A 288,358-nucleotide genomic window follows, 5' to 3' on the forward strand; every position below is an offset into this window, starting at 1 on the left:
AGATGATGTAGCAGACCAACATTTACTGAATGCCAAGAACAGCCCTGGCTGGCATGGCTCATTTGGTTGGGCCTCCTCCTGTACACCAAAAAGTCGCAGGTTCGATTCCCCATCAGGGCATATAGCCAGGGTATTGAGTTCGATACTCGGTAGAAGAAGGCAAATGATGGATGTTTCTCTCTCACATCTGTGTCTGTCTGTCTGTCTGTCTGTCTGCCTGCCTCCCTCCCTCCCCCTCTCTTTAAAAGCAATAAAAATACTTTCAGAGAGCCAAGAACAGAACCCTGAACAGGGATGTGGTGCTGAGATGAGGAGTAGAAACCCAGAAAGGAGCAGCAGGCAGAGAAGAGGGGCTGGATGTCCTCGGAGGCACCGTCGGATTAATGAGAGCGAGAGCACAGGAACCAGCGAGGAAGGCGAAGAATGTGCTGGAGCAAGGGTGTCCAACCTGCCACCTAGGACGGCTATGAATGCGGCCCAACACAAAATTGTAAATTTACTTAAAACCTGTTTTTTGCTCATTCGTTTTCGTTCGTGTTTATGTCTTTAACGTGTGGCCCACGACAACTCTTCTACCATGTGGCTGAGACTCCAAAAGGTTGGACCCCCCTGTAGGAGCAATGCTAAGCAAGAAACGCCACGCACCTACTAGGCGCTGAACTAACTGCCTTTTAATTATGATGCGCTTGACACACCCAAGCACACAACGCTCTGCGCGCTCATAACGTTCACCTACTTTGAGTGGGAAGCCGCGGGTGACCAGCCCAGAGGTGAGTCTGCGCGAGGCCTAGGCGGCCTGAGGGCATGAAGGGGCTTACCTGACCGGGCAGCTCTGGACTGCGGCCTGTCCGCGCGGCAGCCACCACCCAGTTTAAGTGCCCCGCAAGGCCCCGGGGGGAGCCCCTCCTCGCCACGAGGACCCAGCCTCCCTGGCCTGCGCGCCAGAGCGGGCGGAAACTGCGTGGCTCGACGTGCACCTCGCGCAACTCTCGTCACTGTGGGCAAGTCCCGCGAGAGGGGCAGGAGGCAGCTGGTTGCTGGGCAACGAGGCTAGGCTGCTCCCCCCGTCGGGTGCGGACTGGGGTCTGGGGTCTGTGGAGAGCAGAGTGAGGCTCCTGCCCTCTTTCTTCGCTTCGCAGACCTAGAGAATCCAACTTGATGACAATTTTCTGCAGGAAAGGGTAGTTTGCTCAATCCCAACACCCGCGTTCTCAAGGGTAGTGAGTTCCCCCACGGCTGTGGCTCTTTGAGGGCCCAAACCCCCTCAGCTCTGTCCCATGCAAGTGCTAGGTTTTTCTGGGGCACCCCCACCTCCCCAACAGAGCACTCCACACAGCTGGGCATTTCCCACGGTTGGTTGTTTGGCTTTGTTTCGTTCTCTGTAAGTTACAGGGATGGATCATTGGCAATCCAAATGCAACAGGCACTTCTTCTTTTTTAAACATGCTAAGGGGTTTCCTCTCTCACAATTATGCTGTCACAAGGTCCGACCCAAACTGAATAGCTAACACCTGTTCTATTAGTCTGACCATTTAAAGAAAAACCCTCCTTTGCCCCACTGGGGAGCACCAACCCAATTTCCACTTGGATCAATCACTTTCCCGGGTTCAGTCACCCCAGCCAGGGCTGCGACTTCCTTTTCTTCCTGTTTGTTCAGAGACACGAAGAGCCTAGGATGGCTCAGCTCTTCAGTGGACCTGTGATTGGGGGTTAGGACGTACACGTCAGTCTATCCCAGGGTGACCTGAGTTGAATGCGATAGTGTATTTGAATGCAATAAATGTACTCATGTTTAAACAAACAAACCAACCAACCAACCAACCAACCATTTTTGTGGGTTTCAAACTCTGAAATTCTGTATAATTCCTCTCTCTTACCATAAGCGGATCCTGTCACCTCTCCTCCTCTTTCATTTATTGGGAATAGTTTATTTTACATCAGGGGCCCCCAACCTCCAGGCCTGTTGGGAACCATGCTGCACAGAAGGAGGTGAGCTTGAATGTAATGGACTTGAATCATTTCGAAACCAGCCCCCTCCCCCTCGGTCTGTGGAAAAATTGTCTTCCACGAAACCAGTACCTGGCTGCTTTATGTAGACATTCCTTCAGGTCTATTTCGAATACACTTTTCATCCTCAGTAGAGCCTGTAAAGCCCTTTTGCTTGAACCAGAAGCTCTCTGGGCTTCACTTGGATATTATGACCAATCGTTTTATTTCTTGCCTCAGTGATTTTTAACTTTGCCCTTTTTGCAAGTTCCCATCCCTTGCTAAAACCAGCAGTGTGGTTTCTCCAGTCCCGCTGCAGAGATTCCAAATATTGCTGGTGAAAAGCAAAGAATTGGGCCGTCACTCTGCCACAAACACATGGTGCTCCTATGGCACTGGAGGCTATTTTGCCCATTCCTGTGACCTTGCTGTCACATGCACTCCAACGTGTCCTCCAGACTTCATGTAGTCTGCCTCAGGCTTTCCACTTGATCCCTCTCTACTTTTAGTAAATTTTTCTAAACATCTTTTAAATAAAAATGTGAAATATAAAAAGTATGAAAATAACAGGTATCAAATAATCCCCCACTCAGAAAAAACAAATATTGTCATTTTGTCATATCTTTCAATACTTTTTTCCCAAATATTTTTTAATGAAAAAAGTGTAGAGGAGAAAAAAAGTATTTTTCCTCTATCCTTCTCAGTTCTCAGCTGGGGATCCTGTAACAAAACAACAACCACAAAACAGATTAACAAGAGAAAAGCATACACATTTAATGTAAGTTTTGTGTGACATGGGAACCTTCATAAGGAAGGGACCCAAAGAAACAGTTAAACCTGAGTAAATAGTTACGCTAGGTTTGATGAAAAGTGGGGAGGTGTGGGGAAATGACAGTACAAAAAAGGGTGTGAGCTGAGTGTAGTAAACTGGGGGCAACAGCAAGGAAGGCCCATCTGTTCAGATTCCTCTTGGCATCCCTCTGACTAGGAGATAAAGATGCTCCTTTCCTGGACTTCTGGCCAAGATGGACGCACAGGTAGACACACTGTGCCTCCTCCCACAACTGAAAGAAGGACAACAATTTAAAAACAAAAAACAACCAGAACCAACAGAAAATTGAACTGTATGGAAGTCTGACAACCAAGGAGTTAAAAAAGAAACATCTATCCAGCCTGGTAGGAGGGTGGAGATGGGCAGCCAGGCAGAGAGGACTCACCTCAAGGTGGTGGCTGGAGGACCCCAGTGAGGCAGCGGATTGTGGAGCAGGGTGTGCAAGGCTGCAGCTGGCTGGCAAGGCAGCAGCGGGTGGACTGGGCAAGGTGGTGGATTACGGACTGGGTGGGCTCACATTCATGAGCAGATAAACAGGGAGAAACAACAGAAGCGGGACAGACTATGCAACCCAGGGCCCCAGCACGGGAAATAAAGTCTCAAACCACCGAATGGAAATACTTGGGGGGGAGGGTTGAGGCTGAGAGAGAAACTCCCAGCCTCACAGGAGAGTTCATTGGAGAGACCCACAGGGTCCTAGAACATACACAAGCCCACCCACATGGGAATCAGCGCCAGAAGGACCCAATTTGCTTATGTGAAGCAGGGGAAGTAACTGAAAGCCAGCAGAGAGCAGAACAAGCACTATTGTTCCCTCTTGGACCCCTCCCCCACATACAGTGTCACAACCCAGCAACTGGTTTGCCCTGCCCTGGTGAATATCTAAGGCTCCACCCCTCACTACGTAACAGGTGTGTCAAAACAAACAAACAAACAAAAAGGCCCAAATGAAAGAGCAGATCAAAGCTCCAGAAAAAATACAACTAAGCGATGAAGAGATAGTGAACCTATCAGGTGTGTTACAGAACAAGGGGGGGCCAAGGGCAATGTACTATTACCCTTGGTCTGCTAAAGACCAAGTGGTTCTCTCTTTCTGCACTGGCTGTAATCCTCTCTCTGCACTGCCACAAGTGAGTGATCCTCCCTGCACAATGGCTGTGGGAGTCCCCACTCTGGCAAAGCTGCGTGGTTCTTCCTCCAATGGCTGTGAGGATGGGGGGTTGCCACGCTGCCAAAGCCGAGTGGCGATTCTCTGCTAAAGCCACGGGGTGATTCTCACATGGCCATGGGAGTCCCCACTCTGGCAAAGCTGAGTGGTTCTCTCTGCACAATGGCTGCCACGTCTGGGTTTAAATCCCTACGCCAATCTTCCTCTGCAGCCCCATTTCCTACAATTGGCTACACTTGCCAGCACCCTCATATCTTTTCAGGTTTACTGGGCTGCCATCGTGAGTCTGGGCAGGCGTGGCCCCATGTCATGGAGCCAATCTTCTCCAAGCTCCCACACAGGCGCTGTAACTCGGGGGACCTGCCCCCACTTATGTCTTGGTGGGGAAGTTACTTCCATTCCCCTGGCTCAGAGCATGGCCACAGCTATTTAACATGTCTATACAACCAGTTAAAGGTTATAGATATGTTAAATGACCACACCAGAGGTTAGCTGCAAAGCTGTTGCTATGCAAAACAGCTCTCAGTGGCCCTGCTCCATGTGTTCCTTCCCCCAACCCACACCTGTTGGGGAGGGGGAGATATCCTAATATTTTCTGAACACCTTGAGCTCTGGACCCCATTCCAAATCCCTATTTGGGGTCCCCCATCTTGGCTGCACCCTGTTACAGGTGCACAGTTAAAAACACTGGTAATCAGGATGCTCACAGAATTGGTGGAATTTGGTCACAAATTAGATGAAAAAATGAAGGCTACTCTAAGTGAAATAAAGGAAAATGTACAGGGAACCAATAGGGATGGGAAGGAAACAGGGACTCAAATCAATGGTGTGGACCAGAAGGAAGAAAACATGCAACTAGAAAAGAATGAAGAAATGAGTTCTAAAAAATGAGGAGAGGCTTAGGAAGCTGTAGGACATCTTTAAATATCCCAACATCCGAATTATAGGGGTACCAGAAGGGGAAGAGGAAGAGCAACAAGTGGAAAAGTTATTTGAACAAATAATAAAGGAGAACTTCCCCATTCTGGCAAAGGAAATAGACTTCCAGGAAGTCCAGGAAGCTCAGAGAGTCCCAAAGAAGTTGGACCCAAAGAGGAATACACCAAGGCACATCATAATTACATTAGCCAAGATTAAAGATAAGGAGAGAATCTTAAAAATAGCAAGAAAAAAGAAGACAATTACCTACAAAGGAGTTCCCATCAGACTGTCAGCTGATTTCTCAAAAGAGATATTACAAGCAAGAACGGGCTGGAAAGAAGTATTCCAAGTCATGAAAGACAAGGACCTACATCCCAGATTACTCTATCCAGCAAAGCTTTAATTTAGAATGGAAGGGCAGATAAAGTGTTTCTCAGATAAGGTCAAGTTAAAGGAGTTCATCATCACCAAGCCCTTATTTTATGAAATGTTAAAGGGACTTATCTAAGAAAAAGAAGATAAGAAATACGAATAGTAAAATGACAACAAACTCACAATAATTAACAACCACACCTAAAACAAAAACAAAAGCAAACTAAGCAAACAACTGGAACAGGAAGAGAACCACAGAAATAGAGATCACATGGAGGGGTATCAACAGGGGAGTGAAGGGGGGAGTAAGGGGGAAAAGGTGTGGAGAATAAGTAGCATAGATGGTAGGTAGAAAAGACAGGGGGAGGGTAAGAATAGTATGGGAAATGTAGAAGCTGAAGAACTTTTAAGTATGACACATGGACATGAACTAAAGGGGGGAATGTGGGTGGGAGGGGGTGTGCAGGGTTGAGGGGAAAGAACGGGGGGAATGGGACAACTGTAATAGCATAATCAATAAAATATATTAAAAGAAAAAAGAAAAAAAGATGCTCCTTTCCTCTGGGGAGTGTACTTCTCACATGAGGGCTTTATGATCTGTTTAGCGGAATGTCTGAGAGTCCTTCCAGTGCATTTTTTTTCCTCAGATTCCTTCACCATAACATATTCAGTATGCCAGAGTACTGTACTTTAGGGTAGCATGTTCTGGACCCTGTATCGCCTGTCTGAAACCTCCCCAAGAAGTTTCATAATCCAGAGACTGAATTGGTAGATTGTCCCATAACCCACTGACCCAGTCTCTCAGGCCTGGAAATAGGCCTGTCCAGAAAAACAGCTGCATCTCATTTCAGGAGGCAGTTTTGCAGGGGAACTCCCACCAAAGTTAGGCTTCTATGTGGTGTGAGCAATCAGGCATTAGTAAGAAGCATTTCTACAGAAACAAAAGAAAAATGAAGGCTAATGGTTGGAACAAACTGTAAATTCAGTGTTTGAGTTCAGAGGGCAGTCGAGAAGATTTCTAGATGTTAGACAGATGGAGTGAGGACAGGCAGTGGCAATGTGACAGACTGTCCTGGTTTTCAGTGTGAATGTCTCTGCAGCAGGATGGGAGAAAAAGTGCAATTGTTAGTTTGGAGAGTTGTAGCCAGATATGGGAGGAAATTAGAGAAATTCAAGATCTGGTTCCGTTTATAAATAGATAATAAAACCTTAAAGATGATGAAGAGGACTACAATTTAATATCCACAAGGTTGTACTATAATTTTCCATTGAAACAGACCTTTCTAGTCATTGAAAGTTTTTAAGGAAGGGAGGGAGGGTAACAAGATCAGATGTGACTTTGGGAATGATTGCACTAGCTGAAAACTGAGAAAGGCTTGGCAGAGGGCAGAGTTGGCTTAGGTGTAAGATTTAGGAGGCCACTGAAGCTATTTAGATGGGAGGTGATAGCTGGTGTTGTATCACACTCTTGCTTAAAATCCCAAGCATAAAGCACCAAATCCTTCAAAAGGAACTCAAGGCTTTCTGCAATTTGGCCCTTAAATCACTCACGCATAAGTGACAGGGCTGCTGTCATTCTTCAATGTGCCAAGTTCTCATTGCTATTAACATTGCCTGCAGTACAGTGGTAACTTGGTACTCAGCGTTAATTCACTCTAGGATTTGTGACAAGTGCCAAAACCGACGAGTACCAAATGCTGAGGAATTTTCTCTTGTGGGGCGGTGTTGTGACTCATACAAGTTCTAGCAAATGCAATGGGTCCTGAGCAAGCACCAAGTGGGTTTGACGAGTTCTGAAGCCAACGGGCACCAAGGCATGACTATATTCTTCACCTCACTCTTCTCCCTGCCAACTTCTACTTACTCTTCAGGTTCTAGCCTCGGTGTCATTTCCTCATGGAAGCTTGTCCTGGCCTCCTTGAATGCACCAGTTCCCTTGCCATGTCCTCCTTTGCCTGCACCCTTTGGGTCTTGCCTTGCACTTGTTCAGTGTCAGTTGGGCCACCAGACTACCCACTCTAGAGGGGTACAGTGTCCCTGGCACTGTATCCCTGTGCCTTAAACACGGTAAATGTTGAGTAAGAACTGGTGGGAGGAATGAATGAATTTGCATCTCAAGGAATCTGCTTCAGCATACCTCTCATTTCTGTCATACTTCAATTCCTACCTCCTCTGACTTCTTTTTAGTCTTGAAGCATTCTCACCTCTTTCTCCTTCCTTGATGCCATTGCTTTATGAAGTTATTGCCTGATTTCTCTCCTTCCCTTGAATAGTGCTAGGTTTCTTGAAATAGTGTTTCATTCCCTTCTTATGTATACTTCACTTTCTAACGTATGTGTCTGTCTTCCTTCCAAGCGTGAAAGATCCTTAGGAAGGAACCATATCTTATTTTTCTCTTTCCCAGTCTCTTGTGTACAATATGAACTCAGCGATGTTTGCTGAGTTGGCATGACTCAAGAGGACATACCTGTTGTAATATTAGTCTTTTAAAAAGAAATTGAATACAATTTAGTTTTCAGAATTGATTGTGAATGTTGGTCGTGTAAGGACAAAATGTAACTAATTAGGAGACATGGAAAGTTCACTAGAGGTCTTGAAGGACAGTCCGAGATGCTTCCAAGGACTTTGGTATTTAACTCAGAAACTTAACCCTTTCTCTAGAAACAGTACTGCTGTGTCACCAGCGACATTTAGGCTCAGTTTTGTCTCAGAAAGGGACCATGGTGCACACGGACAGAGGAAGAAGGGTTACAGAGCCCGTGCGCCCTGTGAGGTGGCCTGATGCAGACTTAATGGACTGCAGGACGTGAAAGGCCAAGGGGGCTGGGAAAGATCTTGTGGGGTGACAATGAGTCAGCCTGCAAAAAGAAGTGTTTTCAGTTGGCCAGTCTGACTGGTGAACACAGGAGGTGAGGATGGGAGATGCCCTGTCCTCCTACCTAAGACCGGTCAATAGCTTGCTACTCTGTGGAACAAAATGAAAGCTTCTTAGCTTTACTGGATTTCCCATTGACTCTTGCTCCACTCTCATGTTCTCCGAGCTGCATTGGAACAGTCTTTTCAAAATGCAAATATGATTTTGGTAGCTCTTTGCCTAAAGCCCATCAACAGTTCCCCACGTTTGCATGAGCTGCTCCTGCCTTTGCCCAGACTCACTGTGTGGCGCTCTGCTTGGGCTCCAGATACACTGGCCTTTCAGTCCCTTTAGTGACGCATCAGAGTTGATCAACCTCTTCACACTCTTTATCTTAATTTTAGTCCAGCTACCACTATCAAGAAAGGTTTTCTCTGATCCTCCTTATATGCTCAGAGCACGCTATCATGTTCCTTTCTTCATTTACTCCAATCAGGTATACACTTGTTTTTGTGATTAATTATCCTAATTGTTTCCTTCAACAGCCTGTGAACTCTAGAAGTACAGGATCATGTCTGTTTTTGCTCTCCACTGCATTTCCAGTGCATGATAAAAGCAGACACTTGATAACAAATTGTGAATACATGAGTGCAACTTTGGAGGAATCTTCATCTTTGAAAAATCTCAGCACCTGCACAATGAATGGATGCATAAAATACATGTAAAACTAAGAATCCATTGTAAAAAGAGCATTCACTCACTCCACAATGTTTGAAGGCCTGTACTGTACACTGGGGCAATGAGTTTAAGACTGAGGACAACCGTGATAAGCAGGATTAACTCACTGGCTTTAAGTCACAACAGTGCATAGTGTGCTTCTTGTATGTGCCCTTGGCCTAGATTTCACCTAGGCTCTCTTCCCCTCACGCATTTTCAACCCTTTATTCCCTTTTACTGTGGCAGGGCCACCCCTGGCCCCTAAATGAATTTGGCCCCCTCCCCAACCCCTTTGTTATGGCATGTATCATGTTGGTGGCCTGATTTCAGGACTACTTATAATAGCCAGAGTGGTCAGCTAGCCGGGCTACCTTTCTAGAATTGCAGAGCAAGCCACAGGACCCCAGGAAGACCACTCAGACATGAGCACCAGAGCCTTTGGGGCAACTGGTCAAGGCCATATGTAGGTACAGGGGGCCATTGAGAACTGGAGTACCTCTGGAAGGGGAGAAAGGCACTGCTGGCCCAGGCCAGACCCACGCCCTGGACACTTCAAAGCATGGACGCCCCGTCTCTCAAGGCAGTCCCCTGCCTGGCTTTCTAGACTCTTAGAATCACACTTGATCTGCAAGACAGCTATAACCAAGAAGTGACCAGTCTGTCAGTGACCCTTCAAATGGAGTGGGCTCACCTTTGCATTCTGCTAAGGTGAGGAAAGCCCAGCCACAGGCAAGTGTTCCCCATCTTCTGTATTTAACCAGATAGTCTTCCCTACTGGGTGATTTCAACACTATTTCTCCCCGCTCCCCTCACCGGGGTTCTTTGACCTCCATATACACTATTGCTTTTAATTACTTGCTTCATTCTCTGCTGACCAACCCCAGGTCTTGCCCTCACCCACCTGACCCGCTCCTTCCCTATAGGCCCCCTTGGCTTAACATACTGGCAAGCATAAGGTTGCAGACAATCTTGCCAGGGACAACCAGCCCCAGTCTGTCAGATCCCTCTGAAAACCCCCCTGGTAGCTGTGACTGGCTGGCTCTGCATCTTCTCACGATTGGCAGCTTCTGTCCCTGAGCAAAATCTGTCCCAACCAGTTAAGGCAGCAGTTTACTTTGACATCTGGAAGGCAGAGGAGGGCATACCCATAACCTAAGGTCCCAGGTTTTATGCAGAGACCTGGCCTTCCAGACAAATTAGAGAGCTCTCCACTCTGGCACTTTGATCCTCCTCGGGGAGAGGAGGGGCGGGGGAGGAGAGGGTACAGAGGATGGTGCAACCTAGTTTCCCTACAACAGCAAAGGACATGCAACAGGAGTCCAATGCTTCGGAAAATGTTGTGTTGGGGACATATTCCCAGAGATGCAGAGTTTAAGTGGATTTAATGAGCCCTAGACCTTAAAACCACTTTGTTTGGTCAGTTATCACTGCTACTCTCCATTGCCAGGTTGAAATATTTATTTGAAAAATTGAAAACACAGATGCAATGTTTTTTACAAAGAAAGGTCTTAATACCATAATAAAAGTATCGTTGGAAGGGAACAAAAGCCAGTGGCTACCTGCCCCGGGAAGGTAGGCACTCCGTGAAAAATGAAATTCATTTATAAGAACTATTCTAATGGAAAATGGGGGGAAAGGTTAAAAACAGAAAAGAAAAACAAACCCAACCCCATCCCTGCAGACCTAAGTGTGAAAGAGTTAAAAGTTAGAGACAATTGTGTTATCACCAAGATTTACCTGAACCCCCTCGGTTTGGCCCTATGAATAATCAGCTTAATTTAGGGCCTTCAAACCTGAGGTAGTTGAGGGTCACCTGAAAGACCTGTCTGGAAATGATCTACTCTCAGAATTGAACCCAATGGCATCGAACCAATTGTTTCATGTTGCTTTGGCTCCTGGGGTGAAAGGCTGGGCCACCACTGCAGGTCGCCGATCCTTATTTGGTCTGGACCCGGGAGACCATGGACTTGAGCGGCAGACAGCTCGCCAGTCGGCGGTGTTGAGGGCTGGCAGGCCTGTGGTGGTGGTGGTGTTCCATACTGTGGCAGTGCGGTCTCTGGAGGACAGAGGACGGCGGAGGGAGAGGGCAAAGCCGATCTGGTTGAAGGCCAATGACAGCACTGAAGGCTTCTGTTGGCAGGAGGGATTTCCAGAGGTATGGAAAGGTGGCAGAAGGTAGCAAGAACTTGACAGTAATTCAAGACCAGGTTAAGTGGAGCCAGAGGACCCCTCTAGACCAGCGATTTTCAACCTTTTTCATCTCATGGCACACATAAGCTACTAAAATTCTGCAGCACACCAAAAAAAATATTTTTTTGCTCATCTGACAAAAAATAGGTATAGTTTTGATTTATCCCCACCCCCCCCAAAAAAGCAATTACCTACCCTTTTTTGCTCCAAAGTGACTAAAAATTGGATGCAGTGCCTAGACCTGTTTATAAGGATTTCTGGTACCAAGAATTAAAGACCCAACCTGAAGATGCGATGTGACCAATAAGATACAACTCTATTCGTGGCTCAAGTGAGGGCATTCACACCAGTCAGCTATTGCTGTGTTGGCTACTGTCATTTTTCAATATGACAATCTCAGGGAAAAGAGGTCCAAATAGTCAGTATTGCCTGTTTTAAAAATTCTTACAGCATGCCAGCTGAAAAATTGCTGCTCTAGACTAAGGAGCTGGCAATAAGTGAGCACTTCCTGGGTGTAAGCTCAGAACCAGCTGCTCCTTAGTGAGGCCACAGCATAGCAACCTGACTGAAAAACAGGCACCTGTGACCCCCATGGTGCTTGGTGTCTGACGCGACAGCTCAAACACTTCCAAGAAAGAATGCCCTGGACGTTTTGTAATTCCAGCCAAAGGAATGGGGACTCATATTTAGGTGGGAATCCTAGGGACCAATCTTAATTATAGTCTAATTTAAACTCCTTGTTCAGATATAAAATAACCCCACAAAAGCAGGTCTTTTCTATTTTTTTTCCTTATTATGTACACACACACCCTTATTCTAGAGGTATTAGAGCACCGTATTACAAAATTAAATAGATGCGGCTGCCTTTCAACCTCTGGCCAATCCTAAGCCACTCTTTTGCTGTTGTCCTCTCTCGTGACCCATTTACACTGACCCATGATACTCCAGTCACTGATGATGCTCAGTGACTAATTTAAAAGGCTGTGAGGTTCACTTTTAGCTTTAGGATATGATGATTTCTGTTTTCATCAAGGTGTACCACACATTCTTAGAAGAGCCAAGACAGGGCGATTTGACTTTGGCTAGAGAATGGGCTAGCTCCAAACCTGAGCAATGGCGGAAGTAATGACGTGACAGGTACTGCCTCACGTGAGACTGATGGAGCCTGTGCTCCTCTTTAAGTGCTTTCTTCATGGCTTCATTACTGGCTAAGCCCATGAAGATTTTAAAAATTACTGAGGCTTCTTTTCAAGAGGGAGTGATTTTTCAGAGTCCTTATCTGGCCCAGTATACTAGACTTTCCCCGAAGCACAACTGTTTGAGCGGCTGAGATTCTGAAAATGGGGACTAACCACCTATGGAAATATTGATCCACACCGAGAACATACTGATTGGCTTAATTGGCACAAGTGGGCCCGGGATGCCACACACCACTCCTTCTGAGCGTCGGATGGGAAAACGCTGAGCACAAAGAAGCGTTAAACATGAGTGCGCAGTTTCTACTGAACCCTCTTTAGCCTACGGTGGAGATCACACATCTGAGTCTCATCATCTGAGCTACAGGGAGACAGTTTTTTGAGTGCCCTACTTAGAGAATGCAGAGACGGAGTCTGGGGGGATATTGGGGGGGAGTTGATTCACAGTGATCAAACAGGAGTCTCACAACCTGTCACATAGCCACATTTACAATGTTCCTTTGGGACAGGTCCTGGGAAGTGCTTGTTGGCTGCTACCTATGAATTGCTACAGATAAGGAAGACATTGTTTGTCCAAGATCGAAAGGTCACTTGAATGCTGGGTCCATCTGGAGGTGGAGGAGTGCTGCCGGGCTGCCCGTCTCTGTGAGGGTATTGACACGCCCTCATCCCGTCCACAGGGCAGTGAGGGCCCGGGACATGTGGCTGGAAGGGAACGGAGCCATGGTCCTCCTTCATGTTTTCCCTGCCCAAGAAACTCTGAGGAACCTTGCTTGCTTCACGATCCAAACCGGCGACAGATTGGGATGGCATCTTGGCCTCGTTTCCAATTCTTGAAGACTGATGTACAGGGCAGCAATGCAAGCCTTGTTACAGTCACACCTGAAATCCTGATTGCTCTAAGCGTCTTTTTGTAGGCTGCTGCTGCTGCTTCATGGAGGTTAGTAATAAATATTAAAGGAACCTAGCCAAGCACGGGGTTCTTTCCTACTGGGAGCAAGTTTGTCTGATCTTCTGGGTCTGTCATTAGGTAGAACATGGAACTAGCTTCTTCAGATTCAAGAGGATACCAAAGGCAGGCAGACATTTAGAGAAAGGAATTGAAAACCCCTCACAAGCGCCTTCTGGGGGCCCTGCCTGGGTCTGAAGGGAGGTGACAAGGAAAATTCATTCTGGGGGAAGAGGTGTGGCTATTCTCACCAGCTCCATTCAAGCATGTGATAAGGTTTTCCAGCCTGGTCACGAGGAGTTCCAGAGAAAGGCGTCTCCTGAAGACCTGGGCTGTGTGCACCCCTCCTTTCCCTCTTTCTGTGGCCCTTTCATTTGTGAAGGTGGGCAGAGGCTGGCAGCTGGGCTCCAGCTTTGGGGAGGAAAGGCACTCCCTCCACTTCTGCCTTTGGAGGAAAGCTGTGGCTCAGCAGCTCCGCCCGACCCTGGGGAGTGGCCTCGGCTGACCCACGCTCAGCAGGAGACTCAGCCTGGAGGCTGATGGGAGCACCAAGGTAGAGCCTGAGCAGCACCGTTGCTGTTAACTGCTGTGGTCAGGGGCTCCTGGGAGCTCAGAGCTTCAGAGGTGTTCCCCTTGGGAGAGTTGGCTATGTGAGCGAAACTTGAAAAAAGAAAACCCAAAACCCAGCCAATCACCATAAGCAGCAGTGGGAATCCATGGAACTGCCAAAAAGAGGGGGAGCACTGCCTTGGCATTCTCAGCCAGGACACTCCTCCTGTCCTTCTGACTCTGCACAGACTCAGGGTAGTGTCCTGGTTTGGAATCCGCCAGCCCTCTGATGCTCACAAGTTTGTGCAAGTGATGAAACTGAAAAGACTGAGAAGAAAACAGAAAAGAAAACGCATAAGACCTTCCCTCCGCAGGCTCTCAACCACAGCCACCACAGCCCCTCGGACAAGGACGCTGATTGTTTAAGGCTAAAACAGCAGGCAGGACTGGGAGGGAGGTCCTCTCTGTGGGGGTGGCCCTGTTCCCGTCCTCTCTGGACACCAGGGAGGCGGGGGAAGAGCACAGATCACGGGTTCCGACACAAAGGGCGTCACTGTGGAGGGAGTCTTTGGAAGGCCATGCAGGTCCTGAGCACTGGACAATGGGAGTGGTGTGGCCGCCACTGCGACTGCAGGGGTTCAGTCTGTGGTGGGGAATAACGCACACATAAAGGGCCAACCGAGATTTACACTGTGACGTGTGGGGCATCAGTGCGGCTCTATTCTTTTTCGGCCACCGCTTCTTGCAGTGCAGGTGGAGATGCTTCTGTTCCTAAAAGACAGCAACAACCATTCAGGTTTCATAGTTCTTCCTGCATGCACACATTCAGTTAGCCCAAACCGCCACCGTGTGGGGCCCTAAAGAACATGATAATCATAACCACCCCGTCCCTAAGTAACATGTCCAGAAAGGACTGGGTTACACGAGAGCCAGCCAACAAGAATTGGTCATCTTGGTTGTGATCAAGTTGGTCACTGTGGACATGCGGCAAAGCAGCACTCAGAGTCCGAGCAACAGAGGGTCTCTGGGCTGGTGGGCCGAACATGACTCGCTCCATGCCATTCCTAGCTCCTGACCCTTCCTATCTTTTGGCTGTTGCTGCTCATCGCTGGCTCTGGACAGTCAGAGCCTTGTAATTCACTTGTCCCTGGCTGCTGGATCTTCACTGATGACGATTCATTCATTCCCTATTCACCTCTAGGCTGCCCAGACACTAAACTCCTGGGGCACAAACCAGGCTTACTGAACCTGGAAGGGAATGGTGGTGGGTGACCACTCCACTGGTCATCATTAAGGCCTTGAAAGGTGACAACAAAAGCTTTCAACTGACAATTTATCCCCATTTGGGGCTTATAGTTATTTATAACTGAAAACATGCCCTGTGATACAGAGAAATAGGAGGTCATTGACCAAAGGGCTCCTCGTCCTGCTACATTCAAGGGGAAAGCCCTCCCCACACAGCACCCCCCTTCACTGTGGGGTAGCGCAGGTCCTCAGAGAGGCTTACCTTCTTCCCAGCCCTCTGCAACGCCAGCCAGCTCATAGTGCTTTTTCCGAAGCTCTCCCAGTTTTTGACGCTCCTTCTGCAGTTCATTTTCCAGTTCCAGAACCCTCACCTGTGGGGAAAGTGGAATTTTCTTTTGAGCAGCAATCTGAGAACTATCTTATTTTGACTCATTTCCTTTTCTCCGTGTTCCCATTTTCTTCCATATTATTCCATAGCTCACCCAGTTCTCAGCCTCGTCTCTGCTCTAATTTCTCTGCCCTCTCATTCATTCCTCTGTTCCATCTATCCTCTCACCAGGACCCTCTGCTAGAAGTGAATGATGCCTTATAGTCCAAATGCCTGAAAGGGAGTTAGGGCTTATCTTAATTTCCTCTGATAAATCACCATCTAAAAACAACCCCGCCCTGGCTGGCATGGCTCAGTGGATTGAGCATTGGCCTGCAAACCAAAGGGTTGCTGGTTCAACTCTCAGTCTAGGGCACATGCCTGAGTTGCAGGCCAGGTCCCTGGTGGGGGGCTCATGAGAGGCAACCACACATTGATGTTTCTCTCCCTCTCTTTCTCCCACCCTTCCCCTCTCTAAAAATAGATAAATAAAATCTTTAAAATAAAAAAAAAATAAATAAAAACAACCCCAACGTTTGGCTTATCTAGTCATAACCCTCCAAGCCCATTTCCCTGGGAGTTCAGGCAGGAACCAAACATGATGGTTCTGGCGTCTCTGAGGGGTTGGTGCAACTTGGGGTTATTATTATACAGGCACAGTCTCACTAAAGGTGAGTTACTTTTGGCTGTCTGCACTTCTCATTAATTTGTTGTTACTCAAGAAATATTTGCTGAGCACCCATCATGCAGCCCAGGCCTTGTTGTAGGTGCTGAAGACAGTATTGCATATACAGACGAGGTCCCTGCTTACCTTGCAGGGGGAAGAGACAAACTAACAAACAAGAAAAGGTCAGATCATCAAGAAAATGACACAAGGTAATGGGATCAATACTAAGGATGGTCAGAAAATGAAACAACTTTGGAGCTGACACCTAAATGGCCATAAGAGATCAGCTATTCAGTTCACTGGGGAACAATATTCCAGTCGAGGAAGCGGACTTTCAGGCAGGAATGGGCTCGAGGGGTGGGAGAACAGGAAGAACTCTGTGCGGCTGACTGCCGTGTGGGAGCGGGAGAGGGCTGAGAGGCTGAAGCAGGTAAGGATCATTCTACCCAGGCCCGCACAAGCCGGGTTAGAGATTTGGATGTTACTCTAAGTACCAAGAGAAGCCATTGGAAGATTGAAAGTGGGGAAGTGACATGCTGTCACTTATGTTTTTAAACTATGTAGAGAATGAGCGAACTGTAGTGGGGCAAAAGTGGAAATAAGTAGGCCCAGTTAGATGTTCCTTTTTTTGCTTTTAAACTTTTTATTATGGGAAATGTGACACAAATACAGAAAGACGGAGACTGGTACGATGAACCCCATCATGCGCCTTCCACCTGGTTCCACCGTCCATCAACTCGTGGCCCCGCATGCCTGTCCCCTCTCTCCCTCCCACCACCATCCTACTGGCCCCGCCACAGGGTGATTGTGAAAGACGGACACACATACTATAAAGTTAAGGTGCTTTGGCAGTAGCTCAGGAGGGAGACAATGGCAGCTTAGACTAGGTTAGGGAGGCAGAAAATACTGGGGAGGTAAGTCAAGGTTACTGTTTGGAGATTTTGAGTTGATAAGACTTTCCATGCATTGGGTGTAGAGGGTGAGGGAAAGAGGAACCAAGGATGACTCCTAGGTTTGGGGCTCAGCACCCAGGTGGGTGGTGGTGATGCCATTTTCGGAGGTAGAACCAGGGAAGGGGACATATTTGGGGAAGAGGGAAACCAAGAGACCTGTTTTGGATATTAAGTTTGGGATGCTTACTCAGCATCAAATGGAGATATCATGTCAGTGGTTGGACAAGTACAGAGCTCAAGGAGATCTCAGCCGGGGAGAAGAATCTGGTGTTCATCAGCACACAGGTGGTATTTAAAGTCAGGAGGGATTAGTTGAGACCACTAAACAAGAGAGTGCAGGTAGAGCAGACTCAGACTTGAGCTGTTTTTTCAGTGTTTACACAGAAATTTCGCCACATGACTTTCCATTAAGATACCTCCTTTGGGACCCATCCACAGATTTTAATAGTTTTAATCTGGACTTTACCCCAGGACTGATGACTAGTAATTCTAAGAGAAGGATGTCAGGTTTGGGGACACAAGGCCAAGACTAGCGGGCAAGAGTTAAGATTCTCATTGTCACTAGTCGACCCTCTTCATGTCCACTGTCCCTTCCGGCACCATTTATTCTTGGGCCAAAAGGTACATCTGAGTTCATTTCCCCCCAAGTCTCTCTCTCACTGGCTTCCTACCCTGGGAATAATACTTGGGGTTGATATCCTAAGTCATAAAACTGTCTAGACTTAGAGATGGAGTTCGTACCTGGGAGTCCATCTCCTGGCGTTTGATCTGGGTCAGCGTCATGCTTGAGAAGTCCATGTTGTCTGCCAGGACAGAAGTGAGAAATTCTTGTCAGATAATACCCCAGGGTGAGTCCCGCCTGGGAGGTGGCCGATGCCAATGCTCTACTGAAATGCTTGGTTTGCCGTTTACTAGCATGTGTGTGCCCATTGCAAGGGATGGACAGGAAGAAAGACGCAGTGACAGGGTAACCGGGGTCAGAATTCCCACCCCTCCACCCTCCCCACCAGACAGCCAGGCCTACAGATGCGTTTCTTTGAATTCAGAGAAATGGATAAATGCAAAATCTGCCTAAAGGTGTGTCACTGCAGCAATACAAACAGCATGCTTGTGCGGTGTCCCTTCTTATGAGAAAATAAGTATTTATGCAAAAAGATGAAAAGTAAAGAGTTTGAAAACAGAACTGTGGGAAACTGGGATCATGGAGCATGTAAAGAACAGGTAACTTGGATTAAAGACAGTATTGCTTCTGAAAGGCTACCTGTTTCCTCAATCTGCGATTTGCCAGAAATGGTCGAGGCCACCACCGCAGCAGTGGCCTGGCTCACCCCGCGGGAGGCTTGCTGCAGCTGGGCCAGGTTGGGGCTGTCCTTGTCGGCTTTCACCTGCCAGAACCAAGCATGTTTAGGTTCACACGACACAGAGCGGTGGCCAGGACTGAGTCAGAGCTGGACTGATGGTGCTTGACAACCAGACGTGGATCCACTGCGGTTACCAGTCAACTGCTCAGAGACTGCTGCCTGTGGGGTCAACTCTGGCGCATCTTTAATCTAAAAGACGACGCCTGGCTTATTTGCTGGATGGCCTCAGACTCCAGCTTTATAAGGTATTTTGATGAGGCGCTCCCATTGTGAAAACCGATTTGGCATAAAAATAAGTAAGTACGATAAAAGAACACTCCCTGGGATACTATCAAACTCATGGAAGGATTTTGGTGACAAGCTTTGCATTAGGATTAGCTGGGCAATTGTTCAAAGCTGGAGACGCTTGAGGAGAGGCCGATGCCGGCTGGGGAAGCCCTGCACCCCGGCGCTCTAACTCCGTCCTCATCTGAGAGCTCCTGGAATGCTGCGATTGCTCATCAGAGGTCGGCACCGCTGGATGCTCAGAGGCCCCTGGTAACCAAGTGAGGAGAACCAAGAGGGGAGTACGTGGTGAGTTGGGTAGAAGGGCTTGTTGCTGACAGATGAAAGGCTTTCGGGGGAGGTGGTAGGGAACTCTTGAGAGTCAGAATTTTAATTTGGGACCCAACCCACTGGGCCCTGGATAAACTATCTGTTCCTGGAGCTGGTCCCTAGTCCAAGTATCTCTAACGTAGCCAGGCCTCGCAGTACCCCAGGGAGTCCGACACGGGTCCTACCTTGGATGCGGCCACAAGCTGGGCTGTGCTAGCAGCGATTTCATGGGAACACACCATCAGCTCCTCGAACTTCCCTCTGCCTTGTACCACCAGATCGGCCGCGTCACTGACAGTCGGGAAAGGACCAGAGGGACTTTGTCACTGTTGAAGTCAGAGCTTCAACCCCTTATGATCCCACCTCTAGACCAGCCCACCCCCCTGCCAGCCTTACCCCTGTGCTGTCCCAGGACACCCAGGATTCCTCTTAAACTTTATTATCAGTGCATTTTTAGGGGCGATATTTTTTCCCTTAGTATTCTCTGGGGTGGATCAATGGACTGGGGGTGGGGTGAGGAGCATGGGGACCGAAAGACACTCACACCATGACAGTGGCTCCCCAGCCCACAGCTTTGGAGGCTGAGATGAGTCCTTCTGTCCATCGAGAATTCTTGGCATAAAACTCTTTAGGGGATGCTGTGCCCTAGGCAAATGAAAGATAATAATAGGTACTTTTTATGGATTGCCTACTACGTGCCAGGTACACACACACACACACATATATGTATATGTATATAAATACACATGTGTGTGAGTGTGTGTATGTGTATATATATCCTCATTTGTATCTTCACAGTCACTCTGAGAGGCAAGCATTATTATTCCCATTTTACAGAAGAGAAAAGTAAGATTCTGAGAAGCAAGAATACTTTTCCCAAGGTCATTCAGGCAATAAATGGAAGTAAACCCTAGGCTCCTCTGACTCCCAAACTCATAGCATTTCTATCATATTTCTACATTGTGTGTGTGTGTTTATATTTTTTTTAAATAATTTTTTTTAGATTTTATTCATTTATTTTTAGAGAGAAGGGAAGGAAGGGAGAAAAAGAGGGAGAGAAACATTGATGTGTGAGAGAAATATCCATTGGTTGCCTCTCACATGCACCCAACCAGGGACCTGGCCTGCAACCCAGGCATGTGCCCTGACTGGGAATTGAACCAGTAGTCCTTTGGTTTGTAGGCCAGCACTCAATCCACTGAGCCACACTGGCCAGGGCTATATATTATAAAAATAATATATATATATTTTATATATGTATAAAATATGTACTTATAAGTAACAATCTCAGAAGAGTCTAGCTGCTCTTCATGATTTGCCAAAAGAAGAGAGTATACAGTGAATAATTTTAAAAAACTATTTCTACTTGGCTTTTAAAAATGTATTTATGTTTTAAAAGTGTCTGATAGTCTGAGAATCTGCAGATACTCCTTGCTCAGTCCCTCTTTCTGTTTTGGGGGACCAAAAACATCACCTCTTACACTGATAAAAAGCACCACCAAAGCAGATAGAACTTTGTTCTTTATATGATTGTTTTCAGGCCCATAAACCGTTCCTGGACCTTTGTCTCTTGAGGTGCAGCTGCGCCAGGGATGCGAGAAAACACCAGATGGCAATAATGCCAGCAAAGGAGAAAGTCAAAGCGCTGAAGTCAACATGAGACTGAGGCACAGTCCGTGAACACTGTGAGTTGGCTGCTGCTGCTGCTGCTGCAGAGACACAGCAGAGCCCACTGTGAAAGTTACCACCAGGTTCGCTTGTTTGATCTGCCTAGTTTTCAAAAGCTCTCAGGTCCTCCTGCAAGGGCCCAGGCCTGCAATGCACACTGGGTTTCCACAGCAGGTTCCAGTGGTGTCTGCCTGGGTCAACGAGCCAGTAGCCAGAAGCTGGGGCTGGCTGCTCTCTGGTGACTTGGCAGTGTCCCAGTTTCTTCCCAGGATGTCTGCTGACACCCAAGGGGTGGCAGCTGTGTCCTCAGATGGACACGCAGGGTGTGACAACAACACATACAGATTTCACTGAGTGTGGACAAGTATATCACGCAGACTTAGCCTCTTAGTGAGCTGGGAATCCGTAAATAGTGTCCGTTCTGTTCTCCCTGTCTGTGGGCCCTCACCCACGCTTACCCGGCCGCTTTCCACTATCTCTCTCTGGAGGTCCTTCGAGGCCACAATGAGGACCTGAATAGCTTGCATTAGACTGGTACAAGATCCAAGAATCCTACAAACAAACAAACAAAAGATGAAAAAAAAAGGTGAGGGATACAGAGCAGAGACCAACAATGAAGAAAGCTGTTTGTTCTCTTTTTCCTTCCGAAACACAGGCAAACTTGGAATGGGAAATAAGGCAGGGAATGCCTTCTCTCGGGTGAAGCCCCAAAGGAAAGGCAGATGAGTAAGGAGACTTGATTGTGGATCTTCTTCATAAGGAAGAGCTAAGTGAGGATTCTTGGGGGTTTCTTTTCCCTTATAATGCAACAGCGATACTATCACCATCACTAATACCGTTACCAACAATTACGTAGACTTAACCTTCCCCGTGGGTGCCAACATTCTACGCTAATTCGTATAATCCAACGCAGGCCAGGCGGATCCTGACCACCTACGTGCCACCATGCTGGTCAAACTGACCTTTCGTTCACCTCCAATTTGACTCCCGTGTCCCCTGCTCGAGATTTGCTGAGCATTTCCTGTTAAAAAGAAGCAAGGTTTCTTAACACGTCACAGGTACTGAGAACCACTGGTGTCCTACTACACTCCAATACCCAGATCTAGACGGGCCCATCCACATCCTCTGGAGAATTGGGGAAAACACCTAGACTTCCGATCCACTCAGTGGGAGGCAGCTCCAGCAGGCTGGTTCCCCTGTCTGCGTCCTGACATCCTGGCCCCCAGGCTGATGGGCACAGAACTCTGGGCTACAGCACCACATCAGGAGGGGCAGTGGCTACCAGGCCCAGGAGGCAGGTACTCACACCAAGGTGGGTGGCCTGAGTCCTTCATCACAAGAGCAATATGAGACCTTTCCAAAGGTGCCCACTCGGCTTTTCCCTGAGACAAGCATTATCACTGATTTACTGAGTGTCCAGCACTGACAGAGGTGGGCATTATCTCTCTTTTTTAATCCTCACCCGAGGACATGCTTATTGATTTTAGAGGGGGAAGAGAGGGGGGAGAGAGAGAAACATCGATTGGTTCCTTCTCATGTGTGCCCCAACTATGGACTGAGCCCGCAACCATTTGGTGTATGGGACAACATTCCAACCAGCTGAGCCACACTAGCCATGGCGAGATGTGCATTATCTCATTTAACTCTGAAAATATCCCTCTGAGGTAGGTGCTTTTACTATCGACATCATATCAAAATGAAATCTGAATCTTAGTGAGGCTAATGTAACTTATTGGAAGGAATATGGTTAGTAAGTGGTCAGCCAATCCGGAACATGAATGCAGGATGGCCTGACAGCAAATGCGCGATGCTTGAGGAAACTGCTCACCCTCTCTTGGTGAGGACTTTCTCACTTCCTATTCCTCAGATATCCTGGTGGGTCCAGGTTCTGGTTTATTTTCATAGGGGGCCTCTGAAGCCTTAATGAACGACTATCATACATCCCATAGGAAATGTTGCCAAAGGGTAGCTACCAGGGCATCACTTGAGATCTTTGGACACTTCCATACCTCTATTCTGGCTGTAGCAGTTTCAATGGCAGCTGAAGTAGCAGCCATCTCCTTGTCCACCAGGTCTCCTAGCTCCTCCTGCTTGATGTCCAGGCCCCTGGGCAGGAGCTCCTGTGAACAGATCGCGAGGGCTGAAATGACCCTTTCACCTCCTCTCTCCTCTCCTATGGCAGACCTGTCATCCTCACACGATGGCAGAAGGTAGGAGCATCCCCACCACCTACCCCACTTCTGCAAGCCACATAGAGGCATCCCTAATGGGCCTTGCCTGGAACTCTCTACCATGTGAACTTGGGAGCCGCGTGCCCCACCCCCTCTTACCTTCACTCAGAGCCCACCTCGTTCTGGGAGGCCAACCCTGCTTAACCCCACAAGGCCATTCAGTTGCCGCTGCTCTGACCCTAACCCCACAGTTGCACCGTGTTGACTGTGTTTGCTGCTTGGGATGTTTTAAAAACCTCTTGAAATGTAGACAATGTCTTCCCAGCGGACAGCCTGCCCCTGATGTTACTTCCCACAGCAATCGGGCAGGGCCATTCCTACTCCTGCTGCACAGGTGGGAAGCCTGGACTCAGAGAGATCAAATGCTTTGAGCGCAGTTATGCTGCTAAGAAACAGCGAAGCAGGGATTGGAACTCAGGTCTAATGGCCCATGACTGTCTTAAAACATTGTGTTACAAATACAAGTGTGTAAAATAGATAGAAATGATTTAGAGAGTAAGAAAATGACCCATGTTACCCAACTTAAAGCACAGCTTAAGAAACATTATTAGTACCTTTGAAATCTCCTTTGCATCCTGCCTGATTCCCTCCCCCTTCCTCCTGACTCCTCACACCGAGGTAAGCACAGAACTCAGGAGAATGCTCATAATGCCTTTTCTTAACTTCATAAGAATGCATCCTTAAACAATACAGTGTTAGGGGTTTTTTTGCATTTGTTTTGGTCTTTATTAAAAGGAACTGTACTATTTATATTTTCTATGACTTGCTTCTTCACTCAGCATTCTGTGAGAGTCATCCTACACCGTAGCCATTTGATTCCTAGACATACAAACTCTAGAGAAACTGTTGCACTCATGTACCAGGACGTGTGGAGAAGCATGGTCAGTGACACATTCACTAATCACTATTCACTATTCACTATTCACACTATTCACTGATCACATTCACTATGATAGCCCCAAACTGGAAATAGCCCAAATGTCCATCAACAAGAGCACAGATATAGAAATTAAGCAATATTCATGCAATGGAGCACAACAGAGCAGTGAAAATGAATGTATCTGCATGGATAACTCTCACATACAGAATGTTGGAAACAGGAAGTTGTAGAAGGAAAGTCTTTAACATGTTTAACTAACAGTATGTTACTGGGGGGTCAAACATTCTATCTGTAACCTTTACATTCCAACTTATAAAATCTGTGCCATATGCTATGCAATCCCTTCAGTTCTATCATCCAGTTCATTAATTCTTTCTTCAGTCTTGTTTTAACTCACTATTGACTCTCTATATCTTAAAGTTATTACTTTCAATGATTATATAGATATTTCATTTCTAGAAGTTCCATGGTTTTTTTTTTTTAAATCTATCTGGTTATCTTTGAAACTCTTATTCCCTGTCACACTTTTAATACCTTTTAAAAAGTCCTTTAACGTGTCAAACAGTTACTGTGAACTTACAGTCCTTGGGACTGTCTATGAAACTTCTTTGAGGTTTAGAATTCAAATGTATTCCTTCAGACAACTGGGGTCTGTCTCTGCCAGGTATCTGGGCCCCTAACAACCTTAGGCTTTAAGCTTAATATTCTGTTTGGAGATTTTTAGGCCAGACAGGTAAGCATGAAATTTGAACCTGAATCTGTGGAAAAGAATTCTCTAGGCAGCCATGTTTGCTGTCTCAACTCGTCAAGGTTAAGATGAGATCTTCCCTATAGGGCAGGATTTTTTTTCCCTATTCACTTCAGACTTCCTTTTTGGGGAGGAGGGCTCCCCATTCTAATCTTTAATCCTACTTAGACTTAGGTTTTGTTTCTCATTCCACTCTGTATGTGTGGCCCATTAAAATCCAAACCCTAGGTTACCAGAGATGGACAAACACTGGCTCTGGTATTCTTTTGGTTTCTGAATTTGAGAATCAGTTTTAATTTTTTAATTCTATTTTATTGCTATTACAGTTGTCTCCATTTTCCCCCCTCTGCCCCCCCCACCCAGGACCCCCCCACCACTGCTCATGTCTATGGGCTATGCATATAAGTTCTTTGGCTGCTCCATTCCCTGTACTGTACTTTACTTCCCCATGGCTATTCTGGAACTGTGTGTACTTCTTAATACCCTCACCTCTTCATCCATTCCCGAGTACCCCCTTCCTGTCTGGCAACCATTAACACGCTCTCTGTATCCACGATTCTGTCTCTGTTCTTCTTATTTACTTAATTTGATTTTTATATTCAATTGTTGATAGATATCACTCCTGAATTTTTACCTACCACATGTGGGTGTGGGACCAGTCCAGGCCATGTCTCTGCCCCTCCTACCCGTTTGGATGGATGTAATTTAATTCTGTGGTTGTCAGACTTCTATTCAACTTGATTTCTGACGGTTCTGAGTGATGGCTGTTCAATTATGTTTTAGTTGCAATTTTCACGTGGTTGTGGGAGGAGGCTAGCCCTGTCTGCCTACGCCACCATCTTCGAGTGTCCTCCATCTTTAGCCAGTTCAGGTTCAATTAAAAAAATTTTACAAATTTTATTTAGCACTTTTCATATCCTATTCTGGGAAGAGCCTCTAAATATCTGGTAACCCCTAGTGCCAGGAAGGAAACCTGCTTATGATCTTTCTATCACATGTTGCTTTGCTTTCACTGATTTAATCTGTATTCCTTCGTGGTGTCCTGCGTACTTTGCATGTACATAGTGATTTCCCAATTCTGCACTGTATTGGGGAAGATGCTCTATCTCCAACAAAAGGCAGACTGTGTTAATGCTGCCTAGGCTGCCACAGCAATTTAATAAGACCAAACCATCACCATGATTATGTTACCCTATGAAAGGGAGGTTAGCAATTCACCACTGTCCACAGTCCTCCTTTACGCAGGCCTTCCAGGTTCTCCACCTCATTGCCCACCTCATTCTCCCCAGCACGAACCTTCCTTCCCCTTCTGACCCATCTCTGTATCTGGTTTGCTCTCTCTGTCTGCACAATTAATTAAACATTTGTGGGGTGCTAACCACCGGCCAGATACTATGCCAGGGACTAGGGATACAGCATGAAGAAGGTAGGGGCTCTACCTCTGAGGACTCACTGGGGGAAAACAGGCAGGTAAGGAGGCACGCTGCAGTGTCAGCCACCAACTGCAAGGTGAAGGGAGGGTACGAGAGGAGCCCAGAAAGGCGACTAAGGGCCAAGCTCTGGAGGCCCTTGCATGCAATGTTACATAATATGATTTTTGTTATCAAACAAGAGAAATCATAATCAGATCTCTGTTTCTGGAAGAGAGCAGAGGAAAAAGAGGCCAGAGGCAGAGACACTGATCAGAAGCCTGTTTTAAGAGCCTGAATGAGGGATGATGAGGATCTCAACTCTGGTCCTGATCTCCTCTTTCCTTGAACTTGTCACCATGCACTTTAGGAATTAATTAAATGCTTTGTATTGTACTCTTAAAATAGATATCTATTTTACTTCTCATCCCACTGTATGGAAATGGTTGCTTTCTTTATTTTCCCTTCTAATAGAGCCATGTCTCATTTGTCCCTGTATAACTTCACCCGACACAATTCCCAGTATATGGGACATATTCACTACATCTTTATGGAATGAATAAATAAATACATACATCGCTGTATCCGTTTTAGGCATCTCTTGCCCAACCACATAAAAACCCTTGAAAACAGAAAAACTATTCTAATTCTTCTTTAATCTTGCCTAGCATAATGACAACCACACAGTAAATTCTTAATTAACGGCCAGTGAATTAAATGCAACTGGGATGTCATGCAGGGAAGTCAGATTTTTCAGCTCTCTTATTTTCTCAAATCAAGTTTAAAGTGCAGAAAGAACTGGCTTAAAACATCACTGACTTTCTGGCAAATCACAGGCACTCACACCCAAGATCAACAATGACTTTGTCCAGTGATGATACTGATAATACCTCGCCAATGGCCATGATCTTGCTGAGGCAGCTCTTCATAGCTGTGCTGTTGACACTCTCAAGGGTTCCTTCTCCCTCCAGGAAAGCCAGATAGATGAGGGTTTCCTTGCCATACTGCTTACAGGCCTCGGTCAGTGCTGGCGATGCAAAGCAATAGGGACTTTTAAATGCCCTCTGCTCCCCTGGCTTTTCGGAATGTTCCCCTTCTCCACCCTGGCACTCACCATCGGCAGCCTCTGGTGGGGCTCTAAGGCAGGTGGTGCCACCGTGAACAATGGTGTCACTGGTCAAGCGGGCAAGGAGGGTGACCGAGTGCAGAAGCCCACTGATATCTGCCAAGAATTTAGAGGAGAGTTTCTCAGTCCTGCTTGAGGGTATCACTTTCACATGTCTGCCCTCCTCCCCCTTCTAGTTGTGCATGCTCTTTGCTGGATGCACAGGAACCCAGGTTTTACATTCACACATTTCTGGCCCTGCCCGGCCATCGCTGGGGACAGACCCTATCCCTTCCCTTCTTACCTTCTGGGTGGGCCAGGTACTGGCTCCAGCATTTTTCCAGTTGCTCAATACAGTTGGAAACATACTTGACCGTGGAAAGAAGGTGATCTGTGATAGGAAAATCAGGACGAAGTCAAAGCCAGAGTTGTCGTAGCTTGCTTCATCCCTGTTAGTTAAGTCACCTGATGGAGGAGCCTACTTAGTGCATGGCTCCAGCCCTAAGGGAGCTGCCCTGAGGAGGGGGAAGGAAGGGAAGCTCCTTGGTTACACTGGTACACGATTCTCTTATTGTAGCTTCAAAAGTTGTGCTTCTGAGCCTACCTGGTCTCCAGACAAGAGCCAGGGCAACCCCACTGCCCCCCTAGATGCTGCATCTCACTTCTCACTACTGCCCACTGTATCGAATTCAGACTTGCCTGTTAAGTCTCTCAAGGCCCCTAGACTCTCATTAATCTGGAGCCCAGAGCCTTGGCTCCCCCATTAGGCTAATCTGTGCTGCACACAACAGCCACTCCCACTGCTGTGGCCCTGGGCACAGGGCCGTGGAGGCTGTGTCGCACAGGAGTTCCAGCATGGGCTCTCTGGTCACACGGCCTAGGTGTGGCCTCTGGCTCTGCCACTACTGGCTGGGATCTCATGCCATCTGTGCCTGCTTCCTCACCTGAGAGCAGGAATAACAGTAACACCTCCAGCAGCCTCATGAGGACTTGCTGCGCCAAGGCATGTGAAATGCTTAGAATAGTGCTTGGCACTGAGAAAGCAAAGTCAGCTATTTTTATTACTGTTCCCCATTTTTCTTCCTCTCCATTGGCTCATGTCTCTTCTCTTCCTTCAAAAGCTAGCTCATCACATCTCTTCCTAGAATCTGCCCACAGCGGCCCCATTTCCTGGCATTCCCTCAGTGTGCTCCTTCATTTGTCCTGTTGTGTTTCCTCACAGACGGGCTCCCTGTCGAGTCAGATAGAACAGTTCTTGCTGTAGACTTCGCCACATCGTGACCTTTCTATTCCATCACAAAAATCAACTGTCAGCCGTCTCCTCCCATCTGCCCGTCCTTCAGTGGAGCCTCTCGTTCCTTTGCCAACACGTCTTCTCTGCTTGCAGACGAGATCTGCTCATCACTGGGATTTCCCAAATCCCCTGGGCCTGGGTGCTCCTCCACTCACTGTGCACAGAGGCTCTCCCCTCTGACTTGGAGGGCTTCTCTGACCTGGGCCCTGCTCTACTCGCATGCTCTTAGGACTCTGGTGCCTGCCAAGTGGGCCCCCGGTCACACCTATGACTATGTGGGGATTTTTACTGCTCCTGCCCCTCCATGCTCATGATGCCTCCCTGTCTGACTTGAAGCTCATGAGCGACCATGCCTTGATTCAGAGCACATTTCTCTCCTTAGACATAGGACTGTCTGGTCCTCCTACTGGCCTTTAGAACTATTGTCAAGGCTCAGCTCCCAGTAGGCATTTGATTAGTGTAACCCATGGCTAAAGCAGTACTTATCACACCTGGAAGCTTTAGAAAACACTACTGCCCAGTTCCCGCCCCCCCCCAGCAATTATGACATGCAGCTGGGCTGAGAACCCCTGAGTTCAGTGTCACGTGAGATTTAATGTCAACAGGATCTGACACCGGTAAGCCGGGAAGAGTACCTGCAGATCCGGGGCAGCTGATGAGAGTGGGCTCCTCCAGCTGCCGCAGGGCCTCTTGTATCACCTGCTCTGCAGCCTTCCTTGACTCTGCTAGAAGCATTTTCCGTTGGTCCTTTGCGAGCTGGCACATGGATTCCTAGAAATGGTCCAGGGAGGTGAGAGTCTGCCACAGACCCTGTAACATGCTTCGAGCAGCATCCGCCTGTGACATAGCCGGGAGTCCTGGCATCTTAGCTCAAGTTCTTGCTTTGTCCGAGGTGTGAGCCACTGAGCACAGGAGGCTATGGGGATGGACCACTGCAACCCATCCTCCAATCTTGGGGAAAGAGTGCTAAGTGCATCCCTTTTTCCTACAAAAAAGGAGAGCTCTGCTTTCCCTCATCTGCTCTGTGGGTGACTCAGGGCATGCTGGCATTAGGGGCTATTCATACAGATGCCTTCAAAATCAACCAGGAGGCCCTAGATCCCTCTCATAGCCCCCTGGCTTCCATGAATCCACCGCTGATGCCATGGGTGAGAGGTCGAACTCAGCTGGCCCGAGGGTGTCTCACTTGCCTGTGCGCTGGACAGTTTGAGCTGGGTGTGTTCCAGCTGTTCCTGAAGAGCAGAGACTTCCTCTTCTCGATGAGCCATGGCATTCACCAAGCTGTCCCGTTCCTTCTCCAGTTCAGCAATCTGAGTCACCCATTTTTCTTCTGCCTGCAATGGTGACCACGTGGAAAGAGGGAGTTGCTGGGAGGAACTAAACTGTCCCCTTCCCAGAAGTCCAAACCCACCACTAGGCCACAAGGAACAGAAGGTCATATCTCTTTAACCTGCCACTTTGATTCCCCTGACTATGCACTTATCACAGATGGGACCAGGCTGACCATGTGCTGGACAGTGACAGAGGCTCAGTGACAGCAACACAAAAGCCAGAGCAGGGTGGGGGAATAAGGAAGGGAAGTAAAGAAGGCGGTGGTCACCTGGGCACAGGTGTCCAGGCTGCCTTGGGCAATCTGGAGCTCCTGCTTGCTGGTGGCAAGTTCTTGCTTCAAATTCTCTAGTACTTCCGTCTGCTCTTGAGTCTGAAAGGGGAGAAAAACAGGAGCACCCCCATCTGGGTGGTGGGTACAAGGGATAAACATGTGTAAAAAAGATCCCTGACCTATAAATGAGAGTTGTGTTGTCTTTTGTATGCAAGTTCTACCTCAGCAAAAAGGGCAGGGGCAGAAGGAGAGAACTCAGAGTGTACAAAAATTTTCTTCTGAGTAAGTGGAATGTCAAGGGGGAAATTTTAGGACACTTCCTGAATGCCGTGTTTAAGCCCACAATACTCATTAAAGTAGAAATGGATCTTTAATTCAGGTTTCCCAACACTGGTACACTACCAAATCTTGCCATCTAAAAATAGTCCCCTTCTTTGATTTCTAAGTGGTATTTTTCAAAGAGTAGGTTGTGACCCATTGGTAAAATTCACAGATAACATTTAAAAAAATGAAACAGCAAAATAAAAGATCCCAAAGCATTCACATAGTAAGGAAAAGTATTTCTTTGTGAGACTTTTATTCCCATTAGATAGCTGTGTTTTTCAGTCTGGGTCACAGAAAGGGTAAAAGCCCCAACTTGATGTGTAAGGCATCCAGTTCTATCCATCTGACACTGGCTCACTCCAAAGGGCCCTGCCCGTCAACCCCACCCTGAGTCACGGGCGTTCCTCTGGCTACTGCTCCTTGTAAACCCTCGTTCCTGTCTGATATCCACGTGCTTTCCTTAAGACTTGCCCCAGGAAAGCCTTTGCTGATGAAATGCAGTCACTTCTAACCCCTTCTGCCTCAGAAATCACAACCTGCTCTATGTGGCCTCTTGCAGCACCCTCACAGGGCTCCAGCCCACAGAGCCAGCTGCCCGTGGAGCGGAAGATAAGGCTTTGGATCAAAGCCTGCCTCCAACTTAGATGGGCCCCTCCCTCATTTCCCACGTTTGCCTCCCTCCCACTCACCTTCCGCTGGGCCTGCTCACTTATGCGCTGGTAGGAATCCTCTAGCTCTTTTTTCTCTCGTTCCAAATCTGCTTGGGCTTGTCTGGCCACAGACACCTGTTTAGTCACTTCTGCATTCTGTAAGAGAAGAGCATTGGCGGCTCATCTCAGGCTTAACGAACATCTTCCTTCTATAACAAATGACAGCATTCAGGCTGTGAGGGCCTTAGGGTTGGACACAGAATCACTGTTCTACCCAGGAGAAGCTAGAAGAAAGCTGTCATCTGCAGATACTCAGCTCTGAAGTAGTTAAACAATAAAGGTGAGGATAATAATGCACGTGGGGCTAGCATCTAAGGTGAAGCTCAAGATATGGGCAGTGAGGGAGCCTGAAAAGCTGAGGTTCCCAAGAAATGGTGGAGACCCACTGGAGACTGGTGGGGGCACTGGACCTGGAGAGGCCACGAGGCCTGAGTTGCTCTCTGCCCTGTGAGGTGGGGCCTGCGCATGGTGAGGGGCAGGTTGAGGGTCCTACCTTCCGCAGAAGGTCCGCGTGGTTCTGCACCAGCTCACTGTACTTCTCCTTGAGCTTGCTGTACCGCTGCTCATTGGCCTGGGCTTTCCCTGCAGCCAAGGACCAAAGTGAAGAGCCTACCTGATTGGGACCCTCCGCCCCTCTTCCAATAAACCAGAATCCCTAGAAGACTATCCTTTCTTTTCACAATGTATACACCCCCTTTCCCTTAAAAGCCCTCCTGAAACTCCTTGGGGAAGCCTCCTTTAAAGAGAATTCACCTGACTCAAATCACTGCACCAGTTCATGCGTCCTGAGCATTTTTATATATGCATTTATTTTATCTGTGCTTTTGGCTTTAAGTCAAGCTATTTCTTGGGCTCTCTCTCCTTCGGAGATCCAGCCTCCTGGGCCAGGCACCCCTGTCCCCTTCTGTAGCCCCCATCACCATGTTCTCAGCAGCGCCTCACACAGGGGCCCCCCCTGCTGGACTCCAGTCGCCCTCTGACTGGTGAGGAGAGCTGGCACTGCTGACAGCTCCTCTGGACAGACGCAAGGCTGGGTGGGGCTCTGCCACCCGCCTCCTTCATCCTGACTGATCTCCCGCCCCACACACTCACTCCTGCCCCCGCCAGCCTCTCACTTTCTATCTCTGTCAGGCTCCGCTGTGCCTTCTCCGTGTCTTCTCGCTTCCTCTTGAGCTCATCCAGCTCTGCCCGAAGAAACTCGCTCTCATCGGCAGCCTGCTGCCGCAGGTGCTGCTGCTCGGCCAGCTCGGCCTCCAGCTCACTGATGCGGCCCTTCAGCTGCAGGACAGCTCGCTGGCTCTGTGGGAAGGACTTAGGTAATACGGCTGATTGCCGTGCTGCTGTGGGTCAGGTGTGCTGGGCGGAGAAGCAGGTCCTGTCGTGTTTCTAGCACTGACCAAATAAACGCCTAGGTTTTCCTAACAAACCCACTCCCAAAGTCTCTTGGGAGCTGAGCCTTCAGGTCATTACAAGCCATCCAATCAGCAACAACAGCGGATGACGGTGGGGGAATTCTGGTCCCGTTAGAGTGGCTTGGGAGAGCGATGCAGGAGCTGGAATCAGGAAGGACAGAATGTTCGCCTGTCCCAGTGAGTAAAGCCTCTGACCAGCTCTGGGTGTGAAGGGCTAGGCGTGTACAGCATCAGGCGCTGCAAACAGCCATCAGAGTTAGGGATCAAACCTTCTTACCACCATGTGAGTATAGGTCTTTCTCCTCACAGCTTCATAGCTGGTAGGTGGTCACGGTTAGTTCTGAGGGACACTGGAGCTTGGCTTCAATGCCATTCTCAAAGCAAATACAGTAGAAATGCACTACAACTGAGACCACGGAAAGACCAGATCCTCTAGCTTTGGCATTTCTACTAACGAATCCCCTTTAAAATGTGGTCCAACAAGTATCTATGAGAAGCAATTTTTTTTAAAATCCTCACCCGAGGACATTTTTTCATTGCTTTCAGAAAAGGCGAACGGAAGACAGGAAGGGTGAGAGAGGAACACTGACGTGAGAGAGAAACATCAACTGGCTGACTCCCGTGTGTACCCGGACCAGGAATTGAACCCACAATCCAGACATGTGCCCTGACCGGGAACCGAACCCACAGTCTTTCAGTTATGGGACGACCCTCCAGCCAACTGAGCCACACCAGCCAGGGTTATATGAAGCAAATTTAATTAAAATCTGCTCTGTGATGGTAAAGCCCAGAAGCAGATCAGAGCCCATTCTCACCTCAGTCTTCAGGTTTTCCAGCTGTGCCTTCAGCCCACTGATCTCTTGGTACAATTGATCAATTAAGTGATCCCTGGGAACAGAAGGAGAACGAGTTTGCTTCCACTGTGGTCCTACCCCTCTCCTCCTAAATGCAAGCTGGGAGATCAGGGGAGGAAGTTAAAAGCCGGTGTTAATCTGGGGACAATTCTTTTCAAGTTCATCAATCTATGACAGTCAGTGTTACTAGATACTAATCTAATACCTACGGGTCCACTGTTATTTCAGGATCACTTGATTTTCTTTGGGGATCTAATGGGCTAATATTTGAGGGCCAAGACAGTTCTCTAAGAAGCCCAAGTTCTCTAAGAAGCCTAAGGATTCCTCTTCGGTGAGGTGTGGCGAGTCAAATCACGGCCTAACTTAGTTTCTCCCGCGTTTGTATTAGCCCAGCTTGCACTCACTTCTCATCCTTGTTCACACCGTTCTGACTGTTGAAATTGAAGGGATCACTGCTGAACGAGCTGCCAAAGATGTCATCAAACTTGTTGTCAAATACATTCTGTGGTGACCAAAAACGATTGAGAACAAAGTTAGAGGTCCAGAGAATTCTGACAGGGGGTCAAATGAGTGACGTGTAAGAATGGACTCTTTCTTAATCAGGTTCAAGTCCATTCACAGTGCTCCTAGGGACCACGGGGCAGGGTGCTCAGTCTAACTGGAGCCTGGATTAGAAGGCAGCTGACCCTGCTTAGAGCCAAGGTGGCTTGGCCAGAGCCCCTCCCGTCCCCTCCCCTGCTCCTGGGGGCAATGGGAAGAGCCAAGTTTCTCTCCCACTTGGTCCTCACCTGCTGGGAGGCATCCATGTCCATAAGGTCATCCTTCTCCAAGACTGGCTCGCTGTCAGGGGACGAGGCCTCGGCCGGGATTACCACCACGGGGCTGATGTGTTCTGACAGGGCAGAGGCCCGGAGGAAGTTGGGTGGGTTCTGAAGAGGGAAGACACATCCTGGAAGTCTCTCACTTGTCAGGCCTGCCAATCTCTAAGAGCATCCTGGACTCGGCAGCTCCCAGGGTATGGCTGGGTACACTTACCTCGGGCAGCTGAGGGATCTGAATGAGCCGCTTGAAGTACTGAAGGTTGCTGGAGCGGTAGAACAGATCTTTCAACCTAGGGATGGGGAAGAGCCTGAGAGGGCTGGGGTCTTCACCCGCCCCAGGGAGGAGGGCAGAGTGTACAACCCAGCTTTTCTCCTGTGCCTGCCCAGGCCAAAGGCACAGGCTGTCAAGGAGATGGCCCCCATGGTGCAAGGATTCAATTATGATGCTATAGAGAAAGAGTATTTATAGCCAGTCCTGGTGGTGAGGAAAGTGTAACTCAAACTGCGAAATCCTTTACAAGAGCAGATACTCTGAAGACTAATTTCCATATCACTATTGTTTGACGGACGAATCTTCCTAGGAATGTTTGGCTTAGAGTAACTTTAAAATAAATAATTTTTTTCAGGACAAACCAACTACGCACAAGAAAAGGGAAGGGAACTTAATTACTAAGGAAGATCTCTTTTAAATCACTTCACCTTGTGTTACAGCCATGTGTTATCTCCCCAGTTAGCTTCTAGAGAGTGGGAGCTGGGTCCTGCTGATGCAGGTTTACTACAACACCAGGCATCGAGGAATTATTCAATGAGTATTCATTGGAAAACCTCTATTTATACTGTGTCCTTAATCTTGGATGAATATGGGAATGAAGAAATCGAATTTCTTTCTCATCCTCAGGTCTCTATTTCGAATCTAAACATTGAAAGCCAAAAAAGCCGAGAGCACCAGACGTATTGGGTTGGCCAAAAAGTTTGTTTTTTTCCTATGATGGACCTAGCAGTGCTTAGCTGTCTTTAACTTCATTTGAAATAATTGTTAGATTGTACTGTGACGGCTGTCGTATCAGTGTGTATTATAAAAAAACTTATCAAAATTGGTGAATTTTTGTGCGGCCATTTTAAAATTGAAGATGGAAGAAGATATGCAACATTTTTGGAACATTATGCTTTATTATTTCAAGAAAGGTAAAAACACAACTGAAATACAAAAAAAGATTTGTGCAGTGTATGTAGAAAGTGCTATGACCCATCGAATGTAACAAAAGTGGTTCGCGAAGTTTCTTGGTCCTATTGACACTTTGGCCGAATAACTCTTTGCCGTGGGGCTGTCTGATGCACTGGAAGGTGCAGAGGCCAGGGGTGCTGGAATAGCAGCACCCCTGGCCTCTGCCCACTAGAAGCCAGTAGTGGGAGATAGTAGACATACTCAAAATATCCAAATCAATGAAGTTATTGGTGAAAATGAAAAAATGTATATTTTATTTTATAGAAAAAACATAACGGACTTTTTGGCCAACCCAGTGTTTCATGAGATGAAAGCAGGTCATGGACCCCAGCACCCTCTCTGCAGCACAGAATTTTCTCCAGCTTAGCCTAATGAACTAAATCCCTCAGGTCTCATGACAGCCGTTCGGACCCCAAGGTTAGGAATGTCCCTGTGATGTCATCGCTGCTTTCCCAGAATTAGAGGGCAGTGACGCCTCAGAGAATCATAGAGAATGCCACTTAGAAGAGAAAGTGAAGTGGATACTCACAGGAGATGTTTTCATAACCTAGAAAAAGTTAAAGGAAGTAAAACCACCTGACCACACATCTCCTTTCTGGGACGCAGCCAACAGTAATAGGCTGTGCTGCTTTCAACAGCTACTGGAATTTACATTCCAGGAAATCAGCCCCAGGGCCCGTCTCCTAGGGTTTAGTAAGTCATTTATTATAGAATAAACATACGAGGCTTTTCAAATGGAACAAGGAAATCAGGAGGTTAGTACAACCCTGAACTTGTCCTCTGACTGCTGCTCGGGAACCAGTAGCAGAGAAACCTAAGCTTGGGATTTGGGAGCTATGCTTTTCCTGTTGTCAAGGCTGAAGAAATCAACGGGAAAAACAAGAGGGTCAAAATAAACCCTGTCAAGCTGACTCCCTTCTCTGCTCCCTCGGTCCTTCCACCTCCCACTCCATTCCTTCCCCTCTTCTTGGGCATGCTTAATTGAAGGCGGAGCTATACTCTTCATCTAGCCACTGATTTTCTTTTCCAAGTGCACCGGAATAATTTGCCTCTCAGATAAGCTCTTCCTCTTGTAGCTTAGATAACTGGCTTATTAGCTCATTAATTCATATTAATGCTTATTTATTAAACACTATATGCTTAATGGCTATGTATCAAGTGCAAGAGATGTAACAGACAAGACAAACAGAAATAACGTGCTGAGAATGATGAAGGAGCCCTGACCAGCCTGGCTCACTTGGTTGAATGTCGTCCCACAAATTGAAAAGGCGGCTGACCTGATTCCAGGCAGGGCACATGCCTGGGTTGCGGGCCAGTCCTCAGTTGGGGCGCATGCGATCAATGTTTCTCACATTGATGTTTCTCTCCCTCTCTTTCTCCCTTCCTTCCCTCTCTCTAAAAATAAATAAAATCTTGGGGAAGAAAAAGAATGATGAAGGAAATAAACAGCGTGCTGTGAGGGAGAACGTGGGCATGGAATGGGGTGACGTTGGAGGATCAGGAGCTGGGGAAGAAGATCCCAACTCAAATCAGGTGACTGAAGACTGCCGCTGAGAGTGGTGACCAAAGCTGGCCCAGGGCTGGTCAGGCTGGGAAAACAGAATCCCCGAGAGGGGCGACAGCGTCCCCAGGAGAGGGAACAGAAAGATGCAGGCCCTGAGGAGGGAACTGGAGGAGGACTCCCTGCGGCTGACACACGTCGAGCCCTGGAAACCAGGTCAGAGACAGCGGGCAGGGGCCAGGTCACGCAGGGTCTTGTGGAGCAGAGCCCCGCTTCTATTCTCAGTGTAATCAGAAGCCACTGAAAGGTTCTGAGCAAGGGGTTCACATTTCTACAAGGACGTTCTAACTGCTGGGTGAGAATAGGGTTGCGGGAGGGTGGAGTGGAAGTCTAGGGCACCCCATCGATACTGGAGGTCCTGGCAGATAGCAGCGGTAGCTGCAGAGATGGGAGGAGATGTGACCAGAGCCAGGGTGTCTTTGTAGAGCATCAGCTGAAACTGTGAATGGATTGGATGTAGGGGATGAGGCAGATGGCAAATTCTAAATCTCTGGCCTAAATGGACAGTGACAGTATTTACTGAGATTAAAAAAAAACTGGGGAGACAAAGTTTCTTGGAGGAAAACCTAGAGTCAGTTTGAGATTTAAGTTTGGTGTAGACATGTCGCATACACAATTGGGTACATGATACTAGAATTTAGAGGCAAGGTTCTGCTAGAGATACGGACTTGGGAGTCGTCAACATGTGCACAGTCTAAGACTGCGAGAACATAGGGAGAAGAAAAAGTGATGAGGAGGAAGCCCTGGGCATGAAGCAGGTGATGAATGAAATGGCCGCCTTCTGTGTGCTGCTGCTGCTTCTTCTTTTTTTTTAGATTTTATTCATTTACTTTTATAGACAGGGAAGAGAGGGAGAAAGAGAGGGAAAGAAACATCGATTGGGTGCCTCTCAACATGCCCCAACTGGGGACCCGGCCCCTAACCCAGGTATGCATCTCAACCAGGAATCAAACCGGTGACCTTTTGGTCTGCAGGCTGGCCCTCAATCCACTGACCACCACCAGCCGGGGCCTTCTACGTGCTTCTAGGGGATTTACTGAAGAAATGACAGCTTCCCCAGACACTGGTAGGTTTGCCAGCCTCCTAGTTCTTTTTCTTTACTCGATTGCTTTAAAATGCAGATACCCTCATTCCTCAATTATTTAAAGCAAGTGCTCTTTGATTTTATGGTAGTTTTTGATTCACCTTCGTTTCTATCACTTACGCCACTTACTTTGTGAACTGCTCCATGAAACGGTCCCGGTGGCCTTGTAGGGTATCGGCTGGGAGACCTGGGAGAAATGGGAAAAGAGTGGGAGGGAAGAGGAGGGACAGAAGGCAGGTCAAGCCACAGCAGACCCCCCTATCCTGGGCGTGTGGCCACCCCTGCTGGCAGGCGTTCCTGGCCCAGTGCTGCCCCAGGACTGGTATCGAAGGAACCAGGGAGTCTGGGGCGCTTGTGCTCCAGATCGTTCCTTCAGTTTGCTCCTGGAGTGTGAGCCATGCTGGGCACAGTGGACTGGGAGTTGTGTCCCTGGCCACAGAAGCAGAGGTGACCACTGTGGTTTCCTGTAGTTTGAAACTACTCTGCAATAAAATTTTATCTTTAGGAAAGTGTATACTGCGTGGAGCGTCTCTCCCACTCCTTCCCCACCCACGCCGCCCTGCACAGAGGCCGTCTGGGAGGGTCTTGTGTATTGCTTTCCCTTTAACCCCAAATACTTAATTACCCATTTCTTCTCACATCTCACCACTTTATAAGAAAGTGAGGATGTTCTAATGGGTAATTGGGTTTCACAGCATCTTAGAAACAATTACAAGTTCATCTGTATTCAGAGCTCCTAAGTAACTGCCTGCCTTCTCTTAGAATTTAATCCAGCCTCTGCTCCCTCCAGACATGCCCATCTGCTCCAAGGCCCTTCTCATCCTCGGACATCGAAGTCCAACCTCCCTTCCACCAAACCCTCCTGGAGTCATCAGAGCAATGCTGACTCCCTTGTCCCGTATAAGTATCCAGACCCATTCCTTGTCAGTAACCACACATCTACAGGGTCCCTTGTTGGAGAATTCTAAACTACAACCTTGCTAGTGCTCTATTCATGTCTCCATTTTTCTTGGTGTTCCACCACCCACACCTTCTGCACGTGTACACTCTTCACAGTGGCCGCCTTGGGGTGTGGCCCTGGCAGCACCCAAATCAGATGCATCGGGGACATGGCTTAACGATGCAGACCCCAAGGGCAACAGACCTACCAATGCAGACCGTGCAGGGGCAGAACCCACACACATCTTTTTAAACAAGAAGCACATGAAAGTATAAGAATGTCTGCAGGGCCAGGAGTCTCCAAAATAGATTATACAAAAGCATCCTGGGGCCTGTGGCTAGGTCAGGGTCAGCACTCCACTTACTTGAGCAGCGTTTTATGTTTTATGTATCGCTACAGAATTCCATTTGTACAAAGAGACCATGTGGTTGGCCACTTTGGAAAGAATGCTTTTGCTGCTGTGGGTCTGGGCCGGATCTGTCGCTATTTGTGTGGTTCACAGAATACAGGACATATGTGGATGCAGGTGAGTTCAGGCCAGGGGTGGAGGGAGGGGGCCATCCTGGGACCCCACTGTGGCAAGCCACGTGCTTCACGGGGCACCATGAAGCTGGCACCCTGCTCTTCTCAAGATGGGTCTTTTGGAACAGAGGATGAAAGCTCAGGCCTCGAGGAGCTGCACTTCTCCAGGGACAGCCTCAGGCTGAGATCCTCCTTCTGGCCAGAAGCTCAGAGAAGATCTGGCTGGTGTACTCACAGGAGTGGAGTTTGAAGAGGAGCTTGACAGTGTAATCATAGAGGTGACTGCAGTCCAAGATGACCTGGATCAGTGGGGCGAGGCGACACTGCCCAGCTGTTGTCACTGACACGGAGCGGGACATGTCCAGGGAGTTGAACACTAGAAAACGGAAGGGGGAGAGAGGCAGTGGAGCTAGGAAGCTGTAGGTGACCTTCTCAGAGGGCCGAAGGCAGGGGTCTTGCATACACGGGGCACCTCTGTTGTGCGTACACTATTGCCTTTAATGCACTTAAACTTTATGCCGTGCCTACAGGAGAATTAAAGGTAGCCTTGTTATACAGGCAAGGAAACTGAAGGTAAGGGACTGGAAGGTGGCCACAAAATCAAGAACTGGTTTTGCTGAGAGGTGGTGGGTTAAAAGACAGTTCCTTGTGTGGCCAGCAGGGGCTGGCCCAGAAGCCTGGCCCCTGTAAGCCAAGCTGCTCCATGTGTCTCGAGCAGGCAACTCTGCTCTTCCCTGTGCACAGCCCTGAGGAAGCCGGGAAAGAAGAGACTCAGTCACAGCCTGGTGCAGCGCCTGGGTGAGGAGACTCCTCCTCGAGGCGCTTCGTGGCTTCTGCCCCCAGGCTCAGCAGAGACTGAACACATCGCTTTTTAGTTTCTGGTTTTTAAAAAAAGATTTTATTTATTTATTTTTAGAGAGGGAAGGGAGGGAGAAAGAGAGAGAGAAACATCAATGTGCAGTTGCTGGGGGCCGTGGCCTGCAACCCAGGCATGTGCCCTGACTGGGAATCGAACCTGCGATGCTTTGGTTCGCAGCCCACGCTCAATCCACTGAGCTATGCCAGCCAGGGCTCTCAGTTTCTGATTTAATGGAAATGGGGAGATGAGCTCTTGATCAAGGGAAGCCCTCAGCTGTACGGGGCACCAGAATTTCAGGATTGGGAGGGGCTGCTGAGATAGCTGATCCAGCTCTTCCTCTCATGCATAAACATGTGCTATGTTCCACAAGCTAGACAATGGAAACCCTGATGCTGACAGGTACCCAGTCTGGTGGTGGCAATAGTTAACACACGGGGAAAGTATCAAACATCGATAAGAACACAAGGAAGGGAATAAGCCAGCCTTGGATTCCTGGTGGCCTGCCACGGGGTTGTTGGGATAGCGAAAGGGGGGGTGTGCCAGAGCCCTGGGTGGGTGATTGGAGAGCCTGCTAGAACCAAGTTCAGGGGCTGGGACCAGGATGACCATCAGGATCGAAAGCTGATGGAGGTCCTTGGAGCAGGCCAACAGCAGGACTGCCCCCCACTCTCCCAAGCTCCAGGAAGCAGACTGCCCCCGAGACCCCTCAACATTAACCTATTGCACCTTCTTCTAAGCCAAACAACTGGACCCTCAGCGCACACCAGAGGCCAGGGCTGATTTCCTGCCTGCAGTGGCTGCCCACCACCTCCAGAACTCCACTGGGGCTAGCAACGAAAGACATCCCCGGCAGCCCTGCAGCGAGTGGGGCTGCCCCAGAGGCATGCCCGGAGCTGCTGGGCCCAGCCTCCCCTGACTGCACTAATCCCTGCTAACCACTCAGTCTGGCGGCTGAAAGAAAGTCCAAATGGTTCTAATTAAAAGGCAGCTTTTCTTGACACAAATTAAAAGCAGCTGTCACTGCAAGGCGGCCATCCCCAAGTCTACTGGCTTCCATAGGCTGCACTCTGGCAGGGCATCACAGACGCTCCATCTCCAGGCCTGCCGCTGCTTTCCAGGGACGCCGCTGGCATCCAGGAACAGCTCAAGCAGCGTGACCACGGGTGAGTTACTCGACCTCTCTGAGCCTCCAGATGCTTTTCTATAAAATACAGATGGTTCTAATAGCTCATCTCATAAGGGTCTCGTAATAATTAAATGAAAATGTTGTGTGAAGTGCGTAGCACTGTGCAGTGGCTCTCAACTTTGGCTTTGAGATTGATTAGAATCATCTGGGGAAATTTAAAAACTACTAATGTCTGCCCGCAACTCTCCCACACCCCTGATTCTATTTTAATTGGTCTGGGGTTGGACTGGGGCATCAGTAGATTTCAGAAGCCCCCTCCCCACCCCACCCTAGTGATTCTACTATGCTGTATTTTCTCGCTCAGTGGTTCTCAGACTTCAGCAAGTGTCAGAATGACCAGGTGGCACCGTCCAGCCGAATCCTGTGAGGATGGAAGTGTCCGTATGTGCTGTCCCATATGCTGGCCACATGTGGTTACTGAGTGCCCGAAACACGGTGAGTGTGACTGAGGCCCTGACTGTTTCGTGTTATTTAATGGTAATCAATTTAAATAGTCACACATGGCTAGTGGCTGCCACAGTGGACAGCACAGACATGGGGACCTTGTTAAAACGCTGAGTGGTGGGCCTCCGCCCCAAGCTCACTGTGCCTGGGGTGGGACCTGAGCGTTTGCTTTTCTAACAATTTCAGGTGATGCTGCCGCTACTGGTCCACGGATCATAGAGCCACTGCATAGATGTTAACTGTTACTGGTCCATTTCCCACGGCTGAAAACCAGCGGCACCCTGCTGAGGGTGCAGGTCAGAACCTTGCAAGGCCACAGACCAGGGCTGAGAAGCCGGAGAGGCTCCTTCCGACACCAGTCCTTGTGACTTTTGCATCACACAGTAGGTGAGTCAGGACAGGGAAGGGAGCAGGGGAGACATGTAGAAGAGGGCTCTTGTTCCAAATCAGGGCTCTTTCAGGGACAAGAAAGTCAGACTTGGTAGCTCTCCTCTAGAAAACTCTAAGTAGCTAATTCACCCAGATAATCCCCGAGCATTCAGCTGGACGCTGGCACCATCTCATGAGCTCTGTTCACCTGCTGTTTCTTCACTGCTGCTTTGCTGCTGAGCGCGGGCTACAGACGGGGCTCTGGGCTAGAACAAAGGTGAGTGGGGTGCGGTTCCTGATTCTGAGGAGCTCAGCATCTCGTGGTAGTAAAACAAGTGAACAGTGTAGATGGAAGCAGAGCCAGTTATCAAGGGAGGTGGGAGGGAGCTGGCCCCCTGCGGTGGGGCATTTGCCTGCACCACACACCCATCCTCCCGGCCTCCTCACATCCTGGCGGGTGGCATCGCACCTCTGTTCACTCTTTCTCCAGCAGCTGGAAGGGACAGCCCCAAAGGCTGAGCCATCTGGCGCATGTCCCCAGCCACCACCATGGCATGTGCCCTCTGAAAAGGCAGCCAGAGCTGCAGGAAGCGTTGGGGTCACTTGAGTGACAACTTCTAGACTGATTCTCCCAAGGATGACAATTCCTAGAACATCACTCATATCTGCATGCAAATTAAGCGCATTCCAAAGCTGAATGTCAATGAATTCCAACTTCTCCACATGGGCCCTTCCTGCCCGAAGCGAAGTAACTGAAAGTTCGCCACAACAGTGTGTATACTTCCATGCAAACATTTCTAATGCATTAAAAGCAAAACAAAACAAAACGCCTCTGCACCATTTCTTCTACCTTGCTGACAATGCCTCAGAGCAGGGACTGGATTTTGCGTTTCATTTTTACTTCTCTACTGATTTCTGCAGAGCATTCTGCTCAGATTGGCTGCTAGTGGGCACCACACACCCCTTCTCCCACGCCACAGTTTCCAACTGTTTCTAGTGCTCCTCTTACCACATCCTGCACTGAACTGATCAGTCAAAGTATCGAGGAACTTGCCACCCTGTCACAGGCCTGCGACAGCTGGAATTAACTGGCCGTTTGCCTTATAGATGAACATGATGAAAAAAATTGCAATTTATGGTGAGAGAATTTCTGTCTTTCAAGAGAACCAAAGCCCCAGGGGTGGGCCCTAGATCCTCAAACACTGAGTCTGCCAAGCTTGCGCACAATTACTTGTGTTTTGGAACGTGCTTTCAGAGTTGGACACTTGTCATAGAACATCCTGAATCTTAGAAAACTGGTTCTTCCGTTCCCCAGGGATGGAAGGGGGAGCCGTCTGGGGTAGGGGGGCGCACAGGAGACAAGGGAAGCAGCTGCTTCCTTCCAGAGGAAAGGAAGTGTTAGGGGCCGATGGCCTAGAAGCACCAGAACCCTCAGCAGGAGGGGCCCGGAAGTGCTCCCCTACTAGGGAATTAGGACTTCTCACGTGGATTTGGGTAACAATTCAACTCAACCAGCTTCTTCCCTGGCTCCTGACCAAATACCAGATAGCAGCCCTTCGAGCAGAAATTCAGCCCAGAGGCCAGGCTGGCTGAGTAGCGGACAGGGCTGGGCCAAAGGACCAGCCAGTGCTGGGGCCTTGGTTCCTGGGCTGTCACAGAGGTTGGACCTGTCTTTGGGCTTTTGGCCTTCAGAGGGGAGTCAGTGGGCTGGGGAGTGTGGTCTTTCTGCTCAGATATGAAATCACCAACTCTGAAAATGCCCAAGAGCTTCAGCCCCTCTCTGCATGAGAGGCAGAGAGCCCACAGTCTCCATTTTTCCGGTCCTGTGCTGTGCAGCTTGTAGGGAAAGGGGGACTAGCCCGGCTGGTCCCAGCAGGAAACATGGCTGGGAATTTCGCCATTTCCACAACAGCCTGGGCCAGATGGGAGGGAGGACTCACCAGTTTGGAAGAGGTTAAGTTCGCACTCCAGGTAGTCGAACATCTCCACTGTCAGCTGAAAACTGAACCGGAGAGGAGAGAGAACTTACACCCCACAGCCCAAGGCCAGCACTTCACCTGCCCCTTCCCCCACACTCTGTGCTGCTGCTTCCGCCCCAGTGCCTGCGCGCGTGCACGCACACACACCCCCCCCCCCCACACCCCAGCTACAATTCTTAGCTCCCAACTAAGAGGGTATGAAGGCCATTTGGAGATCAAGTAGGGCGAATTCAACAGCGACAGTGGCAGAGGGAGAGGGCGGGCACCACCACACCGGGGAGGGCGGGTGGAGGGGACAGTGGATAGAGCCTGGAGAGTGAGACAGCCTGGCGGGGTTCTGCAGAAGGCGCCAGCAGTAAGTGGCCCCAAGGCCAAGTCGCCCAGGGGCTTTAGTCCCCACTCCAGCCCCAGCCCCTACCATCAGGCCGTCTAATGGGAAGTGAGAGACTCTACAAAGGCTTCCTTCCCCACGGGGTCCAGAGCACGAGGACAGCCACTTACAAGTTGTTAACATCACTCTCTCCAGCCTCGTCCAGCTGCCGGTCACTCATCTGAAGGTTGCCCGGAAACCTGGGATTCTGGAAGGGAAGCGGAGAAAGGAAGTCAGAACAAGGCACCCCCAAAACTCTCTAGACAGCCCAACTCAGCAACATCCAGCAAGCTGCCCGCACTGAGCTTGGGCGGCAGCAGGCCTCACTCTGCTTGTGTGTAACGAATGCAGACAATTCCTGCCTACACGCTTCCTGGGTGTGGAGTTAGTGCATACAACCTCACACACAACACAGACCCCCGACTGTGGCAAAGAACATCCATCACCCATTACCAGAGGTGAAGCCCCCATCCCACCCCTGGGAGCCAGAAGAAGGTCCCCCCTAACAATCTGTGTCCAGGATGCTCTCCCGTGGTGCAGCGAGACCCAGCGGCTGGGAACGGTGGGCCCCGACCACCCACAAGACGCAGGCAGTGCAGCATTTGTTACCCCCAGTGCGTCTGGAATCCACGCCAGGCTTCCCACTGTCCTTTGACCATTCCCCAAAGCCCCCGTTGTGGGTTCAGGGAAGGCAAACCCACTCTTATGTAGCTTCAGCAAAACGTTAGTCAAATAAACTGGAAGGCAGGAAAATATGACATCATGCACCCCAAAGTCAGGGGACATTATGTTGTATCAGTCATTGTCTGCTATCTGGACCGTTATCTCCTCCTTGGTGTAGTTTGTCTGGAGCACATGGCCAAGGGAAGGGCGGAGGTGGGCAGGGGAGACAGCCGGCTGGTCCAGCAAGCGGAGTTCTGAATTCCAGTGTGAGCACGTTAGGCTCCGGAGACAGGAGCCCTGCACCCCGGCGCCTCACTCTGGCCCAACACCCTGCCCTGGGCCCTCGCAGCCCTCTCCTGCCCTCAGGCCCACCGCCAGCGCCCCCCCCCCCCGTCTCTGACACTGTGAGCTCCTTCAACAACGCTCCCTTCTGGCTGCACTTACTTTCTCACTCAGTCTGAAAATGATGGTGACCTGGTCCCTTACCCCCCGGTTCTCGCCTTTCTTACTGCCTGTCCTTCCACCTGTTACACCTGGTGACTCTGGATTTCTGTCACATTCTATGTCTAAGACTGGCCGCCAAATATCCCTGGAGAAGGACTCACAGCCAGGTCACTGTTGGGTCATGCTCTCTAGCCTCAGGGCCCCGTTAACAGCCCCCACTAGTGCCTGGACGGCCCCCCTTCCCATCAGTAACTGTCCAGCTTTCAAACCTGGTGCCCGACAAGGGCCCCCACACGTGTCTTCCTTCTTACATCGTCGGTAACTCCCTCAGCTTCCTGCTCCGACTGTGCTCGGCCGTCCTTCCATTCCTCCAGCTTCAACAGGGAAGGGCTGCCTCTTCCCTGACTCAGGATCAGCCCTTCCTGTGTCTATTTGATCTGCTCTAGGTTCCGGTTCATTCTCTCAGTCCTCCAACAAATCCTGACTGAGCACCTGTTCCAGGCTAGCTGCACCTGTTCCAGACAGAGGACATAAGGAAACACACACACCCCTGTCCTCTGCCGTCTTGTCTTCTGTCCTCTGCCTTCTTGGAGCCCACAGTCCAGAGCTCCCAGAGACCCACTCCACTCCCTATGCCCCCACCCCTCTACCTGTTGCCTGAGTCTTTCCCATGGTCCCTTATCTGCTTCTAGCTATCATCATCATCATTAGATTTTTGCCCCCTCTCTCCTCTTTCTTGCTTGTCTTCAGGAAGTTCCATCCATTGTCTATCCTGCAGGTAAGAGTCCTGACTGGCTCTCACCATCTTCCACCCTCCACACTCTGTTACCAGGATGGTCTCATGCACCCACTCAGGCCCCTGCTGCTCTCCATGCTGCCTGCTCCGTGAACTAACGTTGACCCACTGCTAGTTCCACACAAACACCGAAGTGTGCTGGGCCTCATGCCCTGTGTCTCCAGCTGATTCCTCTGCCTAGAATGCAGACTCCACCCCTCTTCATCGGCCCCCTCCCCACTACCTGCTGTGTGGCAGACAGTCTGGGGGAGGGGCGACTGTATTCCACAGGAGGCAGGAGGGCTGCAAACTGTGGGGCCAAAGGGTGGACTGTGGCAGATTCTTTTCCAAAGATTGCTGCCATAATGTATCCCATTCAAAATGTTCTTTACAATGTGACCTTGACACTCCTCCTTGAACGGTGATCTCTGTCTCCTCTCATTGAATCTAGGGACCTCTGTGACTGCCTCAGCCAATATAGGACGCTGGAAGGAATGCCTGTGAGTTCTGAGGCCAGACCTTACAAATGCCACGCACTCCCCCCTGGCTCCCTGGGGGGAACCATCAGACTGTGACGAAGCCCTCCCTGGGCCGGAGCCTCCATGAAGAGAGGGATGGCAGGCCGGCTGCCCTTGCTGCAGCTCCAGCCAGGTTCTGGCTGCAACTGCGTGAGACCTTTGGCCAGACCTGTCCCGCCAAGCCCTTCCAGAACTCCTGACCAACACAAAGGGTGGAGATACTAAAAGACTATTGTTGCAAACTGAGTTTGGGGTGACGTCTCGTGCAGCACAGATAAATGTAGCATCCTATGGCTGGGCTCAGCTGTCTCCTGGCCTCTGAGGCGCCTGCCTGGTGACTCTGCGCTAGACACCCCTGATGTGCTTCTGCACCACCCCTGGCACTCTCAGTTCTCACTGCAGTCTGTCACCGCTCCCTTTACCACTTCTCTCCCAACCAAACAAGGACTCCCAGAGGCGGGGCAAGGTCTATTCATCTTTCTCTCTTCAAAGCCTACTGGTTCTGGCCCTTAGCAGGCAATCAATGTGGCACGAGGGGAAGTAAGGGTAGCCACTGAGCAGTGTGGGCTAGTACAGTATTATACGAGCCTGAGTTCAAGCTGCCCCTTAAGTTCATGAATGATGATGGAGACAAAAGACACTAAATTCCCCTGGCGAGCCAGCGAGGCTCAGCTGGCTGAGCTTCGTCCCGCAGAGCAAAAGGTGGCCTGTTCGTCTGCTGGTCTGCACAGGGCTGGGTTGCAGGCCTGGTCCCCAGTCCAGGCACATGTGAGACACAACCGATCAAAGTTTCTCTCTCTCTCTCTCCCCTTCTCTTCCCTCTTTCTCTCTAAATAAATAAATAAAAACTCTAAAAAAATCTAAAAAAAAACACTAAATGATATTACTTTCCCTTAAATCTCCTTCCTTCTCCATTTTCTCCTGCCAGCTCCCTAATTCAGGTGGTTTTCTCCGTCCCCACCCCTGACATGCCACCCTTCCCCACCACCTATGAGCACCACACCCATCCTCCAAGGCCCACCTGCAGCCTCATGTCCTCCATCTTGCCCCTTCAAACACCGTGACCCTCCGTGACTTCAGAGTGTCTCCGGCATTTCTCCACAGGCACGGGTGGAGGCGCACGTGACTGCCGTGCATCACACGTGGCTGCTTCAAGCCTGTGGGCCTCCTCTCCCCAATGCATCTGTACGCCCAGAGAGCAGACCGTGTGCCTACTATTATATGCTATGTGGTACCACACACACAGGTTTACATACAGTAGGTGCCTCAGAAATACTGACTAAAGTCACGTATTGATGAAAAGGAGGTTCTGCATGGAAACTCACTATATAAATGGAAGGAAGTACTTTTATTAACAGTGAAGTCAGTGCTTCTAAAACATTTTCATAGGGCTACTGGACAGGGTTCCTCCTTCAATTTGCAAAACGGGGGACAGAGGGTACGGAAGACATGGGCCACGTCCCAGGGCCCGCCTGACCGTGGCTGCCCTACAAACCGTGTGCTCTCACACAGCTAGGAGTGGTGTAGACACCAGTCAGGCTGCCTTACCGCCAGAAAGGCCTGATGACTAAGGCCATCGAGGCACTGAGGAGACGGGGTGGGGGTGGGAGAGCGCGGAACCGCCAGCAGAGACTCACTTTGGTGTGGTACTCCATCTTCGTTCTCAGCAGTTTGAGGTAGATGCTGCACAGCTGCCCGTACCCCTCGCTCAGGTGGCCCTTCCAGGAAGAGGGAAGAAAGCAGGTGTCAACACTAAACACCTGCGTTGAAAGACCTAGAGCCAGGACTTCACTCTTAAAAATATACATTTTTCTGATTATGAAAATAATAAACGTCCATTGTTGACCTTTCAGAAAATATAGAAAAGTACATATGTGAACAAATCACCCTTAATGTAAACACCAGATATACTCATGGCTAACACTTTGGGGGACAAAATGTTATTTATTTCCTTTTCTTCAATTTAAATAGACTTTATTTTTAGAGCAGTTTTAGCTTCGTTGCAAATTAAACAGAAAGCGCAGAGATTCCCTCTGTACCCCTTGCACATACACAGCCTCCCCCAACCACCAACACCACGCTCCCGAGTGGGACAACTGTCACCACTGATGAACACACGAAGACACATCATTATTGTCCAAAATAAATTCGACATTAAAGTTCCCTCTTGGGACTGTACACCCTATGGGCTTTGATAAATGTATTAACGATATGTGTTCACATTCTAATCTCATACAGAGTGGTTTTACTGCCCTGAAAATTCTCTGTGCGCTACCTTTATGCTGAAATATAAAATGGAATCAACTTGCCTTCTTTTCTTAATATAATGCAATATTTTCTATTTGCTTACATTTTCTTTTTTATCATTATTTTTAGTGACTACCCAGTACATCATAAGCATGTACCATAATTTATCAAACCAACTCCCTGCTGTTCGTTCTTACAGTTTAATCTCGTGCACAAACATGACGACTTTCTTTGGATAAATTCAGAACAAGGGCTTCTTACTTAAGAATTTGAAGTCTCCTACTCTTAGTAATCACAGTCTGGCTATGTGCTATTTCCTTTATTCTGTCTCTCTAAGCACAGGGGAAGAAACGTCTCCTCCAGATGGGCTCCAGCGGACTAAGAGCATCTGTAACATTATACATGGGGGCGGGGGCAGGGCTGGGATTTGAAATGGGACCAACCTAGCAGGTAAAGAGTAAGTATGCCCTTGGAGTCTGCCCGTGCGGTCATGGCCTGGGTGCTGGGGAGGAAGGTAGGGTTAGCAGACTGATGACAGGAACTCCTAGTTATACACAGAAGAGAAGGGACATGGGGACACAAGCCTTCAACTGAACAGCCACAGCTCCCACAGGAGATTTGACTTTTGTCTTTTTTCAGTTGTGTCTGTAGCCTAAAGAAACCCTGTTGAAACATGCCACAGTTGGCACCAAAGGGAGTTGAGCAATCAGAGGTTAAAAATACCAAATGCCAGAGATGAGTGTTTCATAATGTATTAATTTGCTATGAAAATTCATAATCACATTAATTTTTATATGACACTTGTTTATTATAGAAAAATCGGAAAGTACTGAAAAGCAAAAAAAGAAGCAAAACTATTCTTACCATCAAGACTGTGGTAAGACTATTGTTACCAAAACTATTTTACTATCCTTCACATGAAAATGTACAGGATCAGGCCCTAGCTGGTGTAGCTCAGTGGATTGAGTGCGGACTGCGAACCAGGGGGACGCGGGTTCAATTCCCAGTCAGGGTACATGCCTGGGTTGCAGGCCAGGTCCCCAGTAGGGGATGCACAAGAGGCAACCACATATTGATATTTCTCACCCTCTCTCCTTCCCTTCCCCTCTCTCTAAAAATAAATAAATTAAAAAAGAAAATACACAGGATCAAAAAGTGAAAGATGAATGGATCACAGACTTCAGTGTAAAACACAAAACTATAAAACTCCAGAAAATAACACAGGAGAAAACCTAGGTGACCTCTGAGTATGGTGATGACTTCTTAGACGCAACACCAAACACATAGCTATTTAAAAAAAAACTGACAAGCTGGAGTTCAATAAAATTAAAAACTTTTGCTCTGCAAAGAACAGTATCAAGAGAATGAGTAGATAAGCCATAAACTGGGGTGAAATGTTTGCAAAAGGCACACCTGACAAAGGACCACCATCCAAAGTATATAAACACCTCAATAATAAGAAAACAAACAACCCAATTGAAAAATGGGGCACCCCCCAAAATAAGATGGCAAATAAGCATATAAAAAGATGCTCCACTTTGTATGTTGTCAGGGAAATGCAAATCAAAAAAATTAGACACTACTACATACCTACTGGAATGGCCCAAAGCCAGCAGAGTGGCAACACCAAACGCTGGTGAGGATGTGGAGCAATAGGGACTCTCATTCATTGCTGGCGGGAACGCTAAGTGGTGCAGCCACTTTGGAACACAGTTCGGCAGTTTCTAACAGAGTTGAGCATACTCTTACCATATGATTCAGCAGTGGTGCTCCTTGGTTTTTACCCAAAGAAGCTGAAAACTTATTTCTACTCAAAAACCTACACATGGTTGGTTATAGCAACTTTATTCATAAATGCCCCAAACTGGAAGCAACCAAGATATCCTTCAGGAGATGAACAGATAAATCAGTTGTGGTACATCCTGACAATGGAATATTACTGAGCGTTAAAAAGAAATGAGCTATCAAGACATGAAAAGACATGGAGGAACCTTAAATACATATTATCAAGTGGAAACAGCCAATCTGAAGGTTACATACTCTCTGATTCCCACTGAATGACATTCTCGGGAAGGCAGAGCTGCGGGAGAGTAAGAAGACGAGAGGGTGCCGGGGGCGCGGGCAGGAGGATGGGGTGGGAGGGACAGGTGGTAGACAGAAGATTTTTAGGTCAGTGAGAGTGTTCTGGATGACACTGCAACGGTGGACACATAACATTATACATTTGCCCAAGCCCACAGACTATACACAGCACAAGTGAACCGTAATATAAACTATAAACTTTGGGTGATTATGATGCATTAATGTAGGTTCATCGAGTGTAACAAATATATCCCTCTGGTGGGGGATTTTGATACAGGGGAGGCTGTGTGTGTGTGTTGGAGAGTGGTAAGGGGTGTAAGGGAAGTCTCTGTATTTTCCAGTCAATTTTGCTGTGAACCTAAAACTGCTGTAAAAAGAATAAGGTCTTAATTAAAAAAATAATAAAGTAAAAGAAGTTTCTAATTTCAGAAACTCTTAGGCAAATGGGAGAGAGAGATTACATAGGAAAAAAGACCTAAAGGAATTCTATTTTGGACGACAAGGCAGGCTCGCTGCCTGGGCTGACCTTCCCACTGAAGACTGACGATATTGGGGAAATATTCTTTAAAACTTTGAAGGCATTCATGAACTAACAAGAGAACAAGGAATCCTCAGGCCAGAGACTGAGCAAACACAGATTCTTGGAGAGTAAAGGGAATACTGGGATGATGGAGCTTGGGGAAAGGGGCTTTGCCGGACCCGAGCTTTGATCTTCTGGGCCTCCAGGGCCAGGTGGCGCACGGAGGCAGGACAGAGGCAAGGCTCCGGTCTGCCCAAGTGGGAGAGTCTAGCGGAGAAGCCAAAAGGCTGGCTCCTCCCTCGTTAGTTTGGGGGAACTAACGGTAAACTGGGAACAGCACATCTGTACCCCTGCACTGAAGGAGTCCTCCCCGAGGACTACACAGAAAATCTGCTGCCTCAGACCACTGTCATGATCAGAGGGAGGAAAAAATTGGACCCATGAGCTAGTTCTCAAGGGGCTCTGCCTGGAATTTGAAAAACCTTGAGCTGAGATTTTAAAGTGATCCCTATAGAAGCAAATGCCAGTTCTCTCTGGAGGAACCTGCCTTCATTAGACTTCCAACAATTCCCACAAATAAAATGCCAAGGAAAATGAGCAGCTCGCAGTGAGAAATAACTAAACACAGAAAAAAACTACATAGCATGAACAAAATTTAACAAAAACAACAGATGCCAGAAACAGATCACTTAAGGGCTTTAGATAACAGAAATGTAAAAAATAATATATGAAGCCACTATGTGTAGTATGTCTAAATAAATAAGAGACCATTCAAAAATACATGCAGGGCACAAGACATTATAAGGAATGCAGCCCTGGTTGGTATGGCTCAGTGGATTGAGCACTGGACTGCAAACTAAAAAGGTCACAGGTTCGATTCCCAGTCAGGGCACATGCCTGGGTTTGGGGTGGGGTCCCCAGTTGGGATGTGTGAAAAGCAACTGATTGATATATCTCTTGCACATCCACGTTTCTTTCCCTCTCTCTCTCCCTCCCTTCCCCTCTCTCTAAAAATAAATAAATAAAATCTTTAAAAGAGAGAAAAAGGAATGCCACTCAGATTAGAGCCAGCTGAGGAGGTAACAAGTAAAGCCAGATCTAATAACATTAACACAGAATGAAGCAGAGACAAAGAGGTAGAAAAAAAATGAAACAGCACTTTAAAGTGAGAGGGGGGATAATGTGAGAAAGTCTAACACACTTCTAACCAAAGCGTCAGAGGGAAAGACAGACTGGAGGCGCGGAGACCGTATTTGAAAAAACAGTGAGAACTTTTCATAGCTAATGAAGGATATTAACCCACAGGTCTAAAGAGTCCAAAGAATTCCACCTAGACACGCACTGAGACCTTTAAAGTGTCCAGATACAAAAACACAGATCAGCTTCAAAGGGGTACTGGTGAGTCTGACTACAGACTACATTGAAATGAAAGCTGAAAGTCAGTGGAAGCATAGCATGAATAGTATCTTCCACGTGATGACAGAAAATAACTGTCATAACCAAGATTCTAAATGCAGAGAAAATATGTTCCATGAATGAGGGTGAAATAAAGACATTCTCAAACAACTAAAAATAGCCGGTGGCCACCAATAAACTTCTTCACTAAAGGAAGTTCTAAAGGAAATTGTTCAGGCAGAGAGAAAGTTATCTCAGATGGAAGATATGAGATGTAAGAAGAAATGAAAAATACAGAATAAAACAATTAAGATAAAATATTGGGTTGGCCAAAAAGTTCATTTAGTTTTTTCTGTACAATGGCTCTAGTAGTGCTATCATTGTCTTGAATTTCATTCAAAACAATTTTGATAGGTTGTATTGTGACAGCTGTCGTATCAGCGTGCACTAAAAAAAGAAACTTATCAAAAATGGTGAATTTTTGTGCAGCCACTTTAATATTAAATATGCAACATTTTGGGCATATAATTCCAAGAAAAATAAAAATACAACTGAAACGTAAGAAAAGATGTAAGCTGTGTACAGAGATGGTGCTGTGATTGATTGAACGTGTCAAAAGTAGTTTCCAAAGTTTCTTGGTACTATTATTTTGGCCAAATAACTCTTTGCTGTGGGGCTGTCTGATGCTTTGGAAGGTGTTCAGTCGCACCCCTGGCCTCTACCCACTAGAAGCCGATAGTGGGAGATGGCCGACATGCTCAAAATATCCAAATCAACCAAATTATTGGTGAAAATAAAAACTGTGTTTTTTATTTTACGGAAAACCATATAGACTTTTTGGCCAACCTAATATCTTATAGGATTTAAAAAGAAAAAAGAACCAAGAGTACACTACACGGTAGTGACACGTAAGCTGAGAAGGAGCGGAGTTAGAATGTTCTTCGGTCACCATGCCATACAGGAGACTGACAAAGACACAAACTTTAGATCTTGATAAGCTAAACATGCATTTTGTCATTATTAGATAGCATACCAAAAAATAAAATACAAGAGCAGAGATTGTTTTACTCTCCCACTGGCAACTAGAGAAAAATTGAATGAGAAAAAATAATCCAACAGAAGACACGGTGAGAGAAACAGAAACGGGTGGGAAAAGGGCACAAGTAAGATGGAGACGTAAATCTGAACACATCATGCATTCGAGTAAATGTAGGTGGAGCACATGCACAGCAGAAAGACAAAGACCGCCGTCTTTACCAAATCAACGACAAAATCCAACTAATTGCTATTTACAAGTGATATTTTTGGGACATATGAATGTAGAAAAGTCAAAAATAAAAGGATGGAAAAAGACACACCAGGCAAATGCTAACAAAAAGGAGAGAGACCTAAGCTCTACGTAGTGTTCAGGGATACAACAGAGAGCTCTCCAGTACCCAGTGGGGAGGTCTGGGGACAACTCACAGCCTTGTTCCGATGAACCGACCTTGTGACTAGGCAAAGCCGCTTCCCTCTCCGGGCCTGTAGCCCCTCGTCTGTAATGGGCAGACAGGACCACACAGCTGCTAACATGTTGTGAGTGCACAGATGCGGGTGAGAGCTTGAAGGAAAGGGCTCAAGTTGCAGTCCCCCACTGCAAGAGGAGGTGAGGGCCAAGGGACACACTGAAATCAACTTGCAGATTCCTTCAAAATGCACATCACCTCCCACCCGTACACATACTCATTGGGTATCAGAATCTAGAGGCATCCTGATGCGTGCATAAGAACACTCTTTCCAATCGATTCTGATGTTGTCACCTTCCTCCTCCCTCGGCCCAGGGCACTGAGAATCCCGACACTGAAAAGAAAAAGCCCCAGCACTGAGAAGTGGGAATGCTAGTTCTCAGTGTGCGGTGACCCCAACAGGACCAGTTTAAAAAGGAGGTGGGAACTGCGGCAGTGTCACTGCCGAGGGAATCCCAGTGCCTGGAGGACGTTGTGACACAGGGTTCCATTGGCAGAAGCAGCTCCCAGGCCCTAGAACTTCTCTACAGCTTCCAGGGACCCCCGGTAAGACCGCAGGTATCATGGTACTATTTGGGGGCACCCTTGAACCCTCCCTAATGCTGAGAGAAATCCTAAACAAGTTGGAAGAGATGAATCTGTTCCCTTCCCTAGTCGGTGTTCTGTGGCCTCCGGGGAAGACAAAGGCAGCCCGAGCAGCCCCTGCACAAATCTCCAAACTCACCCACATCCTGCTCATGTCACTCAGTTCGTTTTTGTATCTCAGAGAGTCCTTTAGGACCTGGGGAGGAAAGAGAGGAGCCTATGAGAAGAGAGGACACAGGTGACGGCACAGGATGGGTCTCAGGTGGGCTGGAGAGGCTGCTCAGAGAGATGACCCCACCTTTAACCAGCAACCAAAAGGCCAGGGGAAAGGGGCAGCTGCCCGCTCAGTGCGGGAGTGGACAGCGGCCTCTGTGGCCCAGGCCATCACATGCTCCCCATGTGGGCCCCTGGCCCTCTGGCCACCCCCTGTAGCCCCAGGAACTCACGTTCGCATGTCCATCTCGCAGGAGTTTGTGGAACACGTGGCAGAACTTCCAGCAGAGCACGGCATTGCTGGACAGGGGCAGCCGGTTGACAACAGACCAAAAGGTCTGCGCCCCCTTCTCATGGTGGGTGCCCAGTATGCATGGTGAGGGAGGGTCAGGGAAAACAAAGGCACCGGCCCTGCCTCGGGCAACCAGCCAGTCAAGCCTGCAACAGGCTTCTGCGAAGGGTTGTGTAATTGTTTGGGGCAGTGGCCCTACCTAGGAGGGGACACTGCTTATAACTAAGACGCCACAGATCTGTACATTTATCGGGCAATTTTTTTGACAGATGGCAATGAACTGACTCATCCCAATCAAGTACATTTTGTTAGATCATTTCCCCAGAGATGGAAATATCTCTTGGGAGGGATGTCTCTTGGGAAGGGGTGCCGGTGCACCTTTCGAGGGCAGAGAATGTGGTCAGTAGCACCCGACTCCTGTCCACGGGGCACTCTGCTCTTTCGCTGAATGCAGCAGGCTTTGTGTACAATGCCTTTTCCCTAAACTCAAAATGACTCTGATACCCCGACTCTTCGGTAAACCTTCCTGGCCTCATCCAAGGGTGCTTTCGTCTCCTAACAATCTGAAATCCCTGTATGTGGAATCCTGGGGCCACTTCCTCCCCAAATTCGACTCCGAATGGCACCCACTGCCCAGGGACCGCCCGCCACAGTGTGTGTGTCATAACTGCCCACCTGGCCCCACGTGCCTCTGAGTCAGCGCTCCAGACCTCTGCGAACAGTGAACCTCTTTGGGGTGAGCAGAGGGCGCCCACATTTTTGTTGTCACTGTCTGTTTAAACAGCCTCACACACCCAGGAACCGGGCATCATCCAAAGCAGCTCTTTGCTTCCAAGGTTAGATTCTTTATCGAGGCTCACGTGCCATTTAGGGCAGAAAGACGTGCCTCAGGCCACAAACTGTGTGACTCACCCAGACACACGTTGTTTTTCTTCTGAGCTAGAAGATACCATAAAGTTGCTTCCCTAGCCTGAAATCTGCATTTTGAGAGCGGTGGGCTTGAACATAGACTTTTGGATCTGGGAGCTGAAATCAGCTTTTGGTCTTGCGTTTCTGAAATAGCTTATGTTTTCACCTAAAACACAGCCCCTTGGACTAGAAAAGAGCCAAGAGGAGAGATGGTGGCACCCTCCCCTCTCTTGCGATGACCTCTCTCACGCTGACTGGAGTTCCTCTCCCCGAGGGCAGTGTGCCGGAACAGAGGCCGGAGCAGGTGTGCCGCTAGTTCTGACTTCGAGAGAGGCAAGAAGACTTTTCCGTCCTTCTTTGACTGTATAAGCCTTTTAATGTCCCTATTATGTGCCAGGCACTGTAAAAGGCACTCAGGGGTATAAAGAAAAATAAGACTCAGTCCCCAGCCTCTAGAAGTGGTGGGGGCTAGGGGGACAACCTGTTCACCAGTTAGGTGCCTGGGATAAACGAATGTCTGACAGTATTTCTAAAGTCAAAGGCATTAGGGTGACTGACGCTCTTTAAAAGAATAGAGAAAGAATGAATTGTGATAATCATTAACTGGTCTTTACAACTCTACCGTAAGGAGTTGATCTTTTCAGCATTTATCTACCACTTAAAAATTGAGAATCAGCCCTGGCTGATGTAGCTCAGTGGATTGAGAACCAAAGGGTCACAGGTTCAATTCCAGTCAGGGCACATGCCTGGGTTGCGGGCCAGGTCCCTAGTAGGGGGCATGTGAGAGGCAACCACACATTGATGTTTCTCTCCCTCTCTTTCTCCCTCACCCTCTCTCTAAAAGATAAATAAATAAAATCATAAAAGAAAAGAGAGAGGCACAGAATGTTAAGAGCTGGAACATAAGACCTTTGAAATCTTCTTCAACCAACCCTCTCATCTGACAGACAAGGGAACTAAGTCCAGAGGGAGCCAGAGAGCTCCAGAGGCGGGATCCTGGACCCTTCCTCCAGTACCCCTTCTTCGCCCCAGGTGGCCCCCTGGTCCTCTCTGTGCCAGTGCCCCATCTGGAGGAGCACACTGGCCTATGACAACTGTCTCTCTCTTACTTCATATCTTGTGTCAGACTGATCACAAATCCTTAGCAGGTAATGGCAAGGATTAGGACTAGGTAATTCTGAGAAAAATCAAGTGGGTTTTCCTTGGTTTGGCTTTCTTGATGCAGTAAAGCAAAGGGACTATGTCTCCCTGGGAATAAAGGGGCCAGGTCGAGCTGGCCCACCGTCGGGCAGGCTTCTGGGGTACCAGGGAGCGACTCTGCAGCCCCCATCCCGCGGCAAAGCTCTGATTCCACACGAAGCATCTTCCCACTGAAGACAAGCTGTTTTCCCTCCTCTGAAGCGCAGTGCATGCTGTGAGCAACCCTTCCTGCGGGCCTGCCCGTTCTGGACATGTAACCTAGGGGGTTTCCTCCAGGGGCTGAGGTGGGTTGGCGTCAACACACACTGTTCAGGACCGACTGGCTGTGGTGCGGCTGCCAGGACGAGCCCAGGCAAGAAGGAGCTGCCCATCCCAGGCGGAAGCCCAGCCTCTACTCGCCCTGACGGGTGTCCTGCCCCACCCCGGGCACACACACAGATCAAGGCTCAACCCCACTGGCAGCCTCTCCTTTGACTTTGGGGGATTCCGCCCTCCAGCTCCTGGACTCTGTACCTCAGGGGCAGATCCCCAGGGATCCCCCAGCCACAGTGCTGCCTGCACTTCTCTCCAAAGCCACAGACCCATGACAGTGCTCATCTGGGGCACTGCCAACTCAGCGCTGAAAACCTCCGAGTGACTGGTTCCCTAAACCTCCTTGAGGCCCCTGTCTTCTCCCCTTCTGGGTTAGGGTGAACTCTGTGTTGGCGTAAGGCCAACCACGGAAGCTGAGACGTTTGTTTTGCTTCTGTGCTCAGAAAAGATTATCATGTCCCCAAAGGGGTGGCCAGGGTGGCCCTACAGGCAACGTGTGGGACTTGGAGTGACTTTACGGCACAGGTGGAAACCTCTCTGGCAGCCCCAGCTGGGTGGCTCCATGGGTTGCAGCATCAGCCTGTACACCAAAAAGAGACTGCAGGTTCGATTCCCAGTTGGGGAGTGTACAGGAGGCAACCGATTAATGTTTCTCTCCTTCTCTCTTCCTAAAATCAATAAACATATCCTCCAGTGAGGATTTTTTTAAAAAGAAAAGAAAGAAGAAAATCCCTCTGACGTCCTGAGGAAGCATCCCCAAAGAAAGGACTTGGCAGCCCGGAGAGCTGAAGTCCTAGGAGGGGAGTGGGATCTCTGTAAGCTCGAAGGACTGGGCTAGACGGCCACACTGGCGCCTTCCGCCCTGATGGGCCTTGGTCTCTGGGGCCAGCTGCTGCCAACGGACACTGCTCAACCCTGCGGGGGCCTGGCCTGCGTGGGGGTTCCCCTTCCTGCAGCTGAGCAAGGACACTTCACCCTGACCTCAGTCCCCACAATTTGACCCCCCTCAGGGTTGGTCTTCAAGCAACATCCAAAAGGATATTTCTGGCGTGTTTTTCCTTTACAGCCACTTCCTGCGTATTAATGGCCTTATTGATGCTGACAGTCTGAAAAACAAGAGGGAGGGGAAGGGAAAGGGAGGATGAGATGAATAAGCTTCAGAGAGTGGCAGAGACCCTCCCAGAGGCCCCACCCCTTTCTCCCCCTCCAGTAACTCCTCTCCCCCTCTCCGCAGACCCTTCTGCCCCACTGTCCCAGGGCTTGGCCCCCAGCGGTGGGGGCAGGGGGGGGCAGAGGTGGGCAGTGCTCCCAGGCCAGCTGGCCCAGACTGTCCTAAGGCAGTGGGCTGTGCTGCCTGGCATTGGCTGTGCCCAGCTGCTGCGCCCGCCTGCCACTCTTCACTTGGCACAACAACATGGCAATTAAAGCCCGCACAAAGGGATGCTTTTTCATCCCCCAGGGAAACATTATTTCTCTGGGAGGAGGAGGAAGCAGCGCTGAGATCAGGGAGTGACTGTGGCCCAAAGACCATCCAGCCACCCCTCACCACCAGAGCCTTCCCCCGAGTCTCCTTCCCTCGCTGGCCTGGGCCACTCTGGTCTTGTTTCCCCACTCTCCGGCACTTTGCAGCACCTAACCAAATCCCCTTTTATTCCCTTACTTACATCGAAGGACATTAAAAATATGTACTCCTTTCCTGTTATTTTAAAAAGCAGCTCTTTTTAATTTAGCAAAGCACATATACATATGAATAGAACTACAGAAGCACACACAGGATCATATCACACAGGCTGTTTTTATAAGTATAGCTTTCTCCTGTTTGTGTTCTCCTCTGCTTCCCTTCCACAGACATCCCTGTACCCCAACCCACGTCAATAACCTGTTGTGCACCCCCAACACACTCACCCCCACACACTGAAGGGGTTAATTTTGCCCCCTACAAATGGTTCTACAAAAACCAAACTGCCACATACAGACTTTTTTCACTGTGTTTTTCTCGCTTGAAAAGATCTCATGAAAAATTCACCAAGTGGAATGGCAAAACTCTAGTTCATTCTTTAAAAAGACAACATCATATTCCATGGTGTGGGTGGATGTGGTTTATACAAGCTTTCCCATGTTGGACAGCAATTTATTTTCAGTTTTTTTAATCACTGTAAACTATTTTAGTAAACATCCTTGTATATATATACTTATTAATTGATGTTTTTATTTCCAAGGGATAGAGTTCTAGGAGTGAGATTACTAGGTCAATTTTTTTTTAAAACTTTTCATTATGGAAAAGTCCAAACACAGATAAGTATGAAGACTAGCATAATAGGCCCTCATATCATAAGGCCCCAGAACCAACCATCACAAACCTTTAGCCAAACATGCTTCTTTATGGATGAGGGGCTGTGAAGATTTTGTGTCAATATTTTAGGGGCTGCAGGTTCAACTCTGCTGCTGTAGCGCAAAAGCAGCCTCAGTGATACTAAAGAAAATGTAACTGAATGAGTGCGGCTGTGTTCCAATAAAACTTCATCTAAAACCCAGGTGGTGGTCCGGATTTGGCTGTGCCTGTAGTGTGCTGACCCTTGCTTTAAACCATCAGCCATGGACACCCTTGACCCCCCTAGATTATCTTAAGTAAATTCCCAGGTGTTATGCCATTTTCACAGTATATATTCAGTATGACTCTCTAAGGAAAAAGGACTCTTTAAAAATATTACAAATCACACTGAAAATTGTAAGGACAATTCCTTAATGACACCAAATGCTTGTTGCTCACATTTCCCTATTGTATCAAAACAACAAAGCTTTCTTGCAGTCACTCTAATTAGGATGCAAACAAGGGTGCCATCTTGCTTTCTAAAAAGGCTCTAACAGTTCATCTTTCCACTGACAATGTACGAAAGCACCCCCACCAACAACAGCGGTTATCGTCTCTTACCGTTTCGTTGCTCTCATGGGCGTATGACAGTGATCACTACTTTCATTTGTATTTCCTGCTCTTATATGTTATGATTGTTGACTGCCTTACATAGTTAAGTATGTCCATCTTATCTTTTATACCTTCTCTGTTTATTTAAGGTTTCTTCTACCCCTTATATTTTCTTCTAAGTGTTTTATTGTTTGCTTTTTCATATTTGAGTCTTTACCTGGAAAAAATACATACATACATACATATGTACATGTACTTATGATGAGGTCTGTCCAGAAAAAGTCCAGCCATTATTAATATGAGAACAATTTGCACAACATTGATGTAACCTGGCAGCCAAGGAGAGTGGACTGGAGTGTGCATGCGTGAGCAGTGAAGACCTCACTGTACTAGCCAGTGGGGGCAGTAGATGCTGCTGAGTGAGCATAGCTACTCTGTGGCCAGTATATTCAAAATGACTGAGTGAGTGAGTAGAGCAATGAATCTGCATCATATTTTGTGTTAAGCTTGAACATTCCTCCACAGAAACTATTCAGATGATTCAGAAGGCTGCAGCTACGTGCAACTGATGATTGGCAGCTTCATCATGACAATGTGCCTGCTTATGCATCACATCTCAAGCAGAGGTTTTGGTGAAACATCAAATTACTCAGGTGACTCAGCCCCCCAACAGCCCAGAATTAGCATCCTCTGACTTCTGGCTTTTCCCAAAACTAAAATCACCTTTGAAAGGGAAGAGATTTCAGATTGTCGATGAGATTCAGGAAAATATGATAGGGCACCTGATGGTGATTGCAAGAACTGTGTGAGGTCCCAAGATGCCTACTTCAAAGGGGACTGAGGTGTCATTGTCCTATGTACAGTGTTTTTTGTATCTGGTATCTTCTTCAGTAAATGTCTCTATCTTTCATATTACATGACTGGATACCTTCTGGACAGACCTCATATGTGTGTGTGTATATATAGTATAAAATAAGTTATTTCTAGGCTTTACTGAGATATGTTTTTATATCTGGTTTATACAATGTTTGGATGTGTTAAGCCCACTTTTCCACGTTTTTTTCTCCCTACCATATTCAACTATTTAACAGCACAAGCTCTGTTGTGGGTTGAATTGTGTCTCCGCCCCCAAAAAGATATGTTCGAGTCCAAATCTCCCAGTGTCTATGAATGTGACCTCATTTGGAAACAGGGCTTCTGCAGGTGTAACTGGTTAAGATGAGGTCATACTGGGTCAGGGTGGGCCCTAAATCCAATATGATTGATTTATCATAAGAAGAATATGTGAATACAAAATAATGTTGAATGCAAACTTTTATTGTAAAGTGAAATAATAATTTTGAAAAAAGCCACGAGAAGATGGAGGCAGAGGCTTGAGTGATATGTTTACAAGCAGAGGAACACCAAGGAGGACCGCAACCACCAGGAGCTAGGAGAGGCACAGAAGGATGCTTTCCGGAGCTTTTGGAGGGGGCGTGGCCTTGTTTTCACTGAATTTGGACTTCTAGCCTCCTAACTGTGAGAACAAATTTTTGTTTTTTTAACTTTTTAAAAATATATGTTATTGATTATGCTATTACAGTTGTCCCATTTCCTCCCCTTCACTCCCCTCCACCCTGCACACCCCCTCTCACCCACATTCCCCCCCTTTAGTTCATGCCCATGTGTCATAAGTTCTTTGGCCTCTACATTTCCCATACTATTCTTGCCCTCCCCCTATTTTCTACCTACCATCTATGCTACTTATTCTCCACACCTTTTCCCCCTCTCTCTTCCTCCCACTCCCCTGTTGCTAACCCTCCATGTGATCTCCATTTCTGTGGTTCTGTTCCTGTTATAGTTGTTTGCTTAGTTTGTTTTTGTCTTTGTTTTAGGTGTGGTTGTTAATTATTGTGAGTTTGTTGTCATTTTACTATTCGTATTTCTTATCTTCTTTTTCTTAGATAAGTCCCTTCAACATTTCATATAATAAGGGCTTGGTGATGATGAACTCCTTTAACTTGACCTTATCTGAGAAGCACTTTATCTGTCCTTCCATTCTAAATGAAGCTTTGCTGGATAAACAACCCTGGATGCAGGTCCCTGCCCTTCATGACTTGGAATACTTCTTTCCAGCCCGTTCTTGCCTGTAAGGTCTCTTTTGAGAAATCAGCTGACAGTCTGATGGGAACTCCTTTGTAGGTAACTCTCTCCTTTTGTCTTGCTGCTTTTAAGATTCTCTCCTCATCTTTAATCTTGGCTAATGTAATTATGGTGTGCCTTAGTGTGTTCCTCCTTGGGTCCAACTTCTTTGGGACTCTGAGCTTCCTGGACTTCCTGGAAGTCTATTTCCTTTGCCAGTATGGGGAAGTTCTCCTTTATTATTTGTTCAAATAATGTTTCCACTTGTTGCTCTTCCTCTTCCCCTTCTGGTACCCCTATAATTCAGATGTTGGAACATTTAAAGATGTCCTGGAGGTTCCTAAGCCTCTCCTCATTTTTCTGAATTCTTATTTCTTCCTTCTTTTCTGATTGGATGTTTCTTTCTTCCTTCCGGTCCACTCCATTGATTTGAGTGCCAGTTTCCTTTCCATCACTATTGGTTCCCTGTACATTTTCCTTTATTTCACTTAGTGCAGCCTTCATTTTTCCATCTAATTTGGGACCCAATTCAACTAGTTCTGTGAGCATCCTGATTACTAGTGTTTTGAACTGTGCATGACATGCTGACTAATCTCTTCATCACTTAGTTGTATTTTTTCTGGAGCTTTGATCTATTCTTTCATTTGGGCCATTTTTTTTGTCTCGACACACCTGTTAGTAGTGAGGGGCGGAGTCTTAGGTGTTCACCAGGGCGGGGCAACCCATGGTGCTGTGTTGGGGAGGGGTCTGGAAGGCAACAATGGCGCTTGCTCCACTCTCTGCTGACTTTCAGTCACTTCCCGCAATTCCCCCAAGCAAACTGGGCCCTTCTGGTGCTGGTTCCCATGTGGGTGGGCTTGTGTACGTTCTAGGACCCTGTGGGTTTCTCCAGTGGACTCTCCTGTGAGGCTGGGAGTCTCTCCCGGTACCTCAATTCCCACAGGTGTTTTCAATTGGTGTTTCGAGGCTTTATTTCCCCGCGCTGGGACCCTGGGTTGGGCCGTCAGACTCACTCCCCAGTTTTGCCTGGTTTATCTGCATGTGAATATGTGACCACCGGTCCAACAGCCGCCTTGCGCGCTGTGCCCCTCCACAATCTGCCACCTTGCTGCATCTGCCCACTGTTGTTCCGTGTGCCCGGGGTTCCGCCAGCCACAGCTTTGCTGCGACCCCTCTCCGCCCGGCAGCCTGACTCCGCCCTTCCTACCAGTCTGGATGAAGGTGTCTACTTTAACTCCTTGGTTGTCGGACTTCCGTACAGTTCAATTTTGTCAGTCCTGGTTGTTTTTTGTTTTTAAATTGTTGTTGTCCTTATTTTGGTTGTGCGAGGAGGCAGAGTGCATCTACCTACACCTCCATCTTGGCCGGAACTCAAATTTTTGTTGTTTTAAACCACCCAATTTGTGGTGACTTGTTATGGCAGCCCCGGGAGACTAATACGGCATCCTTTTCCCATGAGACTGGGTCCTCCTGAGGACGAGGAGAGTGCGGATGCTTCCTTCCCTCTTCCCTCCAGTACACAACATGGGGCTCTGCTGAGAAGGAATCTTATATGAGAGATGCCACAGGAGAGAAGTAAATTGTTTATTCCCCAGACATCTCTCAGTGAAGTAGTCCATGTATGCTATGGAGGCTGAGAGCTTCCAGCTTCCTCTCAACAAATCCTTCCTTGGGCCCTGTCTCTCAGCGTCTGCTTCCAGGCCCATCCCAGGCCGTTCGCTTTCCTTCAGATTTCCTCGGGTACTTACGGCAGTTCAAATCATGTTTCTCCTGGCTGCAGACGCAGCTCTAGGCAAAGTCACCACCTCTGCTGAGCCCTTAAAGGTTGCCTGCATTCCATAAGAAAGTATAAGGGACATGAACATGTAAAATGACAAGAGACCCAAATCTACTCCGGTGCTGAACTAGATGATGTGGTCAAGTTCTAGTGGGGCTGGTAGAGACACTAGTACAGGCAGAGAGGAAGAAGAGAAAACCCATGTTGGTAGAATATTCTAGAAATGTGGTCAGAGCCTTGAGGGAGGACCTGTGATGGGTGGAATTTACATTTATTCCACAAATATTTGTTTATATTAATCAACCCAAGTGCTCAAGCTTGTGGTCATTTTGGCCTTGCTTGCAAAAAAAAAAAATCCTGAAAATTTCTTTAAGCAATAGGACACCCTGACTTTGTATCTATAGACTGTGTGTGTGTGTGTGTGTGTGGCTGTAAACTGGAAATGTTCTGTGCTCTAAATGTTTAAGGAGGGAGAATCCCCTTGAAATGGTGAAGCTGCTCAGGAAAGACTTCTCAGGGGAAGAAAAGAGCAACTTGTCTTGGGTGCCATTCCCTGCAATGTACCTACTTCTTTTATTTGTGTTGCGTGCAAACTAAGGGGCACTTAGGAGCACACAGAGAGGCTAAGCTGCTTGCCCAAGGTCATACCATTCACTTCCAACTTGGCCAACTGGATCTGCAAGCAAAGCCCTGAACCATGGAAGGGCTTGCAGGCGCTGGGGATAGGTCAGGCACAGGGAGGACAGGCTCCCAGCGGAGGAAGCACAACAAGGAAAGGTAGAACGGAAAGGCCTGGGGCAGGCAGGCAGGTTTGGCTGAAGGGTGGCATCTATACAAGGGAGGAAGGAGGATGAAGCCAGAAGGGGCAATGATGCTGGGTGTGGAAAGCCAGTGGGCCTGGTGGGCAGGAAAAGACAGAAGCTGCTGGAGGAAGACTGACCAGCAGCAGTGTGAGAGCTGGGGCAAAGGAGGACGGGGCCAGGAGGGAGTTGAGGGAGAAAGCTGTTAATAGCAGACATGTGAAAAAGTAAAGGCTTCAACCAAAATGACAGAAGTGAAAATGTTAAGAACCCTGTAGAAGGTAGGAGCTCCCATTCACAGTGGATGCAGCAGAAGGGCGCATCCAAGGTCCTGCAGAGGTTTTAAACCTACACAAGTGGGTTCTAGAATAGAAATGGGGCACGGAGACATCGTAAGCAAAGGACAATGAGGCTGGGAGGACCTGGGGTGAGAAATGGTCATTTTAAAAAGAATGAGGAACTGAACCAGCAGTAGCAGCGGTTGTAACCATCAAGGTAACGGCAGCTGATGAGTGCTTGCTACCAGGCTCTGTGCTAATTAAACATTTTGTATGAATTATCTCATTAAGGCCTTACAACTCTACATTCTATGAGGAGGCGAGCATTACTACTAATCAGCTCCATTTTACAAATACAGAAACCAAGGCTTAGAAAGGCGAACAAACTGCCCGAGGCCACTCCACCAGCCAGTGTGGAGCTGGGACTGAGACCGGCAGTGCGGGCCTATGACTCGGCACGGGTCACGTCCCCACACTAGACACAGCCCTCCACTCCACACAAACAGAACCAGAACCTGAACAGTTCCCCCGGGCTGGAAAATGGGTTAAACTTCACAAGACGCAATGCAGTAGGTACAAAGGAAATCTCCTACATTTAGGTCTAAACTCAGTGGCACAGGGTAAAGAAGCCTCAAAGCAGCGCTTGTGAAAACAGTTTAGGTCTTTTATTTGGCTGCTAACCTGATATAAGCCACATTTTGATATGGCTGATCAAAATGCAAGTCTGAGATCTTATGAATTAAAAGGAGTATAGTGTTCAGAAGGCAGGGGTGGGGAGAGTTCCAATGCACTGTGCAGATCAATTCCCAAGTAAAAACTCTATTTCGTTTTAGGCTCCTTAAAGGGAAACTGACAAAGGAGACCACTTGGAAAAGAAAGTGACCTAGGCTGGGATGCATGCAGGACCTGAAGAAAACTTAGAGGAGTATCAGTCTTCTGAAAGGCGGTCATGTGGGAAAGGATTAACTCCAGAGGATCAAACCTCAACCAATTAGTACAACTACAGGCGGGCCATTTCTGGATAAACTTAAAGGTGCCCACGAAAGACTTCCCCGTTGTTAGAAGCATATAGGCCACAGGGGTCAAACACAAGGCCCGCGGGCCAAATACGGCCCTCCACCTTGTCTTATCCTGCCCGGCACCTTCACCGAGCTCTCACTTAGCTGTTAAGGAGTAGTTACATTTATACAGTCCTAAAATTACATTCGGCCCTTTGAAGGCAACCTTGAGGCTGATGTGTCCCCTGGTGAAAATGAGTTTGACACCCCTGATTATAGGCAGAAGTGAGGCAACCTCTCCTCAGGGTTATTGTGGAAAAGACGGATTGGCTCAGGCTGGATCAGATGACTTCTAGGTTCTTTCCCATGTTTAGACTCTGTAAAGGCCCTCAGGCGATGGAGGGCTTTGGATATCGGCAAGAAATTGTGACCTCATGGATACTAGGGAGCCACAGAAGGCTCTTGGTGGGGGGGGGGGTGGTGTCTTAATACAAATACCCTTCATCCTCCCAAGTTTGAGGAGTTGCTGTTTCAGTGCCCTGATGAAAGAAGGAACAACTTCCGTGTAGACATCTAGAGTCACAGTCCCCAGTACGAGTTCAGGACACTAACAAAACCTAGCACTGGTTTATGCAACAAAGTTTCCTCCCAAACCAACAGCTACAAGTCATTGGCAAGTCCTGCCTGCCCTTGTCAGGTCTGCCCCAGACCCCTTTCTTGCATGTCTGGCAGGCTCACAGGAACACCCACTTACTGAAGCCAATGTGCCCGAAGTTCTCCAACCAACACCTCCCCGAGCAGAGCCCCCAGGAGGCAGCGTCCAGCCTGCGACGGCAGGCCCACTGCCCGGTTTCTGCGGCAAGGCTTTCTGGGCTCAGGGACAGGGCTGAGCCTCAGCATTCTGGGCTCATAGGGGCAAGCTGTGGGTCCTCCAGGGCCCTCGGAATGCCAGGCACAGGGACGTTTCCAGGCAGAAGTTCCGGGGTACGGCGAGTTTCCTCTCCTTATGCAATACTCAGTGCCTGGGATTCCGCCCTGTGGGACAGGCTCTTCCACGCCCTCCTTCATTCCAAATCCCTGCCCATCTTCCCAGCGCAGACCAGATGTTACCTTCCTTTGGACTTGCCAGGCTACTCTGGCCAGTAACCGTTGTTTCTTCTTTTTTCTTGAATTCCTATTTCTCTTCATGAGTTTGACACTTAGTATGTTACATTGTCTTACCTCAGAGCAAAGTCCTGAGGGCAAGGACACTGCCTTCTTCCCTTGAGGGCCCACAGTTGCTAAGGCAGGGCATAGAGTCTTAATAAATCATTCAAGACTGCTTGCTTCCCCCCACCCTCTGTAGAGTACCAGGTACATGATTCATGGTCTCTTGAGGAAATCTGCTTCCTCTCCCTTCCCTCCCAGACTCCCTCTGAAGAAAATAATTGGGTTCTGGACTGGGCAATGCCTGGGGGCCCTGCCAGAGCAGAGGGTGGGAAGTTCAGGGCTCAATCTCTCACCTCCGGTCTAGGTTAGAGAACGTCCTCTGAGAATAGGCTGTTTTTCCAGATTTCCCTTGAGTCACACGGGACCCAAGACCACGCAGTGTCCCCCTGAAAGAGCAGCATTGTACACCACTTCCTGACCCAGCCGGCCCTTGTGTCCCAAGCTGGTTCCGGAGAGCCAATTATCAGCAGGCACCACAGGAAGGGTGGCTTTCTCCTAGTCTCCCCACACCCCGCCCCATCTCCATCCTCTGCTCCCTCAGCCAGGCTGCAGCCAACGAATACCCTAGGGCCTTCCTTGCTTCTGCGGGGAGCAGTGCCTGGGCCTGGCCTGTGGGGTCCAGCGCCTGGGCCTGGCCTGTGGGGTCCAGCTGGACACTGTCGGCTCACGCACACAGCTCTTGGCAGAGGCCCAGCACGTGGGCTGCCAGGGCCGAGCTGGCTCGGAAAGGCCCCTTGGGCAAAGGCTCCACGGCAGGGGCAGGAGCAGATGATGTGCCTGAGTGGGGGCGCTGGGTCCTGGGGCAAGGGATGGAGGGGCCCGTGGTCCAGACCAAGTCAAGGAACTCTGAGACCAGGCAGGGCAGAGGGGAAAGATGAAAGATAGAAGGAAGATGAGAGAAATGAAAAGACCAGGGGGAAAGGAGGCTTTTCTCAGCAAAGGCCTCAGTGGCTACCACCAACAGCCTCGACAATGATTGCCCACCGAGGGGGCCGAGTGCTGGCAGCCAGCATCACTAACCCTTACGGCGTCCCTCACCTGCTCAGGTTCGGAAGCTTGACGTAAACGGATTAAGGGAGAGGGTCCCATCAACGCCTGCAGTTTGGTCTCGGCTCTCCTCGTGCCACCCCAGCCTGCATTCCTGCAAAGGCTTCCAGAGGCCATGAGGCAGGCTCAGCCAACACAGGGCTGGAAGAATCTTTTTTCCCAAGTGCCTAATCCTGAGACACAGGGGAGAAAAGGACCCTCTGGGGAGTCAACTCTGGGGAGGAACAAGGATGGCAATGAGGGAGGGTGGGGTGAGATTCGGGAAGAGGCTAATTCGAAAGGCTGCTGTGGCATGTCACGGTAAATATGGGGACAGTTTAATTTCATGACTGGGACCCCAAACCTGGGTCAGGATGACAGAGTTCAGAAGCAAGTTGAGATTCATGAGCTTCAGGGGAAGGGACAAGCAAGGCACAAGACTGGGTGCCTACAGCACATTGTGAGACGCCTCTGGCCTTGCCTGTGCGACTTAGATGCTGGTGCCCGACAGCTAGTCTGTAATTCTCTTCATCAGAAATAATAATAACTGAACAGTCACAGTTGGTGTCAACGGGTTAGCGGCAGCAGCAGCAGAGCCTCTGCCTCCCACTGGCCACTGAACTCAGGCATTTGCTTCTGGTCCTCCCTGTGGCTCTAGAGGGCAGGGATCAACCCCCTATTCTCTGAGTCGAGTTGCCCGAAGTAGCAGAGGCAGTGGCAGGTGGAGCCAGGGTTCAAACCCAGGTCCCTGTCCTCACACTGGCTGCCTTCGGTAACTCCCAGCAGGCTGGCACACTAGCCAACGCCATCCACTCGTCTGCCTTGCTTCCTAACCCGTGACGCTGGGCCCCAGATCTCCATCTACTTATGTTCGCTCCTTAGGGATCTCAGCCAGGCCTTTGGTTTGAACGCTTAACTTCTGCCAGCACGCCCACCTGCCCACTTAATCCTCCCCCATTCTCCCTAGAAGCCATCCTTGACTGCGGCCTTTGCCTCAATGCTCCCATCCAACCCATCAGTAATGCTGTCCTTCCCATCCCCAAGCCCCCGTGCTTCTCCTCATCTCTGCCTCCACTCAAGCCCAAACCACTGTGTCCCCAGTGGGCCACTGAAACAGCCTCCCAAATGGACTGGCCCTCCGCCAGCTGCTCTCCACCCAGCAGTCAGAGTGATCTTTGTAAGCCACTCATGAGGTCACACCACCTGCTCCAAGCCCCCACCACATTCTCCTTCCTATTCATTATGCCCGACCACACGGGCTGCCTTTTTTCACTCTTTCTGTCTCTGACGCTCCTTATACCCTGAAGAGTCTTCCCCCCGTTCTTTGCTAGATTTTCCTCCTTCTTCAAGCTGTTCAAACACCGCCTCCTAGGCAACCTCTCTACTCTAGAGCATCCCTCCGTCCCACGCCCTGCGCTATCTCCATCACAACTCACAACCACCCTGGTTGTTCCTGCGGAGGCCCTCATCACGCCCTGAGACTCCTGTGCTTGTTCATGTGCTCGTTTTTGGCCTCCCGCTAGGCAGTGAGCTCTGGGAGGGCAGGGCCGTGCTCTCGGCCGCGCACGCACACCGTGCCTGGCACGCGATGGGCAGGGACGAAGGAGGGCCTGCTCTGCTCAGCCCTCTCCACGCAGACGTCTTCGGTACCTGGTCTGCTCCACCCTCCTGTCTGTCTCGTCCTTCCTCAAGTCACATTTCTTTCCCTTTCCAGTTGAAAATCTTACTGAGGTTGAAGTATAAGCTACCCTAACTGATGCTATCCAGCTGTTTTCTTTTTTTAAAAAATTATTTTATTGTTGTTCAATTACAGTTGTCTGCATTTACCCCCCACCAGCCACACCTGCCTCCTTCCCTTGCTTCCACCCCCCCCACCTTGGTTTTGTCCATGTGTCCTTTATAGTAGTTCCTGAAAACCCTTCCGCCCATTATCCCCTCCCACTTGCCCTCTGGTTTCCCTCAGATTGTTCCTAATTTCAGTGTCTCTGGTTATATTTTGCTTGCTTTTTTTCTTTTGTTGATTAGGTTCCAGTTAAAGGTGAGATCATATGGTATTTGTCCCTCACTGCCTGGCTTATTAGCATAATCCAGCTATTGTTTCTTACATTTCTTTTCCACCTAATAGTTTTCCACCTAATAGGCTCCATATAATTAAATACTTTGACTTATTTGCATGTTTTTATAAAAGGTATTTGCTATGAACTGAATTGTGTGCCCCTCAAACTGATACGTTGAAACCCTATCCCCATTGTGATGGTATTTGGCAATGGGGCCTTTGGGAGGTGGTACTTAAGGTTAGGTTCAAATGAGGTCATGAGGATGGGGCCCTCACGAGGATGGGGCCCTCACGGTGAGATTAGTGCCCTTATAAAAAGAGACACCAGAAAGTGCTCACTTTCTCTTTTTCTTCACAAGGAGATGGCTGTCCAAAAGTCACAAACATATATAAATTAGCCAGCACCTTGACCTTGGAATTCTCAGCTTCCACAGCTGTGAAAAATAAATTCCTGTTGTTTAAGCCACCCAGCCTACAGTGTTTCATTATGGAAGCCTGAACAGACTAAGATAGTACTTTTTTTTCTTTTAGTATTCTGTGTGCTTTATCTGCTTCATAAGCTGGGGACTAGTGAAATTAGGATCACATCTCCTGCCACCCCCCACTCTAGAGCCCCAACCACCCTCTGGCTTCTGGATAGGTGGTTATTAACCGAACTGTCTGGGTCACACTGATTTCAAAGCATTCAGCAAAAAGGAAGGCACTATACTGCAGTTTGACAACCTGGAGGAGAAGATGGAATAAGAAAGTCGAGAAGATTAAAAAACACCAATCACTTCTGCAACCAGCACGGTGTTTAATCCTGTGTGGGGAGGAGGGTAGTCAGGACAGCGAAGCATCTGGAACCGCTGAAGAAATAAGAACGTTCAAAGTGGAAAACACTGGTGGGAACAAAGTGCCCGCCCACACAGAATGGGTGGACACACAAAACATGGCGCACTCACACAGCGCAGTGCCGTTTAGGCTGCAAGGAAGGAACTTCTGCCGCATGCCACAGCACGGATGAATCTTGAGGACATTATGCAAAGTGCAATAAGTTAGATACAAAAGGAGGGATGGGTGGGCAGGCTGGAGTGGGAACGGAGGGCAGAAAACTGTGCTTGAACAATGATTAAAATAAAATTTAAAAAGAAGTTAGATACAAAAGGATATATACTATTTGTTTCCACTAACACAAGACACCTAGAACAGTCAAACTTACAGAGACAGAGCGGGCATGGTGGGTACCAGCAGCAGGGAGGAGGGGGAGCAGAGAGCCGCTGTTTAATAGGTGCAGAGCCTCAGGTAGGGAAAATGAAACAGGCCTGGGGATGGGCGGGGGTGACTGACTACATGAACAATGCGAGTGTAAATGCTGCTTAGAAGTGGTAAAGTGGTAAATTTTATGGTGCATATATTTTACCACACCCACACACAAAAAGGAGTAAGGAACTGATACGTGTGACAGCATGGATAAAGCTAAAAAATATAACGCTAAGTGAAAGAAGCTAGATTCAAAAGGCCACATACTATGTGGTTCCATTCATATGGCATTCTGGAGAAGTCAGGACTATAAGGATAAAAGATACAGATCAGTGGTTGCCAGAGTGAGGGTGATGGAGGGGTGACTGCAAAGGGGCAGAGGGAATTTTGGGGGGTGATGGACCTACTTCAAATTTTGACTATAATTGTATATGACTTTCAAAACTCACAAAATTGCACACTAACAATGGGCAACAGATGTTCAGTCATCAGAGGAGTGTTTACACAAGACTGTTTTTAAGACCCCACCCCCACCCTATGATCCCATGGTTCTGGGAGGAAGGGAGAGAACTGGGAATAAGCCTGAGAAAAAGCAGTTGGCAAGGCTGGAGGGGGACCCAGCTGAGGTCGGGGTTACCTCTCTCAGCGAAGGTGTTTCAGTTTAGAGCACAGGTGGCAAACATAAGGCCCGTGGGCTGAATCCGGCCCTCCACCTTGTTTTATCCGGCCCGGCACCTTGTTTCTACCCGGCGGCAGCAGCTCGCTTAACTGTTAAGGAATAGTTACATTTACATTTATACAGTCCTAAAATTACATTCAGCCCTTTGAAGGCAACCTCGCAGCTGATGTGGCCCCCGGTGAAAATGAGTTTGATGCCCCTCTAAACTTTAGAGGGAGTCATCAACTGGGTCAGCTGTGTGGGGAGATAAGGACTGAGAATCATCCACTGCCTATGGCAAGGACATCGCTGGTGCCCTGGGAAGAGCTGCTCTAGGTGAATGCTGGAGGAGGCAGAAGGCTGTGTGGGGCGGGTGGGAGAGAACGAGAGGAAAGGAGTGGGAGACAGACTGGACAGAATAGGTGTCCCATTCCTTCCAGGGCCTGGGGCTCAGTGGTGGGGCTCTCGGGACCACAAACAGCTCCTCATCTCTCTCCTTCCCTCCAGGACCTCCCACCAGTGGGTGTCTGCAGTTAGAACTGCAGCTCTACAGCAGGTCCTCCCTCCCCGGACAGACTCAGAGAGACAAGGAGTGCAGACTGGCATGGGGTCTTTCCAGACTGGGAGCAGAGGGACTGCAAAGGCTCTGCCTTTTGTGGAGATAAATACCTATCTTTCCTTCTGTGAAAATGATCCAGGATGTTCTTTAATCCCTAGGGAAGCATTCTCCCTTACTATTAACAAGACCCCTGTCCCATCTGCCCCCTCATTACTAGTCCTAAGGCTCTTCTTATTCAGGGGGGACAAAGTGGGAGAGCTGAGCAAGCAGTCTGTGTCCTGAACCAGTCCTCCGCACACTCTCTGAGAGGCATTCCAGGTCACTCGTGCTGTCGTGCACACCTCATACTCTTGTTTTCTCGGCCACCACACTGGAAGACACCCCCTTCCCCACCAGCTCCATATCCCCACAACTCTCCAAAACTTTTACTACAGACGCCGAATCAGGCTGTTTGGCAAGGGGATGGCCGCTTATAGGAAGGTGGACCCCGTCTTGATCCCTCCTGACCTGGAGAAGAAGCCAGCCAGCTCAGTCCCTCTGCCCTCAGTTATTACAGCTGCTCAGCCAGGTCATCCCGTCACATCCTCAGGCAGAGATCATCCCCCTGCACATTTGTCCCACCTGAAAACCCATGCCCATGTCACCTATGGACTTGAGCAGCCCAGCTTCTCAGGTGGGTCTTGCAGCCACTTTTTTCCTCCATACAGCAGCTGTCCCACCCACACAAGAATGCCTACAACAGCCCTCAGGGTACCCAGGGAGGCCTTCAGAAGGCCCTCAGAAGATCAGACACTTAGACACCAGTTGTCATAGAAAAGAAGCCAGCCCCTCTCCCCTCTCCTCCACCTGCAGGGGGCCGTGGCTTCAGAAAGCACACACTCCCTTGCAGTTCTGCTTTTCTTTTCACAGAGGAAGGCTCGGTTTTGCCTTCCTAGGAACCGAAACTGCAATGCCAAGTACAGGCCTTGCACTGAGAACTCACTAGGGTCACTTTCTGGGCAAGTCACTCTGCCCAGCAAAGTCAGGCCTTAGGCAGGCCTTTTGCAAGGTCCTCGCCTGCCAGATGCACAGCTGGTCGACAAGAGGTGAAACCCTGTGCTGTGTCTTTGAATAAACTTGCTCAACTTCCTCTCCTCCCCTCTACCATGTCTGCTGCCACTCTCCATCACCCAGATTTTTAACTGTGAGGTTAGTTTCGTCTCTTCTCTGCCTGACTGACAGACAGGTGGTCCTCGGGCACAGGAAGCACCCGTTCTCAGGCCCGGTGCCTCTCCTGGAGCCCTACTCCTGAGAGTGTCTTTGTCGAATGAGTGAGGCAGGAGGCACACGCTATATCCAGACAAAGACAAGGTCTGCCCCTTCTCCCTCCCAAACATCCCTCAGATCTCTTCTTGTTCCATGGCTACAGCAAACACACTTATCTTACGTCCATATTGCTGTATGATGGGCCCTTTACTTCCAGTCCCCACCACAAATAACATTTATTAACCAGAAATAAAACAGCAAGAATAACCTTCCTCATGAGTCCTCCCAGCAGAGAAATCTAGAGTGGCTCCCGACTTTGTGAATTCCAAACCCTCCAACATTTTGGGTTGGCCAAAAGTTTTTTTTTTTTTTTTTTTTTTAATAAGATGGCTCCAGTGGCACTTAGTTGTTTTTAACTTCATTCAAAAAAATTGTGTTAGATTGTGTTGGGACAGCTGTTATATCCAAAAAAACACACCAAAATTGGTGAATTTTTGAGTAGCCATTTTAAAACTGAAGATGGGAGAAAATACACAATATTTTTGGCATATTATGCTTTATTATTTCAAGAAAGGTAAAATGCAATTGAAATGCAAAAAAACAGATTTGTGCAGTGTATGGAGAAGGTGCTGTGACTGACTGAATGTATTAAAAGCGGTTTGTGAAGTTTCGTGCTGGAGATCGTTTCACTGGACAATGCTCCGTGGTTGTCGGGTAGACCAGTTGGACATTGATGGCGATCAAATAGAGACACTGAGAATAATCAACAGTCTACCACATGGGAGATGGTCAACATACTCAAAGTATCCAAACCAGTAAAGTTATTGGTGAAAATGAAAAATGGGTCTTCTTTTTTATGGCAATACCCATACAGACTTTTTGGCCAACCCATTAGCTCCAGTGTCACTCCTCTCAACCCTTCAGCTGTATTTCTCTCTTCAGATGGTGGTCTTCACATTACTGTAATCCAATTTTCATGGAATGAAGTTTATAAATAAATAGAGCCCCATCCTACAGAGGGGTGGCTATGTGAAGATACCTTATTTGACTCTAGCAAATAATTTGGAATGTTAAACATTTCCAATATACAGGTTTGGCTCATTCAAATGTGTAAACACCAGGTTTGCTTAAGTAATAATGACAATAGCATTTCTCATTTTCATTTAGCCCTTTATAATATTCAAAGAGCTTTCATAAACACTGCCTTCCTGATGCTGAGAAATCCTTGGGAGGGAGGCAGAGCGAACTTTGTAGATGAACAAGTGGGCTCAGAGAGGCCCGAGACATGGCAGCCAGCGCCCACCACGTGGCAGCTGGTGCCCACCCTTCTCGGTCAGGCACATGTGCTCCACTCACCTAATTTTGATGGCCACAACTGACCTCTTAGCCAAAGCCCACCTGTTTCCTGAACCTCTTCCCTGACCTCAACCTCAACCCACTGGTTGTCTCAAAGGCAAAATTTCTCTCTACCTTATACAATGTCCAACCTGCCCTCCTAGTAGACACTACAATCTTGCAGTATAGTAAGAATGAAAAAGAGAAAGTTTTTCAGAAAACTTGAAGTGGGTATGTAAAGAAGATCCAACCTAAGGCCAAACAACCTCTAAACAAGTTAACCTTCTACTGTTGTCAAGAAAGCAGCATCTCATTGTAGTTGCTCACACACATTCCACCGAACCCTTAATCACAGTTGTGTTCTCTCGAGAGACCTATCCCAGTATGAAGAACAACAGAGACCGTGTGGTGGGACTATGAAGCCCAAGTTCATCACAGGCAGACACTCTGGACAGCACCCGAACAAAGCTCTAGCAGGCAGTGGCCACAGGACCTTACTCTCATCAGAGATATCAGCAGGGTGGGGGGTGTCACTGAGAGGGGAATCTGAGCCCTGAGTGCCAGCCCCCAGACAAACCAGCCAGTCCTGTGTCAGTCAGTGGTGGGATTCACATTGGCTACCTCAAAGCCTCATCAGTTCTGCAGACAGCAGGCTTGGCTGTGGGCGGGGTAAGTAGGACACGGCCGTCTCTTTGGTCAGTGGTTCTAAAACCTGGCTGTGCGTGAATACCTGAGCTCCTAACCCTGTACCCCAGCAGCTTCTACACACCTAACGGATTCCTTTGCTCCATGCCCAGGGTGCATTCACCTGGTCTGGAAAGGAGCCACTGCTCACTGCACGCTAACTCAGGTTGTGGTACAGATGAACATTCTATGTCAGAGTCCGAGAAAATAACTCAGCCACAGAAAAAGCAGGAATGGAGAGGAGAATGAATGAGGGCAAAGAGAAAGGGAACAGTAAGGACAATGAATGGGGAAATACTAAGGAAAAATGAAAAATAAAGAGATTCTTCTCAGCTCGGACAGGCATATCTTGACATAAATATAAATTTGGGGGTGGAGGGGTATGAGTTGACACTAAAGACAAATTAGGATATTATTATTCACTTTATGAAAGAATTTGGCATCAGATTCCTTTAAATAGCAATCTCTCCTAGTACATTTAAAATAGGATTCCATTTACAGAAGTGTGATTTATACAAAACTACATCTGTTACATAGGCTCAGAAAAATAGCTCCCTCCTGTGTAGGCTGGCTAACTATAGAGCTGGCCCGGGCCAGATGGCCACCTATTTTCTTCTTAAAGACACCCCGCCCCACTCTCCGTCACTTATTTCTATGTTTTATCTGATTACGGCGAACAGATTCTTAAGGGCCACTCCAATCTCTTTTGGTCTTCCCTAAACTCAGGGAACACTGCTCTGAGTTCTTTTCACATTCGCTCATTCATTCAACACACATTTGTTGAAGGCCTGTCACGTGCTGGGCACTACTCTAGGAATGCAGCTGTGAACAAAAAACAATGCCTCTGGCACCGCAGACCCTACCTTCGAGTGGGAGAGCGAGAGTAAACAAATACGTAGAATACATAGCACATGCGCCGGCAATCGGCGCTATGGGGGAAAAATGAGGCCAACTGTGGGGCCAGGGCTCACTCAGCTGGTGTCATAACCGAACACAGGGTCATCGGGGAAGGTGGCACTACTAGGTGACAGAGGGACACATTTGAAAGTGACGAGGAAGCTGGCAAACAAGTTCTAGGCATAACCCACCGGGCAGGTACGAGGAACACCTAGAAGTTAAACGTGACTGGGGCCAGGAGGTCTGGGAGGGGAGGGGCTGAGTCACAAGGCGCTTGGGGACCACTGTAAGTCTTTGTCATGAGCGAGACAGGAGCCACTGGGAGGCTCTGAGCAAAGGTGTGACTCAGTCTGACTCACTTTTTAGGAAGGATCCCTCTGGCTGCTATGCGGAGACTGCAGGGACTGCACGGAAGCAGGGAGGAAAATTAAGATGCTGCCACATTAATGCAGGCAGAGATTAGGCAGCTCAGATCAGGCCAGTCACGGTGGAGGCGCTGAGATGTGGTCAGATATATTTTGAAGGTAGAGCTCACAGCACTTGCTGATATTATGGACATGGGGTGTGAGGAAGGGGTCCAGGATGGCACCCTGGTAATCTGCCAGAGCAACAAGAGAGATTGAGTTGCCACTGACAAGACAGAGAGAACTGTGTCCACAGGAAGGTGGAAGGAATAGACCCGGGGGTGGGGCAACCAGGGGTTGTCCTCAGTCGTGTCCAATGCGAGATGCCTCTGAGGTACCCAAATGGAGCCATGAAAGGGCAGTGGGATGTGCGAGCCTGGAATTCAAAAGAGGTTCGAGCCGGCCATATCCACCTGGTAGTCATTGGGACATATAGATGGGATTTAAAAAGAGTAGGTTCACCTTGACCGGTGTGGCTCTGGCTGAGTTGGTTGGACACTGTCCGGCAAAGTGAAAAGCTGTCGGTTCGATTCCCAGTCAGGGCGCATGCCTGGGCTGTGGGTTTGGTCCCAGCTTGGGGTGCGTGTGAGAGGCAATTGATCAGTGTTTTTCTCACACATTGATGTGTCTCTTCCTTTTTTCTCCCTCCCCTCCCCTCCCCTCTCTCTAAAAATAAAGACATAAAATCTTAAAAAAAAGGTAAGCTCACCAAGGCATAACTGCAGGTGAGAAATCTGGGGCAGTTTGAGGATTCCCAGTGATCGAGAGAGAGAGAGAGACAATGAGCAGTGGAAACAGGAAAGAAACAGTCCGTGAGGTCGTAGGAAACCAGGAGAGCGTGGAGCCCTGGAAGCCAAGCGAAGCAATGAATTTCACCTGGGAGCGACTGACTGTGTTAAATGCTACCACCAGATCGAGCAGGACCGGCGAGAGCTGGAAACTGACCATCAGACTGAACACTGTGGTGACCTGTACCTGGGCTTTCTGGCACAGAAGTGGGGAGAACCTGGTGGGGGTGTCGCAAGGCGAAGGCAGCAAGAGCCGGTAAGGAGGCAGAGAGAGGAGGCGGCGGGGCCTAGGTTTCCTTGATCTAAATGGGGAAAGTGCTAACTCGCTTGCCTGCAGGTAAGGGGAGGGCAAGGAGAGTCGCTGGGTGGCAGAGGGATCCGCGCACAGCAGGAGGCGGCCACCGTTCCAGTCGCGGGTCAGGTCGCAGGGTACAGGCGCAGGCGTAGGCGGACAGACGTGCAAGCTTCCCAGGACTGCGCCTCATCTCATTTCACAGGTCAGGGGCAGAGTGAGGGTGGGGAGGAGGCGGCTCCACGTATCCTGCAGGAACGCAGTGGGCTGTGCGGACCGGGGAGGAGCTGCCGCCGCCAGGAACGGCACCGAAGGCCCATCCATTCCCCTGCCACCTGAAGGAAGAAATTCAGCCAGCCTTCTGCCCCCTCCTCTTCCAGACCACTGCTCCCCAATCCCTTTCACTTTTCTGCACACCGACCCTCTCTTTCTCGTTGCCTTTTTAGCTTTAAAACCGATTGGACATTGATGGAATCACTCAGATATACTTAGTCACTTGCTCCTTCTTCAATGAGGCCTTTCAGAGGAAGGAAAGATGGAATTGAAGGTGCTTCCTTTGGGAAGACAGGCCCAGGGACTTGGCAATAGACGTGCGTGTGTGTGTGGCGGGGCAGGATGGGGCGGGCCACACAGGAGGCTGGGGGAAGCAGGGGAAATATAAGGCAAAATATCCAGACTGTCTCAGTTCTCTCAACTTCCTTCCTTCTCCCCCTGCCACCCGCCTCCCTTTTGGATCTCAATTTCCTTATCTAAAACACAGACTGAATAGTCTCTACTCCACTGTGTTCCGTCTCTCATTCTCTAATTCAATTAACCTCTCCTGGCCTGTAATAGATCCCAGACTCATTTGTACACATTATTTCATTTAACCCTTACAGTAACACTGGGACTTGCTAACGCCATTGATGAGATGGGGAAACAGACTCGAAAGGGTAAGTGACTTGCCCAGCTAGTGGGGATGCCTGGCTAGCTAGATGCTCCAGCTGCTGAGTAGCAGAGCCAGAATTTCAACCAAGATCTCACCCCAGGGTCAGGCACATCAGTCCCGGCTATATCCTTCAAGGTCTGGGATCCTTCAGGTTCATTTCCACTGAGAGAACACTCAGGTCAACATAAAGCCTGGGGTTGCAGAAACTGCAGTCCTTATTAACACGCAACAGGCCTTATTAGCACAGGCCTCCCTGATCTCAGGTCAGGGCCAAAGAGAAGAGAGTGGGTGAGGAGTGCAGGGTCTGGTCACCCTCGGGAGGCCATGGAATGTCGCAGCTGGCAGGCAGGAGCCCTGATGGATATTTCCAGCTCCGGACACAGGAAGTAATAACAGGCTGAGAAGGGTTTTCTAAACAGTTTTCTGCAGTGGAGAGAGGGGTGGGTGCTAATTCCAGAGGTAGATTTCATCATCAGCTGTATGGCTGTGACGGGCTTCCTCAGAAAGCTGAGCAGCCAGGAACTCTTACTTCTGTTTCTCGAGGGTGATGGAGAGCCCTTCCTCTGCAGAAAAGCCACGAGGTTCAAGAGAAGTTCAGAGGTGTGGGTGGAGTCACCTGAAGAGCCCTGGGCAGGGTGAGCCCCCAGAGGCTGTCTGGGCCTGAGATTCTACAGTTCCCTGGGCTACCAGCTCCTGCTGGTCACAGCACGGCCAGATCTCTCCTTAACATGGCACAGCTCCAACCACGCCGAGGGTTCACCCGTGCCTTTGCTTCATTCCGGACCTATAACCTAAATTAACCGCCCTCCCCAAACCATCTCCCTTTGTTTAAGTCCTGTCACTAATTGGTCAGTCATGATTTTACTCATTCACCAAATTCTCCCTCCAAGCATATACAGAGTACCTCTATGTCAAGTGCTGCACTAAGTCAACTCTCAGGTGACTAAGATGTAAGTCCTGGCGTTAAGGGGTGTAGTCTGCACATTAGTCTGCATGGGGAGAAAGGCGGTGGCACTGTGTGCACAGCCAGTGAGGGAAGAGATGCAGGTGAGCGCAGAGTGTAGGGGGGCCTGGGCACAGGCTTCGAACCAAGGCTGAAGGGTTGTGTACGGCAGCCCTTCGCCGGAGGAAAGGTGTTTAATCCAACAGGACAGGCTGGAGAATGGACATGCAGGGCATTCAGGGGAGAGGCCAAGACCAAGGCACAGAAGTCAGGGCCAGCGCCCAGTGTAGGGACTGGCAAGCTGTTCGTGTTGCTGGAGTGTGACAAGGCAAAAAGGTGGCGGGGATCGGAGTTATAGGGCCGTCTATAACTTCGAGAGAACTGTCTAAGCAACCTTCCCCTGCACGCACCACTCAGCTCAAAACACATCAATAAAAAGATTTCTTAAAAGCCAAAATCTTAAAGTATAAAGCAGTAAATGGATCCTCTTACATGTGTGTACAAAGCTATCACCACAACAGTGGAAAATGGATACAGCTAAAATCTATTAACGGGGTGCGAATTACAATGAAATGATACATCTCGCTCTCTTGGATACAGGGTAGCAATCACTAACAGTTAGGGAACACTGGCCACGGGCCAGGCACCAGTCTAGCTGACACGCATCCTGACCCCTGCACCCTCACAACAACCCTAGAGGGCTCCGTGGCCACCCCACCACAGGGGAAATGCACGTGGGAGCCTCGGTGACCTGTGTGGGTGAGTGAGTAGTGCAGACAGCACTGGGACCCCAGGACATGTGCCCTTCACCACCCTGATGCACTCTTTCTGGACCCACGGCACAGTGTAAGCTAACAGAAACTGTATCAGGTATGGCCTGACTTTGTTTAAACATGTGTGCATTTGTCTATGTACATGTGTGCTTGTATTTGGCCCAATCAAATGAAAACATGGTCATTTTTGATGTATAAAAACAGCACTTTCCATACGATGCAACCCAGCACGTGAGCATGCACGCATGTACATATACACACAAAGAAAAAAGTCTACGAGGACCTGTACCAAACTGTTAGCGGTAGTTTTGGATGGTGGGAATATGCCCCAACTTTATTTCTTTACACTTTTTCATATTTTCTGAAAAATAGCACAAGTTCAACATTTTCCTGTTTCCTCAATGCAGCTGCCAGAGAGCACAGCTGTGTGACATTAGGATGCTGCCCAAGTACGGGAGTCCCAGCCCCTGGAGCTACAGCATCTCCCCTCAGGAGCTGAGAAGCCCACGGTGGTCGAAAGCTGCCACAGGGAGAGCTCAGCGTTCCAAGCGACAAGTCCTGCCAGCTGTGGGACTTCTCTGAGCTTCAGTTTCTCCACCTCGAACATGAGAAGAGGAGTCACGCTTCTCTGAGAACTGACTGATAGGAGCCCAAGGGCTCTGTTGTCCCACCCTCATTCTAGTCGATGTGACCTGGGTAGGGCTGAAAGGGCCTCCTTAACTGCTGATGACACCGCGTGCACCCCCAGGACCACGGCCAGAGAACTGCCCATTGGCACTCAGCCCCTTTAATGGAGATCCGCTGGACACAAAAGGCAGTGCCTTCCCTCCGACTTCTATGACATCCGAGAGGAACTGCAAATCTCGCAGCGCTCTCTCTGCTGTACGGGTGGGCTGCTGCATCCCACGTCGATGGGCTGCAGGAAGGCAACGCGGGGCAGCAGCTGCACAGGGCAGGCGCCCTGAGGTCCAGATGCAGGCAACTCTCAGCAACGAGCCAGGGCTGCGCTGGGATATGGTTTCAGCCAGACCGTAAGCCAGTAACAAACCAGGAATGGGAGTCTCAGGGTCCACTGGCAGCCAAGGAAAACGCCAGCTAGGAGTGACCAGCCCACTCCCCTTTGACTGTTTTTACCCACGCATCCTTAGGGCAAGCACGGCCACATCTGTGTGCTCCATTCCCAGATCACTCACCACCTCCCACACCCTACACAGCTCGCTCCTGTACATTTACTGTTACTGTCTCACCCCGGCACTACCACCCCTCCTTCCACACACACAGAGGGCAGCTCCACAAATCAAGGGTCTCTGTTCAGTTCACTGAAGTGCCCCAAGTGCTTAGAACAGCACCTGGTACATAAAGGGTACTCCATCAGTGTTTGCTGAATGAATGAGTGAGTGAATGAATGGGCTGCAATGTCACCCTCCCAACGCACGTCCTTTACCACTTGGCAGAACTAGTTAGTCCTGCCTGAGTGTCTGTAGATAGGACTTTCCTTAAATCTCTAACATGGCCCCTATCATACTACATGATGATGATTTATCTTCTGCACTTCCTTGAAGGCAGGAATTTCCAGATGATTCCATCTCTTTCACATTCTCGGTGCCCGGCATAGGCCTCAGGGTGTGCTGACTCAGGGGATGATCTTGATACAGGCACAGAACAGGATGACCTCCAGAACCCCGGTCAAGATGCTGACACTGATGTCTGAGCTAGAGGGACTCGGGGGGCAGCGATTTATTAAGACCCCCTTCCAAAGAACCCGGTCTGAGATAACTGCAGCTAGAGAATACTATTTTACATCCCAGAAAATGAGACTGAGCTGAGTGCACCCAAGAGAGGTCATGATAGAAAGTTAAAGAAATGTTCATTTCCAAACGCCCCCCCGCCACCCACAGTTTGCAGCTCCCACACTCGCTCTGGCACCAGGACGGCTCATCTCCAGCACTGGGGCCAGAGGAGGCGTAAGCCTGTTGGCCAGAACAGCACATCCACCCCTGACCGTCAGGGGGAGGGCCTCAGTGACTGGTTCTCCTGGACGCTTGCTGACTATTTTTAACTTGGGCCCCACGCCTGCAGCTACTCATCTTCCCTCTGGTTCCTCTGGCCCTGCTCCTGACAAGCCCACTCGACGTCCACACGCCTGCTCAGGCACACACTCTCTACCGGAACGTCTCATCTCTTCGTCCACTCACGGCGCACCTGCTGTGCGTCGTGTGCTTTCATTAGTAAGCTCCCCTTCTTTGAAACACAGCGTAAACACCTCTTCCAGGAAGCACTGAGATATAAAACGACTAGGATCCCTTGTCCTGGAAACTTTGCTAGTCCGTCGGAGACAGTGACCACACCTACTCACCTAGCATAAGCCACAGGTAGTTCCTGAACACACCTGTGGTCTCGTGACCGTGCGCTCTGCCTGGAATGCTCTTCCTCTCCTCGCCTGCTGGGGGAAGTCCTCTTCCCCTTCTCCAGCTTCTTCAGTGAGGCCCTTCCTCTAGGGCAGGGGTGTCAAACCCATTTTCCCAGGGGCCACATTAGCCTCGTGGTTGCCTTCAAAGGGCCAAAATAATTTTAGAACTGTGTAAAAACTACTCCTTAACCGCTGAGGAGTTGAAATTACATTCAGCCCTTTGAAGGCAACTGCAAGGCTGATGTGGCCCTGGTGAAGATGAGTCTGACACCCCTGACCTGGTGCAGGTCGTCAGTCCTCCCTCCTCTTGCACCAGCACACCCCTCGGATGCACGCTGCATCCCGCCTCACGGACAGCAGTAACTGATGACCCGTCTGACTGCCCCACCAGACTGAGCTCACCCAGAAGATGGGTCATTCTGAAAGCCCCTTTGCCTGAAATTTCAGGGTTGTATTTGTTGCCTAAATGAATGAGCAAAAATACTGATCATTGTACCTGTAGCTCAGTAAGCCCCTCCCATGTGCCATGAACTTTAAACAGGCCATCTCAACCCCTCCCTTGTCTGCAGACACCAATGCCTCCCAGATGAGGAAGCTGGAGGACAGTGAGGTCAACTAATTCGTCCGTAGTCCTAAAGAGGCAAGCAGTGGCATCTCTGACACAGAGACGTGGTTTACTCCACAGCCCCTGCCAGCACCCAGTGCTGTCTCTGACACAGTTCGGGCTCCCCAAACCTCCCTGTGCGGGGTTGCGGGCTCCAGGTGGTTCCCACTCATGTACAGTCCCTCACCCTCCAGTCCCATCTGGGAACCACCTCCAGATCAGACTCCTCAGGATGGCAGAGAACCTAAAATAGGCAGGATTTTTTTTTTTCTTAAAAGACCTATGGCTTAGCTTCTTTGGGGCCCCAGGCAGAATAACAAACGCCAGAATTCTCTGGCTCAGGGACAGCTGCCAGACCATGTGCCTGTCTGGCTTTGGACGGGGACCTCACAGGCAAGAAAGGAGACAAAGGTGGAGCGGGAACAGCCCCTGGACGTGCTCTTCAAGAAAACCACTCAGCTGTGTGTGTGGGGGCGGGGGCTTAGGGGGAAGACAGCAGGAAGGGGGGTCTTCTGTCTGTGGGCTGGGATGTCTTAAAACCTATGTCTGTCTCTGAACTTAGACCTGACTGGCAGGACGACTCAGAGCGGCCTCTGAGGACACCGAACCCTGCTTCGCAAGGCTGTTCTGAGGGAGAAAACAATCCAGGTGAGAGTGCTCTGTCAATCCCAAACGTCTCTGTGCCATCCAACTCAGTGTGCCTCAAGGAAACCTCTGTCCTCCTCCCCTGACTGAGCCCTTCCACAGACCACTCGGCCGCCGCAGCTCCGGGTCCTGCCATCTCAACACCACCCCTGGGGCCTGCGCAGAGAGCGGGGCTCCAGGGTGTCTGCACAGAGTGCAGCCTCATCTTGGTTAAAATCACCTGGATAAAATATGAGTGATCAGGGACAATAAGTGATGGCAGTTATAAGGTAAATCAAAAGCATTTTTCCTAAGCATTTTTAATGTTTTTAACATTGCATTTTAGCTTTAAAAATTTTTTAAAGATTTTTATTTATTTATTTTTAGAAAGGAGGGGAGGAAGGGAGAAAGAGGAGACAAACATCAGAGCGTGAGAAATACATTGATTGGTTGTCTCTCTTTGGTTTGCAAGTAGGCCGGCACTCAATCCACTGAGCCACACCAGCCAGGGCACTAAGCGTTTTTAAAGGAGGCAAATACAGATTTCCTTTGCCACTGGCACCTGTCTGAGGCCTATGTCCTCTATGACCCCTGACCTTATTCTAGGGGCCAGGTGGAGGAGACAGCTTATCTGCGGTGTCCTGCTGGCCTTGTGGTGGGAGATACACAAACGGGCCCTGAGCAGCTCCAGAAGCTGGAGAGGCTCTCTCTTCTGGGAGTTCCTTCTGCTGTGGGGTGGCCCTGCTGTGGGGAAGGCCCGGCCAGGCAAAATCTGCGCCTCTAGAAAACAAATCCCACCTCCCAGCCACATGGAACATATAAACGCCCTCTTCCGTCTGACAGCCCTCAGTGAGGCAGACTGCAATCGGCCCTCTAGTCTTCTCACCAGGCTGACACCCTCTCCCCACCCTCCTCGGGTCTCTCTAGGTCAGAGGTCTCACACCTCTTTTGACTCTGACCACAGTAAGAAGTCCATTTTATGAAGCCAGTCCTTCTCTGTGTCCTGTGTGTATGTGACCAAAACCAGTTTCATGAACTAATGCCTACCCCCTTGCAGGGAACACAGCTGGATGTTTTCTGATCTATTTCACCCGTTAAATGCTGCCTACAATATACTACATGGATTTTGTGACCCAGAGCTAAAAACAGTGCTCTGGTTTCACCCATGTCCAGCTTGAACGAATTATTTAGCTCAGACCCGATGCCTTCCTTCCACAGCTCTTAGCTGATGTGGGTTGTGAGTCGCGTCCTTGGATCCCTCTGCACTGGGATCTCCCCAGCTTGCATTTGCTTCTCCCACGCTCCACCTCAACCCAGCAAATACACGTGCACACCAGCAGTCACAGAAGGTTGAATTGAAGCTTTTTTTCCTGGACCGCCATCATTATCATTTACTCAGAACACCTGTAACACCTCTCCCCTAATCCTCCCACCTTCCTGCTGTGTAAGCTGGAGGATCCGAGGGGTCAGGTGTCTCAGTTTCGAAGAGAAGGCCGTCATTCATGAAACCCAGAGTTTTAAGAATGGCCATAGGTGATGGAGGTGCACCATCCACCCATAGACGGCTGCTCATCCCCTCTCCCTGGATCTTCTCCCCTAGGGCAGCGGTCCCCAGACTTTTCAGCACCAGGGACTGGCTTCTGTTGAAGACAATTTTTCCACAGTGGGAGGGGTCGGGGGTGGGGGGTATGGGAGGCAGACCTCAGGCAGTGATGGAAGTGCCAAGGAGGAGGAAGGTTGGTGAGCCCTAGGGGACCCAGAGACCAAAGGCCACCACCCAGCTCATCTTTTTAGATTAGCTTGTGGCCACTGAATAGTTTTCCTTATATTTTATCTTTATTTCTTTTTATTTTTTAAACTGAATTTATTGGGGTAAAATTGGCTAATAAAATTATACGTTTCAGATGTACGATTCTACAATACATCATCTGTATATTGTACTGTGTGTTTACCACCCCAAGTCAAGTCTCCTTTCTTCACCATTCATCCCCCTATATCCTCTTCTGCCTCAGTCGCCCTTCCCTTCCCTCTGGCAATCACCATACAGTTGCCTGTGTCCATAAGTCTTTCTTTGTTGTTTTTATTTTGCTTAATCCCTTCACCCTTCTAGCCCAGCCTGCAACCCTCTCCCCTCTGACAGCTGTCAGTCTGTTGTCTGTGTCCTTGTGTCTGTCTCCACTTGGTGAGTTTATTTTGCTCACTAGATTCCACACACGCGTGCAAGCACATGGTACCTGCCTTTCTCTTCTCACCCTTTACTTCCTGTGTCGTCACAGCACTTGTTTGGTGATCAGGAAGGCTGGATACAAGACCTGGTCCCACCATGTGTGTGGGACCTGGGGCTTCGCTTTGCGGAACCTGTTTTCTTGTCCACGAACTTTGGTTATTATTTCTTCCCTGCCTTCCTCACAGGACTGTAATAAACATGAACAAATATGGAAATGCCCTGTAAACTCTAGAGCACTATGCAAATATAAACTACTATGTAAATTATGCATTCTTTTGTAAGAATGGACAGCGTTGACTCTGCTCCCCAAATTACAGCTCTGCACCCTCTGTGTTTCATAAAGGCGCAGACTCCATCATCAACCCCCAAAAGGCACCTGCGCTTTACCCCCAAGTGCCAGGTTAAACCAGCTCTCCCTTGGGAGATACCTGGTGTCATAAAAAATTCATCAGTCATAGCCGCTGGTGAATCCACACTCCCTAGTCACTTGCACCTTCATTCAGAAAATAGACAGAGGAGACTTGGTCTCAGCAGCAGTCAATTAAATACAGCCTACACTCAGCCCTTCTGGCCAATCAGGAAAAGAAAGGGCGGAGGGGGGCGGGCAAGGGAGAGAATCAGAGACATCTTGGAGACCAACATTATCGTAACAGCCACCACGTGTGCAGGACTTACTATGCCAGGTCCTGCGCTTACAAGAATTATTTCCAGCCTTCATGAGAGGGCGCAAGGCAGGTGTGGGCACACCTCGGAGACGGTGCAGGTTTGGTTCCAGGTGGCCACTGCAAAGTGCATCACAATAAAGTGAATCGTACAAATTTTGTGGTTTCCTAGGGCATATAAAAGTGATGTTTAACTGTACTATAGTCTACTGAGTGTGTAATAGCATTATGTCTAAAAAAAATGCCCATACTTTAATTTAAAAATACTTTATTGCTAAAACATGTCGGCCGTTTTCTGAGCCTTTTGGAAAAAGAGTGTCAAGAGACTTGCTTGGTGCAGGATTGCTGCTACAAACCTTCAATTCGTTAAAAAGAAGAAAAAAAAAGCCCGCAATATTTGTAAAGTACAATGAAACGAGGTATGCCTGTATTAGTGTCCTCACTTTACAGATGAGGCTAAGAGGTAAGAAATTGGCTCAAAAGCTTGCAGGGAGCTGGGTGAACTGTAATTTGCTTTTCTCATTCAGTGATAAGCTAAAGAAACTCCCAAGGCTGATGCTGGGCTCTGCCAAGTATATGGTGGAAATGCTGGGTTTGAGGTTGACCGTGGAGCTAGGGGCCCCCAGAGCGAGGACTTCGAATTGGAGATGGGGCTTTAATGGTCAGAACAAATAGTAACTTGGGCCCACTGCAGGAATAAGAGGCAGGTACCAACTCCCTGGGGTGGGTTAGGTTCTTCTCACTACACAGTCCAGGATCTGTGCTCTTTACAAAGAGCTGAGGACAATAGTTTCTGGGCTGGGTATTTAGCTGCTCAATAATTAATGAGAATCTAATATCCCTTTTGTTTGGATCCCAAGCTAAAACAGAAAAGAGGCAATACATGAGCCCTTCCAGTGCCCAAAATCCTCCAGAGGTTACCCAGTGCCTACAGGCCAAGGCTGGAACAGCTTGGCTGGTATTCAAACTTTCTCTGGTCTGGCCTTAACCAATGATCTCGACATTTCCTAATCGCAAACCTCTGTCCCAGCCAGGCGTCCTCAGCCTTACCCAACAGGCTCTGCCCATTCCTCTTCCTGTGACTCTCCCGGCAGCCAACGCCCCTCACTGCCCTCAGCACAGCCCACACCACTCAGCCTCGGAGAGCCAGCCTAAGGCGTAGTCCTCCATCTGAACTCTGCAGCCCAGTCCCTTCTCAGACCCCACAGCCCTTGGAGCTGTGGCCTTCAGTCTGGGGCCTGCACGGATAGCAGTTTGGCAGCCATGGGATTAGAGCTTCAAGTCCATCCACCATAGCCTGGACGGCTGACTCTGGTCTTGTTAAGACATCTCTAGGAAAGATCCTGGCCGCCAGTCAGTCTTCCACCTCCCCACTCCCACAGCTGCAGACAGGACTGCTTTTTAGGGTTAGTTCTAATAATCGCCCAAAGAAAGTGAGCTTTCAGGGTTCACACCTGCGTTGCCCAACCAGGAACAGGTATGCATCCTCACAGGGACATGGGAGATGACAAAGTTTCTCGCCCAACCACGAGTGGTGCTCAGTCAGTCTGAGACTAGTGTCCAGCCATAGGAAGGAATGATTCTAACCTATCATCTGCTCCCCTTCCTTTTGTCCCCCACCCAAGACAGAATGCCAAAGGCCTGGCAGGGCTGGGAACCTACCTGCCTTTCCCACAGAGGTAGTTGCTTCTAAAGGGCACTCTTTGGGAAAATTAGCCAATTCTGCACAAGATGAAATCATATTCTAGTACCTTTCTATCCCTAAGGTACCCGCAGACCCAGACCCCTCCCCCAGACACGCAGGCAGACCCCAACCCAGCTCCTTTCCTCTGAAGCACAGCTCATCTGTTGGGTACCTCTCCATCCTGACACTCCAGCCCTCAGAGTTTGTAAGGCTTGGGGTGGGGTATGTGTTACCCTGGTCTGAAGCCAGGGTCAGGGTGGTAGTGATGCCAAGGGCATCCTAAAATCTTTATTCAGAGTGGCAGCCAATCAGGACCCCTAAGAAAACCTGCCCCAGAGGGACAAGTGCTCCCAGGGACCCTCTCCCTTCAGAGCCCCCTAATCACATCCTGCTACCCCCTGAGGACTGCTCCTCAATTAACAAGCAATGTATTCAGCTCCTACTCTGTTCCTGGGGGTGAAAGGCTGCCCTGAAGGGGGAATCAGCTCCCTCCAGGGAGTCAGATGCTTAAGAGGCTGTTCCTTAGATGCATGCAGCTGGAGTCTACAAGTGGTAAATCTAGAACCTCCCTCATCTATGACAAGGATTCCGTTCCTGCCCCCTCATCTTCCAGGGTGGTTAACGCCCTAGCTCCTCCACACTGCCCTCCAAGGCCACCCACCTGTGCCCTCCTGACCACTGGCTCAGTCCAAAAATCTTCCCATAAATCTCAAATAGGTGTGCAAGCAGGGGCTTCGGAGGGGATGGGACTAGCCCCTTTCCCGCTGCCATGCCCCCCTCCCCCACCAGGCCGGTTCCACAATTTGGGAGGTGAGCTCCACAGCCCTCTCTCCCAGGAGACTATCGAGCTCTCCTGGGCAGCCCTGGCGGCAGCGCGGCGGGAAACCGGGAGCCCCGTCCCCGTCCGCCAGCCGCCTCCAGAATCCTGGCCCGACTCCCTTCTCCAGCACGCCTGGACTTGGGGCCAACAGGCAGGATCAACAATCCAGAAACTTTCAATGGATCAAGCCGACTGGGAGGGGAAAAAAGAGAGGGAAGTCGCGGGGGGGGGGGGGGTGCGGGGGGGAGGCTCCAGGGCAGAGCCCCTGCTCTTCACTTACCATCTTGCTCACATCCATGACCGAGGCTGGAGGGCACCCCCCACCCCTTGGGATCCGCTTCCCCCAAATGCTGCTCCCAGCTAATCCAGCCCCGATGGTGCCATGCCGCAGGGAGGGCTGCTGGCAGGGCCCCCGCGGACCGGGGAAGGCTGAGGCGGCGGCAGGACCGCGGCTGGACGGGAGAAAGGAAGGGAAAGGAAGGGGGAGGGGAAGCGGGGAGGGGAGGGTGCGGAGCGCGAAGCCGCAGCGCGCACCAGGGGCGGGGGAGGCGCGGCCCTGCGAGCGGCCCCGCGCGGTGAGCCCCGGGGAGCCGGGAAATCCCGAAATCAGCGCGGGGTGCCCTGGTGGCGGGGAGCGGGGAGCCGTGAGCGGAGGGATGCGGGGGACGGGCAATGGACCGATTTTCTGGGCCGGAGCCCGGAGCCCGGAGCCCGGAGCCCGCGGCCCAGCGCGCGGCTAGGGGGTTGTTTGAATAACAAAGGTCGCTTCTCCCAGAGCCCCGGCGGCGGGGATCGCGGAGCCCGGAGCGGGGCCGCCGGGCCCGCCAGGAAGTGTGAGTGTCTGTGTGTGTATGTGCAGCTGTGTGCGCGCACGCGTGTGTGTGTGTGTGTGTGCGTGTTTGGTGGTGGGATCAGTGGGACTCAGGAAGTGAGCGGGGGAGGCGGCTGAAAGGAGGGAGAGCTGGGGGGCGCCGCAAGCCGACATTCCAGTGGGGGCAGGGGGTCCGCTCAGCCCCTCCTCATTTGGCTTCACTGGACAAAGGCGGAATTCAGAGCCAGTTGCTTCCCTCCTTCGGCTAATCCGGAGGGGACGTCCAGATGAGTCTGGGGTCTGCCAACAGATAGGCGAATTGAGGCATCGGAACAGGTATCGCCGAAAGGCCCTTAGGTTCCCCGCGAGTGAAACAGAACCAGACCTCCCTGGAGTAAGGGAAACTGGCTTCTAAACGATGTTGGCCCTGAGTGCAGAGCTCCCTTTCTCTCAAAGTAGAATCCCCAGATCTTCCATTCCATACTCAATGCCTCGTCTGCCCTTAGAGAAATGGGAGGCGGACAGTCCTCTCTGTAGGGGGCACAGCTGGTGGCAGAAAAGGACTCCTGGCCAATGCTCTTTGGGGCAGTTACCAGGAAAAGGCCGGAGGGCCCGAGCCTCTCTCTCTGGTTTCAAGACAGGCTGCTTCAAATCCTCAGAGGAGCTCAATGGCTTTGGGCACAGCCGACTCAGCAGCGACCTGAGACTGCTCACACCAGCCCTGTGTTGCTCAGCAGGTGAGGAAAGCGAGACCCAGAGAAGGGGAGTGATTTCCCCGGGGCCACACAGCTGGAAGGGAATGGGGGTAGGAGAATGCTCAGTAAGGACAGCGCAGCCCAAGCCAACAGAGGCTTCCCTTGCTGCCATGGAGCATCCAGCTTCCAAAATCCTTTCCAATGAGCAGGTGATGTGACCTACCCACAACCCTGGGCCTCTGGCCACACCAAAGGGCCAAGAAGGCAGCTCTGGTTAAGTCCCCTATGCTGACTAGGACAGCCCCTGCCCCTTTACTTCTGAGTTCTCAGCCTATGAAATAGAGAGTGTTTCTTTGCCTCCTAGAGGGAGAACATTATGATATAAAAGATGGAAAGCAGAAGTGTGGGGGTGTAAAGAGCTTTCACTGTGGAGGTTATTTTCATCTCTGGGCTCTGGACCCCAGTCAGGGGGTCCCTCAGCTTCAGGTAAGGGCTCTCCAGGCCCAAGTGTCTGTCTAACCTCGAGTCTCCATGGCAGACTGACTCTCCACCCCATTGCAGGGCTGCCCCTGCAAGCCCAGCCCTTCTCATCCTGTGCCCCAGCCAGAGAAGTCAGGAGGGCTGCTGTGGTCTGCTCTAGCATGCTGGGCTCCCACAGAGGTGACCCCCAAGTGCAGTCAGGGCCGGGAGAATAAGCAGGAGTCAAACCAGTGCACAAATGAGGTTTTGATTATCTGCTGCATTAAATGTACCACCATCTTAAAAAAAAAAAAGATGAATAGACTTTATATGTTTAAAAAGTTGCCCTGGCTGGTGTGGCTCAGTGGATTGAGTGCCTGCCTGTGAACCAAAGGGTCACCAGTTCCATTCCCAGTCAGGGCTCATGCCTGGGGTTTGGGCCAGGGCCCCAGTTGGGGGTGTGCAAGAGGCAACCACACATGGATGTTTCTTTCCCTCTCCTCCCTCCCTTCCTCTCTCTCTAAAAATAAATAAATAAGGTCTCTTAGGCCTAGGGTTCATCAATAGATCAAGGTCTCCCAATAGATCTTGGTGCCTTAGCTGCCAAAGCCCAATTTTCTCATTGCTAAAATGGAGATAGTGACACCCACTTCACTTGCAGGTGGCAAATGAAAGAACTTTCCCACATCTTACCTGCAGTCCACTGAATTAATGGTCCCCCAAAGATATCAGGCCCTCATCTCTGGAACCTGTAAACACTACCTCATATGGCAAAGACTGTGCAGGTGTGATTAAGGATTCTGAGATGGGAAGATGACCCTGGATTATCTGGGTAGACCCTAGATGCAAGCACAGGTCTCCCTATAGGAGGGACATTTAACACAGGAGAGGTCAGGAAGAGTACCATGGGGGCAGAGTGATGGAATCATGCACCACGACAAGGCAGGACATGCTGGCAGCCACCAGAAGCTCTGACAGGCAAGGCACAGATCCTCCCCTAGTGCCTCCAGAGGGAATGTGGTCCTGTCAACACCTTGATTTCGGCCCAGTGATACTGATTATAGACTTCTGGCCTCCAGAACTACCAGAGAACAAATTTCTGCTGTTTTAACCATGGGATTTATGGGAATTTGTTAACAGCAGCCACAGGAAGTGAATACACTACCCAAAGGTCAGTGAGGGCTGGTGTCATGGCTGCAGACTGGCCTCTGCCCTGGGGGCTTCTCTGTAGATGTCCTTGGAGCTGCTCATGTGATGCCAAAGGAGAGGGCTGCCAGGAGCAGGCCCGCCCTCCCGTTCCATTCAGGGTAGTGTCCTGGCAAGTACATGTAAGCATGTAAGCATGGTTGCACATGTGCACACATGCACAAACACAGGGAAGGGGCAAACAGATTTTCTCAAAAAAGCTTGGGCTTCTCTGCCTGGGCTAACCTGGAACCTGCTAGGCCACCAGCGAACAAACATCTCCAGGGCCGCCGTTCCTACCAGTCCTCCAGGGAGGTAGGTTCAGGCTCGTAGAAGAGGCGACTAGGAGGGGCCTGCCTGAGCATTCCCTGTTCTACAGTGGCTGTGCCACAAGGTTCTGTGGGCTCCGGACAGTGAGGAAGGACACTTCTGGCCATGCAGGAGGGGAGGCAGACAACTCGAAGCACACGTGGTCACCATGAGGCTATGGGCCAGCGGCTTGGGCCGGGGAGACTCTTGAATAAGTTGGGTCAGAAAGAGAAACCAGGTCCAGAAGTAAGACTGCTGTGGCTATTCTGTCCATTCCGCACCAGCTCCAGGCCGCCTCACCCAAAGGCCTACGGGACGTCTCCCCCCCCCCAGCCCCCCGGGGGGGGGGAGCGTCTCAGCCTCACAGGCACCTCGTTCTCGGAGTCTAAAGATAACTTTTCTTTCCCCTCTGTTTTCACAATTTGGTCTCTCTCCCATGGGACATGCGACATGTTTTCTGTCCCAACTAATGGTTTTACCTCCACTAGTTGCTCAAGCTAGAAACTTCGAAGTTGGCTTTAAGGTTTCCACAGACAATCCCTCACTCTTACCCCATCTAATCAGGCCCCTGGTCCGTGCATTTTTTTCTGGGAAATAGCTTCCATTCTGTGATGGAAGGCCTGCCCTCCCAGCAACAAACGTTCCCATGAGGGTGAAGGCCTTCAACAGCAGCCCCCTAGCCTCCCGCTCCGGTCTCTTCCCATCTAATCCATCTTCCACACATCTGAGTGTGAGGCCCCCCTGGCCCACCCCAAACAGGAACAAACAAACCTCTTTTGTGGTTCATTACCCCTCAAGCTCCTTACGAATCTGGCTGCACCTCCTTCCATTCCAGCCTGCCTTCTCCCACTCTCTCCTCTGCCCCATCAGGTGAGGTCCTGGCCCATCAAACTGCTCATGAGTACTCAGGGAGCACCTGGAATGCTTTTCCCAATTCCTCGGCTTGGCAGGTTCCTTGTCACCCTTCAGGACCCATCTCAGATGTCACCTTCCCTGTGAAGCTGTCCCTGACCCCTCCAGACACAAGCAGTCACTCAAGAGTCCCTCTTACAATGGAGAGCTCCTGGATACAGCCTCCACCACCCCAGTAAGGGATGGTCCTTGTCCTTGGTTCTCCCGGCTTACCTGTGAGCTCCCTCAGGCGGAGGCTGGGCCTCACTGGCCTTGCATCCTGGGTGCCCTGTTCCTTCCTTCCCTTATCTGTCCCAGAGCTCTCTCCAGCCCGAATTCCTCACCCACACCACTGCACCACCCTACACATCAACGTAAAAGTAGGGAATGGACTCAGGAGACCTGTAGGGAAGGTGTAGTGACGTGATCTGGTAGAGGGCGGCACCTACTGGAGAACTGTGATTCTGCAGGCTAGCCCTATAAATACCACGCGGATCCCAGCGGAGGGGCTCAGGGCAGGCCTTACAGCGGACTCGAGAAACTTGAGATTCCATTATTTTCCAGAAATAAATACTCCCAACAAAGCACCTTATATAATGTATGTTACTGTGCTACCATTAACAATAAGCATATGCAGAGGGCTGTAAAGTTTGTGAAATGGCTTTTTGTCCATTATCTCATTTGATCCTTAAAAAATTGGGGAAGGCAAGTAGAATGGGAATTCTCACAACACTTATTTTACAGTTGAGGCTTATAGAGGAAAGAGTGTACAACTGAAACCAAGAAAGGCACTGAGGTAGGGAGATGAGGTCCAGAGGCTTGTTAGCTTTGCCTATAGTGTTTTAACACTTTATAAGGAATGTGTGATGAAATACTATTACTTGCCTAATAACAATAAATATTAAAGAAGGAAGTGTAGGCTCTGAAGTCAGACCTCAAGCTGAATTCCAGCTGCATTACCTTCTTGATACGGGCGAGTATCTTAACCTCTTTGAATTTGTTCTGACTGACATATTACACCCAGAGGGCTGATGTGAGAAGGAAGGAAACCAGTGTCCACAAAGCACGTGGCACAGCGGGAGACTGGCCCCTGGCTCAACACACTATCCCTCCATTCACCTGGTGGCGAGTCCCTGCAAAGTTCTGGATAATTTTTTCTAAGCTCACATCATAAGAGAAAAGGGTGAAAAGCCAAGGATAGCAGCAGGCAGTCTGATCAAAATGACAGCGCGTAAATAGCGTTAGAGGGAGAAAAATAAGTAATCAAAGCCACCGACCACACACAGCTGAGCGGCGGAGGACGTCGGCTGGCAGTCACTCGCTGGGTGACCCCCAACCTTCCCGTGGGAAGCTCCTGCAAACGTGGGAAGCTCCTGCAAGCGGAGGCTTGGCCAGGGTCAGTGAGATCCCAGCATGGCCTGCGACCCCGGTGGCTCCGCCACAGAGTATTCCCACGGGGCTTCCTCCAGCAGAATTCGGCCTTTTCCATGAGCCGCTTTGACTTCAGTGGGAAAGGTCTTCTGCTGCCTTCCTATGCGGGCATGATTACACTTAAAAGTCGGAAACGAAAACCAAAATACCCTAAAGAAGCACAAGAGGTCCTATACCTCGAGTGTATCTCAGTACCTGAAGGGCACAACATCCCACGGCAAGTTGGGAGGTGGGTGCTTTTGGGGGGAGAGAGGACATTTGTGTCATGTTGTGAATAATAGTAACTGGTAACGTTCAGGGAGTCCTCCCATGTGCCAGGCACTTACAAGCACTATTTCTTTCAGTCTCCATAGCAACCCTGTACACTAAGTGTTACTCTTATCACCCACATTTTACAATAAGGAACCAAAGCCCACAAAGGTTAAGTGACTTTCCCAGGGCCCTACAGCTAATGCCCTCACCAGGGCTGGCAGGCAGTTTAAACTGCTCTTATTAGCATGAATTTTTGTTTATGGGCTTGATTTTCTTTATCCTAAAACCCTGTGAATTGATTGAGAGTACAATGAATTCAGCTGCCTTCTCTTCCTTCCTCTAAGTGATCTGCATAAAATCCCAGAGGCCGACACCAGGCACTCGGACCCCCACCCGTTCCGTTCCTCCCCCTGTGCCGTGCGCGCTGCTGTACGGGCCCACCTGCAAGAATGCGCCCCAGGAAGGGATTCCTTATGTAGTTTACACCTCTCCCCTGAACACCGTTTTCACCACGAATGCTCTAAATAGGCATATATTTGAGAGATATCTGGCATTGTCCCAGGTGCCCCAAAATCTGAAACAGAAGTGAAAATGAATACTGGCAGGCCTCATTTTATCGTGCCTTGCTTTATTGCATTTCATGTTATGTTTTTTTACAAACTGAAGACAAGACCCTCCACCAGCAAAAAGATCCTCACTTCGTTGTGGTGGTCTGGACCCAAGCCCACAACACCCCAGGGCATGCCTGTACTGGCTTTTAAATACCAGATAGAATGAAGGTGATGGCAGCTAAGGCAGGAAGCTGTCGGCGATGTAAAAGACACTAGGACACGACTGAGAAAACCCCGTGGCCACAGGGGACTGAAGGGAAGGCGAAGACGAGCAGAGAATGCAGGTGGGAGACCCCAGAGTTAAGCACGGGAAGTGCTGGGAAGGAGAGTGGACGGTGAGGTGGGGACGACACTCCCGCCTCCCCCAGGGAGGCTGCAGGTCACAGACAGGCTCAGCTTCCACATCAACGTCTCCTCTGCTAAACCTTTCAGATGGAGCCGCCGGGAAGTCTTTCTTTTGACTTCTTGGAGCATACTTCTAATTTTATACGAAATCCTAGTTATTTGCTTTCTATACATAAAATTCATTTTCAGAGAACTACTTTTTTCAAAGATTTTATTTATTTATTTTTAGAGAGAGGGGAAGGGAGGGAGAGAGAGGGAAAATCATCAGTGAGTGGTTGCCCCCCTTGCGCCCTCGACTTTGCCGCAACCTGGGCAACCGGCGACCCTCTGGTTCGCAGGCCAGCACTCAACCCACTTAGCCACACTGGCCAGGGCGTAACATTCATTTTATGGGAAACCCCATACCAGCACGTACAGGTGACAGGGTAACAATAAACTGTGAAGCTGAGCTCTCTTGGGGAAGCCCCGGGCTGGCAGAGGCAGTTGGTGGCATGGAGTGCCCCACCCAGATGTTTCTACCAAGCCCTGGGTCTCAGTTTCGGAGCTGCCACAACTGCCCTGGAAGCCTCATCCTTTGTGATCCTGAAAGGGCCAGGTTGTCAGCAGCTTAAGCCATCTGATTAGAGTCCTGCGTGCATGCCATAGCCGGGTGCCTGCAGGAATCCCTGCTCCCCTGCTGATGGGCCGCCAGCCCTTCTCACCCAGACAAGCCACATAGGTGCTGACATTCAGAAGACAGACCAAACAGGAGTATGGGTGGCACTCTCCATAAATCTCCATTATGAGCTCTGAGCCGGCACATCCCACAAGGGCTGTGGCCTGGCCTCTGGGCACCCACTCAGTAAAGACTTAGTTACTGAAGTGTGGTTGCAGTGACTGCATTGTTGAGCCCGCATTAGACCTAACACATATCTGTGCAGTGCTTCACCCATTACAGGGTTTACAGGAGCAAGGAACTCACCTTGTGAGTGCCAGGCACCAGACGGGATGCTGTGCCCACGTTGTCCTGCCTCGTCCTTCCAGCTCATGGCACCTGCTCTGTAGATGTGGATGCTGAGTTACAGAGGGGCTAGGGACTTCCCAAGGCCCCACACATAGTGACCACCACAGGTCACTCCCTGCAGATTCCCTGCTTTCTCTCTGTACCCAAGGCCCACCATCCTGGGACAAACTTGGGCACGGCAGGGGCTCCGATCACTTCCACGGATGACCTGCCAGCCTTCTAGGAGTGAGGCCACAGAAAGCTCTTCATCAGCTGGGACATCTGCTCAAGTGCACTCTCTGGGTACCAGCTGGGGGTGCGGGGCAGAGGTCAGAGCTATCCTTGGGGACCTTAAGGAGTGGCAACATAAATAAATAATGAGATGACGTCTGAAGTGCCACTTAGGTCCAGAAAGGTCAAATGGTCTGCAATCACGAGGCCTCCTCCAGGACTAAGGGTGTTCTGGGGACATACTCAGGAGCTCAGGAATGCAGCCCACTAGAGAAAGTGTCTAAAAAAATACCCTCCTGGTCAGCAAAAGGGCCAGGGTCTCCCAGGAGGAAGGGCAGAGGTCCGGGTTCCTCTCTCACTCTGGCACTGAGTACACGTGAACCTGTGTGCCTTAGCCCTTGTTTTATCACCTGTGACCCCCAAAATATGGAATTCTGTTTCTAGTTCTGCTTGCCAGTGGCTCCCATTGGGAGTTCAGCTACTGCAGCTGCTAAGCCACCTGGAAATGTTCTTATTCTTCCTTTCAGAAGAGCGGGTGCACATAAAAGGCAGACAACAGTTTTAAATCAAGACAACTGGAAGTGTGCCCGTAGTTCTCAGGCAGTTCAGGAGGATGAGGCGAGCCAGGCAGTGCATACCAGAGCCCTGCTGGCTCGTCTATGAGACAGGAACTGCCCCTGACCCCATTCAGGGAGATGCCATGGGCACCTGCACGTGCCACTCTCCTCCCGAGGGTTCCAGGAGAGCAGAGTGCAGACAGAGCTGTAAATGGAGGCTGGCAGCAAGGAAGATCAGCAGAAGCAAGGAGACCTCAGAGCAGTGATGGTGACAAGGGGCAGTGTGGCCAAGTGTGTCTGTTTGGAAGTGGAGGCATCTCACTGAGCAGATTCCTGTGGAGTTAGAACACTTAGTTTCTGCCATGTAGGCAACAGAAAGCCAGAGAGGCCACTGGCTGGGAAGAGCAAACACTAACTTAGGAGGTGAGGCAGGACTGAGTGCCTCTACCCTTTCAGAGCTCAGGCCGAGGCCGGCTGGAGCACCACTGAGGACTCAGAGGAGCAGAGCAGTGCAGAGCGAGCTCAGGGATGGCTCCTGTGGCCCCTGCAGCCTGTGGACTGCCATGCCCAGCTGTGTGTGAGGACAGCTGCTGGGAGTGGTGCCTGGGGGGCTCCGGAGAAGATCCAGGCTGGGAGCTGCAGGTGGTCGGGGTGAGCCAGGAAGATGGAAGCCTGAACTGGGGCCCGGGCTTTAAGAAGACAGCAAGGGAAAAGATGAGACCAGCGGCAGGGATGAAGGAGGGGCAAAGGAGATCTGACGCTGGAAGCGAGGAGAAGTGGCACTGTTAGGAGGAATCAGAACAAGAGTCCTGCTTTCCAGGGCGATGCAGAGAGAACCTGGTCTCCACTCCATTCAGTCTGCACTGCTGGTTGACCACGTGCCAAGGGAGCTCCAGTAGACACCCTGCAGCGTGACCAGACGGGGCCCAGACGTGTGATTCAGGAGTCACCTGTGAGTCAAGGGAGCCAGGAGAGCCACTGGGAAGCTGGCTGAGTCCCAAGGGTGGGCACTCAGCTCAGACCAGGCCTGGGGAAGGCAGTAGGGCCCCAGAAGATGGAACATTTTGCTGGCTGTGGGCTAAGGGGAACTTTTGTTTTTAACCCCTTCTGGACTTAAGTACAACTTTCAAAATGATCCTCTCTTTCCCTTCAGTATTTATTTATAAGGGACACTTTTTAATGAAGTCATAGAAAAGCAGTCTTTGAATGCTTTTAGCCCTGGGAATGTGACTTAAACCATCATCATCGTCGTCGTCATCCTCATCACAGCAGCCTTCAACACTATTTACTGAGCCCCTGTTGTGTAGGGTACGGCACCAGGCATGGCAACGCCCACCTCTGAATTTGAGAAATCAGAAGTCAAAAAGCACACACACCACCCTGGCCAGTGTGGCTCCGTTGGTTGGGTGTCGTTCACAAGGCGAAGGGTCACCAGTCTGATTCCTGGTCAGGGCACGTGCCTAGGTTGCAGGTTCGGACCCCAGTCAGGGTTTGTGCAGGATGCAGCCAACCGATGTTTTTCTTACACATTGATATTTCTCTTCCTCTCTTTCTCCCTCCCTTCCTATCTCTCTAAAAATGAATAAATAAAATCCTAAAAAAGAAAGAGAGGAAGAAAGACAGACAGACAGACCGAGGCAGAGTGGAGGAAAATGGAGGCTGACATTGCCAGTGGTGGCTCAGCTGCACGTTGCAATCACCTGGGAAGCCTGGGCCCTGCCTGGGAATCAGCATTGTACATCTCCCCCAGGGGATGCTGACTGTGCAGCCAAGACTGGGAATCAGTGAGATCACCATTAGGGCTCAGGAACTCTGGCCCCAGTCCTGGCTGAAACTGAGGTGTGCGAGAGACAGGAAGCGTGGCACTTACTTTGCCACGTCACACTGGGAATTTCCAAGCTTCCACCTGGAATTTTCCATCCCTTGGCCAAAGACTCAGCATAAGCAAGAACCTCTTTGCTCCTGGTAGATTTCTCTTCCCTCTTTACACTGCCATCCCCACCCCCATGTTGAACACAGGTATCTGTGGACCCTTCCCACACATTTGGGCTCACAGGGGAGGGAAAGACCCCAGTATGGCTGAGCTGCATGGAGACACCCAGTATACTCCCAGAATCCACCTCCATTCCGCAAGATCAAGTAGGCTGAGGAAGAAGGGTGGCCTGGTTGCCGCTTTTAGCTGGAAAGGCAACAAAGATCTAATGGCCTTCTAGAGCCTCTCCAGGCAGGCTGTGGGTAGCTGGTGGGGTGGGGGGGAAGAGGCACAGAGACAGATGGAAGCCACTCAGCCAAGGCCCTGAGTCAGCAGACGGCTGGAAACCTCGGCTCAGGGGCCCAGGCTGCCAGCGCTCTCTGCCCCTGCCCGCCCGGCTCCTCCCTGGAGGCAGGAATTTTGGACATCCTCAAATGGCCTAGCCCAGAGGCTGCCCGCCTCTCACTTGGAGAGGTTTTTCCACGGCTCCTCCCTAGGTAGGCAAGTCCAGGAATCTGTCTGTGCCCAGTTTCTAATAAGCGACAACCTGTCCCAGGGGCATGGACCGGGGCAGGAAGCATCGACTCAGAGATGTCTGTAGTGACCAAGGGCCAGCATTTCCGCCCTGGAAAGGGAGGCAGCCAGGCTAATTCCATGTTATTACAGCCTTACAGGAAGCCAGCCTGGCCCAGCTGTCGGCCAGCAGCAATTTATGGGCATTAGGGGCAGAGGGAGGGAGAAGAGAGAAGAGAAAGGAAAACACAGCCTTCCCCATTCCCTCCCCCCAAAATTGATCCTGAGTTATTTTTAGGTGCTTATTCATCCCACACATTTCTCTTTAAGAGCCACAACACAGGCCCTGTGTAAACACCATATAGCAGGAGGCCACTGCTCACACAGGGGGGATGGGGCAGGGGAGGGGTCACCTGTATGAGGAGGGAGAGTGAGAGGGTCTTCAAGGACCCTTCTCACAGTAAAAAATGTCCCACAGTTCTGAAGATGGAGTAGGGAGGCAAATGAAGAGAGGCTTTTAAATCAGAATCCCCAAGTTCAAGTCTTACCGCCAGCTTTCTCTCACCGGATGGCCTTGGGCAGCTCACTGGGAACATGAGATGAGACCTTGGGATGGAACCCTGGCCGCATGTGGCTTTGGGCAGATCATTCAACCCCCTGTGCCTTAATTTCCCCGTCTATAAACAAAGCTGGTTACTGTACATAAAACACCAGAAAATTGCCTGGTATACCTAGTGTTATGTAAGAGTGAGCTATCGTTTCTATTATAGTACCATGCACATGTTAATTATTACTGTCAATTATAAAAAGTGTATTGGAGTAGAACAGAGTCGGAAGCCACAGAAGGCCTGAGGTGAAAAAAGGTAAAGTTACAGTTTTTAGCCAAAGAACATACATGCATAACCCACAGATACAGACAACAGTATGGTGATGGCCAGAGACAGGGGGACACGGGGGCTGGATGGAGGATGGCGGGGCAAGGGGAGAAATGGGGACATTTGTAATAGTGCCAATGAAAATAGAAAAATGTTGTATTCACAACCCAGCGCCTACCAAGGATGAGAACAAAGAGGCTCTGCCTCCATTTAGGTATGAATGTCGAGGCACAGATTCTCCTCCTCTGAGTGGGTGACACCCACTCTTCGGGTGTTAGAGGGGTTCACAAAAATGGAGAGCCGCAGCACGGCTTGCAGGAGGGGCTCGTCCTGCTGCTGACTCTGCACTTCCTGGTGCGACGGCTTAATACTGTCCTCTCGACTGGGTCACAGGGCGCCCAGAGAGTAGGCTGGACACTATTTCTGGGTGTGTCTGTGGGGGCGTTTCTGGATGAGACTGGCATTTAAGTTGGTGGACTGAGCACAGAAGACTGTCCTCCCCAGCGAGGGTGGGCAGCGTCCAGTGCTGAGGGCCTGCTAGAACAGGTGGGAGCAGGCAGAATTCCGTTCTTTTCCTGCCAATTACTTGAGCTGGGACATAGGTCTTCTTGGCCTGGGACTTACACTGTTGGCTGCCCTGGTTCTCAGGCTTTTGGACTTGGACTGAATTATACCACTAACTTTCCTGAGGTCTCTAGCTTACAGACAGCAGTGGGAGCCACTTCCCTACAATCAATCAATCAATCAATCAATCAACCAGTGTGTGTGAGTGTGAGTCCTCTTTCTCTGGTTGCCCACTCAAGCGGATCCAGACCCGTCCAGAAGCTGACCACTCTCTGCCAGCTGTTACCTTTCTTTGCACGGACCACCCTCTGAGCACCGCCTCCCTAACCCCCAGCTGGCCCTCCTGGCTGCTCCTTCTGCCCTTGGTGCACCCTACATGCTAACCCAGCCCTTACTGACCTCTCCCTTCTAGTTCCATCCAGTAAACTTTACTGCGTGTCCTCTGTATGCGTAGCCCCAACCTAAGTGCTGTGAGAGCTGAAACAAATAATGCCAGCAGCTCAGACCACAGACAGTTTCAATGCAACACAGAGGTTACCTGGACAGGAAGACTGTGCAGGTGCCCAGGGAGCACCAAGGAGGGGCTGGAGATGGGGCGGGGAAGGGGCAGCAGGCCAAGGACATCTTCTTGTGGTAAGTGACAGACAAAGGTGTCTGAAGCAGGAGTGTGCACAGGCGCATGGCGGGGAGATTCAGCAGGGTCCCTGTGGGCGAGGTACCTGGAGAGAAGCCAGAATCCCCTAAACTCTCACTGCCTGCCACCCTCACATAGCTGGTCCCGGGTCAAAGTGGCCTAAATCCCAGTCTTTTGCACACCTGTCCGCCTCCCTAAGGGCTGCTCCGGCCCCTCTGAAACCCTCCCAGGCTGAGCACCCCAGCAGAGACTCTGGGGCCAGGGTCCACTTCCGTCATGGGATCCTGAGCTTAAGTGGCAAGATGCTAAGGAGAGTGGTCTCCTCACCTCCAGATTCCCTATCTGCCACCTCAGGGAACATTCAGAAACAAGCATGCCACCCCCTCCTTAAAATCCTAAGGGCTCCCCACCCACAGCTTTCAAGGGGGATCCCAAGGGCTTTCCTCTGGCTGTTGCTCCACCAGCCTTGCCCCATGTCACTCCTGCCACAGGGCCTTTACAGGAGCTAACCTCTCTCCCTACAACGCCACCTCTGTCCTTTCTGTTTCTCTCTGCTCGGCAGAAAAACACACACACGTGCTCATCACTTCTGCGAAGTCTTCCTGGGCACGTTGTCTCCCACAGCACTTCCTGCACGTCTCCAGCTCTGGTGCCATCACTGGGGCTGGCTGATGCTCTGAGGGCCGGGGCCTGGTCTCATTCCAAGCCCAGCCCAGGGCAAGCAGCTCTCCCAGACTTCAAGTGAGGCTCTTAAAGCATGTGCACAGGAAGAACCCTGCCATTCCTAAGTATACTGGTGTCACTAGAGGTGACAATCCTTTTAATAAATGGCAATAGTACAGAGGCAAAGTTCACTTCATGTTCTAGAGAAAAGGCTAGTAAGTAGCACATATAGGTCAAGGGCATTCACTACAATACATGATTGAGTAATAAAGGTTTGGGAGTAAAGCAAACTGTGACCTCATCAGGTGAAGGAATTCCTGCCCCTCCCTCAGGCTGGGGTCACCTCTGCCCGGGGAACCCCACTGGGAGTGAAACACTTGATAAAGCCGCCACCCACAACAGTCAGACCCCCCACAAGAGTCAGGCCTCACGCACAGACTAGCCATGCAGTCTGAGGCAAATTACTCTGTGAGCCACAGTTTCTCTGCCCATAAAATGGGAATAAAAAAACACTGCACTTACAAGAGGTTATTATAAGGATCAAGTGAGGAATAACCTGTGAAAGTACTTAGGAAACTATTAGTGCTCATAAAATGTTCCAAACTTCAAAGCAGTCAGAGCAAGCCCTCAATTAATAGTAGTTGAATGTATGAATGAAGGCAAGTTTATTATTATTATTGCTAAGTTTATTAATAAATAATAAAATCCGTCCTTGTGGGTATAACAGGTTTTATTACATAGAGTCTCTTGCCAATTCTTGCCCCACCAACCTGGCCGCTCCCCTCTTTGCTTGGCTTCTAGGATCTGGCTCAACAGGTGTCCCAGGAAGAACAAGGACCCCGGCTCCACCATGAACAGATGTGTGACCAGACTGCGGTTCTCACCCTCCCTGAGCCTGTTTTCGGGAGGCTGATTGAGAGCTGTGGAGAGGATTAAGTGAGGTGATTGACATCCAGTGCCTGAGATCTGTGCTCCATGGCCATGAGCTCCTGGGCCCCCTCGGGGGCTTCTGGGGAGCAGGGCTCAGGGACCAGACCAGATAAACGGACTTCTGTCTTCCAGTGGGGCCAGAGTGAGGCCAAGGGGTCACCTGGCACTGTTGCTAGTTGTATCGGGTGTTGTAGAGAGCCTGGCGACAGTCCTTCCACCCCACCCTGCCACCCAGCTCCCGCAAGAAGAGGCATGGAGTCCATGGCTGTCTCGGTTTTCCTGGGGGTGACAGTGGGAGGGGCATCTGGGAACTTTTCTCCCAGAAACCCCAGAAAGTTTCCCCTCATGGAGTTTCAAGCTGTCTGACTTGCAAAGTACCTGGCCTATCTTTGTTCTACATTTTAAAATCCAATTTTCTCCTTAAAGCTGGAGACACTGCCTTAAACACAAACTCTCCACCAGCATTTCTTGCTGTGCATTTAAAAAGTCTACAGCTGGTGCCAAAAGAATGGGAAGGGAGGGGTCTCCTGGGACTTGCTCTTGGCCCACTGTGACTGATGAGGCCGGGGCCTGGTTCTCTCTGTTCACAGCTGAATCCCATCTCCAAACAGCGCCTGGCACAGAGCAAGCCCTCAGTTCATAGTGGCTGAATGTAGGAACAAAGGTGAGCAAAAGCCCATTCCCCTGACGCGCCAGCCCCGTGTTGAGTGCTGGGCGCACACGGGGCCCTGCAATACCTAACGCTAGTGGGCATCTTCGGCTTTCGCACCCGGATCTCATGTCTCAACGTCCTGTGGCGCAGGAGTGCGACCACCTTTTACAGATGAGCTCAATGAGACGCTGAGGGCTCCTCTGCGAGACAGCCTTCTTGTCTCCTACGGCGCTCCTTCACCATTGTCATGGCTGCAGGCTCTTCCCACAGCCTGGTGTTCTTTCTGCCGTCCTGTTACACCATCAGGGACAACCGCCATCACCCAGCGGTCTGCAGTTCATCTGTCCACCTACCCACGCAACCAGGCCAACACTCACTCAGTCCCACCGTGTGCCAGGTTCCGTGCTTGGCTCCAGGGGCGGGCGAGGGGTAGGGGGTGGATGTGGGCAGGTGAATGCGAAAGTGGAGGAAGAACAGACCTCAGGGGCTACTCTTTCTACCAGCAATGAAGGGGGCCAAACATCTGCTCTGTGGCCAGCACAGAAGAGTCTGGAGGGTCTGCTGAATGATAAACAAAGAATCACCATATGATCCAGCAATTCCACTCCTAATTAAATCCCCATGAGAACCGGGACTCCAGCAGGTACTTACACACATGTCCACAGCAGCACTGCTCACAACAAACAGAAAACAACCCGAATGTCTATGAGCAGGTGAATGGATAAGCAAACGTAGGTACAACAGAATATTATTTGGCTATAAAAAGAGATGAAGTTCTGATACATGATTCAGTGTGCATGAACCTTGAAAACATTACGCTAAGTGAAATAAGCCAGATACAAATGGACAAATGTTGCATGACCCCACTTTTATGGGCTATCTAGAATATGCAAATTCACCGAGACAGAGAACAGAACACCCGGGGACAGGGTGAGATGGGAAAGGAAGCTGTTGCTTCACGAGCCCTGAGTTTCTGTTCGGCTGATGAGAATTTTGGAAACGGTGGTGATTATCGCACAGCATTGTGAATGTGACTGGTGTCACTGAATTGCACACTTAAAAATAGTTAAAATGGAAATATTTATGTTATATATTTTTAAAAAGCACAAACACGCACAAACTATGACAGAAGTGTGGGTCAGAAACAGAACAATGTGGACTGGAGTAGAAATACGGGCCAGGGAGACAGAACGACAAGTCTGAAAGCAAAGCAGACGGCTCGGGCAGTACCTATACCATGGGAAAAGTTCTCACGGGCAGTGAGGGCAGCCAAATGTAAAAAAGCAAGAGGCCAAATGGAGTAAATACAGAAAAATCAGTTTATAACTTTAGCACTGAGAAGAGCTTGTGCAAGACATAAAATAAAATGACGACACCGTAAGTGGTTTCCTGTGGCAGCACAGTCTTTGAACAGCCTCGTAGGATCTGATAACATCTCAAATACACACACCCTCTAATTTCTGGGCATCTATCCTAGAGAAGTGCCCCCGTGAGCCATGTTCCAGGGCATTCTCTGAAGCACTGTTCCTAAGGAATAAGCGAGAACCACTTAGATGTTCCTGCAAGAGCAGAAACTTGAAACAAGCTAGAGTACTTCAGTTCTAAGAAATGACATCCTGGACCACTCCATTAGATTTGCTAGCTGGCTTACCAGCCTCTTCCTCACTTTCAAAGGATTCTGCAGGCGGAATACACATCTGCCCCACTCCACAACCGCCCTGCGCAACGCCATCTGAAGAGCTGCCAGACTTGGGAGAAGGGCTTGGAATGTCCTACCCCAGCAGCTTTGCTCTGAGGTTAGGGAAGGTCAGGAACGTGGCAGCTAGGGAGGCATGTTGGTGTTTGTGGGTGTAGCAGGGGGCCAAGGGAGGGCAGGAGACAAGGGGAAAAAACTATAAAAAAAAACAGCAGAAAAGGAAGCCAAGGCTGGACTGTGTGGTAGTTAAAGGGGCCATACCCAGAGCAATAAAATTCCAACCACTGGCCAGTCACTTACAGGCAGAGACACATCAAGTGATATCAGTATGTCCTCAGAAGCTTCTTTGGGTGATTTAGGTCATTTTGTCTCCTCCTATCTCTGGTCAGTCCCGGGGCTGGGCTGTAGCTCATTCATGTGTTACCCAAAGTTGGGCAGTCTTGCAATGGCTTCCCTGCACACCTGAAGTCTGCAAGAAGATTTGGATTTGGTTACCCTGGGTGTCCCAGTATCCCCTACACTGCTGTCCACCCCACTCCACTTCTTCCCATCTCAGGAAGGGGAGGGGACCTATATCTTCAGAGCATCCATTGTCATATTTAATCCTCACAATTACTGTAATTAGGAAGGTAAGCAATGTGCCCACAGTCAGCCAACTAACAAGGGTCAAGGCCAGGTTCAGCATACAAATCCAGGCTGTTTACATCTAAATGTCATGCTCTTCCCATGAGCTGAGGCAGCCGAGGATGCTCCTACGGAGTGCCCACTCTGTGAAGGAAACTCTGCTGAGTGCTGCAAGGACACAGAATAAGCCCTGATCCAGACAGCCTGTGTCCTGGGGGAGCACATGAGCTGCAGCACGTGGTAGAAGGACGACAGCGGCATACTCGATTTGTAAGACGAGCAACACCGGAATGCCACAGAGGTCAGCAGTGGGGAGAGAATGCAACAGGTAGAGAAAGACCATGACAAAAATGTTTGGGGCCTGTTCAGAACATAGCAGAACCAACACGTGGTTTGTTGGTATGCTTCCAACCCTCTCCTCTAAGCCCCAAGGAATCCCTCAAACCATTACAAAACAGCAACTACAACAATAACAAATCAATACCACCAAACCAACACGGAGAACTCCCCCTCCCTGTCATCTTCCTGGCTCCCTCCCTCCACCCCCTTGTTGTTACAGGTAATGGCGGAAGTGTCAAGAAAAAAGGCCAAGACCAGAGCATCAGGAAACACCCCATCTAGGAAGGCAGAAGTAGCCACTGCAAGAAACCAAGAAAGCTCAGAGAGACAGCAAGGGAAGAGGAGGACTGGGGACCGCCCTAAAAGGAGGAGGAGTCAGCCAGATCCTGCAGGGACATCCCTGTGGATAGGAGCTGCAGGAGGAGGGGAGGAAAGGCACCAAAGTGCTGGTGAGGTTTCTAATGCCGCTGGGAAAGCAGCTGCCACAGAATAACTCAGGCCTGAGTCAGACGGGATGACAGAGGGACCGGAGAGTGTAGGCAAGAGGGAGGCAGGGAGGTGGACTTTGGGAAAGGCTGGTGGTGAAGGGCAGAGGATCGCAGGAAGTTCTTGAGGGATGGAAAGGTCCAAAGGAGGCAGTAGGGATGGGAGGATTTGCACATAGTCATAGGCAGAAGAGACAGGATGGGTAGAAACTGCAGCAGAAGAGCGGTGGCTGAGTGAGCGAAGTGTCTGAGGAGCAGATGGGCTCCAGGAAACAAGTGGGCAGGGGAGCCGCAGTCAGGAAAGAGGAGGGGGAGTGTACTCAGTGATGTCACGGTGGGTGCGTGGAATCAGAAGTGGAGGGCTGAGTCACTTCGGAGGGCTTCCAGCTTTGCAAGAAAGCAAAGTTATCTCCGGAGAAGAAGGAAGGAAGGGGGAAAGATGAACTGAGAGAAAGGCATTCTGGAAGCTAAGGTGGGTGAGGGGTGGGTCTTCAGGCAGTAAGAGATGGATGGTGAGGAGGGGGAGGCAATGAGTATAGACTCTTCTTTCAGGAGAATGAAGGGAAAGGACAGAGGGAGGCCCCTTTGGAAGAGGCAGGATAGGACAGAGGGAGGGGCACAGGGGTGTATTTATAGGATGAGAAGACAGATAGGAGGGGAAATTACCGAAGACACAAGAGTGGAGACAACAGAGCATCATCTCGGGGACACGGGCACGGAAGGCCAAGATTCCGGCGGCACCCTGCAGCCTGGCCAAACTGGCAACCTGGGCTGAGGCTTCCGCAGTGAAAACCCCCACCTTTTCTCACGTGAGCCGCCGCAAAGTCACACCTGCCCACCTGATGCTTACGTGCCTGTGATCTTTGTATGTCGCTACAGGAATTTACACCTACCCTAATTACATTTCATACATTGTCTTTCTGACCATCTCTACTGGTACAATGACCAAGAAAACATTAAACTCACTCTGTCATTTGCCAAGTTCCTTTTCAGTTCAGCTGTGCACGAGGTACGTGCCAGGCTGTGCGAAGAACAAGACAGTCCTTGCTGCCAACGTGCTGCCAGTGCAGTGGGGAGGCACACACGACAAATCACTGTACTGCAGTTTCAATGTCACAGCAAGTGCCATGAAGGAACTGGGACTTTCACTACTAACCCAGAATTAGCTGATGGGATCCAAAGCTGGGGGGGCTCAAGTGGTGATATGTGTTCCACATGCTAGAGTCAGACAGCTCCCAACCAGCTTCCTAAGAGGCAGCAAGACCACCACCAGGCTGCTCAACAAAGCGCTTAGGTTGTGCACAGTGCTAGGGTTGCCCAGAGAGGGGATCACTTCCCCAGCCCGGGCCTCAGGGGCGATGATGCCTGAGCTGAGTTTGGCAGATGAGCAATAGGAGCCCCAGAGAGGGAGGGTGGTAAATGTGTTCTTGGAAGAAGTGGAGTGGTTGTGTGACAGAAAGTCCAAGGCAAGGAATGTGGGCAGGGGAGTCTGGAGAGCCAGGCGATCAGGGGTGTGGGAAAAAGAGGCTCGCATTACAGGTCTACCCTGAAGGTCTGTGGTGTGAATGGGATGGAGCAGCATTTCCAGGTTATAGGTGCTCCCTCACCAACCAGGGGGCTCCTTGCACACCGCTCTCAGGTCCGAACTAGAGCAGAAGACACAACTGATGGAGGAGGGAGATGGTCAGTGAACGGGGTCTGGCAGGAGACACGAGCAGGTCTGAGTTTTGGAGGCACCACCAGCAGAGCTGTGCAGGCAAGAGCTCCGGGGATGGCCAAGTTGAAAGCAGGGGCCAGTGAGATCCCAGCATGAAATGCTGAGGCCTGACCGTGAGCCACGAAGAAAGGAAGGAGAGGAGAGAACAGAGTCTGGACATACCTAGGAGGTGAAACCCAGCAGGACGTGGCAATGCTAAGGGTGAGAACGCGGAACCGGTAGGCCAGGTTGACTCCTAGTTTTCTGCCTCAGGTTATTAATAGAGCAACCTCCCTGCCAAGGCAAGACGGGATGCGATCCAGGCCACATTGGCTACAGACAGACAGGAGGAGCTACGCCTTCCATTTTAACAGGTAGGCGGTGGAGCGGATGGGGTTGAGTTCAAATACGTTAGAGGTTCTGTGGCAGGAAACAGAGAGCATTTGTGCCTGGTGACTCCGGTTTTCTGCATGAAGCTGGAGACAAGTGGGCAAGGAGAGATGGAGCTGGAACTCTGAGGAGCAGGACGGTCTGAGAGTCACTGTCGAGAAAGGGGTCACCAAGCAATGCAGGAGGCCCAGGTGAATGGGGAGGGTGTTTTGTCTTTGACTTTTTTTATCCTTACCCAAGGACATTTTTAAAAAATTGTTTTTGAGAGAGAGGAGGTGGGCGTGGGGAGCAGAGGGAAACATCAATGTGAGGGAGAAGCCTCGACTGGCTGCCTTCTCACATGCACCTCGACCTGGGATCAAACCCGCAACATGGGTGTGTGCCCTGACTGGGAATCGAACCTGTGACCTTTTGTTCTACAGAACAACGCTCCAACGGAGGCACACTGGCCAGAGCTGTCTTTGGACTTTTTAATAGTATCTTTTCTCCTATTAAAGCTTTTAATTTTTACATAGCCAAATCTATCAACCTTTTATACATAGTTCCTAGGCTTCACAGCCTATGCTTTAAAAAGCTTTCCCCTATATGGCAGTTTAAAACAGAGAAACAGCAAAACAAGGCAGGGCCGTATGTGCTGATATAAACAATGTCCAAGATATACATCAAGTGAAACAGCACAGCATGCCCACACAAACTACATGCTTGCGGACACGGGCTGTGTCAAGAAGGTCATACAAGACTGCAAAGGGGCTGCCTCTGGGGAGCGCACTGGCTGGAGCGGATGTTATGGAGGGCACAGGGCAAGGGGTCAGAGGACACGAGCAAGATGGACTCAAGGCAAGGACCCCGCTGGCCAAGGGCGGAGTGAGCAGGCACGCTTCAGACATAGAGCAGTTCCTGATCTCAAGAACAGAGATCGCCTGGGATCAGAGGAGAGCACACAGTAGATTCCATATATACCAAAAACAATACCAAATTTTGTACTAAGGTTTGAATGAACCTATTTTACACTAAGGTACAAAAAGGTTAAGTAGCATTCACAGGGTCACAGGGCAGACAACTAACAGGGTGTCGCCTTCTATTTGGGGCCTGATTAACTCTCCCCAGCACTATGCCACTTCTCACACCATCATACTCACTGGAAAAAAGGGGACACAAAACTGTTTATAGTATGAGCACAATTTTGTAAAAATAAAAAGATAATTATATGTGTGGGTGTATGTGTGTATTATATGGCTTATTTTTAGGAAGTCACCAAAAAGAAATAACACTAAAATATTAACGGTAGTTATCTCAGTGGGATTTTTAAAATGTTTTCTGCAAAAGATTTTCTATGATTAGATTCATATTAACAGAAAAAAATGTTATTTAAAATAGTCACTGGAATGAGCAAGTATCAAAGGCATTTTACCAAAATAGACTTTCTGGAAAAAGACACCTTGGCAACATACTCTGAGAATTTAAATAAGCAAAAAAAAAAAGTATTCTGCTTGATTCATGGGGTAATAGTGGAAAGAACATGAAATTTGGAAGATCTGGATTCAGGCTACTTAGAAAAGTGTTAACTCCCTCAGCCCCCATGTCCTTATATAAAAATGAATGTGAAAATAATAAAACTTGCTTCACATGGTTACTATAGAGACCAAGTGTGACATTAAAGATAAAAAAATCTGTCAATTAAACCATATAAATTTCATATTATTATAATATATATTTTTTTATTTTTAGAGGGAGGGGAAGGGAGGGAGAAAGAGAAGGAGAGAAACGTCAGTGTGCAGTTGCCTCTCACACACCCCCTATTGGAGACCTGGCCCACAACCCAGGCATGTGCCCTGACTGGGAATCAAACTGGTGACCCTTTGGTTTGCAGGCCAGAATGCAATCCACTGAGCCATACCAGCCAGGGCTAAATTTAATATTATTGTTAATTCTTCCTTTTACTCTTTTATTAACACATTGGCATATACCCAATTCAAAATTAAATTATGACTATAAAATAAAATGCCAATTCTTGACTAATCAAGTCAATTTGATTTCATAAAATAAACATTCATTAGGGGTGGGGGGAAAGACAGAAAACCGTATTTGAACAACAATAAAAAAATTAAAAAATAAAAAATAAAATAAACACTCATTAAAATCAGGCTATGGCTTGTATTAATGAGCCACAATAATAGATTAAACATCTCAAGTTTCCTCATATTCCAACACAAAAATCATTGTTGTGTACAATTCAAGAAGACTGCTTCCCTGACCAGTAGTCCTTATGCCCCGTCCAAAGGCCCCTGATCTTCCTGGAAGCTGAGGCCAAGTTCTGTGCTTGCCCACAGCTGTGTGAAGCTTCCAGGCATCCTCTGCTCACAATGGTTCATAATCCTTTCTGTCCAAACCAAAGACAGATCCAATTTTCTAAAATGCCCACTCCTGTACCAATAGCCCTTCCTTCCTCTTGCCTCAGTGTGGGAGGTGTCCTTCTTCCCGTTGAGGCCAGCCTCTTCAACGAGTTCCTGTCCTGAGCCTTCCCACCTTTCAAAGCCGTCACCCCTTGGGCCTTAGTGCATCTTCAGCTCATTCCTAGACGAGACTGCAACAACCTCCCAGTCTCCACTCTTGCCCACCTATGCTCCATGCCTACATGTAGTCCGAATAGTGTTTATTTTAAAAAGTTGAGATGTAATTCAGACACCATGGAATTCACCATTTTATATTCCCATCAGCAAAGTGTAAGGGTTCCAATTTCTTTCATGGGAATGTTAGGCCCAAGAGGATGATGGTGTTAAGGCACCTATGTTCCCTTCTAAGAGTTTGATAGGTTTAGCTCTGACATTTAAGTCTTTGATCCTTTGGAGTTCATTTTTTTGTGTGTATAGTATGACGTAGGGGTGCCACTTCATCTTTTACGTATGGATTTCCAGTTGGCCCAGCACCATTTCTTGAAAGACTTTCTTTCCCTGTTGGGAACCGCCCTGCCTGGTTTCAGAAGCTGTAACCCGCCATGGCTAAGACTGAGTAAAGAGGCCTTGGGACCATAAGCCACTGAGGAGACAAAGCTTATCTTCCCAGTAGAGGCACCAGCCTCTGCCCTCTTTTACTTCACCCTGCTTGGCCCCGGGCAGATGACTGGTTAACCAATGACAGGTAAATTTCCTCAAGGGAGGGACAACACAAGACTGGCATGGTTGTGAAGGGGCCCTCAGGGAAGGACTTGAGGGGGCTACAGAAAAAAGGGGTGATGGGCCCTTACCCATCTGCTTTGACATAGCCTGAATCCTCATTCTGTCTGTGAGAAGTCTCTTAATCTCTTGGCTGCCTCACTTCCCCTGCCTGACTTAAGCCTGAAACAATGTGGGAGGGTGGTGCAGCCCTGGTCTGGAAAGGTTGGGTTCCTTGGGGCAATCAGGCCTAAGAAAAAATGCATGAAATCCTGTGAAACCTGCTTTGTTAAGAATGCCCTCAATTTTCTGATAAGGGCCCATGCATAAAATGAGTTTTTCCCCCCAAGTTTTGTGGCCCTTTAGCTAACTGACCCTGACAGAATAAGTCCTCATAGTTCTTTGTCCTCATAGTTCTTTGAATGTTATCTATTGTTTGATCATTACTGCCTGACAATGAGTGGTGAACTTTATCTGTATTCCTGTGCAAATTGAATCCAATGAAAGCCCACTGAGGAACAGGCTTCTGGCCCTTCTCCTTTGAGAGATCGGCCACTTTTCCTCCCCAAGCAGATCATGTGTTGGTAGACTTATTCTCATCCATGGCAGCCTGGGGGGCGCTCTGCAGGAGAAGCCCCACCACATCTCCCTATTAAATGGTCTAGGTGCCCTTGTCAAACATGAACTGACTGTAAATGGGATTCTTTCTGGACACTCAATACTATTCCAGATCTGTATTTCTATCCTTATGCCAGTATCACACTATCTTGATTACTGCAGATTTGTAGTAAGTTTTGAAATTGGGAAGTATCAGTCTACCATCTTTGTTCTTTTTTAAGATTGCTTTGGCTGTTTGGTCCTTGAAATCCATATGAATTTTAGTATAAACTTGTCTATTTCTGCAGAAAGGTAGTTGAAATTTTAATAAGGATTGCATTGAATCTGTAGATCAGTAGAGTAGTATCACCATGTTAACAAAATGAAAAGTTAAATTTTCTAGTCCATACACATGGGATGTCTTTCTGTTATTTAGGTCTTCTTTAATTTCTTTCAACAATGTTTATAGTTTTCAGTGTATAAGTCTTGTACATCTTTGGTTAAATCTATTCCTAAGTATTTTATTCTTTTTGTTGATGCTATTATAAATAGAAACTATATTCTTAATTTTATTTTTGGATTTTTCATAGCTAGTATATAAAAATACAAGTTATTTTTAAAATACTGATCTTTTGTATCCTGCAAGATCATTTGTTAGCTTAATGCTAATTAAACTTGCTTCACTCAATTATTAGTTTGATAGGGTTGTTTTTTTTTTAAATTTTTTTGGTTGTTTTTATTGGGCTCTAAAGAGTTTTCTTTTATGTATATGATCATTATCATCAACCAACAAAGATAGTTTCACCACTTCTTGGCCAATCTAGATACCTTTTATTTCTTTTTTCTTGACTAACTGCCCTCATTACAATCCCTAATATAATCTTGGATATAAGTGGTAAGAGCAGACATCCTTGTTTTGTTCCTGACCTTAGGGGGAAATTTTTCAGTCTTTCATTACTGTGATGTTAGCTGTGAATATTTTAAACATGCTCTTTATCAGAGTGAAAAAATTTCTTAATTTCTCCTTCATTTATGAGGGAGTTTTACTAACTGTAGACTTCTTGGTTAGCAGTTCTTTTTCTCCTTCAGTCACTTGAATGACACCCTACTGCCTCCTGGCTGCCATGTTGCTGCTGTTGTTTTTTTTTACTCAGAAATTAGTTGTTAGTTTCATTGAGGATCCCCTGCATATGATGAATCACTTTTCTCTCGCTGCTTTCTCTTCTTGTCTTTGTCTTTTGATAGTGTGGTTATGATGTGTCTAGATGGGGATCTCTTTGAATGTATCCTGCTTGAAATTTGTTGAGTTCCTTAGATATGTAAATGAATGTTTTTCTTCATCAAATACGGCATGTTTTTCGCCAATATTTCTTCACATATCTCAAGTACCCTATCTCCAAGCTTCCAGGTTCTTTCTTCTGTCTGCTCAAGTCTGCTGTTGAGCCCCTCCAGTATTTTTTGTTTGTTTGTTTGTTTTAATTATTAGAACTTTCAATTCCATAATTTTCTTTTTGGTTCATTTTTATAATTTTTATGATTATCTCTATCTGAGATTCCATTTTCACACTTTCATTCTTTAGATATGGTTTCCTTTATTTCTTTGAACATATTTAAAATACCTGATTTAAAGTATTTATCTAGTAATTCCAGCTTCTGGGTTCCTCAGGGACAGTTTCTATTAACTGCTTTATTTCCCCTGTAAATACAGGATCATATTTTCTAATCATTTCTTTTCATGTTTCATAATTTTTATTGAAAACTGTACATGTTGTCTACAGCCATACTACCCTGAACATGCCCGATCCCATCTGAAAATTGTACACGTCAAATAATATAATGTAGCTCTGGAAATCAGATTTTGCCTCCTCTATAGGGTGTGCTACTTATTTTAGTGGTTATTTGTTTAGTGAGTTTACTGAACTAATTCTGCAAACTCTGTATTCTATGTCATGATGACCACTGCAGTCTTGGCTCAGTTAACTTAATGGCTAGTCAATGGTTAGATAGAGATTTCCTTAACCTCATAGAACCAATAAATCTCCTACTCCTTGCTGAGTTGCTCAGTATGTGTGCTGGGGAATGCCTTTGACACTCAGCCAGGCAGTTTATAACTCTGCCTCAATTTTCATGTCCTGCTTGCACAGAGCTTCAGTTAGAAGTGAGCTTACTGCCTTCTCAAGTCTTTCTGAACATACACACAGCCAACAGCTCTGCATGGATTAAAGGAATATGTCAGAGCTTTTAAAAGCCCCTTATGGACATCTTATTCCTCAGCCTTTCCTTTTAAGCTTTATGTCCTATAGTTAACCCCAAGTGTTATCCATTGCCTCAGGCAGCTGTGATGTTAAAATATGCAACAAATGGCCCTGGCTGGCGTAGCTCAGTGGATTGAGCGCGGGCTGGGAACCAAAGTGTCCCAGGTTCGATTCCCAGCCAGGGTACATTCCTGGGTTGCAGGCCATAACCCCCAGCAACCGCACATTGATGTTTCTCTCTCTCTCTCTCTCTCTCTCTCTCTCTCTCTCTCTCTCCCTCCCTTCCCTCCCTAAAAATAAATAAATAAAATCTTTAAAAAAATATGCAACAAATGTCCCTGGGTAGAGGTTTTTAGCTCTGGGACAGTGTAAGTAAGGTCAAAGAAGGAACAAACCTTCCAAGTAAGGTCTTCACAGGAACCACTGGGTAGGTTAGATAATGACTATTCTCCATGATCCGGCTGATGTCTTCACTCTCCTTCATCTTCTAACCCTCTCTGCCTCATTAATTCTGCTCCAGCTAGTCTGGCATTCTTGCAGTTTCTTGAACAAGCTTATTCTTGCCTCAGGGACTTTGCACATACAGTTTTCTGCCTGAAAAACTCTTTCCCATGATCACTTCTCTACTATAACCTCCTTCTCACCCAACCCCCACCTCCAAAACTCACTGTTCTCTTTTTCTTGTTTTCCAGAGTAGTTATCCCTGCCTGGCATTATATCATATATGTACTTCCTATTGTCTGATTTTCCTGTTGGAACCTAAGATCTGTGACGATGGACTCTGACTTATATTGTATCCACAGCTCTTAAAACAGTGCCTGGATCTGCTAATAAATACTTGCTTAAAAATGAAGTAAGTCTCACCCTGGTTGGTGTGGCTCAGTGGATTGAGTGCCAGCCTGTCAACCGAAGGGTCACCAATTTGATTTCCAGTCAGGGCACATGCCTGGGTTCCATTAGGGGGCACACAAGAGGAAACCACACATTGATGTTTCTCTCCTCTCTTTCTCCCTTCCTTCCTCTCTTTCTATAAATAAATAATTAACATCTTTAAAAAAATGAAGTAGTCTTCTATGATGGATTTGTATTCTGCCAGCTTACCTAAACTGGACTACATTTCCCAGAATTCCCTTCCTTGTTTAATTCCAAATTAGCATGAGATACTTTATCCAAGAATTGACACACAACCATGAAGAAGAGGCCATGTTCCTTTATGCTCGTGAAGTTAGTGCAAGGCACCAGACACAGTTTCAGCTCATGCACACCATCACTTGTCTTTGGGGTCATCTGGTTAGCATGCAACAGCAGCCAGGCCCACAGCTCCTCCAGCTGTAGCTTTTCCAACTCCTGGGCCAGGTGCATATTTAGCTCTATGACAAAGAACACTAGTACTCTGCATGACATCCTCATTATTCAAGTTGGAGGAATGCATTCAGTGGAAAAACAATAGAGGTTCCAGTTCATCCTTAAGGGTTCCAGCTAACCTTCTAAAGTTCCAGCTTTTTCTTGCTTTCCCACTTTACATCACTCTTCCCTTCCCAGCTGCCTCCTTATGGACTTCAAGGTCCAGCACCAGACATAGAGACAACTTCACATAGACAGGGTAATGGGCTCCCACACTGTGCAAAGTCAGATGTTTATAATAGATCCTTTGTTACATGTATCTCCAAATGGTTCTGCTTCCCTGATTGAACCTCACTGATATATCCATTCTCTATTTATCCCTGTGTGCTTTTGAACCTAAGAAAAATCCCCCCTCAACCTCACACACTCCTCCAACCATGACTCCCTCTTCCCTTCCCCAAACTTCTTGAAAGACCTGCCTTTACAGATAGATGGTCTTCATTTCACAAACTCCATGCTAGGTCAACAATAATCTCCATTTGCAAAATCCAAAGAACACTTCTCTGTTGCTGGGGTGTATTTTTGTTTGTTTGTTTGTTTTCAGTTCCCATCTAACCACAGCTTGTGTCTTTAGTAGTGTTTTTCACAGCTTATACCCTGATCTACATGAAACTCTTCCCTTGTTCTCCATGGTACCAAGCTTTCCTGGTTCCCCTTTTTCATTTTCACTCCCTTTGCTGGCTTCTTCACAACCTCTATTAAATTTGGGGGTTCTCAGGGCAGATGAACACCCCCCTTGGCCCTCTGTACTCTCTCTTTCAGTAGTCTCCTCCTGCCCCATGCCTCCAATGCCTCCAGGATGCCAACATCACTTCCATCTCTCTGACCTCCAGACCTGTTCAGCAATATCCACAGTGACCTCAGCCTTGACATGTCCCAAATCCACCCCTGACCAGTCTGATAACACCATTGTGCTTTAGGCTGTGGCCAAAGCCTGAATCCTGAGAATAACCTTTGAGTATGTTCCCTCTCAACCTAGCCAATGGCTAAGTCCTGGCAACTCAGTCTTTTAAATGTCCCATCCACTTCTCTCCTGTCTCTGTGGCCACCGTCCTCACTCTCCTCTTGCCCCTTCACCCTATTCTTCACAATGTGGCCTCCCTTCAATCCATCCTACTACCTCATTCAAATATGTATGGGGTCACAACTACATGACCGAGGGCCTTTAAAAAGTACACATACAATCATGACATTCCTCTGCCTCAAGTCCTTTGAAAGTTTTCCATTGTCTTTAGGATAAAACACAACACTCAACAGGGACTCAAAGCCCTATGCACTGCCTGTGTCGTCAGCACCCCCTGGAGACCCAGAACCCTCCCTGTCTACCAGAGGCACTCCACACCATTCCTGGAATGAACAGCATCTTCTCCAGCTTCTAGTCTTTGCACTCTGCCTGGAGTGTTCTTCTTGACCTCCTCTTCCAGCTAATTTCTGCTCTTCCTTAAGATCTTGGCCTAAACCCCCCTTCCCGCTGTCCCCAGGCCAGGGTAGCTCTCCTATTATTCACTCCACAGCACCTGACTTTGGGGTCGCATCATGCCTATCATCACGTGTTGAGCGTCCATCCACCTACCAGACTCACGTGGGTGGCAGCTGGTCCTGTCTTGTCCACCTACCACATACCCCAAAAGGTTGCTGGTTGGACTCCCAGTCAGGCCACATGCCTGGGTTGCAGGCCAGGTCCCCCACTGGAGGCACGTGAGAGGCAACCAACTGATGTCTCTCTCCCTCTCTTTCTCCCTCCCTCCCTGTCTCTCTGAAAATAAATATATAAAATCTTTTTTAGAAACCTGTTAAGTAAACACATTTAAAAGGTTTAGAAATGATTTATCTAGGCCCAAACCCTCATTTTATAGACAACAACACCAAAACAAATAAACAAAAACAACAGTAGCCCAGAGGAAATTAATATTCCTATTCCCCAGGAGACCAGAGTTTTGGCAAATTTATGCAGGATTTTGACCTTGGAATGCTTCAGTAAGTATTAATAGAGAGACCCAGCTATGGAGACACATGCACACTCCAAAACACACCTGTTACGGAACTCATAAACAGGAGCAAACGCTTCTGACCATGTCCCCACCTCCTCCTTCATACTGTGTCATCAGATTGCTGCCCTAGAGGGTAATCCATTCCCGCTCTGCTGGTCAGCCAAGGGCATACACGATGGCACAGGGCATTCTATTCAAGGACTTTGGGAGTAAGGCTAGAGAATTTAAATGAGCTCCAAGAGGCAAACATCAATATTCATCATTCACTCGAGGTTTATGAAGAAGCTGGGAGGCCCTGAAGCCCTGGACTGGGGCAGTGCGGAGAATCCAAACATGAACTAAATGAGGCTGTTTGACCAAATGAGCTGTAAAGTACCCCTTGGGCCCAATGAGCTGTTTCTGTGCGGCTACTGGGCAGGGACTTATCTAAGTGAAAGGGTAAGCAAGATGACTTTGGTAGCTGTGAACACGCTGACGGAGGGGTGGCCTGTCAGGAAGCAAAGGCTTTCACTTAGCTTCCTTCCTGGGCCAGCACAGTGTGCGTGCATGTCTGTGTGTGCATGTACCTCAGAGAAGCTGGAGGGGAGGGAAGAAAACCAGACTGGAGGAAGAAATGACGCCACTGGGGGCCTCCACCTTTTCAGTACGGAAGAAAGAGACATCTTGAGGATCTAAGCCTCTAGAGGTGCAGGTTGCGGAGGTCCAGAGGTCACGGGCATCAAGCACCACCTCCCTGCCCCATCCTTACCATCTGGTGTTGTGGAAAAACAGCACCTGCTCCCTGTTTATTAAAGGGTCTGTTCTGGTCTCTGAAGTTCATCAAGGAGGAAATAAAAACAAGTGAACATTTGTATGGCACTTGACAGTTTATAAAACACTTCCATACATATTATTCAATAATGGGGGCAGTGTAGCTGGACCAAATTCTAGTTCTGCAGCCAATTGGGTAAGTGAACTTAAACAAACTATGGACTCTCCGAGCTTCAGTTTCCTCATCCCTAAGACAGGGTCAGAGATCAGCTCTAAGTGGCTCCTGGGCGGGTGATTAAATGCGGTTAGGTACGGCACATCTGACACCAGGATGCACTCTATGTAGTTGCTGATAAGTATTATTGTTTAGCCTTTGTAACAACTTTGCAAATAGATAATACACCCCTATTCCACTTGAGGAAACTGGGACACAGAGGTTAAGTGGTTCACTGGGAGTCTCACAGCCGTGTGCTGCAATGCTGCTCTCCCAGAGCTGACAATGACATTACTGCTACAAAGGTCCCAAAGAGATTTACAAGTACCAGAGTGAAGGGCAGAGTTAAAGGTGGGAGACTACAGGCCATATGTTTCCAGGGGCCACCAGGCTGGAGTCCGACGACAGGCCCAAAGCTGACTTCCCAATACTGGCTGTATTGGGGACCCCTCCATCCCTCCCACACAGGGGAGAGACAGCTAATCCTTAGTGTGAACAGTACAGAATGGCCACAGGTGCCCTTGCCCCTCCAGCCAGGGCTTGTCTCTGGGCAGCCTGGGACCCAAGACGCACACAGGTCGGGGCTCTGAATCGAGCTCAGAGGGCAGAGTCGAACTGGCTGGCTTTGAACTTTCAGGTTCTGCACTACCGGGGCTGCCAACTCCAGCTTCCCTTCGCTCTGCTCCTCCCAGGCTGCTGCTCTCCCTCCCTTTAAGCATGCTTTCTCCTAGAAGTTTCCACTGCCATCGGCTCTGAACCCTTGTGTCTGCTTGCAGCCTTCTCTACCTACCCAAGTTGCTTGCTCAGTTACCATAACTCACAGTCCATTTCATGGACCTCCTCTCAGGCTCAGCATTCTCCTGCACACACACACATGCATGCACACACACCATGCTCTGTTCTTCCACATCCTGTCTGCCTCAGTTCTCCTCCACTCCCCCAGGCTCATCATAAGCCCCTTTGCATCTGAACATTCCTCAAATGTGGGCGATCCCCAGAAATCTGCTCTTGGTCCTGTCTCCTGGCCACCTTCCAACTCTCATTCCTGCCATCACACCTCTTTGCTCCAAGCCTGTCTTTCTTTCTCTTTTCCTTTAATTTCAATCACACAGAAAATAAAGAAAATTACGATGACACCAGTGTACTCATTATCCAGCATTATCGAATCTTAACTTCAGCGGAGTTGAAACTCCTTACACACCTTCTTCAATTCCACTCTGCTTCCTCACTGCCAAAATGTTCCTACTCTCCTGAATGTGGTCTGTCTCTCTTTAAGATTTTATTTATTTATTTTTAAAGAGAAGGAAGGGAGGGAGAAAGAGAGGGAGAGAAACATCAGTGTATGGTTGCCTTGCCTCTCATGTGCCCCCCACTGGGGACCTGGCATACAACCCAGGCATGTGCCCTGACTGGGAATCAAACCGGCAACCCCTTGGTCACAGCCTGCACTCAATCCACTGAGCCACACCAGCCAGGGCTCTGAATGTGGTCTTTATAATTCTCTTGCATGTTTTTAGAACATTTATTCAAATGTGCACATCCAAACCAACATGTGGTGTCTTCACATTTTCAAACAGTACATAAATAGGAGCACCATTTCTGCTCCTTGCTCTTCTTCCTTACATCCTAACCAGGAGCTGAACTCCACTGGCTGTTTTCCTGTGTGTCCGAAATTTATAGTTTTTTCAGAGCTAGCCATGCTGACACAACGTAAACCACTGAATAATGTCCCCTTGCACCAATCGATCTGGCCACCTTCATGTAGGTAGACACTTCGGTTGTTTCCAACTTTTTCCAACTACAAACAGATTGGTCAGTGATTCAGTGAATAATCTAGTTTACACATCTTGTGCACATGGGTCTAGAAGTGAAATTGCTGGGTTCGAGGTATGCACATTTTAAACTGTTTCCACACTGATCAGGACTTGATTCTGTTTCATCCACTCTACTGTTGATTCCCTGTGATTTATTCTTCATTTCAGTTCGTGGATACTTAATATCTGATTGGGGTTTTTTTTGTTATGGTTTCCATGTCCTTTTTCATGCTGTTGAAGTTCTAAGTTCCTTGAGCATCCTATAACCATTGTTCTGAACTCTGTATCTGGCAGTCTGCTTGATCCATTTCATTTAATTCTCTCTTTGTACATTTCTCCTGTGCTTTTATTTGAGACCTGTTTCTTTGTCTTCTCATTTTGGCCGTCTCCCTGTGTTTGTTTCTGTGTATTAGTTAGAGCTGCTCCATCTCCCAGACTTGGTAAAGTATGTAATAGGTGTCCTGCAGGGCCCAGTTGTGCAGCCTCCCCTGTCACCTGGGCTAGGCACTCCAGCTGTGCCCCCTGTGTGCATTGTTCTGCTGTAGTTGATCCATGATTGCTGTTGAAACATCACTGGGAGGGACTGTCCCCCACCCCCAAAGCCAATCGGTTGCGAGGTAAGCCTGAGGCTATAGCAGAGAAGGTGCTGTTCAGGGTTTGACCCCAGGCAGCAGGACTTGCTTCAGTGGGGACTGCCGAGTCCGCCCTTTGAGTGCGTTACTCATGGAGGTAGCTGCATTGTAATCTGGCACGGTCTGAAGCTGTCCACTGGGTGTACTGGCTTTGAGGCCTCCTGAGAGGTGCAAGGTCAGCCACCACCCATGTCCTGCCTGGGGCCACCTGGCAGGAGCTACAGAGCAACCCGCAGAGGGCTGCTACTTGTGCTGGGCTTGGAGGTGCCCGGGAGAAGCCAAGCTGAGAACTGAGGCTGGCTGCCACTAGTGGTGGGCCTGGGGCCACTTAGCAAGAGGTATGGGGTAGGCAGAGGCCAAATGCTGCTTGTTTGAAAGATTTTATGAAAGTCAAAAGCATGAGCCAAGACAGGCCATTTGTTTGGAAAAGCCACTGGAAACAGCTTGGGTGAGTCCGTAAGTTGGGTGGGACAGGGTCTCAGGAAATCACCAGGACAGGGTGAACAGTGATAGCCAGGTTGATGAAGACTCAGATATGGCGCCCGCCTGCTGGCTCTGTGTAGGGTGGGGGAGTCTCAGCAAAGGAACAATGGCCTTTGATAGCACCTCTGTCTGGGAGAAAGCTGCCCCTCCAGGCCTGGCCCCAAAACCAGACAATTCAGTTCCTCCCCATAGGTCCCTGGTGCCTTCTGAGCTGCTATCCCAGTGCTGGAGCTCAAGGTGAGTGAATCTGAGTAAGTCTGTGTGGGGGCCCTTTAAGAACATTGGACTCCAGCTGCCCTCTGTCTCACCCAGCCACAATCTCTGCTGGTTCTTGCAGCCAGAAGTTATGGGGACTTATCTTTCTGGCACTGGAACCCTGGGGTGGGGGTTCTGATGTGGGGCTGGGACCTGGCTCCTCAGGGCGGACCTCCATAGTTGAGATATCCCTCCCAATTTTTATCAATCACATGTGGCTGTGGGATCAGACCATTCCACATCTCCACCCCCCTCCCCACCTACCAGTCTCGATGTGGCTTCTCCTTTTTTTTTTTTTTTAAATATTTTATTTATTTATTTTTAGGGAGGGAGTGGAAGAGAGAAAGAGAGAGAGAGAGAGAGATCAATGTGCGGTTGCTGGGGGTTATGGCCTGAAACCCAGGAATGTACCCTGGCTGGGAATCGAACCTGGGACACTTTGGTTCCCAGCCCGCGCTCAATCCACTGAGCTACGCCAGCCAGGGCTGTCTTCTCCTTTATATCCTTAGTTATAGGACTTCAGCTAGATTTCAGGCACTTCTGAGCAATGGCTGTTCTGCAGCTGTAATTTGATGTGGTTGTGGGAGGTTCCGAGTACCACATTTACTTACACCACCATTTGACCGGAGCCCTAGGTAGCACTTCTAAGTGTTCGAAGCAACAGGGTTTTCAGGCTGTCTGATCCACTTTGAGTCTGTAACCAGAAGTCTCCAGGGGCCCCAGATCTCTCCCCTAGGAGTCCAGCCGGCACCTCACTGGAAACAGAAGACGACTCTGCTGGTACTCGTCTGCTCCCCCCAACGATGCCTGTAATATCTCGGATGACAAACACACATTGTTTGCACCCAACCTTCCTTCCCAGCTTCGTTTCCTCTGTGCCTTACTCCCTTCCCAACCCGCATCCCTAAATTCTCGCTGTTCTCAGAACCAGGCTCTTCCACGCTTCTGGGCCTTTCCAACATGATTTTTTTTGTGTGTGCCCTCAGCTATAAAACTTCTTTGAGCCATCACTCATGAATTACCCCCTCTGTAAGTTATCCACCCCACTTAGAAAGAGTCCTTCACCCCCTTGCTAGTGCCCCCTAGTGCCACCTCAGCTAGTACTCTCACTCTGGTTGTTGATGAGTCTCTCTCCTCTGTGAAACTAGGGGCCAAGCTGGGGTCTTCCCTGCATTCTGGACTCCACACGGTGCTTGCCCACACTGCTGGTGCGCTGCTGTGTGTGCCACAATCCTGGGAGGTGGTGTGTGCAAACCCACCAGGATTGCCTTCCCTTGGGCACAGCAGGTGCTCACAGAACTTTCCATGGTTGGTGAGTGAGACCCCACCACCACCACATAGAGTGGCCAAGGCTGAGAAGACCCAGGGAATGAGCCCACCATGCTGCATCTGCAGGAGTGGTGGGGGAGGGGCTCTTGGCAGAGACCCTGGGGAGTGAGTGACTGGAAGGTGGCCAATGCAGCCCACATGACAGGGAACTGGACTGAGGGGAGATCTGCTTGGTCACTCTCTGAAAGAGGACCACTGGGACACAAAGCCCCACCTGTCAGGCTCTCCGTGCAAACCCTCTGTACGGTCCTCCCAGCCCTGCCGTCTGCCAGCAGCTGCCACCCTCCCTCACTTGGCAGCCCTCAGTCCTCTCCTGGGGACAGCTGCACCACACCAGTGGGTAGAAAGTGGTTCATCATGGGCCTCCCAGCTCTAGTTCCTAATAGCAACCTTCAGTTTGCTAGAGCTGCTCTGGAAGCCAGCAGCGGAGAGTGGCCCCATGGCACCTAGGTGTCCCCAATTTGAGTTACAAGCAAAGGACCAGTGTTTCCAGCTGACCAGTTGACCAGGGCCTTCCTTCAAGACCCCCTGCACCCTCTCTGAGGTCCCCTGACTCAACTCCACATGGTGGCCATGCCCAGGACCCAAACCAGACAGAAAGACAATAAACCAAACTGGCAGAGCAAATGCCTAAACAGAAACACAGATCACACTTTTATTTTTGCCGTATAATGGTAATTCCAACTCACTGCAGAAAATTATTTATACATATATGTATATATGCAGGTATGTATAAATGTGTGTATACATATACATATATGACTGTGTAATATAAATAAAATTTTTGGATGTGCCCTGGCCCTTCAGGGAAGTCAGTTTCCCTGGAGTCGTACAGTCCGTGACTTTGTCTGTGTTTCCATGAGGATCTCCTGCCACGAACCATGAAGACAAATAGAGAGTGAGGGCCGTCAAAAAAACAGCCCTCACAGAGATGTCAACTTAGTGAGTTGTGACAGGTGCTTGGACAGTGTCACCAGGAAACTCGAAGATAGCACCATCCTTTGCTGCACACGCTTGGAGGACGGTCTGGAGCCACAACGGATCTGATTTGCTCTTGAATGTGAACTCCCTCGGGGGAGGGGTTCCTTGACCTTTGTGTCCTTGATCCCTGGTACAAATGGGTGCTTAATGCTTGAGAATAAACTTCACACATTTTGCATTTCTCAGTGTGCTCAGCAGAGAGTCAGAGTCCTGGCCCTAAGGGAGGCAGAAACCTTTACTAAGTAAACTAATGGGGGGAGTGAGCACCCAGCAGAAGCCCTCGCCTCTACTTTCAGATGAACCTTCCCAGCAGGAGACCGAGTCCTGGGAGAACCGCCCTACCTGGGGCAGGTGGGACCCGGCGCAGCAGCTAGGGAGGCTGCATCTTTTTCATTATTTCATGTTTCACCACCCAGAGGCAACATTTTTATTTATTTCCTTCTTTTTCCTGTGCTTTCTTTTTATCTTTATTTACCAACAAATAAAATCTTAAAACAACCACCAGGTAGTTAGATCATATTCCAGATAAACTTTTTAAAGGGTATTTCTCCTAAAGTGTAATAATTTCATATTATTTAAAATGCTATAAATATAATTATACATAATTGCATAATATTCCATACTATGGATAGATTCATTCATTCAACAATGATTTACTTTTTTCCTACTATGTCCTAGGCACTTTTTAAGCACTGGATGTATCAGAAACTTCTCCACCTTATGTTGAACACTTAGGTTGTTTACAACTTCTCACTATTAAACTGACACTATGATAAACACCTATGTATGTAAGAGGGCTTTATATATTTCAAGTTATTTTCTTAGGAGAGATTCTTAGAAATTGAATTTCTGGGTCAAACAGTAACAATATTTTAAGATTCTTGACATGTTATACTGGACTGCCTTCCCAAAAGTCATACCAATTTGTTCTTTCTTTATCAGAAGAGTGCCTATTTGTACATCCTGACATTATTCAATTTTGTCAGTATAAAAAATGTATAAGTATCTTATTAGATTAATTTGTAGTTTTTACTTACTAGTTTTTCTTATGTTTATGACATTTTTCTCCTTTATGAGTCATCTTATTCATATCTACTTATTTATTGGAGTTTGTGCTTACTTAAGAGTTTTGTGTAAGTCCTCTAAATAGATTAAGATATCTACTCTATCTGCCCTGGCTGGTGCAGCTCGGTGGACTGAGTGCCAGCCTGTGAACCAAAGGGTCACTGGTTCGATTCCCAGTCACGGCACATGCCTGGGTTGCAGGCCAGGTCCCCAGTAGGGGGCATGTGAGAGACAACCACACATTGATGTTTCTCTCCCTCTCTTCCTCTCTCCCTTCCCCTCTCTCTAAAAATAAATAAGTAAAATCTTTATTTAAAAAAGGTATCTACTCCATCACTTTTTAAAACACATGAGGGAGAACCCCTCCAAAAACAATTATCTTCTGGAGTACAGGCTTCCCCTGCTGGGTGAGTGCTCTAGGAACCCATCTGTATCGGCATACCACCTGGCGTGTGAGAGGCTGCATTCTGCACCAGTCAACTTTTTTTGAAGATCGCCCACTTCATGATGGGTGATTTACGAGAGCACCTGCCCACACTACGCTGAGTATTCAGCAGTTTATGACCAAAAACAGTATGACCCCTGTGCCCTACCCTCCCTGTCCACCTGATCTCACTCCAGATGAAAAAAGCCCTCAAAGGGAAATGATGTTTTGCTAATGTGGAAGAGGTGAAACAAAAAACAGCAGAAGCACTAAAAGGCTTTAAAATTGATGAGTTCAAGAAATGTTTTTGAGCAGTGGAAAAACGTCTCAATAGGCGTATTGCATCAAGTGGAGTATACTTTGGAAATGACTGAAGTTAAAACATGTAAGAACAAATACACAATTTTTAATAAATAAATTCCAGGTTTCTTTGTGTCTCCCTTGTATTATTTTTTACATGATATCTATTTTTATCCTTTTATTAATTTTTATTTTTTAATAAAGATCATCAAAATCATACATAAATATAGTTTAAAAAGCAAGTGGTCACACTACCAAGGAAGTAAAAAGATAACTAATGAAATAGAGAAAATATTGGCAAATCATATATTTGATCAGAGTCTAATATCCAGAATACATAAAGAATTCTTACAACTCAGCAACACAAACAAAAACAATCCAATAAAAGAATAGGTAAAGGACACAAACATTTATATAAAGAAAATGTACGATGGCTAGTAAGCACATGAAAAGACTGTCAACACCATTAGTCGTTAGAGAAATGCAAATCAAAACCACAATGAGCAACATTTCATATCCATTAGCACTATAATATTTTAGAAAACAAACCAGGAAATAACAGGCGCTGGTAAGGAAGTGGAAGAACCGGAGCCTTCGTACATGCCCAGTGGGGACGTAAAACAGTGCAGCCACAGTGGACAGGTTTGGTCATTCCTCAGGAAGCTAAACGTAGAACTACCACATGACCCAGTAATTCCACTCCCAGGTGCATCACCCAAAAGAACTGAAAACAGGCATTCCAACTATAAACGTGAATTTAATGTCCATAGCATCACTATTCTCAGCAGCCAAAAAGCAGAAATAATCCAATGTCTTTCTGTTACTGAACGCAGGGGCGAAGGTGGTGTGTTCATGCAGTGGAATGTTATTCAGCCATAAAAAGGAGTGAACCGCTGACACACGCTACAGCATGGATGGACCTCGAAAAGACCGTGCTAAGTAGAAGAAGCTGACACACTGTGTGATTCCATTTGTAGAAAGCTTCTAGAATAAACCCACAGAAAAGCAGACTCCTGGTAGCCAGGAGCTGGGATCCAGGGGAAGGAGACAGAGGAATGGGGAGTGACTGCTTAATAGGTCTGTGGTTTCCTCTGGCGGGGGAATGAACATGTCTTGGAACCAGACAGAGGTACTGGTTGCACAACAGTGTGAATGTACCAAATGCCACTGAACTGTACACTTAAAAGTGGTCAATGGTTAATTTTGTGTTATGTAAATTTCACCTCAACAAAAAACATTAATTGGTGAGGACAGCTCCGAATACACGCAAGCAGCAGTCCTTTGCTCCCCTTCGTCCTCCGAGTCTGCTCCCCAGAGGAAGTCTTGCTCTCTGCCTCTTCTCCCTTCCAGTGGGTACTGATAAACTCGATGCTTCTGATTTATAGACCTATCCTGCTATTTCTTTATTTGCCAGTGCCAAATATTCCTAATGACTTCCTATTATGACAGATAAATAATGCCCTTAGTTATCCAACCAAGCTTTTCCTCCTCATCTTCTCAGTATGGTTATACAAATGTTTCAGTTAAGTAGTCAGTGTCTAAATTACAGCTATATAAATGTCACTCAGCACAGCGCCAAGGGGAAAACTATGATTATATTTTCCGTTCTTGTTCAGTTTTTTATTTTCCTTGGAGTTAATAATCCCTTTGTTATTTTACTTGCACAATTTTCTACATACACGTTCTGAACTTCTCCCAAATACTCTGCTGCGTGTAAGCCACTCTGCGGGGTGTCTTGTTTCCGGAAGGCACCCCCAGCTCGCCTGCACTGGGCCCACTTTCCCCAAATCTCAGGCTCTCCTCTTCCTCTTGTCTCGCTGAAGTGCATCCTCCAGTAAAAAGGATTCACAGAGATTTTTTTTTTTTGCATCCTACATTATCTGACAATATTTTTGTTATGCCTTCACACTTCATTAGTTACTCAGCTGGGTAAGAAAATAATATATTGGAAATCATTTTTGCCCAGACTGTGGAAGCCATGCACACCTAGCATCCACTGACAGCCCTTGAAAAGTGCAGCAGCACCCAATTCTCATTCCTTTGCCTGATGCCTGTTTTTCCTCTCGGGAAGCCTGTAGAACCCCCTCATTAACCCTGGTGTTCTAACATTTCTGTGCCTTGGGGTGTCTTTTGTCATTGGTGGTACCACGCACAGGCACTCCAAATATGTGCTCCCTGTGTAACTTCTTTGATCCCCCCACTTCTGATGCCTCTATTTCTCTCCGGAAGTCGACACATTTTGACATTGAACCTTCTGAACTGATTCTCTAGGTCTCTTATCTGTTCTCTGTACTTTTTCAACTTGTACTTTTTGCTACTTTGTGAGACATTTTCTTGACTTTATCTTTTATGACTTTATTTTCTAATGAAATTTTTAGTTCACTGCCCTCTTGAACTCTACCAGAATACCATTTGGAAGTTTCCAAAGTTTTCTTCTGAACTTGCATTGTCTTTGTTTCCTACAGATTGCTTTTTCCTGATGGTTTATTTGAGTTCTTCTGTTCATGCATAGGCTTGCCTTTCCTTATAAGTCAGCTGATCCTTAGTTAGCTGTTTATATTAATAACAAAGTTCAAAACAGTTCATTGGAGTTTCTATGTGGAAGTTCCAGTGGTGGAACTCATCAACTGGCAAATGTTGTTTTAGGGAGGGGGTGCTCCCTCTTACTGAGCCTCCCAGTCAGGCTGTGGAGGGCTCTGCTCTGAGCCTTTGGGTTTCTCCAGAGAAGCATCTTCTGATGGCCCACCTGGGCGGTACATGTACTGGGCTCATTTGGATGGAGTGAAAGTTACAGACTAGCCTCCTTGTCTTCAGGACTGCGGTACCCCGCCCTCTGCCACACAGAATGTCTGCGTTAGGAAGCTAATCCAGGAAACTAGGAAACCAGGACAGACACTTTAAGTTTTTGTGAACACATAAGTCAACGTTTTTCTCACTGTGATATTTTTGACTGCTTTAGAACTGAGAGGTTCTCTCCTACCCCAAATGCTCTCTTCTACCCTCTTCAAGTTTTTAAAAAATAGCTTAATTCTCTTTCCCCCAAATTTAACTTTGTAATCTTCCTGGCATTTATCTAGGCAGGCACCCTGAGGTGAGAATCTAAAACACCCTCTTCTCACAAACAGCTAACCAAATGACTGACCATCGATGAATTTCTCAAATGATGTTTCGAATTTTATTGATGTGTGAGGTCACCTCCATCATATAATTAATTAACATGTGCATAAAGGTCCATTTCTGGGTTATATATTCTACTGATCCGTTTGTTCTTAAGCCAATAATTAAGATACAGTTTTAATCATTAAACTGTGTTTTGATATTTAGTAGGGCATTCTCCTCACTGCAGTCTTTTTCAAAGTTTTAAAGTTATTCTCACTCATTTATTATTCCAGGTAAATTTTAGAAAAACTTAAGTTCCAAAGTAAATCCTATTGCAGTTTTGGCTACAAATGGTAAAAATACAAAGTACTCTAGGAAAAGCAGACAATCTCTGCAAATTCCAGTTTTCACTGAAAACAAAGTACACCTCTCCATTAATTCATCTGCTTTATCTCTCAGTAGAGTTTCAGAATTTTCCTCGGGACCCCTCAGTCTAAAATAACTCCTTACCCATTCCCCCTACTTTGCATTTGTAATGGTCATCCTTTTCATAAGGACAAGGAGAGGCTCACATGTAGGGCTCACCAGGGCCAGGCACCGTTGCAGACCCTTTGTAAGTGTCACCTCACCACATTCTCGGGACCCTCCATTTCTACTCACACGTGATAAAACCGGGGCACAAAAAAATTAGTTCAAAGTCACAACGGAAGAATCAGGTTTCCCATGCAGGCGATTTTACTCAGGAGCCCATGGTTTTATCTGCAATCAGTATTTTTACCATTCAGCTGTAAAAAGGAATGCAGAAGCCTTTTTTATGCTAATATTTTTTAAATTGCCAAGATATTGGTGAAATGAAAAAGCAAGATTCTGCACTATCATTTGTATAAAATAAAAAGTGGGGAAGAGGGTACTATTCCAATGTATTCATGTCAATTTATATGTAAAAATACAACATTTGGAGGGCACAACAATTAGTAAATGAGTGGTATTCTCACTTGTCCTGTAGTGGAAATTAGGTGGTAGTGGGCAGGAGTGGAAAGGAGCCTTTTCACATTTTTTTCAACCAAGTAATTTTATTATCTATTCAAAAATTAAGTAAAATATAAATTTTGTAATTAAAAATAAGGCACATAGCAGACACTCAGTAAATATGTTTTGAGTGAATGACTAGAGATTTCATAGATCCATATAAAGGTAAATTATGGTCTTGCTGATTTTGGTGAAAAGGATCTGGTTTTTTTTTGTTTTAAATTTTTATTTATTTATTTTTAGAAAGGGGGAGGGAAGAAGGAAGAAGGAGGGAAACATTGACTGGTTGCCTCTCGCACACACCCCCAACTGGGGACCTGGGCATGTGCCCTGACAGGGAATCGAACTGGCGACCTTTCAGACCTTTCAGTTTGCAGGCCAGCACTCAATCCACTGAGCCACACCAGCGAGGGCTGTTTTTTTATTAGACTCTCAAGCTGGTTGCTGATATACAGGGAAATGTATTATTGATTTTTATATATGTTGCTCCCAGCACTTTTATTCCTTACAATGAACTCGCTTCTGAATTCTAGACCCTTTTGCACTGATTTTTCTAGGTTTCTAGTGAACACGGCAGGGGTCTAAGCTGGTTCCATAAATGTGTTTAGACAGGTCAGGAATGAAAATGGCAAAAGGTGAGGTCTGTTGTGAAGGAAAGCATGCACTCTCCACATAAAGACATTAAGTTCCAATTTATGTTAAAACAAACAAACAAACAAACAAACACTACCATGTGAGCCAAACAAAAAAGCCCACAAAAGAGTCCAGCCTCCTACTTGCAGTATTACCTATTCACTCACACTTTCTCTCTTTTCCCTCAGCTACGCCCGCCCCTAGTCCTCCTAGTCCTCCGAAGCCTTCCTCCGGCCCACCTGCCCCCAAAGCCTCCCTGGATTCTCCAGCCCGCCCTGAGCTTCTCTCCTCCACAGCTGTCGGGTTTAGAACCACTGCAATCCACAGTGTGGCCCTGAGTCCTGACTTCTTGGGCTCTCCCCACCGACTTACCATCCTCTGTTCCCCCAGTGAGAGGGCTGCAGTTCAGCCCACCCATCTTCCCTGGGTTCTAAGAGCAATCTGAACTCAACAATCAAGTCTGATTTATCCCTGACTCCTGGGGCCTGGCTCTGGGAAACCTTCTCTGCTGGAGAATGGATACTCTCAGAGGAGGTCTCCTCTTTGGTAGGCAATCCCACTAAGTCACTTATCCGAAACCCTGACAGAATTCTGTACAGCAAGCCAAGGAGAACAGCAGGACACCCATCCTCCGGGACCAGGCAGACCCTCCATGAGGGCAGAAACTAGTTTCTAAGCTGTCACTTAGAGCAAGCCCTCAACCGTATTTGCTGGTGGACCGACATGGAGCTTACCATCCATACAGCCGCAAGAAATAGAGCCACGGCAGAGACAAAAGACAACATCTGAGGAAAACCAACAAAAAGGAAGCTAGGGTGAGGTGTGAGCAAGGTCTCATAGGGCTTCCCGATCCTGGCAGGGAGTGGCCTTGTAGTCCCCTCCCTGAGAGGTGAATGCGTTCATTCCTGAATGAGAATAATTGTTGCCGCCTCTCCCAAGGCTGTGAAAACATTCACATTTCATTCTGGCAAAAACTCTATCACTACAGTTGTCCTCATTTCAGAAATGAGTTAAGTAACTTGCCCAAGATCATACAGGCAACGTGCCTTTCAGCCAGAGCTGGGACGAGGGTCTGGGACTGCATCTCGGTGTTCTTTCCTGCAGCGGGGGTTTGGAGGACCTTGCCTGCGGAGGAGAAGCCTGGCACTAACTGCTGCCCCACTGCACTGTGGCGCCAGCTGAAGATGCAACAGTAAGTAACACGGATTCTTACTGAGCTCCTGGAGTCCCCACTGGTAGTGGGAGGGAGAGAGATGATGAAACTGAAAACAACTAAACAAGATGATCCTGCCCAGTGATACATGTAATGAAGAAAATATGATGAGCTGATGAGATGGAGCGTGGAGGTGTGGGGTGGTCAGAAGAAACCCCTTTAAGGAGGCAGAAGCACAGTGAGCAGAGGCTGGTGAGGGAGGGCATCAGGGGCAGTTTTTAGGGGGTCTTAATAAAGGTGGCTTTATTCTAAGCAATTTAGGAGCCATCGGAAGGTTTTAAGCAGAGCAATGGCATAATCTGATTTATGTTGTTTGTTTGCTTGTTTAAAGCTCTCTCTGGCTGCTTTGCAGAAGATGAATACTAGGGGGCTAAGGTCCTGGTAAAAAAGGCAGACTAAGTTGTCCTACATAAGACCTCTCCCACGTAATACATAGACATGCCAGAAAAAATTTTTTTAATATAATCATATAATCATATATTTTTAATATAAACATATAGATGAACTTGAAAGTATCTCCAGGTACTGAGAGCTACTGCAGCAAATGAGACTGAAAGACACATTCTATAGGATATATAAACCATGCACGTATGTGCTACGAGGGACCGAAGTTGAGGACACTGACCGTGCGGGCATCCGCGTCTGGAACTGAACTCCCGGCCAAAGCCTCAGCTCCAGGCCCTTGGTGAGGAGACGAGGGAGAAGCCCGAGTCTCTGGCCCGGGCTGTGTGGGTGTGCCAAGATCCCCCCACTGTTCACAGAGTGGGAACCCTCGTCCTGGAAAACCAGGTAAGACTTGGCCTACATACAACCAAGTCTTGAGCCCTGGAGGGTCTGGCAAAGACAAATATAAAGAGACATCCCCGGGGACGGCTTCACAGTTCAGGCACACGCAGGACTCCCTAGAATATAACCTACATCAGAGCGGGTCTCACAGGCAAAAGTGACGAAAGTTACCGGGAAAATCAAATGCTACACAAAGAGAACATTTGACCAAGAGAATGAATACTCCAAAAACTAGAAATAAGAGTCCCCTGAAAGGGACTTCAGAACAAGAAAGTTTAAAATAGTCAATGAGATGAAGTAAGAAATAGAAACCACATAGCAAAAATAAGATATTCTAGAAAAAGAGCAAGGGAATTTTTCAAAAGTTGAAATTCTAAAAATCAAAAGTAGACTTAGATCCAACAAAAGAGAATTAGTGAAGAGGAAAATAAAACAGAGGAAATCACCTACAATGAGAAGAAAGGGAAAAAATAAATAGACAGGAAATATGAAAGAGAAACTGAATTAAATGCAGAATAAAATGAGAAGTTCTGTCATATATTTTACAGGATTTGTAAAAGGGAAAACAGGGAAAAAATCAGAGTCAATAATCAAAGAGACAATGGCTGAGAATTTTCCAAATCACAGGATAAATGAAACCAAGTCCCGAGAACAATACACTGAAACACCTGGCGCACACACGGCGCCACATCAAGAGAGAACACTAAAAGCTGTTAAAGAGAAACTTATCCGCAAGGGATTATCCACCACGAGGGGACTAACAAGCAAAGCAGGCTAGTGATGGCCCGAAGACAACGTAATGACAGAGGCACACTGCCCGGGCGGGGGGGTGGGGGGGGGCGGTGAGACACAGAGACAATGCGACAGACAGGAAGGCAGCGGGACCCTGCTCCGGTTCTCTCTGCTTGTCCTGCCTCCACAGTGTGTCTCAGCAGCGCAGGCAGCAGGAAGGGGTGTCCAGGTGGCCTGCTCTGGGAAGGTTCTCACCATGGTACCCACAGGCCATACCCCTGACCCCACTGTGTCCACAGTCCTGCTCGCACCCAAGATGACAATAAGGAAAGTCAATTCTGCTGAATGGATGGGCTCTAAGGAAAACCCCCCAAAGATTAGCAAATAGTCATTTAACCTGGCCTTGGAAAAAATGGAATCTTAGGCCAAAAAGACCATAGGAAAGGATAAATCTCCAGGCCAAAAAATTCTCAAGAAAAAGGGAAAGGAAGCAAAAGAAAATGGGCAGAGGGAGATCATCAAGCAGAGACTAAAGACAAATTAATAACAGAATCGGAATCTAAAAATCAGGGTATTTCAAGCCCCATTGCAGAGGGTAACAAAGTAATCTCAGACCAGTCTGAGCGATGGCTCTGGCATACCTTTCTCCCACAATTCTTTGAAGCAGCTTCCTCAACTATTTTAAGAATGCAGATTTCCTGTAGTTCCAGAAACATATTTTTAAGAAGCATGAAATCTGCCTTCTTCCATGCTTTAATGCATGTTTAAATAAGTGCAAATGCCTTTTTAAGAGCTAAAATCATGTGCTGATTAATTTCAGTAAAAACAGAAATTAGTGGTATGTTTGATGTTTTGATTGTTGTAAACTCAACATTCCATAGACTATGAGGGGCATAATAAAAAATCCTCTAAAACACACATAGCCCAAATGACAGTCATTTAAAAATGGCCCATCTTTCACATTTGCGTTTGCCCCTACTATTATTATCTCTGTGTCTTCTGTATGGTCTTGGCCTCCTTATCAGAATCAACACTACCTGTGGCAGCATCCTGAAAGGGAAGGTCCAGAATTCCCCCAAACTTGTTCATGTGCCATGGATGTAATGTGGAAGCTAGCACATCCTGTGTTATCAGGGCATTCCTCACACAAGACTTTAAAGTTAACAATATTTGAAAATTCTGAGCTCTGGTGTCCTCTACTTGTGGATAAATTGTCTCCAAATAGTGTGCTGGAATAACCGTTGAGTAACTCTTGAGCAAAACGTTGCAGCTACATTGTATAGGATTTTTAATACCAGCATTAACTCATCATGTTTGTATGCTGAGGACCAAACAAGTACCAATAAAATCTTGGCTATAACAGGAAAAAAAAAAAAGAGGGTGAAATGTAGACACTTTTAGGCATGTTTAGACTAAGAGAATTCACTACACAGGGCTTCTTGCAGAAAGAGCTACTAAGTTCCTCTCCCAAAGAGATGTCAGTTCAGCCCCAGAGAAAGTTCAGAACTCCTAAAAGAGTCCTGCTTATATCCTAGAAGAAACATTTGAGAAACAAAAATACCATCCCCAAAGTTTTATACCCTCTTGACATTATCTTGACCACCTGATGTGCCCAAAGTGCGAGCCAGAGGAGAGGGTAGGTAGAAAGCCAATGTCCCCCCCTTGAAAGTCCCCCCACCCAGTCTACACCACTGTGGCCAGCATGAGTGGAATTTTGGGCTAGACTTCTCTCTGGGGCGAACTGTTTCCTGGCCTCTGCAGCACATTACACCAGTAAAACTCCGGGGGCCCCATCCCGCTCCTGTCCACCTGCATCGCCAGCTGCCTGCCAACCAGCACTTGGGAGAAGATGGTGTGCAGTGGCTCCCCACGCAGCCACTGCTGCTCTGGGGCTGCGGGGGTGGAGGGGTCGGGGGAGCAGCTCTGGCTGACACGTTCCTGAGCACAGCTCTTCTGGCCTTCTCAGGGAGGGCACGCTCGTCCGAGGTCACTCTCCAGGGCGGGAGGCATTTTTAAACAGAGACAGGAAGAGAAGTATCAAGAAGTGACTCCCTGGCAAAGGAAGCGTAAACCCAAGCCCCGAGCTGTGGTGATTGTGTCATGAAGACACTGACACCACTGCTCTGCTCCCTGCGAATCCACAGAAAATCTGATGAAACTTTGCTCTTCTTTCCAGAAAAAAAAAAGTACTTTCTTCCTCTTCTTCTCTGTTCAGACATAACATCACCAACACAGCTCTTTAAATATCTCTGCCGGGAGGCTATATTTAGTGACTATTTGGCCCTTAAAATGAGCCTGATTTCCTGTGGCAAAAAGTTCTCAACTACTAGGAGAGAGGCCTAGAGAACTCTGAAGCACTGACAAACAACTTGAAAGCTTGTGGTGTTCAAACACTGTAAGAAAAGAAGTTAACTGCTGTTTCTGGGTAGGTGACTAATGCCCAAAATAAGGGGAGAAAAATCATAATTAAAAAGTGTGTCTGGTCTGAGCACTTTCAATGTCATCCTGGAGAACAGATTGACAGGGGTCAACTATTTGAGCCAATAATCATATGTGGTGCATGGCCCTCCCTCAGAGAGGCACCATTTACTCGTTCATTCATTCACTCACTCATTCATTTACTCACCCACTCACTCTACTCCCTCATCACTCATTCATTCCTTCACTCAGCCACTCACTCACCACATCTGCACATTTCCCTACAGGCAAAGCCCTGTGGTCTTTAGGAGCTCTAGGTCACGGACAAACAAGAAACACAAACCGTGGGACTGGAAGGTCTTCCCTAGAAAGGGCCCTTGGAGGGACAGGGAGTGGGTGCTGCAGGGAAAACCTGGAAGGCAGAGGATGCTTCCGCTGGGGCCATTCAGGAAGGCCGGGGTGGGGGAGGGGGGCAGCAATAGTCAGCACTGGCTACTGCTCTGGACCCTCTCATTCAACCCACTCATTGAGCTCAGATGCCAGTACATTGTCCCATACTACAGATGAGTACCTTTCCCAAGGTCCACACACAATAACAAACACAAGTGGAGTAGGAGCTACGACTGCCTGGCTGCGGAAGTGCTGAACTCAGAGCCCTAAGCCCCTGCAACAGGCGAGGCTGCCAGAGTGTGTCTGCTGGGCTGCGCTGCGTCCGCCTCCAAGACCTGGCCACGCGGAGCAGTAGCTCTTTGGAACGGGCACCAGGCTCTCCCCTCTCTGATGCAGCCTGGACCCGTCAGGTTCTCCCTCTTCAGAGCTGCTGCCCTGCCCCTCTGTGTGTGGGGGTCCCCAGTGTCCCCAGGATGACCCAAGGGAGCACAGGAATGCACATGTACTTAGCCCCGACTAAGGTCTGCCAAGCAACATGCCATTCTTTTTTCTCAGCATTCTAGTTGGAGATAATTTTAGACTTTCAGAAGAATTTCAAAAACAGTACAGAGTTCCCGTACATCTTTGCCCAACTTCCATTTATATTAACTAACATTTTATACAATAGGAAAGTCATCAAAACCAAGAATTTAACCTTGTGCTATACTGTTAGCTATACCACAGAATCAGTCAGGATTTCTCCAGTTTTTCCACTGTTGCTCTCTTTCTGTTCCAGCATCCGGTTCAGGATCCCCACCGCGTGCTGGTTGTCCCATCTCCTCAGTCCACCTCCACGCGCAGTCTGTCCCCTCCCCACCCCCATCCCCCACCCCTCATCTGTGACAGCTCCTTGCCTTTCCTGGTCTTTCATGACCTTGACATTTTTGAGGAGCACTGGTCAATTATTTTGCTGAACATCCCTCCACTTGGGTTTGTGTATTTTATTGTCATTAAATTCAAAGTGTGCAATTTGGGCAAGAGAACCACAGAGGTAGCACGCCTGGCTCATTGTATCAGGGCTCGGGCCATTCATTTTCATACACAGCCTTCGTGAGTTTCTCTGGGTCCTCAGGGCAGCCCCACGAGGCAGTTCTGTTATCCCCCATTACACAGATGGGAAAACCGAGGCAAAGAATCAAGGCATTTGCCCAAGGTCACAGAGGTAGTAAATAGCAGAGATAGGATTTGAACTTGGTTACATCTTTGGATCTCTCTATTCCACCCCAAACTGTTACTTCAATTCTTTCTAGTTTAAAATACTTCATACGACTTTAACTAAACATAGGAAGTTGGACTTGTATAACTAATCTAACTATTCCTAGTCCTACAAGCGTGATTCTAAAATCAGTGAGTGAACAATAAGGATAACAGTTAATATTTACTGAGCATCTATTATTTCCCTGGCAGAGTGCTGCATCTTGTATACATAAGGTATCTCATTGAAATCCTTCCAAAAACACAATGAAGTAGATAGCACGGGGATGCAATCCCTTATTCTAAACTCCTGGGGCCAGTGTATTTGGGATTTAGAATTTGGGGGTCTAAGCAACACCCTCTAATCAAACATAGTAATACCTTTGCAGCATATTATACGACCATCCACTCTAAGATGGACATAGAACAAAAACCACAATAGCACCAGGCAAGTGCAGGTAGGGCACCAAATCTGAAAAGAACTTTAGGTTTTCAGAGCTTTGGGATTTCAGAATAGCAGATTAGGGATTGTGGGCCTGTACTATTACCTAAAACAATTTGCAAATGAGCAAACCGAGGCTTAGAGGACCTCACAGAGGGCCACCACCCAGGCCTGCCCCTCACTCTGAGGCCTCAGGCAGTGAGTCCACAGCTGGGACGTGACACCACGCATTTAACACTCTCTCCCCTCCACTGGTTTTTATTTCCCATTTCCCGTGACAAAACATGTTGTGAACATATTTAACTGGCACTCAAAATAAATGAAAATAAATAAATATTCAAAACTCCAGGGCCCTGAGCTGTCTCGGAAGCAAGGTGGGAAGATGACCGCACCATCACCACCATCACTCCGACAGTTACATACTGCCTTCTAGGCGCCGGAGGAAGTATTTCCTCTTTCCATAAAATATCATGAATGCCGTCAGATCAATCCGGTCCAATGAGCCCTAGTTCTGAGCCCTCTCACGAGGCCCGCAAAAGGGGTCTGCCAGAGGTCCAGATCATTCTTTATGACGTAAGGACACTCTTAATCATTCAGACCCTCCTTCATAATGCGTTAGAGCTAAATCTTGTAACTCCTCGTGGCCCTGTCAACATGTTCGGACTATTCCACGCTCAGGCTGGATGCGCCTTACTCCCCGCCGGGCACCGGGGAGCACCCTTTCACCTGCCCATCCCGGTCATTCCTTCCCAGTTGGGAGGTTTGGGAGGAAAGCTCCGGACAGCGACTGCCGTCGTCACCCGTCTACGTCATCTTCACCCACGTCATCTTCACCCACGTCATCTTCACCCGTCTACGTCATCTTGGCAGTTCCTGCCGTCTCACACAGCCCGCCCCCCACCCCCCGCCGGTGGGCTTTCTCACGTGACCCTAAGGCGATGAAATTAGCCGACGCCTGCGTTCTGCAGTGATTTTCTCACTGCGGGGAGAGTTGTGGGCAAATATTAAGTACACAGAAACCCCAGCAAACAAGAACAACGAGTTACTCCAGCACTAATGAAAATGTATGCAGGGAAGGAGACAATGGCAAAGCACGGCTAGGGGCTCAGCTGCCCCTCGCTTTTCCAGGGTCAGTCATGATCGCGTTGACCCTGAACACCGAGGTACAGTTCTGGGGACAGGAGAGGAAATGTGTTTACCACGGGGGTCGAAGGGGCACACATGTGAAGTAAGCGAGATATTTATCTTCCATAACTGGCAGGTTCATAATAAGGGCTATAATGAAAGCAGTTTAAAGAAATGAAACGGGTGTTTCTGGGAAGCAGGAAATGCTGGGGAAAGGAGAAACAGCTGGGCCAGGAGACTGGCTGGAATTGGTGACAAGCCCGTGTAACTATCTGAGCCCTGTAACAGGTAAACCTTTAATGAAAATAAAATCATACAACCAGCCATGGGCGGAGCCACGGCCCAAACCCCGGAATTCTGACGCGGGGCCGGTGTCCCTCCCTCCCACCCACACCCCTGCTTCAGCTTCTGTCTTTCCAGACCGGACGAGCCTCTCTGCATGCCCTCGTCATCTCAGCTGTCATCTCCGAGCCAGCCCTGTGCCACAGAACCAGAAATCCAGATTTCTCTGGGCCCACGGGGTAGCCTTGGCCCTGCGCAACAGCAGGCCAGCGTGTCCGGGTCTCGGTCCAGGAAAACGCATCCTGAGATCTCCCGGTGATTCTTCCTGTGGTTGTGCACTCCGCCCTCAGCAACAGTGCACCTGGAACCCCAGTGCATGCCCTCCTCTAGACGACCCTCAACTCGGGCCTCATCAGGCGCAAATAAACCAGGAGACCTATTCTGTGCCAAATAGCGCACTTGCCCCTAAACTTTGATGTTACTAACAACCCGTCAGAGAATAACAGTGATATTTCTGAGGACTTGCTACATAGAAGACGATGTATTGGGCACTTTTCATGTATTGTGTCACTTAATGCTTTCATCAACCCTGTGAGCTAGGTGTGTTTGTTTGTTTACTACATTGACTCAGAGTCATACGTGGTCGCCAGCATCTCTGGCGAGCAGTCAGCCTGGGACCCACAGCAGGTAAACTGGCTGGCTCTACAGCCCACGCTCATCACCTCTACAGTCTCGGGGCACAACCCGGGCCCAGACACGAGCCTGACTCAGCCTCAGATCTAGGCAATGATGTGCACTGTGGACCCTGGGCAAGTTATTTTTCTTTTCTAATCCTCCCTTTCTTCTGGGAAACTGGACTAAATCAGAGGTCACCCCTCAGACAATGCCAGGAACCAGGGAGCTGAGGGCCATGCATGAAGCAGGCTGGTGGTAGAAGACAGCAGGGAGTGGTGGAGAATGCGGAAACCCAAGTGTTCTCTAAGTCCAACAGATTTAGTAGGTTGGGCCACAGGTTTGCTGCAACGGCATCATTTTAGACATCCCATGTGCCTCTGATTTAGTGTCAAAGAATTTTTCTGAAAATGATACTTTTTACATGGTACAGCCGAGGCCTAACAGGCTAACACTGGGAGGCTACCACAGGATGAGAAGACTGTCGCAGAGGTGCTCAGCACGTGGTCTGTCCTGAGCACTGCACAGTCCTGAGCAGAAGGCAGCAGCCGGTGCTTGGGCAGAGGTAGCCAGCTGCACTGTGAGTTTTCTGAGTGAGTGACCCTGAGAGGCCAGTTCCTTAGGGGGACACAGGTCCATCTGGCCAACACAGAAGTCCCCCATAACAACTAATTGCAGCCAGAAGGGAAGGTCTCTTGGGGGCGGGAAAGCCGGGAATCAGGACAGCAGAGCTGGAACAACAAGGGCCACATGTTGTCAAGAGGCAGCCAGCCCCGACAGGACTGCTACCCCAGAACTGCACTGACCCAGAATCGCCAATCCTCCAGGCCTTTGGGGCAGTCTCGCCCAACCCCCTCATTTCATAGAGGCTGACTGAACACCTATAGCAGGTACAGGCCATGGCAGAAGGAAAAACCACTGCCAGAAACAAGGCTTCTGATTCTTAACCCAGTGCTCCAGGAGCTCCCGGCTGCTCTGCAGCGGAGCCCAGGAACACGGGACCATTCCAGACCACCAGGACCTCTGTAAAAATCGGGACACAGCAGGCCCATGCTGGGGGAAAGCCCATCATGGATTGTCACCTCTGCTTCCTGACTCAAGTCAGCTCTTTCCAGCAGAGACCATCCTGATCCTACAGTAACATGGGGATTCTCCACCTGCCTTTTTGAGTAGCACAGGATTCCACCAAGAATTTTTTTTTAAGGTTAAGTGATTATATCTGTGATCCTTAAACTTGGAACTGCACGAAAGAACTCCATGGCCCGGCAGGAAAGAATGTTTTGAATAGGCTGCTGAATTGTTTTTCCAGGATAAAACTTCTGTGAAAAAGTGCCAAGCGTGGAAGTCCAACATTCCGTCCATGACCACAATGAGCACAGATGAAGGAGCAAGTGTCCCTCCGGGTGAGGGAGGGTGGCCCATCCCTGCGGGGAGGCAGGGCCCCCCCCGCTAGGCCTCTTGCCCCAGGGCATAAGTTACCTGTTATCATCCCAGAGTAGGTGTAACTGTTGCTGTAACAAATTACCACAAATTTAACAGCTTAAAACAATGCCCACGTTTCATCTAACAGTTTGGTAGGTTGGAAGGGCAACTCCATCTCACTGGCTAAAATCAAGGTGTCAGCAGGGCTGCATTCCCTGCTGGAAGTGCAGGGAAAATTCCCTTCTGGGGTCATTCCAGTTTTTGGTATAGTCTAATTCCTTGTGGCCAGAAACCCGAGGTCCTGTACCCTTGCTGGCTGTCAGCCAGGGGCCACCCATGAGCTCCTAGCGGTCTACCTCTAGTCCTGGCACATGGGGGGGCCCTGCGTCTCAGAGCCAGCAAAGGCACATTGACTCCTTGTCACACCTGCATTCTCTCTGCCACATCTTTCTTCTGCTTGCAGGCAGAGAAGCGTTCTCTGCTTTAAAGGGCCGGTGTGACTCAGCTACTTGGGCATTATCCCGCAAAGTGAAAGGTCGCCGGTTCGATTCCTGGTCAGGGCACATGCTAGGGTTGCAGGCTGGTCCCTGGTTGGGGTGCGTGTGGGAGGCAGCTGATCAATGTTTCTCTCCCTCTCTTTCTCCCTCCCTTCCCCTCTTTCTAGAAATAAAATAAAATCTAAAATAATAATAAACAACGAAGAAGAGTTTGGCAGGCGAATAGAGTGGAAGAGGCATTCCAGGCAGAAAAGAATGGCGCTACCTGGAAAAACACAAAGGAGTGGAACGGGCCTATGCTGGGAGAATGCCGAGGGCTGGGTGAGGCTGGGCTGCAGAGGAGGAGAGCAGCAGGACGTCGAAGCTGGCTCTGTGTCATGCCAACAGGCTTGGGTTTCAGCTCGGAGTAATGCATAAAAAACAGAGGTTTTTAAAACATGAAATCATACAAGCAGTTACGCCTTTTAAAACAGAATTCAGATGGCCAAGGGGAGGGTAGATCGCAAGAGGGTAGAGACTGGAGGGAAGGAAGGCCGGCAGGGCTGTGTCGTAAACAGTTCAGGCTGGAGATGAAGGGCCGAAAGGAGGCACAGGCCGCGGTGGGTGAAGTGCAAGTGAGATGCAGAGCAATCAGGGAGACGTAACACCAGGCATCTGTGACAAGCTGCAGGGGTGCAGGCAGACTAGATGGGCATCAGGGATGACTGAGAGAATTTCAGCTGGAATGGCTAGGGATGGTTTATAAAGTGAAATTCTCAAAATCTGAGAACAAAGGACAGTCAAGTTTGTGGCAAGAGACGGAGTTCAGGTTTAAGTGTGTTGGGTTTTTCCTATCAGCAAGAATGGACCTAGACTGTACAGGGAGGAGTCCCAGCTTACATTAAGGATCTCAAAGGAAACAGAAGATCTCAAGTCACTTCCCAGCATGAGTCAGGGAGTTGACATTCAAGAGGAAGTCCGCAGAGAACCACCCACTTTACATCAGAGAGCTGGTCTCGTTAGCGTTCCTCTGGTGGCTCCCAATGTGCCCATGAGAACCCACGCTCACAGTTAGGTCATCAGGGTCCATGGTTCCCAGCTGGGACCAAAAATGGGTGATGCTCATTCAGTTCTTAATTCAAAATACTTTATCCTTCATTCCCCATACCCTTAACAAGAGTCACTCAAGGGCAGACACTGTGCCAGGAACCCGAGGTTATAAGATGAACGAGGCACTCAACATAGATTTTGTGGATGCCTACCAAGTGCCAAGCCCAGAGACACGGAGCCCTGGGCTGAGCCCTGTTACTCTAGGGGCAGCTACCCTGGACGTTGCTCAGAGAAGAAACCACACAGCTCATACCTGTGCTTTCTGAAGTATTACAGAAAATGGGAGGGGAGAATATGTCATTGGTCAAGATGCATCCAAGGAAGACCAAACAGAGAAGGCAACTGCTTCCAGCCAAAACGGGAGAGGGAGCGTATGGCAGGGGATTAAGACATAACACACAGAGCAACTGCACTGTGGGCTGGCTCCACACACCACACAGCCAAAGACCTGGAAGAACCATCGTTAGAAGGTTGGCGTTTTTGCCACGTTCCCAGGTGACATTCCCCAAGCTCCCAGATGCTCAGGGTGGCTTATCCTAGCTTCCTTATGCATGACTTGATCCAAATCTTTGTAACATGAACTAAAACTTCAGGTTGTGTTCCAAAAGTCCACCATCAGGTCTTTAGTTTTATTCAAATGTACTTCTTTTGAGCCCGGAGACACACTTTCTTCTCACAGTCTCTCCTTTGAGAACTTTTTACCACCTAATTGATTTTGTATTTCACAGACACCCTGAGGCTTAGCTGATGTAAAGCCCTCTGCTAGATGCGGGGAAGCTGGCTAAACGCTGAGTGAGGAACTCAGAGCCCATCTGCCACTAAGGCAGAAAGACAAATGAATGGAAGCGAGGGCAACACGGTAAGTGTGGGTTAATGACAGGTCTCCACTTCCTGGCTACATGTTACAGCAGTGCTCGGAAGGTGCTTGTGTATGCATGATTCATACATCAGAGGCTTTCCAGTTCTAGGGCAGCGTCAGAAATGTTTTCACAGGGAAGGCTGCATTCGAAAGAGACCTCAAATGCATACGTGGCAGGTCCTTAGCCTCCTCAAACACCGTCTTCTATTCACTAGGAAGAGGTTGTTATTGTTGTTGTTTTCAACCTTTTGTACTGTGAAATAACTACACAAAACAAAAATGTACAGCTAATAAATTTTCATAACCACCTGGACCAATAAACAGGCTGGTGGCCGCACCTCCAAGATCCCTTTGCACACACTCCAATCACTCACCTCCCCGCGCGCAGAGTCAGTCCTGCACCTGGAGTGGCATGACGACCGTTCCCTCTCTTCTTTACAGTTTTCCCATCTAAGGAGCACCCCTTAGCACTGGTTTAGCTTTGCCTATTTTAAAAAATATTTTTAATTTTTAGTTTTTCTTTTTTTTCTCGATGTTTTCTACATGGTTTGTCTCCTCTGCCACTGTCCACAGGACTCTGAGCAGGTGCAGGAACATGCAGGTGCGGACTCAAGGCCCCGCTTTCTCTCCAGGACTGTGGGAATGGACCGCTCATCAAGGGCCAGAGTCCTGAGCTGCCTTTTGCCACCCAGACAGAGCCCCAGGGAGAGTGACCTCCTGGGGGGCATCCACATGGGAGATCTGCCTGTTTTTTAAGCCTGATGTGAGTGGAAGCATACAGAAGGTGTCCTTTTGGGCTGCCTTTTTTGGTAAGATTCATGCATGTTTCTGAGTATAGCTATATTTTACTCATTTTCATTTTGGTAAAGTATCCCAATGAGAGACAATGTCACAATTTATCTCTCTATTGTCAATGGACTTTTAGATTGTTTCTAGTCTGGGGCTATTACAAAATATGATTATGAATGTTCTTCTTGATACATATGTATGCATTTCTATTCAGTATATAGCTAGAAGTGGAATTGCTGGGTTATTGAGCGTGTACATCTTCAATTTTAGGATAATCCCAGACTGTTTTCCAAAGCAGTTTTCCGAAACAGCCTGGAAAACTGATGGGGCCGTACGCCGGCTGCACCAGTGCACGGCCGCATCGCAGGGCACCGGTGTCTGCCTGCTTCGCGTCCTTGTCAACGCTTGGCACTGTCAGGCATTTTTCACTTTTATTTCAGCCATCTTGATCTCACAGTAATTTAATTTGCATTTCCCCGATTACTCGTGGAGTTGCACACCTTTTCCTATGTTTATTGGCCATTCGTTAATCCTCTTTTGTGAAGTTCCTCCGGCCTATTTTTCTATTACGTTGCCCTTTTTTTTTTCTTATAAGTTTTTTACATATTCTTGATACAGGCCCTTTGATGATTATTGCAAAAATACTCTTCTGGGAGGAATTTCAAATGTCCCAATAGTCAATTGGGAAAGACCTAGGGGGAAAAAAATCTCTGTACCTTTTCTAAGTTATTCAAATAATTGAACTTCAGCCCAAAGCCCCAGACCACGCTTCAGCTTTGAAGGGAGATACATGTGGAAAGGAAGAGTCTGAGATCCGAGTCACCAGGTTCAAGCCTCAGCTCAGCCACTTCCTGAGTGCTGTTAAGGCGAGTCACTTCAGCTCTCTGAGCCTCAGTGTCCACGCATGAAAATTGACCCCAACCACCTACTGCATGGTTGTGCTGTACCTAAAAAAAGGTTGTGTGTAAATGTGCTTTATAACTGCAGTGTTGGCTGTTGTTACATCAGAAGCCACCGGCCACACCAGCTTCCTGAGCTGCCCCACAGCACTGACAGCAGAAACAGCAGCAGCGACCTTTTAGATCCCAGTCCTCTTCCCACGTCTGAGCCAGAGGACACCTTCGTTGCCCATCCTTCTCCCTGAACCATACAGCCCACAGCTGGGAACAGGGCTCCTCCCTGCCTGCCCGGGCAGGAAAACAGGAAGCAGCTCCCACTCTGCCAAGAGGTGGGGCTGACAAGTTCCCTTTCGTAGGTGGGCATCTCTCCAGGCCATCAACCCTCCGCATGCAGGCAAAGCACTGGCCCCAGCCCGCTGCACCAGGCTGCGCCCCACACCCCACCCAGGTCTCCTCCACGAGGTCATGGGATAAGTGTGCCAATGGATGGGGAACATAAACGGGCCCTCATCAGTGCCTCACGGGCAAGGAACCCTTTCAGTGCCCAAGTGGCGCTAGGGATCTGCTCTCCTGAGCCATACAGGAGGACCACTCCCTACCCTTCCTGAGGTGCAGCAGCATCCTCTCCTGAGCCCCTCGTCACCAGTACCCTCACCAGGACCCGGGCCCATTCCATACACAAGGGGCATTCTCTTCAAGCCAGCAGAGAAAGCTCAGAAGAAATGCACACCGTTATTCCGCAGTGTGAAAGCCTGTTGACAGGAGGCTCTCAAATAAGCTAAAATATTGGAGAGCTGGAAGGACTTTCAGAAATCTTTTCCAGCCTCCTCATTTTGAAACAAGACATTCAGTAGCACAGCCAGATATTCTCCAGGGGAGGGCTCTCACGTTCCTCTGAACTCATCCCAACATCTCTTACGCCCTGCCGCAAACGCCAGCCCCTGCACACGGTCACTGCCATTAACCACGCCCAGGTGCCTGAGACACTGTGCTAGTCAGTCTCCCTTCCTGGTGATATCTTCTAGCTCAGAAAGGTCCCACCTAAAGAAGAAAGATGCCCTGGGAAGGCCAAGGCCATGTTTTTGGAATGCTTATAAAGTATTCCAAACTCTACAGAAATTCAAATAATTGATCTTCAGCCCAAATTTTGTTTTTAGACTCTGTAGGCGTTCTCCTAAGTGGGTTCTCCAGCCCAGCTCTCAGGAGCTGGGCAGGGACTTCCCTGGCACACGGGGTGCACAGGCAGGGCACATGGGGCAGAAACTTAGTAAGAATTAATCACTGGAGTAACCAAAGGAGAAAGAGGGAGAATCTCCAAAATGTGCAAAAGAAAAGTACTCTGCAAGAGGGGGCCTGCCTTCGTTAGTACCCAGGCTCCCTGTAGATCCTCCAACTGTTTCATACTCACATGTTTGGCAAACAGGCAGCATTGCAAGGCCCTGAGGACCAGACGCTGCCCCCAGGAGCTTAGAGTCTAGAAGGGAAGCCAAGATGTGGGCTTGCTCGGGTGAATGGAGAGACATACAGTAGCTAGGGGCCCTGCTCACTTGAACACACGATCTAGCGGAAACTAGACTTCAGGGGCTGTCTAGTGGAAGGAGGCAGTGTGAGTTAAGGCCTGAGAAGGATAGGGACTGGGGACCCTGCTGTGCCACATCGTGCAGGGTCTCTGGGGAGCCATCAAAGATTCTCGAAAAGAGGGAGTTACAAAAGCAGTGTTGGGCTTTAGAGACAAGCCATCTGGCACCAGGTTATTTAGGGGGCAGGGTGGATGGGATTACAACAACATAGACAATAAGTAATAAAGGCAGGAACAGTGAGAAGCAAAGAGACAAGAGAAGTGTCATGGGCAGAATGGGACTGTGAGGGCAAGAGGGAGGGAGGACTCAGAGCTGATGCCAAGGAGATGATGGGGACCAGACACAGGCGTTCAGAGACTGAAGAGGCTGAAGGGTGGAGTTTGGGCCACGTATGGTTTACCCAGGGGGAGATGTCCAATAGGAAGTGGTCAGTCGGGCTAGGAAGTCAGGGGGGAGATGTGGGGAAGTGGCATCATGGAGGTGAGCCCAGACACCAGCGGATGGTGCTGAGGGCAGAGGAAGTGGATAGGAGATAAAAGAGAAGTGGGGTGAGGGCAGTGCCTCGGGGACCCCAACAGTTAGTGGGAGGAAGGAGGGAGACAGCCAGAACGGGTCAGGCAATGACACACAGGGACGGGAATTGTGTACGGCCAGGCTCTGAGACTGGTTTCCCTGGGTCTGAGTCTCAGCTCTGTCACTTACTTCAGGACCCTGAGCTGGTTATTAACCCCTCTTAAGCCTCAATTTCCTCATCTATAAAATAGGGATTATAATTCATAAATTTGTTGCAAGAATTGAAAGCAGTGGCTCATGTAAGGCAGGGGTGTCAAGCTCATTTTCACTGGGGGCCATATCAGCTTCCTGGTTGCCTTCAAAGGGCTGAAATAATTTTAGGACTGTGTAATTGTAACTACTCCTTAATAGTTAAGGAGTTGAAAATACATTCGGTCCTTTGAAGGCAATCTCAAGGCTGACGTGGCCCCTGGTGAAAATGGGTTTACACTCCTGATGTGAGGCATTTACCAACTACACACGGTAAATGCGGTAATGTCGGCTATTATGATGAGTATGAGTGGGAGGAAACCATGGACCTGAAGGAAGTTGTTGGCGTCCTTTCTACATTTTCAATACCAACTAAGGGAGCAAGGAGGAGATCCGGGTAACTTTTACGTAAGAAGCCATTCCCACAAACCAGGGTTGAGAACCACTGATCCCTCTCAGCCAACCCTTAAACCTCTCAGCTGATGAATCCAAAGCTGAGCATCTGCTGAAGATCGTGAACAAGGTGGCAGAAACACCCTGACTTAACATGAGAAGAAGACTTGGCTGTCCGATGTTAAAGCCCTGGCTTCTCTTGACTCACTGTGTGACCTTGGCCAAGTCACTTGTTCTCTCAGTCCAAGCTATTAAATGGGTAGAAATCACCTAACATGTTTCTAGTACCCAGAAGCCCCTTAATAAATACTTGTTTCTGTCTCTTCTTCTGAAGAACCCAAATCTCCTGGTCCTTCCAAACACGTGATTCACTGGGATTCTGTACTCTGTGCTGGGCTCCACCTGAAGAGACTGTTCCTTTCCAAAGGCTCCTCTGTGTTTCCAGAGCCCCAGCCTCTCCCCTCTGATCCCAGCATTCACCTGCCACAGAGCAGAGCTGCTGAAATTTAGGTGTGCACAGGACCACTGGGACTCTGGCTGAAATGCAGGCTCAGATTCAGCAGGTCCTGCTCTGGTCAGGACTCCGGTGAGGCTGGGGCTGCAGGTCCTCTGTCCTTGACACAGAGGAACCCTGCGGGGCTGGTCCACCCCCCGCTGACTCATGAGCTCCTCGGAGCTGGTCTCCTTTATCAACCTCATCTCCCTGTCCCTTCCACAGTATGCGCTTACTAAATGCATGTTGAAAAGAATAAACAAACCATAGAGAAAACTACTTTCCAGCTAAGTAAATAGAATCAGGGCATTTTGTTTGTCTGTGAGTTGCAGCCCATCTAGTTCATTTCGAATCACCCTCCTGAACTGGCAATGTGAGGACAGTGTGGTGGAGGGGGCCCGAGACCTGGAACCTGGAATCCTGGGTCTGAATTCCAACCCTGTTATTCACCAACCACTAGCCCGAGGTAAGTTACCAAGCTCTCATCCATAAAGTGAGGGAGATGTTACCTAACCACCATGGAGCCCAATGATGGCTAAAACATGCTTCACAAAGTGCTTCAGGCAAGGGGTTACTGTTACAGCAGCTATTTTGAGAGCAAGACCAACTTTTCATTTTCCTAGAGCCTGAAGGTTACTTGTGATAGACTGGATGGAGGACACGCCAGGGGTCTAGTTGGAGATGGGCGCTGTGGCAGGTGGGTCTGGGGTCCCCACTCTGGCAGGAACAGTGACTGTGTGCAGTGTGAGGATGATGCCAGGAGAACAGAGGAGGGAAGGCTTCCCAGAAGAAGCTGGCAGAAGTGAGAAAACAAGGATGGCCTGAGGGCTCCGCCAGGACACTGGCCTGACCAGAAGAAAGGCAGAGAAATCAGAACCCTCTGGTGGGCACGGGGCAGGTTCCCGACTGACAATGTAGGAGGCAAGGCTGAACCAGGAGGAAAACGTGGAGGGAAACACATCAAATAACTTCAGTTGTCCTCTGCAGTCCACAGCTGAGTGACCCACCCAGGCCAGGGCTTCTCTGCTGGAGATAACCAGTCATTTTCTCTGCTCAACTACAACCAGCTCACCACTGACACAAGCCTCGGGCATCTGAGGACACAGACAAAAACAAGACACAGTCCTGTCTCAGGAAGCTCACAGTTAACTGACAGCACCATAGAAAAGTTGACAGCAGGCAGGAGGTAGGAATGGCCAATTCTGCTCCTGTCTCCACCCCTGCCAATCCGTGCCATCCACACTCACCTCCAGGTGTTTCCTGATGCCATTCCCATTCCTGGAATCCTCTCCCCTCCACCCGGCAAGTGCTAACTCATGCTGAAAGGGGTTCGGTCCTGGGTGAGGGCTGCTATCCCTCCCCACCCCCAACCCCCACACACAGCCTGTACTTTATGTGTGTGCTCTTGGTAATTACCGCATTACCTAGTAACACCTCTGTCCCTCTACTGAAGCGTTAATCACAACCTGCACGATTACTTACACTGCTTTCTTATGTCTTATCTCCCCAGTTAGATTATATATAGCAATAATCACTGAAATAATGCTCCACAGTTTACAAAATGCCTTCACACATATTCTTTAAATTAATCTCCACAAGTATTGTCTTTACTTTACAATAAAGAAACAGAGGCTTAGAAAGGACAGACAATTTGCCTCAGGCCACACAGCCTAGCCACAGGGCCAGCCATAAAATTCAAACCTCTTCTAGCTCCAATGCCAGTGCTCTGCCCAGTAGTCAGAGGCAACTTTCAACTGTGTGACCTTGGGCAGGTTATTTAACCTCTCTGGGCCTCCATTTCCTCCAGGAAAATGTGGCTGATACCCTACCTAATAGGTGCTTGTAAAGCTTAAAGATAATACAATAAAGTACTTAGAACAGTGCCAAACACTAATTAGTTACAATTATCACTATACCTTGGCTCATTCTCACCGTCTCTTCACTCAAAAAATTTTTTCTAACTTATTTTTATGTATCATAATATATTTGATAGGTAGTCATTAAACAAAACAAATTTTTGCAGATTGACTAATGTGAAATTTTAGGATTGTTTTCTTTTTTTTTACTCTCCTACCCCCAATAGAAAAACTCCCTTTTCCTGCTCCAGACTACCTCCTCGCTTCCCACTACCCCCAACACTAGGTCAAATTTAGCCAATTACAAGTATTCCACAGAATAATCTAGACTCTCCCCATTGGGCTGTCCCTGGATAGTGAGGGAACATGCCAGTCGTAGGTGGAAACTTTCACAAACCTAATTTCTATCACTCTAATGGGTCAAAGTTTTATTTCTTTATTGCTCCAGTTTTTACTTATTTGAGACTCTAGAAGGAATGGAGTATCATAAAATGACACCTATTTATTCTCCTTTTCCATCTGAAAAAAGGAGAAGAATATTCACACTGTTTCCTGGGGCAAAAAGCCTCATGTGACCAGGCAACTGGTAGAGGCACTCACACCCAAGGCAGACGGGCATGGAAAGCTTCCTTCTTTTCAGCAGCCCAGTCCACAAAGCCAGAGAACAAGCCTTGAACCCAGCTGGACCCTGAGAGGCATAAGTGAAAGGCCACCTCACCCATCCCACCTGGGGTAGGAAGACTCAGGAAGAGGACACGCCCTACTTTACATCATCCAGACACACCTGTGAGGGGCCAGAGGCGGCTGGGAAGGGAAAAGGATGAAGTCCCCCAGGTGTAAAGCTTTATTCTTTGCAAGATTCCATATATAGAACACTTAGTCAGGTCCTCACAATCTTTGCTATCTGAAAGGGTTTTTTTTTTGGGGGGGGCGGTGAGGGGGGGCAGAACAGAGCAGGGAAACCAGCCCTCTGGCAGTGGAGGCCCAGCTGGATCTTCAAAGGTTCCACTCTGAGAGGAGTGAAGAACCAATCTGCCTAAACAATTTTGGCACTGGGATTAAAAGTACTGCACCCTTTGAAATGGATATTGCATACAAACGAGCTGATGAACATTATGAACATGTCAGCTTAATTCGGTCAAATCAATACACCAGGCATTAAAACGCTAGGTAAAAATGGATTGTGGCTTTTTGTTGATGACACAGAGGAATTTTGGCCCCCAGCCCTGGTCAGGCTGGACAAGTAGGGCAGTCTGCCTATTAGCTGTCAGGCACATCTTGGGGGATGAAATCAGGACCCCAAGTCAGGGCACCACTGGGGAGCTAGCTCATCTTACCGGCATTGGACTGTCGGGCCAAGCACCTCCATTCCTGCCCTGGCCGCCCCCTCCTCCAGCCCCCAGTTATTTTCCAAGCTGGGCCACACTTCGCATTTCCTACATTCCTTCTCACCGCTCAAACCCCTCTGGCCCAGCCTCCGAGGGCCGACAGCTGGGGGTGGTGTGAGCTAAGCAGGAGGCACCAGGAAGGGGGTAATAGGCGAGGGGGGAGTGTCGATGCAACTGAGAAGCGATCGACAGGAGAGGAAAGGGCTCCGACCCCTTCACATCCGCGACCTTTCGCATCCCCAGCCCAGCCCCCTAACTCTTCGCCACCACACTTGCGCCCCAAAGTGGCTCTCCAACGCACTCCCCTTGCCTAGGGGCACTTCCATTCCGTCACTTTTCAGTTCTTCCCCCTGACACCGCCCCTGCTATCCCGCCGGGACCGCTCCCGTCAGCCGCGCCGCACGGATCCCGCTAGCTCCTCGGAGCCGCCCTGCCTCTCTCCCAGGCCAGCTGGGATGCCCGGGTCCCCGACCTTCCCAGGTCGCCCAGACCTGCGCACGAGATGCCCCCTCTGGCGGTCCCCTTGCCCTGTCCTACCCTCGGGCGGCAAGACCCCTGCTCCCTTCGAAGCCCCTCCGGCACACCGCGTCTCAGGGATGCCCCAGCCACGCGTGCCCCCGGGGTCCCCAGGTCCTCACCTGAGTCCGCTCGAAGCTCTCGCGCTCCGCCGCCTCCATCCCCGCGCCGACGCCGCGCCGGCTCAGCACTTTGGGCAGGGGGTTGGGCACCTGCTTCATGGAGCTGGTCATCCGGTCCATGTCGCCTCGCGGAGCGGAGTCTGGGGCCCTCGGCCGCGCCGGGATCCCCCTCGGCGCCGTCCGCCCCGCCCGCCCCGGTGGGATCCGGCGCTAACGGGACGGCTGCCGCCTCTCATTGGTTGGAAGCGCTGCTTCTCTCCCGAGGCCCCGCCCCACCCAGAGGCTTTCCCTGCCCGCACCCGGTCCCTCCGAAGCCCCCCCGGTGCGTCCCGCCCGGCCGAGCCCTCCGGACTGCCCGGCGCGCGGGGACCGGCCCGGAGGCTTGTCCGTCATTGGGTCCCACCGCCCCCGGCGGGGGCGGGGTCTGGGGAAGGCCCTGGCCCGCCCTCTCCCGCCACGCCCCCGACGCCGGAGCACCGCCCGCCCCCACCCCCACCCCGCGCTCCCCCGCCCTAGTCCGTGCCCTTTCCCCGCCGGCCGCTCTCTCTTGCGGCCCGGGCTCTGCGGGGTCCCGCGTGGTGGGTGGGGGTCCTCCTGGCCGGGAGTCGGCCCTCCCGCGGGGACTTCTGACCCGCCTGGAACACCCTGTTTACTTCCTTTCGGCCGGGGACCGGAGAGCGCGGGATGGACCGACCTGGCGGCTGCAGCCCCGGAGGCGCTACCCCCAGGCCCGGCTCCCGCAGGATGGGTCGGCATCTGCCAGACCCGGCCGCTGTGGGTGGCGGTCTCCACCCAGTTCCCGCGGCTTCCTTCCTGATCCTGACCCCGTCCTGAATCCCTGCCAGTCTTCTCTGTAATGATTGCAGCCCCGGGGAGCGCTGGGCTGGGTCAGCTGGAACCTCCCGCACCCTCTTTCCAAACCTTTCCTCATCTGGACCGGCCACAGTATTCGTTGGTAGAAACCTCTGTGGACACTTTATTTATCCCTGCCTCTGGGCTGCCACTGCCATCCTCAGACTTCAGCCAAGGTACCGACGGGCAGAGGGAAGCGTGATGTTGAACGCAAAGTTAGAGTTTTCCGTAAATTTTGGTGTTAGGAGCGAAGCTTTGAAGCTCAAAGCAAAGAAGGGCATTAACATTTTTTAACTAAAAAAAATAAAAAATAGAAAAAATTTTACCTAAGAACTTTTGAAAATGTCAACGTAAGAAACATTCAAAACCTGTAGAGAATTTTTGGTGAGTTAATTTGAGCGAAACTGACAACAATTGCCGGGAAGCCATAACTCAGCAGACTGAGAAATGTTCTGGAGAATGGCAGTTTAGCACCTTATTTTATACATTAGAATCAAAGGAGGAGCCTGAAAGGGTTTACATGAAAGCCATTGGTGATAGATTAAGGGAAGCGGGAGAAAGTGGGTGGGGGGTGGGGTGGCACGCTCTGGGATTGAATAAAAATTGAAATGATAGACGCATCTTTTACATAAGTGGGTAAAGGTTAGTTAACAGTCAACAATTAACATAATAACAATAACAATGGGGGGATTTGTGATCTCAGCTTGTGCCCAAGGAGTTGGGGAAAAAGGAAGTTACCTTGACATTCCAAAAGTATGTAATCACAGATGCAAAAGACGATAGACAGACTTAGTTAAAGTAAAATTGACCTTCGTTAGGCAAAAATACTGGCCTAGGACAGAACCACCCGCCAGAAATTGCTTTCAATTAATATTTTAACTTTAGACCATCCTTTGTGGTTACTTTAGATCTCTGAGTGTGTAAAGCTGCCTCACAGGCCTCCCCTGAGCTTGCTTATCAGGTGGCCCCAGTTCTTCCACAATAAAAATTTACACACTGGGTAGAGAAGTGAGAGAGTGGGCAGGCCTTCCCAGGCCTGAGGACGCCACTGAAGGCTCTTCTTGCTCAGACCTGTGCTTTGCCAGGCTGGCATTGTGTGGATGGGATCTTGGCAGGAGAGGGAAAGGAGGGAACTGATGGGGAGACTCTGGCAACAGCTGAGAGACAGTGAGGCCCTGCCCTAGAATGGAAAGGAGAAAGTCCTGTCCTGTGGAGGTTAGTGAACAGGCTTGGACAAAGGGAATGATGAAAGAGAGGAGGCAGAGGTGGGGCCAGAATTTCTGTAGAGGAGGGGTTTAAGGATGGCTACTCATTGGAAGGGGATTGCCTTGAGGCTCTATTTGCATAGCAAGCACACGGGTTTCACCTTTTTAAAAATTGTGTTTACATGGGAGGCTTAGGGGCTGCTCCCCTTGGGTCCCTCTGGGAAGAGGTTCACTGTCACCTGGTTTTGAGGCTTTGTGTCTGGGCATATGGAGATGACACTGGGTAGAAGAGCATGGTAGTAGCATGCTGGGTGATGAAGAGGAGATGACTTCATCTCTAAGCGAAACAATGTCAACATAGACTTGGCCAGTAAGCAAATGATGTGTGAAAACAGGAGCCTGGGGAGGAAGAGTTGAAGAAATAGAAGGAGCATCAAGGCCAAGAGGGTAGGTGTTATCAGTAAATTGTACCCCATTAGGAGATAAAGACAATAGATGAGTATCACGTTTGAGGTGGTTTGGGGGTTGTGAAGATGTATCAGTCAGAGCTACAGAAGGAAAGGGATCACACCCTGGAAGGGCTGATTGAAAGCTGAAGAAGAAACTTGCACGAAGGTGTAACCTAGAATAAGGGAATGAGCCAAAGAGGGTGGGGCACTCGGACTGGAACAGTGGAAGCCGTACCCAGCCTGTACGTGAAGGGAGAGGCAGGGGAGCTGCACTGGAACCAGTTGGAAGCTCTAGTCACAGGACAGGAGGCTCCTGACCACGGCTGTGGCCTTAGATAGAACACTAGTCACTAGGAGATCCCACTTTCTGTTTTTCTCCCCTATCCTCTGATTACCTACTAGTGCCTCCCACTGGCCACACCCAGCTGGAAGCCAGAGGCAAGGGTGATAACTCAGTACTGGCCCCACCCCTCCTTCTGGATGCAGAGCAGAGTGGAGTGGAGACTAGATCTAGGGGAGAGGGGGGCAGGAAGGTCCCAGTCCAGGGGGCTCACCGGAATGTGTCTACAAGGAAAACAGACAAGATAATAATATTACCTGTGTGTGCCAGTTCTTAGTCCTGCACACACCCAGGAAGAGAGTGATTTATGACCCTTTGCCCAGAGTTTATGCTTCAATAAAAAGGGCCCTTTAAACAGGGATGAATTGATCTGCTTACTTCTTGTTAGAATAAACCAGAATAGGAATTAGGAATTTGTGGTTTGGAGGCATCCTGTAGAAAAGACTCAATTGAGTTACCTTCCTCTGTGAAACTCAGAGTGAGTTAAAAATAAAGATGTCTAACTGGCCCCAGCAGCAAACCCTTTGCCAAGGATTGAGGGAAACCATCCTCCAGCACATGAACTATAGGACACTGCTCATTTCCTTTAGCTCTTACTGTCTCTCCCAGCATTTGGAACCACTTGCTTTATACCTTCTAGGGATGCCAGATTTGGGGCATGGAATCCTCATCTCTGGGAAACCGAAAGGGGGATACATGTGATTATCTGCCTCTCCGTAGCTGGTGAAATATGTCCCACCCCAGACCTAGTTTGGATCTGAGTTAGTATCTGGTATGAGGTTATAGAAACTGACCACTCTATTCTTATAGGTTCCTGGAGCCCAAGCACACATGTTTTCATAGTTTGAATGAGATATCATTAATATACATTAAACTGCACATATTTAAAGTATACAATATGAGTTTTGACATCTGTGTACACCCATAAAACCATAACCACACCCCAGATAACAAACATATTCATCACCCCCAAATGCCCTTTTGTAATTCATTCTTACTTCCTCCCAAACCCCTCTCCCTAGGCAACTACTGACCTGCTCTCTACCGCCATGCATTAGTTGCACTTTCTAAAATTTTATATAATTGGAATCATATAGGATATATTCTTTTTGTTTGGCTTTTTCTCCAAAGAACAGTTATTTTGAAATTTATGTATGTTGCCATTTGTATCTTTAATTGCTGTATAGTATTCCAGTATATGGATAGTCCACAATTTATCCATTAACCTGCTGATGGATATTTGGATTCTTTCCAGTTTTTGACTATTACAAAAAAAGAGCTTCTATGAACAGTTGTGCACAAGTCTTTGTATGAACACATGCTTTCGTTTCTCCTGGGTAAAATACCTTGTATGGTGGATGTATGTTTACCTTTTTAAAATTGCCAAATTACTTTCCAAAGCGGTTGTACCATTTTACATTCCTACCATCAGCGTATGAGAGTTATATTGCTTCACATCCTTGTCAGCACTTGGCATGGTCAGTCTTTTAATTTTAACCATTCGAATGAGTATGTAGTAGATCTCACTGGTGTTGAAATTTGCATTTCCCCAATCACTAATGATGTTGATTGCCTTTTCAGGTGTTTATTTGACATCTGTATATTCTCTTTGGTAAATGGTTTATTTTTAAAAGATTTTGTTTATTTATAGAGAGAGGAAAAGGGAGGAAGAAAGGGACAGAAACATCAATGTATGGTTGCCTCTCATGCACCCCCTAAACTAGGGACCTGGCCTGCAACCCATGCATGTACCCTGACTGGGGATCGAACCAGCAACCCTTTGGTTGGCAGGCTGGTACTCAATCTGCTGAGCTGCACCAGCCAGGGCTTTGGTAAAGTGTTTATTCAAACCTTTTGTACATTTAAAAAAGATTATATTGAAATGATAGTAGATTTATAGAAGAATTGCAAAATACTACAGAGTTTCTACATATCCCTCATCTATCTTCTTGTACAACCTCATGTTAACATCATCTGACTTAACCATGGTACAATTATTAAAACTAGGAAATGGATAGCAGTACAATACCATCAACAAAACTAAAAACTTTATCTGGATTTCACCATCTACTAATGTCCTTATTCTGCCCCAGGATCCAATCTAAAACTGCACATTGTCTATAGTTGTCATGCTTTCTTAGTCTCCTCCAATCTGTGACGGTTCCTCACTTTTGTGTTTTTGAATTGTCACTTTTGAATAGTACCGACCAGATATTTTATAGTCTGTTCCTCATTTTGAACTTACTGTATTTTTCAGACTATAAGATACACCTAGGTTTTAGAGGAGGAAAATGGGAGAAAAATTTTGAAGCAAAAAATGTAGTAAAATATTTAATAACATAAATAATATAATATTTCACCAATGTAAATGTAAACAGAACTCAACAGGAGCATTAACAATCATTATTCCTCCCAAATTTGGGAGGAGAAATGTGCGTCTTATAGTCCGAAAAATATAGTACCTGATATTTTCTTATGATTAGATTGATGGTATGAATTTCTGGTAGAAATAGCAGAAGTGATATGCCCCTTTTCACGCATTCCCTTGGGGGCAATACTGTCAATATGTGTTATTATTGTTGATAAGCTCCATCACTTGCTTGTGGTCTATTATTTTCCTCCATTATTTTATCCCTTTTAATTAAAAAAATTTGAAGATAAAAAGTATCTTCAGGAGATATTTTGAAGCTATGCAAATCTCCTGTTTCTCCTTAATATTTTTGGCCCATCTTTTAATTGGGTTGTTTTTCTTCTTATTGAACTCTTACATGTGTTTACCAAGGCTGCGGGAATCAGAGTCAATATATGAAACTCAGTTGTATTTCTACACACCAGCGATTAACAATCATAAATTGAAATGTATAAATGATACTATATGATAGTATCAAAATTATGGAGTACTTATGAACAAATTTGACACAAGACAAGAAAGACATGTAAGACATGTATACTGAAAACTATAAAACATTGCTGAAAGAAAGTAAGGAAGATAAATAATGGAGAAAAACACTGTGTTTATGGATCTGAGATTCAATTTTGTTAAGATATCAGTTCTTCCCAAATTGACCTATAGATTTGATGCAGTTCTGATCAAATTTCCAGCAAGCTATTTTGTAAAAAACTGTTAAGGTGACTCTAAAAATTGTAGAGAAAGCTAAAGGACCTAGAATATTCAAAACAACTTTGAAAAAGAACACATTTCCCTACTTACATTACAAGAACAAGGCTTATAAGGCTACAGTAATCAAAACAGTGTGGTATTGGTGAAAAGGTAGATACGTCAATCAATAGAACAGACTAGAGAGTCCAGAAATAGGACCACACATATATGGTCAGTTGATTTTCCACAAAGGTGCAAGGCAATTCAATGGAATAAAGATAATCCTTTCAATAGGAGGTGCTAGAATAACTGGATAACCAAATGCCAAAAAGAACAACAACAAAAACATTCAGTCCTCACCTTGGCCAGTATGACTCAGTTGGCTGGAGTGTCATCCCATAGCCAAAGGGTTATGGGTTTGATTCCCAGTCAGGACACACATCTAGGTTACAGGTTCAGTCCCCATCTGGGCATGTGCAATGCACTGTCCAGGTGCATATGGGAGGCAACCAATCAATGTTTCTCTCTCAAATTGATGCTTTCCTCTCCCCGTTTCCTCTCTCTCTCTCTTTAAAAAGCAATGAAAAAAATGTCCTTGGGTGAAGATTAAAAAAAATATTTTAAACCATCAATCCTCAATACTTTCTTCACATCATGTACAAAAATTAACTGAAGATGCATTATAGATCTAAGTATGAAAACTAAGGCTCTTAGTGGTATTGCATTTGGCAACAGTTTCTTAAATACTTTGCCAAAAGCATGAATTATAAAAGGAAAAAAATCAATTAGACTTTATAAAAATTTTAAAATTTTGCCCTTCAGAAGTCTACTATGAAAATGGAAAGGAGGACTTCCAGTCAAGATGGTGGCATAGGTAAACACCGGTCACCTCCTCACACAACCACATCAAAATTACAACTAAAACAATAAACAACCATCACTCAGAACTGTCAGAAATAGAGTTGAATGGAAGTCTGACAACTGCAGAATTAAAGAAACCACATGTGGGTGGGGGACCAGCCTATTCCATGTCTTTGCCCCTCCTGGATAGGAGTAAAAATCCAGGAGGGATGTCCTAGTAGTGAGGATCCCAGGTGCACACCAACCCAGGGTTCCAGTGCTAGGAAGATAAGTCCCCATAACTTCTGGCTGCAAAAACCAGTGGAAATTGTTAGTGGAAGAAACTTCTGGAGTTCTAAGCAATTCCCCTTAAAGAATCCACACATGGACTTCCTCAGAGTCACTCTCTCTGATCTCCAGCACTGGGGTAGCAGCTTGAAAGGCAGAAGTGGTATGTAGGGAGGAACTGAAGTGTCTGGCATAAAGACGAGACCTGGGGGACAGTTTCCTCTCAGATAGAAAGGCAAACAAGTCCCTTTCTGAGCCCTCCCCCAACAGAGCCACAGAGCCAGCAGGCAGGTGCCATATCTGGGACTCCATCAGCCTGGTTAACACTGTTTGCCCTGCCCTGGAGATCTCCTGAGACTCTGTTCTACTGTACTTACAGGCCCACCTAAACTGTTAGCTGTGACTTTTCCATATGAATTGCTGGTCTTGGCTCATGCTTCACAATTTCCTAAATCTTATCAAACAAGCAACAGCCAGCCTCAGTGAGCCCCTAGCCCCTATACCTCTTGCTAAGTATCCCAAGGCCTGGCACTAGCAGCAGCCAGCCTAGATTCACAGTTTGGCTTTGCCTAGGAATTTCCAAGCCCAACACAAATCTCAGCAGAAATCTCAGACTGCTTTATACTTCATGCAGAGTGGCCCCAGCAGAACATAGGTGGATACTGACCTTGGCCTACAACATCTGGAAAATCCCAGAGCCTGCACACACAGTGGTCAACAGACCATGTCAGAGCACCACCACCCTGCCCCACAGCTGATCCTCCATGGAGGGTAGAGGTTGGTGGTCAGTGGTGACAGCCAGTCCTTGCAGATAACTGGCCTGAGAAAAATTCCTCCCATGACCTGACAACAGCAACCAAGTCTTAACTACAAGAGGAAGGTATACTCAGCTTGGGTAATACAGAAACTGTGCCACTGGACCCTACAGGACACCTACTACATTAGGTCACACTACCAAGACTTAGTACATAGTAGCTGTACCTAATACATAGAAACAAACACAGGGAGGCTGCCAAAATGAGGAGACAAAGAAACATGGCCCAAATGAAAGAACAGATCAAAACTCCAGAAAAGAAACTAAAAAAAAAAAAAATGGAGATAAGTGATCTAACAGATGCAAAATTCAAAACATTGGTTGTAAAGATGTAAAGGAATTTAGTGAGGACCTCAACAACATAAAAAAGGTCCAGTCAGAAATAAAGGATACACTAATTGAAATTTAAAAAACAATTTACAGGGAAAAAACTGTAGAGTGGGCTAAGTGGAGAATCAAATCAATGATTTGGAAAATAAGGAAGCAAAAAACAACCAATCAGAACAACAAAAAGAAAAAAGGGATAGAAAAAATGAGGATAGTATAAGCAGTCTGTGGCACAACTTCAAGAGTTAGAACATTTGCATCATAGGGGTGCCAGAAGGAGAAGAGAAAGAGCAAGAATGGAAATCTATTTGAAAAAATAATGAAAGAAAACTTCCCTAATTTGGTGAAGAAAATAGACATACAAGTCCAGGAAGCACAAAGAGTCCCAAATAAGATGGATGCAAAGAGGCCCACTCTAAGACACATCATAATTAATATGCCAAAGATGAAAGATAAAAAGAGAATTTTTTTATAGACTTTATATTTTCTAAGATTTTATTTATTTTTATAGAGGGGAAGGAAGGGAGAAACATCAATGTGTGGTTGCCTCTTGCATGCCCTCAACTGGGTACCTGGCCCACAACCCAGGCATACACCCTGACTGGGAATCGAACCAGCAACCCTTTGGTTCATAGGCCAGCACTCAATTCACTGAGCCACACCAGCCAGGGTGATAAAGAGAGAATATTAAAAGCAGCAAGAGTAAAGCAGTTAGTTACCAATGGGGGATTTCTCATCAGACTGTCAGCTGATTTCTCAAAAGAAACTTTGCAGGCTAGAAGTGATTGGCAAGAAATATTGAAGATCATGAAAAGCAAGGACCTACAGCCAAGATTGTTTTAGCCAGCAAAGCTACCATTTAGAATCGTGGGGCAGATAAAGTGCTTCCCAGATAAGAAAAACTAAAGAAGTTCATCATTACCAAACCATTATTATATGATATGTTGAAGGGACTTATTTAAGAAAAAGAAGATAAAAACTATGAACAATAAAATGGCAATAAATACATATCTTTCAACAATTGAATCTAAAAAACAAACTTAGTAAACAAGAAGACAGAATCATGGATGCAGGGAGTGTTTTGATGGTTGCCAGATGGGAGCTGGGAAAGGGAAGAGGGTGAAGAGGTGAGGGGATTAAGAAGTACAAATAGGTAGTTACAGAACAGCCGTGGGGATGTAAAGTACAGTACAGGAAATGGAGTGGCCAAAGAACTTATACCCATGACTCATGGACATGAACAATGGTGTGAGGATTGCCTGAAGGACTGGGGGTGCTGGGTGGAAGAGGGCAGAAGGGGGGAAACTGGGGTGACTGTAATAGCATAATCAATAATGGATAACTTTTTAAAAATAAAAGGAAAATGAAGACACAGATTAGGAAAAAATACTTCCAAAACGTTCATCCAGCAAAGGCCTTTCTTATATCTAGAATAGGCCAAGTACACATTTTTAAAGTTTACCTAGTTTGGGTTTTAAATTGTTCAAACAGCAGAGTGACTCAGGCACAAGAGTACAACGTAGGGGACCATCTAAGGGATTTACAAGGACATGGATCTGAGTCTGAACCTTCATTCCACCACATTCTAGTTGTGGATACTTGGGCAAGTTACTGAATGTTCAGAGTCTCTTACGCAACTGCAAAGCAGGAAGAGTAGCAACACAAACTTTCATTCATTCAGCAGACATTTGTTGAGCTCCTGCTCTGGAGGAGGCACAGGACTACAGAGGTATAAGTTTATTGCTTACCGATGGATACACATGTAAAGGAAAGCACATCCTACATAAGAAGGCGAGTACTAGATTATAGGTATGAGAGTGTCGTGTTTCTCCAGATATTGGGGGAACGAAACAAGAGTAGAATCTTATGGAAAATTTTCTCTCTATGTGTGTATATGAATACTTAAGAAAAAGGATAGAGTTAGGCCTATATATAATGAATTGTAGAGATGTCCATGATAAATTGTCAAATGGGAGAGAAGCAAGATGCAAAGTAGTGTGTATAGAATGATTTTTCTTTGGTAAAAACAAAAACAAAATTCTCATAGTGCTGTATATATGCTTGTGTATGAGAATGAACACAGAAAAAATTTGAGAGGATATAATACAGGCTGTTAATAACTGTTACAGGGTGGAGATAAGGTTTTATATACAGATTATTGCTGTTATGTATCTCTTAATTTAAAAATAAAATTAAGACAATTTAAACAAAATAGTCGACAAACACAGGAACAACAAATTACACCCCAGGCAGTGTTTTGTATGTTGGTTGAAACAGACTCCCAGCTTATTACTAGCTGGTGCAGAGGCAGAGCTCCAACTCTGAAAGCTGCCCCTTGTTGCATAGGCTGTTTATACTTTACTGCCTAAAGCCTTTGCCAGATCTTGAAATGTCCGTGCCAGTACTCAAGGCATTAATTGTGTGTGTAGGGGGTTCAGGGTAGATCGGGGAGAAGGGTGGTGACCAGTAAGGGGACTGCAGAGACCTGGCAGAAGCAACCAGGGGTGCCCCACACCTGACCACATGGGTAAGCTGGAATGGGGCACCTGTCCTGGTTGAATCAGGAGCTAAGGCAGAACCTGAAACTGGAGCCAATGGCTGTGTCAAGTCAGAAGTCAGGGAGACAGGAAGTAAGCCAAAATGGGAACTGAAGCCAAAACCAGACAGGCAGCCTGGAAGCCAGGAATGGGCAAAGAGCGCTGAATTGACCCTGGTGATGGACGAGGGTCAAGTGTCTGCAGGAACAGCTGATCTCATCCTGCACTTGCTAAATAATGCCATTGATCAAGATAAGGAATACTTTGAGGGAAAGACGAGTTCATCTGTGGACACACCAAGGTTCAAATGCCACACAGAGATGGCCATCAGGCTATTGGAATGTCAGAAGGACTTCAGAGCTCTAGATGCAGGTCGAGTGTCCCTCTCATTGAGGTGACGGGGGAGCTGTGGGCCTGGATGAGAGAAGAGACGGGGATCCAGACAGAAACTTGGAGCAAGCCACGTATGGGAGAAAATATTTGTAAAACATTTATCTAACAAAGGACATGTATCTAGAATATACCAAGTATACATTTTTAAGGTTTACCTGCTTTTAAATTATTCACACAGGTCAGGATGAATAAGGAACAAGAGCACAGTGCAGGCGATCCAGTCAGGGATTTGCGGTGACAGGGACCTGGGTTTGAGCTTTAGCTCTGTCGTGTTTAGTTATCAGGTGGGCAAGAGGTAAGAAGCATCCACAAGAAATGCTTAAGGAAAAGAAGCTAAAGGAGACAGAAAATGAAGCCCGAGAAGCCAGCAGATTTCCATGTCATCAGAGCCCAGGCAGGAGAGCACAGCTAGGAAAAAAGCAGTTGATAAAAGTGCCCAAGGCCACAGAGAGGTCAGGGAAGGGCGACTGAGGAGAGGACCTGGAAAATGCAGACCTGTCCCTCTGAGAGAGCAGCTTAAGTGGGTGTGTATGGATGCCGAAAAGGTCAGGGGTGTCCGAGATTTGATAATTCACCAGGAGGACCACAGAGCTAACTGAAAGCTGTTATACTCATGGTTATAGCTTATGACGACAAAAGGATACAGGTTAGAATCTGCCAAGGAGAGAGAGGCATGGCGCAGAGTCCAAGAGATTCCACATTCGGAGCTTCTGGTGTCTCCTCCCAGCGAAGTCCTGGGCAGCTCTAGCTTCTCCAAGCAGTGATGTGTGACGGCGTGCTTGGAGTATTGCCAACCAAAGAAGCTCATCCAAGCCTTGTGTGCAGCATTTTCTTGGGGCTCCATGTGGACATGGTGGTTACCTGTGAGGCTGACCTTTAGTCTCCAGCCCCTCCAAAGGTCAAGTAGTCCTGTATGGCCCAAAGCCCGCAGGTAAACAAAGACACTCTTATTAGGACATTGCAAGGGCTTTGAGATGGCCTCATAGGAGCTGAAGGCAAAGCCAGCTTTCTCTTTGGGTAAGGCCAATTCTATACTTACAGATGCTAAATTATTGCAGTGAGTTGAGAAATAAATTAACTGTAAGCAGAGGGAGAAGTCCCTCGGGTACTATTCCAAAACAAATGTCAGGAAAAACAAAGGTGAGAGGCTGTATGGAAAAATGGGGAGGGGCAGAGAAAAGGGGCAGAGATGAGGAGGGCTGAGGGCTGCAGGTTGCAGGGAGAGCAGGACATGGACTTCAGGGCCACGGGAGAGAAGATGAGGTGGGGAGGGGTTAGACTGTGCCCAGTGAGGGGCGAGTTTGGGAGAGGCATTCTGCAGCGGAGTTGAGGTACATCCATCTGGCGGTGAGATTCTGAAGTGAGCTTGGGATGTTCCTTCCTGGAAAGGAGGAGGCAAGGAACTGAATGTTAAGAGTTAACAAGTTGGGGCCATCCAAATTAGATGTGAGATGGCCAGAGCAAAGCTAGAAGCAATGTTCTCTGAGAGAAATTTGTGAATACAGATGTGGCAGGAAAATATTTTTCCATATATTGCTCTCTCCTCACACACACCCCTCCCCATACCCTTTCCCTTTGATATTTACCCAGTGGCATTTACTGCCTCAAGAAAGAAAAAAAAAGTAAAGCAGAAAGAAATGCTTTATGGTTACAGAAACCTAGGGTTTAAGTTTTAAAATTTGGGAGACACAATTATGCCATAAACAATAGATTAGGAAGCCTAGGGGAAGAATCAGGCTACCCAATGCCCAGGCCTGGAGCTCCTCCCAGGGGGTTGGGAGAGACAGGAATGCAGAGTACTTAGACACCAGTGCGGTTCTGGTGAAGGGGCTCTTTAACCTGACCCCTTGGTCTGAGTCCCACGGGTGAAGGGGACTCTGACACAGACGCAGAGAGGCCCGGAGAATCGGGGGCAGAAGGAACCCTCATTCTCCTTTTCTTCGTGGGTCCTGGTGTAACAATAAGGCCCCAGAGACCCTGAGCTGGCAGCAAGAGGCCTGAGAGAGGTCCCAGAGCCCTACGTGCCACAGTGTGGTGCCTGGAGCAGCAGAACATTCCCCATGAACCCAAGAGCTGTGGGCCATGGTGCAGGGAGTCAGCAGACCTGAAAAGGTGTACACGGCAGTGACCTGTAAGGACCAGGCTCTGTGGGCAGGGAGGGCACAAGGATGACAACCAGGCCCGATGACACCCCCACCACTCCCACCACTGCTTAGCACAGTTAGAACCCCTGGGGAAAAGCACCATGAGACCCTGAACTGCTGGCTCTGAGCTCTGCCCTCTGGGAGACCAGGCGTTCATAGGAGAACTCCCGTTCAGTGATGGAAAAGCAAAAGTATATTTCTTACACATTGAAGACTGTGAACTTTCCAATCTGGATAATACAGACTTATAGACCAGGGAAAGATTTTTTTCTGGTACAATGTTTGGACCAAACTTCCATCACTACTTGCCCAGGGTTCCATTTTTCAGTGTCCTATCAGTTGTCTTGACTGTGGAGAAACACGGCCTTCCTTGAGTAGCACTTTTTGTCCGTAGTTTCTGACTGTTTCCAACGGCTTACAAGGGCTGCTGAGGTCATTTTCAGGAGGGATGGTAGGGGCCTGCCAGACTTCAGCAACTGTGGGCAGCAGAGGGTGGAGCGCCCACGGCTGAGTGTGGGCTTCTGTAGCTGAGGAGGGCCAGCCCACAGTGGGTGGCGGGGCGCATGAAAAAGAGGGCCAACAGCAACCCCGAGTTCTCCATCACACAGTGATAAAACAAGATTCACTAAAAACTTTTTTTTTCAAGATTTTTCGTTCTTCTCAGGATTGCGTCTGTGTGTTTCTCAACACGTGACGGGGCCTGTTTGCCAGCCTTTTGCCTCCCACCCCCTCTCTCCACCTTTCTGCAGCAATGAGATGTAATGGGCTGAATTATGTCTCTCAAAATTCATATGTATTTGGAGATAGAATCTTCCTCAGAGTAAGTAAAATAAGTTAAAATCAGGTCAGTAGGCTGGGCCCTAATCCAACATGACAGCTGTTTTTATAAGGAAAGATATTGAGAGGCAGATACACCCGGGGGAGGAGCATGTGAAGCTGCAGGGAGAAGACGGCCGTCTGCCAGCCAAGGACAAAGGTCTCAGAAGAAACCAGTCCTGCCGACACCTTGATCTCTGACTTCTAGCCTCCAGAACCACGAGAAAATAAATTCTGTTATTTAAGCTCCCTGGTGGTAGCACTTCACTGCGGCGGCCCTGGCAGACTAGTCCACCCCCATCTCTAACCTTAACCCTCTTCCTCTAATGCGGGATTTCACTTCCCCTTCCAGGGGATACGCACCTGTGTGAATGCGTTCAGTTGAGAAACACAGGAGAGCAGACTTTGCTGTGTTTCCATCTTGCTACTTTTCCTGTGCCTCCAATGTACTCTAGAAGTCATTCAGTGAATGTCCACGGCTGATTCTGTGCCATGCATGAGGGCTACACCGGCAAAGGGACAGACGCGGTCCTTGCCAGCATGAAGACTGCAGTCTGGTGGCAAGGCATGGTTAGCCTCCTCGTGCCCCATTCTGCCCCACCGGCTGCCAGCTGCACCCCTACCCGACCCTGCACAGCTGCCACCAAAGGGAGGAAGGGTGGTGTCCACACATTCACCAGGGGTCAGGTCCTGGTGCTGGGTGTCACAAGCCTGAAACATACAGCCCTGACTGCTCTCCGCAGACATTTGCTACTAAGACAGAAGGCAGCTTGAGGACAAAATTGATATCAGGAAAAAGACAGTGCCCAGAGGGTCACAGAGGAACAAAGCTGGGGTCCGGATCAGTCTCTGATGATACAGGGCTGAGGCCTACAGCGCCACGTGGGATGGGAGGGTGAGGGTGCCCATTCTTGCCTTGATCTGACTTGAGGGGACAGCATTCACTTTTTGGCTGTTAAGTATGACGCTCACTGCAGGGGGTTTGTGTGTCTGTGTGTGCGGATGCCCTTTATCAGCCCCCTGTACCTGCAATCTTTAAAAAAAGCCTCCACATTACAATATCATTGTCTTTATTATGAAAATTAAACATAGTTCTGGTGAAAAAAAATGACATGGTTAGCCTGACAAGTAGTACAAGCTAATGAAGACACACACAATACCACAAATTCAAAAACACTACGAATACCACAGAATTAAAAACCTGATGAAACAGAATGCTATAGAGGAAAGAGCTTGGACTTTGGAATTAGTTCTAATCTTCCTTCCTTGCCTGCTTTTTCTGGTTCAAAATTTAATGACCAATTACTATCCATGTCTAGAGATATAGGACATATAAGGGCCACAGAAAACATAATCCTTGCCCTTATGAACAGTCAGAAACTGTTCTTGTTTCTGACGAGTCGAGGAACCCGACTCGTCCCTGGCGAGGGCGAACGGCGGTGAGCCAGGAGCAGAAGCGGGCTCCTCAGCGGTGAGTGGCAGCTGCAACCACGACTCCTCAGAGAGAAAGGAGAGGCCATCGTTTTCAATTCAGTGTCCTTAGGAGGCCCCAGGGATTCTAGAGACAAGTTATTTGAATTTCATTGAAATTATCCTTGTTTAACCCTTTAAAAAGCAATGGCCAAAAGCAACATCTCTCTAAAATGTATTATATACCAAATTTTGACATATGTGAGATCATTGATGGATTTAGTGTCAGCTTAATTTATAAATTTCACTGATGTATTTGAAATTATAACATAAATTTTTGTTTTCTTGGTTTTTTAAAATATATTTTATTGATTATGCTATTACAGTTGTCCCATTTCCCCCCTTCACTCCCCTCCACCTTGTACACCCTCTCCCACCCACATCCCCCCTTTAGTTCATGTCCATGTGTCATACTTATGAGTTCTTTAGCTTCTACTTTTCCCATCTATTCTTACCCTCCCCCTATCTATTTTCAACCTACATTCTATGCTACTTATTCTCTGTACCTTTTCCCCCTCTCTCCTCCTCCCACTCCCCTGTTGCTAACCCTCCATGTGATCTCCATTTCTGTGGTTCTGTTCCTGTTCTAGTTGTTTGCTTAGTTTCTTTTGGTTTTGCTTTAGGTGTGGTTGTTAATAATTGTGAGTTTGCTGTCCTTTTACTATACATGTTTTTTTCTTTATCTTCTTTTCTTAGATAAGTCCCTTTAGCATTTCATAAAATAAGGGCTTGGTGATGATGAACTCCTTGAACTTGACATCATCTGAGAAGCACTTTATCTCCCCTTCCATTCTAAATGAGAGCTTTGCTGGATAGAGCAATCTGGGATGTAGGTCCTTGTCTTTCATGACTTGGAATATTTCTTTCCAGCCCCTTCTTGCCTGTAAGGTCTCTTTTGAGAAATCAGCTGACAGTCTGATGGGAACTCCTTTGTAGGTGACTGTCCCCTTATCTCTTGCTGCTTCTAGGATTCTCTCCTTCATTTTTACCTTGGCTAATGTAATTATGATGGGCCTTGGTGTGTTTCTTCTTGCGTCTAACTTCTTTGGGGTTCTCTGAGCTTCCTGAATTTCTTTGAAGTCTATTCCCTTTGCAAGATTGGGGAAGTTCTCCTTTATTATTTGTTCAAATAAGTTTTCAACTTCTTGCTCTTCCTCTTCTCCTTCTGGTACCCCATATAATTCGGATGTTGGAATGTTTAAAGATGTCCTGGAGGCTCCTAAGCTTCTCCTCGTTTTTTTGAATTGTTATTTCTTCATGTTTTCCTGCTTGGTTGTTTTTTGCTTCCTTCTGGTCCACTCTATTGTTTTGAGACCCAGTTTTCTTCCCATCACTATTGGCTCTCCGTGCATCTCCTTCATCTCTTTTATGGTAACCTGTCTTTTTTTCATCTAATTTGCGCCCAAAATCAACCAATTCTGTGAGCTTCCTGATAACCAGTGTTTTGAACTGTGCATCTGATAGATTGGCTATTTCTTGGTCGCTCAAAAGGATGAGTCCTGGGGGACTGATCTATTCTTCTGTTGGAGACATGTCTCTCTCTGTCTCTCCATTTTTTTTTCTTTCTTCCCTGTCTGGTCGCTCTTGTTACAGTGAGGGGCGGAGCGTTAGGTGTTTACCTGGGCTTGGCACCCCAGTCGCTAGATTGTGACATTGTATGTGGGGACGGGGGCGGGGGCAGGAGGGAACAATGGCGGTAGTTCTGTTCTCCTGGGATCACAGTCCCTTCTCTGGGATCCTGGGTCGCGCGCTCTGCCCTGGTCCACAATCGCTGCTTCACTGGGTCCGCCAGCCGCTGCTTGCATACTCAGGGTCCACCGCTGCAATCTTGCGCGCCCCGATGGCTTATGCGCCGAGTTCTAGCTGAGTTCTCCCCGATCACCGTGCACTGCTGCCGACCAGCGCCCACCTGGCTCCGCTCCTATCGGTCTGGATTAATGGGTCTACTTCAACTTCTTGGCTGTCCGACTTCCATTCAGATATATTCTCTATCAGTTCTAGGTGTTATTCTAGCTCTAAATTGTTGTTGTTCTAATCTTGGTTGTGCATGGAGGTACGGTGCGTCCACCTATGCCTCCATCTTGCCGGAAGTCTGTTTTCTTGGTTTTTATATTGTGGTTCCATGTAAGATTTTATTTTGAAAAGTTTCCCCTGATTAAAAAAGAAAGAAAGAAAGCTTTGAACGCCACTGAGACAACAGTTTTGAAAATGCTTCACACACAATTGGATGCTAAGGAGAACACCCCTGACCTTCAGAGCGCTGGAAACAGCACCCTGCCGGGCAGCTGGGCTCTCTCCTGAAAAGTGGGGCACACGCCCTGGGGTGGTCGGGGGCCTCGTATCCGAAGGGGCCCGGAGGCCTGCTGCTGGAAGTGCAAATCAAGTTGTACTGAGCAAATACTGGACTGCAAGACCTCCACCACCAGGCTTCTCATTCTCCCACTTCATGCCCCAAGTCTCCATTAATAGGGGTCAAGAGGGATCTGATCTTCTTTGAGTCCATTTTGGCTTCCCTGGGCCTCCTCAGTTCCCTCAAGGTCCAGGAGGGAGTCTTGCCAAGTAGAAGTAAATGGCTCCCATGATTCTTCATCAAGAGGGGCCTGTCCAGGAGGAATAAATCTGCCCTCCCTAGCAGAGCGAGACACACACCGGGGAGCCAAGCCACACCTGCCACCATGTTCTGTCCTGGCCCCACTATGTGCCTTGGCTACCCCGGCACCCATCTCACTGGGCCTCTTACCCCTGTCATATCAGTAACCCTGTAAAGCCCAGACCCGCAGGTCACACCTCTCCTCCCTGCTCTAATTCCCACACCCCTCCCCCATGCCCACCTTGTTCCCTTGTCCTCCTCCTCCTCAATTCTAGAACCCCCTCTGCTCTATGTGCTCTGGAATGTATGTCCATCATCAGCAAATCTCACACCCTCAGCCTTCCCTCAGCTTCTTGCTAATGAAACATAGCTCTCCACTCAGGGCTGCAACTCCGAGGCTCTCTGAGGAGAGGCCTGAGGCAGTCTCCTTCTCCCATGCCCTACCACCAGCTGATGGAGCAGGTGTCCTCCTGGCTCTGCAGGGTTGCTTCCACACTGTCTTCCGGTCTCCTTCCTTCAAACCCTCAGCCTCTACCCCTGCATCACCAGCCACACTGCCAGCACTCCTCGTTGCCTGTGCCCTTGACTGACCCCCTCCCACCAGCCCCCCCCCACCTCATCATAGTATCGGCCATGCCTTTTATTGTCTGGTACTTTGCCACCTTGGGAGCTTGCTGACTCTGGAGGGACTGTCGAGATAACAAACAACTCACCTGCAAGCTTACATCCCAGAGTCCACCCCCTGCCCCTCTCCTTTATGGGCTCTCACACTCAGGGCTACTGTCTGCCTGCCCACAGCTGAGTACCAGACAACTAGGACAGCCCCTGTGACCCAGAGCCCACTGAAATTATTCGAACCAGTCAATCTTAAATCTGTATACCCCGCTTTGCCTGCTTTTTTTTTTCCCCACAGAAACCACAGTAAAAACTCTTGCCACATTTCCACCCCCCACCTCCCAACTGACCCTGGTGTGTCCCTGTGTGGCCCATGAGGTACGGCATGCCCCCTTCACCGGCAACCTGTGACTAACAGTCTTTCCAACGGCAGTTGCGGCAGCTCCATTGGCCTTGGCATACCTGAGTAATAACAAGGTGTACACTTTAAACGCTGATGATGTCAGCTTCCTGGCTCACTGCCCCTCTCTCCACCATTCCATCTTGATTCCTGGTGATTTCCATATGCACATACACCACAGCCTCTCAGTTCCTTGTCCTCCACCCAATCTCAGCCATTCATTCGCAGGTTCATACACTTGACCTCATAGTTGCTAATAGCTCGATTTTGTGCATCCCTCTCACAGGCCACCACCTCCTATCTTTACATGTTCCTCCTCTAGAACCCTGGCTGCAGGTCACTGGAGCCTATTATAATCCTTTGACTCCACCTTTTCACTGCCTCCCCACCCCCTGCACAACCCCCATTTCTCTCTCCATAGGCACAGAAGTCCTGACAATCGGCCACAAGGCTTATAGGCTTTGTCCCCCATTATCTCTGAGGTCACCTGCTATTCCTCTTCACCTTGTTTACTTCACTTGCTTTGCATTGTCTTCTCTAACAAAGTCAGGCTCGCTTCTGCCTCAGGCCCTTTGCACGGGCAATTGATGTTGCCTGGAACATTCTTCCTGCAAATACCTGCAGGGCTCATGCCCTTCCCTCCTTCAAGTCTTTGATCAGATGTCACCTTCCAAATGAAGCTTTTCCTGACCACTGCGCCAACACTCCCTGACCCCCTAACCTTCCTCCATTTTTTCCATAGCTCTGACCTTCTAACACACCACCTAGTTTACTTGTGTATTATGTTTATCGTTTATCACCCAACTCCCCTACTAAAAAATAATCTGTGATGACAGAGATTTTTCTTACTCACTGCTATAACCTTGGTATCTAGAAGAGTGCTTTCCATATAATACATGCAGAACAGATATTTATTTAATGAATGAAGGAGGACCCTGAGATAATCTTGTCCAACTTTCTCATTGTAACAATAACGAGGCAGCAGCCACAACAGACATTCATTACTTATGTATACCAGGCACTGTGCTCTGAGTGTTTTGTGTGTTATCTCACTTAGCTCTCAAATCAGCTCCATGAGCTTGATATCACTACCATCTGTATTTTACTCATAAGGAAACTGGAGTTAATGGAGGATTCAAGTTCAGGATCTTATCGGATCCTTAAATTGTTAAGTGGTGGCACTAGGATCCAAGCCCAGGCAGCCTGAGTCCAAGCTCGAGCTCTCAGGCATCTGTCGTAAGGTGCAGATCACGTGTGCAGAAGGTCTCCGTGTGAGAAAAGTGCTTCACACAGAGGACGGGTTATCAATGTGTAAGATACTGGGGCCCAGGCACCTGCTTGGTGCAGGGATGCCCTTAGTCAAGCACCTTGAATTTGCCGGGGTTGCTGGCTGGGGGTGGGGAGTGGACGAGGCAGCAACCTAGCGTCTCCCAGGCAGGCGGCAGGGTGTCTGAGCAGAGCTGGCTCCTGGTGCCTCCTTGCCGGCTCTAATGCGCTCAGCGGAAGCTTAACTGCCCCAAGAGAACCTTAATGGACCCGCGGAGTCACAGCTGCAGCTGAAACAGTGGATGAATAATGGAGAAGACAAGGTCATTAACAACAAGGTCATTTCCCCTACCTCCCTAAGAGAAGGGAGGTAGGGGAAAGAAGAGTGATTGGTTTCTAAGGATTGAACCCCATTTCTGACCGAATCTTTGACTCCTATCTCTCCAGTCACAGCTTCCTTCTTTCTGTTCTAGGGTCCAGGTGCCCAGTGAGCCCCAAATCTGTATACCTGGGTTTCTCCCCTGCCAGGAATCTGCCTCAGCTGGTTCCTTACGCCCCAGCTTTCATCCACCTCAGAGCATGAGGGTCAGGGAGGGTTAGGCGTGAGGGTCAGGGAGGATTCACTGGAGGACAGGAGCTAGTAAGTCTATTTAGAAAAAGCCTCCCAGTGACTCAGAGGTGCCTCTCCTTCTCCCCTGTGTCCACGGAGAGCCAATGGTATGCATTTCTGTTTTTTTTTTATTTCTTCCATCCTTCGTCCAATACATTAGTATTAAGAATTTACTATGCATCAGATGTTTGCCCAAGCTCCATATCAAAATGTGTTAAATAATTCACAAGAGTAGCATAATAGAAGCAGATAATTTTAGAATAAAACCAAAGCACGTGAGCCCTGCAGAGGACCCTGGTGGGAATGGCAACCTCTGGATTTGAGCCCCAGGTGATGCAGGGGTCATCTCTCCCTGCCTCCTCCTGTCCTGCCCACTTGGGGCCCTGGGCATTTCTCGCCTGGACTATATAACATCTCACTGCCTTTTTAAAAAACTATTTTTATTGTGGTAAAATATACCTAACAGAAAACATACCATTTTTAGCCATTTTTAGTGTGCAGGCCAGTGGCATCAGGTACACTCGCAATGTTGTGCGCGCCCCCTTCCCCCACTATTCACTTCCGGAACTTTTCCATCAAACCCAGCAGAAACTCTGTACCCATTAAACAACAATTCTCCACTCCTCCCTCCCTCCTAGCCCTTGGCAACCTCTATTCTGCTTACTTTCTCTATGAATTTGCCTAATAGAGGTAACGCTGGTAAGTGGAATTAAACAATATTTGCCCTTTTTTTGTCCGGCTTCTTTCACTGCACACGGTGTTCTCAGGGTTCATGCATGTTGCAGCGTGTGTCAGCATGTGTCCTTCTGAAGGCTGAATAACACTCCAGGGTGGGGGTGCACCACATTTTGGCTGTCCTTCCATGGGTTGGAAATGTGGGCTGTTTCCGCTTTCTGGCTCTTGTGATTAGTGCTGCTATGAACACAACTGAATCCCTGCTTTTGACCATGCTCTCCATGCAAATATCAGACATGATTTCTTGAAACACAGATGCGTTCATTTACTTTCCTGCTTAAGATCCACCAAGGGCGTCCTGTTGCTCACACACCTGAATCCAGACATCCTGGCCCGGGCACAGGAGGATTTCACGATTGTCACCCTTGTTTTCAGCTCCCCTCCAACCTTGCCCGGGCCGGGCTCCTTCTGGCTCTCCAAACGCACCTGCGCCTCCTGGCTGCCAGCGCCCCTGCCTCTGTGGGAATGCCCTTCTCTGTTTGCAGAAGCGCCACTCATTTGCAAAAACTCAGCTTAAACACTCAACCTTCGTGGACCCTGACAGTGAATGAACCCTACCCTCTGCATCTGAGGTCAAAAGGAAGAGATTGGAATTCCCACCTCTGCCATTCACTACCTGGGTGACTTTGGACAAGTTTCTTAACCTCAGAACTTGTTTTCTCATCTCTGAAGTGCGTTGTTGAAAGATACTTTTCAGAAAAAGACAAAATCATGGCTCTCATACAGGCATAAAAGTGAACACATGTTAAAAATTTTATTTTCCTCATAATGAGAGAACCAGACAGATGTCACAACTGATTCAGAAGAGAATCTGAAGAACAGACACCTTATAGATCAGGAACATTGAAATGAATATGCAGTTACAGTCAAACTGGTTTTTCCACAAAGAAAGGGGAGGACTCAGTTGAACCTCTATGGCAGGGGTGTCAAACTCATTTTCACCAGAAGCCACATCAGCCTCAAGGTTGCCTTCATGCTGCCGAATGTAATTTTGGGACTGTATAAATATAACTACTCCTTAACAGTTAAGCAAGAGTTCAGCACTGCTGCTGGGTGCCAGGCCAGATAAAACAAGGTGGAGGGCCGTATTCAGCCCATGGGCTTGTGTTTGCCACCTGTGCTCTATGGGAAGAGAATTCATTTTCATCAGTTACCTACATCTTACAGAGCTGCAAAGGAGTTCCCATAGAATCAGAACCTGATGACGCAGACTGGTATAGTACAGATAAAGCACAGCTTTCTCTGCTTGACTTGAGTCCTCCCCAGTTATTTGTTTTTCCTCTTTCAGGGCACCAAGAAGACAACTTCTAGGCCTCTTGGTGGCTGACTGAGGCCTCGCAGCTGGATCTGTAGGGTGAACTGTGAGTGGAATTGGCAGGCGTCACTATGGGCCTCCACATTTAGCTACGGGTTCAGAGATCTTTGTACCTCTGTTGGCCTGGATCCCTGGGTGACCGTGTGAACAAAACTTCCTGCCCAGCTGTGTCAGATGTGTAGTATGAGTGGGACATAAACTGAGATTTGGGCTTATTTGTTCTGCGCCATAATTTAACTTACCCTGACTGATCTCAGAGGAAGCTGTGACAAAAGAGAGCGTGCAGAGCCTAACATAGATGTCACTCCATCACTGACTGTTCTTTCTTCCCCCAACATGTTACAGTAGCACTTAGCTCATTTCATCAGGACAATGTATCGCTGGGTCTATATTTATTGCTAGAATGTAAGTGCCACAAGGCTAGGGACCATGATTTTTTGCGGGGGAGGGCATTGATTTTTGTTGGCCTTTGTATTCTCAAATGGTATTTGACCATCCAGTCAGTGGCTTGGATAAATGTTTACTGAATCAATAGATCAAGTATTTATTGAATTCAAGCTCTTTCACTTGAGTTAGTTATAAACTTCTGAAACCTTAAATATTTCATCTCTAAACTGGAGAAAAAAATTCCTAATGGACTTGTAAGAAGTGAAAAAAATCATGGGGATATGAGAGCCCTTTTGTTATTTTTAAATTATGTAATCGTCAGAGGGATTATTATGACTTAAAGAAACCAAGGCCTCTAAAGCTGGAGTGACGGAGCTCAAATCAGAGCAAAACTTGAGATTTTGAGACTGAAAAAGGTCAAGAGTTGAAGGGGCTCTGAGGGACGCTTCCAGAAGTCTCCCTGGGGACATCGACCACATGGATATCCAGGGCCCTACATGTGTATGTGGCTCCCGGGGAGTGAGTGACTCACTGCTGATGTCAGAGACTCAGCAGAGGGGTCTGAGTCTCGTGAGAGTCCCATCAGCCTGGGATGACTCTGAGAGGCCCCGGAGAGCCCACAGCTGTGGGACAGAGCAAGGATGCTGGCCCCGGGCAGTCAGTCACTTTGGGAACATACACTATCCAAGCAGCCCAAGATTTCCCTCAAGGGATCAAGAAATTTGTTCATTTCCTAATTGGTAGAGAGTAAAGGAGAACTTTTCTGATGTTCTGGTCTGAGGCAGGGAAGATTACATGAAGGTGGGAAGAAGAAATGTGGGGACAGCATTACAGGGTAGTTAAGAAGATTGTGTGCTCTCTGGAGGGTAAGTGCTCCTTTAAGGGGTATTACTTTTGGCATTTCAAAGGTATATTAACTGATGCACAGAACAATGGACAGGGCTTGTTTAAGGCAAAGATAGGCTTTTTACTAAAGAAGTTATATGCCTGGGGCATGATTACCCACCATGACCTGCCCTGTTAGGAATTTATGATCAGATCACCACCCTGTGAGGTTGCTTTCCATAGAACTCCTTTTTTTTGGTCCACGATCTCTTTTTTATATTGCTCATGAGTATGAAAGTCAAGAGCTGTAAGGAGTCCTGAATATCTATTCCAATCATCTTGCTTCATGAATGTGATATAAGAGATCTGATCAGATCTCTTGGGAGCAATAGGGAAGGACTGTAGGAGGAGTTTGCCTGAGGCGATGGCAAACAGTCTAGGATGGGATTGGCTGAGAAGCTGAACCCCTCCAGTGTACACGGAAGGATGGGCTGGAAGATGTAAACAGAAGGAAAGCAGAGACAAGCTTTCTTTTTCTCCCTCAGGGAGGCCTGGATGATCTCGCTGTAGCCAACTCGGTTTCCCAAAGGACAGTATTTTAAGTGGGAGAAGGAACTCTGGGTGCAGCCTAGGTCTGGGCTGCTCTGGCAGAGGGCAGCAGGGTCATTTTTCTCTGGGTGTTCTAGAGGGGATGGGCTCTGAGGCAGAAACCTGCCATTCTTCCAAAAGTGTGTAGCTTTTGTGTCTTATGTTGTTTTAGTCTGTAAACTAATCTTATACAAATAAGGTCATTAAAAACTAGCAAGGGGAATGATAGGGGAACTCATGGGTTAAAGATTTGAGCCTTAGTCGATATGCTCAAGTGACTACTGCTTATGGAAAGCTGTTTTTCCAAAATTGCGTGGCTTTTGAATAAAGATCCCTTTCCTTTTTCACCAAACTTCTGCCTCCAGAATTTCGCCTAGAGGGGAGAACTTTCAGCAGGACCCCACTTGCTGTTCGGTAACAAATGAAGAAGCTGAGCCCCAAGCAGAGGGGTTGTTACAGGACAGCATCTGGGCCCAGAGTGGGACTGCCTCAGGCCCACCGGTGGTATGTGGGTTCCTGACTTCACATAGCAAAGATTTCACAACATGAGTCCAGGTGATTTTGAGAGTATGTCTATTAAAGCTGGGGACATCGAAAGGAAGGAAAGGCTTAAGACAGAAGAAGCAACAAGAGAGAAAAAGTCAGAGAGAAGGGGGCCCTGGAGACGGGTTCAGGGATAAGCCCAGGAGGAGCTGCTGCTGCCCACTTCTCCCCTAGTGGCAAGTCTCGTGGCACCCTTAGAGTTTAGAAGATCAGTGCCTATAGGGGAAGAAGTGGGGGGAGAGAAAGAGGTGGGCATGCTCCTGAGAGGGAGAATGTGCTGTGAATTCTTTGTCTTCGGGCTTTATCTTTCTCTGGCTGCTGGTTGGAAATACTAGGGGAGGTCTCAAAGGAGGGTCTTAACAGAATATTCATTAGCTTTTCTGGTGCGTCCTTCAGTATGTTGATTCATCAAAATGTGCGTAGAAAGGGATCAAGGTTATTTTTCTGGTTAGTTTTGTTTTTAAAGAATGTTATTGAAGAGGGACCAGAGCAGTCTGGCATGTGTAAACCATTTGCTCCTAAGTGTCCTTGGGTAGGGAAGATAAACCCTTGTGATGCATTAGCTGGCTTTAAACTGCTCAATTTGTTTGGCCTTGTTTAATTATTTTGTCTCAGTTTCCCTTATTCCACTTGCTAAGGAATTTCCCTAGCTTCTCACTATCCTACCTCAGTGTCTTCTCTCATACGCTCACACGGGCCCCTTATCTTGTGCGCATTTCATTGCTGTCCTTCCCTCTGAAGGCCAAGTCTTCGTCTTCTCATGTCTTTCCCATGCCCTCCTCCCTCAGTGCCTGCAGGTGACCCTGGATCTCAGACGGATCCCCAGTAAAGACCCATTGAATGGGCCTCTCTGTAAAGTGTTAGGAGAGAAGAAATGGGAGTCCTTGAAAATGGTAAGATACTCTTGCCATCTACTGGTGTGTGCATGGAACTACAAACAAATATTTGTCTGGTGGCTTACTCCCCAAATGTTTGCTGAGTCTTTTATCTGTGCAAAGATATTTGGACTTGGTCTTGACCTCAAGGAGCTTGAAGTCTGGTAGAGAGCTAATAGCATCAATAAATATATTGCAATTGTAAACAAGTACCATGGAATGGGAACAAAATACGTCAGAGTCCTTCAGAGGCAGGAGGGGCTGCTGCTGTTTGTGGATGTGAAGGAAATCATTGAGACCCCATTGAAAATATGACTTTGGTGTTCTCATCAAAAGGAAGAGGCCTTTCGTCAGTGTGGTCTAGTTTGGCAAGTGGAATTTTTGGCAGGGAGAGAGTGGGAGTAGAGAGGGGATGTTCTAGTGAAGGGAACAGCATTCAGGAGATGGAAGGAAATTACCACTTGAAGGACTAGAGTGAGCTAGGGGTTGTCTCATATTATTCGGAAAAGCACAGAATGGCCCAGTGTGTTTGGCTGGGTGAGTGGTGAGTGAGAAGCTGGAAAGTAGACGGGACCTGGTTCAGGGAGGTCATGTCGTCAGTACCCCACTCACATGCCCTTAGGACTTACCGCGTGTCTCAGCCTGCCAGCATCCGCAGCTTTCTGAGGGTTCTCTCCTCGGGACCCACTCTGCCCTCACACACAGCAGGCAGGAAGTGCACCCCTCACTTAACCCAGCAGCCCTCTGCCCGTGACTGGCTGAAACTGGTATATAAATACCTTTCTTTGCTCCCTTCCCCGTGGCTTATGTTAACTCTCAAACATATGTTTGACCATTAATTCCCAGAGGTCCCACAGCGGTCACTTGCTTCATAACACACTGGTTACCTTCCCTCCCCTGCCTCACTTCCCCATGTCCTACTGGTGTCTCCTGAGATCATTTCCAACATATATTATGTAGTCAAATCCTTATCTCAAGGCCTGCTTCAGACCTAGAAGAAACTCAATCTAAAACACCATGGAAGACCTGGGATGCTAAGCTAAGAAGATTGGACTTTGAGCAATAAGAGCTTCCTTATTGCCAAGTCATAATAGCCATAATTTGCAGACAGTGTCTCCTAAACTACCACCCTCTCCACATTCTCTCTTGTGACCGTCGGGACTTCCCAGCCAGTGTCCACCCAGCTGAGTTCTGTTGCTGTGGAGTGAAACAGCAGTACGTATATCCTGATCACTGCCCTCGCTTTGAAGATCCAGCCCAGGCAAGTGGAATGCTGCACTTATAAAAAAATTTAATCTTGTATTATTATTTTTTTAATGCTGCACTTTTGCATCTACTGTTTGTTACAAATTCCAAGGTTCATTCTTTTATAATTTTCTCTCTGCATAAAGAGTTTTCTTTAGCCATTCTTTTAAGGAAGGGAGTGAGGACTTTCACCCCAGCCCAGCAGTAATAAGGCATCTCTCCTTATTGTAAATGGACTAAATGTACCAGTTAAAAGACAGAGATTGGAAGAACAAATGTTTTTATAAACGACTAAATTATATACTCTCTGTCTATAAGAAATTCACTTCAAATCTAACTGCCTAGGCAGGCTAAAAGTAAAAGGGTGGGGAAAGATACAGCATGCAAATACTAATCAAAAGAAAGCAGCAGAGGACATATCGCTGTCAGATGAAGCAGACTTCAGAGCAAAGACAAAGACCAGGGACGGAGAGATGACACAATGATAGGGGGTCAGTGCACCAAAAAGACATAGCAATCCTAACTGTGTACACACCAAACAGCAGAGCTGCAAAATATGTGAGGCAAAAACTGATAGAAACATAAAGAAAAATGAACAAATCCGCAATTATCCGTGGAGATCTCAACATCCTTCTCTCAACATCTAGTACTGAAAATCAGCAAAGACATGGGAGAACTCAACACCAACAGGATCGAGTACATAGAACACTCCACCCAACAACAGCAGAGTACGCATTCCTTTCCCGTGCCCAAGGAGTGTGTACCAAGGAACACCATACATTCCAGGCCATAAGACGAAACCTCGCATTAAAAAGAATTGAAACCACACAGTGTATTCTCTGGCCACGCTGGCATAAATCTAGAAATCAGTAACAGATAACAGTCAACTCTCCAAATACTGGGAGACTAAACAGCAGACTTAAAATGATCCATGGGTTAAAGAAATCTCAAGGGAAATTTGAAAAATACACTGAATCGAATGAAAATGGAACATAGTGAAATGTGTAAGACACAGCAAAGCAGCGCCAAGAGGATACTCCTGGCACTAAATGCTAACATTAGAGAAAAGGAAAAGTCTCAAATCAATCATCTAAGCTTCTGCCTCAAGATATTAGGAAACAAAAAGCAGATAAGCCCAAAGCAAACAAAAGGGAAGTAATCCTGAGGACCAGAAATCAATGACATTTGAAAACAGAAAAATGATAGAGAACATCAAGGAAACTAAAAGCCAATTCTTTGAAAAGGTCAATACAATTGACAAGCCTTTAGCAAGAATGACAAAGAAAAAGGGAGAAGACACAAGTTACAAAAATCAGGAATGAAGTGATGACAAAGGAGCGCCTGGAGCACACCAGCACCCTGAGTTCAACTCAGATAAAAAGAGCCGATGCCCTAAAACGCACCAACTGTCACAACTCACCCAGCATGAAAAAGATAATTTGAATACTTGCATAACTAGTAAGGAAATTTAATTTGTAAGTTAAAACTCCCCAGAAGGAAATCTCTAGGCCCAGATGTTTTTACTGGAAAATTTACCAGACGTTTAAAGAGGAATTAGAGAAACACCTAGAGGGCTTGTGGAAAGAGATCGCTGGGCGCCCCCTCTGCTTCTGATTGAGTTAGGTCTGGGCGGGTCCTGAGAATTGCCATTTCTATCAAGTTCCAGCTCTCCTCCTGCTGCTCCAGGGACTAGCTGACCACCAGGGCTGTAACTCGAATCCCGGCTCATTCTGCATGTCCCAAGTGGGTTTGTCTGAATTGCATCTACATGAGGCCTCAACTTCCATTTAAATGTTTCCACAGAAGAACTTTGAAGAAAAAAAGTCACAGAAATTAAACAGTTTTCAAACTATTTATTCTGCATGTAGTCTTTTTTTTTTTTTAAAGAGAAACATTATCATGTTTTGGCAATTATTAAACATTGTATAACTGGGCTGTTTCTTTTGAAAAGTAAGGTAAAACAACTCCCTTTGTTAGTTGTTTTATTACCTGGAATTTTCTATTAACTATTCTGTGTGTCTATCATAATCCTCACAATAACCTGGAATAACTTCTAAATCATGAGAAAAAGCTGTATTATGTTCAGCTCAATTTTAATACTAATCATGTTTTATAGAATGCCAGTGCTTTACAAATGCTCTAAGAATTATTAAAACAAATGCTCTAAGAATTATTTGATAAAATATTCTACTAATACTAATAGACACTTCATACCCAAGCAATAATTAATAGGATTACAATAAGAACTTATAACTGGAAAATTAGAATGGCCCCTCTTTATCATAGAGATTTTCAGAAATAATGTCTGAAAACCATCTACCTCTGAGTTTTGCAGAGTAAAACATACTGGTAAAGATCTTATTTTAAATATGTTTTAAACACAAACGAACAAGTGAACAAGGGACACTCCCTTCTAGCGCATCTCCTTCACTTCTGTCCGTGTTTTCCGTCAGCACATTTTCTCCCAGAACTCTCTCTGTTGGTCTAATTCTCAACCAAGCAGCTGTTACTACAAAGAATGCAGCAGTGGTTATATCAAGAAAATGTACTGTATATGGGTTGACAAACAGTTTAATACAAACCTTTAATTACAAATCACCCATGTTTCACAATTCAAATATTACTTGAAAGATCTAAAACCACATTGAAAACGTGTGGGAACTACCACTGTGTCCACAGCTTAACTGTGCTCAGTATGCGAATACCACACGGCTGGAAACAAGGGACTCAAACAGAAAACTCAGGCTCTTTCTCCCAAGTTTATTTACCTGAAAACCCGTCTTTCTCTTTTTTTAAAAAAAACCTATAGCATAAATATTCTTTTTTTTAAAAAAGATTTTATTTATTTATTTATTTTTAGAGAGGGAAGAGAGGAAGATAGAGAGAGAGAAACATCAATGTGCAGTTGCTGAGGGTTATGGCTTGCAACCCAGGCATATACCCTGGCTGGGAATTGAACCTGGGACACTTTGGTTCCCAGCCTGCGCTCAATCCACTGAGCTACACCAGCCAGGGCTAGCATAAATATTCTTAACGCTCTCCATGAAATACTTTCCGTCACCAAAGTTCTCAAGAGGCCAAAACAGTCCTTTGGGGCGTCGGTGCGGCAGCTCATCCACTTCAGTCACTGTCGTCACGAAGGTTTCACGGAAAACACCCCTATAGCAGTTTGTAAGTACAGGGGCCTGTGCAAATAGCAACCCTTCTTTTCATGACAAAATCATAAGCATGTGATTCTGTAACATAACAATGTCACACTCAAGCACGCCACATGACATTTTAGGTGAAACGTTCAAGTTGCTGTCCATCCCGTGCGAGACATTCGCGTGCCCTGCCAACCACACTCAGGCAAGCCTTGCTTCTGCCGGACCTGGGGTGTAAGCGATGAACCCACTAGAACCTCGTCATAAACTTGTTTGTCTTAGTGTATAACTTGGTCATTGTATCTATAAAAAGATATTGGCCAGTCCCTGAATTTCATCTTCCAGGAGTATTTAGCTGGCATAGTGTCTTACATTTTTAAAAACTTGAATGCGTTTACGAGGGACAAATGCTGTTGAATTCATCACTTCTGCTGATTGCATTTCCAGTATCACTCATTTATGTTTGCTACAGTTGCATCTGAGATGGCAGTTTACATCAAAAAGCCCAAAGATCTCACTAAAACACAAGATTGTAGCTTATTGAGGGCAAGACCCCATGTTAAGTGCTGGCCGTGGTACAGGCAAACCTCGTGAACTGATGGCACAACCTTCTATACAGCAATCTGAAAGCAGGGATTGAATTTAAAATGGCCACAGCTATCTCCTTCTAAAGAGATAATTGAAGAAGTGCAAAAAGATTAACAAGATTGTTCATTACAACAGTGCTAGCATCATAAAAAAGTACACACAACTTAAATATCTATTAAGAGAGGACTGATTAAACTAAGTATGTCACCTTGAATCAATTAATTTCTAATTCAGGGATTGTTGATAACTATTATTTATATATATGTGCGTGTGTATGTATGGCATTTGTCCAGAAAATGTCCAGCCATTTTTGTTTGTTTTTTAAGTGTATTTTATTGATTATGCTATTACAGTTGTTCCATTTTTTTTCTCCCCTTTATCCACCTCTGTCCTGCACTGCCCCTCCTACCTGCATTCTACCTCCTCAGTTCATGTCCATGGGTCGTACATACAAGTTCTTTGGCTTCTCCATTTCCATTACTATTCTTAGCCTCCCCCTGTCTATTTTGTACCTACCATTTACGCTTCTTATTACCTGCACCTTTTCTGACCTCCCTCTCCCCACTGATAACCCTCCATGTGGTCTCCATTTCTTTGACCCCGTTCCTGTTCTAGTTGTTTGCTTAGTTTGTTTTAGTTTTTGCTTTTTAGGTTCAGTGGTTGATAGCTGAGTTTGTTGTCATTTTACTCTTCATATTTTTGATCATCTTCTTTTTCTTAGATAAGTCCCTTTAACATTTCATATAATAAGGGCTTGGTGATGATGAATTCCTTGAACTTGACCATGTCTGCAAAGCACTTTATCTGCCCTTCCATTCTAAATGATAGCTTTGCTGGATAGAGTAATCCTGCATGTAGGTCCTTGTCTTTCATGACTAGGAATACTTCTTTCCAGCCCCTCCTTGCCTGTAAGGTTTATTTTGAGAAATCAGCTGATAGTCTTATGGGAACTCCTTTGTAGGTAACTGTCTCTTTCTCTCTTGCTGCTTTTAAGATTCTCTCCTTATCTTTAATCTTGGGTAACTTAATTATGATGTGCCTTGGTGTGTTTGTTCTTGGGGACTCTTTGAGCTTCCTGTACTTCCTGGAAGTCTATTTACTTCACCTGATTGGGGAAGTTTTCCTTCATTATTTTTTCAAATCTGTTTTCAACTTCTTGCTCTTCCTCTTCTCCTTCTGGTACCCCTATAATTCAGACGTTGGAATGTTTAAAGTTGTCCCAGAGGTTCCTCAGCCTTTCTTCATTTTTTTGAATTCTTGTTTCTTCATTCTGTTCTGGTTGAATGTTTATTTCTTCCTTCTGTTCCAAATCATTGATTTGAGTCCCAGTTTCCTTCCCTTCACTGTTAGTTCCATATATATATATATTTTTTTTTAATTTCACTTTGCATAGCCTTCACTTCTTGTGACCATACTCAACCATTTTCCTCTATTTTGTGACCATACTCAACCATTTCTGTGAGTATCCTGATTCCCAGTGTTTTGAACTCTGCATCTGATAGATTGGCTGTCTCCTCGTCGCTGAATTCTTTTTCTGCAGTTTTGATCTGGTTTTTCATTTGAGCCATATTTCTTTGTCTTGGCACACCTTTTATATTGTAAGGGGCAGAGCTTTAAGCATTTGCCAGGGCAGGGCAACCCACTTCCATGCGTTGTGCCACTGTATGTGGGAGAAGGGTCAGAGAGGGAACAGTGCCACTTTCCTGGCTCTTGCCCTGCTTTCAGTCACTTGCCCTGCTACCCACAAGTGATTTGGGCCCTTCTGGTGCTGATTCCTGAGTGGGTAGGTTTGCATACATTCTAGGATCCCATGAGTCTCTTCAACAATCTCTCCTGTGAGGGTAGGAGTTTCTCCCACCACTGCAACCCCCAGAGGTTTTTACAGCCAGAGGCTTTGAGGCTTTAGTTTCCTGCACTGGAACCCTGGGTTGTGCAGTCTGTCTCCCTCCCCAGTTGTTCCTCCTGGCTTATCTGCATGTGAATGTTGAACCGCCTGGTCCACCAACCACTGCCTCATTCATCCTATCAGTCGCCTTGCCTCATGTCCTCTCCACCCTGGCGGCCCATCTCCACCCCTCCTACCAGTCTGGATGAATGTTTCTTCTTTAACTCCTTGGTTGTCAGACTTCCATACAGTTCAATTTTCTGGCAGTTCTGGTTGTTTTTGTTTTTAAATTTGTTGTCATTCTCTTGGTTGTGTGAGGAAACAAAGCGTATCTACCTATGCCTCCACCTTGGCTAGAACTCAGCCATTGTTAATAAAATGAGAATAGTTTGCGTGACATCAATGTAACCTGTCAGCCAAGGAAAGTGGACTGGAATGATCATTAACAATGATGGCTTCACTGTACTAGGCAGTGAACTAGTGCATACTGGGCAGTAGACACTGTTGAGTGAGCATGTGTACTGTGTGGCCATCACATTCAAAATGACTGAGTAAGCAGAGCAAGGAATCTGCATCCAATTTTGTGTTAGGCTTGAACATTCCTCCACAGAAACTATTCAGATGATTTAGAAGGCCGCAGCTATGGGCAACTGGTGATTGGCAACTTCATCACAATAATGCACCTGCTCATGCATCATGTCTCGTGCAAAGTTTTTGGGCAAAACATCTAATCACCCAAGAGACAGCCCCCTCATAGCCCACATTTTGTGCCCTGTAACTTCTGGATTTTCCCCAAACTAAAATCACCTTTGAAAGGGGTGAGATTCAGGAAAATACAATGGGGCAACTGATGGCAATTGGGAGAACTGTGTGAGGTCCCAAGGTGCCTACTTTGAAGGGGACTGAGGCATCGCTGTCCTATGTACAATGTTTCTTGTATCTTGTATCTTCTTCAATATATGTCTCTATTTTTCATATTACATGGTTGGATACCTTCTGGACAGACCTCGTATATATGGCACATAAGTATGACATATATGTATATAGTACATACATATTTCATCGACTGAGATGGGGGAAACTGTGGGTAGAGCAGATTTATTAGGGACTATCAGGAGTATAGTTACAGACACCCAAGTGTGAGACATCAATTAACATCCCAGGGGAGATGTTGAGCAGGCAGTAGGATATAGTGCACACCTGGGGGGGGAGGGCAGAGACCTCTTCCACAGGTAAAACTGGAGCGTTATCAGCACCATGTCATAGTTGTATACACACCTAGGTAGAGATCTGAAAGGATATTTACCAAACTTTGGTGATGGTGGTCTATTGGTGATTTGGTTTTAGTGAATTTTGCATCTTCTTTAAACATTTCTATACTACATATGAATTTCTGTAGTGAATATGTATCTTCATCAACATAAAAAATTAAAATACAGTAAATAAAAGTAAAGGAAGTTTGTTCTTTATCAGAATCTTCTTTTGGGGTTTCCTAGGGACCTGTCTGATATTCCATTATTTATCCCAGCTCCTTGACAACTAGCTTGACCCTCAGTTTCCTCATCCATAACATTAGGGAGGTGAGCCACACCACTGGATCTCCAAACTGAGTTTATACCAGAACCTAACAGGGTGTTTAAAAAAGTAGATATTAGATTCCAGTCAAGCCTACCAATGATCTCTATTTTAACGTCAGGAAATATAAAAATAAATGGAATCCAATGAAAATTCATTTAAACTTAGAATGTATTCATACCTTTTAGATTTAAAGTATAATGGTTTATGCCCATTAAAAAGAATTCTTATAGGAGACTTTATAAACTGAAATACATATTAAACAGAATTCCAAAAATTAAATAAATATTTGTTTAAAATTATTAAATGTTCCACATTCAGATGATATAAACTGATTCATTTTTCTTTCTCAGTGTTTATAAACAATGTATTTAAATATGTGTGCATTTAAAGAAATTAAAATTATTCATACCAAAAAATGAAGGAAAGGGAATTAATATCAATTCTATATAATCTCTTACCAAAAGTAGAAATGGAAGGAGCATGTCCCAATTAATTTTATTTAAAATTACCCTGATACCAGAACTAGACAAGATGGGGGGGAGGCTGAGAGAGAGAGAGAGAGAGGGAGAAAGAGAGAGAACAAATTATAGACCAATATCCCTCATGAATATAGATGCAGGAATTCCTAACAAAATCTTCGAAACTAAATTCAGCAATACATAAAGAGAATTATACAGCATGATAAGTGAGGTCTATTCCAGGGATGCAAGACTAGCTCAATATTTGAAAATCAATCAATGTAATCCACCACACTAACAGACTAAAAAAAAAAAAATCGTGTAATCATATTGATGCAGAAAAACTGAAAAATAGGAAAAGAGGGGAATTTCCTCAACTTAATTTTTTTAGAAGTCTACAAAAAAATCAACAAATACAAATAACATCATACTTAATGATGAAAGACTGCTTTTTCCCTGAGACTGTGAACAAAGCAAGGATGTCCCTTCTCAACACTGTTATTCAACATAGTACTTGAAATTCTAGCCAGTATAAGAAGGCAAAAAGAAAAGAAAAATCCCCCAAAAACATAGATATCAAAAAGGAGGAAATAAAACTATCCCTATTTGCAATTGACACAGTTGTGTGCTTAGGAAATTTCAAGGAATCTATCTAAAACTCCTAGAACTAAGCAGTGAGTTCAACAAGGTCTCAGAAAACAAGATCAACATGCAAAAATCAGTTGCACCCACTTCATAGCATATACAAATATTAACTTAAAAGGGACCAAATACCTACATGTAAAGTTAAAACTATAGAATTCTTACAGGAAAATATAAGTGTAAATCTCCAGGTCTTGGATTAGGCAGTGGTTTCTTAGATGATACTAAAAGCACAAGCAACCAAAGAAAAAAAATAAAGTGGATTTCATAAAAATTAACAAATTTTGTGCATTAAGTGGGCACTATCAAGAAAATGAAAAGACGACTCACAGGGAGAAATATTTGCAAACCATATATCTAGTAAGGGTCTAGTTTCTAGAATATATGAGTATAAAGATCCCTTATAACTCAAAAATGGAAAGACAAAAGTAAAAAATTTGAGTAGACATTTCTCCAAAGAAGATATACAAATGGCCAATAAGTACATGAAAAGATGCTCAATATGACTTATTATAAGAGATATAAAAATTAAAATCACGGTGAGATACCACTTCACATCTTACTAGGATAACTCATTAAAAAGATAGACAATAACAAGTGTTGACAAGGATATAGAGATATTGAAATCCTCATACACTATTGGTAGCAATAGAACCTGACGCAGTTGTTGTGGAAAACAGTTTGGGGTAGTTTCTCAAAAAGTTGTTGAACACAGAGTTACCATATTCCCAGCAATTTCATCTCTACATATATACTCAAAGCAATGAAGACATATGTTCATACAAAAACTAGTACATCCATGTTAATAGCCAAAAAGTGGGGAAAACCCAAATGTCTTTCAACTAATGAATGGATAAACAAAAGATGGTATAATCCATGTAATGGAATATTATTCAGCCATGAAAATAAATGAAGAACTAATATATGCTACAATATGAATGAACTTGGAAAATATTATGCCAAATGCAAGAAGCCTGATGCAAAAGGCCACGTATTTTGTAATTCTATTTACATGAAAATCCATAGAGACAGAAATATATTAGTATTTTCTAGGGCTGAAGGGAGAGGAGAATAGGGAGTTACTCCTAATGGGTATGTGGTTTCTTTTGGGGGGGTAAAAATATTCTGGAATTAATAATCATGATGATTGCACAATCTTGTGAACATACTAAAAATCACTAAATTGTACACTTTAAAATGGTGAGTTTTATGGTGTGTGAATTATTTTTCAATAAAAAATGCAAATTTAAAAATTAGTTGGATTACAGCCTTGGCCAGGTAGCTCAGTTGGTTAGAGTATCCTCACAATATACTAAGGTTGCAAGTTTGATCTCCACAAATGAATGCATAAATAAGTGGGAAAACCAATTGATATCTCTCTCTCTCTCTCCCCCCTCCCTTAAATCAATAAATTAAAAAAGAAAAAAATTTATCACATTATGGAACAGATGGGCAAGAAGTAGCCACACACAAGAACTGATGTGCAAATCTATTCAATGGAGAAAGAATAGTCATTTTTTAAAGACTTTATTTATTTATTTTTAGAGAGAAGTGAGGGAGGGAGAAAGAGAAGGAGAGAAACATCGATGTGTGAGAGAAACATTGACTGGTTGCCTCTTGCACACACCCAAATGGGGACCTGGTCCGCGACCCAGGCATGTGCCCTCACCAGGAAGTGAACCAGAGACCTTTCAGTTTGTAGGCTGGCACTCAATTCACTGAGCCACACCAGCCAGGGCAAGAACAGTGATTTTAATAAATGGTGCTGGAGCAATTAAGTACCCATAGGTAAATAAACCAACCAACCAACCTTAATTTAAACCTCATACCTATACAAAAATTAACCCAAAATGCACTCTAGATTTAAATATAAATGGAAAACTATAGAACTTTTAGGAGAAACATAGAAAAAATATTTGGGACATACGGTTTGGTGAAGAATTCATATGGATAACACCAAAAACATGAGTTATAAAAGGAGAAAAATTAATAAATTTGACTTCATCAAAATTCAACCTTGTGGTCTGTGAAGGACCCCATTAAGAAAATGAAAAGACAAACTACAGACTGGGAAAAAAATATTTTCATACCACATATTGATAAAGGACTCAGAGCAAAACTCAATAGTGAAAACAAGCAATCTAATTAGAAAATAAACAAAAACACTAGAGATATTTCATCAAAGAGGATATGTGGATGAAAAATATGCACATGAAAAGATATTCCATACTGCTAGCCAATAGGGAAGAGGAAATTATGACCATGACGATTTATCAGTATTAGAACAGTTAAAATAAAAAATAATGACAGTCCCAAGTGCTAGCAAGGATGCCCAGAAACTGGATCATACACCATTGGCCAGAACATAAATGACACTGCCCACCAGCGAATGACAATGAACGACTGACATGCACAACAGCTTGGATGCACTGAGTGAACCTAAGAAAGCCAAACTCAAAAGTTCACATGTTATATGATTTCATTTATATAATATTCTGGAAATGACACAATTATAGAGAAGGAGGACAGAGTAATGGTTGCCAGAGGTTAATAATGGTGGGGAGGTGAGGAGTGACTCTAAAGAGATACTGCTAGGACATCTTTGTAGTGATGGAACACTTCTGTACTGTGTTTGTGATGAAGTCTATGTGAATAAAATGACAGAACTATACAAACACTATACCAATATCAATTTCTTGGGTCTCATAGTTTATTATAATTATGTAAGATATAACTCTTGGGGTAAACTAGGTAAAACATACATCCAAAATCTCTGTATTATTTTTGCAATTTCTTGTGAATCTATAAATATTTTTTTAAAAATTTCTTTAGGCTGCCCTGGCTGGTGTGGCTCAGTGGATTGAGTGCCAGCCTGCAAACCAAAGGGTCACCAATTCAATTCCCAGTCAGGGCACATTTCTGGGTTGCAGGCTAGGCCCCCAGTGGGAGGCATGTGGGAGGCAACAACACAATGATATTTCTCCCCCTCTCTCCCTCCTTCCCTTCCCCTCTGCCTAAAAATAAATAAATAAAATCTTCAAAAAAATTTCTTTAGGTTATATAGACATAGACATTGTAGGGTTGGTGGGTAGATAATATTCACGTTTCATTAATTTAAAAAGAAAAAAAAACAACCAAGACGAAGGCATTTCATTTACCCAGAACCAACAGGCTATGAGGTGTTACACCGAATTTTCCAAGTAACATAAACTTACCTGTCCAAGTAACGTTCAAACATTTGATGGGCATTTAGCCAAAATATATTAAAATTGTCCATGGGATTTTTTCTGCACGAAAACATAAAGGCAGAATTCAATACTGGGATTGGTTCGGGGAGTGGGGCCCTACCAGGAAGTTGGCTGCAAATATAGACTCAGTTTCTTTTCTTTGAAGAAAGTCAGGTTTATAGAGTAACAATGAGCAGGTCAAATCTTTACCAAAAACCAAAAAACCTTTATTAAACAAAACTCTGGTGGAAAAACCTCTTCCTCTCCCCCAGGCCCATGGATCCTTCTGTTGAGAAATCCTCCAGGCTCTGCCAAGGACGACAGGGCCAATGGCAGGGTCCAAGTGTCCTTGGGTTAAAAACTCGGCAGTCACAACCGTTGTCAAGGTTTCAGTAAAGAAATATATTTTTGCACCCATTTTTCCTTCGGTTCTGCACAGACTCTCAGGCCTCTTTTGGTAGTGAATCTGCGGGAGAGAGGCGCTGATGGTCAGTACTGAGAAGGGATGGGGGGCCAGCCGCCTGCCTCAGCTTCTAGCCTTGCCACGCCTCTGTCACCCTCTCTTTGCTCCCTTTTCTGGTCCTGGCCCGCCCTCCTCTCCGATACATGCTTTCTGCTGGAAACATGTTTCTCGGCCCACCCGCCAGCGAAGCATTTTCCAACAGCTCTAGTCTGAAGCATGTAACCTGTACCCTGCCTCTTAACTGTTTTATTTTAATCTAACAACTTTATTGAGATGTAATTCACACACAATGCAGTTCACTCATTTAAAGGGTATAATGATCACTCAATGGTTTTTAGCATATACATGCAAGACACAACCATCACCACTACAATTTTAGAACATTTGCATCACCCCAGAAAGGGAACTTATATGGCTTATGCCACTTAATTTTTTTACTTTTTAGTAGACAGAGAGAAAGGAAGAAAGGGGGGTGGAATATCAATTTCTTGGTTGACTTATTAATGCATTTATTGGCTGAATTTTGTATGTGCCCTGACTGGGAGTCAAACCTGCAACCTTGGCATATCGGGAGGATGCTCTAACCAACTGAGCTACCCAGCCAGGGCTGCCATTTAATTGTTAATCACATTATCATAGGCTGTTTGCCATGACTTCTTGTATATGATTCCTGATTCTTGCTGTGATCTCAGTAAGAAGTGGGGTTGTGGTTAATGTCCCTGAATCTCCTTCAGCCTCCCTGAGAGCCTAGACCCTGTCATTCTAGCCTGGAGTACCTTGCAGAGCCCAACAGAGTTTATAGGGCTCTCAGGAAGGCCCCAGTACACGCAGGGGAGAAGAGCCAGGAGAATGAGAAAATAAGACAGAGGAAGTGCTTTCTGGATGTATGAAAGCATGCCATTACTCCTATTGAGAGATGGGGGTCTCTGTCCTCACCTCTTGAATTTAGGCCAGCCTTAGGGACTGGTCAACCAACAGAGTGTGGCAGAAGTGACACTATGTGACTTCATAGGCTAAGTCAGAAAAGATGGTGGAGCTTCTTGGTTTATTGGATTACTTATGCTGGAGCCTTGAACCACCTTGTAAGGAGTCCTACCAGCCAGATCACCAGACTGTGAGGAAGCCTAAACTAGCCCAACAGAGAGGCTCCAAAGAGAGAGACATGCCACCAGCCCCAGCTGTCCCATCTCCAGTACCATCTGACTTCAACCATCCAGCCAAGCTGTCCTGGAAATTCAGACCCACAAAAACCGTGAAGAGATAAGAAACAGGTCATTGTTGATTAAGCCCCTAAGTTTTGGGGTAGTTTGTTAAGCAGCCATAGATAACCGACATAAGCCTCTCACCTTCTTTTTACAAATGTGGGAAATTGACTTGCCCAAGGTCACACACACAGCTTGTCCTTGTAAGTGACAGAGCCACTGCTTTGAGCCCACCTCAGGGCTCTTTGCCAGCTGTCAGTTAAGTGTTGATGACTCTAAAGCTCCAGAAAGCCAACTGAGACACAAAGAAGACCCAGGACATCCTGAGCCCCAGGGTACCCCCTTCATATCTAAGCACTTGAGTATCTTTTCCTGGTCCTTAACTTCTCAATGGCAGACGGGTTGGCCTCTGAAGACCCTTCTTTCCCCTTCTGCACTATTCTCTCAGGCTCAGAAACCTCGTGTCCCGGGAAGAGTGACCTGCCCCTCCCTGTGTATTTGCACTTAAAGATGTTTTTGTTGAATGCTGGTAACCTGGATTGTCACCCTGCCCACGAATGTGGCAGCAACATGGCCAGATTCTGCCACTGACGGAACTTTTGTCAAACATTCCCTGTGTGTAGGCACAGTACTGAGTGCCTTGCGTGCATTATCTCACTTAGTCCTGCCAGAGGCTCTGTGAGGCGTGTGTCCCCTCTCCTGCTACCAATGAGCCTGGCCTGGCCTGGCTCCTATTTACCCGTCTGCCTTGTCGAAGACATGTTCATCCTCCCCCCACTCACCTGCTGCTCCTTCTGCCTGGTACATCCCTGCTCCTTCCTGCCCCCTTGACCTGGGCCACTCTCACTGGTCTTCATGGTCTCAATGTAAATGTCACTTCCTCAGGGGGACCTCCTGACATTGAGCAAGGTCCTACTGTGACTACAATGAGGAGTGGCAGAATATGCCACCCCAAAATATGCCACTTTGGCATAAAGATTATTTTTAGCTAAAGGCACTTTAAAAAATCAGGTGCAAGAGGGGCTCTCTGACCTCCTTTCTTCCTGGAAACAGGAGATAAAACTCTCATGTAAAAAAATGTCCACCGTACCAGTAAAAAAGAAGCATTTTTGTTATCAGAGATAGGGAGTCAGGCCAAGGCAATTCTGCAGAAACAGACCTTGTCAAAATAACTCTCACCATCCTTCAGCCACCACCCCCCCATATATTTTAGATACTTTTCTACAAGTTGCCTCTCTTTGTTCAACTTAGTATAAATGCATTTAGGTTTTGCCACATTTTTTTTTGTTGGGGGGTCTTCATTTCCCTATGAGGGCTCCTGTGTATGTGTAAAAATCTGTATGCTTCTCTCCTGTTCATCTGTCTGTGTCAATTTAATTCTCAGGCCCAGCCTAAGAGGGCAGAGATAAAGTTTTGCCTTCCCTACAGTGACAGCTCCCTCCTGCTCTCCTTCCTGCTGTGCCTTTCAAGCATCCATCACAAGTGTGATTATCTATTTTGTGCAAATATCTTTTAATGACCCCTTTCTTATGCTAGATGTAAGGTCTATAGGGCTCTTATTTTCTCTTTTAAACTCAGTACTTAACACAGCCTGGCACACGGTATGGAAGTTAGGAAATCAAAGCTCAGACTCATATTTGTTACATTTGTCAGAGGCAGGGTGATAAACCAAGTTACCAGGTTTCCACGCGGAGGCTCATCTTGGTACTGTAGGAGACTGCCTTCTACCCACCCAATTACGTGGCTGGCAGGGACCCTAAAAGCCCAAATGAGAAATACTCACATCACAGCCTCCTGGGGACAGCTGCTCCTAGTGAATTCATAGCTTCGCACCAATTTCCAGGGAAGGATCTTTGGGCTGAATCGTAAGCAGCAGTATTTGGCCACATCACTGCCACCTAAAAAAAAGGGAGAGGAAGGAGATTGGAGACACCTCTTTGTTTCTACTCCTAGTCATCCCTGGAAGCAATGTGTGGCAGCTACATACGTGTGGCAGTTCCAAGGTGGACACTCAGGATGAAAAGTAGGAGCACAAGGGAAGCCGCAGGGAAGCTCTTCATCGTGCTCCAAGCTGAGCCCTTCACAGCCTTCTCCTCAATTCCTCTTGTCTAAACAGCCCCCCTCTTGTAGGGCTTAGCAGTCCCTGAAGGTGATTCCAGATGATCTTGTGGTTGAGAATTTGACACCAGTATAAATGAGGAAGCTGATACCCTTAAGAAGAATATTAAAAAGTGAGGCAATGTCATCTAGAGGAAGGGGAGGAGCCAGTTTGTAACCGAATCACTTGACCCAGTGTTAGGTCACTGCTCCCTTGTTTGAAAAGGAAACACAAAGAAAACAAAAGAATAATTCCAGTGAACTGGCTGAAATTCCTTTACAATAAAATTAGTTGTTCCTGAGAAATTTCTGGCTCTTGGGCTGAAGCTTTCTTTGCTTTATAAACATTGCTTTTCTCTTGGTGAGGTCTGGGCAGTCTCAGGACATGTATGTAGGGCAGCCTGACCATGACAATGGACATCTAAGAACAAAGCTCCAGGCATATGCCTGCTGTGTTCTTAGTGTCACACATCACCCCCTACAGAGTGCCAGAGCTGCTTGGGGGCACCCAGAACTATCTCATCTGGTTTAGAGGATCAAAAGCCTTGATAGGACACTACAATTGCCTAGAGTCTGAAAGATAGACATCTTCCCAGTCCCTGCTTTGCGCCTCTTGAGTCAGGCTCTTTGGTGAGGGGGTTGGGGAGTGGAGGGTAGAGGAATCTATATTTTAACCAGGTTTGGCTGAGACTTCCGGCCAAGGTGGAGGCATAGGTAGATACACTGTGCCTCCTTTCATAATCAAAAGGACAACAAATTGAAAAACAAAAAATAACCACAACTGCCAGAAAATTGAACTGTATGAAAATCCAATAGCCAAGGAGTTAAAGAAGAAACATTCATCCAGACTGGTAGGAGGGGTGGAATGGGCCAGGGTGGAGATGATGTGCAGCAGGGCAGCAACTGAAGCACTGGGTGCTCCCACATTTGCATGTGTATAAATCTGGAGGAACAACTGAGGAGTGAGACTAATCACACAACCCAGGATTCTAGCAAGGGTAAATAAAGCTTCAAAACCTCTGGCTGTAAAAATCTGTGTGGGTTGTGGCAGCAGGAGAAACTCCCAGACTCTCAGGAAAGTTCGTTGGAGAGACCCATAGAATCCTAGAAAGGTATACAAACCCACACACCTGGAAATCAGCATCTGAAAGAGCACAATCTGTTTGTGGGTAGTGGGGGAAGTTACTGAAAGCTTCCAAGAGCTGAGCAATAAGCATTGTTTCCTCTTGGATCCCTCCCCTACACACAGTGCCACAACAAAGCTAAGAGGGTTGCCCTGCCCTGACAAATACCTAAGGCTCTGCCCCTTACAATGTAGCAGTTGTGCTGAGACAAAAAATATGGCCAAAATGAAAGAACAGCTCAAACCTCCAAAAATAGAACTAAGTGATGAAGAGATAGCCAACCTATCAGATTCAGAGTTCAAAACACTGGTAACCAAGATGCTCACACAAAGTATTGAGTATGGTCACAAAATAGAGGAAAAAGTGAAGGCTACGCAAAGCCAAATGAAGAAAAATATACAGGGAACCAACAGTGAAGGGAAGGAAACTGAGACTCAAATCAATGATTTGGAACAAAAGGAAGAAATAAACATTCAACCAGAATAGAATGAAGAAACAAGAATTCAAAAAAATGAGGAGAGGCTTAGGAACCTCCAGGACATCTTTAAATATTCCAACATCTGAATTGTAGGGGTACCAGAAGGAGAAGAGAAAGAGCAAGAAGTTGAAAACTTATTTGAACAAATGATGTAGGAGAACTTCCCCCATCTGGCAAAAGAAATAGACTTTCAGAAAGTCCAGGAAGCTCAGAGAGTCCCAAAGAAGTTGGACCCAAGGAGGAACACACCAAAACACATCATAATTACATTACCCAAGATTAAAGATAAGGAGAGAATCTTAAAACAGCAAGAGAAAAGGAGACAGTTACCTATAAAGGAGTTCCTGTGAGACTATCAGATGATTTCTCAAAAGAAACCTGCAGGCAAGAAGGGGCTGGAAAGAAGTATTCCAAATCATGAAAGGCAAGGACCTACATCCCAGATTGCTCTATCCAGCAAAGCTCTCATTTAGAATGGAAGGGGAGATAAAGTGCTTCTCAGATGATGTCAAGTTCAAGGAGTTCATCATCACCAAGCCCTTATTATATGAAATGTTAAAGGGACTTATCTAAGAAGAAGATCAAAACTGTGAACAGTAAAATGACAACAAACTCACACTTATCAACAATGGAACCTAAAAAAAAAAGGAAGAAAACAAACCAAGCAAACAACTAGAACAGGAGCAGAATTTCAGAAATGGAGATCACATGGAGGGTTATCAGTGGGGAGGCAGGAGAATGGGGGAAAAGGGACAGGGAATAAGAAGCGTAAATGGTAAGTACAAAATAGACAGGGGGAGGTTAGGAATAGTATAGGAAATGCTGAAGCCAAAGAACTTATATATACAACTCATGGACATGAACTAAGGGTGGAGGGAATGCTGGTGGGAGGGGTGCAGAGCAGAGGTAGATAAAGGGGAGAAAACATTGAGACAATTGTAAGAGCATAATTAATAAAATATATTTTAAAAAATATTTGGCTGAAATGAAGAAAGTGAGTTTTAAAAAAGGGCAGTGACTTTTGCCAGAAGAGTCTCAGGAAGGGATAGATGGGGTTTTTAAATCCTTGTTTCATAACTGTTCTCAGTCACCCCTACCCCTGATATGACCCTGGACTTACAGCATTTTAATTTAAGCCCTGGCTGGTATGGCTGAGTGGCTAGAGCGTCATTCTGTAACCGAAGAGTTCCAGATTCGATTCCCGGTCAGGGCACATACCTGGGTTGCTGGCCAGGTCCCCAGTGGGGGCACATGTGAGAGGCAACCACACATTGATGTTTCTCTCCCTCTTTCTCCCTCCCTTCCCCTCTCTCTAAAAATAAATGAATAAAACCTTTTTTAAAAAATTAGCTGAAATCTTCCCTGGCTGGTGTGGCTCAGTGGATTGAATACCAGCCTGTGAACCAAAGGGTCGCCAGTTTGATGGCCAGTCAGGGCACATGCCTGGGCTGCAGGCCAGGTCCCCAGTGAGGGGTACACAAAAGGCAACCACACATTGATGTTTTTCTCTTTCCCCTCTGTCTAAAAATAAATAAATAAAATCTTAAAAAAAGTTTAGCTGAAATCTATATTTCCGTTGCTTTTACTTATTGACCCAATTTTATACAAAAAAAGCGCCTAATTTCTATTCCTTTTTTATGGGTAGATTTCGGCAGATTTGTAAACCATTGTTTCAGTTTGGGTTTCCCTAGAACAGGCCGTGAGAGAAGGATTCTGGTGTAAGCAATTCCGGAGACGAGAGACGTGAGGCCAGAATGAGCCAGTTAGAGGAGGGGGAAGCAGGGAGCGAGGGAAGAGCAAGTGCCAATACAAGGCAGGTTATCCAGCAGGCTACCGGTACAAGCAGCTCCAGCCCAGTTTCACTATGGGGAGCCGGGGCAGAACCAGCCTGAGTCAGCCAAATTGCGTGATGAGGAAGTGGGGACATTAACCCCCCAGCCCTCTGGATGGCATTTGCTGCAGGCTGTGCCTCCCATTTGTGGTTTATCCTCTGAGTAGGCTGAGCATGCATGCTCTGTGATTAGGAAAAAGGCCCTGAGGCTGCATCTGGGGGTTCTGCAATGAGCAGACTTTGGCTCACAGAGGGAACCAGGAGAGGCTGTGGGTGAGACCCCAACAGCACTTTCCACAGCCATTATCATGTTTGTCCTGAATGTTCTGTTCCTTAGGCAACACCGCCCCTGCCCCCCACCGCCCGCCATGCCTTCAGTTCATCCCCAGCCATCCTGCCACCGTGCACACCAGTCTCTGCTTAAAGGAACAGTTAACTGTGTGCTGGGAACCCACATGCTTTGTGAACGGGACACACACACACTAACTACAAGAGGGTGATAAACAGCTGGTAAGTTGGACTACATAAAATTTAGAAGTTTTATTCATTAGAAGACACCAATAGAAGAGTGAAAAGTAATCTGCAGTTTGGAAGATGTTTTCAGTGCATCTGTACTAGTTGAATAGTGTCCCCCCAATTCACAGCCACCCAGAACATCAGACTGTTACCTTATCTGGAAAAGAGGGACTTGACTGTTGTTGGTGGAGGAGTTTATATTAGATTAGAGTGAGCTCTTGTGAAATTGTGATTTATAATGAGAATATATATTTAGTCTACATCCCCCGGCACACAGCTCCTACAATCCTTGGAGTTTTCTGAGTGGTCAAAGAAATGGGAGCATCTTTTTTTATAATATTTGGCCTTTTATTCTCAGCTTATGAAACAGCACCAAAGCAATGAAGGTGAAAGGAGTGTCTTGTTATTCATAAAAAGTCCCTCTCGACCATACCTTTTAACTTTACTTTTTATTTTTTTAATTTATATTTTTTTATTGATTTTATTTTTTAATTTATTTTTATAGAGGGGAAGAGAGGGAGAAAGAGAGGGAAAGAAACATCAATGTGTGGTTGCCTCTCATATGCCCCCTGCTGGGGACCTGGCCCACAACACAGGTATGTGTTCTGACTGGGAATTGAACCTGTGGCCCTTTGGTTCACAGGCAAGAGCTCAATTCACTGAGCCACACCAGCCAGGGCTTTTTTTTTTTTTTCCAACCACACCTTTTATTTTAATCATGTAATTTCTGGAAAGCCCCTAGGTGACCACAGGACGAGGACAGGTTGCCAGGGGAACCAATCCTGTGATTATAAGGTTGGAATTTTCAGCCCTCTCCCTAATTTCCAGGGAAGGGAGAGGAGCTGGAGGTTAAATTAATCTCTAGTGGCCAATGATTTAATCAATCCTGCCTACATAATAACGCTTCCACAAAACTCTCAGAAGAACAGAGTTCAGAGAATTTCTAGGCTGGTGAACACGGGGAGCTGCTGGGAGGGTGGGAGCCCAGAGAGGGCATGGATGGAAGCTCAGGGCCCTCCCCATCCCTTGTCCTGTGCATCTCTTCCATCCGTCGGTTCCTGAGTCACGTCTTTATAAGAAACTAGTGTCTAAGCACAGCCCCCACCCCCTGAAGTGACGATGGCTGACTTTCTGAGTGCGCTTTTTCCAGCGTCCCCCTGAGCATTTGGGTCTTTCTTTGCCTTTCCACAGGGACTTTAAGTCGTGGGTGGCAAGATGGTGGGGGCTGAGATCCCTCGTGTGCGGGCGTGCACGTGTGTGTCCTGTGTCTCCCAGGCCAGCAGGGGCCCGCCCCCCGCCAAGCCCAGTTTCTGTTCTCATCCCCCTGACAAGGACACAGGGTGGGTGGTAACATCTGTGTCCCCCAAGAAGGGCACCAGGGTATCCTCGCCACCACTGACCCCTCAGACTGTCATCATCCTGTGGCAGCCCTGTTCCCCTTTCCTGGACACTCCTTCCAAAAGGCATCTGGCTCCCGGATTATAAATGAAATCCCTGGTTCTGACCTTCCCTGGGGGCTGCCTCTCCTGCATCCTGCCTCTCCGAGCAGGAGCCCGGGTAAAGGCTGGACCTTGGATTTATCCGTCCCTCCTTTTGTTTTTTTGTTAACACCTCTTTTTGTTTGTTTGTTTTCTCCATGTGTGTTATTACCTAATTTATTACCTCCATTCCCCCTTTTTTCTTTTCTTTTTTAAATTAAAGAGCAAAGCTCTTTATAGCTTTGTGCTTTAAAAAACTGAAAAAAAAATACTGAAGAACTTTGGGGGGAATTTTGTACGTTTTTCCTTTGCAAATATTGGACTTTTTAAAGCTTTATTGTGGTTAATTTGAAGTAATAAAGTAGACAAGGATAAAGTAAAAAAAAAAAAGAAACTAGTGTCTACTAAGTAACTCTAGTTTTCCTGAGTTCTTTGAGTCACTCTAGCAAATTATTGATCCTGAGGAGGGAGTCCTGGGAACCTTTGAACCACCGTAGGTTGGTCAGAAGCACAGGTAACAACCTGGACTTGTGATTGGCCTCTGAAGCTGGGGCAGCCTTGAGGGACTGAGCCCTTTGCCTAAGACAGGGGCATCAAACTCATTTTCACCACAGGTCACATCAGCCTCAAGGTTGCCTTCAAAGGGCCGAAATAATTTTAGGACTGTATAAAGGTAACTACTCCTTGACTGTTAAGGAGTTGAAATTACATTCAGCCCTTTGAAGGCAACTGCAAGGCTGATGTGGCCCCGGTGAAAATGAGTTTGACACCCCTGCTCTAAAGTGTCCGATGTTATCTTGAGGCAGATAGTGTCAGAATTGAGTTCAATGGTAAGGATACTCAGCCAGTGTGTGAGAATTACTTGGTGAGGAAAACCTCCTCACATCAGGTGTTATAAGTAAAGTATTAAGAGTAGAATGTTTGCTCCAGCTGATGTGGTTCAGTGGACTGAGTGCCGGCCTGTGAACCAAAGGGTTGCTGGTTTGATTCCCAGTCAGGGCACGTGCCTGGGTTGCAGGGCCAGGTCCCCAGTGGGGGCCAGGTGAGAGGCAACCACATATTAATGTTTCTCTCCCTTTCTTTCTCCCTCCCTTCCCCTCTGTCTACAAATAAATAAAATCTTAAAAAAAAAAAGAGTAGAGTGTTGTGTTGAGTAGACAGAAAAGAGAAGAGTATCTTTATAAGAAGTCCATGCCAAGAGACAGGGACACAAGGAAGAAGTCCCCACAAGAATGGAGGCAGAGACTGGAGTCATGCATCTACTTACAAGCGAGGAGCATCCAGGATGGCCAGGAGCCATGAAAGGATAGAGAGAGGCGAGGGGGCATCCTCCCCCAGGGCCTTCAGAGGGAGCCCAGCCCGGCCAACACCTTGGCTTCAGACTTCTACCCTCCGGAACCATGACAGAATACATTTCTGTTGTTTTAAGCCACCAGCTTTGTGGTAATTGTTTAAGAAGCTCTAGGAAACTAATATAACATGTATTTGTAAAAGGGCTAAAATTGAGAATATATAAAGAACATTGCAACTCAACAAGAAAGACAGCCCAATAGGAAAATAGCTGATACTGAGACAGTTTAAAAAAGAAGAAACCCAAACAATGAATGGAAAGGGGCTTGATTAGAGAAACAGTCAGAGAAATGCAACTTAAACCCCAATGTGATCCTTCTTCCCTGTACCCACCAGAATGGCGAAAGAGAGAAAGATGGAAAATACCAAATGTCAATGAGGATATGGTGCACGGGAAGCTCACATACTGCTGGTGGGAGAGGAAGACTATTATTGGCAGCATTCAACTGAAGCTGGACAGGCACACACTCCGCAACCCAGCAGTTCCTCTTCCAGGCGCATACGCAACAGTGATGCGCCCACATGTCCACCGAAGCCACTGTTTGTAATAGCACCGACCTGGAAACCACTGAAATACCCATCACCAGTAGAATGGAAAACAGGTCTTGGCTTATGAACAGAATACAACACCACAGACTGACAACTCTGTGTGTGTGTGGTGTGGGGAGTGGTTAGTGGGGTGGGGGGATTGAGCAAAAAAGACAAAGAACTCATGGATGCGGACAACAGTGCAGTGATTGTCGGGGACGGGGTGGAGCTGGAAGAGGAAATGGGGGGATAAATGGTAACGGAAAATGCAGAAAAAAATGGAAAAATACAATACAAATAAATAAAATAAAATGAAATGAAAAACATGGTCTAATACTATGCAACAATGAGAATGAATTATAATTACATGTAACTATGTAGACGTATCTCATGACCTAATGATGAAGAAAGGAAGCAAGATACAAAAGAGAAATATTGTAGGATGCCATGGGTATCAAGTATCAAACAAGCAAAACTAGCCTACAGTGGTGGTAGTCGGAACAGTGGTTACCCTTTGGGGAGAGCACTGGGAAGGGAGGCCCAGGGGGAGCCCTGGGGGTTCGTGTGCTGTCCCTGGATCTAGGCGCTGGTGCACCCATTCACCCTCCTGAAAACTCACTGAGCTGTACTCTTAGGAACTGTGTACTTTTCTGTTTGTATACTATATTTCAATAAATTAGTGAAGGGGAAGGAAATAATATGGTAAATAAAACAAAACAAGTAATTCTGCAGTTAAGGAAAGGTTTTACTAGAGCCTTGGCCTTCCCTTTCCCTTCCTTCCTCCTCCCCACTCCAAGGACAACGCAGCTGGCGCTGGCGACCCTGTCAGCCCACATCCCCTCGCACTGTCTCTGCTCCCCACTTTCAAACTCTGCCAGAGCCCCCACCAACCGCCAGACTCTCCAGGGTCTGCCTTTGCTGCCACACTCCCTGGGATCTGAAGTTAAGACCTCTTCTTAGCTTCAATAACTGTATCTTCAAAAACCCTACTTCCAGACAAGTTCACGTTCTGAGGTTCTGGGTGGGCATGACTTTTGGGGGGGATATGACTCAATAGATCAGTACAGATCTATTAGAAAACTCTCCCATCCTGTAGATTGCTTTTCCACTTTTTTATTAGTATCTTCTAATGAATGTAAGTTCCAAATTTTAATGGGGCTCACTTTATCAACTTTTTCCCTTTATGGTTAATAATTATTGCGTTTGTGAGACATCTGGGTCCCTTCAGCCAAGCAGCATGTCTATAAATGGGCTTCTGGTGAAACTCCTCCTTGGTTCTTATACACAAGGCTAGTCTGGCTGGGACCTTAAATGTGTCCTTAATGCCAGCCCATCACTAGCGACCCTGGATCCCGGTCTGCTCCCGACAGCCCTCTCCCTATGGTTGAAGCCCCTGACCACACCAAACAGCCAGCCGGCTGGGCTCCTGCCGCATGTGTATGGATCACTGAGAACCCTCCATCCCAGGTGATCCGCACTGCCGTCAGCATTCCCTGCTGCTCTTGACCCTGTCCCCCAGTTGGGCCTACTGGTCTTCTATGGCCACAGGCACTGGGCTCAGGCAGCCTGACTTGTCTCTGCAGGCCTACCTTCCTTAGCTGGGTTGCTTCTCCCCCTTCCACTCCCCTCATTATGGACTGAACTGTGCTCCCCCCAAATTCATATATTGAAGCCTTATCCCCTGATGTGACTATATTTGGAAGTAGGATCTTCAAAGAGGTAATTATGGTTAAGGATGGGCCCTGATCCAATAGGATTAGTGTCTTTATAGGAAGGAGAAGAGATACCACAGATGCACATGAACAGAGAAAAGACCATGTGAGGACAACACAGCAAGTAGTTAGTCATCTGCAAGGCAAGGAGAGAGGCCTCAGGAGAAATTAACCCTGTGGACACCCTGATCTTAAACTTTCATTCTCTGGAACTGTGTAAAATTAAATTTCTGTTTGTTAAGCCACCCAGTCTGTGGTATTTGGTTACAGCATCCCGAGCTGAGTAATACAACCCACACCCTTGTGAGTGGGCTCCTCCCACCATCCCTCATATCCAGGGTTGAGTTCTCCCAGAAGCAGATGCTGAGCTTCTGGGAGGAGATCACAGGAACTACACTGGGGTGGGGTGACAGAGGGGAAGGCAGCCAGTAGAGGAAGGTGCTTTATCAAGCAGGTTACCACTGGGGACAACTGGGGCTCAGCCCTGCCCGAGATCTCTGGACACAGACCGGAGTCCTGCAACTGAGGGCAAGAAAGCCGGGCCCTCATCCTCCACCTCCCCTCACCGCTGGCTGAGGGCACTGGGACCTGCCTGCCCTGTGCGTGGGCCAAGAGGGAGCCCTAACGTTAGGGTTAGGGTTAGGGTTAGGATTAGGGGTAGGTTTAGGGTTAGGGAGCCCTCCGATGGAGGATTTAGGTGCCTGTGATGATGGCTGGAGGGAACAGTGAAAATGGAAGGGTGAGTGCTGACAGGGTGTGGGCTGGCACTGCCAGTGTCTGCTCCATGTGCACTAGTGGGTCAGGGCAGAATATCCTCTGGTGGGGGACAGAATGTCCCATTATGCGTCTGCAAAGACTCACCCTCTGGGCTTATGACCCATGGCACCTACTCAGGGAAGCTTTCCTCCATCCTCCCTTCCAAGCTGGATTGTGTGGCCCTCCTCCACTCCCAGACAACGTTGTGCCGTGTTGAATTACAGAGCCGCAGCAGTAACATCCCTTCTTCACGCTCATCAGCTTCCCTGTCCGCCTTCCATCCTGGATGGTGGTTTTTTACATTCATTCCTTCACTGACTTGTCCATTCAACAAACATTTTTTTTTATGCTCCCTGCATTGTGCCAGATGCTCAGATCAAGAGGTAAACTTGACAGATGTGGTCCCTGCTGTATATACACTGGCAGTATATATTTACTAGAGGGAACTGACATTAAACAGAAAACAATTACCCAATAAATTATTAATTATATCTGGGGTGTGCACTTTGATGGAGAATCACAGTGAGCTTGGAGAATGTAAACTGAGGGAATTGGAATGAGGCTAGGGGTTAGAAAAGTCTTCCTTTAAAGTGACCTTTGCACTTAGCCGTGAAGCACAAGTTGCTGGTTATTCTCCATTTGCATGCCCCTGTGCATATACATGTGCGCAAGTACATACCTTGTCTCTGCAACTCATCATTCTCTACCCTCCTCTGCCCTGAGAAGTGCTGGGAATATGACCTCCATAAACAGCATCTTCAAGCTTCCTGACCCTCCCCTCTGGCTGCCTCCTAGATTCTGCTTGTCCTGCTCCCTCCCTGCCTGGTCATAGCTCTGGCAGTGGTCTGTGTTTCTCCATGGCCCCAGCTCCTGTGGGGCAATTCCTTTGCTGCAGCCGTAGCTCTCTCTGGCTCTCTGGGCTCCGTAGCCTCTAATATTATTCTTGCCCATGCCCCTTATGCCTAAAGGTGGTGGCATTTACTTGCTGTGCTCGTCTTTGGCTGCCTCACCATCCCTATGTACTCTTGAACACTGCTGCAGATCCCTGTACGCTTTCCTTTTATTAAAGTTTCTTTCTCTACACCCTTTTGCATTTGTTGTATGGATTCTACTCAGACCCTGACTGGAAAGAAAACAACTAAATAGGACAGAGAAAGCATTCCAGGGAGAGTGAATGCACACACAAAGGCCTTGTGGCAGCAGACAGCAGAGCATATTCGAGGAACTGAAAGGAAGCTGGCACAGTTGGGGCAGAGAGAAGGCGTGGGAGGTGGAACAGGCTGCGTCCGGGTCAGGCAGGACCCTGCCCAGCAGCAGCTAACACTTGGGGCTGACTGTGTGCCAGGCACCGTTCCGTGGTGCTTCACCCATGTGAGCTCCTGACACAGCGCTATATGGCAGGTGTGTTACTAGTCTCTTTTTATGGATGAGGAAACTGAGGCACACCTGGTAATTGGCGAGACCAGGATACGAATGCAGGTAGTCTAGCTCCAAAGCCCATGTTCTTTATCTCCAGGCCCAGGGTTTTATGGAGGCTAAAGCTTTCTCAGTCTGAAGGCCCTCCTTTAAAAAAAAAAAAAAAAAGACACAAAGCTACTAAATGAGGTGCAGAGCTCTGGAAGGGGCCATGCAAGTCAGAGGCCCTGAGATAGCCGACAAACAGCTGACATTTGACACAGTCAGGACGGATGAGATGCGTCTGCACAGCAGAGGTGACTGTGGCCGGATTTCCTGTCTATCTCTTCCCGTATGCCTGTCCCTGCTAGCATCAGGTGGTGAGAGTTTTGGACACCTGTGCTTTATAACAAAAAACTCTGCATGATGCCTCTGATTCTGCATGAAATGACTTGCTGACCACAGAATAGAGACCCCTAGCAACCCTAATGCTGCCTGTTTCCCTCACCTGGGAAGTTAAGTACAAAATGAAACTATGGGCAGACCAACTGCCGGAACACTGAAGGAAGCTGTTGCTAGGAATGTTTCTTAGGAAGTCACCACCTGAGAGCTTAAGATTTATTAGAGCCACTACCCTTCCCATACCCTGGACAGGAGTGTATAGAAACAAGGAGTTTTAGTTGAGAATAATAATCTCGATACATGGAAACGAACACAAAACATGCCCCCCATGCAAGATGTATAAATAAAAAAACCTAGGCAAAAATACAGTTACCTAATTGAGACAAATTTAATCTCAATGGATAATATTTGATTTTTATATATCTACAAATCACTCCTTGCACCCTTTTAATTTAGAGCAATTACTAGAATTTTAATAGACACCTAGTTACTAATTGGCACCTGAAAGTTTGTGCCCATATAGCTTCGTTGGCTATCTGATTAATGACCCTCTTGGTCAAAATAACCTTTGTTTAATATGGTTGATCTGTGGGACCTCCTGTACTTTTCGGTTATTTCTTTGTTTAACATGATTGATCTATAAAACCTTCTGTGTTTTTAGAAATAATTTCTATGGTAACCATTTTTGTTTTAATAATCACACTGTGCACTGAATGTTGTATAACCTTCCCTATAAAAATAAAGATTGATTTTTCTCAGAAAGTCAGTCAGGTCTAGAGAGCCTGGCTGTCCTCCAGCACTCCACCCGGTGTCTCATTTCGCCTGAGCCGTTCCTCCTTCGGGGACCCGGAGACCTGCCGAGGCTGGACCCCGGCAGGCTTCCTGAGCTTCCAAAAATCTGCACCCACTCTGCCCTACTGCCTCCTATACAGAGTGTGGGTCAAGCATTTTTTTCTTTATCCTAAATGCAAAAGGAAGACATTAATGAGTTTAAGCATGGGAATGCCAAGATTAGAGGAGGAATTTATAAAGATGACCACAGCTGTTGTAAGGGGGATGCACTAGAAAGAGACAAGGGAGTGTGTGGAAAACCAGTAAGAAGACTCTTTGTTTGTCTTCACAAGCCTGAGCACAGTATCTGGAATCCATTTGTTTCACAGATGTTTTCTGTGTCCTTACCAGGTGTCCAAGCACTACCCAGGGCTCTGGAGGTATGTGGTGGTCCAGACCCAGCCCAGCCCTTATCGAAGCTGAATGAGTGTAAATAAACCCCTGTCTGCTGTCCCAGTGAGACCTCAGTACAGGGGAGCAGGGAGAAACCGGACGGAGGCACAGTGTGCATTACAAGGGTTTTCCCAGCACTACGCAGCTCCCTCAAGAAGTATACAGTGTCCTGGTTTAGGTCTGTTAAAAATAAATACAGTCATGCACCACATAATGACGTTTTGGTCAATGATAAACCACTTCTACAACAGTGGTCCCATTAGATTATAACAGACCTGAAGTTTCTATGAGCAATGGAAGAATATGAGACTCGGGGATTTTTCTTCTCTGATGTCAGCAATACTTGGGCTGGGCTATAGATTCCCTCCTTCTCACAGCACATCCATTTTGAATGCATGTTAGTCAGTCTGACCTGTTTGAGTACAGAGAAGCCTGTCCCAGAATTACATATACTCTTTCTTTCTCTTTTAGGAATACCACAAAGTTCCTTAATCTGACCACTGCTCCAACATGCAGTAATCAAAACCACACTGCCCTGACGGCCCCTGTGTTGTTTCTTCTCGCTGCTGGTGCTCAGGCTGCCGTGCAGCCCCTCCCAATAGTCACTGCTACGGTAATTTATGTCTTACCATCCAGTTTCTCCTTGGTGTTTCCAATCCACCCAGCCCACATCCCTGTTCATGCTGCAGCACTGACAGCTTCAACATTCTATCTCTGACTCCGCTGGAAGGAAGCAGGGGGAGCACTTGAGGGATAGTGTTTATAAAGTCTACAGTCGAGCACAGCAGCGACTTTCAACTGGTGAGTCTCAAGAATTTTAAAACATGCAATACCTGACTTTAGTCAGGGGCACTGACCTCTTTTCCCTTAGATTGTAAAAAAAAAAAAAAAAGAAGAGAACGATCAACACAATAGCCATCTGGTGTGAATGAATCAAAATTATACTTAGTTTTTGTAAGATCAGCAAAAAATATATCTTTTGGTGTGCCATAGATTTTTAGTAATTTGTTTATGTGTGCCATGAGATGAAAAAGGGTGAAAATCACCCTGATTAGTGTGACTCAGTGGATTGAGAGCCGGCTTGTCAACCAAAAGGTCACAGGTTCAATTCCTAGTCAGGGCACATGTTTGGGTTGTGGGCCAGCTCCCTAGTTGCAGCTACACAAGACGGAACTGACTGATATTTTTCTCGCACATCCATGTTTCTCTCCCTCTCTTTCTCCCTCTATTCCCTTTTCTCTGAAAATAAGTGAAATCTTTGAGAGAGAGAGAGAGAGAAAGAGAAAGGAAGGAAGAAAGAAAGAAAGGAAGAAAGAAAGAAAGAAAGAAAGAAAGGAAGGAAGGAAGGAAGGAAGGAAGGAAGGAAGGAAGGAAGGAAGGAAGGAAGGAAGAGAAAGAAAGAAGTTGAAAATCACTGATGTACAATAATACCCTAGGCCTTCACATTCACTCACCACTGACTCACTCAGAGCAACTTCCAGTCCTGCAAGTTCCATTCAAGGTAAGTGCTCTATACAGGTATCATTAAAAAAATCTTTTATACCATATTTTTATTATAGCTTGTCTATGTTCAGGTATGTTTAGATACAGAAATACTTACCATTGGGTTACAGATGCCCACAGTATTCAGCACAGTAACACACTGTACAGGGTTGTAGCCTGGCAACAACAGGCTACACCACGCAGCCTAGGTGTGTGGTGCTACAGCGTCTCGGTGTGTGTTAGCGCACTCCAGAATGATCCCATACCAACAAAATCACCTAACAATGCCTTTCTCAGTGCCTCTCCCCATCATTAGTGATATGGGGCTGTAAAAGGAACCTCATTTAAAATGGAGCCCAGAAGCCCCGAAGGGGAGCTCTCACACACTACCACCCATGAGAAGGAAGAATTTCTCCTTGCCCCTTCAATCTTCACCTGAACCTCTTTAGCTGGCTGTCTTCAGGTTGGGCTCCTAGTTAAAGGCCAATCAATGAGAAACAGCACACTCAGCCAATGAGAAGCCATTACCCTCTGAACTCTTCAGAAATAGCCCCTCCCAACTTTCTCTTTCCACCCCCACCTCTGTTCTTCCCACCTGCCTACAGCAGTTTGCCAATAGTTTGCTTGTCCTGAACTGCAATTCTTCTGCTATTCCTGAATAAATCCATTGTACTGGCAAAATAACTGGCTCTTTTGTTCTGTTATTTATTTATTTTTAATTTTTTTTCTGTTTAATTACAGTTGTCCCCATTCCCCCCATTACTCTCCCCTGCCCTACCAACCCCCCCACTTCCCACATTCAATTCTCCCCCCACCCCCATTGTCTTTGTCCATGGCTCCTTTATACTTGTTCCTTGACTCGACCCTTCCCCTCTTTCCCTGTCATTCCCTTCTCCCTTCCCTCTGGTCACTGTCAGTTTGTTCTTTATTTCCATGTCTCTGCTTCTATTTTGCTCAACTTGTTTGTTTTGTTGATTAGGTTCCACTTATAGGTGAGATCATATGTTATTTGTTTTTCACTGCTTGACTTATTTCACTTAGCATAATACTCCCTAGCTCCATCCATGCTGTTGCATAGGGTAGGTATTCTTTCTTTCTGCTGTGTAGTATTCCATTGCATAAATGTACCACAGTTTTTTGATCCACTCATTTACTGATGGGCACTTAGGCTGTTTCCAGCACTTGGCTATTGTAAATAATGCTGCCATGAACAATGTGGTTCTTTTGAGTTGATGTTTCAGGACTCTTAGGGTATAATTCCAGCAGTGGAATTGCTGGGATTTTGTTTTTAAAGGTCAACATGTTTAACAGAAACAGGGTGGAATCTAGAAAAGAAAATCATGTTTTCTAGAATTGGAAAACGGCAAACCCTTTTAGTTTGTTTGTTACCAGTAACTCCCTCTATCCTTGTGACAGTTTCATGAGGGAGGTTTTATTATCTCCCCTTTAATAGAAGGAGACTGAAGTTCAGAGAGGTGAGGTGATTTGTTCAAGGTCCACAGCTAGTAGGTGGCAGGGCCAAGTTTCAAAATCAAGTCTGTCTTATGCCTGTGCCTTGTCCTGCCTCTGAGTGTCTTAGGGTCCTGGGCCCTGGGCGCCCTTCCCTGAGAAAGGAGCTTCAGTGTTTGCTAGCCCCAGGAGCCAAAACTACTCTGTAATTAAGGGAGGATATTGAAGCAATAAGGTTGTTGCACTTGCAGAGCTGTTTCTATTAGCCGAAACAAAAAGGGAAATGCAATTGGTCCCATGATTCAGAGTATCCAGAAAATAAAACAAACCCCCAGATTCCTGGGAGAAGTGCAACTTTCCTAGATTCTGCATACTGAGGGAAGTGTCTCTGGGTAACTCTCAGAAAGTATCACTGGGTGACATTGTGACCCGGCCACACTCACAGCGTCCTGCAAGAGTACATTCCATGGGTTTATCATCATTCAGAAGTTAAAAATAAGAGACTGAAAAATAAGAGACTGTGCGGGTTCCAGGAAAAGTCTGTCACAATATATTGTTCCCTGCAGTCAGAAATAGAGGCCAAAAACCTTTATTAAGAAAAGTGGTAATTACCCTCTGCAAAGAAGAAGCAGAAAGAGTACAGGTTGGATTGGGCAGGACCCAAGGGAGAAAGAGAAGCTGGAGGTAGGAGGAGGGTGCATGGATTTTACAAATTAGGGAAACCAAGACTCAGAGAAGTTAAGTGATATATTTCAAGGTCATGCAGCTTATAAAGCCTTAAATGAAGGACTAAACCCACACTCCTCTTGATTTGTTAATGTATGTTATATTTCTCCTTCATGATGTGAAGCCATAGCCTCCCAATGCCTATAGTAGCTCCTTGTGCAATAATGTCTTCTGCTGTCATTTTTAAAAAGTTAATTGAATCCAGCGGTGCATGTGTGTTTTTTAAAGTTCAAAACAGGACTCCCAAGAGCTGATTGAGACCACTCCTGGGATACCATGGTCACGGGCTGCGTTCACCCCCACCCCAGGCCTCACCTGGGCAATTCAGGGTGCTTCCTGTTCACACTCAACTGTCCCCAACTGAGATGAGAACAGGTAGGATACAGCTACAGTCAAAGGAGAAATCACATTTTACTTGGATTGTTACTTGAGAGTGGCAAGTGTGTCCACGCTCTGCATACAAATCACATGTATCTCATTCACGGGGGAAAAAAGGTGGGGTCCTTCTACCCCTCAGCCCCAATGCTATCTTCCCCTCACCAAAATGTGGGGAAAGACCAGCTTTCAAATCAAAGCAGGTCTTTGTTCCCAAAGCAGCATGAAGCAAGTCATGTCACAAAGTAGGACATCGCCTTGAAGCCATATCTTCACACAGGAATTAAAATACCCAGGCTGACCCATTATCCTCCATGCTCATGTCAGAACAAACACCAGTGAGCTCCTGAAAACTTGTTAATCATATCCATATGAAGTGTGCAAGAAGTGCCAGGATCTAGCAGTGAATACAACAAAGGAGCCCTCTACTTTTGTTGGATTTTTATTCATTCAGAGTGCTGGGAGTGGGGCAAGCCAAGATCATCCCCACATGATAGAGAGCTACAGCTGTTGGCAGATCACCCATCCCCACACAGACAGACAGACAGCTTGTAGGCCCCACTGCAATATCAGCGAGAAGGCCCAGAGAAACCAGCTGCAGGCTAAGGTGCAAGCAGGTGTGTCTGCAGGTTGGGCTTCATGCACCTGGGCTATGAAGGAGCCTGGAAGGCAGAAAAGGGCCAGCTCTAGCTCTGGAGGGGGGTAAAGCCTGCCATTGCCCTCCTCCCAGAACTTCTCCCCCAGCTCAGGGGTGGCCAGGGTCCAGGATGCTTGGAGCTGTTGCTCAGGCCCCAGAAGCAGGCCTGAGCAACTGTGCCTTGGGTTTAATAGTTTTAATTTTATTTTTCAAATATAGTTGACATTCAGTATTATTTAGTTCCAGTTCTAACTCTATCCCATTATATGTCTGCATTTCTAAAACTGTATATTGCTGCCTAGATCTAGATAAAATTATGTGAAGAAAGTTGGGTCTTAAAGTGTATAAGTATTGGTTTTATTTTTTAAGTATATTTTATTGATTATGCTATTATAGTTATCCCAATTTTGCTCCCCTTTATCACCCTTGGCCTGGTACCCCTATTCCCTCCAGCATTCCCCACCCTGCTTAGCTCATGTCCATGGGTCGTATATATAAGTTCTTTGGCTTCTTGATTTCCTGTACTATTCTTAACCTCCCCCTGTCTATTTTGTACCTACCAGTTATGCTTCTTGTTCCCTGTGCCTCTTCCCTTGTTCTCCTCATCCCCCTCCTCGCTGATAAACCTCTGTGTGATTTCTATTTCTGTGATTCATTTCCTGTTCCAGTTGTTTCCTTAGTTGTTTTTTTTTTCAGGTTCAGTTGCTGATAGTTGTGAGTTTGTTGCTATTTTACTGTTCATAGTTTTGATACTTTCTTAGATAAGTCCCTTTAATATTTCATATAATAAGGACTTGGTGATAATGAACTCCTTGAACTTGACCTCATCTGAGAAGCACTTTATCTGTCCTCCATTCTAAATGATAGCTTTGATGGATAGAGTCATCTTGGATGTAGGCACTTGTCTTTCATGACTTGAAATACTTCTTTCCAGCTCCTTCTTTCCTGTAAGGTTTCTTTTGAGAAATCAGCTGATAGTCTTACAGGAACTCCTTTGTAGGTAACTGTCTCCTTTTCTCTAGCTGCTTTTAAGATTATCTCCTTATCTCTAATTTTTGGCAATTTAATTATGATATGTCTTAATGTGTTCCTCTTTGGATCCAACTTCTTTGGGACTCTCTGAGCTTCCTGAACTTGTATATCTATTTCCTTCACCAGTTTGGGGAAGTTTTCTTACATTATTTTTTCAAATAAGTTTTCAATTTCTTTCTCTTTCAATTTCTTCTCCTCCTGACACCCCTATAATTCAGATGTTGGAATGTTTAAAGCTGTCCTAGAGGTTCCTAAGCCTCTCCTCACTTTTTTTTTAAATTCTTGTTTCTTCATTCTGTTCTGGTTGAATGTTTATTTATCCTTTTGTTCCAAATTGTTGATTTGAGTCTCAGTTTCCCTCCCTTCACTGTTGGTTTCCTGTATATTTTTCTTTACTTTGTATAGCCTTCACTTCTTCTATTTTGCAGCCGTACTCAATCACTTCACTGATTACCAGTGTTTGAAACTCTGCCCCGATAGGTTGGCTATCTCCTTATCGCTTAGTTCTTTTTGTAGAGTTTTGATCTATTCTTTCATTTGGTCCATATTTTTTGTCTTGGTGTACCTGTTACATTGTAAGGAGTGGAGCCTCAGGCATTTGCCAGGGCGGGGCAACCCACTTCGCTGAACTGTGGCTCTGTATGTGGGGGTGGGTCGGAGAGGGGACAATGCTGCTTACTCAGCTCTTGCCCTGCTTTCAGTCACTTCCCCCACTGCCCACAAATGAATTGCACCCTTCTAGGTGCTCCCTGGTGGGCCTCTCCAACTGACTCTCCTGTGACACTGGGGGTTTCCCCCACTGCCACAACCCCCATAGGTTGTGAGAGGTTTTGAGGCTTTATTACCCAGTGCTGGAACCCTGGGTTGTATGGTCTGTCTCATTCTGGAATTGTTCCTCCCAGCTTATCCACATTCAAATGTGGGGTCTGTCTCACTCCGCAGTTTATCCTCCCACAGTTGTTCCTCCCTGCTCTGCCAGCGCCACCCCACCCACTGGTCTACCAGCCACCACTTTGCTGCACACCCTCTCCACCCTGGCTCCCCATCTCTGTGCCTCCTATCAGTCTCAATGAATGTCCTTCTTTAACTCCTTGGTTGTCGGACTTCCATACAGTTCGATTTTCTGGCAGTTCTGGTTGTTTTTTGTTTTTAAATTCATTGTTATCCTTCTTTTGGCTGTGTGAGGAAGCAAAGCGTATCTACATATGCCTCCATCTTGGCCACAAGTCTGCCTTGGGCTTTTTATAGACTAGACCAGTGACTTTCAACCTTTTTCATCTCATGGCATACAAGCTAATTATTAAAATTCCATAACACACCAAAAATTTATTTTTTGCCAATCTGACAAAAAAAATAGGATGGCTATTGTTATGTTGGCTGTTGTCCTTTTTTTATTTGACAGTCTAAGGGAAAAGAGATCAGGGCCCCTGACTAAATAGTCAAGTATTGCATGTTTTAAAACTTCTTGCAGCACACTTGTTGAAAATTGCTGGATTAGACACATCCCCTGCAAATGAGGCCAAGTAATAGGAACATTATTTTTCCCTTATTACTGCTGGCTCACTAGGCCATAAGCAGACTGGCAAGAATCTGAGACCCAGACCTAAGCCTCAGGATGGAGTTGGGAAGTAGCTACATGGAGCTGTTGGCAAGGTGTCTCTTCCCCCTAGCATTCAAGTTTTTCATGTACCTCTGGACCCAGTGCTTCTCAGGGTCACCACAGAATTTCTGGCCCTGCTTGGTGGCAAGGCTGTGAGAAATTGACAGGGTACCCCTGAGACCTGGCAGGAACCTGGAGCTACTGAGGAAGAGGTAGGTGTGACAGCCCATGGAGGACAAGCTGCTGCCCAGTCTCTTAGCAAGTTAATCATATGGTGCCATCTCTTTGTGTGTCTGTATCTCTGTTTCAGTGCTCATGTTCAGTCACCTTCCTGTCTGATGGGAGAGGCCCAGTCCTGCCTTTAGATAATGCTGGATCTCTACCCACAGGGGGGAGTAAGAAAATGCAATGAAAGCCCTCAAGAAAAAAAAGGACACAAGCCTCGAGTTCACACACCATACAAAGGAGTAAGGCCGATATGGGTTCCAGGGCTGGGAGTGGCAGCGGGATGGCCTCTTCCAGCCCAGCTCGGAGCTTGGGGTACCAGACTATGGATCTGAGCCTCATGCCTGTGGGGAAAGCTCCTAATATGAACATCACGTTTCTATGGCATGCCACTGTTTATATAGTGGGTTCACACCTCTTGCCTCACGTGAGAGGCAGCTATGAATTTTGGGGATTCCTAGGTGACCTCGAGCCATTCTGGGTCTCAGTTGTCCTCTGCAAAGTGGAGATAATTCTATCTGGCTCAAAGGATGCTCAAGAGAGTTAGTTAAGATAATGTTATATAAGGTGGGTGAAAAGTAGGTTTATAGTTGTGAATACACAAAACCCAGCATTTATTCTTATTATTTATTATAGTATTATTTTCCATACAAACAACTATAAACCTACTTTTGCCCTACCCCGAGTGCCCTGAATGGTGCCTAGTATACATTTGATGCTCAGTAAATGATTGCTGACTCTGAATCCTTTTTCTAGTTTTATGGGTGAGGAACCTGAGGCTCAGGGAGGTGAGATGAGTTCTCCAGGATCACAGGGCCAGGGATTCCTGACTTCACTCCTCAGTGACCCTGGAGTCTCATCTCCCTGCACCCCACCCCCAGCAGATGCCCAAGGAGAAGTACTAGTTAGTTATAGCACTCTCACCTTGGGGTCAGATACTCCTATTGGACAGCTAGTGGCTTACCATTCTGTTCTCAGTTTTCTTGGAAATGAAGGTCTTGCAGCAAGAAGAGGAGATGACCACAGAGCCTAAAACATGAGAAGAGACAAGAGCCATGACCTTTCTCAGCCTGCCCTAGGCTCTGGGCTTTGGATATGGGGCCCTTCTCATACACTAAATACCTCCAGTCCAGTCACTGGGCTACAGCATTCTCCTCTAGCTCCAGACTGGTTGGACCTCCACCCTTCACTGTGCCATCCCAGCCATGCCCTCAGGATGGCTGTGCTACCCAAGAGACCTAGGCTAGGGCTAGAAATCTTATTTGCAGGGGCAATGTAGTAGGTACACAGGGCCAGGAGCAGGAGGCCAGCTACGATGGTCGTGAGGCCTGTCATGTCCTGGATAGCAGGGAAGGAAGCTCAGGGCTCAAAGCTGAGGTGCAGAAAGAGAAGGGTTGGGAACACTGGGCCTAGTTCCTTGAAGCACACTCTACCCTCCCTTTGTCCTTAAGAGAGGAAACTAGGAGGAAATATGTACTAATATGACCTCTCCTCTACCCCTCCAGGCTTCCTTGGAAGTCCTAGAGGCTTAAGTTCTACAAAGAAGAAGTTGTTCTCCAGCTGAGTCAACTCTGCTGGTGCTCTAAGAAAAGGTCCGGTGGTGGGGGGGGGGAGGCGGGGGAGGGAATTGCCCCGAAGGAGCCAAGTGCAAAAGCTTTGAATGCATAGTCAACTCTGCTGGTGCTCTAAGAAAAGGGGGGAGGGGGGAGGGGGGGAGGGGGGGAATTGCCCCAAAGGAGCCGAGTGCAAAAGCTTTGAATGCATAGTCAGGAAGGCTAATTGGCATCCTAGCTGTGCTGCTCATTCCCCCTGGGAGCCTGGATAAGTCACCTCTCTCAATTTCTTTAGCTGAAGAAACTCTCCTTCCTTCCATTCATTCACCAATTTTATTAGGCATGTGCTATGGCCAGAGTTTTAGTAGGGAGACAGATCTGAGATCAAGTGTATATAATAAACCATTACAGGTGCTGGCATAGTGGTCATCGAGCAAGCAGATGCTGTCATTATCTGTCTGTATTCCCTTGTACCCCTTTACCACTGGCTCTTGGAAGTCTCGCAGTCCCAGCCAACAGGCTGCCAGAGTGCCTCACCTGCAGGCTCTAGAAACGTGTGAAGTACCTGGAAACTTACAGCTGTAGGGCAGCCCTTGACCAATGTCTGCTGGAAAGATACAGACTCCAGGTCCAGTGTGACCTACACTGCTTCCTGAGTTCTTGGTGGGGGCAATCCAGTTACCCTTCGTGCTGCAGGACTTTGCTGCCTTCTTCCCTTCTGGGCCTGCTTCCCACTCCCCTGCTAGTTTCTCCTGGAAGCACTTTCAATAAGCCACTAGCCCACATACCCTGGAATGGGGACTGCAACCTGAGATAAGAGGTGTACATGGGGAATGGGGAACCAGCCATTTCTGCTGGTAGGAAAGTCCTGATGTACTCAGATTTGACCGCTGTCCTGAGATTTGGAAGATGGGAGGCAGGTGTAACCATGCAGGGGCTTTGTAAATCATAATGGTCACTTCAGAATGGTTGTTAGGGACTGAGGTGACTGTCAGACAGAGTGGAACATGGCACCCATCTCATTCCATGACCCATCCCTAGATCTCAGACTGGGATCCCATATTTAGAGACTCTTGTCATAGTTGCTTCAATTTCCAAACCCCGCCCCTAAACCCCAATCTCTATCTTTCTCCATTTCACGTCTCATGGAAACACTTGGCCTTTTCTAGCCTCCCTGCTTTGGCCTCCTAGGGCACCAGGAACACACCGGTGTAGGAGCACAGTGGCAGGTGTCACCTAATGGCCAGTTGTGCATCTGTGTCTCCTGCTTGACCATGAATACTGTGAAGCCAATGCCTCATTTCCATACCCACCAAGTCCCGAGCACATCACTGGTCCCATGGCCAGTGTGTGTAGAATGAATATATGGTAGGCCAACTCTGAGTACCTCTCCTCTAGACTAAAGACTCCCATATGGTATCTGCCCAGCATGAACGAGGTCAGTGTGTACAAGAGGGAGCCAGCAGGCAGGTCCTCTGATAAGGCCAAGACTGATCTCATGATCCTGCTTTACAGAGTGAAAAATGCTGTGGACCCCGCTCAGCTCCTCACCAGCCTTGCACGTTCCCCTCATCGACCAGCAGTAACAGTCTTCACCCGGCAGAGTATGAGGAGCATTCAGTGAGGAGTCCTTAATAGATGCAGTGGCATTTCATGATTCCATTTTACAACACACCATTGTAACTTTTGCTTCTCAGCAATTCAAGGGGGAGAGACTGTTGTCTGCATTTTATGCTTCAGTGGGCGCTGGGAGTGGGAGCGGGGTGTGGCAGGAGATGGAAGTGGCGAGGGAAGAGATGGGGCAGAGACAGCATGTCTGAGAAGGATGAGGACAGAGCTGAGCAGGGCGGGTGGCATGAGGCGAAGTGCTAGCTGCCCACATGTTGCAACCAGAGTGGGATGGCAGAAGGTCGTTGGATGGGAGAGTTCAGGGTGTGGTGTTCAACCCGATTACCAACACCCGTTAGGGATTTTTCCAAGGCCCTTTTTTAAAAGCACCCGGTCCTGATGTTCTGTCTGTGGAAGGAGGGGCTAAGGGTAGCTATAAATGAAAGTATCTTCTGCCTCATGGGTTATGATGAGGAATGAGTGAGAAGACTCATGTCAAGTGCTTAGCTCCTCATCGGGCCTAGACCAAGTGCCCCCCAAAAGGGTGGCCATTCTTGTTTTTGTTGTTTTGTCACAACAAGTTGTTAACAAGCTGATGATCTGACTCATCCACAGTCTCTTCTGTGGATTATCACATTTAATATAATCTTTAGTATATTATCTACTTAATATAATCACTTTAATATATTATCACATTTAATCTAATTTTTACAATAATGACCTTGTAGATTAGACATTAATTTCACTGTACAGAGAGGTGGAGTAACTTGCCCACGGTCATATGGTCCCTGGCTCCACCTCCAGTTGGCACTTTAACCCTAAACCTCCATAGTTAGGTATTATAAATGTGGGGGCAATGCACCTCAGTTGGTTGAGCATTGTCCTGCAATGCAAAAGGTCACCGGTTTGGTTCTGGTGGGGGCACATGTCTGGGTTGCAGCTGGTCCCCCGTGGGAACATGTGCAGGAGGCAAACCAATCGATGTTTCTCTCCCTCTCTTTCTCCCTCCCTTCCCCTTTCTCTAAAAATAAATAAATACAAAATTTTTAAATGCCAGGGTAGTGAGGGAGAGAAGGGTAAGAAAGAGAGGGGAAATTGATAAAATGATCCTGAAATTCACATGGAAGTGCAAGAAACACGGAATAGCTAATACAATTTTGAAAAAGGAGAACAAAGCTGGAGGACTAACACTTCTGGATTTCAAAACTTACTGCAAACTAATCAAGAAAGTTTGGTGTTGGCATAAGGACGGACAACATAGAGATCAATGGAATAGAACTGAGTCCAGATGTAATCCCTCAATTAATTTTTTTTACAAAGGTACCAAGGCTATTCAGTGTGAAAGAACGGTCTTTTTAACAAAAGAAGCCAGGAAATTGGACCTCCACATGCAAATGAATGAAACTGGACCTCTCTCTCATTCCACATACAACAATTAATTAAACATAGATCAAAAACCTTAATGTAAGAGCTAAGACTATAAATCTTCATGACCTTCAATTAACTAACAGTTTCTTTGATATGGCACCAAAAGCACAAGCAAGCAAAGGAAAAATAAATAAGTTGGACTTCATTAAAATTAAAACCTTTTGTGTGAACCATTACCAAAAAAGTGAAAAGCCAGCCCACATAATGAAATAAAGTATTTGGAAATCATTTGATAAGGGTCTAGTGTTCTTATAGGGCTGGCCAAAAAGTTCACTTATTTTTTGTGTTTTTTTTTCATAAAATAAAGGACATTTTTTATTTTTACCAACGTTTTGTTGATTTGGATATTTTGAGTATGTCAACTTATCATCTGTGTGGTATAATGTTGATTGTTTTTAATGTCTCAACTTGATTGCTATCAACTTAAACGTATCTACCCAACCATGGAGAATTGCCCAGTGAGAAATCTCCAGCACAAAACTTTGCAAACCACTTTTGACATGAATGATCAGTCACAGAACTTTCTCCATACCCTGACAAATCTTTTTTTGTGTGTTTAGTTGCATTTTTACCTTTCTCGAAATAATAAAGCATAATATGCTAAAAATGTTGCATATTTTCTTCCATCTTCACTATTAAAATGGCTACACAAAAATTCACCAATTTTGATAAGTTTTTAAATTATATTTGATTGATTATGCTATTACAATTGTCCTGACTTTTCCCCCTTTGCTCCTCTCCACCTAGCACCCCCCACTCCCTCTGGCAATCCCCTCACTCTTGTTCATGTCCACGGGCATGTATATAAGTTCTTTGGCTACTCCCTTTCTTATGCTGTACATTAAATTCCCATGACTATTCAGAAACTATTTTTATTTTTAAAAATATTTTATTTATTTAGAGAAAGGGAGGGAGAAAGAGAGGGAGAGGAACTTCAATGTGTGGTTGCCTCTCATGCATTCCCAACTGGGGACCTCAGTTGGGGACCTCAGTTGGGGACTTCAGTTGGGGACCTTAACCCAGGCATGTGCCCTGACTGGGAATTGAACCAGTGATCCTTTGGTTCACAGTCCACTGAGCCACACCAGGCAGGACACTATTTGTATTTCTTAATCCCCTCACTTACCACCCATTCTTCCACATCCCCATCTCTTTATCTTTAACCTTTTGCATTTTAATTATGCTCTGCTTGGAGTAGTCCTCTTTGCATCCATCCTGTTTGGGCCTCTGTACTTCCTGGACTTGCATGTCTATTTCCTTCACCAAATTAGGGAAGTTTTCTTTCATTATTTTTTTCAAATAGATTTCCAATTTCTTGCTCTTTCTCTTCTCTTTTTGGCACCCCTATACTGCAAATGTTGGATTGCTTAAAGTTGTCCCAGAGGCTGCTTATACTATCCTCATTTTTTGGATTCTCTTCCTATTCTCTTCTTCCTATTGTTCTGACTGGTTCATTTTTGCCTCTTCATGTTTTGTATCATTGATTTGATTCTCGGCTTTATCCACTCTACTATTGTTTCCCTGTAAATTGTTCTTTATTTCAATCAGTGTATCCTTCATTTCTGACTGGATCTTTTTATGCTGATGAGGTCCTCACTTAGTTCCTTTAGCATCCTTATAATCAGTGTTTTGAACCCTGCACCTAATAGATTGCTTATCTCCATTCATTTAGCTCTTTTTCTGGAGTTTTGATCTGTCCTTTCATTTAGGCCATGTTTCTTTGTCTCCTCATTTTGGCAGCCTCCCTGTGTTTGTTTCTATGTATTAGGAAGGAGTGCTTTGACTCCAGGTCTTAGTAGTGAGGCCTAATGTAGTAGATGTCCTGTAGGGTGTGGTGGCACAGCCTCCCCTATCATTGAAGCTGGGTACTCAAGGTGCTCCTTCGTGTGAGCTAAATACATGTTCCTCTTGTAATTGAGCCTTGATTGCTGTTGGAAGATCAATGGGAGGGATTCACCCAGGCCAGCCAGCTGCAAGAATTGAATGTGACCACTTACCACCAACCTCTACCCTCTGTGGAGGATCAGCTATGTAGGGGCATGTGGTGCTCCAATGTGGTCTGTAACTGTCCACTGGGTGCACTGGCCCTGGGGTTTCCCAGGTGGTACAAGCCAAGGTCAGCCCCAACCTGAGTTTTGGCCAGGGCATGCATGAGTTATAAAGCAATCTGAGATGGCTGCTACTTGTGCTGGGCTTGGAGATTTCTAGGCAAAGCCAAGCTGTGAATCCAGGCTGCTAGTTCTGGCCCTGGGGCTCATTGAGGCCAGCTGCTGCTTGTTTGAGAGGACTTAGGAAGTTGTGAAGCAGGGGTGTGCAACGTGTGGCCCACAGGCTCTGTGCAGCCCAGGATGGCTATGAATGCAGCCCAACACAAAATCAGAAATTTACTTAAAACATTATGAGATTTTTTGTGATTACATGTTGTAATGTCATGTAAAATAAATGTACATATTCTCTCACTATTTGTACACATGCATGGATTCAGTTTTATGGCAGTGTACGGCTTCCAGTGTGTTATCTTCCAAGCCCAGGCAGCAGAATTAACACCATCAGACATTACATGTGCTCGTGGTGAGTTAGCGAGGCAGCAATTATCAACAATATTTCAACCTGCCATTGCAATGTTAGGCATTTAATGTTATTTAGAAGTCTGGTAAGCTTTCTTATTTGATTATTAAAGGTACTTCCACACCTTGGCATTGCCTCACACATTGTCTGCCATGCTTTACAATTGGCTCGCCCCTTCACCCTGCATGGGCAGCCGGCGGGGCTGTGGAAGGGTGCAAACCTTGCTTTCTACTTTCCTGTCAGTTAATTTTCATAATAAAAATAAGTAAAGTCTTTTAGCTATTATCATTTTTTTAACCCCAGCATGGCTCTACAACATCTCAAAAGAAAAAAGAACCCCAAAAAGGAAAAATTACAAAGGAAAGAAGATTGTTCAATGAAAAGTAGATGGATGACTACTTTTTTGTTGAGGCAAATGGTAAGGCACTCTGCTTAATTTGTAGGGAATTTGTGCAAGTTTTCAAAGACTATAATTTGAAAAGGCATCATATGCAAAAGCATGCTTCCAAATTCAGTGTGTGTGACAGATTGTGTTTTAAGGACAAAATAACAGAACTGAAAGAAAGTCTGTCTTCTCAACAAAAATTTGTTCAAAAAGTTACAACTCAGGCAGATTCAATTGTAAAAGCTAGTCATGTGGCAGCATATTTAATAGCAAAAAAATCAAGACCATTTACTGATGGTGAGTTTATTAAGCAATGTATAGAAAACGTGGCTAATATAATTTTCCCTGAAAAAAAAGGGGGGGATATTTTAAAAATCAGTTTGTCTCACCAGACTATAACCAGGCAAATCGAAGACATTGGAAAATCTATCAAGAGAAGTTTGGAGAGCAAAGCTGCTAATTTTAAATTTTGTGCTTTGGTGATGGGTGATAGCACTGATGCTACAGATACAGCTCAACTTGTCATTTTTGTTAGAGGTTTAGATGATGAATATAATATCACTGAAGAAGTGGCTTCTTTTATGCCATTAAAAGACACAAACAAATCAAGAGGCTTATTAAGAAACAGTAAAAAATATATGTTAAAGTGACTTTCTTTGTCCATTGTCCACATATCTGGTATAGTTACTGATGGTGCCCTGGCAACTGGAGGTGAAAGAGAGGGACTTGTAAAAGTAACAGAAGACGATGCAATTGCCGCCCAAAACTCATGTTTGATGAAGTATCGTTGCATAGTACATCAAGAAAATTTATGCAACTTCCGGCCAAGATGGAGGTGTAGGTAGACACACTGTGCCTCCTCACACAACCAAAATAAGGACAACAACAATTAAAAAAAAAAAACAACCAGAACTTTCATAAAATCGAACTGTATGGAAGTCCAACAACCAAGGAGTTAAAGTAGACATGTTCATCCAGATCCATAAGAGGGGCAGAGTCTGGCAGTCAGAGGGCTCACAGCAGGGCAGCAGGCAGACCCTGGGCATGCAAAGCAGCAGCTAGTGTACCCAGCAAGGTGGTGGATTGTAGAGGGGCACAACGCATCCAGTCCCATATTCAAGTGCAGATAAACCAGGCAAAACTGGGGAGCAAGGCAGACTGAACAGCCCAGGGTCCCAGTGCAGGGAAATAAAGCCTCAAAACACTAATTGAAAACACCTGTGGGGGTTAAGGTGCTGAGGGAAACTCCAAGCCTCACAGGAGAAGTCATTAGACAGACCCACAGGGTCCCAGGATGTACACAAACCCAACCACATTGGAATTGGCACAAGAAGGGCCCAATTTGCTTGCAGGAAGCAACTGAAATCTGGTCAAGAGCGGAGCAAGCACCATTGTTCCCTCTTGGGCCCCTGCTCCACAAACAGTGTCACAACCCAGGGACTGGGTTGCCCTGCCCAGGTGAACACCTAAGGCTCTACCCCTCACTACATAACAGCGCATCAGGACAAAAAAAAATGGCCCAAACAAAAGAACAGATCAAAGCTCCAGAAAAAATACAACTAAGCAACAAAGAGATCGCCAACCTATCAGATACACAGTTCAAAACACTGGTAATCAGGATGCTCACAAAGTTGGTTGAATTTGGTCACAAATTAGATGAAAAAAATGAAGGCTACACTAAGTGAAATAAAGGAAAATATACAGGGAACCAATAGTGATGGGAAGGAAAGTGAGACTCAAATCAATGGAGTGGATCAGAAGGAAGAAAGAAATATCCAATCAGAAAAAAAAATGAAGAAATAAAAATTCAAAAAAAATGAGGAGAGGCTTAGGAACCTCCAGGACATCTTTAAATGTCCCAACATCTGAATTGTAGGGGTACCAGAAGGAGAAGAGGAAGAGCAACAAGTAGAAAAGTTATTTGAACAAATAATAAAGGAGAACTTCCCCATTCTGGCAAAGGAAATAGACTTCCAGGAAGTCCAGGAAGCTGAGTCCCAAAGAAGTTGGACCCAAGGAGGAAGACACCAAGGCACATCATAATTACATTAGCCAAGATTAAAGATAAGGAGAGAATCTTAAAAGCAGCAAGACAACATGAGTTACCTATAAATGAGTACCCATAAGACTGTCAGATGATTTCTCAAAAGAGACCTTACAGGCAAGAAGGGGCTAAAAAGAAGTATTCCAAGTCATGAAAGGCAAGGACCTACATCCAAGATTGCTCTATCCAGCAAAGCTTTCATTTAGAATGAAGGACAGATAAAGTGCTTCTCAGATAAGGTCAAGCTAAAGGAATTTATCATCACCAAGCCCTCATTATATGAAATGTTAAAGGGGCTTATGTAAGAAAAATAAGATAAAAAAACATGTGCAGTAAAATGACAGCAAACTCACAATTATTAACAACCACACCTAATACAAAAACAAACTAAGCAAACAACTAGAACAGGAGCAGAACCACAGAAATGGAGACAACATGGAGGATTATCAACAGGAGAGTGGGAAGAGGAGAGAGGGGGCAAGGTACAGAGAATAAGTAGTATAGATTGTAGGAAGAATATAGACAGGGGGAGGGTAAGAATAGTATGGGAAATGTAGAATTCAAAGAACTTATATGTATGACACATGGACATGAACTAAAGGGGGGAATGTGGGTGGGAGGGGGTGTGCAGGGTGGAGGGGAGTGAAGGGGGAAAAATAGGACAACCGTAATAGCACAATCAATAAAATATATTTAAAAAAATAAAAAATAAAAATAAATAAGTGAAATCTTAAAAAGAAAAACAAAGAAAAATTAAGGCACAAAAGCTTTAAAAATGGATAACATCATGCAGATCATCATGAAGACTGTGAATTTCGAAAGAGCCAAGAGATTGAATCATCGCCAGTTCCAGGAATTTCTTAAAAGCACTGGTGCTGACTATGGAGACATCACTTACTTTTCGAAAGTAAGATGGCTAAGTCAAGACCAAATGTTGAAAAGATTTTATGATTTGTGACATGTTATCAAGTCATTTATGGTATCAGAAAACAAATTTAATGATGAAAACTGGCTTACAGATTTAGCATTTTTAGTGGATTTAACCCTTCATTTAAATGAGTTAAATGTACATCTTCAAGTTGAAAACCAACTTATCAATATCATGTTTCAAACATAACAGCACTCCAAATGAAACTGAAATTATGGCAAGCTCAAATTAGGGCAAACAATTTCATGCATTTCGACACATTGGCTAAATACAGTCCTGTGAGCAGTGAAAAACATGTAGCCTTGGTTTTTGATTTGGTACAAGAATCTGAAAACAGATTTCAATATTTCCAGAAAAATAATCAATATTTTGCTGTATTTGCAACTCTATTTTCAGCCAACATAAATATGTTACCTGCCATTTTTCAAGTGGAATGCATACAACTGACATTTGACTTAAAGAAAAGTTTGATCGTGTGTTTTTACTGGACTTCTATAGGTCCCATCTTCCCAGAGACAATACCCCTTGCTTCACAATCACGCCGTATTCATGGCATTGCTATTTGGCAGCATCTACATTTGTGAGCAACTATTTTCAAGACTGAAACATGTTAAGAGTAAAATTAGAACCACAATATCTGTTGAGCACCTTGAGAACTCCCTGAGAATTGCAACTACTTCAATCAAACCAGATATCGATGCACTGGTTTCCCAAATACAATGTCAAACATCCCACTAGTTTTATGTTGCCCTCTTTTCTTTTACTTTTATAATAAAAAATATTTTTTAAAAATCAGCAATGTCTTATTACTTAGATATGTACATTTTCTATATTAGTGATCACAAACTTGGGACCTGCTTGATGATTTAAAAAGATTTTTGAAAGGGCAGCTGCATAATTAGAGTTATTATATGAGGGCCTTTTGCTTATCTGTGATGGCAGATATCACAAAAATTATGCTCGGAACTTTTTTTTATCATCAGTTTTTGTTAGTGTTTGTGTACTTAATGTGTGGCCCAAGACAACTCTTTTTCTTCCAGTGTGGCCCAGAGACACCAAAAGGTTGGACACCCCTGTTGTGAAGCATGAGCCAAGATCAGCCATTCATATGGATGCAGTCACCCAAGCAGCTTGGGTGGGGCAGAGTCTCTGGGGATCTTCAAGGCAGGTCAAACAGTGTTAGCTGTTTGAAATCTTAGATACAGTCTGCCAGCTCCATCGGGGGGAGGGCCCAGAAAAGGGGCAATGGCCTCTGCTCACCTTGATGCCAGACACCTCAGCCTCCCCCTGCCTGCCACTGGTGCCCCTCAAGATGCCTCCCCGGTGCCAGAGCCCAGAGGTGGCGAGTCTGATTAGGTGAGTCCTTCAAAAAGAACTGCTTGAGGCTCCAGAAGTTTCTTCCACCAACTCAATCCCCTTGTGGGATTGACTTGTGGTTTGATCAACTTGTGGTTTTTGCAGCCACAAGTTGTAGGGAGTTGTCTTTCTGACACTGGAACCATAGGCTGGGGGGCCTGGTGTGGGACTGGGACTCCTCGCTACCAAGATATTGCTCCTGAATTTTTGTATACCACACATGGATGTGGGACTAGCCCATTCTGCATCTTCACCCCTCCTAGTCTGGATGGATGTGGTTTCTTTAATTCCATAGTTGTCAGACTTCCATTCAGCTTGATTTCTGATGCTTCTGAGTGATGGTTGTTCTATACTTTAGTTGTAATTTTGATGTGGTTGTGAGAAGAGGTGAGCTGTGTCTGCCTATGCCGCCATCTTGACTGGAAGTCTTGATAAGTATTTTTTAAATGCACACTGATATGAGAGCTGTCAAAATACAATCTAACAAAATTGTTTTAAATGAAGTTAAAGACAACTAAGTGCTACTAGAGCCATCTTACAGAAAAAAAATGAACTTTTTGGCAACCCAATATATATACATATACATATACATATACATATAGAAAAACTCTTACAACTTCACAATAAAAAGACAAATAACTCAATTAAAAAAATATACAAAGAATTTGAATAGGTATTTCTCCAAAGAAGATATACAAGTGACCAATAAGCACATGAAAAGATGCTCTACATCATTAATTATTAAGAAAATACAAATCAAAGCACAATGAGATATCACTTTGTAACCAAATGCAGGTCCAGCTGCCTGCCACTATGAAAGCCAATACTTGAGAGGCAGGTGCTGATGTAAAGGAAAGTGGTTCATTCAGATGCCAGCAAACTGGAAGATGGGGGACTCACATCTCAAAGCCCATCTCCACATCTAAGTTGAGGCAGAGGTTTTTATGAGGAGGGAGAGGGGAACAGAACAAAGAGATCAAGGGAGGGGATTGAAAGTTCTCCATGTGCAGACAAGCACAGTCTATTCCAATAAGGCAAATGATGGTCCGGTGTGCATCGTGCTGGTTTAGTCATCCTAGATCCACATGATCCTGGCTCCTTTGATGAAGGTCAGCATATCTCCCAGAGCTAGGGTGCCTGAAGGAGTCGGTATCTTTTAAAGTTAGTTCCTAAGATTGTTACACAGACATGGTGTTCATCTATGAGCTACATATTAGTCAGAGTCAGCACTTACAGAAACAATGGTGAGATGGGTTACAATCTCCCACCACTACAATTTTCCACTGTTACAACTTCATATTCATTAGGTTGGCTATTAAATAAAAAAACAACAATGGAAAATAACAAGTGTTGGCAAAGCACTGGGGCCCCTCAAACATTGTTCATGGGAATGTAAGATGGTGCAACAATGTGGAAAAGTTTGGAATATCCTGAAAAAGTTAAATGTAGAGTTACAATATGACCCAGTAATTCCACTCCCAAAGAACTGGAAACACACAATACTTACCCACAAATTTTTATAGCAGTATTGTTCATAGTCTTTTTAGTTTATTGTTCATAGATTAAAAGGTAGAAACAACCTAATGTCCATCCACTGATGAATGGATAAACAAAGCTATTAAATTCATAAAATGGAATTTGATTCAGCCATAAGGAGTAAAGTACCCAAATATGCATTATGTTAAGTGAAAGAAGTCAGACACAAAAGGTCAGATACTATATACCACTTATAAGAAATATTAATGATAGACAAATCCATAGAGACTTAAAAAAGATTTATGGTTCCTAGGGGCCTAGGGGTAGAAGGGAGTTAGAAGATACAGGGTTTCTTTTTAGGGTGATTAAAATATTCTAAAATTAGTAGAAAGGGTTGTACAAACTGAAGATACCACTCAACTATACACTTTAAAGGGGATTAAGTGATAAATTTGATATTATATAGAATTTATCTTCAAAGTTAAAGAAAAAACAAGCATAGAGAATGAGATAAGGAAACTTTCAAAATGTTAGTTTAAATGGCAGGGACTTAATGGTTTTATTTAGGTCTTTGCTGAGCCAACCAGTGTGGCTCAGTTAATTGGGTGTTAATTGGGCATCACCTTGCAAAGGAAAAGGTTGCTGGTTGGATTCCCTATCAAGGAACACACTTGTGTTTCGGGTTTGGTTTCTGGTCGGGGTGTGTACCACTCCCTCTCTTTCTCCCTTCCTTCTTCTCTCTCTAATGATAATAATCATAAATAAAATATTTTGTTTTAAAAAGTCTTATCCAGCCTCAAAGACCTCACCTGTTTCCCTCACGTGGTCCAACGTGCACCTAACAATCTTATGCATCAAATTAAAACCTGAGTAGTCAGGATGAGGTGGGGAGCAGTGGTTTTTCCCCAGTCCTCCCCTGCCCTGCGCACACTTCCTGGCAAGCAGAGAAGGGCACTTCCTGCAGTGGATTCCATGGCAGAGCCTTTAGAGAGCTGAAGCTTCAAGGTCCCCCTTTCAATTTTTCTTCTCTGGTGAACACCCTGAGACCCCACTGCCTGTTATGCCATCTTTCCCTTCTTATGTAAACCTACTACTCTATAGAAAGACAATAAAAAGCATTCACTATACAGATAAGTGACTGACAACAGCTTATAAGAGGTTGCTTATATTCTAGGCCTCAGCAAATGGGGACGATGGGGACCAGACTTTTCACTCTCGGAGAAGAGTGTTGAGAATATGCAAAGAGGGAAGAAGAGAATGAACCCAGGATTGGAAGCAGATACATATATCAGCATCAGCATCATTTAGAAATAATGACGTGCCAGTAACAATGAGCATGCTTAGCAAAAACATTTCTCCTTGGACAAATGGCTGATTCTAGTCCTGGGCTGAGAATGTAGAACCTGGAATGCCTTTTTGTGCTGGAGAGTAAGAAAGTGCTCAAAGGATCATGGGAGTGTATGTCAAAAAGACATAGAGGCCAGACCGGCTCACAGGAGCTCATACTGGCCAAACCTGGGACAGTTTGACAGTAATAGTATAGTGACGGATTGAATAAAATAAGAATCAATCAATCAATGTGTTTTACATTGAATTTTTTCCCTCCCAAAAATACATGTTGGAGTTCTAATCTCCAGTATCCTAGAATATGACCTTATTTGGAGATAGGGTTTTAGCAGAGATGATCAAGTTAAATCAAGGTCATTAGGGTGGGCCCTAATCCAATATAACTGGCACCCTTATAAAAAAGGGAAATTTGGACACAGAGACAGACATGCACAGAGGGAAGATGATGTGAAGACACACAGGCAGGCTACAAATCAAGGAGAGAGCCTGGAACAGATCTTCCCGTCAAGCCCTTAGAAAGAATCAACCCTGTCTTCAGCTTGATCTCAGACTTTTAGCTTTCAGCGCTGTGAGAAAATAAATTTTGCTGGGGTAGGGAGCTCAGAGACTCCAGGAGAGCAGACTGAGGATGTCTCTGCTGCCCATGGTACTCTCCCTCTCTGCTACCAAGCACACACAGTGCACAGTCCCAGAGGACTGGGAATAGGTGACAGTCCTGGGAGCCATTTACATGTAGGTTCCAAAGTCACAGCTTCAACACCAAGTGTAGAAATATTTCCCTTCGCTTATCAGATCTGGGGTGGCAGGGAGAGTGGAAGGGGACTCCCGGGCAGAGGAGGGAGCCTCCCACATATCTCGCCTTTGTTTGGCTTAAAAATTCAGGAGCCCCAGGCTCATCAAGACTTTTGAGAAGTTGGCTTCATGGCAACAGGCAGACCCTGACAGGTGCAGATGCAGGTGTGGGGGCTGTTCTTGTTGGGAGAGTGCAGTGAGTCCATTGTCAACATGAACTTTGCCATACCTGTTAAGCCTGGTCCTGGAAGGGGCGTGGAGAAAGCAAAGGGGGCCCAAGGGGAACAGAAACAGAGACTGAGAGCTCAAGCTCAAAGGAGGAAGACATTTGTGGTGGGTGAAGTAATCCAGAGACAGATCTGACCATCTGGGATGATAGCGAGATCTGCACCAAGGGGGAGGAATGTAAGCACTTCTTGGCAGAGCTCCGAGTAGAAAATTCAAGCTTCAGCCCACATTCAAGCTTGGTTTCTGGGATCCAAGGAAGGACCAATTTCAGACTCAAGGCCACTAAGGAAGACAACACATAAACAAATAATTACAATATATAGTGCAATAAGACATAGGGCTCAGTGATTAAGATCATGGGCTTTAGAGGCAATTAGACCGGGGTTCAGATCTTGGCTGCAGGAGCCGCAGTTTTGTCATCCGTAAAGTGAGGATGGAGCCCTTGGCTTCCCAGTGACATTATATGGAGAGTGAACCGCTGTACATAAAGCTTCTGGCACAGTGCTTGGCACGAAATAAATGTTAACAAGGAGGAGTTATTGCTGGTGCCCGGCACCTGCCAGGTGCAAAGGACTCTGGGAGCTCAAAGGAAGAGATGGCTCTGTGTGGAAGGTCAGGGAAGCATCAGAGAAGGATGGGCAGGAGCTCCAGGGACCAAGGGGTCAAGAGCATTCCAGGCCAAGGAGAAGAACATGAGCAAGAGGAAGCCTGGTGAGCAGTAGAATGTGTCTGGGTTCTGAAAAATGATGAGAGGAGGTGAGGGTGGGAGGTTGGGTACCTTAAATGGAACCAGTGTACTATTCCTTACTATCCAGAGAAGGCACCACTGTCCCCCTCCCCATATCTAGTAACACCTCTACTTCTGTTGATTCTGCCTATTTAACACCTCCCGGAACTGTCTGTTCCTTCTCAACCCCATTGCTTTGCCTCTCAACTTACCTCCTTTCAATCTTTCCTCACAGAGATGCGAGAAATCTCTTCCTACAGTACAAACCAGCCCCGGTCACTCCCCTGCCTAAAAGTCTTCTCTAGTACTCCATCATCAACAACCAAACTTCATTCTCTTATTGCTATACTTTTTTACCATTTCTGCTCACTACCCAATCTATTATATACTTAATGGGTTTTTTAATTGCCTTTATCCAAAACTATCCATGAAATCACAGCTTTAGTGTATTGGCTGTATTTTTCCAATGCACATTGAAATAAACCCACAAGTATTAAACTAAACCAGGGTGTGTGTGTGTGTGTGTGTGTGTGTAGCAAAAACTATTCAAGCTCTTCCCATATATCCCCTCGTCCCTGCTAATTCAGGGCACGCTGGCCTGACTTACAGCTGCCACTACTAGCTGGCTCTGCCCCCAGGGGCCAGGCTGACCTGGTGGAGAGGCCAGCTGAAGAACGCCACATGAAAACAGCTGATACCAACCATCAGTTTTCAGCAAACACCTTGGCAGGTGTTGGTTGACAGACAAGTAAGATGAGGCCAGTGATGTGCTGGTAAATGTTTAACAACTGGCTCTGTGGGGAAAGCTCTGGTTTGTGGATTCCTGTGGTGTAAATGCTGCTAGCATGGCTGATTTCAAGCTTTCGACCTGATGTCACTAAAAATGGAGTGGGGAAAGATGCTCTCCCAAGTCAGTGGGAGCCAGCTTTGGCATACCACTGGGTGGGGCCCAGGACAAAAACATAGGAGACTGTTGGTCCTTAAGTTCTGGGAGATTCAAGGAGGGAAAAGAGTGCTGTTGAGAGGGAGGTTGGAAGATACCTACTAACGTGAGGCTCGCTGAAAACGTGAGGGAAGGCCTCTGACCGCGTGGACAAGGGTCCTTCTGATAGGCCACAGCTGCGGAGGTCGAGCCCTAAGAAGGCTAGAAATCCCCGAGCAGAAGGGGACAGGAAGCCTGAGCCATCCACCCGTTTTCCTGTCTTGCCTGCGGCTAGGTCCCATTATTCTTGCAGAAATAGCTCCCACTGGGAAGTCAAGGAAGGGTCAGATTCTGCTGATCCACGAAGTCTGGTGTTCGAGGGCTTCACTGAAAGGAGAATTGAAAAGATAAATGGTGCAGATGCTATAGGAAAAAGTTCATCAGTTCCTCAAAATGTTAAACATAGAACTACCATATGGTCCAGTGTGTTAAGCATGTCTTTTTTACATTTTGTATTTTGATGTGAAACATCTGGGGCCTTGCTGATACTCAAAACACTGCAACCCCTCCAAGGGTTAGCTAACTCCTGCAGACAACAACAACTCACTGGCCTGTGAGTGGCCCTTTCATGTGCAAACCAACCAATCCAGAGCCCACGCCCCCAACCACCTCCTTTATGGGCTCTCCACTCCAGGCTACTACCTTCCTGTCCTGATCACCCCACAGCCAGGTACCAGCCAACTAGGGCTAGTCCCTATGACCCATAGCCAGTTTCACCCCCATTTACACTGCCTTGCCTATTCCTTCCTACAGAAAGCATAAAGGCCCTTGCCCGCATCTTCCCCAGCTCCCTCCTCCTCCTGGTCAACTCTGGTGCTTCCTGATGTGGCCCTGCGTGATGTGCTGTGCCTCCTGTTCTAGGGATCTGTGAGTATAAACTTCTTCCTTCATGACAGTGATTTCCATGTCTGCACGTCTTACCATACCTGATTGAAACAAATTCTGGATACCTTTAGAATATCCCAAAGAATTGAGAGCAGGTATTTAAACTAATACTTGAACAAGGGTGTTTGTAGTAGCATTATTCATAATAGCCAAAATGTGGAAGCAATCCAAATGTCCATCAAAGGAGGAATAAACAAATCGTGATATATATGCAAAATGAACTATTATTCAGCCATGAAAAGGAACAAAGCACTGATATATACTACAACAAGGATGAATCTTGAAAACATTATTCTAAGTGAGAGAAGACAGACAGAAAAGGTCACATATTATGAAATATCCAAAAAACTAAGTCCATAGAGACAGAAGGCAGATTGGTGGTTGCCAGGGGCTGGAGGAAGGAGTGACTACTAACGTGTACACAGTTTTCTTTGAGGGTGCTGGACATGTTATGAAACTAGATAGAGGTGGGTTTGCACAGCACTGTGAATGTACTAAATGCTACTGAACTGTACACTTTAAAATGGTTGTTTGGTGTTATGTGACTTTTACCTCCATTTTTAATTTATTTTTTATTTTTAGATTTTATTTCTTTATTTTGAGAGAGAGGGGAAGGGAGGGAGAAAGAGAGGAAGAAAAACATTGATCAGTTGCCTCTTGCATGCCCCCAACCAGGGACCTGGCCTGCAACCCAGGCATGTGCCCTGAGTGGGAATTGAACTGGCGACCTTTCAATTTACAGGATGATGCCCAACCCTCTGAATCACACTGGTCAGGGATATCTCAAAATTTTTTTAAAAGAAAATAATAATGGGGGTGGGAGGAGATTTAAAGAAAAGATTGACCAGACATTAAGAATTATTGAAGCTCATGATGGGTACTTGGGTTTCACTATTCTCTCATCCTGATCTATATATACGATGTCCAGAAATAGTCCAACCATTGTTAATATAACAAGAATGGTTTGCACAACATTGATGTAACCTGGCAGCCAAGGAGCGTGGACTGGAATGCACATGTGTGAATAATGATGACTTCACCGTATTAGTCAGTGTGGGCAGTAGACACCATTGAGTGAGTACGTGTACTGTGTGGCTGTCTCATTCAAAATGACTGAGTGAGTAAAGCAATGAATCTGCATCAAATTTTGCGTTAGGCATGAACATTCCTCCACAGAAACTATTCTGATGATTCAGAAGGCTTCAGCTATGGGCAACCGGTGATTGGCAGCTTCATGACAACAACATGCCTGCTCCAGCATTATTTCTCGTGCAGAGTTTTTTGGCAAAACATCTAATCACCCAAGAGACTCAGCTCCACTACAGTCTAGATTTGGTGCCCTATGACTTCTGTCTTTTCCCAAAACTAAAATCACCTTTGAAAGGGGAGAGATTTCAGACCATTGATGAGGTTCAGAAAAATATGACGGGGAAGGTGATGGTGACTGGGAGAACTGTGTGAGATCCCAAGGTGCCTACTTGGAAGGGGACTGAAGTATCATTGTCATATGTACAATGTTTCTTGTATATTGTATCTTTTTTAGTAAATGTCTCTCTTTTTCATTTTACATGGCTGGATACTTTCTGGACACACCTCATTGAATGTTTAAAACGTTCCATGATAGGAAGGGATGTATGTATGCACATGTGTGCTTAAGCGGAGGGTTCCAGTGACAATACAGAGATTGGTATCAAAGTTTCAGGATGATATTTGAAGAAAATAGTTTTATGAAATCAGAGTGGAAAATTCAGAGTTTTTTAAAGATTTATTTATTTATTTTTTAGAAAGGGGAAGGGAGGGAGAAAGAGAGAGAGAGAAACATTAATGTGTAGTTGCCTCTCACGTGGCCCGCAACTCAGGCATGTGCCCTGACGGGGAATTGAACCTGTGATGCTTTGGTTTGCAGCCTGAGCTTAATCCACTGAGCTACGCCAGCCAGGGCGAAGATTCAGTATTTATAAATTAATACATTGCTGTATGTGACATGATTTTTTAAATTAACATATATCTAAGTTAATATATGTTAACATATATCTAAGTACAAAATATAAATATAATATCATAAATAGGCATATGCCTCCCTATAAGTTTATATATTCAAGTTGAAAAAAAGAACGACTTTACTGTTGATCTCTTCAGAAGCAGCACTATTTTGGTGGTCTTCTTACACTCCAGCATTTTGGGCATATTTCCATAATGAAAAGAGGATCACGCTGCTAGAAAGGCATCCTTTTCCCTGGAGCAGGCTTCGCCCCCACACTTCAGCAGAGCCTGTGCAACTTCTGGTGCCTCTTCAGACTGGCCAAACCCCTTGGCTGCGAGTCCTTACCCTTCGACCACCTCCCTTTACCAACTCAGTTTTCATGTTGAATAATTCCGATCTTCTATCCACAACAATAATAATTCCAGACCTTCACAAATGAAGCCGTATTATTTTTGTTAAACCCCAGACGAGATCTACTCAGTCTGCTCTGCCCATACTAGGACGCAAGTCCTCTCACAGTATCCGTTTTGTTTCTGTGGGCCCCCCCAGGGCTGCTTTTCATGGACTCAAAGCGAGTTCCAGTTTCTTCCCCTCTGGTCTCTAACCACACCTTTCCCTTGTGAGATGACCTCGCAGAGCACATGCCTTCTCTAACAGCAGTCCCCACCATTCACACCTCTCTGACTCCTGAAGAAGACACCGATCTTCCTCTGACCCCTCAACCCCTCACAGCACAGCTGAGACCAAGCTGTAACCTCTGACAAGAGCACACTGGACCTTAAGGGATGACACAGCATAGCAGCGTCAGCAAACCGGTTTTTGTAAAGGGCCAACTAATAAATATCTCGGGTGTTTCCGTCCACACACAGTCACTGACACACGTGACAGGAAACTCAGGGAAACAGTCTGGAGGAGGAGAACTCCTTTCTCAGGGACCCTCGGTCTCTGCCCTTTGGGTCTTCAACTGATTGGATGTGACCCAACCATATTACAAAGAGTAATTTGCTTTATTCAAAGTCTACTGATTTAAATATCAATCACATCTAAAAAATACCTTCACAGCAACATCTAGGATACTGGTGTTGGACCAAACAACTGAGCACCTTAGCCTAGCCCAGTGGACACATAAAAGGAGCCACCTCGTGGCCTGTGCCTCAGAATCCATGTTCAGTGGGCCTGAGGCGGGGGGTGGGGGTTGGGAGGGCAGGGTGGTTGGAGAGAGAGAGAGACAGACAGAGGGAAGACTTTCATGTTCCCTTCAGTCTAAGGCCTGCCTCACCACACTTCACTTATTGCCCAAGGACTGGCCTCTTTCCAGGTTGACTTACAGTGAAATTTCCACTCCTTTCAGCTGTGTTCATGTGGCCCCGGATGACAAAGTAGCTCACACCTGGGACAGACCAGAATCATGGCGGAGAAAAGGAACAAAGAGCAACGGTGGAAGCATGCTTTGGCTCTTAGGGCTCCTTCTGAGAAGGTGTATTTGTCACTTCCACTCACATGGTCATTAAATGATCAAGTCTGACTTTAGCGGTGGTGGAGGAAACACGCTTCTCGCAGGAAAACATGGTGAGTGTTTGGAACGATGACACAATCTACCACAGGACCAATGAACAGAACCCTCTTTCTCACCTGAGTTCTGAACTAAGGCATGGAACAAAGGAGCCAACACGTGGAAAATCCAAGATGGGATTGCTGGCATGAGCCCAGAATGTAAAACCTTACTGCCCAGTCGTGGCTGCGTTAGATGGTACAGGCCCATGGGGGGAACCTGCTCCTTAAGGAGCAGAAAACGTCCTCCAAGGAGCCTGCTCCCAAGCAAATGGGAAGAGGGTGGGGAAGATACATGGTTTCTCCTCCCGGATTTTCCAGGCAGGTAACTATCCCATCTTCCCTGAAACAGGGCTAGTGAACAGACAGGGAAGGCCTGCAGCATAATGCTAACACGGCTCCCACCACAGGGAAAGAGGCGTCAAGGCTGAGGAGGGAACGCTGTGGAGCAGGTATCCTTCAGGTGAGGAAACTGAGGTCAATGAGGACCAATAACTTGCTCGAGTCCCAAGTGGGAACTGAGTGCTGCCGGACCCCAGGGGAGGGAGGGTGGCTTCCTCCTGAAGGGAGACCAATCAGATGAGCTGCACGGAGAGGAAGTTGCTCTTCAGGTGGCATGTTTTCAGTGAACCTTCATGTATCCAAATTTGTATCTGCTAATTTCATGTCCATCTTCTCTTTCTGCTTAATAAGCGTGTATGGTTTGGACAATCCTCCCCGTTGCAGTGCCAGGACGGCCATTCGGGAAACTGCAGAATTAGTACAAATTGGCTGACTTTGAACAAGAACAGCTTTAGGGAGAATTATTAGACCTATTTTATACCCAGACTATAGGAGGCAGGACTTCGAAATAAGCCCTGCTCTTCTGGTTCTCATGAAGTTTTCCTTCTCCTGCCTCCCACTGCCTGTCTCCCCCATGAGGGGGCTTGAATGTCTCAGTGAGCCTGTCTGACTCCCCAGTCCCCTGAGGAAGGGGCCACTGCCCAAGCTCACGCAGTGCCAGGCCCGCCTATGCAGGGCCCCATGAGGGGACTTTGCCTGTCATGGGGCTTTGATGCCTTCCAGTCAAGAAAGCCCACCCAGAAGAGGCAAGACATCACTGGTGTGCAATTCCGGGGTTATCACCTGCAGGAGCAGCACAAACACCTCCTCAAGTTCTCCCCAGATCTTTCCCAAGACTGAGCTAACAAATCAGGTGTGGTCTTGAACACCCACGACCTTTGCTCCCTGCATCTGCCTCCGCATCCTTTCCTGATGCACCCCAGGAGTGAGGACAGAGTCTGTCGCCAGGGTGACTCAGAGTGCAATTCTTTGGGGCTATTTTGCCAAATTACCTCCCTATTCTCCACTCTTCCCACTCTAGTTGCCAAAAGAATGCAAACGATGTCAGCCTTCTGCTTCCTTTTCTCTCCACATTTTGCTCCTTTCTCTAAGACCTGAATCTCTTGTTGCAAGATCAGGTTGACCTCGGTCATTCCCCAGGCCTGCTCACTTGCATTCCTCCAGCCAGTCTGGAGGCCTTTGCCATCCTGTGTGGTCGTCAGCCCCTCAGATATTTCCTTTAGACCCATACTTCCCAACAGTGAGGGCTTTATAATTCATTTCCAGTTCGTGAGCAGTCCCAGGTGGGTTTTGAGCCTTGATCTGTTCCTTGGGCAGATTGATCTGGCACCAGTGGGGGTCAAGCATAATAGCTATAATTCATTGATCACTTGTTTTGCCAAGTGCTTTATGGTACCCATTTGACAGCTGAGATTATTAATGCTAAGAAGATTCAGCCAGGTCCCCAGCCAAACAGCGGCAAAGCCAGGGCCCAGCCCCACATCTGCTTGGCTCCAATACCCAGTGTCCACTCTAGGATGCAGCCAGAGGCGGGGAGCCCACCGGGGAAACAGCTGGGGATGACGGCATCCAAAGTGGGGATAGCACAGTGGGAATCTGGGTGGGGCAGATATAAGTCTTCAGGAATGGAGAGTCCAGGTTAGCTTGTGCTCCTGGGGAGGAATCCTAGTGGGGTGTGATTACAGTAAATTATTTTTTGTATAGCACAGTAATTTATAAAACTTCCACACATATTAACTTTTTTGTTCCTCCTCACACATTTGGGAAGTAAATCTTATTGTCCCTTTAAATTCAGCTATTCTGATTCAAAAGCTGATGCATCCCTCCCCTCTCAGCCCCCTGACCTCTAACTGCCCCCCTCAACCACAAACTGTAGAGAATAAATTCCTGTAAAGGAGGTTCGACTCTTGGTTGTGGTGTTATCCAAGGTAATAGCAACGGCAGCTCTAATAGAGTGGGCAGGATACATTCTCTAGACACACTCTCCAAGCTTCTATCAACACATTCCTCTCCGCAGAGGATGCTGACCTTTACGCACCTCATGAGGAGGCTCCTCCGCTCTCTGGCTTCAGGGGAGGTTGGCCAATGGGAGGCACTGGCCAGCTGCTCATCCCTCTCCTGGTACAGATACTCTCATCAGGCCCAGGAATGATACCCTCCCCTTGCCCCTTCAGGCCTAGGAAGTGTAATGGCTCTCAGCTATTCCCCGTCCTGGGGTATCACACCATCCCTACCTCACCCACACCTTTGTACATAGTCCCGTTATTAAGTTCCCTTGAAGGGCCCCATTTTGAAAGTGTACGCCATCTGTTTGGTCCAGGGCCTTGATAAGAAAGATAAACCTGCAAATCTCAGAGGCTTGGCCCAATGAAAGGTTACTTCATGCTCATGTCATAATCCATGGTATGTGACACACTTGTAGAAACTCTGGGAAGGAGGCAGAGGAAGTTGGGTCAGACTGTACAGAAGAGAAGTATGGGCAGAAGACAGTCTGTCCAGTCAGACTAAGGGTGTGTTTCTGGAAGGCAGAGGGCACGCTGACCTAGGCTGGCTGCTGGCAACACCTCAGAGAGTACTTTCCAGGTTAATGTGCACTCACTGTGACTGAAGGCTTGTCAATCACTGAGAAATGGGAACCTCTTGTCGGTACTGGGCCGTGGGTAATTGCCCTAACGGTGCTAACGCTTGCCCAAAGAAAATAATTTTGACTTAATTATCATTGACTATTTTTTAAATTTTTTTATCGTATGTTTTTCCATTACTATTTAACCCCCTTATACCTCCCTCCCTCCTAATTATCATTGACTTTAATATGCTAAGCATAAGGCAATGTACTAGACTTCCTGGGAGGTACAAATTTGATTCAGACATAGAGTCACCCTCAAGATACTTGGCATTTCTTCATATTTAAAGTTTATTTTTAGCCCTGACTGGTGTGACTCAGTTGGTTGGTCATCATCCCGCAAAGTGAAAGGTCGCTGGTTGGATTCCTGGTCAGGACACATGCCGGGGTTGCAGGTTTGGTCCCCAATCAGTCCTTGGTCAGGGTGCGTGAAAAGGCAACCCATCGATATTTCTCTTCCTCTCTTTCCCCCTCCCATTCCCCTATCTCTAAAAATAAATAATTAAAATCTTTAAAAATTTTTATTTTTAAACTAATGCACAGTAAAATTTATTCCTTTTGATACATAATTCTATCAGATTTTTAGGTTTTTTTTAATTTGTATGTTTTAAATTTATTTATTTTAGGCAGAGGGAAGGGAATGGGAGAAACATCAAATGTGTGTTTGCCTCTGTCGAGCCCCTTACTGGAGACCTGAACTGGCCTGCAACCCAGGCATGTGCCTTGACTGGGAGTTGAACCATCAACCCTTTTGTTCACAGGCTGGTGCTCAATCCACTGAGTCACACCATTGAGGGCTAATTTGTATTTCTTTGCACATATTTTTAATGCAATATAATTCACATACCATAAAATTCACTATTTTAAGTGTACAGTTCTGTAATCTTCAGTATATTCAAAAAGCTATGCAATCCTCATAACTATTATTAAGCATTTTTATTGCCCCAATAAAGATACACCACACTTGTTAGCACTCACTCCCTACTCCCATGTGCCTCCAGCCCTTGACAACAACTAACACATTTTCTGTCTCTATGGGTTTGCCTACTCTAGACATTTCATGTAAATGGAATCACACGACATGTGCTCCTTTGGACTTGTTTCATGTAGCATGTTTTCCAGTTCATCTGTGTTGTAGCATGCTTCAGTACTTCACTCTCGTTTGTGGCTGAATGTTGCCCTGTATGTATACACCACGCCTTATCTACCCATTCAGAGGCTGATGGATATTTGGGTTGTTTCCACTTTTGGGCTATTGTGAATGATGCCGCTATGAACACCCTGGTACAAGTCTTTGTGTGGACAATTGTTTTTGCTTCTCTTCAGCTGACACATATAATTTTAAACTGCAGCATAATGTTCTGCATAGCTATAACATACTGTACTGTAAATACACAACCATTTTACTAACAGTGGAGATAATTTTTTAATAACCCAAGAGGATCATTGTAGAAACCAGATGGCAGCCAGAAGGAGCGGGAGGAACTGGCATTCCTTCCCCTGGGGAGACGTGTGCTTAGGTCAGGCAGTGAGCTCACTGCTCTGTGCCCCATCCTGCGAGTGCGAGAAAACAGAACTGCTGCAGTCACATTACTTTGAGGGTTTGCTGTCAGGATTTTGGACCTAAGGGGGCAGTTCAGCTGTCCCTAGATTAAAATCATCTGTGTAGCTCCCAGCCGCTTCCCAAGACAACGGACAGTGGGCAGTGTTCTGCCTTGTGAGGGGACCATTCTCCACCAGACTCAAGGATCCCTGCACGGAGCTGTCCAAGAGGGGATGGTAACCACGTGCCTTCCGGGCTCGACAGCCGCTAAAAAGAAGCTTGAGTGGGGAACTGATAACCAAAGCCATTCTGCACTGCTGCAGTCCCACAGGAAGAGAAAGAGGGAAGAGCAGGCCAATAAAGAGCCACGCTGCTAAGTGGGCTCCTGCCAGAGAAGTCGGGACCACCCAGAGGGGCTCGAGAGACCTGATGTCTTGTGCTCCTGGAATGCCTCTCACCCTACACCACCACCACCTCCCCCCACCCCCACCCCGCCCACCGCCCCACCACATCCTCCAGAGCCCTGCAGTCATTCCATTCCTTCCACAGACAAGTCCTGGGGTGGGAGAGGGATGGGGGTACAAGTTCAGGAACACCCTGGCTGGCCCAGGTGGGTGATTGGCATTGGTCCCAGAGCTGTCTCAGTGGTACAAAGTGAGACATTTGGTGCTTATCACCTTCTCAAGTCCTCTAACCCACTGCGGCCTTTTCTTCCGCACACCAGACACCAGCTGAAGGGGCTAAGAGATATTTCTGAGCAGCCACTATGTGCCAGGTTCTATTCTAGGGGCCCAGGGATCCAGCAGGCCACTGTCCTTGGGGAGCTCAGTCTAATAATAGAGACAGACAATCAGATAAGCAGAGACATGAATCGGTAAGATAATTTGAGACTGTGGCAAGTTGCACCGAAGGAAGAAGTAATAGGAAGGTGATCTGGGGAGGCCTTTCTGAGGAAGCAGCAGCTGAGCCGGAGAACTGATAGCTAAGACAGACGCCACCACACTAAGGTCCAGAACAGCATTTCAACCAAGGGAAGAGCACGTTCAAAGGCCCTGAAGTGAGAGACTTTGTCTTGTTTGAAAACAGAAAGGACACCAGTGTAGTGAGTGATGGAATATATTTACCTCCCATTGCTGCTGTAACAAATTACTATCACAGAAACTTGGTGGCTTAAAACAACACAATTAACCACTTCACATCCATTAGGATGGCTGCTATGACAAACAAAAAAATCAAAAAGAAAAAAGAAAATAACAAGTGTTGGCAAGGATGTAGAGAAATTGAAACTGTGCACTGTTGGTGTGAATATAAAGCGGTGCAGCCATTGAAGAAAACAGTGTGGCAGTTTCTCGAGCTGTTAAAAATAGAAGCACCATGTGATTCAGCAATTCCACTTCAGAGTATACGCCCAAAAGAATTGAAAACTAAGTCTCAAAGGGATATTTGTACAACTGTGTTCTTAGCAGCATTATGCACAATAGCTAAAAGGTGGAAGCAACCCAAGTATCTATTGACAGATGAATGGATAAACAAAATGTGATATACCCATACAATGGAAATTATACAGCCTAAAAAAGGACGAAAATTCTGAAACATGCTACAACATAGATGATCTTTGAATTATGCTAAGAGAAATAAGCCAGTCTCAGAAAAGACCAGTGTTGCCTGATTCCACTTACATGAGGTACCTAGACTAGTCAAAACCTCTATAGACAGAAAGTAGAACAGCAGCTACCAGGGGCGGAGGGCAGTGTGGAATGGGGAGTTCTTGTTCAATGAGTATGGAGTTTCGGTTTCACACGATTAAGAGGTCTGGAGACGGGTGGTGGCGCTGGTTGCACAACATCATTAAGGTACTTAATACCACTTAACTGTACTCTTAAAATGGTTAAGATGGTAAATGTTATATGTGTTTTACCACAATAAAAAATTGGGGAAAAACCAACAAATTTATAATCTTTCAGTTCTAGGGGTCAGGAATCCAAAATGGGTTTTACAGGGCTTAAAACTAGCAGGGAATAGAACATTTGGGATGTCTTATTAATTATATATTGGAACAAGGGCACCTTCTAATTTACTTTTTTAAAAAACCCTGACAAAGATATGTTTAGTGATTTTAGAGAAAGAACCATCCACGTGATGATCAATGCCACACCAGTTCATTGCCTGCCCTATGCTCCCCCACTGGGGATCAAACCCGAAGCCTAGGTGTGTGCCCTGACCAGGAATCAAAATCTCAGTCTTTTGGTATATGGGACAATGCTCCAACCAACTGCACCACCCAGCCAGGGCTAATTTACTTTTTAATAAACCACCAGGGCTGCTGGGTTAAGAATAGGTTGCAGGTAGAGATGACAGCATTGCTCATGAATTTGAGCTAGAAATGTCCACATTGGTGTATGTGCTCCCTAAGAAGTCACCTGTTCCCCAGCCTCAAAGTCTGGCACGTGGAGAACCAGGCACACTCCAGGTAGGGGGAGGATGTCCTATGGAACCACGAACAGAGGCAGCTCTGAGTAGCACATTTGAGGCTGGAAGCCTCTTGGTGGACTAAAGGTAAAGCAGATATGATAAAAATGATCTCACAGTCTCGTAGTGCTCCATCCCCATGCCAGCCTGCTGAAGGAGGCTCCATTCTTTCTTTCTTTTTGTTTTTTAGATTTTATTTATTTATTTTTAGAAAGAGGGGAAGGGAGGGAGAATGAGTGGGAGAGAAACATCAATGTGTGATTGCCTCTTGTGCGCCTCTGCTGGGGACCTGGCCCACAACCCAGGCATGTGCCCTGATTGGGAATCAAACTGGCGACCATTTGGTTCCCAGGCTGGCACTCAATCTACTGAGCCACACCAGCCAGGGCTCTTTCTTTCCTTTTTTTTTTATTGTTTATGCTATTACAGTTTTCCCACTTTTTCCCCTTTCACCATCCTCCACCCAGCCTGTCTCTCATTTGCATATTTAGCCCCTCACAGTTGTCCATGTCCATGAGTCCTTCATATATGTTCTTTGACTAATTCCTTCACTCTCTTTCAATCAGCCCCCACCTCCCCCATCTCCAACTACAGGTGTGAGTCTAGTACATGATTCTATGCCTCTGATTTTATTTTGCTCATGAATTTATTTTGTTCATTAGATTCCTCTTCTAAGTGAGGTCATGTGGTATTTGTCTTTTACCAGCCAGCTTCTTTCACTTAGCATAATAGTCTCCAGTTTCATCCATGCTGTCACAAAAGGTAAGAATTCCTTCTTTCTTTCTGCTGTGTAGTATTTCATTGTGTAGATATGCTACAGTTTTTTAATCCACCCATCTATTGGGGGGCACTTGGACTGGTTCCAAATCTTGGCCATTGTAAATAGTGCTGCTGTGAACAGAGGGGTGCATAAGTTCTTGTGAATTGGTGTTTCAGGATTCTTGGGTATATTCCCAGCAGTGGAATCGGTGGGTCAAAAGGCAGCTCCATTTTTAATTTTTTGAGGAAATTATGTACTGCTTTTCACAGTGGCTGCACCAGTCTGCATTCCCATCAACAGTGCACGAGGGTTCCCTCTTCTCCACCACCTCGTCAGCACTTGTTGTTTGCTGATTTATTTACGATAGCCTTTCTGGCTGGTGTAAAGTTGTATATCATTGTGGTTTTAATTTGTATGTCTCTGAGGGCTAATGATGTTGAGCATTTTTTCATATGCCTATGGGCCCTCTGTATGTCCTCCTTGGAGAAATGCCTATTGAGGTCCTTTGTCCATTTAATTAGGTTATTTGTCTTCCTGGTGTTGAGTAGTATAAGTTCTCATATATTTTGGAGATCAAATCCTCATCTGATGTATCATTGGCAAATATGTTCTCCCATTCAGTTGGTTCCCCTTTCATTTTGGTGATGGTTTCCTTGGCCATGCAGATGCTTTTTAATTTGATATAGTCCCATTTGTTTACTTTTTCCTTTATTTCTCTTGCCCAAGGAGACATATCAGCAAAAATATTGCTACACAAGAGATCAGAAATTTTACTGCCTATGTTTTCCACTAGGATTTTTATGGTATCACAACTTATATTTAAGCCTTTTATCCATTTTGAGTTTATTCTGGTGTATGGTCTAAGATGGTGGTTTAGTTTCATTTTGTTTGCATGCACCAGTCTGGTTCTCCCAACATCATTTATTGAAGAGACTGTTTTTACTCCATTGCAAGCTCTTGCCTTCTTTGTCAAATATTAATCGACTATAGAGACATGAGTTTATATCTGGGCTCTCTATTCTGTTCCACTGATCTGTGTCTGTTTTTATGTCAGCACCAGACTGTTTTGATTACAGTGACCTTGTAGTGTAGTTTGATATCAGGTATTGTGATCCCTCTAACTGTGTTCTTCTTTCTCAAGATTGCCAAGGATATTCAGGAACCTTTTTGGTTCCATAAGCATTTTTGGAGTATTTGTTCTAGATCTGTGAAATATGCCATTGGTATCTTAATTGGTATCTTAAGGGAACTGCATTGAATCTACAGATTGCTTTGAATAGTATGGACATTTTAATGATGTTATTTCTTCCAATCCATGAATACAGTATATGCTTCCACTTATTTACATCTTTTTCAGTTTCTTTCTTCACTGTCGTATAGTTTACTGAATACAGGTCCTTTACTTCCTCAGTTAATTTATTTCTAGGTACTTTTTTGTTGTTGTGATAGTAAATTTTGTTTTCTTAGTTTCATTTTATGATAGTTCATTATTGGTGTATAAAAATGCCATTGATTTCTTTCATTTTAAAGTATATTTTATTGGCTATGCTATTACAGTTCTCCCATTTCCCCTTTATCCCTTCTGCCCTGCACCCCACCTCCCACCAGCATTCCCTGCCCCCTTTAGTTCATGTCCATGGGACATAGTTCATGTCATGTCATTCATGTAAGTTCTTTACCTTCCCCATTTCCTATACTATTCTTAACTCCCCCCTGTCTATTTTGTACATACAATTCATGCTTATTCCCTGTACTTCCCCCCATTCTCTCTCCTCCCCCTCCAAAGCCTTCACTTTTTCCTCTATGTGATCTCCATTTCTGTGATTCTGTTCCTGTTCTAGTTGTTTGCTTAGTTTGTTTTTGTTTTTTTTTAAGTTCAGTTGTTGATAGTTGTGAGTTTGTTGTCATTTTACTATTCATAGTTTTGATACCTTCTTTTTCATAGATAAGTCCCTTTCACATTTCATATAACAAGGGCCTGGTGATGATGAATTTCTTTAACTTGACCTTATCTGGGAAACACTTTATCTGTCTTTCCATTCTAAATGATAGCTTTGCTGGATAGAGTAAACCTGGATGGAGGTTCTTGCCTTTCATGACTTTGAATACTTCTGTCCAGCCCCTTCTTACCTGCAAGATTTCTTTTGAGAAATCAACTGATAGTTTTATGGGAACTCCTTTGTAGGTAACCGTCTCCTTTTCTCTTGCTGTTTTTAAATTCTCTCCTTATCTCTAATCTTGGATAACATAATTGTGATGTGCCTTGGTGTGTTCTTCTTTTGGTCCAACTTCTTTGGGACTCTGTGAGATTCCTGGACTTCCTGGAAGTCTATTTCTTTTGCCAGATTGGGGAAATTCTCCTTCATTATTTTTTCAAACAAGTTTCAATTTCTTGTTCTTCCTCTTCTTCTGGCACCCCTATAATTCAGATGTTGGAATATTTTAAGTTGTCCCAGAGGTTCCTAAGCCTCTCTTCATTTTTTGGAATTTTTGTTTCTTCATTCTGTTCTGGATGAATGTTCACTTCTACCTTCTCTTCCAAATCATTGATTTGAGTCCCAGTTTCCTTCTCTCCACTGTTGGTTCCCTGTATATTTTTCTTCATTTCACTTTGCATAGCTTTCACTTTTTCCTCTATTTTGTGACCATACTCAACCATTTCTGTGAGTATCCTGATTATTGGTGTTTTGAACTCTGCATCTGATAGGTTGGCTGTCTCTCCATTGCTTAGTTCTATTTTTGGAACTTTGATTTATTCTTTCATTTTGGCCATACATTTTTATCTCAGCACACCTGCTACATTGTAAGGTGTGGAGCCTTAGGTATTTGCCGGGGGCTGGGGCAACCTTCTGTTGCATTGTGGCATTGTATGTTGGTTAGGGGTCAGAAAGGGAACAATGCTGCTTGCTCAGCTCTCAGCCAGCTTTCAGTCACTTCCCCCACTACCCACAAGCAAATTGGGCCCCTCTGGTGCTGATTCCCAAATATGTGGGTTTATGTACATTCTAGGACCCTGCGTATCTCTCCAACAAACTTTCCTGTGAGGCTGGGAGTTTCTCCCACTGCTGCAACCCCCACAGGTATTTACAGCATTTTTGAGCCTTTCTTTTCCCACACTGGAACCCTAGGTTGCACGGTGTGTTTTGCTCCCCAGGTGTTCCTCCCAGTTTACCCACAACACAAATGTGGGATCACCCAGTCCACCAGCCACTGCCTTACCACACATCCTCTCTGCTCCAGCTACCCATCTCTACACCTCCTACCAGTCTAAATGAATGTTTCTTCTTTAACTCCTTGTTTGTCAAACTTCCATACAGTTCGATTATCTGGCCATTCTGGTTATTTTTTGTTTTTAAATTTGTTGTTGTCCTTCCTTTGGTTGTTTGAGGAGGCAAAGTGTATCTATCTACATCTGCCTGCATCTTGGCCAAAAGTCTAATTTCTGAATATTGACTTTTTATCCCATTACTTTGCTTAATTCACTTATTAGGTCAAGTAGTTTTTTGATGGAGCCTATAGGGTTTTCTATGTATACTACCATGTTATTTGCAAATAATGACAGTTTTACTTCCTCTTTTCCCATTTGGATGCCTTTTTTCTTCTTCTTTGATTGCTGTGGCTAGGTCTTCCAATACTGTCTTGAAAAAAGGTGGTGAAAGCAGATACCTCTGTCTTGTTCCTGATCTTAAGGGAAATGCTTTTAGTTGTTGCCCATTGAGTATGATGTTGGCTGTAGGTTTCTTATATATGGCCTTTATTATGTTGAGGTATCCTCCCTCTATCCCAACATTGGTGAGTGTTTTATCACAAATGGGTGCTGGATTTTATCAAATGCTTTTTCTGCACCTATTGATCATGTGATTTTTGCCTTTCACTTTGTTTATATGATGTATTATGTTTATTGACTTGTGGATATTGTACCATCCTTGTATCCTTGGAATAAATCCCACTTGATCATGGTGTATGATCTTTTAATGTATTGCTGGATCCAGTTTGCTAATATTTTGTTAAGGATTTTTGCATCTATGTTCATCAGAGATATTGGCCTGTAATTGTCTTTCTTCGTTGTGTCTTTATCTGGTTTTGGAATTAGGATAATACTGGCTTCATAGAAAGAATGTGGAGGCATATGCTTTTCTTGAGTTTTTTGGAATAGTTTAAGAAGGATAGGTAGGTGTTAGTTCTTTGAATGACTGGTAAAATTTACCTGTGAAGTCATCTGGTCCAGGGCTTTTGTGTGCCAGGAGTTTTTTTTATTACTGCTTCGATTTCACTAGTTATCAGTCTATACAGCTTTTCTCTTTCTTTCTGATTCAGTTCTGGAAGGGTGTATGTTTCTAGAAATCTATCCATTTTGCCCAAGTTGTCCAATTTCTTGGCAATAGTTGTTTATAGTAATTTCTCACAATCCTTTGTATTTTGATGGTATCTGTTGTTACTTCTCCTCTTTCATTCCTAATGCTATTTATTTGGGTTCTCTCTCTTTTTTTCTTGATGAGTCTGATTAAAGATTTGTCAATTTTGTTTATCTTTTCAAAGAACCAGCTCTTGGATACATTGATCTTCTGAATTTTTTTTTTTAGTCTCTATGTCATTTATTTCTGCTCTGATCTTGATTATTTCTTTCCTTCTACTTGCTCCAGGATTTGTTTATTGCTGTTTTTCTAGTTCTTTTAGGTGTAAGGTTATATTATTTATTTGAGATTTTTCTTTCTTCTCTAGGTAGGCCTGTAATGCTATGTACTTTCCTCTCAGGATCGCTTTTGTTGTGTCTCATAGGTTTTGGGTTGTTGTGTGTTCATTTTCATTTGTTTCCAGGTACTTTTGTATGTCTTCATCGATCTCGTTGTTAACCCATTCATTATTTAATAAACTGTTATTTAGCCTCCATGTATTTGAATGCTTTTGAGTTTTTTTCTTGAGGTTGACTTCTAGCTTCAAGCCATGGTGATCTGAGAATATGCTTGATATGACTTCAATTTTCTGGAATTTGTTAAGGCTCATTTTGTGTCCTATCATGTGATCTATCTTGGAGAATGTTCCATGTGCATTTGAGAAGAAAGTATATTCTGCTTCTTTGGGGTGAAATGTTCTATAAATATCAATTAAATCTATTTGATCTAGTGTGTCATTTAATGCCTCTATATCCTTGTTGATTTTTTTTGGAGGGGAGGTCTGTAAGATCTGTCCATTGTTGATGGTGGGGTGTTAAAATTCCCTACAATGACTGCATTGCTGTCAATCTCTTTCTTAAAAGTCTTCCATGATTTTCTTTATATCTTCAGGCATCCCTATATTGGATACATATATGTTTACTAGAATTATATCGTCTTGTTGGACTATCCCCTTAAGTATTATGTAATGACCTTTTCTGTCTCTTGTTATGGTCTTTGTTTTGAAGTCTATTTTGGCAGATAGAAGTATTGCTTCCCCAACTTTTCTTTTGCCTCCATTTGCATGGAATTTTTTTCCCATCCCTTCACTTTCAGCCTGTGTAAATCTTTTGTGCTGAGGCAGGTCTCTTGTAGACAGCATATATGCAGGTCCTGTTTTCTTATCCATTCAGCTACCCTATGTCTTTTGTTTGAAGCATTTAATCCAGTTACATTTAAGGTTATTATTGATAGGTACTTAGTCATTGCCATTTTTCCCTTTGTACCTGTTTTCTCTCTGTATTTCTTCTTTTTCTTAAAGCAGTCCCTTTAGCATCTGTTGCAATGCTAGTTTGGTGGAAGTATATTCTTTTAGATATTTTTGGCCTGGGAAGCTCTTTATTTCCCTTTCCATTTTAATGCAAGTCTTGCTGGATAGAGTAGTCTTGGTTGCAGGTCCTTGCTTTTCATTACTTGGAATATTTCATGCCAATTCCTTCTGGCCCATAGTTTTTCTGTTGAGAAGTAAGCTGACAGTCTTACCAGAACTCCACTATAGGCAACTAATTGTTTCTCTCTTGCTGCCTTTAAGATTCTCTCTTTGTCTTTAAACTTTGCCATTTTAATTGTAATGTGTCTTGGTGTAGACCTCTTTGGGTTCATCTTGATTGGGATTCTGTGCTTCCTGAACCTGTGTGACTCTCTCCCTCAGCAAATTAGGGAAGTTTTCCATCATTATTTGTTCAAACAGGCTTTCTATCCCTTGTTCCCTTTCCTCTCCTTCTGGTGTCCCTATGACATGAATATTGTTATGTTTCTTGTTGTCCCAAAGCTGTCTCAAGCTATTCTCATTCTTTTTACGTCTTTTTTCATTTTGTTGCTCTGATTGGATGTTTTTTTTTCTACCTTGTTCTCCAAATTACTGATTCAAACCTCTGCTTCATCTAGCCTGCTTTTTATTTCTTGTATTCTTCATTTCTGATAATGCATTCATTTCCAACTGGTTCTTATTCATAGCTTCTATGTTCTTTTTCATGTTGATGTAGTTCTCATTAAGTTCCTTGAGCATCCTTATAACTGTTACCTTGATATCTATGTCCAATAATTTGCTTGCTTCAATTTCACTTAGCTGTTTTTCTGAGGATGGCTTCTGTCCTTTCATTTGGAGGTTGTTTCTTTGTCTCCCCATTTTAGCTGTCTCTTTTTGTTTTTTTCTATGTATTAGATAAATCTGCCTTGACGCCCTGTATTGTGGAGTAGGCTTATATGGTAGGAGACCTGTGGGACCCAGTGGCACAGACTCCCAGATCTCCTGATCTGGATGCTCTAGAAATGCCCTTTGTGTGGGTTATGTGGGCTCTCCTGCTGTATTTGGGTCCTAAATGTTGTTGGCTTGTTTGTTGGTAAGATCTCCCCTCTGGCTGTCTGAATGAGAGGCTCAGTCACCACCACGTCTTGTATACTGTTGTACACACAAAAAGAAACCCAAACAAGAAAACCTCCTCCCCAAGAACAAGAGCAATTTCAGAAGATGGAGGCATAGGTAAACATAGCTCACCTCCTCACATAACCATAGCAAAAATTACAACTGGACTACAAAACAAATATCACCCAGAATTGTCAGAAAATCCAGCTGTATGGAAGTCCGAAAGAAGTCACATTCATGCATATGGGAAAGAGGGGCAGAGAAGTAGAGACGTGCACTGGGCACTGCCCACACCCATGTATGGTGGATAGAAATCAGAAGGGATAGCTATGGAGTGAGGGATGCCAACCCCACCCCAGACTACTCAGGCCAGGGTTCCACTGCCAGGAAGAGAGGGCCCCATAAATTCTGGCTGTAAAAACGAGTGGGGGTTGGGGTGGTGGAAGAACTGCAGGATTCTCAAGAGTCTCCTCTTAAAGAGCCCGCAGTGCACTTAGAACTTATTCAGACTCACTCCCTCTAGGGCAGCAGCTGGAAGGGCACCAGGGCAGCAGCTGGAAGGGCACCAGCAGCTGGAAGGGCACCAGCAGCTGGAAGGGCACACTCCCACCAGGGCAGCAGCTGGAAGGGCACCAGTGGTATACAGGGAAAATTGAAGTGTCTGGCATCAGGGCAAGTGCCAAGAGACAGCTTCCTCCTGGACAAAACTCCAGAGGCCAGGCAGCAGCATTGTCTCCTCTTTGAGCCCTTCCTCACACACAGCCACAGAGTGGCAACACCATATCAGAGATTTCATCAACCTTGTTCACACAGGTTGCCCCACCATGGCAATTACCTAAGGCTCTGCTTGACCCAACTTACCTTTGTGCTTTTCTACAATAGGCCACAGTACTAAGGGAGCCAGAACTTCTCTGCTTAATACACAGGGACAAACACAGGGAGGCTGCCAAAATGAGGAGACAAAGAAATATGGCCCAAATAAAAGAACAGAACAAAACTCCAGAAAAAAAGAACTAAACAAAATGGAGATAAGCAATCTACCAGATGCAGAGTTCAAAACACTGGTTATTGCAATGCTCAAGGAACTCATTGCATATTTCAACAGCATAAAAAAAGACCCAGGGAGAAATCAAGTTTTCACTAAGTGAAATAAAAAAAAAAAATTACAGGGAACCAACAGTGGAGGGGATGAAACCGATAATCAAATCAATTATTTGGAACATAAAGAAGAAAAAAACATTCAATCAGGACAGCAAGAAGAAAAAGAATCCAAAAAACAAGGATAGGCTAAGGAGCCTCTGGGACAACTTCAAATGTACCAAAATTTGAATCATAAGAGTGTCAAAAGGGGAAGAGAAAAAGCAAGAAATTGAATACTTAGTTGAAAAAACACTGAAAGAAAACTTCCAGCCCTGGCTGGCGTAGCTCAGTGGATTGAGCATGGGCTGGGAACCAAAGTGTCCCAGGTTCAATTCCCAGCCAGGGTACATGCCTGGGTTGCAGGCCATAAACCCCAGCAACCGCACATTGATGTTCCTCTCTCTCTCTCTCTCTCTCCCTCCCTCTCCCTCCCTCCCTTCCCTCTCTAAAAAAATAAATAAATAAAATCTTTAAAAAAAAAACTTCCCTAATTTGGTGAAGGAAATAGACATACAAGTCCAGAAAGCACACAGAGTCCCAAACAAGATGGAACCAAAGAGGACCACATCAAGACATATCATAATTAAAATGCCAGCAGTTAAAGATAAAGAGAGAGCCCTACTGGTGTAGCTCAGTGACTGAACACTGGTCTGTGAACTGAAAGGTTGCTGGTTCAGTCTCCAATCAGGGTGCATGCCTGGGTTGTGGGCCAGGTCCCTAGGTAGGGGGCGTGTGAGAGTCAACCAATTGATGTATCTCTCACATATTGATGTTTCTCTCCCTCAGTCTCCCTCCCTTCCCCTCTCTAAAAGTAAATAAATAAAATCTGTTAAAAAAAAGTTAGAGAGAGAATCTTAAAAGCAGCAAGAGAAAGCAGAGAGTTACCTACAAAGGAGTTCCCATAAGACTCAGATGATTTCTCAAAAGAAACTTTGCAGGCTAGAAGGGACTGTATCTCTTTTGAAGAAGTATTCAAAGTAATGAAAAGCGAGTACCTACAACCTAGATTACTCTATCCAGCAAAGCTATCATTTAAAATGGAAGGGCAGATAAACTGCTTCCCAGACAAGGTAAAGCTAAAGGAGTTCATCATCACCAAGGCATTATTACATGAAATGTTAAATGGAATCTTATAATAAAAAGATCAAAACTATGAACATTAAAACAGCAATAAGTTTACAACTATCAGAATATGAATGGAAAAAACAAAGCAAGCAGAACAGAAAGAGTCATAGATATAGAGATCATTTGGAAGGTTATCGTATCAGTTGGGAGGGGAAAGGGAAAGAATGGGGAAAAAGGTGCAGGGATTAAGAAGTATAAATTGGTAAGTACAGAATAGACAGGGGGATGTGAAGAACAGTATAGGAAATGGAGAAGCCAAAGAACTTACATGCATGACCCATGAATGTGAACTAATGGGGGAGGGGGGTTGCCAGAGGGAATATAGGTACCGAGTGGAGGAGGGCAAAGTGGGAAAATGTAACAGTATAATCAATAAAATATATGTTTTAAAAAGCAATTTCAATGACAAAAGATCAAAGAATAATGAAAATGAAGAAAAAAGTATTAGGTAGAAAGAAAAAGAATAAGAGAAAGCGAAAAGACAGCAAAGTGATTATGGGAGGAGAAAGGGGGAAAGAACTAATTGAACTGAAAGAAGAAAACAGGAAATGGGACAAATAAAGAGAAAGAATAACAAAAATAAGAAAAGGAAAAAAGGGAACAACGGGGTAATCAGTGGTACAAGTAAATAGGAGATATGGAGGAAAACATAGAGCAACAGAAGTAAAAGAAAAAGAAAAACAGACAAAAATAATAAAAAAGCTCTGAAAAAGAAAAAAATAGCAATGAAAAAGAGCAAAGTGGAATCCGTCTCAGCAGAGTTCAGTGCTTGCCTGCTGGATTCTCCCTTTGGATGCGGCTCTGACGTAGTCTGAGACTGGTGTAAGCCAGTGTCAGGTGCCAACCATGTCTAGCTTTCAGCAGCTTGTTTGAGGCTACAAGCGACCCACAGAGTGTGGTTGATTCCTCTGTGCTTTGCTGTGCCTGGGTTGGGCCAAGCTGCTCTGCCCAGCTGGTTTTTATCTGCACTGGGCCCAGGGGGTATGTCTGCAAATGCCCCAGGTTACCATAGGATTCACCTCTGCCTGTCTCTACCTGCCAGCCTATCGTCAGTTTTAGATTAGTCACAGACCCAACTGTTTCTGAGAGGACTTCTCAGAATGGGGGGGAGGGGACTTCTGAAACTCCTGTGACAGGTGCCTTTCAGACTTCAGGGAAGATGGTGGGTTTGTTCCCCTGTCCCCAGCCATGGGGAGGGGAAGTCTGGGATGTTTTCCCTGTACCCAGCAGGGTGGGGCCCCTAGTAGGCTAATGGGTGGAGTCTCCAGAGCCCAGATTTGGGGTCTTCTGGAAAGTGGAGGGTGTGTCTATGGCTCTCCTCTGAGGAGGAGGCGCCAGTCTGTTTCCCAGGGCAGCATATGGTGTGGCTGCACCCTACAGCCTGTCTGTCTCCGACTCTGCAAGTCTACATATGTTGCTGTCTCCTCAGCAGGGGTTAAAATGCAGGAAGGCAAAAAACAAATAAGAAAAGAAACAGACAAAACAGAACTAAGCAAAAAAGAAAAAAGGGAAAAAAAGATGTAGGGTGGGGTGAGCAGGATTCCAGAGGGGGCGGGGGTGGTATTCCACCCAGTAAGGTAATTGCTTTTCCTCTGGGAGGGGCTTCTCAAGAAAGATGGCTGCTGCAAAATCTATATATCTCAGCACATAAAACCCCATGGCTGCTCCCCCATGGCTCTCCCCAGTGTCTCCCACTCCAGACTCTCCTCACATGACTCCAGTCTGTGCTGCCCTCACTTTGCTTGTACCCCAGGTGAGTGATTATGAACACAAAACCTGTGCTTTGGCCCCTTTAAGAATTAAGAAAGAAGAAAAAAATAGTGCCTTTGTCTCCAGTGGATCCCGTGTCTTCTCAGCAGTGATGAACCCCGTGGCCTTTCACCACTGGGTGCTCTATGGCTGCTGATCCTGGCACTGGAGCTCTGTGCTTGGGAGCCCAGTCTGTGTTCCCTGCTTCTCTCCATTCAAGGGGAAGCTCCCACAGCTGCGCCGCCTAGGTCAGCCTCCCTCGTAAACAGTCCAGCCCCTCTGACAACCTCACCCTTCTTACAGGTCATGGTGTTCTTGCTTGCCCCCCCGCCCCCACATTGGTTAAAAGTATCTTTTTTGAGTAGTCTTTGGTTTATTTTGGGTGTCTAGTCCTCTCTTTAGTGTCATTTCCATTTTGGTTCTGGGAGGAGGTATCATGTCCTCCTACTTGGCCACCATCTTGCAACCCCTACTCCATTCAAAGAAGGCTCTGTTCTTACATTCCAGTTCTGTATGTCCTGAGCTTAAGGGAAATTATTGGGGCTTTCTGAAAGAATAATTGGGGGGAAAATGAAGAGGGAGGCAGGCTCAGAGAGACAGGCAGTATTAGTCAGGAGACCTCTGGGCGGCCCCTGCATTAGACCACACAACCCTTGGCTGTAGGATATGTGAAGTCACCACAACTCATTCTGACAGGAGACCAAATGAAGTTGTCCTCCATCCTCTGATAAATGGTAAATGTTTCAACCCTCCAGCTGCATTTGTGTTTGTTTATGGAGTCTTAGAACTGAGGATCAAAAAAGATTTAAAAAGGCATCTAGTTCCACCTTCAGCTTGATGCTTGAATCTGTCTTCAACATTCTCATCAGGTCACCAGATGGCCTCTGCTGGCACATTATCTAGTAGCAGGGACTACACTACTGATCAAAGCAGCGCATTCTATGGATGAGCAGCCCAAAGTGTCAGAGTTCTTCCTTAAGTGTGTCTCCTTTTGTGTCATTTCTACCATTCTGCCCCAGTGCCCCCATCTTGAGAATCACAGAATAAATCTACTCCTTCTCCTCCAGGAAAGGCCTTTAGATAGTTACAGCCAGTGGCCCATCCTGGAAGGGAAGTCTTTCTGGTCCCCTTGTTTCTCATCAGACAGGATTTAAAGTTCCCCTCCCCCTCCCCCTCCCATTCACATCACTGTTTGATGGACAAGCTCTAGTTTTTCCACATGCTTTTTCAAAATGTGTGTCTAGAAGTAGACCCAGAACTGCTGGAGTAGCCTGACTGGCACAGAAGGGATGGGACCATTACCCCTTATTCTTTCCAAGGCCCATACTTCCATTCCAGCAGCCTAGGCTCTCACTCACTATTTTTAGGAGCTCTACCACATCTCTAATTCATATTTTGCATCCTGTGGAGTAAAACCTTCATTTTCATGCCCACTCCTGTGTCATGAGCAGCATTGGTTTAAATGTACACAGTATTCAAATATGTCCCATTGCTCTGTATTTGTGTCTGGACAATCAAATGGTTATGTTTCAGTACTAAACACAAAAGAAGAATCTGGAGTTCTCTTCCTGAGGTTCAGGGGAACACAGACACTACCAGAGGTACAGAGAAGGGGTGGAGTAAGGCTTGAGAATGGATCTGAATAGCCAGCATTAACTGTGAAGCCTTTATTTTTCAGTAGTCTGTGGGGCTTCATGTCAAATTTACATACAAGGAAGCAGAATATTAGGGGGAAATAACTATGGTGAAAAGAGCAGAAAATTGGAGCCTAGCACACCGATTCAAATCCCAGTCCTATCACTTCCCACTTGGAACCTTAGGCAAGTTGCCTCCACTTACGGAGCATCTGTGATTGGGGAAACAATATTCCAGTGTTTTATCTTAAACAGCTGTTCTCTGGCGAAAGCGCTTTTCTAACTTGAAGTGCTGAACTGGATCTTGATTATTAAAGTGTTATACTACATCCTAATACTTGAGTGCCTTTACAGGATCCCTCTCTCGTCTCACACTCATGTCTCTCCTACCCAGCCACGGAAAGCTGCCCCAGCTGTACTCTAGGCCAAATCCAGGCCATAGCATAGGTGCCCAGGCCCCCCGCCCGTTCCTAAGCAATGGGAGGACCGGAGCTCTAATTGCACCTTTGCCTTTTAACTGAATTACCCAGGGATCTCCCCAGACATCCGTTTCCTCATCCATAAAACAGGGATAAACACAGATAAGTGTGTGTGCACCTGTGGAGGGAGAGAGAGAGCGCGTGTGCGAGCTCTGTACACCACAAGGGATAATAGGCATTAGCTATGTAGAGCGGAGATGGTGAGAACCGAAACCGAGATCGTGAAACTGGTTCCGCAACGCAACCCAGCGGTAGCACAAGCCGAGGCAGGTAAAAGCCGGTGAGGAGGTCTCCCGGCGGCCGGCGTGCGGGGAATGCTGGTCCGCGCGACTGGATTGGGCAAGAGGCCTAGGAGAGGCGGGGCTTCCGGCGGCATCAGCGGCAGTTGTCAAGGGAGACGGCCGTAAGGAGGCGGAAGGAGCGGGCAAATACTCTGTGCCCTGCAGGCACTGGAGCTATGGCGGCCGTGGCGGTGTCTGAACCCGGGTGTCGGAGCAGGTTCTCGTGTCCCGAGGTGCCATCCGCCACCTTCTTCACCGCGCTGCTCTCGTTACTTGTGTCCGGGCCCCGTCTGTTCCTGCTGCAGCCGCCCCTGCCACCCTCCGGCCTCTCGTTAGGGTCTGATTGCCTGCGCAACTGGCAAGGTGAGCAGGGCAAGGCCGGTCCCGCTGTCAACCCTTTTTCTTCGAACTCGCCAGGCTCTGGGCTTCGGCCTCCCAGCACCGCACCATCAGGTCTTACCTCCTGCTACTTCGTTCACATCATTACTCTGACCCCCTCCCCCCCAGGGCCAGCCCCGTATCCCACGTCTTTGTCTTTCCATAGCCCCATCTTCGTCATCACTGAAACCTTTCCCTATCCTAATTTGTTCCCTTTCCTGTTGCCACCGGACTGATGAAGGCCCCTCCATACATTCGCTAGCAAACAGGTTTCTTTCACCCATGCTTGCTCTCCGAGGAGAAGGATTTTTCCTTCTCCCTCTCCCTTGTTATGTAGACGGTTACGTCTACTTTAGGGCTTAACTCCCACTGAAATCTTTTTTTCTCTCGCCTTCATTAAGACTTTAGATGTTTATCTGTGGCTATCCCAATAAGCGGACTGGACACTTAAGGTTTAGAATTTCTTCTGCTTCTTTGTTTGTATTCAGTCCTGACCCAGATTACCAGTTCATGGGGAAAGGGGCACCTTAAATGTTTGGGAGAGGTGTTCGTTTTCTTTAGGGGAGAGAAATTTGCAGAGCAATTAAGTATAAAAATCTCCTAAAATTCCATTTTTTCTGGGGAGGAAAATGGGGAATTTATGACTCTTGCTGTTTTGCAAAACACGCACACATACATTAAACTCATTTAATCCTTGAGATCCCATGAGGTAGGCTTTATTATTGCCCATTATTTAGACGGGACTGAGGCTTAATAAAGAGAATCACGGAGCTATAAAGTCATACAGTTGAGACAGAACCCAGATTATTCTTTTTATTGTGTGACGTTTTGCAACTGGAGATTCTGGATTTATAATCCTCAAATCATGTAGAGTTGCTTCTAGAATCTTCATAGTTGTACTTGGAATTTTAATTTTGGAAGTACTCAACAAATAATGAATTACTCTTCAGATAAGGAAGACAGTTTAACAGAGAGGGCCTGACTGAGGATCCTAGCCTCTCTCCTTGCCCAAATCTAAAACTCCTCCACCCACCCTGGGAGGCAGAGCATGTCATAGACAGATGCAAAATGTCAGCTTAAACCGAGCTCTGCCTTTTTCTTTCATTTACAGCTTCTCTGGGTGTGGGGGTTGTGGGATGTGAGTATTAGACACATAAAAGACCTTTAAAGGCCTCAAGTATAGCCCCATTACTTCACAGTAAGGAAACTGAAGCTAAGAGGGCCCATGACGTGAGGGCTCAGCCCGCCAGTATGTGAGAGATCCAAGACTCCAAGTCTTCAGGCTCCCAAGTCCAATATTGCTGCCACTTCACCAGTCCCCCTCCTTCGGTTTACCGTTTTGGCCTCCAAGGACATAAAAAGTACATAAGAGATGACTGCTTTTAGAAAAATAAAAGTGAAATTCTCTGCTGTCTTACTGCACATAAAGTATTCTACTTATAGGACTGGGTGAGCACTTTCAAGGAAGACTTCTGAGTTTTGTATCTATATTATTAGTGATAATTTATATATTTTTTACAACTAGATTATAGTGATAATCTTTATAGGTGCAAAATAATTTATGGTCCCTTTTTTCTTCCTCTGAACAGCCACTATGGAAGGAGAGGTCAGGATTACAGCCGAGGAGACTGGCACACAGAGTGTTAAGGGACACCCACTCAATCCACCCTGAAGCTGTTACAATTAATTAACCCTCAAACTGCCTGGTGAGATAGGTCAGTATTAAAACCTAAAAAAGGGGCATAAAGCACAAATTACAAATTTGAAGACCATCCCATGCTAAAAAGTGTTCTTTTTTTCCCCACATGGAAATCGGTCACTGATAAGACTTACTCCAGGTGTGGGAAAGAGCAAGGATTTAGATATTCATACCTTTACTTTGAATCTTGGGTTCTACATTGTTGCTTCCCACTGCTTATGTTGGCTTCTGGCTGATTTTAGCTAGCTCTCAGTACTATATTATGGGGCTACTCAGGGTTGTAACCTGTCCTTCCCACCTTGGAGCAACCCACTGTCAGGCCTCTAACCCACCTTCTCTGCAGTTTACAGGCTGGTGACCTACATCTTTGTCTACGAGAATCCAGTGTCCCTGCTCTGCGGTGCTATCATCATCTGGCGCTTTGCTGGCAATTTTGAGAGAACCGTGGGCACTGTCCGCCACTGCTTCTTCACCGTGATCTTCGCCCTCATCTCCGCTATCATCTTCCTGTCGTTTGAGGCTGTGTCATCACTGTCGAAGCTGGGGGAAGTGGAGGATGCCAGAGGTTTCACCCCAGTGGCTTTTGCCATGCTGGGAGTCAGCGCTGTCCGCTCTCGGATGAGGAGGGCCCTGGTGTTTGGCATGGTGGTGCCCTCAATGCTGGTGCCATGGCTCCTGCTGTGTGCATCCTGGCTCATTCCCCAGACCTCCTTTCTCAGTAACGTCTGTGGACTTGGAGTTGGGCTAGCATGTATCCTTTCTAGAAGGGAATTGGAGAATGATGACATCCCAAAGGGTGAACCAAGATACAGGGTCTGGGTAGGGGGTCACATTGAGAGACCCATGGGCTCAGGTGTAGGTAATGTGGGTTCTGGCTTCAGCTTTGAAAACCATGTGGCCTTGGGTGGGTGGCTTCCCTTTTGTGGGTCAGAATTTCCTCATCTGGAAAATACCAACATAGTTATCCTTTCATGCCAGCTTAGTACTACCAGTTAATAAAATATTCTGATTAGATTTTTTTCCCTTGTCAACTAAGGTATAGACGTACATTTGACTAATTATGTTAAGAGTTTTCATTGGAAGAATCTCATTGTGCGGTGGAGAAATTCCATGAAGAAAATAGGAAACGTGGGTTTGTTTATTTTAATTTTTGTTTGGTTTACTCTTTTAGGAAAAAAACCCAACTTTTTGTAATGATAGGCTTTTACTATATGAGTGGTTAAAAACTTAGGGTAAACCTTATATCCCTTATATAAATATTCTGGCAATTAGTGGGAAAAAATCTAAAATACAAAGTAGATTACTTGTTTTAAACATCAAAATTGTAGTGTTGGGTTAGGTAGGTGCATTCCTAAAATCTCTTTTATTTGTGGTTCAATTAGCTAGTAGGGTAGGTAGTGTAAAAGTAAATACACATTGATAATGTAGCTGTAATTTTTAAGTTTTAATTTGATTTTTATTGACTTTAAACCTTTTTCCTAATGAAAATTTAACCCTAAATATTCCCCTGTATGCACTACTTTAGTTACCTCCCACAAATATTCATGTATTGTATTATCATCACTCAGTTAAAAGTATTTTTTAATTTTCCTTAGGATTTCTTCTTTGACCCAGGGGTTATTTATAAGTGAGTTGTTTAATTTCTAAATATTCAGTGATTTCCCAGACTTCTTGTTGTTACTGATTTATAATTTTATTTCATAACGTGGAGAACATCCTTTGTAATATTTCAGTCCTTGTAGATGAGTTCTGGGCCAGCATTCGGTGCGCCTTGGTGAATGTGCTATGTGTATGTGAAAGGAATGTGCATTCTGCAGGTGGTGGGTATATGCCAGTTAAGTCAAGGTGTTAATGTTGTCTAAGCCTTCTGTATCCCTGTAGTTCTCTCGATTACTGAGAGGACTGTTAAAATCTCAAACTAAAATTGTGGATTTGTCTAATTTTTCCTTTCAGTTCTTGTCAGTTTTTGCTTCAGGTATTTTGAAACTCTATTATTGGATGCATACACAGGATTGTTATGTCTCTTAATGAGTTCCCCCTTTATCATTATGAAATTGACCCTTTAATTTCTGTTACTCTTCTTTGTCCCAAAGTCTTTGTTGCCTGATAATAATATAATTATTCCAGTTTTCTGCTTTCTTAAAATAGGAATTTATGTGGTATATATTTTTCCATCCTTTTTAACAAAATGTGTCTTTATATTCAAAACATGTTTCTTACAGATAGCATGTAGTTGGTTCTCCAATCTTTGCCTTTTAAATGGCATGTTTAGCTCATTTACATTTAGTGTAATTATGGATACAGTTGGGGTTAAGTCTACCAGTTTGTTGTTTATTTTCTCTTTGTCCCAGATGTTCTTTTTTTCCCCTCTTCTGCCTTCAGTCACATTTTTTTAGCATTTTATCTTCACTTTTTGATTATTAATCTCTTTGTTTTATTTTTTAGTAGTTGCTTTAGAGTTTTCTTTTTTTTTTTGATGATAGGTTTCTTTTTAAGATTTTATTTGTTTATTCCTAGAGGGGAAGGGAGGGAGATAGACAGAGAGAGAGAGAAACATCAACGTGCAGCTGCTGGGGGCCATGGCCTGCAACCCAGGCATGTACCCTGGCTGGGAATCGAACCTGGGACACTTTGGTTCCCAGTCCTCGCTCAATCCACTGAGCTACGCCAGCCAGGGCTTAGAGTTTTCAATAAGCATTTTTAGTTTATCACATACTCCTTTCAGATAATACAGGGTGGGGCAAAAGTAGGTATACAGTTGTGAGTATACAAAACACAGGCTTTATACTTGTATTATTATTTACTAATTGTGTTATTTTCCATACAGTTAACTATAAGCCTACTTTTCTCCCACCCTGTATATCACTTTGTATATAATGTAAGAATATTATGGTATTATATTTGCTTTCCTTCTTTCTATCCTTTATGTCATTGTCATACATTTTATTTCTATATGTTATAAACCTCATAATACATTGCTGTTATTTTTTTCCTTTTTTTTTAGATTTTATGTATTTATTTTTAGAGAGAAGGGAAAGAAGGAAAAAGGAGAGGGAGAGAAACATTGATGTGCAAGAGACACATCGATTGGTTGCCTTTTGCATGCCCCCAATCAGAGACCTGGCCCGAAACCCAGGCATGTGCCCCGACCAAAACAGTGACCTTTGGGTACACAGGGTGGTTCTCAATCCAGTGAGCCACACTAGCCAGGGCTTATTATTATTTTTAATTTTTTTTTGTTATTGAGAGAGAGAGAGAGAAGGAGAGAGAGAGAGAGAGATCTCTCTAGCTAGGGCTTATTATTTTTAATTTTTTTTTATTGAGAAAGATCGATTTGGTGTTCCACTTATTTATGCACTCATTGGTTGCTTCTTGTAGGTGCCCTGACCAGAGATCAAACCTGCAAACTTGGCATATAGGAACAATGCTCTAACCAACTGAGTTACCTGCCCAGGGCCTATTACTTTTGTTTTAATTTTGTTACTTTTGGTTTAAACAGTTAATTATATTTTTTAAAATAAAAAAGCAATTTTTTGCCCTGGCTGGTGTGGCTCACTGGATTGAGCACCAGCCTGTGGACCAAAGGGTCACAAGTTCGATTCCCAGATCAGGGCAGATTAGAGGGGCTGAAGAAATAGAAAGGGTCAGCACTGGGGAAGGGGAAGTGTTGACACCTATCTACCCTCTCCTTTTGTTGGGTTCTGTTCCCTCTGAGGTACAGGGGATGAAAGCTCAACTCCTGTTTTCCCTTGAGCTTGAAATTCCATCAGAATTTATGGTGGAAAAGACACTAATGCCCCTGTATTACAAATGTGGAAGCCCATATTCTTCTCTGGGGAGTGTTCAGCCCTCCTCTCTTTAGCTGCCTCCAGTTTTGCTTAATATGCCAACCTCAGATGGCTTCACGTACTGCTACTCCCTCGACCTATCAGAGCGAGTAGCACTGAAGCTCGACCAGAAGTTCCCTTTCAGCCTTGTGAGGAGGATTTCGATGCTCAAGTACATCTCAGGCTCTTCAGCTGAAAGAAGGGCAGCCCAGAGTCGGAAGTAAGTTACAGAACCCTTAAATCTTACTCTTAAGGCAACTCCAGGGCCTGTAGAAGGTGTGACTGGTTCAGTATCACGGGGGGGAGAAGTATAGGATGTGGGTGGCTGGGGGCCCAGGAAATCTGTGCACAGGTGTCTTGGAGCACTCTGGATTCTGCCCAACTGCATCTGAAGTCAGGAGCGAGCAGGAATGAGAAAGGGAAGGCATTAGAAGAAACACTTGTGCATAAAGCTCCTTGAGTGACCTGTGGCGGACTAGGAGGGAGTGGCCTACCTAGTGTTATTACCAGCGCTTAGCACTGACACACACTCTGCAGGTCGCACTGGGCTCTAGCGTGACACACTGGTAAGAAGCACGCACAGTTCACACAGCTGACTCGGTGGCTTAGGAGGTAGCACAGCCCAAGACCTGAAAGGTGGGGTTTTCTTGGCCACCCTTCAGGAAAAGGTGATGTTTACTGTTTTCTAATACAGGCTCATTAACTCTCAATGAAAAGTGTTAGGCAAGCCGTCAGAGCTCTTGGAGCCTTGTTCCTTCTTTTTAGAGAGGAGGCCCAAAGAGGACAAGAGTCTTTCTGCATGTAACACAGGCAGGAGAACCAGTCTAGAGCTAGGGTCTCCCGCTTTCAGGTCTTCCTCACTCCCTTTCCACTGTGCCACACGGCCGGCCTCTCCTTCTCTGCTTTCTGTCCACGCTGAGATTTCACACTGTGAGAGGTTTTCTTTCCTTCAACAGCGCCTCTGAAAGGAATGCTAACTCACTGTGAAGGCCAGGTGTCAGTAGCCCTTTTCTGCCCCTAACCCATGTGTGCAGTAAATTTTGCCCTCCATGCCTGCCTGGAAACAGGGTTTGGGTTAAGTTGGAAGCTGCTTTTATTTCAGGAGGTGGAGATTCTCAGCCTTCACCAGCTCAAGGCCTTTTGACCATTTTTAGAAAAAAAAGGTGTTTTATAGCCCTGGCTGGTGTGGCTCAGTAGATTGAGCGCCTGTCTGCGAACCAAAGGGTTGCTGGTTTGATTCCTAGTCAGGACACATGCCTGGGTTGCATGCCAACTCCCCAGTAGGGGGCGCACAAGAGGCAACCACGCCTTGATGTTTCCCTCTCCCCCTTCTTTCCCCCTCTCTACAAATAAATATAAAATATTTTTTAAAGATGTTTTATAATTATTTTTTAATCCTCATCCAAGGACATTTTTTTATTACTTTGAGAAAGAGAGGAAGGGAGAAAGAGAGAGAGAGAGAGAAACATCTGTTGGTTGCCTCCTGTATGCACCCCAACTGGGGATCGAACCTGAAGCCTTTTGGTCTATGGGATGATGCTCCAACCAACTGAGCCGCACAGTCCAGGACCCTTTGACCCTATTTTAAAGGCACGTTTTTGGCAGGGTAGGTTTCAGGGTTCTGCAAACAACAGAAATGCAGATTCACCTACTTTGCTTCAGACAAGTAATTCCTGGGGTCTAAATATGTGGGAGACAGTTTAAATATAGAGTGAAGTGAATTGTGGCTTTTTGACTTTTAATTGTTCTCATGAAATCTTGAGAGGACTTAAGGAGTCCTCAAGTGAGAGTTCCTTCTAAACAGTTGGTGTAGTGGTCACGATCACCCAGCCTTAACACCCCCGGGTGGGTGGGTGCTCACTCTCCAAGGCAGCCCCTGATGAGGAAGTTCTTCCACACTGAATTGCAGTCACCTCTCCGTAACTGTGACTCATTGGTGCCGGGGTGATCCCGCTTTACCATGACATGCAGATCTGAGTGGGGCGACGTAACTTTTTCAGTTCCTCCCATGTTCCTCACAGTGTTTGGCCCCTCATTGGCCTGGCCTGGCCTGCCACTGGCACCCAGAACACAGTGCGGCGTCAGATGGCCTGATGGTGGCATGTGGGCAACATTGCAGCACGTGCATTTGGGCAGCTTGGCCTCCCTGGAGGCTCTTGTCGAGCTTCTGGTAGGCCCAGGTCTCTGCAGTTTAAAATATCCCAGGAGAAGTGCCGTTAAGTGTCCCATGTCTGTACTTACTCATACATTTGATTTCTACGGTCAGGCTTCTAATTCAAATGTACACAGGTTCAGTCCAGTCACCTAACAGACATCAGCGGTGTTGGCGTTCATTCTCTACATTTGGAACTCTGCACAAAAGTTCAGAGGATAAAATCCTTAGGCCGTGTCCCCATTCATGGTCCCACCCACTCGTGTCTATGGCGGGGCTTTAACCTCAGCACAGACCATTCCCCACTGCCACCACTTCAATCTCTGCCAGCCTGGACTTTCAGCTGCAAGGGTTTGTTTCTGAAATCACGGGTAGGAAACACAACAGCCCAGGCCCGGGCCCAAGCCTGGTGTTACCCCGTCAGAGCCGTCCCGCCCTCTTTCCACAGGCATGGACCCACTCTTTGTGGGCAGAATCGCTCAGCCAGCCCCTGACCACTGTGACCTAGTCCCCATCTTCACATCCGGGTTGCACACTACCGACTAGGTTACACTCAGGTGGTCTCAGCACAAGCCCGATATCCCTTCCTCCTGCTGGCTCTGTGTTCTGTTTGGTTGAGTTTAACTTTTCTCCCTGCCTGGTATGTAGAGTAAATGTCCACAGCATGTTGTAATAGTAAGCAGTGTAGTGTCTCCAACCTTTTCTCACGTGGAATGACAGCTGGGGATGCTCTGTGCCTTGGCTTTCCTAGCTGAATGACTGTTTTCTCTCTCTTTGCATTCCAGGCTGAACCCTGTGCCCGGCTCCTACCCCACACAGAGCAGCCACTCTCACCTGTCCCCGAGCCACCCTGTTGCTCACATGCAGCACGCCAGCGGCCAAAAGCTAGCCTCCTGGCCAGCTTGTGCTCCCGGTTCTGGGCACATGCCCAGCCTGCCTCCCTACCAGCCTGCCTCTGGCCTGTGTTATGTGCAGAACCATTTTGGCACAACCCCTAACTCCTCCGGAGTCTGTCTGGGTTCCACAGGGGCCTCTTTAGGGGTCCAGCCCCCTGCCTCTCTCAACTGCCCCGGAACCGTGTGTTCTGGGGTCCTGCCCACGCCAGTGACTGCAGCCTCCAAGGAGGGCTCAAGGGCCCTGATCCCCTGATGGGAAACTTCCAGGGAGGTTATCCTTACATCTCAGCCTTCCAAAGAAGGTCCTTTTGAGCTAAGGTTTCTTGACAAAAAAAATTATTTATTGAACACCTCTATGCGCCAGGCTCTGTGTTAAGTACTTTGATGTATGTCTTTATTTCATCCTCACGACAACATTGTGAAGTACGGTGTATTGTCCCCAGTTTATACCTGCACTAGCGAGGCTGTGATTACATGAAGGCACCTAGCTCTGTATGGCACAGCTGGGCTTCTTGGCTCCAGGCCCAGGGCTCCTCCCACCTGCTGTCCTGCCTCCCAAAGAACACCTGGTTGTCAGTGGCTCTCAACTAGTTCTAGCTCTGCATTTTCTTCCTGTCACTGTGTATAGTGCTCTTGATTGTATGGTGTCTGTGTGCATCTGCCCGTCTGGAGCTCCGGCCCCCCAGGTGTGCTCGGCAGTCCCCAGGCCTGGGTAGTGTTCCTCCCCTGCCGTGACTGCCCACTCCCCACCCCTTAAGACTTCTGCCCCGGAGTGGTGAGAAGGACCAGTGTAAACCGCGGCCGCATGCTGGTGGTTCTATAATGTTGATTACCTTTGTATAAAGAAACAACCTCTAACCTGCTGTTGTCTGTGGTCTCTTTGTGGTCTGGCTGTGGCAGGTAGAGCAGGGTTTGGGCAGGGGTGAGACAGGGCCTGCCTGTAAAGAGGAGAGAGAGAGTGGGCGTCAGCTCAGGCAAACGTCATCCACCCAATGGACATCTGACACGGGGAATGAGTTGCAAAGGTGCTGGGAGAGTTGAAAGGGCAAATGGGAAAGTTTGACAACAGGGAGACGGGCAAAGCTGGAAGCCACTATTGCATTTAGGGAGGAGCGGGTGTTACCAGAGCTCCAAGTGGAATCGGTGCGAGAAGGGCTGCCTGGCAAGACCTTATGCCAAAGAGTGAGAGCAGGCCCTGGCAGTGATGGCATCTGAAGCAAGAGCAGGGTCCAGGGGGAAGAGCCCTAGTTCCTCTGCTTGTCACCTAACATTAGGGTGTCCTGTGGGCCAAATTAACCAGGAGCCTTTTGGCAAGTGAGCCCAGGAAATGTAGTTTGGGGTGGGGGTGACTCCTCTGAGGCAGGACAGGACAGGACAGGAATGTGAGTCAATAGGCACTTGACCAGCCTGAGCAGAGCTCCTGGCTCCTAGCAAGCCATCAGCTGGAGCTCCTTGCAGTGGCATCCCACTGAGAAAGCATGCCAAGTTGCAGGTGTTTTCACGGTATTGAAACACATGACATTTGCTAATTCTGGGAGCCAGAAGGCCTCCCCTGGGCTGGCTCTTTGACAGGTGCCAGGTATTAGAGGTGGATAAGACACATACAGATCCACCCGGCCCAGACGAGGGCAGGCAGTGACAGGCTCCTGGGTGGCCCACACCAGACAAGAGGGTGGAGGATGAAGCCGAGAGGGCGATGCCACAGCTGGATTGTGGAGTAGGATAGCCAGCTGAGGAGTGAGGTGCCCAGACTACAGCTGGGGTTTGCCTGTAGTCACAGGTCTAGCAGGGCTGGGCCCGGGGCCTCTGTCTCCAGCTACACCTGGCACCTTTCCCATAGTGTCACTGGATGAACACAGGCTGCTGTGTCTGTTAGGCATTCTCCCTCTGCTCCAGTCTCAGGTCTGTACCCAGAAGCAGATGAGAGGGTCACCTGCTCCCAGTGTGGCCAGGTGTCATCCTTTGGGTCTGACCTTTGTGGACTGTGGTGCTATGGAAGCCGAGGGCCTTGGAGATGGTCTGGCTGGAGGGCCCTCTCAAGTCCCCAGATAGCAGACCTGTGAGGGTCCTCAGAGGTCGTTCAGTCCACCCATCTCCTCCGCTCCTGGTTTTACTAATGGGGTTCCAGGGAGGCAGGATGGGGCTGGTGGAGCAGCCAGCAGCAGCCCCTGACTGACGTGGGCCCCTACTGCAACTGCCTCTCTGAGACTGGCTCTGCTTAGTGTGGATGGAAAAGGGCCACAGACTAAACCTGACCGGCTCAGGGGAGGCCTGCGTGGTGGCCTTATCAACTCAGAGACCTAAAGTGACCACAAATGAAATGAAAACTTACTAACCAAAAGCAGTTTATGGCAAGTAGTCATGGCCTACGCTAGAATCTACCCTGACCAAAGTTAATCTTTTCCTTAATTAAGCCTGTCTATTGTCTTTTCGCATGTGTGATAACATACCTTTGGCATGTCCAAGTAATTTCTTTTTGCTGGACCCCTGAAAACACAGACACCACACCAGGGCGCCAAGGTGGAGACCACAGACCCCCTCACTGTTACTGAGTTGTTGACCATTGACTGTCCTGCACCCACCCATGTAAAAGAAGTGTCTATCATTTACTTTTTACCTAACCCCAGAAGTTTCCTTGCTTTGCTTTCTCCCATCTCCCTAATCTAGCACCAGTGGATTTCACATAACCCATTTAATGTCTTCTCTCTTTTTTTCCAATTAAGTGTATTTTATTGACTAGGTTATTACAGCTGTCCCAATTTTTCTCCCTTTGCCCTCTCTTCCCAGTAGTCCCTCTTCCATCCAGCAATCCGCCCCCCACCCACTTATTTCATGCCCATGGCTTGTACATATAAGTTCTTTGGCTTCTCATTTCCTATACTATTCTTAACATCTCCATGTCTATTTTGTTGCTTTTTAATCCCTACACCTTTTCCCACATCCTCCCCCCACCCCCTCCCCACTGATAACCCTCCAAATGATCTCCATACCTATGATTCTGTTCCTGTTCTGGTTGTTTAGTTTTCTTCTGTTTGTTTGTTTGTTTGTTTGTTTGTTTGTTTTGATTCAGTTGTTGATAGTTGTGAATTTGTTGCCTTTTTAATGTTCACAGTTTGATCTTTTTCTTAAATAAGTTCTTTTAACATTTCATGTAATAGCTTGGTAATAATGAACTCCTTTTGTTTTACCTTGTCTGGGAAGTGCTTTATCTGTCCTTCCATTCTAGATGATAGCTTTACTGGCTAGAGTAATCTAGGTTGTATGTACTTGCTTTTCATCACTTTGAATATTTCTTGCCAGTCTCATCTTGTCTGCAAAGTTTCTTTTGAGAAATCAGCTGATAAATTTATGGGAACTCCTTTGTAGTTAACTTTCTGCTTTTCTCGCTGCTTTTAATAGTTTCTCCTTATGTTTAACCTTTGGCATTTTAATTATAACGTGTCTTAGTGTGGTCCTCTTTGAGTCCAACTTGTCTGGGACTCTGTGTTTCCTGGACTTGTATGTCTTATTTCCTTCGCCAAATTAGGGAAGTTTTAATTTCATTATTTTTTCAAATAAGTTTTCAATTTCTTGCTCTTCCTCTTCTCCTTCTGGCACCCCTATGATTCAGATGTTGGCACTTTTGGAGATATCTGAGAGTCTTGTACTATCCTCACTTTTTTAAATTCTTGTTTCTTCTTTCTTTTCTGGTTGAATATTTATTTCTTCCTTATATGCCAAATCATTGATTTGAATCCTAGTTTCCATCCCTTCACTGATGTTTCCCTGTACATTTTTTTATTTTCACTTAGTGTAACCTTCATTTTTTCCTTCATGTTGTTGCCGTACTCAATGAGTTCTTTGAGCATCCTGATCACTGGTGTTTGAACTCCACATCTGATAGGTTGGCTATCTCTGTTTCGTTTAGTTATTTTCTGGCATTTTGTTCTGTTCTTTCATTTGGCCCATATTTATTTGTCTCCTCAATGTGGCAGCCTCCCTGTGTTTGTTTCTGTGTATTATGTAGAGTTGCTTTGGCTTCCTGTAAAGGGCACCTGTCAATTGTATGGGGTGGAGCCTTAGGTAATCACTAGAGTGGGGCAATCCACTTAACTGCTTAGTGGCTCTGTTGGTGGGGAGGGCTCGGAGAGGGGACTGTGCCACACTGCCTGGCTTCTGGGGTTTGCTTGGCATTCACCCCATTTCCATTCACTTTACCCCCTTCCTATATGCGACTGGCACCCTTCCAGCTGTTGCCCAGGTGTTGAATCCCAAAGTGGGTGGGTTTGCATATGTTTTAAGACTGTGTAGGCCCTTTATGTGAAGTTTCCTGAAAATATGGCAATTTCTTCTGCCACCCCAATTCCCACTGGTTTACAGCCAGAAGTTATGGGGATTTATCTTCCTCACATTGGAACCCTGGACTGTGCAGTCCGGCCTGAGGCTGGGATCCCTTGCTCCCAAGGAATCACTCCCAATTTTTATTTACCACATGTGAATATAGGATCGCCTGTGCCTGTTCTGCCGCTGCCACCACCTCTCTGGGCCACATCGCATCTCCTCACTTCTCCGCCCCATCTCTGTGTCTTCACCTCTCCTCTGCATGTGGATGGTTGTGGCTTCTTTAAATATCTGGTTGTCAGACTTCCATTCAATTTTCTGACAGTTCTGGGTGTTATTTGTTTTGCAGTTTAGTGTAATTCTTTTTTTTTTAAGATTTTATTTGTTTATTTTTAGAGAGGGGAAGGGATGGAGAAGGAGAGGCAGAGAAATATCAATGTGTGGTTGCCTCTTGAATGCCCTCTACTGGGCACTTGGCCTATAACCGAGGCATGTGCCCTGACTGGGAATAGAATCCATGACCTTTTAGATTGCAGTCCTTTGCTCAATCCACTGAGCCGCACCAGCCAGGGCTAGTTGTAATTCTTTTTGTAGTTGTGTGAGGAGGCGAAGTGTGACTACCTATGCCTCCATCGTGACCAGAAGTCTTCATCCCACCTCTTCTCTTTTGGTTGTAATGTATAAAGCAGGTGCAGAACTGCCTTTCTCAGGAGCATTTTCTCAATCTGTTGAGGTTTTGCTTCCCAGCAATTGTCTGTTTGACTCAAATAAACTCATAAAAAATTCTTACAGGTTTGGACGTTTCTTACATTGACATTAGTCTTTTTGTTCCCTTGGACTTCCATTGGTCTGGCCTCAGAAAACAGCAAGAAGCCTGGACCAAAGTCGAAAAGGGCCATTTCTCCCCCCGACCCCATATACATTTTAGAGGACCTGGAAGGGATCCAAAGTCCCTTCCCCTTTTGCCTATTAAATCATCTGCTAGTGTGTCCCATGTCCGAAAACATCGAGTATCTGCCAGTCCTCAGGCTGTGGCTAGAGACTGAAATGAAGCTACAAATCCACCCAGACTGGTGAGTGCAGAGAACCACCAACATGAAGCTGCCACTCAATATTTGTTGAATGAATCAATGAGCAGGTGGTCCCTGCCTTTGGGGATTTCAGGCTGGGGGTTGAGGGGAAGGAATGGACAAAAAGAGAATTATAAGTCAACAACACTTTTCAGGTGCTCAGAAGCCCCCCAGACCAGCCTGGAGAACTGGGGTGCAGCGGATCAGATACTGAGCACATACCCTTCCATGGAGAGAGAGTAGGCTTTGGATGGAGGGAAGCAGGACAGCACCAACCATGTCCCCTGGCTGTTGTTAGGAGAATGAAGAATATAAAGAAAAGCCATTGTTCCCTGCACTCCAAAAACCTCTCTGTTATCCCCAGGCAAGACAGGACCCACTGCTGCCAGAGAAGCTTCCAGACTTTGTCCAGTTACCTCTCTTTATCAGCAGGAGGCAGCAGAGAAGCAGAATCACACCATTGCAGCCTTTAAAAACCTAACCTGGGGCAAACTGTGAGTACGGGGGCGAGGGGGGGGGGGGAGCTGGCTCCTGTCCTGGAGGAACTTACTGATCAGATTTGTAGATAACTACAGCACAAGAGCTGTGGAAGGCAGGTAATGAGCAGTTCTGTGAGGCTTCATTCCTTCAAGCACCTGTCCTTCCCCCACCCTCCTCCCTCCCCCTCCTCCTCCTCTTTTCTTTTCCTTCCTTCCTCCCTCCCTTCCTCCCTCCCTTCCTTCCTTCCTTCCTTCCTTCCTTCCTTCCTTCCTTCCTCTTTCTTTCTTTCTTTCTTTCTTTCTTTCTTTCTTTCTTTCTTTCTTTCTCTTTTTCTCTCCTTCTTTCCTTCTTTTCTTTCTTTCTCATTTTGTGAGCAACTGCTGAGTTCCAGGCCTGTGGTAGGCTCTAGGGACATGAACTTGGAAAAGAACCAGACCTGCCTTGGATGTACTCATAGTTCATTCAGGGAGACATGCCATGTGGAGTGAGATTGAGAGGAACCCACCTGGGAGGGTCAGAGAAGAGCCTTCTGGGAGGAGAAGAGTTAACCGGGCAAGGGAGGGACCAGGGAGATAGAGGCTGACAGTGTGAGCAAAGACAGGAAGGTATGGGTCCGGTAGGTGGGGCAGAGGATTGGAGCACAGAGGCTAAGAGGGCAGACAGGAAATTGATAGTTGCAGTAGTGTAACCGAGCAAACCAGGGCTCATGCATGTGGTGCCTTGGTGCATGACCCAACAATTAGTGTTGAGGGAAACAGATTTTTATTTACAGGATTCCAACCTCTGGGTGGGAGGGGCTGGCAGCACCCCTGCTCGGAGCCCTGTTCTCCCATGAGACCCAGCACTTCCCCCGCTCCCCACCAGGCTATAAGCCCAAAACATGCCCAAATATTCCTCATGCCCTTATCTGTTCTTAAGCCACTGTGCAGTTTCCCATTCCCTCTGGAAGGCACACTTGTGGGTTTCAGCATCGCCATCCTGTCACAGCAGCTCTCCCCTTCAGCATCTGGGTACGTTGTCCTCAGCCTCCATGTAGTAGTCCAGAAAAACAGGTGCTATGTTACACTGGATCATAGTGGAGTCCAGGAATGCACACATGCCAAGAGAGTAGCTTCTCTGTACATCCTTTAGGGACGCAAAAGTCTGTAGTCTCAGCATTCCTGGTCACTGTTCAGCATTCCAGGCATCTCCCATGAATCTGTGCTTGGTTAGGCAGGTTCCCACATGTATGTGATTAAGGCTCACAACTACATATATTCATACCTATCCACACACAAAATCATGCATAAGCTGACCTGAGCACAAGTACATGTTGTACCTACATGCATGTATACATGTCACTTCACAGAGCAAAATGAGCACTTGGGTGGTGACCACCTAACCCCGCCCTCTCCTGCCACCTTGCCCAATGCAATCTAGCCTACTTCCCCAATCCCATTCCCCACCATCCTTCTGCCTTTACACAAACCCACCATGCTGCTAGTGCTGTGTGAAATAACCAGGCAGCTGGCAGGAAGCCTCTGGAAACGCTCACTTCAGGAGCAAGGGTGACCATTTGTGGCCCATGATGAACAAGGTAACAGGAAAGCCCTTGGAGCCTGAACTTCCTGTTCCAATTGCCCATCTCACTCTGCCTGGAATTGCACCATCAGAGAGCCACTGCTCTGAATAAGGCTCATCAAACTTTGAGAGGACACTGGAAAAGATCCTGAGTCCAGCCCTCACACTGCACTCAGGATTGTGAGGCCCAGAGAGGGGAGTTATTAGCTAAGGACACAGTGAATCTGTGACAGAGCCAGCACAGAACCCAGGTCTTCTGTTTTGTCTTTGCCCCACTGTTTTGGCCCTTGGGTAGAGAAGTGAGGTGGACAGCTGGGACCACAAGCAGGTAGGGGCTCTGATCTGGCCCAGCTGAGCCTGCTTGGGTATGCTAACTCAGGAGCTTAGGCACAGAGTCTGGGGCCCCAGTGCTCATGAACTACCCTGAGGCCCTCTTCCATCAGAATCTTCTACAGAGAAAGGTGGCATTGGCATGTGGGAGCACTCCAAACCCTGCCAGGATGGCTGAGAACTCTGGAAGAGAGATCAGGAGCTTGAGTAAGAGCAGGTGAGACCTCTCTCCCACCAGGTGGGGCCAGGTCCTGGAGGCAGACACACAGGACCAACCCCAGGGAGCTCCCAGGGCAGAGGAGAGCAGAGAGGAACCCACCTCCCAAGGCTGGATGGGATGGACCTCTACCCCTCCCACAATCCCATCCCCAACTTTAGTCCCCCTTGCAGGCACTAGCCCTTCTCCACTCACCCTCTTAAAGGGAGATTTCAGGGGACACTTTAAGGACAGAGGAGAAAGGCTCTCTATGAAACCCAACCCTACTCCTTACCCCAGGCAGGGACATACCCCTTGTACTATTGGCAGAGCCAGGCTTTACCCAGGAAGAAGCAGATCAGGGTGAGGAGGAAAGCCAGGGTGTGCGCACAGAGCACCTGCACACGGCAGCCGCAGCAGCAGACCCACTGCCTGGGCCGCAGCACGGAGGGAAGCTTGCAGCTTGGGGAGCAATCAGTGGCTCCTCAGAGGCCCACATTCCAGCCCCTGCCTTGTCGGTGCAGCAGCCTCCTGGCCCCAACTTTGGGCATCTCCAGGCCCTTCCAAGACACCCTCTACCCTTTTGTCAGTGTCGTGGGTTGAATTGTGTGCCCCCCCCCAAATGTTGAAGTCCTGATCCCGGTGCCTATGAATGTGACCTCACTGGGAAATAAAGTCTTTACTGAGTAATTCAGTTTCTGAATTACTGTAATTACCAGGTCATACTGGATTAGGGTGGGTCCTAACTCCAACAACTAGTGTCCTTCCAAGGCCATGTGGAGACACAGGGAGACAGGGAAGATGGCCATGTGAAGACGGAAGCAGAGGTTGAAGGAATGGGTCAACAGGTCAGAGGTGGGTCTTTACATTGCCAGGAGACACCAGGAGCTGGGAAGGAGAAAGGATTCTTTGCTCTCTGAGGATTCCTCGGAAGAAGCACAACTTGTTGATACTTTGCTTTTGACGTTCTGGCCTCCAGAACAGTGAGAGAATACATTTCTATTGTTTTAAGCCACCTACTTTCTGGTGCTTTGTTACAGCAGCCCTAGGAAACGAATACAGGCCAGTTCAGCTCCCCGAGTGGCTACATTCGGCACATGGCCCTTCTGCTTGGAACCTCTGGGAGCCCCCACGGCCAGCCACACCTGGCGCTCAAGGCCACCCCACCACTACATCCTCACTGCTGCTCTCTCACTTCCCCCCTCACCATCTCTCCACTGGCAACTTTGCTGGCTCCTTAGCATCCTGTTCTCATTCAGTGGGAGGCAAAAGGGGAAGAGAGTGGGAGAAAAATGAAATTTTGCACCTAGGTGACTGGAGTCCCTGCCGGAAATAAGAAGGCTGAAAGAGGGAGGTGGTCTACAGGCCTGGGCATGGGTGGGTGGGGGGCTGTGTCATTTAGGGCAGTTCAGTTTTGTGCAGTCAGAGGTGGTATTCTTCATCAAGAAGAATAGTGCTAGAATCCAGACTGGAGAATACATGAGGTCTGTCCAGAAAAATTCCAACCATTGTTAATATAAGAACAGTTTGTGTGACACTGATGTAACCTGGAAGCCAAGGAGAGTGGACTAGAATGCACATGCATGAATAATGATGACTTCACTGTACTAGTCACTAGGGGCAGTAGGTGCCACTGAGTGAACATGTGTACTGTGTGGCCGTTGCATTCAAAATGATTGAGCAAGCAGAGTAACAAGGCTGCATCAAATTTTGCATTAAGCTTCAACATTCCTCTGTGGAAACTATTGGGATGATTCAGAAGGCTGCAGCTATGGGCAACTGGTGATTGGTAGCTTCATCATGACAATGTGCCCACTCATACATCACATTTTGTTACAGAACAGACCTGGGGGCGGTGAATGATATACTATTACCGACTGGACCCACCCTTGTGCTCCAGGGGTCCCCCACCCCGTACTAGGTTCACCTTGCCTGCCACCAGGGAAAGACGTCTCTCATTGCCAGAGATTGGTGAAAAGGAAAGGGATTATTTATTTAAGGAGTTATACAAACTTAAGAGCAATGACTTAATGTCTTTGTTGAGGTCCCAAAGTCCTTTAGAATACCCACAAATGCACAGTCCTTCCTTCTCCCTCTGCCCAGTATGGGGTACCGTATCTCAGAAAAAGAAATAGAAATCTGTGGTTCTTCTCTGTCCAAGCTGTGTGGTCCTAAAAAGACTCCACATGGCTGCTACACCTGGGTTTAAATCCCAGCACCAATCTTCCTCTGCCACACCATTTCTAATTCCTCCCATAATTGGCCACAGCTGCCAGCATTCCCATATTTTTCCAGCTTTACTGGGCTGCCATAGTAAGTCTGGGAAGGTGTGGCCCTGTGGTGTGGAGCCAATCATCTCCAAGCTCTTACGCAGGCTCTGTGACCAGGGGAGTAGCTGCCCAGTTACATCATGGGTTGAAGTCACTCCCATCCTCCTGGCTCAAAGCATGGCCACAGCTGTTTAACATATCTATGATACCAGTTAAATGTTAAATGACCATGCTGGAGATTAGGTGCAAAACTGTTGCTATTCAAAACAACTCTTAAGGGCCCTGCTCCATGCGTCCCACCCCCAGCTCAGACTTGTGGGGGTGAGGACATCCTATATATATCTTTTTTTCTAATATTTTCTGGACACCAAGTTCTGGACCCCATTACAAATCCCTATTTGAGGCACCCCCCTTGGCTGTACCCTGTTACAATTTCATGGGGAGTTTTTTTCCAAAACATCAAATCACCCAGGTGACTCAGCCCCACTTCAGCCCAGATTAGCACCCTGCAACTTCTGGCTTTTCCCAAAACTAAAATTGCCTTTGAAGGGGAAGAGATTTCAGACTGTGATGAGATTCAGAAAAATACAACTGGGCAGCTGATGGCGACTGGGAGAACTGTGTGAGGTCCCAAGGTGCCTACTTTGAAGGAAACTGAGGTGCCATTGTCTCATGTACAAAGTTTCTGGTATCTTTGTCAATAAATGTCTCTATTTTTCACATTACATGGTTGGACACCTCTGGACAGACCTCGTACAGGAGAGGCCCCTCATGCAGGAGGAGGCTTTCTGCCGTCACACCAGTCCCACAGGCCTGAGCCTGACGCAGAGAAGGGAGAGGTCTGCCGGGGCGGTGACTTTGAAGGCCGAGGGAGGAGCTCTGATCGGAAGGAAAGAAAAGTATCCCAGGCTCCAGCAACCTTTCCCTGGCTTGAGGGCAAGTCACTTGGCTTCTCTGAGACTTAGGTAACCTATGAAGAGAAAGAATCCTGTCTGCCCCACAGAGGGAGATTTTATCTGTAAAAGAAGAGAGGGGTTAAAACCACAGCTTCTTTCTCACATTTGCACACAGCCTTCCACCTCCCCGAGCTACTGTTCCCTCACCTGCAGAGTAGAAATTATAATTCCTACCTTTAGGGAGGTTGTAAACATGTGAGTAAAGAACAGAGGCGCCTGGAGGGATGTGCACTCAATAAATGCAGCTTCCATGGTGGTAAAAGGCTTTATTAACTGTGGCAAATTGTACTAATTCACTTTGGCCTTCTCTGGGTAGCTGTCTGACTACTGCACGGCAGACTCCTTGAGGACAGGACTGTCTGGCTTGGAACTCTGTCCCGGAAGCCTGGCATTCACTTACACTCATTCACTGAACGTGTGCTATTCCAGTGCTGAGAAGCAGCAGTGAGCAAGGTGGCCAAACACTGACTTTGAAGAGCTTTAACAATATACCCTGGATGGTATGGCTCAGTGGACTGAGCACCGGACTGTGAACTAAAGGGTCGCCAGTTCCATTCCCAGTCAGGGCACATGCCTGGGCTGCGGGCCAGGTCCCTAGTGTGGTGCGCAAGAGGCAACCACACATCGATGTTTCTCTCCCTCTCTTTCTCCCTCCCTCCCCCTCTCTCTAAAAGTAAATAAAATCTTGAAAACTTTATTGAAACAACATATGTGTGCGTATGTTGTGGGAGGAGTAGAGGTGGAAAAGACAATTAGCAAACAGAGAAATAAATAAACAAGAAAAATATGAGCTAACAAGGTGCAGAGCATTAAAACAGGTCAGCTAGGCCCTGACCCCTGTGGCCCAGTTGCTTGGGCATCATTCCACAGGACGCAGTGTCACTGCTTAGGTTCCACAGGCTTGGGTTCCGGTTCGATCCAGGCCCTCAGTTGTGCGGGGCGTTCATGACAGGCACAGCTGATCCAGAGCGAACCCGCCTGTGTTTCTCCCACATCGGGGCTTCTGTCCCACAGGCCGATGAGTATGGAGGGTGGCAACCTGACATCAGGGAAGAGCTTCCTCTAGAGGCAAGTTTTCTGCTGAGACCTGGAAGAATCCAAGGAGCAGTCCCAATAGGATCAGAGTAAGAGTGTTCCAGGAGGACAAAAGAACAAGGGCAGGGGGCTGGTGGGAAGGAGTGGGGCAGGTTCAAGGAACAGAACAGAGTAGGTGGGGGGAGGGAAGCGGGATGGCACAGGGTGTTGCACACAGTAGGTACTCAACCAGTACTTATCGCCCTGGGAATCTGCATGTGGGCAGCTTGGGCTTAGGAGGCCATACCCATGCTCCAGGGTTAGTGCTCTGAGCCCATGTGACCTGTCCACCTGGCCCACAAGAAACTTAGAGTCATAGATCCTGGGAACCTGAGCCCTGGCAATGTCCGCCCTCACTCTTTTCTTCATTCATTCATTCATTTCCTCATCAAATATGAAGGGGACCCCCCCAGACCTGGAATTTATTTATTCAAAATCGTGTATTTATTCTTACATGTTTAAACTTCAATCACCTTCAAAGTACTCTCCATTTGATGCAATACAACTTTGGAGACATTTTTTGCCACTGCTCAAAACAATTTTTGAATTCGTCTATTTTGATGCCTTTCAGTGCTTCTGCCAGTTTTTGTTTCACCTCTTCCACATCAGCAGGACGTTTCTCTCTGAGGACTTTTTCTCATCTGGAGAAACGAAAAGAGTCACCAGGGGTGAGATCTGGTGAACAAGGAGGGTGAGACATGGAGGTCACGCCATTTTTGGTCAGAAACTGCTGCACACTCAGCGAGGCGGGGGCAGGTGTGCATGTACAGTGTCAGCTGGTGCACTGGTGCGGACAGGCTCCTAGAACTCTCATCTAGCGGGGGAAGCCTGTCCTGCAAGGGACCCACCCTCCAGAAGATAACTCTGGGTTTTCTTTGGGGGGGTCCCTCCTCATAGTTACTGAGTACCAGCTGCATCTTGAGTCTCATTCCAGGGCCTAGGGACACAAAAATGACCAAGACTTCGTCTTAGTGCCATTTGGTAAGGCAGACAGAACCCACATTAACAGCAGATCGGGAAGAGATATCTGTTCCCACACTGCAGGGCACAGAAGGGGGAACAAGCAGTCAGCCCTGCAGGAGCCCAGGGATGGTGTCCCACAGGAGTTGATCCCTGAACCTGGCTCGGAGGGCTGAGCTGCCCTCTCCCAAGTACAATGTTGAGAAGGGTATTCCAGGAGGAAAGAACAGCATGGCTAGACCAAGAGGTGGGGTATAGAAGGGTCCATGGGGCCAGTGCAGAGACTTGGACATGGAGAAGCAACAGGGGCCAGGAAGAGAAAGGCCCAGAGGGCTAGCCTAAGGAACTTGGACTTGATCGTACAGGTGGTAGAGACTATGAGGTTTCCCTGCTCATTTTACTGTGCAGGGGTCTGAAGGGAGTCACACAAAGTTGCCTGGTGACAGAGCACAGTCTGAAGCCAGCTCTCCCTCAGAGTGGCCCCTGTGTACCCAGGGTTCAGAGGTCTCAAGGAGGGTGGGTGTTTAGGGACAAGCGGAGCTGGCCCTTCCGTATGCCTGAAGCTTCAGTTGCAGGGTGAGCTGGCTCTCAGCAGGTCTCCAGGCCTGCCATGAGACTGGTTTGTGGCCAAGGGCCAGAGGCCAGGTGCATTCCTGTGTTTGGGAGAAAGGAACCTAAAACCCTTGAGCCTCTTATTGTTCTCCACTCCCAGGTATGCTCCCTCTTCTGTTAACTCTCAGGGCTCCAGGTACACAGAAAGGTTACCTGCCACTACAGCTGAGATACAGCAGAGTCCACATCCCCAGATGGAGGGATGGGGCCCAGGTGTCCTGCTCTCCAGATCCCGCCTGCGGCAGACTCTTTACCTTCCTGCTGTCTGAGCAAGGGGCAGGTGGAGAGAAGCAGGCCGATCTTAGCTCTGACTTGTTGAGGGCTCTGCCAGGGAAGGAAAGCCCTCTGCCATCTTGACCATGGGTGATGGGACAGCAGTGAGCCATGTGTCCCTTCCTGTCCTGTAAGAGAAGAAAGCCAGCCTGAACCACAGGTGTCAAATTCTGCTAATCTTGTTTCCCTTCTCCTTACCTGAGATGCAAGAGGGGAGGAGAGGAGGAAGTAGAACCTCTCCTGGGGCCTAGGTGAGAGGGCAGGAGTCCCAGTAACACACGCCCATCATTCTTCCTCCTGGGAGGACCACCGGAAAGGACAGAGGAGCGCTGAGTGTGTGTATGAGAGTGGCGGCCTGGGGAGCCTGCGGAAGAACCCACATCTCTGTATGTGGGTCCAACGTGGGAGCAGGTGGATAAGTTTGTAGGAACAGGTGACACAGACCAGAGACCTGCCTATTGGAAATTTCTCTAGTGGAAAAGGACTTTCTGCAGGCTGTTTGGCCTGGGGTCACTGATGGCTGTGCCCTTTGAGCCCCTCTGGTCCCGAAAGGAGAGAAGACTTGCTTGAGGCTGCACAGGTAGTGGAGGCATATCCCCCACACCAGCAGCACCCCATTCTCCCCAGAGACTTTTTTGCATGGTGACAACTGCCCTGCCCTGCCCTGGCCTGCACTGTCCTCCACCCACTGTTCTCCAGCCAATATGACTCAGTCCCTCTTGGTGTCCCACAGGTCATCTGGAATGTTTGGGCTGAACTTGTCTGTTTGGAGTCTAGCCTCGAACCCTCACGCTGCAGTGTCAGTCCCAATGGGCAGGGTGTGGGCCTGCCTCCTTGCAGGAACTGGGTTTCTCCCTTTGCAAGGACTCCAGGGCTTCCTGTTGGCTTCTGCGCCTGGGAAAGGTTCAGATTTCCTAAGAACCAAGGCCTGGCTGGGAGTCAGTTTGCAGGAAGGGCGGGTGAGATAAAGGGAGAAGGGCCTGGAGCTCAGGTTTCTGCCGGCACTGAGGATTGCAGTGGCACTACGGAACAGTTCCAGCTCTCCAGCCTTTGGGAGCCTGCTCTATCCCCCCTTCACCAGTCCTAAGGCAAAGTCCTGAGCTAGGTCAGAGCGCTGAGATCTGGCTTCATTCTCCCCAGCAGCCTGAGGCGTGGAGGAAAGATTCAGACTTCTTCGACTTGGTCCTGCCTATCCTGTCTGTCTGGCCTGTCCGGCCATATGATCTCGGGCAGGGTTCTTTCTCCAACTGTACCCCTTTCTCGGCTGGGGGCGTTCAATGGCTGTAGACAGTGGCTGGATGTCACCAGATATCTGACTTCTGACACTCAGCAGGCTATCATTACTCCATGACTGAACAGGAGTTCCGTGGGATCAGAGTCTTAATCCCTGTGCCCAGAACATTTCTGGTTCTCCCTGTCCTGGCACGTGACAGTCAGTCGATAAATATTTGTCTGGTAAATGTAATGACTCATTTAATCATTGCAACAATCCTGCAAAGTAGGAGTTGCCATCAGCACCATACTTACACAGCAACACTGAGGCACAGAGGAGCAAAGTCAATGATCAAAGGTCATGTGGTTACGTGAGGATTAAACCCAGGTGGCAACACACCAAAGCTCTGGCTCCTGCCCACTGTGGCCGGCCGCTGGGGGAGGGCAGGGTCTGTTCCACTGCAGCGCATTAGCTGGGAACACAGTGTGTGGGCCTGAGGCAGGACAGTAAGAAGCTAGGAAAATTCCTCGACAAGTGGAGTGGGGAAACTGAGACAAGATAATTAACCAAAGCCCCCAAATCTGAATGACTCACAGACAGCTGTTGCAGCAGTTTTCAACCAGAGCGCCATATGACACCGGTGTCCCTCAAGAATTTTTAAACACACAACACCTGACTATTTATTCAGGGGCCCTGACTCCTTTTCCTTTGGATTGTTAAATTAAAACAGTGACAACAGCCAATAAAACAATAGCTGTCTGGTGTGAATGAATAAAAACTTGTATCTATTTTTTTGTCAGATCAGTAAAATATATATTTTCTTAGTGTGCTGCAGGACCTTAGCGTTATTTACGTGTGCCATGAGATGAAAAAGGTTGAAACCACTGAGCTAGTGAATCGCAAGCCCTTGTCTTCCCTAACCAAGGACACTTGAGAGCAAATAGTTTATACCTCCCCTTCCTAACCACAGCATAAACAGCTCAATCGCCCCGGCCAGAGAGACAGATAACAGACACCCATTGGTGCCAGCCAAACCCAAGGACGAGTAAAGTCTGGGAAAACAAAAAGACTGATTAGAGTCAGACAAACCTAAAATCAAAGTAAAGCAGCGAAGCTGAGCAGAGAATGGTCCCAAAACTCCCCTACACACTCATTTTAATTCATCAGCATATTAAAGAATGCACCTGGAAAGTGGACAAATATTCTGCTGAAACCCTCCCCTAAGACTGTTAGGTCAGAGTCGCTCAAGAAACCAGAGGGGCGCAGCGAGCTGAGGAGCAGGGTTTATTAGCGGGGAATAAGAGGGAAAAGTGGAGCCAGCCTAGGGAGGTTGGGACTCATTTGGTTGTTCTTAGGGCAGGGTTTTTAAGTGCAAACGCCCTCAAAGGGTAACTGGTTGGGGCGTCAGAGTCTGATCGGCTAGAGCTGGTTGCTGGGTGCCATTTCTGCTGACCATTGTTCTTGATACATCTTGTCAAGCTCAAGTTAAAGCTGCATCCTGTTATGCTGGATAGGCCAACCCCAGACCCCGATCTTAGCCGGGCATCTGTCTGTCCTGGGTAGGGTCGGCAGGCAGTTTCCCAGGCTACAGTTTCCAACGGTACAGTTTCCCACCTGGTGATTTTCCATTTCTCCTAGGTCTACCTAGGTCTGTCAAAGACCTCCCCTAAGATTCCCTGCTCCGCTGCAGAAAAGAGATAAAAATCCTCAAAACAAAGGATGCCAGCCCTGTTTCTCTCTGGAGCACACTCACACCTTTCTTCCCTCTAGGCATGCATCTCCTAGGCTCTAAGGGTCCCCACTAGACTTGCAACCAGGGGAGCAGTGGGCAG

The 288,358-nt window shown here is 46.9% G+C and overlaps 4 protein-coding genes, 1 long non-coding RNA gene and 1 other non-coding gene across 11 annotated transcripts; 1 reads left to right on the plus strand and 5 right to left on the minus strand.

The window, feature by feature from the left end:
* Window positions 1–10,293: 10,293 nt before the first annotated feature.
* On the minus strand, window positions 10,294–156,623 carry HIP1 (huntingtin interacting protein 1). 5 transcript variants are annotated; one of them, XR_006783481.1, is made up of 32 exons: window positions 156,304–156,622; window positions 59,222–59,285; window positions 55,700–55,842; window positions 55,393–55,449; window positions 48,557–48,637; window positions 44,651–44,727; window positions 44,111–44,172; window positions 39,548–39,688; window positions 37,980–38,037; window positions 34,195–34,270; window positions 33,948–34,088; window positions 33,564–33,661; window positions 33,121–33,193; window positions 32,009–32,192; window positions 31,387–31,475; window positions 30,873–30,989; window positions 29,857–29,958; window positions 29,447–29,590; window positions 28,892–29,027; window positions 27,267–27,353; window positions 26,972–27,079; window positions 26,748–26,884; window positions 22,599–22,709; window positions 21,552–21,610; window positions 21,048–21,141; window positions 19,466–19,566; window positions 19,107–19,212; window positions 18,228–18,351; window positions 17,708–17,769; window positions 15,242–15,350; window positions 14,399–14,505; window positions 10,294–14,061 (listed from the first exon to the last, which is right to left on the minus strand). XR_006783481.1 is itself a non-coding variant. In XM_045819422.1 (32 exons), exons 1-31 carry the CDS (start codon window positions 156,421–156,423, stop codon window positions 14,453–14,455), a joined length of 3,114 nt encoding a protein of 1,037 aa, XP_045675378.1. In that variant the 5' UTR covers window positions 156,424–156,622; the 3' UTR covers window positions 10,294–14,061; window positions 14,424–14,452. The 5 variants fall into 5 exon arrangements, 4 of the variants coding, with proteins under 4 accessions (XP_045675378.1, XP_045675379.1, XP_045675381.1 ...); XM_045819422.1 differs by having other exon boundaries at window positions 14,424–14,505; XM_045819423.1 differs by having other exon boundaries at window positions 14,414–14,505.
* Window positions 148,036–148,241, minus strand: LOC123806533. The gene has a single exon (XR_006783502.1). It is a non-coding gene; the product is annotated as a small nucleolar RNA SNORA73 family (small nucleolar RNA).
* A 39,001-nt stretch (window positions 156,624–195,624) lies between the features above and the next one.
* Window positions 195,625–199,236, minus strand: CCL26 (C-C motif chemokine ligand 26). Its single transcript, XM_045819600.1, has 3 exons — window positions 199,046–199,236; window positions 198,842–198,956; window positions 195,625–195,859 (listed from the first exon to the last, which is right to left on the minus strand). The coding sequence occupies exons 1-3, from the start codon at window positions 199,116–199,118 to the stop codon at window positions 195,775–195,777; spliced, it is 273 nt and encodes a 90-aa protein (XP_045675556.1). The 5' UTR covers window positions 199,119–199,236; the 3' UTR covers window positions 195,625–195,774.
* A 20,046-nt stretch (window positions 199,237–219,282) lies between these two features.
* On the minus strand, window positions 219,283–220,810 carry CCL24 (C-C motif chemokine ligand 24). The gene is given in 3 exon segments (XM_045819337.1): window positions 219,283–219,418; window positions 220,408–220,504; window positions 220,705–220,810. Coding segments are annotated over 3 exon segments (339 nt in total).
* A 41,558-nt stretch (window positions 220,811–262,368) lies between these two features.
* Window positions 262,369–274,122, plus strand: RHBDD2 (rhomboid domain containing 2). Of its 2 annotated transcripts, XM_045819482.1 has the most exons (5): window positions 262,486–262,623; window positions 264,228–264,353; window positions 264,681–265,088; window positions 268,234–268,384; window positions 271,102–274,122. In XM_045819482.1, exons 3-5 carry the CDS (start codon window positions 264,926–264,928, stop codon window positions 271,463–271,465), a joined length of 678 nt encoding a protein of 225 aa, XP_045675438.1. In that variant the 5' UTR covers window positions 262,486–262,623; window positions 264,228–264,353; window positions 264,681–264,925; the 3' UTR covers window positions 271,466–274,122. The 2 variants fall into 2 exon arrangements, with proteins under 2 accessions (XP_045675437.1, XP_045675438.1); XM_045819481.1 differs by lacking the exon at window positions 264,228–264,353 and having other exon boundaries at window positions 262,369–262,623; window positions 271,102–274,119.
* A 9,178-nt stretch (window positions 274,123–283,300) lies between these two features.
* LOC123806254 lies at window positions 283,301–285,431 on the minus strand. The gene is made up of 3 exons (XR_006783473.1): window positions 285,194–285,431; window positions 283,942–284,109; window positions 283,301–283,481 (listed from the first exon to the last, which is right to left on the minus strand). It is a non-coding gene; the product is annotated as an uncharacterized LOC123806254 (long non-coding RNA).
* Window positions 285,432–288,358: the final 2,927 nt, after the last annotated feature.

Source organism: Phyllostomus hastatus, unplaced genomic scaffold (genome assembly GCF_019186645.2).
Source record: "Phyllostomus hastatus isolate PE091 unplaced genomic scaffold, TTU_PhHast_1.1 phas_scaffold_385, whole genome shotgun sequence".
Taxonomy (NCBI): domain Eukaryota; kingdom Metazoa; phylum Chordata; class Mammalia; order Chiroptera; family Phyllostomidae; genus Phyllostomus; species Phyllostomus hastatus.

Bases quoted from the DNA above. Each gene is read 5' to 3' on its own strand.
- HIP1 (XM_045819422.1), bottom strand. From the start codon at position 156,423: ATGGACCGGATGACCAGCTCCATGAAGCAGGTGCCCAACCCCCTGCCC. The intron at 55,450-55,699 runs GTGAGTTCCTGG...TTTCCTCCCCAG, and splicing joins TGCGAGATGGACATGCGAAC to GTCCTAAAGGACTCTCTGAG. The intron at 30,990-31,386 runs GTAGGACCCTCA...CTTCTCTTACAG, and splicing joins ACGCGGACCTTCTGCGGAAG to AATGCAGAAGTGACTAAACA.
- CCL26 (XM_045819600.1), bottom strand. From the start codon at position 199,118: ATGAAGAGCTTCCCTGCGGCTTCCCTTGTGCTCCTACTTTTCATCCTG. The intron at 198,957-199,045 runs GTATGTAGCTGC...CCTTTTTTTTAG, and splicing joins CCACCTTGGAACTGCCACAC to GTGGCAGTGATGTGGCCAAA. The intron at 195,860-198,841 runs GTGAGTATTTCT...TCTCTCCCGCAG, and splicing joins TGTCCCCAGGAGGCTGTGAT to ATTCACTACCAAAAGAGGCC.
- RHBDD2 (XM_045819481.1), top strand. From the start codon at position 262,437: ATGGCGGCCGTGGCGGTGTCTGAACCCGGGTGTCGGAGCAGGTTCTCG. The intron at 265,089-268,233 runs GTATCCTTTCTA...TGCCAACCTCAG, and splicing joins ACTTGGAGTTGGGCTAGCAT to ATGGCTTCACGTACTGCTAC. The intron at 268,385-271,101 runs GTAAGTTACAGA...TTTGCATTCCAG, and splicing joins AGGGCAGCCCAGAGTCGGAA to GCTGAACCCTGTGCCCGGCT.